General features: G+C 52.9%; 10 protein-coding genes across 21 annotated transcripts; 4 read left to right on the plus strand and 6 right to left on the minus strand.

The window, feature by feature from the left end:
- Nucleotides 1–388: 388 nt before the first annotated feature.
- On the minus strand, nucleotides 389–11,462 carry MKNK2 (MAPK interacting serine/threonine kinase 2). Its single transcript, XM_063403141.1, has 13 exons — nucleotides 11,325–11,462; nucleotides 9,310–9,391; nucleotides 9,047–9,148; nucleotides 8,846–8,943; nucleotides 7,796–7,875; nucleotides 7,248–7,321; nucleotides 7,064–7,168; nucleotides 6,670–6,725; nucleotides 6,239–6,334; nucleotides 4,711–4,905; nucleotides 4,455–4,619; nucleotides 4,310–4,353; nucleotides 389–4,051 (listed from the first exon to the last, which is right to left on the minus strand). The coding sequence occupies exons 1-13, from the start codon at nucleotides 11,370–11,372 to the stop codon at nucleotides 3,787–3,789; spliced, it is 1,410 nt and encodes a 469-aa protein (XP_063259211.1). The 5' UTR covers nucleotides 11,373–11,462; the 3' UTR covers nucleotides 389–3,786.
- A 9,399-nt stretch (nucleotides 11,463–20,861) lies between these two features.
- On the minus strand, nucleotides 20,862–35,505 carry MOB3A (MOB kinase activator 3A). 4 transcript variants are annotated; one of them, XM_063403143.1, is made up of 4 exons: nucleotides 35,344–35,505; nucleotides 24,643–25,185; nucleotides 22,806–23,008; nucleotides 20,862–22,032 (listed from the first exon to the last, which is right to left on the minus strand). In XM_063403143.1, exons 2-4 carry the CDS (start codon nucleotides 25,058–25,060, stop codon nucleotides 22,003–22,005), a joined length of 651 nt encoding a protein of 216 aa, XP_063259213.1. In that variant the 5' UTR covers nucleotides 25,061–25,185; nucleotides 35,344–35,505; the 3' UTR covers nucleotides 20,862–22,002. The 4 variants fall into 4 exon arrangements, with proteins under 4 accessions (XP_063259213.1, XP_063259216.1, XP_063259214.1 ...); XM_063403146.1 differs by lacking the exon at nucleotides 35,344–35,505 and adding an exon at nucleotides 32,967–32,990; XM_063403144.1 differs by lacking the exon at nucleotides 35,344–35,505 and adding an exon at nucleotides 30,266–30,512.
- Nucleotides 35,506–39,933: 4,428 nt separating this feature from the next.
- AP3D1 (adaptor related protein complex 3 subunit delta 1) lies at nucleotides 39,934–80,445 on the minus strand. The gene is made up of 32 exons (XM_063403142.1): nucleotides 80,103–80,445; nucleotides 67,043–67,138; nucleotides 66,190–66,270; nucleotides 65,549–65,629; nucleotides 63,636–63,743; nucleotides 63,184–63,313; nucleotides 61,743–61,882; nucleotides 61,408–61,481; nucleotides 59,735–59,784; nucleotides 58,206–58,255; nucleotides 57,759–57,807; nucleotides 56,853–56,998; nucleotides 55,979–56,127; nucleotides 55,666–55,896; nucleotides 54,017–54,248; nucleotides 53,484–53,629; nucleotides 53,217–53,358; nucleotides 52,421–52,492; nucleotides 51,604–51,679; nucleotides 50,635–50,834; nucleotides 49,912–49,985; nucleotides 47,443–47,653; nucleotides 46,211–46,273; nucleotides 45,485–45,583; nucleotides 44,574–44,723; nucleotides 44,407–44,454; nucleotides 43,884–44,073; nucleotides 42,732–42,820; nucleotides 41,682–41,767; nucleotides 41,219–41,340; nucleotides 40,414–40,493; nucleotides 39,934–40,287 (listed from the first exon to the last, which is right to left on the minus strand). The coding sequence occupies exons 1-32, from the start codon at nucleotides 80,196–80,198 to the stop codon at nucleotides 40,192–40,194; spliced, it is 3,657 nt and encodes a 1,218-aa protein (XP_063259212.1). The 5' UTR covers nucleotides 80,199–80,445; the 3' UTR covers nucleotides 39,934–40,191.
- Nucleotides 80,446–92,783: 12,338 nt separating this feature from the next.
- DOT1L (DOT1 like histone lysine methyltransferase) lies at nucleotides 92,784–168,801 on the plus strand. Of its 4 annotated transcripts, none has more exons than XM_063403147.1 (28): nucleotides 92,784–92,968; nucleotides 109,314–109,357; nucleotides 111,736–111,810; nucleotides 114,084–114,147; nucleotides 116,030–116,258; nucleotides 117,881–117,975; nucleotides 120,626–120,688; nucleotides 129,329–129,384; nucleotides 132,081–132,160; nucleotides 133,677–133,745; nucleotides 136,847–136,953; nucleotides 137,978–138,019; nucleotides 139,349–139,432; nucleotides 140,399–140,633; nucleotides 141,185–141,298; nucleotides 142,581–142,672; nucleotides 145,629–145,730; nucleotides 146,284–146,421; nucleotides 147,331–147,456; nucleotides 148,350–148,828; nucleotides 149,047–149,170; nucleotides 149,886–150,032; nucleotides 151,274–151,400; nucleotides 152,733–153,322; nucleotides 153,952–154,157; nucleotides 155,500–155,564; nucleotides 156,422–157,381; nucleotides 158,535–168,801. In XM_063403147.1, exons 1-28 carry the CDS (start codon nucleotides 92,888–92,890, stop codon nucleotides 159,092–159,094), a joined length of 5,154 nt encoding a protein of 1,717 aa, XP_063259217.1. In that variant the 5' UTR covers nucleotides 92,784–92,887; the 3' UTR covers nucleotides 159,095–168,801. The 4 variants fall into 4 exon arrangements, with proteins under 4 accessions (XP_063259217.1, XP_063259220.1, XP_063259218.1 ...); XM_063403150.1 differs by having other exon boundaries at nucleotides 161,540–168,801; XM_063403148.1 differs by having other exon boundaries at nucleotides 154,036–154,157.
- A 1,064-nt stretch (nucleotides 168,802–169,865) lies between these two features.
- PLEKHJ1 (pleckstrin homology domain containing J1) lies at nucleotides 169,866–176,798 on the minus strand. Its single transcript, XM_063403161.1, has 6 exons — nucleotides 176,643–176,798; nucleotides 175,357–175,424; nucleotides 174,419–174,485; nucleotides 172,726–172,816; nucleotides 172,487–172,550; nucleotides 169,866–172,061 (listed from the first exon to the last, which is right to left on the minus strand). The coding sequence occupies exons 1-6, from the start codon at nucleotides 176,734–176,736 to the stop codon at nucleotides 171,996–171,998; spliced, it is 450 nt and encodes a 149-aa protein (XP_063259231.1). The 5' UTR covers nucleotides 176,737–176,798; the 3' UTR covers nucleotides 169,866–171,995.
- On the plus strand, nucleotides 176,780–186,302 carry SF3A2 (splicing factor 3a subunit 2). 2 transcript variants are annotated; one of them, XM_063403159.1, is made up of 9 exons: nucleotides 176,780–176,858; nucleotides 179,459–179,629; nucleotides 180,547–180,618; nucleotides 180,905–180,951; nucleotides 181,723–181,832; nucleotides 183,047–183,096; nucleotides 183,694–183,834; nucleotides 184,836–184,904; nucleotides 185,955–186,302. In XM_063403159.1, exons 2-9 carry the CDS (start codon nucleotides 179,504–179,506, stop codon nucleotides 186,285–186,287), a joined length of 948 nt encoding a protein of 315 aa, XP_063259229.1. In that variant the 5' UTR covers nucleotides 176,780–176,858; nucleotides 179,459–179,503; the 3' UTR covers nucleotides 186,288–186,302. The 2 variants fall into 2 exon arrangements, with proteins under 2 accessions (XP_063259229.1, XP_063259228.1); XM_063403158.1 differs by lacking the exon at nucleotides 176,780–176,858 and adding an exon at nucleotides 178,687–178,843.
- Nucleotides 186,303–186,454: 152 nt separating this feature from the next.
- Nucleotides 186,455–192,552, plus strand: AMH (anti-Mullerian hormone). 2 transcript variants are annotated; one of them, XM_063403152.1, is made up of 5 exons: nucleotides 186,455–189,141; nucleotides 190,220–190,392; nucleotides 190,990–191,110; nucleotides 191,256–191,463; nucleotides 191,626–192,552. In XM_063403152.1, the coding sequence occupies exons 1-5, from the start codon at nucleotides 188,580–188,582 to the stop codon at nucleotides 192,539–192,541; spliced, it is 1,980 nt and encodes a 659-aa protein (XP_063259222.1). In that variant the 5' UTR covers nucleotides 186,455–188,579; the 3' UTR covers nucleotides 192,542–192,552. The 2 variants fall into 2 exon arrangements, with proteins under 2 accessions (XP_063259222.1, XP_063259223.1); XM_063403153.1 differs by having other exon boundaries at nucleotides 191,259–191,463.
- Nucleotides 192,553–192,574: 22 nt separating this feature from the next.
- Nucleotides 192,575–227,963, minus strand: LOC134553464 (cilia- and flagella-associated protein 251-like). Of its 4 annotated transcripts, XM_063403156.1 has the most exons (8): nucleotides 199,568–199,724; nucleotides 199,017–199,146; nucleotides 197,273–197,325; nucleotides 196,124–196,278; nucleotides 195,415–195,567; nucleotides 195,269–195,331; nucleotides 195,005–195,147; nucleotides 192,575–194,889 (listed from the first exon to the last, which is right to left on the minus strand). In XM_063403156.1, the coding sequence occupies exons 4-8, from the start codon at nucleotides 196,218–196,220 to the stop codon at nucleotides 194,206–194,208; spliced, it is 1,140 nt and encodes a 379-aa protein (XP_063259226.1). In that variant the 5' UTR covers nucleotides 196,221–196,278; nucleotides 197,273–197,325; nucleotides 199,017–199,146; nucleotides 199,568–199,724; the 3' UTR covers nucleotides 192,575–194,205. The 4 variants fall into 4 exon arrangements, with proteins under 4 accessions (XP_063259226.1, XP_063259225.1, XP_063259227.1 ...); XM_063403155.1 differs by lacking the exons at nucleotides 199,017–199,146; nucleotides 199,568–199,724 and adding an exon at nucleotides 227,894–227,963; XM_063403157.1 differs by lacking the exons at nucleotides 199,017–199,146; nucleotides 199,568–199,724 and adding an exon at nucleotides 221,978–222,024.
- A 272-nt stretch (nucleotides 227,964–228,235) lies between these two features.
- On the plus strand, nucleotides 228,236–232,014 carry OAZ1 (ornithine decarboxylase antizyme 1). Its single transcript, XM_063403162.1, is given in 6 exon segments — nucleotides 228,236–228,429; nucleotides 230,411–230,468; nucleotides 230,470–230,556; nucleotides 230,665–230,837; nucleotides 231,379–231,464; nucleotides 231,573–232,014. Coding segments are annotated over 6 exon segments (651 nt in total). The 5' UTR covers nucleotides 228,236–228,313; the 3' UTR covers nucleotides 231,704–232,014.
- A 2,582-nt stretch (nucleotides 232,015–234,596) lies between these two features.
- Nucleotides 234,597–238,699, minus strand: PEAK3 (PEAK family member 3). The gene is made up of 4 exons (XM_063404962.1): nucleotides 238,441–238,699; nucleotides 237,656–237,783; nucleotides 236,694–237,349; nucleotides 234,597–236,220 (listed from the first exon to the last, which is right to left on the minus strand). The coding sequence occupies exons 1-4, from the start codon at nucleotides 238,545–238,547 to the stop codon at nucleotides 235,225–235,227; spliced, it is 1,887 nt and encodes a 628-aa protein (XP_063261032.1). The 5' UTR covers nucleotides 238,548–238,699; the 3' UTR covers nucleotides 234,597–235,224.
- Nucleotides 238,700–241,686: the final 2,987 nt, after the last annotated feature.

Raw genomic sequence — 241,686 nt, forward strand, 5'->3', positions numbered from 1 at the left:
TTCCTCAGCGTCCCGCTCTGGCCCCTGCCCCACGGAGGGGTAGGGGGGATGTGCCAGGGGTGTCTCTGGGGGTGGCAGGGCAGTCCCAAGGCCACTGGGTGCAGCTGGCAGGGAGCAGAGCCCAGCCCTGCCCCGTGACCTGCAGCTCCCATTGGGACTGAGAGGATCACACCAGCCCGCTGGGAAAAGTGAGTCAGGCCTGAGCCACTGCCAGCCCCAGTCCTGGCCTCCCACCCAGCCACACTCCAGCCCCCGTGGCCAGCAGCAGGCTGGGAAGGAACAAGTGAAATTGGAAGGAGGAGCCCCTGGATGGAGCCCACCCACCCTCTCCCATCGCCCAATCCCCCCGCCCAACTGTCCCCCCTGCCACAGCCACCTGCCCACCATGTAGGTCTCAATGCATTTTTATTAAATTCTTACAAAACAGAATACAAAATTCTGGCATCAACAATTGTTATAAAGGAAAACTTCAATTCAGCTGTATCAGGTCACCTGGTACATACAGTAAAGTGCTTCTTTTTGTGTGTTTTTTTTCTTCTTTTTTTTTTGTTTTTGTTTCTTTTTGTCCTTTTTTTTTTTTTTTTTTTTGTATTTTCATTTTTATTTCCCAGCCAGCCCCCGAGCAGAGGCTGCTGTTGCACAAACCAACAGTGCGTTAATGTGACTCTTGTTGAACCAGCTTTGGCAGTCTTCATCAATTGTAAAGTGGAGAAAGTTTCTCCTGGTTTGATAAAAAAGAGTTAGCTTCACAGTAAACGTTTCTAACCAGTTCTAAGTCAAGTTAGTTGGCTGGAGGAAGGGTAGGGGGAAAGGAGAGGAAGCAAAAACACTTAACATTTCCAGCTTAAAAAAATTTTTTTTTGAAGTTGGTTTCCAAGATAGATGCTCTATGGGGGGGAAAAGCTTGGAAAGAGGAAGAGGAGGAAGAAGGGCGTTGGCGAGAGGGGGTCGCTGGTGCTGGACCACAGGAGCATCTGTCTGGAAACCGCCCGGGAGAGGTGCTGGCAGCAGGGAGGGGACGTCTGGCCCTGCCACAAGGGTGTCCCCAGCCATCCCTGTCCTGCTGGGGCACCTGTGGGTGCCCAGTGCTGCCACGAGCCAGGCTCTGGAGGTTTTCCAGTTGATCCCTGGCTCTGGAGGCATTTAAAGATTCTCTACCAATGCACAGACCCGGCCATGGGTCAGCCCCGAGTCCAAACCAAGCCCCACCCAAAATGCAAAGCTGAGCCCAGGCGGAGCTCAGGTGCTCCCAGCACATCCTCCAAGTCCCACAAACTCCCACAGCATCTTCTGGCTGCACATCCCCGGCCGAGGACACCCACGGGACACAGGCAGGGTCACCCAGGCCTTCCCCAGAGTGTGTGGTGTACTTATATATATAGAGATATAAAAGAGATCGCTCTTATGCATGGGGAAAAAGGGGAAACTCAGTTTGCCAACAAAAGCAGCACGGGGGACAGATACATTTTGGAGACATCCCCCTGCCATCCCCTTCCCATGATTTGTTTTTTTAAAAAAGGCTGCGGCGTGCAGCATCAACGATAGCTTCACAATACCAGCTCAAGGCATCGCGTACTGTACATCATTCAAGTATTTCTTAATGTAAGACAACAAGGAATTATCTACAACTGATAAAACAAAATAAGCTATAAAAAGTAACAATGTACAATCAAGATGGATTTTTTTTTTTCTTTCTGTTAAAGGAGGCCTCTCCAGGGTGTCCTGGTGCCTGCGGGGGGATCTCCCCTCACCACTGCCTTGCTCCTCCCCACCCGGCACGGTGGGACCAGAGACACACGGGGAAGAGGGAGATCACAAGTGTGAGGCAGTTTTGGGGGTGGGATGGGGATGGAGTCACCCTCCCCAACCCCCTTGGGTCAGCAGAAAGGCTGGGAAGGGTGAGAGAAGATGGCCCCTGCCCTAAACTCCATCAACACCCAAGATCGTCATCTCCCAATATAACTCACATACACCTCCCTGAAACAAAAAACAACATACATTGCATAGTATTGCTGTCAGCAGTCTTAAAATAAAAAGGAGAACTTTCTTTTTTTTTCCAGAGACAGCGACTGTCTTCAGCTGAAGACCCAGGGAAGTCTGTTCCCAGCTCAGAGCTTCCAAACCCTCACCTGTGCACAATGGGCCGAGGCTGCTTTTGCAAAATATAAAGCTCAAAGCACTGAGGGGGAAGGGACAGGAGGTGGCTATGAAGGGAGCACTGCCCTGCAGTGGGATGGAGGCTGGCAGCAGGTACAGATTGGTGGCACAACCCAAAGCAGTGCCTGTGGCAGGGAGCAGGGGGTGCCAGGGGGATCTGGAGGCACTGGGGGCAGCTGGAGGCCGGTCTGGCCCCAAGCACGGGCACCGCTCGCCTGGACAGACCCAGAACCCAGCCAAAGGCCTCGCCCTGACTCAGCATCCCGAGTCCTTCCCACCCCAAAGCAAACTCCAGGGAAAGGACAATGCTGTGCACACCTAAACACGCGTGAGCAGGGATGCATGTGCGTGACCATGCACACCAGCGCTGTCCAGCTGCTGACAACCCTGCTGCCCTGACCCCAAACCTTCCAGCCCCACACCCTGAGCTGTCCCCAGGCTGCTCCCCCGTGCCCTGGCCTTTGGGTGCTGCCATCAGCCTGGCTGCTCACTCACTGGCACCCCCGGGGCATTGGGCACCCTCTGTGCCCCCCAGCCCTCCTGCCAGGGCAGCCTCGGGGCCAGCCCGAAGCCACGGCAGGTGTCACTGTCCTGCAGCAGGGCCCGATGCTCTTTAAGGGGGTCCTTGCTTTCCACAGAGCACACAACTCCCAGAGAGCGTTTCTGGCTGCTCTGGCCACCTCACCCCCTTGCACCTCCCCACGGGCACAGCCACCAGCCCTTCCAAAGCCCGGGGTGCAACACCTGACCTGGCACAAGAGCACAGCCCTGGATGCCCATGCATCCCCTGGGGAGCCACCAGCCGGAGCGTGGGAGGAAAGGAAGACATTTCTCCGTGCCCTGTAGAGAAGCACAGCTGGCAGTTCAAAACCAACAGTAATTAAAAAGGAAAGAAAAGAAAAAAAAAAAAAGAAAGGACAAAAAGAAAAGGTGTGAATAGCTTATTCTGGAAGGAGGATGCCGAGGAGAGAGGGTGGGTTGGGCGCTGCTCCCCTGCTGGCACCGTCTCTCCTCAGCCCAAGCGGTTCCCTGCACAACACCCACTGCATCCCCCGGAGCAGGGCTGGGGACACCCCCGAGCACAGCACAGAGGGGCTCCCCACACCTCTCACACCCAGGAGGTGCCTCCCGGACCCCCAGGGAGGGATTTTTGTGGGCTCTGCCCCAACATCAGAGAGAGACCTGCAGCTCTGAGGGGAGGGACGAGGTTAAAACGCAACTCCCATTGTTGAAAACGCGACCGAGGGTCTTTTGTTCACAGTATGAAATGAGCTGAAATTGTCAAAGCAGCCGCGGGTACAAAGAGTCCTTTGGTGTCGGGGAGGGGGGAAAATGTCAGAGGAGAAACCAAGAGCCGGGAAACAAAAGTCCGTGTGTCTGTCAGATGTCCTTGAGTGTGCCCTGGGTGAAGCAACCTCACACTTGATTTAATACCTTTAAAAAAAAAAAAAGATCTTAAACAAACCCTCCCACCCCCAGACCTACAAGATCAGCAAAACCTTGGAAACCAGCCACAGGGACGAGTCCTGATCTTGTCACTAGCCAGAAACGGTGGGGTCGGGGGGGAAAGGGGAAGAAAGAAAGGAGGAGAAGGGGGGACATGGGGTACAGCAGGTGCGAGGGCACCGCTCAGGCTTGGTCGGCCACCAGGACCAGCGGGGCCACCAGGTGCTGCCCAGAGGCCACTGCCTTGGCCAGGCTGCTCTTCTGCCGCCGCTTGGCCAGCTTGGACTCGGAGGGGGGGGAGAGCTGCATGGCCCTTGAGGTAGCTTTGATGATGATGGGTCGTGCTTCCTCCGCCTCTTCCTCCTCGTCCTCGTCGTGCCGTGTCAGCTGGCGGTTGACAGCGATGGCCTCAGCAGCAAAGGAGGTGAGCTCTTTGGCACTGCTGTTCCTGCAGGGGAGGCAGGGCCTCAGGGGGGGTGTAGGGGGCTGGTGGAGGTCGGGGTCAAGTCTCTGGGTGTCCTTCCCCACATGCTAGCCATGCCAGACTGGTCAGACACCAAAAATATGGCCCAAACCCAAAGCGGCAGGGCTGTCCAGACACAGAGTCGTGGCAGAGCCCCCAAAAAGCAGAAGGAATGGACAGCAGTGCTGAGGAGTGGAGTTGGGTACAGGGGGCTGGGGGTGTCCCAGGGCAACCCACACTCACCTCTGCAGGATGATGGGGGTTGGCAGGGTGTTGTCCGGGGCACACTGCAACAAAATGCAGCCGGTCAGAGCCAGGATTGTGCAAAGAGGTGTTCCCCACCCCGGCCTTCGGGAGCAGAGAGCGGGAAGAGGACATCAACACTCACCCCCTGCACCCAGGGGTGCTCCAGGACCTGGGCTGCGCTGAGCCTCTTCTTGGCATCTCTCACCAGCAGCTTGGAAATGAGGTCTTTGGCTCCAAAGGAGATGTGCGCCCAGTCCTTGTCAGGAAACTCGTACTTCCCCTCCTGGATACTCTCGAAGAGCATGTTCTGAGCAGGGGGAGAAATCACAGGGGCTCAGCCAGGAGTGCTGCAGCCAAACTGGGGCTGGGTTTGGGCGCTGCTGGGGTGTTCCACACACCTGGCAGGTGGGGCACGCCTCGCCCCGGTCCCAGCCGCAGTCGGAGCCGCAGTGGCCCACGAAGGGGGGGTACCCGCTCAGCATGATGTACAGGATGACACCCAGGCTCCACAGGTCACAGCGCTTGTCGTAGATGGAGGCCTCCTCGTTGAAGGCTTCCACCACCTCCGGGGCCATGTACTCGGCTGAGCCACACTGCAGGGACAGGCGGGGTGAGCCTCGAAGGGTGGGGACCCATGGGGCAGGGTGGACTGGGCGGGTCCTGCCAGATCTCCAGGGCTGCACCTCTGAAGGGAAGGTGCAGTCATGGCTGCTCCCCAGGTTTGCTCCCACCACATCACCCTGCTGGGTTTCCCACCACAGAGAATGCCACAGACCCGCCCCTCTGGGGTCACCCGACAGCAGCTGCCACCCCGAAGGGAAAAAAAAAATAAAGCCTAAAGGGTGCAACCCCCACGGCGTAGGACAGCGGGACCCACGGGACCCACAGCATCGCCGCCACCCAGCCGGCTCAGCGGGACAGCCCCAGCGCCTGGGAGCGGCCACAGGGCACGGGGGACGAGCCTGCTGTGCCTGTTCCTCCGACCGTGCCCGTTCCCCGGCCCGCACAGGCGGAGCTGCCGCGCAGGATCCGGGGCGGGAGGAGTTAACCCCGGTGCGGGGAGAGGCAGAGCCAGCGGCCCCGCTCCCCTATCGCTCCAGGGACTCTGGGGCTTTCCAGCGCATGACCCGCAGCCCACACAGGCCCCGTGACCAGGGGAGAAAAGAGCTGCAGCCAGCAGATAATCGCTCCGTAACGAGAGAGGCCTCCCGCCGAGGGGCCTCTCCAGCCCCGGCAGCCGCTGCCGCCGCAGGAAAACAACCCCGCAGCCCCGAGCCCGCCGCGCCCGGGCCGCTGCCCCCGTGGGCTGCGAACGGGGACACTGGGGACGCCTCAGAACTCGGATCGCCCCGGGAGAAAGGAGGGGCCGGGGTGTTCTGGCCCCAGCCCCTGCTGTTGTGCACCCGACGCGGGCTCGGCTCTGCCCTCCCCGGCACGTTCGCGCCCCCCAAAAGCCGGGGTGCGGGGCGATTCCCTGCACGGGGGTACCTGCGGTGGCGATAAGGGCAGCGGGGCTTTCTGCACGAGGTGGGGTCTGTGCGACCCGGGCACACCCGGGCGCTCTCGGGGTGTCCCCCCTGCCCCGCACTCCCGCAGCCCGGAGGTTCGGCCCCCTCTCCCTCGCCCACAGCCGGGGAACCGCGGCGGCCCCCGGCCCGGTGCTGACCCAGTTCTCCGCGGCGGGCTCGGCGCAGCCGCCGCGCCTGCCCGGGCTGTTGCTAAGGCTCACGGCAGCCCGGGCGCTGCGCCAGCCCCCGGCCCCCCCGCGTTATGTAACCGCATCTCGCCTGCCACAGCGGGGGGAGCGGGACACGCAGCGGCGAGCAGGGGTGTCCGTGCACAGCCCTGCTCCTGCAGCCTGCAGGGCAGCTGGGGGGTCCCCGGGGACAGACCCCCAACCCACAGTGTGGGGGCTCGCACGCTTACCGGGGTGAGCAGCTCCGGAGTGGAGATGGGGGAGCAATCGCCGTTCAGTTTGATGCCACTTCCCAGGTCAAAGTCGCAGATCTTCACTGGGGAGACCTGGGGAGAGGGGGGAAGGCGTGGTCGGTGACCCCCTGGCATCCTCCAGGAACCACGGCCGGCAGCCCCCCGGAGACCACAGCCCTGTTTTCAGGCCACAGCTGCTCAATGCCAGGTCCTGTCATGCTTCACACCACGCTGTGCTGTGGCATATGGGGGATGTGTGTGTCCCTGGCAGGACTCGGTGTGTCTCTGTGTCCCTGGCAGGACTTGGTGTGTCTCTGTGTGTGTCCTTGGCAGGACCCTCCTGCACTCCCCATCTCAGGAATCACCCCACTGTGTCCCCCCACCCCAGGCAGCACACCCTGCCCCCACCCTGCCTGCTCCCCGCTCACCTGGTCCAGGCTCTCACACAGGATATTTTCTGGTTTCAGATCCCTGTGTGCAATCCCTGGGGGGCAAAAGAGCCAATGAGGGTAAAAATCCCCCTCCTACAAGACTGCTGCAGTGTAAAGTCTGGGGGTGGCACAGGGACCCCTCCCTCCCTACCCCAAATCACTGCCTGCGCCCTGGCAAAAGGCAAAATTTGCTGCTGGCCCCAAAACCCAACCAAACTGGAGGAACAGGATCTGCACCACAAAAACCCTTGTGATGCAGCTGGGCCTGACCCTGCACGCTGGGACGGGCACTGTCCCCTGGGCAGGAGGATGGGGGGAGGCAGTGACACCCCCTGGAGGGCCCAGCGCACCCCAGGGTGTCCTCAGTGGCACCTGGGGCGGCCCAGCTCACCTTTGTTGTGCAGAAAGTGCAGAGCACTGGCGATATCCTGCACCACCACGCTGGCTTCCAGCTCATTGAAGTGGCGTCTCCGGTGGATGTGGGTCAGGATGGAGCCTGTGGCCGGGTGAGAGCAGAGCTGGGGCTCCTGGGGGTCCTGGTGCCCCAGTTCCCCCCGCCCCAGGGCCACACTCACCTCCCCTCATCTTCTCAAACACCAGGTAAAACCTGTCCTCCTCTTCGAAGAACTCAATCAGCTCCAGGACGTTTCTGCAGGGACACGGCATCAGCCCAGCGTCCCCCCAAAACACCTCCTGGGGTGCCCCCACCCCATCCAGCAAGGACCCCGGGAGGGATGCACGGTGGGAAAACCGGGCTTGCAGTGATTGAAACCACACGGCCAGGGCCCCCCTGGCTGCATTCCAGGGGGAGAGGGGCTTGCAGTGCCGGCTCTGCTCCTCCCTAATTGCTCACAGCCCCTCCTGACTCGCTCGCCCGCCCCACACACAGCCCTGCTCAGCAGCAAGGGCTCGGCTCTGCTCCAGCTTGGGCCACCGCGGCCCTGTCGTCATGGCAAACCACGGAATGGCCCTTCTGGATGCTCCACGGTGGCCACCGGGGCCAAGGGGAGGGAGTGTGGGGCAGAGGGCGCCTGGCTCTGGCCCGTGGGTGTCACGAGCATCAGCGGGGTCTCAGCCCCCTCCCCGTGCCCACAGTGGGGACGCAGCAGCTGCCCCGCCGTACCTGTGTCCCTGGCACTGATAGAGCATCTCCACCTCCCGGAAAACCCTGCTCCGGATGTGTCCCAGGCGCTTCTCTATGATCTGGAAGGCAACGAGGGGGAGGCTCAGGGAGAGGCAGCGCTGCCGGGGAGGCACCCGTGCCCCACCAGCGCAGGGACCCGCGGGGCCGGGCGGGGCAGCGCAGCCCGGCGGGGTTAGGGCAGCAGAACAGGCTGTTCCCGGAGCCGGTGCCAAGCGGCAGCGGCGGTGCCAAGCCGCTCCCTCCGGGGCCGGGGCCAGCAGAGCTCCACGTGACGCCGGTGGCAGCAAAGGGCCCTATGCCCCACTGGGCGCTGGCACAGCGGGGCTGGCTGGCCGTGCCAAGGGTGGACGGGGGGACACCCCTGTCATCTCACCCCAAATGGGATGGGGGCAGATGGGGGCTCTCATTGCCCTTTGGGGCACACAGAGCACCTCACCACCAGAGCCATCCCTGCTGCCTCAGCTTCCCCTCTGCGGCACCCAAAGGTCCCCACAGAGCAATGGGGGAGGCAAAATTCCCCCGGCATTTGGCTACATTTTGACACAAGGCCCATCCCAGAGCCCCCGTGCCATGGCTCGGTGTCTGTGGGGTGCAGGGCCACAGGACCATCCCTGACCCCAAAAGCAGCTGCCTCACCCCAACCCCCTCCAGCACCTGCATGAGAGAGACCTCCCTGCAGCGAGCAGGAGGTGACCACCCTGCCAGCACCACATGTCCCTGCCTGCCCCAAGTCCCCAGACACATCCCAAGTGTTAATTTGGTCTCCAGCATGCCCTCATGGACAGAGAGAGGAGCGTGGCTAAGGGGGGTGTCACCAGGGTCCCTGAGCTGGGTGGTGGCAGAGGGCGGTATGCCACCACCACAGCCCAGCCCTGCAACATCCCTGCCCCTCTCCCTTCCCTCCAGCCCATAAAGCTGCAGTCCTGGGCCAGCGCCAGATGATCCTGGGAGGTGGGAGAGCCCCAGATGTGGAGGGCAGAAATAGAAACTGAGGCGGGGGTGGGTGTGCAGCCCCCAGCGGAGCTTTACCTTCACCGCGTACTCCTTGTTGGTGATGAGGTTCACGCAGGACTGGACTCTGGCATGGGCCCCTTCTCCCAGCACCTCCTCCTGCAGCTGGTAAACATCTGGCAGGGGACAGTCACCTGAGCTGCTGGCCCCACTGCACAGAGCCTGGGGACACCAGGAGGGCCCAACCCTGCCCTGGGGTCCCTGAGCAGCCCCGCTCACCTTCAAACCTGCCGGAGAAGCTGTCGGTGGCTCTGCAGCGCTTCTTCTTCTTGTTCCTCTTCTTGGCGTCAGGGATGTCGATGGGTTGACTTGAAGGCATGTCTGTGCCAGAGCAAAGCCACCCGTGTCAGCCATCCCCGTGCACCCACAGCTCCCCCAGCACCGCCAGGCCTGCTCCAAAGCCTTCAGGGCCAAAATCCCAGGGGGAGGACGGGAGGAGCCCCGCGGGGATGGAGCCCCATGAGGAGGCACCCGCGACTCACCGGGACGGGGCGGGCACTCGAAGTTGAAGACAGGCTCCAGGTGGTTGGACTGGTCGAACTCCAGGTCGAAAGGGTTTTGCCCCTGTGGGAGTCAAGAGCAGGAGTGAGGTGGCAGCTGCTGGATCAGCCACCACTGGCTGCCACCCTGAGCCCAGCACAGACACACAGCCCGGCATGCTCCAGCTCCTGGGACACATTCTGCTCACTGCCCCATGGTGCAAGACACCAGTTCATTGTGGGACACAGCAGAGCTCCAGGGAGAGCCAGGGGATGAGAAGGAAGGCTTTGGCCACATCTCCTGATGGGGATGGTGCTGCAGGGTCACTCCTCCAGCCAGCCCCAGGCCAGCACACGGGGGATGATGAGAGGGACCGCAGCCGCCCACACCAACCCAACCCCAAATCCCCACCCAAACCTGAACCACAGCGAGGTAGGAGGGGGAGGAAGAGAAGCCACAGGGCAAGTCAGGCTCCAGAGCCACCCCTCCATGTCCTCCCAGCTCCCTGCAAGGTCACAGAGGCTGGAGCCTGCTCTGCCCTGCTCCAGTGGACATCGTGTCCACCAGGCTGAGGGACACCTGAGCCCTGAGGCAGGATCAGGCCTCACTCCAAACCCTCCTGCACCCCGGGATCCATGGAGGGCTTGGGTCTGCTCCTTCCCCACCCTGAGCTCCAGTGGCACTCGAGGGGACATGGGGACCCTCTGCTTCCTGCTCCCCTGAGCCACCCATGGACAGGGCAGTGCTAGGGGCGAAAGGGCCCCGTCCTCCCCAGGATTATGAAATCTGTTTGGGTGGAGGTGGCAGCTCCAGCGGTGTTCCCAAACCCGCCCGGTGCCCGGGCCGGCTGCCAGCCCCAGCACGGCCAAGCCTGGTCACCACCAGAAACACCCAGAAGGCGCCTGTTTACTGCAGCCTGCGGGGGCCGGGGGTCCCCGACCACAACGGGGGGGTTCACCCCAGGAGCACCCCCACACCAAGCACCACTCTAGATCTCCGGGGCCAAAACTCTCCTGTGCTGCGTTTTGCCAGCTTTCCTCCCCCTCAAAACCTGGATTTGGGGAGAGCAGCACTGGCAGGCAGCTGCTGCCCCCCGGGACGAGCCCCGGCAGGATGGGGTGGACGAGGCCTCCAGGAGAGGTACGGGGTGTACGGGGGGGCAGGGGAAGTACGGGGGGGCAATAGGGGGGCAGGGGGCCCTGCCAGCTGCCGCAGCACTGCCACACAAAGGTCTGGGGGATGGGAGGCTGCGCACGGGCTCCATCAGCCCGAGGTGTCCCCCCGCCTCCATGCCCAGCCACCGCGGGACCGCGGGGGGACACAAACCCCGGCCGGAGGCCCCTGAGCAAGAGCGGGGGGCACTGCAATGAGGGGGCGCGCTGGGGGGACCCCCCTGCACCCCGGAGCTGGAGCGAAACCGAACAAAGGACCCCCCAACCCAGAGGCAGGAAGCGGCTCGGGAGGGGGGGAAGCGAACGGAGCGGGATCACAGGGACCCCCCGCACACCCCGAGGTGACAGCGGCAGGGGGACGGGGGGGAGGACTGCCCGGGCTGGGGGTGCCCTGGGTGGGCGGCGCTGCGGGATCGACCCTCGCACGATCCCACCGGGCCGGGCCTGGGGAGCCCTGAGCCCACCCCCACATCGCTGCCGGACCGGACGGAGGGGTGCAGCTGGGCGGGGGAAAGTGCAGCCACCCCACCCACGGGGGATCCCCGTGGGAGCTGCAGCATCCCAGCGCCCACCCGAGGGAGGGTGGGGGAGACACTCATCCAAGCCCCGGGAGCATCGCGACCTCCGGGACGAGGGGACAGGGGGGTTCCCCTGCTCGGTCTGGATGGCAGCGCCCCCGGAGCTCCTCAGCTTGGGGGGGTGTCGGCGGAGGGGCAGGAAGCGGCCGGGCCCCCTCCGTTCCCGGGCAGGGGATGCAGCGATGCGGGCGCACCCCGGCCCTGCCGGCACCCCGGCCCCGGAGCCCCCTCTGAGCGACCCCGCGGGGGCGGGGAGCAGCCCCTTACCTTAAAGGAGCGGTGGAATCCCGGGATCTCTGATTTCTTCTGCACCATCTTGCTGCGGGGGGGGACGGGGGGCGGCGTTGCTGGGAGAAATGAGGCGGGGGGCGGCAAAATAAAAAAAAGGGGGATGGGGGAGGGAGGCGGAGGGACGGGCAGAGCCGGAGGGGAGTCCGGGGGGTGGCCGAGACCTGCGGGGAGAGGAGGGGGCGGAGGGGGGGTCAGGCGGTTGCGGCCTCCCGGATCCTGCCCGGTTCCGCCCCCGAGCCCCCCGGGCCGGCGCTCACCGGCGCGGCCCCGCAGAGCCGCCGCTGCTGGTGGTACCGCAGCCCGCACCGCCGCCCGCTCCGCTCCGCGCCGCTCCGCCGCCGCCGGGGGGGGACGCGCCGCCCCCGCCCCCGCCGCCTTTATAGGGACGGCCGCGGCCCCGCCCCGCCCCGCCCCCGGCTCCGCGGACACCCCCCCGCCGCGCCCCGGGACGGGGACACCCCGCCGGGGACACGGGCCGCCACCCCGGTCACACAGACACCCCCGCCGGGGGTCACAGACACCCCCCGGACACCCACCGGGGACACGCCCCCCACCCCGGGCAGCAAACACCCCCCCGGGACGCTCCAGAGCCCCGGGCACGCACCGGGACAGGAGCACCTCCCCCAGTGCAGCCCCCCCAGCCCCCGGGCACGAACACCCCCCGTGCAGCACCGCGGACGCGAACACCCCCCGGACACACAAACACCCCCCCGGACACACAAACACCCCCCTGGACACTCAAACAGCACCCCCGGACACGCAAACAGCACCCCGGACACGCAAACAGTCCCCCGGACACACAAACAGCCCCCCCGGACACACAAACACCCCCCCGGACACACAAACACCCCCCGGACACACAAACACCCCCCCGGACACACAAACACCCCCCGGACACACAAACTCCCCCCCGGACACACAAACACCCCCCGGACACACAAACAGCCCCCCGGACATCCCAATTCCTCCTGGAGACACAAAGACCCCCCCTGGCACTCACTGGGGAAACAGCCTCCCTGAGGGGACACCCCAAACGCCCCCCGGGGACACCCACACCCCCTCCCCCTGCACCTCCCGGGGCATCATCTCCCCGTGTACCCCCCGGGACAACGCACACCCCTCGGGTACCCCCCTCGCTGCACCGGGGCACCCTCTGTGCTGCTCAGGGGACCGGGACCACCCCCCCGGCACCTTCCTGTGGTGTGGGGGAGGCTGGGGACGCTCCTTGGAAGGGTCTCTGCACCCCCACACCTGGCACCCCCCTGTGCTGCACCCCTTTGCCACCCCCCAGTGCTGTACCCAGGGACAAGGACCCCCCTGCCACCCCCCTGTGCTGCACCCATGGAGAAGGACACCCCCAGTCCCCCCCAAATTGCACCCACAAAGGCAGGCACCCTCCCCCCGCATCCCTCCCACCGTCCTGCACTATTTTTAGGGGACGATGGCACAGTGGCACCCCTCAGGCACCCCAATTCTCCCCCCCGCCCTTCAGACACACTTGGGCGCAGGGATGGGGACAGCCCTGGACACCTCTTGGGGACCCCCCTGCACCGGGACAAGGACACTCCGGCTCCGTGCTCAGGACGCTGATGGCCGGGGAGTGGGGGCCCCCTGAGCCCCCCAGCCCACACAGGTCACTCGTGGGGCAGAGCTCAGCCCGGCCCGCACCGAGTTGGGGGGAGAAGAGCAGGGGGGTCACGTCCCTCTGTCCCCGAGGGCCACCACCGGCTGTGGGGAGCAGGGTGGGGAGCAGGACCCCCCTCCCGTCCCGGTGACCCCGTGGGAGCCCCTCACCACGCGTGTGTGCGCCTGTCCCCCCCCCCCTCGTGTGACGCCGCGGGGCTGAGAACAGACGCGCTCGTTGCGCGCAGCGGCTGCGCCGGGGCCGATGGCTGCGGCACCGCGGTGACTTCACCGCCCGCCCCGCGCATTGGCTGCGCCCGCCACGGTACCCCCGGACCCCCCCGCACCACCACCAGCATTCCCGGACCCCCCTATCACAGCCATCGGCAACCCTGGACCCCCCTGTCACAGCCATCGGCACCCCGGATCCCCCCGGCACCAGCACCTCCGGACCCCCTATCACAGCCATCGGCACCCCCGAACCCTCCTGGCACCACCACCAGCACCCCCGGACTGCCCTGCCACAGCCATCGGCACCCCCGGACCCCCCCGGTACCAGCACCCCCGGACGCCCCCGGCAGAGCCATTGGCACCCCCGGACGCCCCCGGCAGAGCCATCGGTACCCCCGGACCCCCCCTCCCCCCACTGCCACCGGCACCCTCAGAGACCCCCCCACACCATCAGCACCCCTGGATGTCCCCGTCGCTGCCATCACCACCCCTGGAGCCCCCCGAACCCTCCCATCACCATCGGCATCCCCGGCCCCCCGCCCACTATCGGCACCTCCAGCCCCCCCTGTCTCTGCCATCGGCACCCCTGGAACACCCCCAGCACTGCCACGGCACCCCCGGACCCCCCCCCCATATCGGCCCCCTGGGCACCCCTCACTGCCACAGCACTCCCAGGTGCCCCCTCAGCCACCGGCATCCCCAAATCCCCCCCCGGCACCATCGGCACCCCCAGACCCTCCTCACTGCCATCGGCACCTCTGTGTCCCCTCACCAGCGTCGCAGCCCCCGGCCCCGCTCTGCCCCTTGCTGGTAGAGGGTGTTTGGGGGGGGGATTTGCATCACCCTAAAGCCCGGTGCCAGCCTGGCATGGGGTCACCAGGGTGGGCTCCTGGCTGTCCCCCTCCCCAAACCTGCCCAAATTCCTGCTTTTCCCAGCCCTTCTCCTGCCTCCCGTGCCGGGATGCACACCAGGCTTCCCGAGCCTTTGTTTGTTAGTGCTGCTAACGAGGGCTCCCCAGTCAGTCCTGGGGGGTGAGCGGTGGTGCCCCCACTATTGGGGGGTCTGCAGGGATACAGGGACAGTCCCTGCCCCTCCTGGGCTCCTGAGGAGCCACGCCGTGCCCAAATTGTGCCATGTAGGTCATGGAATGACAGGGGAGCACAGCCAGAACCCACAGCCCTGCGGCCACCCAGGGGTGCCGGGCATGGTGGGGATGCCCAGGGCTGGGCTGGGGGCTCAGGGGGGTCCCTGTCACCGTGTGGGAAGCTGGGGCAGTGGCAGCGTGCTCACTGTGTGTGATGTGTGTGACACGTGTGCTGTGTGCTGGCTGCGGGTCACGTCACCTGCGTGTCCTCTGCGTGCTCCTCACATGTCACTGTGCCCTCTCTGCACGCCCGGTGTGTGCTCAGTGCCCACCCCCTGCTCCCCTGTGGCCCTGGCGTGACCGTGGCGTGTTTGCCCCCTGTGCTTGTCACATGAGCTTTGCACACTCAGTGCACACTCAAGGGGAGGTTTCAGCCAGGTGTGGCAACAACCTTAGGTCTCATCTGTCAGGCACAGGGACACTGGGACAGGCTCCTCTTCCCTAGGTTTCCCTTCCCGGTGCTCATCCCTGTGGAATTGGCTGCCAGGGAACGTGCACAAAACCACACACGTGTGTGCAAGGCCAGAGCATCAGCCCAGGGGATGTTTGCATGAACACACACACACGTGATCATGCGTTGTTTTTTGCCTGCACGTGTGTTCATCCCGGTGTACCACCCATGTTTCCCCACAGGACCAGGGCTCTCCCTCTCCCCCTCACCTGCTGGGTGCAGGGTCCTGCCAAAATCCCTGCTGGGGCCCAGCCTGGCCCCCAGGTCCCTGCACTGGTGGCTCTGGCTGTGGGGACACGGGTGCCTGTGGACAGTGGAAAGGGCCCCGCTGGCCCCAGGCAGTGCTGGCAGCTCACAGGCCACAGCTCAGGGCTTCCTAATGTTTTCTCAGGGAAACAGGAATTTCGATGCATTTGAGCCCCCCAATCCCCTCCCTGCTCCTGATCACATCCAGTGTCCCAGGGGTGCAAACACGGGGCTGCCAGCAGCAAATTCCTCATGTCCCAGTTCTCCCCAGGATCCACTAATGGTGAGCCCCTGTCTGTGTCCCCAAGGTGTCACCTGTCCCCAAACCTCTGCATTCCACCAGGACCCACAATCTTGTGGGATCTCCAGGAGCTGTTGGAGCCCCACACTCCAAGACTGGCTGAGGGAAAACAGGAAAGCGAGTGGGGCTGTGCCGGAAGGCGGCTATTGTTGGCCAGGGAGCAGAGGGAGCATGAGGGGCCTGAAGCATCGTGGCCACCCTGTCACCCCTCTGTGCCCTGAGCCACTTGTGGCTGCCCACTGCCCCCTGGATGTGCCCCAGTGTGGGCAGGCAGCTGCTCGAGGCTGTCCAGGGCTTCCCCTCCCACCCCACTGCTCTGCTTTGGAAGGGAAAATAAATAAACCTCCTTTTTCCGTCTGCTACTTCCCTGGCCTGAGGAGGGCCCAGCTTCCCGCCCCTGGAAGCAGGAGGATTTGGAACCCTGGCTCTGTGTCAAATGAAAAAATCCTGCAAAAACCCTGGAATTTCCTGCTGGGCAGAAACCTCGAGGTTTGACACTCCTGGTGCTGGGGTGGGACAGGAGGGGTGGAGGGGTGGGGAACACGAGGGACACAGGGGGCACAGGGGACAGAGGGGACACACACCCCCCATCATGGCACACATGGGCTCATAGCCGAGCTGGTTCCTGTGCTGGTGGATCCTCGATCTTCCTCCTCACTTGAAAGCCACAGTGAGCGTTTTGGCAGTTCCTGCCAGGCCTCCAGTGCCCCCCAAGTCCCCACCCTGCCACCGTGGGGCTCTCCCAGGGACACGGCCCTGATCCCTCACTCCCCACCTGCTGCAGAGAAGGGGCTGGGGTGAACCCTGCTTGGCTTTCCCAGCTCCTGCTTCACCCCCACATTTCTGAGCTGCCCCCTGGCCCAGGAACTGTCTGGCAGAGCTGCCCAGTGTGTCTCAGGGACAGCTGGGGGACAGGCACAGTGATGAGGGGTCACATGGAGGGGGATGGTGGTGTTGTGCCTCAGTTTCCCCAGCTGGAAGATGTGCCTTAAGGTGAGAGAGCTGCCAGAACCCAACATCGAAGCTGCAGTGAAATGTGTCCTTAGGGAGGGTACAAACACACCTGGGGTGGTTTAACCCCAAAAAGCCCTTCAAGGGAGGTGCCACTTCAGTGGGGAGGATCCACCCTCCCTCATTGCCCAGTCCTGGCCCTGACACCCCACACCAGCCAAAACCCAGGGGACAGGGATATGGGGATGGTGGGATTGGGATGGGGCTTGGCCCAGGGATCTACTGGAAAGATGGACCAAGTTCCTGCAGGAGGGAAATCCCTGCAACCCCCCAAACAAGGGGCAGGAGCTGTGGGAGCTGTGGTTTGGGGTGTGTGGGAGAAGGGCAGGGAGAGGGCTCATGCTGTGCCACAGTGGGAGTCTGGTCTTAGCAGAGAGCAGCAAATGGGAAAAGCATTTGCAGGAGGACTTTAAACACCTCAGGCTCTTTTCACCCTCCCCCATCCTCCCAATTCCCTGGGAAGGGGGAAATCTGCAGCAGCAGCCCTGACCCACAGCAGCTGGGTCACTCTGGGGAAGTTCCAGGAGTGCAGGGAGGAGGCAGGAAGAGGTGCAGGCTGGCACGTTGCATCTTTTCTTGGAAGGAGCAGAAAAACTCCCAAACCACCAAAAAATTCCCCCTGCTTCCTTGGAAAGGGCACTGAAACCACAGCAGGGCCTGTACACCCTGTGCTGTAGGACATGGGTGTTGGTGGCTGTGTCCTGGCAGCCTCTGGGGTTAGCAGGGATTTATTCACCAGGACCAAAAATGCTCCTGGGGCCCCTTTTCCTGGTAAAGCAGCGGGTGAGGAGGGACCTGCTCTCCCCGTGGGGGCAGAGCAGCAGGTGCCCCTGGTATCAGTGTCACCCGCGGGGATGGGACATGTCCTCCCCGCTCCAGCATTTTCCCAGAAACATTCCAGGTCCTGCCCATGTTCCTGGAGCTGCTGGCCCCTGGCCTGGCCTGTGCCATACAAGGGAGAGGGAGCACGTGCCATGCTGGTGACTGTCCCCTTCTCCCAGGAACGGCTGTCACCTCCTCCATGGAGCCCAAAACTGGAGCAGAGCAAACCCAGGGCCCTGCCTGGGAGGAGGCGGGTGCGGATCAGGGCTGGGGGGCTGCCAGGGACCCTGGGGAATCTGGCCCCAGAGGCATCAGCTGTCCAGGGAACACAGAACAAACAAAAAGCTTGGAAAGCATCCACTGCCTGTGCAGGGGTGAGGGACAGAGGCACTCCCAAGGTCTGCGGGGCTGAGTGTGACAGCAGAGCTGTGCAGGGACATGACCTGTGCCACCTGTGCTCCTGTGTCCCCAACTCAAAAGGTGCATGGAACGAGGCAGCACCTCCTGGGGATGGGAACACAGTCCATGGGCCCCATGGACCCTCTGGAGGGGTCCCCCGCTGTCTCTGGGACAGTGCCCAGGGCTGGAGGGGCAGGGCAGTGTAAGGGCATTCTTGTGTCACAGCACAGCCCCAGCAGTGCTCTGGGCAGGATCTGCTGCCCGGGGAGGTGCTGGCAGGTGGGGACATCCCTGCAGGACATGGCTCTGGCACAGAACCCGCAGTCACGCAGCCACAGGAGACCCCCAGCCCCTGCTCCACCCTGGCTGCTTTCCAAGGGCCTGTGCAAAGGCTGCCCCCACTTCCCAGCTTCCCCCATTAAGCAAACTCTAATGGGATTAATGATGGATGCACTCGACCCTTCCACCAAACCAGTGATGGTCTGGTCTGGGAGCCAGAGGAGCAAATGGCCAGAGCCAGGCTAAGAACTCCAGGAAACCCACGAAGGAGCAGTGACCCAGGGAGCATCAATGCTTGGGAGCTCAGAACTGATTGTGGGATTAATGCATGGAGAGCAGGTGGCTTTTCCAAGACTTATTTATCAAGGAACAATGAAAGTTGTGGGTACAAGGAGCTCCCTGCACTTCTCCTTGTGGGCCAACTGCTTCATCCCATCACCCTGCCCCCTTGGCTCTCATCAAGGGAGAGCCTTGAGCTCTCCCTGCCTGGCAGTGTGACTGCCAAGGTGTCCTGGAGCAGGGACACCTCCTGAGCCTGTGCCTCAAGGAACAGAGACCTTTCAACCAACAATACATCTTTGGATGAGTCCAATTTGAGTTCCCCCTAATCTGCAGCTGGACTGCAGATCTGTGATCTCCTCTGGAGGTGGGACACATCTCAGGGTTTGGGATGAGACTCAGAGATCCTTCCCCACCCAAGGTGGAGAGACCTTGCAACAGCTCCTCGGTGAGTTCCTGACAACACCCTGAATAAACACCAATGAAATCCTTGTATTTAATTCCTTCATGTGTGAACCATTGTTCAAATCTGAGACTAAGACTGGACCTGGGCTGTACCTAAGGTCCATCAGGCGTTTAGGAAGCAGGGGGGTGTTGTCTGAATTGAACTCAACAGAAGGACCTCTCTTAACCCTTTCACATCTTCAGTCTCAGTGTAAATCATTCCAGCTCAATTCCAGCTTGATTTTCCTTAGTCTTTTACATCCATGTAGGAGGTACCTCATCATTGTACTGTTAAATCACACTTTCATAGATTCATATTAAAATAACTTTTGCTAACAGCATTGATGGTGACTCTCTGAGTGACCCAAAATCAGTCATCTGTGACAAATTGATGTTGTTGGCAGTATCCTAAATCTGGATTCATGGCAGAACTGAGGCCCTGAAGCTCTGAGCTCCTCAGGGTTCAGGGGATGGAGAAGCCCAGCAGGGGAGGATCAGGGCAAGCCACGGCTTCCTGGGAGCAGCAGGAGACCCTGCTCTGCACCACGGGAAAGGAGCATTTCCCTCGGAACATACGGCAGCCGCAGCGCCCTCGGTGCCGCCAGCCCGCGCCGCTCCAGCTCCGGGGCAGAGGCCATCTGTGCTTTCTGGGAAGGGATCAGCCCCGCAGAGGGGAGGCTGCTGGAGCCCTGGCCACGGGACCTGCTCGGCCCAGGCCCTGCAGTGCAGATCTGCAAAGCTGCTCTCTGGCTTCTGAGCACAGCCTTCATGATGCCTCTGCACCCAACCAGTGTGGGGGGAGACAGGGAATGAAAGTACTGAGAGGCCTTGGTCAAGGCTAAACCCCCTTGCCACACTGGGCTCACTCGGGATGCTCAGTTTGGGGTGCTCAGCCTGGAGGGCTCAGCACCGGGAACTCAGCCCTGGGGCACAGCTCAGGGGATTCATCTCGGGGGCTCAGCCCAGGGGACTCATCTCGGGGGCTCAGCCCAGGGGCTCACAGCTGCTGCTCCCTGCAGCACTCGAAGCTGCAGCTCAGGAGTGAGTAAACACAACATGAAAGCCCGGGGAGATGAAAGTGGGGCTGGGGCTGCCGGGGCAGAGGCAGAGCGAGGCTGAGCTGTGGTTCCACAGACCTGTCTGGGCAACATCCTGCACTGCCGGGTGTGGGGGCCGGGCTCAGGCACTTGCAGCCCTGCCACATCTTCTCCCACAAAGAGAAGGTTTTCCTTCTCCTCCCTTGCCTGAGCTGGTCTTGCATGGGAGGGTCGCTCCCCCAAAAAGAACGGGGGGCCGAGGAAGGCAGGCCCCTGCAGCCCTGTGGGTCACAGCTGGTTGGTGCCACACATCCCCGGACTCAGCACCCACGCCCAGCAGCGCTCAGCACCCACCTGCAGCCCCACCAGAGCTCAGCACCTGGGGCCTCGCAGGTATCTTGGTTTCAGCTGGGACAGAGCCAGTTCTCTCCCCAGTAGCCAGTACAGGGCCGTGTTTGGGATCTGGGATGAGAATAATGCTGATAACACACCGATGTTTTGGTGCTGCTGAGCAGTGCTTACCCTAAGCCAAGGACTTTGTGTGTCCCGTGCTCTGCCAGCACAACTGGGGGGAGCAGGGCTGGGACAGCTGAGCCAGGCTGGCCAGAGATATTCCACACCAAGGAACAGCACGTTCTCCAGCTGAGCTGCACCCACAAAACACTGGGAAAGGGGCTGGAGGGTGGTCCCAGAAACCCCACTGGACAGGGGAACAGGCAAGAGCCAGTGCTGCAGGCAGGGAACAGGAGGAGCTACAGCTGGGGAATGCTTCACTCCCCTTCTGGCCAGGAAAACAATGTGCATCCCCCAAATGCAGAGTTTTTCCCAATTCGGTCCACCAGCCTCAATGACTGCACCCCTGGCTCCTTCCCTGCACAGAGGAGCCTCTTGGCAAGTTGGTGAGCTGGAATTCCCCTCCCCTGCCCATTTCCACCTGAGTTTCAGAGCTGGCTGAACAGTTCAACCCTTGGGTACAGAGACACTGCAGACACAAGTCAGGACAATCCTGGGCTGCTGGCCAGGCCCCATGGCCTTGGGACCCACTCAGGGCTCGGAGCAGCCCGGTCCTGGCACCTGGAGAGCAGGAGGAACCCAACCAAGCTCCAGGAGCTGCGCCAGGAGCACACACCCACGAGCTCCCAGCTCTCCAGTACAATCCCCAAGGAGCCCAAACACCCCGTGTTTGTTTTGCTGATGGGAAGGTTCTGACGAACGTGCAGTCACGAGACGCTCGGCGGCGGCGTGTGCTGTGTAAATACAACATAATTTATTGGTTCCATTTCAGAGCACGAGTGGAATTTTGTAAGAGTGTCCTAACGGCAGGATGAGAAATGAGAGAGTCATGTACGTACAGATTCCAGGGCACGGGAATGCTTTGTAAGGAAGAAGTGGTTAGTGGTGTGCAGTTTGGTCACTTACTGGTCCCCAAATCCTAGGTACACCCAATACCTACCTGGGGGCACTGCCAAGCTCTCCTTGTGCAAGCAGTGGGTGAGGCTGGGGGGCTCTGGCCGCACACCAGAGATTTTGGTCCCAGATGTGCACAGCTGGCTGGGGTGGTGAAGCTGGGGAGCAGGGAGAAGGCTCCATACCCCAAAGGGAAGCCGGATTTGGTCCCAGCAGGGTCAGCGTACCAGGAGGGACAGGGAGGGGATGGAGGAGAATTCCTGGTGCCTGTCCCAGCACCTTCCCTCTGGTGGCTCCCATGAGGAGCTGCCAGCGTGGATCTGTGTCCCTGTGGGGACAGTGCTGAGCTGCAGCTGGGCTGTGTGTGCAGAGCTCAGCTCAGGGCTGGGCTGACACACGAGGACAGATTTCTACTCCAACTGCAGCAGCCATGGGATGAAGCCCAGTCCCAGCTTACTCAGAGGGAACACAAGAGCCAGGCCTTGGGGACAGGTGGGCACAGAGCAGCTCTGCCCCAAACCTGGACTCACAGCCAGTGGAAGAGGTGCTGGGGGATCCATGTACACCAGTCCTGTACCCTGCCTTCATTGGGAAATGTGTATCCCAAGGGAGGCACCGCTTCCATGGCAGCACCGCCCCACAGCACAGCTCTGCCTGAAGTGTCTGGCTCAGCTCACTCAGGGCACACGGAGAAAGCAGCTCAGGAGCTCTTCCCTGCTCCAAGAGCCAACATTCCCATCACGTGGCCCACAAAATACTTTCTTTCTTTTTTATAGAAATTACTATAAAAAATTAGTTAATCTAGAGCATCTTTAAAAAAATATTCCTGTAGTATCACAGTTTTACATTGAAACTCATTAAAAATATATAATTTCTTAAAGAAACGTCTCTGTTCTCCCCTTGAATCACGTTTCCAACATGGGATTGGGGCTCAGAGTCCTCGGAAGAGGTGCTGAGGTGGGAGCAGGAAGGTCTGAGTTCAGTGGCACATCCGGGAGGTCATTTCCTTCTGTCAAGGGGACAGAGAAGACAAGGGACCGTGAAGGAGGATCCAGGCTCCCAGGTGAGGGTGTGGATGAACAAATCCCCTGTGTTTAGCTGTCAATACCATTCCTAGGCACGGGGTGACACTGCTGCCCTCAGCTCCGGTTTGGGCAGGGCCGTGTTCCTCCCACCATTCCCATTCCCAGCACATCCCAATCCCATCCTGACTCCCAGGTTGGTTCCTGACAGTTACACTGCAAGGCCAATTGGTCTTGAATTTTGGGCAACCAGCTTTCGAAGAGAATCATGGAATCCTTAAGGGTTAGAAAGACTCCCAAGATCAAGACCAACTATTACCCCACCACTGCTGTGTCACCACTAAACCATGTCCCCAAGTGTCACATCCACATGTTTTTTGAGCACTTCCAGGGATAGTGACTCCAACACTGCCTGGGCAGACCTTTCCAATGCCTGTCTCACCCCTTCAGTGAAGAAATTTTCCCTTAAATCCAATCTAAACCTCCACTGGCACAGCTTGGACTGTTCCCTCCTGTCCTGTCACTTGTTATCTGGGACAAGACTGAGCCCCCACAGCTGTCCCCTCCTGTCAGGAGGTGTGCAGATCCAGAAGGTCTCCCCTGAGTCTCCTTTTCTCCAGGCTGAACCCCCTAGCTCCCAAAACTGACCCCAGGATTTGATGTGGTGCCTTCTGAGAAGGTTCCAGAGCCCTCTGTGACTCCCCCAGCCCTGTGCTGGCCTGAGAGCCCCACCTGTACCTGAGCCCGCCCAGACACTCACCAGGGGCTCCAGCTCCTTGGTGTCTATGAGATTGAACTCTTTCACAAAGTAGTAAAAGTGCTTGTAGCAGGTGTTCACGTGGGCCTCCGAGCCCATCTGGGTGATCCTGTCGAAGTGGTGGATGTAGACGTGGACAAAGACCCGGAAGAGCCTGGAGAGAATCTTCTTCACCACCGGGAGGAAGTTCTTGGGGAAGGGAGTACCTGGGAGGGAAGAGAGGCCATGAAAAACCTTCAGTCAAGTTAAAACTGGTTGCTTAGGGCTAAAACAAATTGATAAAATGGACAGATTGAGGCAAAAGCGCTTCTGGTCCTTGTAATTTCCAGCTCCCCTCTCCTTCTCCTTTGGATCACATTTTTTAAAGCACAGATATTTTAAGTGACAGAGTGATGCACTGCTGTGACTGAAAGCAGAGCCAACATTCCCAGCAGTTGTTTCAGTCAGACAAGAGTTTTCTTCTACTCCTGTTCGATTTATTTATATATACAGTGCAAACCACCAGATACAAGCAAGCAACTTCCCAAAGGAATGGGCTGGTGCTGCTAACTCCCCACAGTTATCCCTTGTTTTGGTACATTTTCAGCTCTTTAGTTAAAAATTAAAGCTGTTAAGGTCCTCTTTGAAGGCTGCAGGACTGTGTTTGGCTGGGCCCCTGCAGCAGAGCAGTCTGGCCATGCAGCCACCTCTGTGTGGTATCAGGGTGTAAAGTTCACGCTGTTTGTGTGAGAACAAGGACAAGTCAAATCCTTTCCTTGCTCTGCCAGAACTGCAGCATTTCAGTCAGCGTTGAAGGATCTGGTAAAAGCTGAGCTGAAGACAATAACAACTAAAAAAAACCCCAAACCACAACCCTTGTGCTGTTAGAAGCTCATCCTGCAGCCCAGAACAGAACCAACACCCCCAGTGTGGTCCCCAGAGAGCTGCAGCAGAGACTGTGCAGCACGAGAACGGCTGGGGAGGGTTCGGTGCTTCAGCTGTCTCAAAATTGGCTGTTTATGGGCCCCCCTCCTCTCTCTGCCCACTCCACACCAGGTTTAAGCAGCATTTTGGCACAGTGGGGGATCCCTGTGGATGATCAAGTGGCAGATGTGCCCCACATAGGGACCAACTGCATCCCATCAGAGCTCCAAAGGGATGAACACCAGGGCAGGAAGGAGGGAGAGAGCTCTGCTGCACACCATCTCCTCCATCCCAGGAGATGGAAGCTCTGCATAGGCCCAGTTGTATTTACCTGATAACTTAGAAACTAAATTCTTCCATCTCCATCACAAAATAAAACCCAACAATCTCTGTCCCAAAGCTGTGCTTGGATATGGAGATTGAGGTGTCTTGGGCCAAACTCCTGTTTCCATGGTCCTGGCAGTAGATGAAATGTGGGCCTTCCCTCCAGGCCTGTGCCAGCATCCCACCCCTCAGGAGGGACAGAGGCAGCCAGTGTGGCCTCTGATAACAGAGGGGGTGATTATGGCACGTGACACCATCACCAGGTGACACAGGGCTGTGCCTCAGACCTGGGCTGGCCATCAGAGAGCCACCCTGCACCCAGCACGAGCCACTCCAGAGCCACCTCAGAGACTGACTGCTCCAAGGGCAGCCTCCTGCTTCACTGCCTCGAGGTATCCATGACTCCCAGGGGATCTGGTACAGCTCTGGGTATTTCAGCACTGCACAAGAGCTGGGAGGAGCTCACTGCACTGCCCACCCGAGAAGCGCTGAGGAAAGCAGCTCTGCTACAGGGCTCAGCTGTGCTGCAGCATCTGGAACAGCAACAGCGGCTCCACGAGAAGGCTCCACGCCCACCTCCCTCCCTGCAGCCCCGGCTGGGACCCGAACTCACCGACGTTGGTGGGGAAGATGTCCTCGTTGTTGATCTGCACCTCGATCCAGTCCATGAGCAGGTTCATGTACTGGGGCGCAGACAGGGCCGTGGGTTTGCGGTACTTGTGCTCGTCCTGCCACCGGTACTCGTACTTGGGGCCCCCGGACATGACGGGGCAGGACTGCTCCGTGCAATAGTCACTGATGGTGCCGTAGATGAGGTTGATGCGGTTGAAGAAGTCCACGACGTGCACGGCCACCCAGTCGTTCTGCTCCTCGCCCGGCGGCAGCTGCACGGCCACCTTCAAGTCCAGGCCGGCATTGAGCGAGGCCTGGGCCTTCTTGTGCAGCTCAAAGCGCTGCGTGCCCGGCTCAAACTTGCGCTTGGGCCGGAAGGTTTTGTCTTTATTGAACACTTGCTTTAAAGCGTGGGACATTTTCCTTCTCTAGCGTCTCTTCCAGGCCCACAGCGGTGACAGCCGGAGGCGCGGCCACTTCCCGGGGCAGGGCTGGGGCGACTCTGATCTTCAGAGAAACCTCCCTCTCCTCATCTGGTCCTGATCTGCAACACAGCACAGAAGGGCAGCGATTAGGAGCAGCTCTCTCAACAGGAAACCTCATCTAAATCCCATAGGAAGAGATCTGGGATGCCATCTGGGCTGTCGCCCCACATCTGAGAAGGGGGGGAGCCCATGACAGCTTTCCTTCCTCCCCCTTCCCTTCCCCAGCTGGAGCAGAGGGAGGGGAGGCTGGAGGGGTGACCTGGGCTGAACAGAGTCACTCCTGACCTGTTCCGTGTGGGAATGAGGGAATGGCCCCCACAGCCAAGGGAGGGGGCTGCCACTCACCCCAACCCTGCAGGAAGGCCACCACCTGCTTGGCTCACATGCACTGACAAAGAAAGGTAAAAGCAGCTGGGTTTCACCCAGATCCCATTGGCACCTCTGCATCCCCGCTTTGGGAACAAGGCCAGGCCGGGTCACGCCAGCCCACAGCACATCTCAGAGCTGCTCCAGACAGCCCCACCACGCCAGCCACAGAAAGTGAGAGACAGGAACCAGGGGGTGGAGGGCAACGAGAAGAAGAAGTCACAGCTCAGGCACCCAGAAAGCAAATATCCTGAAATAACACCAGCCCCGAGAGCAGCCACAGCCTCTTCTGCAGGTGCACACAGACCATAACCTTATTTCCCATTTCAGTTTATCTCCGTTTACAAGTTGAAAACTGGAAGATGAGAGAAAGCTCATCTTCCTCTTCCAGCCTGTAGAAAGGAATCAGCTCCAAGGGTGAGACACAAGTTGAGATTTGAAGGGATGCTGACGAGAAACACAGCTCTGTTTATCTGTAGCTAATTATACCTCCTTTGTTCCCACAGCCAGCCCCTCACAGAATTTGTGCCAGGCTGTTCTTTGATGAAAGCTTAAGGCAGAAAGCTTTGTGTACCAAAAATATTATTTTACATGTGCCGGACAGAGAAATGAATAAAGTAACAGAAATTAAGCTGATACCTTAAATAGCATAAATAAGTTTCCATAATTTCATAAGCAAGCAAACAAAAAAAAACCCAAAACCCTTTCCCCAAGCAAGATCTACGTAGATTTACATGAGGCCACAGTGTTGCTCCAATAGGTAAATAATGTCCTCAAATGCTGGCAAGCACATCCCAAACTCAAGGTCAGGACTACCATGGCTGCAATCGAGCCCGTCTCTAACAGATGCTGCAGTGCTAATCAGCAGTTCTTCTCTGGAGAAAGATTAAAAAGCTTTAAAGCCAAGGCCTCTTGTTTCCTTATTTAATTACAGTGAGGGAGAAACCCCAAACCACTCCAGTTCACCCCACTAAGAACAGGCTCAACATTTCCTGTGGGAATGGCCTCAGTAGCCTCTTCCATGCAGGAGCTGAGAGATCCAAACCCCAACGTGGGCTACAGTGTATTGGGAGAAACCCTAACAGCAGCTTAATGTGGTTCAGGGAGATCCACCCGGGTTGAGAGGTGAACCCAGAGCAGACATATCATCATGAAATGGTTGGGGTTGGAAAGGACCTTACAGACCATTGGACACCTCTGCTGTGCAGGGACACCTTCCAATAGAGCAGGCTGCTCCAAGCACTGTCCAGCCTGGCCTTCCTGGTGCCAAAAGAGCTGCTGTGACCTCGTGAGGCACCTCAGGGGAGGCGAGGCCAGCACAAACCCCTGGCAGACGTGTCCTCTGGGGCGTGATCCTGCCCCAGACATGGCAGAGGGAGAAGTGAAGGGTGTGGAGAGACAGCTGAGCAGTGCTGGTTATCAGGAGCTGTGTCACAGCCTGGCCACATCCTGTGGCAGAGCCGGAAGCTCCAGGGACTGCACCCACCCCAGAACGAGGCATGGCCCCCACGGAAGCAGCAATGTGGGCAGCAGGTGCTGAGGCTGCTGCTGCTGCTTCCAGCAGAAAGCCCAGGGAAGCACTGGCGAGGAGTTCCCTGCACTGGAGATGGAGGAAAGCACACCCTGTCACACAAGAAACCACAAAGCAGCAGCAGCACCGCCCTCCACGCGGCTCCCTGGAGCACCCACAGCATCCCTGCTGCAGTGACTCCATCCCTGCCTCTTTGCTGGAGGATCTGCACTGCAGGGCCTGGCATGGATGTGGATGGAGTAAAACCAAACATCCCCTGGCTTTGGCCCCACACATCAAGAAACAAACACCAGTTATTTTTCTCATCTCAGTGGGATGGAGAGACTTTTCACAGAATCCCAGAATATCCTGAGAGTTGGAAGAGACCCACAGGATCATCAGTCCAATCCCCAGCCCTGCACAGACACCCCAACAATCCCACCCTGAGCATCCCTGAGAGCTTTGTCCAAATGCTCCTGGAGCTCGGACCATTCCCTGGGGAGCCTGGGCAGTGCCCCAGCACCCTCGGGGGGAAGAACCTTTCCCTGAGCTCCAGCCCAAGGCCTGACACAGCTCCAGCCCTTCCTGGGCTCCTGTCCCAGAGCAGAGCTCAGCCCCTGCCCCTCTGCCTCCCCTCAGGAGGAGCTGCAGCCCCCGAGGAGCCTCCCCTCAGTCTCCCCTGCTGCAGCTGAACGAGCCCAGTGCCCTCAGCCTCTCCTCAGACCTTTCCCCAGCTCCGTGTCCCTCCTTTGGGCACTCTCCAACAGCTTTGGATCCTTCTGATCTTGTGGTGCCCAGAGTGCCCCCAGCACTGGAGGTGAGGCTGCCCCAGAGCAGAGCAGGACAATCCCTCCCTGGCCCTGGTACCCCCAGGACACGGTGGCCCTTTGGGCTGCCAGGACTCAGCAGTGACTCAGATCCAACTTGTCACTGACCAGGACCCCCAGGTCCCTTCCCAGGGCGCTGCTCTCCAGCCTCTCATTCCCAGCCTGTCCCTGCATCCAGGGCTGCCCCATCCCAGGGCAGGATCTGACACCTGCCCTTGTCACTTGTCACATGGTTGGGGATTTCCCTGCCCTCACTTTTGTCAGGGTCTCTGTGCAGGGCAGAGTTTACTTGGTGTTGAGGCAGTGCTTGTCCTACAAGCAAATTCCTGATCCTATGGAGACATCATCCCTGAGAACTGGGGAGCTCAACACAGCAGCAATTGTCTCTCAGACGATTCAGCATCTGTGTGAAGCATTAGCAAAATGAGTAGCTGAGACATCAAGCAGATGCAGCCTATTTAATTATGGTTCTGACTGCAACAAGCTAAAAAAAATATTTAGCTCTAGGAAAAAAAATAAAAATAAAGAGGCACAGAGACCAAAGCATCCCTGACATTGCTTGGGGATGATATCATCTGTACAACACCTACTTCCACAGGCAGGAGTCACAGCTGACACCGCCCCCGCACACAAGGGAAAGGAAAGGTCAGACAATTGGGAAATGGGACATGCAAAGCACCTGGATGGTATCTGCCAGCTTTAAAGGCGAGGGGAAAAACCACTCCCCCTCACAAACAAGCCTCAGTGCATTTGTTACCTCCCCCTTTCAGCCAGCCAAGATCACAGCAGACGTCACCTGTGCTCTGAGAGGACCTTGGCCACTGCTCAGGATCACAGAGCCCATGACCCCCGTGGGCTGTCCGGAGCACAAACACACCTCCAGCTTATCCCAAGGACACGGCAGGAGCAGCTCCCTACTATGCTGGACTTGCCTGCCCAGGGTCTCAAGGCCTGACCCTCCCTTCCCTTCCCCTCCCCTCCCAAAAGCTCCTGTTCTCTGACTCCCCTCTTGTGCAGCTCTTGTGCTGGTTCTGCTGCCAGAGCTGTGAGCGTTGTCCTGCCATTTCTCTTCCCTCGCCAGGAATGGTGGATCATGAGGAGCTGCCCTGTTCTAACACCAGGCTCTGGGCAGAGGGAGCCCAGGCAGCTGCTTCCCAACTGTTGGTGGCAGCTGTAAAGGCGGCTCAGAGTCTGGAAAAGGGCAGTCACCTCCTCCAAAACACCAGGAAACTGCCTCCCTCTGTGCCCTGCAGCAGCCATCCTGAGGTCTTCCAGGAGCCAGCAGAGTTCCCGACAGATCCTGCCCTCCCTACAGAAGGAGAAGGGCCCAAAAAGGACTCCAGGAGTCTCATGACTGCTCCATCAGTGCCAGCCCCAGCAGCACTCCATGCTCCCCTCTGCTGCCAACGCTGCACAGGGGTTTAACAACAATCAGGGAAAAACCAGCAAGCCAGGAAAAAACCAGCAAGGCAGGGGAAAACCAGCAAGGCAGCAGTCAGCAAGCTCCTACCTGTGTTCCTGGCCTCAGCAGGTCACTCCTGCAGAGGGTTCAGCCCTGCTCTGCACCCTCTGTCAGTGCTGGCAGGAGCCAAGGCCGAGCTTCCGTTTTCAAAAGGGGAATAAACCTCCCCGTTTGTTTCATGGGCGGCCACAACCCGGAGGCTCCGCAGCTGGGGAGGGGTGAGACACGAGGCCACCGCCCTCCTCTGTGACCCCAGCGCCGGGCCGGCCACATCCTGCTGCCTCTGCTAAAACAGCCCTTCAGCACAGCCCAACGCCGCTCTTCAAATCAGGGATCTGTCCAGTTTCCTGTCCGGGAAGCCAGGCTGCTGTCCTCAAATCCCATCGAGCCCAGCTGCCTGTAACCCTTGGGTGGGGAGCCTGTGACAGCCACCGTGTCCCCAGAGCTCCCCAGGAGAGGGGAGCCACGATCCTGCTTCCCCCTGAGCCATTCCCAGGGACCTTAATGCCAGGCCAGAGTTCTCAACGCAGGACACAAAACCCCCCGACTGATAAAGCAGCCCTGATAAAGGTACTTTGGATGCACTAAGCATTTCAAGTAAAAACCTGAATTTACAGAGTGAGAAAGAGAAGAAAAGCAGCTTCAAACAGGCAACTTGCACAAAACAGCCAACACACATTCTTTCCATAATTCCACCCCCCTCCTTTCACAAACCCCTTCCCATGGTCACTCTGCACTAGCTCAGTGTCTCAGACAGGATGATCCTGGTTTTCTCCGATCAAAGGAGAGATTTTACTACGGAGAGCAGGGACCAGAACAATCCTGGCAGCAGCACTGCACTAATGGCAGCCAGTTTCTGTGCTTCCAGAGCCAGTCTGGCAGCTAACGAGGGCTTGCCTTCCCGGGACGAAACTTCCAGCTGCTCTTTTGAATGGATTTGAGATATGAGGAGCGAAGGTCTGCCCCGTGCTTACCTCGGGCAGGGCAGGGCAGGGCGAGGCGGGCTCAGTGCGGCTGGAAGGCACCTCTGGCCATTCATGCTCCCAGCCAGCGGCACTTCCACGTCAGCCGCTTCCTGTCTGGCACTGACTCCAGCCTCCCGGCCCAGGGAGCTGCCAATGTTTTCCCAAAAGCTAATCCTTCCCCTCTGCAAGCTCTGTCTTTCCTGCCGCAGGATGACTCCGTGCTGCCGCAGGAGAGCCGAGCCGTGGCTGTTCCCTTCGGCACTGCCCTCCCCGTCCGTACCCTGCGCTCAGGCCCGGCTGCTGAAGCTGCTCAGAAGTTTCTGGAGAAGGAGCAGCTCCACCCAGCCCAGCTGCACCTCCAGCCCCGGCCCGGGCACACACCAGCCCCACTTAATTCTGCTGCTCTGCAGGACAACATCCAGGTTTTTCTTTTAGAAAGTGCTTTAGCAGCCTTCACAACCCAATCCGAACAGGGGCGCACTGGGAATGCTGAATTCCCAAGGTTGGGCAAACAAAGAGCCTTTTGTCTTTCACCAGGCAGCTTTCAGAAGGTCCTGCCTGCTGCCAGCCACCCCCAGGCCCAGCTATTCCAATCTGCTGCACAATTTGGAAATTCCCAAGTAAGAAAGGGCACAGTTCTCCTGGGCCTTCCCACGTCTCCAGCCCTTTCCTGGAAAGAGGGTGGCTTAGGAGAAGGGAAGAGGTTGGTTCAGGAGCAGGACAGGCTCTTTACACAGCTCAAAACCATGGAGAGGCAGAGCCCATCTGCAAGGCCATATGAATCAGAAAAGGAAAAAGCATAAAAAAAGACCAAAAATAGTTATCCTGGGCTTTAACTGGCATCTCCTTTGCCCCTGCAAGGCCAGGCATTCCAGACAATCCTAAAGTCGAGTTAGTTCATGGAATAAAGGGAAAAGCCCTGTTAAATTCAGCCTTATCTGCAGATGGACCCACCAGAGGTGAGGGGAGCTCTGGCAGAGCCCAGAGAGCTGCAGGGGGAATGCTGCTGCTTGGAGCAGAGAGCCCAGGTCAGGCAGCACTGAGACACCAGCGTCTCTCCTGGGTAGATGGATGAACAGGGAGTTTATTGCTTGGCTTCAGGCTCAGGATTTACATTCAGACCACGGGCAGTGGCAGGAAGGACATTACAGATGACACTGCTCACACTGTACAGGGATGCTGAGGGAGCACAGGTGAGGCAGTGAGTGCTGGGGAGGCTGGAAAATCCAGTTTGGCTTTCCAGGGAGAGGGAAGGTAAGAACCCCAAATTTCCAGCGTGGTCCCCCTGCCTTCCTCCCCACAGCCACAGAGGGAGAAAAGCCTCCCAAGAAAGTAAGTTCTGTGGAAAGTCCCCTCCTGCTTCCCTCCCCAGAGAGGAAGGTCAGGCAGCAGATGCTGCAATTTCCAACTGTTCCCGTGGAACAGCAGGGACTGCAGGGAGCCCCACGGAGCCCCGGGTGTTACTGACTCAGGGCCAGCCCTGCTGCCTCTTACGTGACATCTGCATCCATTGCAATGTCAGAGCCCGCTGCTGGAAGGCTTCCAGGGATCCAGCCACGACGGGGCTGCGTGTGGAGGCAGAGCTGATCCGCTGCAGGCTCTGCAGGGCTGTGCTAAGCCGACAAGCTGGGTCATGACTCCAGCACACAGGTTAACTGCACACACAAGTATTTCCAGGGCACAGCACGGCCAGGGACGGCATGGTAGGAGCAGCTCCCTCTTTTCCAGGTCCCAGAGCAGCCTGGTCCTTAGGAAAGGCCTCTTGCTGCCCCCACTACAGGGCTGGAAGGGCAGGGTGGTGTTTATTAAGTCCCAACTGAGCTGTCGTCTCCCTGCTTGTGCAGGCTCTGTACTTTCCTCACTGGACAGAGTCATTTCTGGGCCCACTGCAGTTTCTTTCCTCTAACTTTGGGATCTGCGCCCACCAAGTCAAAGCAAACATCAGTTTGGAGCATGAAATTTGCATTAGGATGATAAAATGACAATGGCACCATTCTAACAGTGGGCTGGGATCCCAGGAAGTGTGGGATCACACTGCAGGGCTGAGCTGGAGCACGAGCTGGCCACACGGCCAGCCTTTCCCAGAGCATGGATAATCCCAGGGACAAACATCCCTTTTCCCCATGTTCATGTCACACGTTGGGATGAATGGCAGGATTGTTTCTTGCTGATAGCAGAGGCCCACGAGGCCTCTCCTGCCCTGGCAGGAGATACAGGAGTAACTCAATCCCTTAGCACAGCTCCAGGCGCAGAACGAGCCCATGGATGTGGACACCAACCACACCACACAGCAGAAGAGAGAAGGAAGCAAACACAGCCACACAAGAGCCCCAAGAGTGGTCTGCAGAAAGTACAGGGCCTTTCAGTGCAGCCACGGGGCCAGCTCAGCTCCTGCTGCAGCCTCAGCCACAGTCTGGGTGGCTCCAGCTCACCTTCTGTCCCACGAGTCCCCTGGAATCAGCACAGGGTCACACATGGCAGAGTCTGGTGGCACCACCACCGTGGCCTCGTCTCACTCACACTGACCCAACACCAGCACCAGCACTTTGGGACCTCAGCCAGGTTTTCTGGAGGAAGTCAGGGCTGTCAGAGTGTGATGGATTGTTTTGCTCTAGCTTCGCCCACTTGCAAAAGTTGTTGTTTTGCTGGGTTTTTTCCTGGCCTTGGCTGCCTCCATCCCTTCCTGTGCCCTCCCTTTTGCTTCACGTACCTGCAGCAACAACCCACCCAACTTCAGCAGGAGCAGAGCAGCACCTCTACCACACCTCCAGCTGCAGAGGGAGGCAGGCAGCAGACCAAACCAGGCCTCAGGGATAACTCTGCCTCCCAGGCGCATCTGGAAAAAGAAGGATAAAGGTGCAGCCTAAGGTGCACTCTTTATTGACAGCATTAGCTGGGTATTACATATTCCTAAAGATAAACTGATAAGCTTCCAGCAAAGCTGGTTTTGGATCCACTTACAGCAGCATTTATGGTTTAAGAACTAGAAAAGACCTCCCTGTCTTACTAGAAATTAAAACTCGGAAATTGAAAGCAATTCCTTTCCCAGACCCGTGGGCAGGATTGGGAAGGTTTTGCAATCTCTGTGCTCTGACCCCAGATACTTTCACTACTCACAAGGGACATTTTCATTAGTGTGGCCATGGAGATCCCTGGCCCTCAGAGAGGAGCAGGAGTGACTAAGCACAGCACAGATCTGGACAATCAAACCTCCAAAATGGGACTAAATCAACCCATTCCAGGGCAGGGGGTACACTGCACCTCATCAGAAGGGCCATGGTAGATGTGGACAAGGAAGCAGCTGGCAAACAGCTCCAGAGGCACCTGAAGTGAAGCAGGACAACCTTGCTCAGGATGCTGAGTCTACTCCAAGCTCCCCAAGCCTTGGCCAAGCACAAGGGAAAGCCCATTTCCATGTCTGACAATGGCACAGGTGACAGTGCAACCCCACCTGTCAGCAGAGCATCCCAGGAGCTGCCAGGTGAGCCAGGCACAGGGAACCAGCTCCCTGCTCAGCACCTGCACTCAGCTCCTCACCAGAAACCAACAGCTCCAGGTGTTGTCACCATTGGCAAAAACTCCCAATGCTCCTCTCCCTCTTTCTTGGGATTTGAAGAGTCATAAGCTCACCTCAGGTTCACCTGAGTAAGTGACTAAGACAGAAAGCGAATCTGAAACATGGGATACACAGTCCAGGAACAGTGACAGACAAACTGTCTCACATCCAGGAGCTGGATGTGAGCCTAACATTGGGAAAGGAAGCAGAGAGCAAGGACAAAGCCCTGGGGACTGTGATAAACAGGTGGCTGGGGAAGCTTCACAGCAAAATCCCTCCCTGCCCTGCAACTTGGCAGAAGATTTCCAGACCAGAAAGGGGCTTTTAACAAAGGGATGGGAATCCAGAAATTGTGGCCACTCTGCAGCTCCCAAGCTCTAGGAGGAGGGAATTCTGCCTTTCACTAGCACTGACAGAAATGCTTTTCCCAAACATCTGTGCTGGACACTGGACAACCCCAGATCTCCTGTCCTTTCCCTCCAGAGAACCTCCTGCCCTTTCCTCTTGCCTGTCCTTCTCACCCAGCTTTCTTTGAAGGAGCTGAACTCACTGTGCTGCAGATCAGAGCAGAGGCAGCTCTGTAAGATCAGGATTCCTGAGCCTGCAGCAAGAGACAGAAGCAGAGCAAGAGTTTGCTTTCAAGTTCTTCTGACAAGTTCTCCCTCGTGACAGCTGAGCCGTGGCTCACCATGACCTGAAAAAACATGGAAAATTCCCCATTCCCCGACCAGTTTAGAGACTGAAGAGACTGAACTTCAGGGCTATGCCCTTACCTATGGCAGCTGGGCTGGAGAAAGTCGTGAGAGGGAGAGGTGGGATAAAACAGGGAAGTTGCAAGCTGTAACTTCACAGTTGTGCCACCAACCCCCGTACTCTCTGTGATGTTTTCTTTTTCCCTCATTATGAATTTTTCGGTTGCTCATGAATCCTGCAGCAGGTCCGACCCCTTCCCGAGCCCTCTGAGGGGGGCTGTGCGCAGCAGCCAGAGCTCTGCTCGGGGATGTCCCATCCAAGGGGTTTCTCCTCCGGGCCGGGCCAGCACAGGGAGATCCATGCCCTGCCATGCTCTGATCCATGCCCTGATCCATGCTCTGATCCATGCTCTGATCCATGCCCTGATTCATGCTCTGATCCCCGCCCTGCCCGCCCCGGGGCGCTCCGCGCCCTCCTGAGGGGGCTCAGACCGGGCCGCGGCCGCCATCGCCCCCCGCCCAGGCAAACACTAACAAATAACGCCCAGAGCGGGGATGCGGTGGCCGCGGCTCAACAGGTCCCGGCCCGTCCCGCCAAGGCCGGGCAGGGCCCGGCCCGGCCCCGCCGGGCGAACGCGGCCACCGGAGCTGGGGACACACGTGCGCAGGGCTGGGGACACGCGGCCCCCTCCAGGCCCCTCTTCCCTCCGAGCCCGTCCCGCAGGGCCCTCCCCCCTCACAGACCCTCCCGCGCCCCCTCACAGCGCCCCGTGTCCCCTCACAGCCCCCGTGTCCCCTCACAGCCCCCGTGTCCCCTCACAGCCCCCGAGCCCCCGCACCTGCCGGGCCGCGCTCCCTCGCCGGCGGACGCGCACTGCTCCGCGGCCGCAGCGCTCCCTCAGCGCGGGCCGCAGCACGCCCCGCGCGCGCGCCCCGCTCCCGCCGCTCCCGCGCGCCGCTCGCGGCCGGCGCTACTTCCTCTTAAAGGGGCCGCCCCCGCCTGCGCCGGCCCCGCCCCGGGAGGGCCCGGGCGGGACAGGGGAAGGAACGGCGGATGTTGGGGGGCGACGGTTCGTGTTTTATCGTATTGTTGAAATTGTATTCTCGTTTATTTGACTCTGTGTTCTTTTATTCTATTTCAATATTTTATTCTGCTTACCTGTTTTCCTTTTATTCTATTTTCTTTCATTTTCTATTTTAATTTTCCACTTTGTTTTCTATTTTATCCTTATTTTATTTTCTACTTTATCTTACTTTTTCTGTTTCATCTTCTTTTTATTTTCTCATTTTATTTTCTATTTTATTTTTATTCTATCTTAAATTTCTGTTTGCTTTTGTTTTACATTTTCTTTTATTTTTATGTTTTCTGTCTTCTTTTAATATTTATTTTCTTCTATTCTGTTTTTTTTTAAAAAAAATCGTAATTGTATTTATTTTTTCCTTGTATTCCATTCCAGTTATTTCCCTCTCTTCCATTTTATTTATTTTCTTCTATTCTGTTTTATTTATTTTCTTCTTTTGAATTTATTTTCCCATTTCTGTTCTGTTCCATTTTCTTTTATTCCCCTTTATCCAGTGTTTGTGTTTTCGAGAGCAGGGACAGCGCAGGGATGCTCAGGGGCTCCGAGGGGCGGCAGCAGCCCCGCTCTGCCCTGTGCAGGGCGTGGGGCCAGGGGGGACCTGCCCAGACCTCAACTCGAAGGTCACAAAAAGGAGAAGTGGCCGGAAGCAGCCCCGGTTCAAAGGGAACTGCTCCCAAGCGGCAGCATGGGGAAAGTCCAACCCCGGTGGGAAAGCCCTGGGAAGCCCAAAATCAAAGAGTGCCAAAAGCTGAGCCAGCCCCGCAGAGCTCCGGCCGCTCCTGCCCCGCGAGGGTTTTCCAGCACTCCTGGCTGGAGCCTGCAGGAGCCTGCAGTTCTCCATCAGCCGCTGCAGAGCCCTCACAGCCCTCCCCAGCCCAGCTGAGCTGCAGAGCCCGGGCTGAAGCCTCAGCTCCTCGGGGGTCCCCCTGCCCGAGCTGGCCCCGGCTCACGGCAGCAGCCTGGCCGCGCCTGGAGAGCAGCTGATGCCGCTCCTGCTCCGGGAACGGCCGGGAACAGCCGGGGCCCTGCTCCGGGGACGGCCGGGAACAGCCGGGGCCCTGCTCCCGCAGCCCCCCGGGGCCGCTCTGGCTGGATTCCTCCGTGGAGCAGATGCTGCTCTGCCCCAGGGCAGGGGCTGTGTGCCAGGTTCGTGGGCAGCTCTGTCACAGAACCACGGAATGTGGAGGTTGGGAGGCACCACTGGAGCTCACCTGGCTCAGCCCGGGCCCCTGAGCCCATCACGACTGTGGCCAGATGGCTTCTGAGGATCTCCAGGGAAGGTGACTCCACCACCTCTCGGGGCAGCCTGTGCCAGTGCTCTGTCACGTGAAGGACAAAGTTCTTCCCCTGCTCAGGTGGAATTTCCTGTGTTACACTTTCTTCCCATGACCTCCGGTCCCGCTGCTTGCCTCTGATTCCTCCAGGCACCTTATTAAGTATATATCCATATATATATATACTCACATATATATATAGAAGTTGTCTGTATCTATATCCATCTCTGCTCTTCCCCCTGCCCCAGCTCCCACAGCCTTTCCTCACAGGAGATTCTCCATCCCTCCTCATCCTTAGAGCCTGCACAGGCCCCACACCAGGAGCTGTGCTCTGCTCCAGAGGAGCGCAGAACTGGACACAGCACTCCAGGGCAGAGGAAGGTTCCTGTGTTCAGTCCAGCTCCTGTGGCGTATTGAACACTTGAGGTTTGCTCCAGGCATCTCCTGAGTTGGGGTTTGCTCGTTCCCACCCCATCCCATCAGATTTGTGCAGTCCCACGCTGCAGGGCAGGGCCCTGTGGGACTGCAGTACTGAGAACAGGGGACCTGGAGCCTTCCCCAGCAGTGCCTGCCAGCAATGGGGCCAGCAAGGCTCTGGGCAATTCCCAGTGCAGAACTGCTGGCCCCCCACTCTCAGCCCCAGGGATTTTCTGTCCCAAGATGATTCTCACAGATTCTGGTGTGACTGGAAACCACTGGGGCACCAGGCAAGCCAAGGCCTCATTCCTGCTGTGGCAGGACAGGGCCTCAATGCTCATCTCAATGTCACAACGTTTGTCACAAATGTCACTGGAGGCCAAGAGGAAGCAACAGCAGGGGCTGATTCCGCCCTCATTCACACCAGAGCTCCCATTTTTCCATGTGTTGGGATTTTAACTGCAATCATGATCCAAAATATAGAACAATGAACGGAGATTCAACTGAGATAGGCTGAATGATTTTTTCCTGTAATTTCAGTGCTAGTGACAGCTGCCTTTGCAGAGCTGCCTTTCAAAGGGGTGGTGCTAGGAACTCCCTGCCTCCTTTTGGAAGGAGATTCCTCTTACCTCCACTGAAGATACATTGTCCAGCCCTGGGGTAAATCCAAGCCTTGGTTTTGGGTCCATCCAAACTGGAATGGTCTTATGAAAGGACCATTTACAAAGCCAAAAATTTAACTTTGTTTTGAAAGTTTATTGGATCATCTTGACACAAAATCATTACAGCAGCTTGTGGTATATTGTTTTCTTTTCCTTTTTTTTCTTTTTCCAGGGAATGTTGATAGCAAATAAATTTGTGAATGTAACACATCATACAGTTTCAAAATTCTAGAATCACTGCACAGGATTCTGTAAGAGACTCTACATGCTAAAGTGACAGTTTTCATCCATGAATTAAAAAACCCAAACACTAATTGAGGAACATTATCCTTTAAGACAATTTTAATATGTTCAGTTTCTAATACACAACTGGCTAACCAAGGGAGGCTGACCAAAACCAAACCCTCCATGTCCTGGCAGCGGGGTTGGACACGGAGCTGGGCCTGGCAAGGAACCCAGAGCACCAGAGCAGAGCCTTTGCCAAAATACCTCCTGTGGGAAGAGTGTAAAGAGCACAAGACACGCGTAAAGTACAGGACATCACCCAAGGGATAAGATCAACACTTTATCCTGCTCCCTGTAGGGGTTTGGTGTTGTTGGGAGTGATAGTGGTGCTGGAGACGTGCAGACCCAGCCAGCTCCTCCCTGGGCACCTCTTTGGAGCAATCAACTGCTCCTGACCTGTGCCTTGAGGCAAAACCGTTCCACAGAGTTTTGCTCACTGGGTGTGGAACAGCGAGGAAAGAAATGGAGCAAGGGGAATACAAAATAAGTTGAAAGCAAGGGATGTTGGAGAAGGACAACAACTGAGCATCTCTGCAGGACACCGTGACCTCCCTTTCCTGTTGGTGACTCCACAAGATTCCAATAGTGCAGAATGGGCACTTCCCAGACTCTCCCTTCTTCCCTCTAAAGCAAATGCTACAGTCCCAAATCTGCAGCTCCTCAGCCTCCTCCCCATCCTGCACCCTGGCAGGCAGAGCAGCTCCTCGGGACCCCTCTCCTGCACCCTGGCAGGGAGAAGGGATCCTCGGGGATCCTCATCCCTCCTCCTTCCTGCATGTGGGACAGGGGCTCCCCACCCACTTCCCCCCTCCTGCACCTTGTCAGGGAGAGGCTCCCAATGCACCCCTCTCTGCTGCACCCCGCGAGGGCTCTGCCCCAGGGACCCAGGGGCACTTGTGCTGCCCAATCTGCTCTCACTGCTCCAAGGGCAGGGCCGAGGGACACTGAGGGGACACAGAGACAGAATGACCTTGCTGGTTTCAGAGCCCAGGGGGAGGACATGGACCTGCACACAAGGGGCTGCACCCATGGCTGTTTCTCTAACCTGGTAATGGTCAACCTTAGCTGGTGAGCGGAAGGATAAAAAGCAGGAGCAGACCCCTTTGGATTCCCAGTTTCTTGCTACAGCTTAACTGCTCAGGAATGTGAAATTGAAGTGGACTCATAAAACACATCAGCAGAGACAGCTCAGTGGGGAGAGGCCTGACAGACTCCATGTGTGGGGCAGTCGAGGGGAGCACAGACCCAAACAGTGACACTTTCAGCCCATTTCACGCTTCCACACTCGACTCTTCCAGCTGTCACTAAAAGAAGGTTAAGGCTCAAGGCAACTACTATAAACAGAAACTCAAACATCCCAGTTCTCACAGGGCTCCTTTGGATTAGCTCAAGGAGATGGAGGATGTTTATATGCTGATCACAATAGATCTTGAGATAATAATAAATCATACATATATATATATAAAAAAAAAAAAAAAAAAGAGGCCGTCTGGTCCAGCACCAGCCTCTGCTAGAAATATACATCAACTACAGCAGCCCTGAAGACATATTTCATGGCTAAGAATTAAGTCAACCTTCCCTGGCATAAGCACAAGCAACAAACTGTGCTACTGTTGATAAAGTCCTGCTCAGTCCCCGTCCCACACAGATAAAGGTCATGGGATCATCATGAGCTGCTGAATAAATAGTGCCCACCCCTCCCTCCCCTCCTCCCCTCCCTCCTCCAGTCATGTCACCAGGATCTCTTTGGGCTAGAAAGGGTTAACACCACAGTTTGTAAAAAGTTCTGAAAACAAAAAGGTAACATACAGCCTTAAAATGTCTAAACTGCAACCGATGGTGGAGTTAACTGAAAGCACGTGCCCCAGGGTAGTACATGCGTACGAGGGAGAAACTTAACACTTGGGTCTGCTCATCTTTACACGCTGGGTGTGTTTCTTGTCGTTGGAATATTTTATAAGGAATATTCAGCACTTGGACAATGTCTCTTTCATCTCATCCAACAAGTTGCTAAGCAGGGTAGAATCATTACATTTCCCATCTATGGATACAGAGTTCTCTCCCTTGGAAAGGAAAACAAGAAAGAAAGAATTCATTAGCTCCTCTTCCAAGTGAACATAAATGTGTTCCCAGCCAAACTTAGGGACTGGAAAGAGGCAGAGGAAGGCTCCAGGTTTAGCTTCTCTCACCTTTTTTACCAGTAGGCAGACGTGATGGCCTTGGATAGAACGGCTGTACATGGATGCACACGAATCAACGCGTTCCACAACTGCAGAGAAACAGCAATTTCATTTCATTTCATTCAATTCAATTTTAATTCAAGCCTTGCTTCCCCTGGAGAGCAACCACTGCTCTGCCTGGCCTTGAGGAACAGAGGCTTCTACAGAGGGGAGGAGGAAGTCAGGGTTAAGATGTGCCTGGCTTCTCTCTGGGACATTTCACAATAACGAGGTGAGTCATTTGTCTCTAAGCCACAAATCTTCTGGGCAAAAACACTGCTCAGGATGTCGATTTCTTCCCCAGAAATACTTCCAAGTGAGGCAATGTCTAATGCAAACACCAGAGCATGATGAAACAGCCAGTTGTTTTGCTTCAGCCAGTGCTTGGGCTTTAATTAATAAACCCAAACCTGAATAGCTGGGGCTCTCCCTCACTGAAATGAAGCCCTGGGGAAGGAGTGTGAAGCCCTGCAGATCAAACCCACCCTCGAGAGAACAGCAACAGCCTGAAGTCCACACCAGCTGCTCCCATGATACCTGTCACATGCCTCACTGGGCTGCAGGAATTCCACAGGGACAGAAGGAGAATTCATTTTGAAGAACACTGCCTGCTTTGAGTGTTGCAAAACTGGAGAAAACTCTCCCAAATGCATTTTAATCTGGACATCACCTGCTCCTGTGATTGCTGAGCCCATGAAGTGTTGTGCTCACCAAGCACAGCAGAGATTTTAGAACACAGAATTCTGCAAAAGGTTCTGCGTCAAGGAAGACTCACCTGAAAAATGATGATGAAAACAGATCTTTGCCAGTAGATGTTGGAAAGAAATATTAATTCCATCTACTTTAATAGAACTCATGTGCAGATCTCCAGACTCTAGGAGCTTGGCAAAAGCATCACTGCAGAACACGAAGGAAAGTAAATGTTTTATTAGAAATGCAAGTGAAATCTGTCCCATCAGCCCCATGAAACATGTCAGGATACAGAAACTTAAGTGCTACCAAGCTCTAGGAAAATGAGTTTACAGTAAATATGGAGAGCACACTCCAGAGTCTACAGGAGGAACTTGTGCCCTCTTGCTGCCAGAGCTGCCTCTGCCAGCCCGCAGGGGACAGAGCTCCCTCTGCAGAGCCACTGGAACAGGTCACTGCAATATCTGAGGAGTCACCCCGGTCACAGACACTGCCCAGCCCTGGGAACAGGCAGGGCTCAGCCTGCCAGGGGCAGCACAGGCACTCACCTGTAGCAAGGCGTCGTGATCAAGTATGAAGCACAACTGAAGTGCAATTTGAAATCTAGTTTTTCATGGGTTGAACCTTCATCATTCTGCAAAAGGGCAAAGGAGAGCAGGTGAGTGGGAGCCCTGAGGCAGCAGGAGCAGCCACCCCTACCCACCACACAGGCAGCAGGGAGGAGCTGAGGGCTGAGCTCCCTCTGAAATAGCCTGCTTGGGCCTGAAGGATCAGTCTGAGAACCACCCCACCACATCAGCCCACTCAGAGATCTGGGCAGCTGGGCTGATACATGCACCTACAACAGGAAAGGGACACACTGGGCTGCAGTTCTGCCTGCGCTCTGCTGAAATAAACTGAGCAGACTGAGTTTAAACTAACACTTGGAGATGTGGTTTTACAGTTCATTATTTCCTGAGCAAAATAATAAATTAATAATTCCCAGATTCTAATGTACTAAAATAGGACTAGCATGCTATTTTTAAGAAATCCTTAAAATAGAGATAATGGCTGACTCAGGAGTAGCCACAACTGTCTCCACTCATTTCCTTTGAGCTGCTCATGCAGCTTTCATTAATAACTGTACTGAAAAAACATCAGAGCCCACACACTCCTATCCAGCTCAGTACTTATTAAACAATGCCTTCCGCTGACCTCGCTCTTGCTCTGGGTTCCCACTCTTAATAACTGCATCTAATTCTTATTTTTGTTTTCCAGCCTTGTACCAGGCTCAGGTGTCCACCTGAGCTCAGGAGCACAGCCTGGTTCTCTCTCTTCCCTCCCCAGCAGATCAGTGGGATTTTGTAGCTGACAATGTGGCACACGTTTCAGGCTGCCTTGCTCACACGCTGCCAGGAATGACAATCTAGGCCGTGCTGACGCAGGATTGGGGGCACTCTTTGCACAAGATGTCATGTGAAAATGTTCCTCACAGAAGGGGCTGGTGCAGCAGGGATGAAATGATGCCTATAAAAAGCTCGAGAGCAGAGCTTCCCACCCGAGTCCGGCTCCTTGACGCAGTTCCCAAGGAAGCAGAGGCAGCTGAGAGCTGCACTTACTTTGACTATAAAGGACAGTGTTCCTTTTAACTTCTGAGCCATAACAATACTCTGAAGTGTAAACACAAACTGGGCTTCATTAGAGATTCCTAGTGTGAAGAGAGGAGAGGGAGAAGTCAGGTCAGAACACGGTTTCCAGATCTAAGTAATGGTTAGAACAGACTGACTTACGTGCAGACTATTTTTGAATCAAGTTTGAATTTCTCTGAGTTGGAACAGAGTTCTACACACAACTGCTTGTGGTGAGTTAACAATGTTACAGCACTTGGGTCTCTCAGAAGCAGCAGTGGGAGCTGGCATTTGGTGGAGGTTATTGATCAGGTGCCTGGGCAAAGTGTCACATATTTAAACTATTTGTGTAACTGGGATTACATTATAAACATTTCAGAGCAGCTTTCAGAGCTAATTTGAATCCTAATACCTCTATGTTTTTCTTGTGTCAAGAATTTATTGTGAATTTTATTGTGTCAAGAATTGCCTCATACAGATTTAAAACCAAACCAAATATGCCACTGCTTTTCATGGGAAATTGAAAAGCACCCCGATGCCACTCCAGCCCTCTGTGAGCTGTTTCAGGATTCAAATGAACTCCTTGATGAAGGAAGGGGAATTCAGGGAAGTTCACTGATTTGATGTACTACTGTGCTCTGTACAAAACCATCATCCTTCATTCTGTGCTTAATACTTCCAGAAGGTTCAGATCCCCTCCTTGCACATCCTTATCACAAACCTTGTCTGCAAAAGACCTCTGCCATTCCAACAGTGGAACAAGAGCTCCAGAATAAATCCAGAGTGGATTCTAACGCTTCACAAACCTATTACCTTGTTTCATTTTAAATCTCATAGCAAACACATCATGAATTTTGGATTCATGTAGTCAAAGGTGTGCCAGCCTGCAGGCACCTGGAAAAGGAACTCAGACATTTGGACTCCAGCCCCAGATTAAGGCTTTGCTCTCACTGTGCAGAACCACCTGCATCACAGCCACCCTGGGAGAAGGCTTATCCTCTCCAGGGAACTGTGGGAAAGCCCAGCAACACCCAGGCAGAGATGATTTTCTGGAAAACAGCAGGAAGTTCAAGCAGCTCTTCCCACAGGAGGGCAGTGCAGGGCCAGCCACACTCCAAGAGCCCTGTGCAAAGCTGTGCATACCAGGGGGGAGCTGGAAGGGCACAGGGATCCCATCGTGTACTGATGATCCTTCTGGTCGGAGCATTTTAGTGTTGAGAGAGTCCAGGACATTCAGTTCCATGCTCTTAAGGAAGCTAGTGCTTTTGTTCTCAAAGATAACAGACACAGTAACTTTGCTGTCATTCTGGAGGTTTCCCTGAATATCATACGTCTGCAAATGAAGAGAAAAATGTCACAGGGAAGAGTCAGGAACTTCAAAGAACAGAACACACCACGGGGATAAAACCAGGTTCAAAGGGGAGGTAATTTGGTATAGCTAGAGGATTATGGAAACACACTGGTGATCAGCTAATGATTGGGAAAATATCAACTTAGAAATTAAAGTGGGACACCCAAAGGAAAGGGATCTTGGTTATAGTTCTACTTTCTGGATTGAAACAGTTCTTCAGTTATCTGCTGGCTACATAAAATCCCTCCACCATCCCCAGGGCACCCCTCTCTCAGGGACCACAGAGTGACAACATTTGGAACACCCCAGACTCACCATTTTAATGTACGGGTTTTCAGCAAGAAGGCGGTAACTGGACATGGGCTGAAAAACGAGAGAGGTCACAATCACACCAGAACTAATGACTCTGAGAAGGGCTGTCCCTGTCCTCCCTCCCAGCCAGCTGAGCTCTCCCTGTCCCAGGCCTGGCCACAGCTACTCACTGGCAGTGGCTCATCCTCTAGTGTCCCGTTCTGCACCGACTCCGGGGGCTCCTCCTCGCTGTGATGACTCTTCTTTTTGGATTTCTTTTTATCCTTTGATTTCTCTTCTTTCTCCTTCTTGTGCTTCTTCTTCTTATGCTTGGAGGATTTCTACCAAGAAGAACAAGAAACTACAACAAATCCTCAAAGAAACCCTTGAATTCTAGCCATGAGCCCCCTGTACCACACTTCCAACTCCAGACTCTCGCTCTCTGCACTTCCTGAACTGAGCAAAGTTTCCCTTTACTGCAGAACCCTAAACAGAGCTACTGTTCCTTAAATCCTGAAAGTTATTCTGTGTGGAGTCCTAGCAAACCCTGCTCCCCCCTCAGCTGCCCACACCTTATCCCAAAGCAGCCTGGGAACAGCACAAGGCCAAAACTCTCCAACTGCTTGGAGGCTCAGCTTTAACTGGGACCTGTCCCTTGGCTCAGGGAACAACCAAACCTCTGACCACAAAGCGCTCACAGCTCCTCAGGGATGCAACATTTGCAGGCAGTGACTGCACTGAACAGATGCTGTTGGTAAATCCTGTATGCTGCTGCTTAAGGAATTTGATACAGCAGGAGAATATGGCTGAAGGGTGACAGCAACTTCACAGAACCAGAGAATTGTGAAGGTTGGGGAAGATCTTGGATATAATCAGGTCCAACCATCAGTCCAGGGCCACCACATCCACCACTAAACCATGTCCACAAGTGCCACATCCACAGCTTTCTGAACACTTCCAAGTGACTCTACCACTGCCCTGCACAGCCTGTTCCAGTGCCTGACAATCCTTTCCAGTAAAAAAAAAAAATCTTTCCTAATATCTCACCTAAGCCTCCCCTGGTGTAACTTGAGGCAATTGCCTCTTAACTTGAACCACTTACCTTTCCTTCATCCTCCTCCTCCTCGTCTTGCTCTTCCCTTTCCTCTTTTTTTACCTCTTGAGATTCAGCCACCACAGCAGTGCCCATTGCAGGCTCGCTCTGAGGAGAGGAGCAGAAGGATTCTGACGCTTGTGGAAAGCAGCTGGAACAGCCCAATCCCACACCAAAAGAAACTCAACAGTGACAACTCCTCTCAACTGTTATTTCAGAAATGACATTAGCCTGACATGGTATCAAGGCTTTCATTTTATGCCTCTGAAACCCAGCAAATAAGATCACCTGAGGATATGATTTAAAAGATTTCCTCCAAGGAGTCTATCCCCTTATATTGCTTGTCTCTTCCTCTAGAATTCCCCATCAAAATTCATGAGAATTTCTCTTTCACACTCTGTCTCTCATGTCTATTAATGTTGCTAGAGTCTACCTCATACTGGGAAATAAAACCATACAACTGTATAACATTATACCCATCAATAACAAAATCAACTAAGCCTGGAGCTGCATCTATATTTCTATTTCTATTCCTTGATCTGCAGAGAAGGAGCTTGAAGTCTCCTATCACAGTTTCTCTGAACTGGGCAGACACAATATCTCTGCTGCCCAGCAGGAAGTTGAGGAGATGAAGCTGATGTTCCTCTCTGTGCTGCAGCATGACACAGCACTGCTGCACAGCTCACAGGCAAGGAATAACCAGAGACGTTTCCTCTGATGGGGCAAGACTCCTACCTGTGGCTGGGGCGTGGGGGCAGCTGGTGGAGCAGTGGAGAGCCAGAAATCCAGGTCTTCCCCCTGTATTTCAGGAGAAAAAACCCTATCATCATTATATCTTTCTAAAAAATCAAATCAAAAACTCAACACCCCCCAACAACAGCAATGAAAGAAATGGAAAACAAAAAGATCACAGGGCTGGAAGATCTGTCCTATGAGGAAGGGCTGGGAGAGCTGGGGGTGTTCACCTGGAGAGGAGAAGGCTCCAGGGAGAGCTCAGAGCCCCTTGCAGGGCCTGAAGGGGCTCCAGGAGAGCTGGAGAGGGACTGGGGACAAGGGATGGAGGGACAGGACACAGGGAATGGCTTCCACTGCCAGAGGGCAGGGCTGGATGGGAGATTGGGAAGGAATTGTTGGCTGTGAGGGTGGGCAGGCCCTGGCACAGGGTGCCCAGAGCAGCTGTGGCTGCCCCTGGATCCCTGGCAGTGTCCAAGGCCAGGCTGGACAGGGCTTGGAGCAGCCTGGGACAGTGGAAGGTGTCCCTGCCATGGCAGGGGTGGCACTGGATGGGCTCTAAGGTTCCTTTGAACCCAAAGCAGTCTGGGATTCTGTGACTCTACAATAATTACATCAAGTTCCCATGGAAATGCAGCACTCCAGAGTGCTCCTCATGCACAGACACTGTGATACACTCAGGAGCAAACACAAGAAGCTTCACTTGAGTGTTTGAGCACTTCCAAAGCCGGGCCCAGCTGACAGCACCTGCCCAGCACCCCCTCACTGGCATCCCAAGGGCTGCAGTGCAGAGCACACGTGCAGCTCTGCAGGGGATTCACAGGTGGATACTTCAAATCCTGAGAGCAGCTAATGGCTGGGTTTATAACTGAGAGGTTCATGGGAGACAGGATGCAGAACAAATGCCACTCACAACACGAGTTCCAGATATTTTGCTAAGGAGTTCCCCACTTGGAGAACAGACAAAATATCAGCAAACTCAGCCTCCACGTGAGTCCTGGCAGATTTGCTGTGTAGGCTGCAGTAAGTGGAATTCTGCTAACTTAGGAGGCTATATAAATGTTATTAACAGAAATCTTTAAATACCTGCTGCTACAGTTGTAAAAATTTAAGGAAATAAAGGTCGAATGCATTCAGCTGTTTGAACTGTCAAATGCAACTGTTCCTAAGCAACAAACCAAACTCAGCAATAAATAACAGCAGGAGCTAAAATAATGCAAATCTTGGAGAATTACCTTTTTTTCTTCTTCTTCCTCCTCCTCTACCACCTTTTTTTCTTTCTCTTTCTTCTTTCCTTTATCTCTCTCTTTATCTTTATGTTTCTTTTCCTTCTTTTTGGGTTTCTTGCTCTTCTTCTCTACTAGGGGGACTTCTGAGTCTGGTGATTTCAGGGTCTCGACATTCCTGTGTCTCTGCACTGGCAGCTTCTCACTGTCTGCTAAGGGTCTTGAAAAGAAAGAGCCCATTACCTGCTGCAAAGAGCCTCCCTCAGCCAGATGACCTGTCCAAAACAAGGTGTGCTTTGTTTTCAGGGAGCTGGGCCCCCACGGCTGCAATCAGCACACACTTCTATACCTGGAGTTTATTTATGCAACTGCAGACATTCCCTTGTGGGTTAGGAGTCAGAGGAAACAATTGGAAGGTGACTGAGAGCCAAGGTCCTGCTATTTAACCCTCAGAGGTGGCAGCTAGAGGCCTGCAGGCTGAGTAACAGCCACAGGGGAACAGCTCCATGCAGCATTACACTGCGTTTCCATGGAATCCCTCTCCAAGGTAAAGCAAGGATGTGGAACAGCATTTCCAGCAGAGTGGAAATTTGAGCAGTGGAATGCGAGCATGGCTCCAGCAGCCCTTGAAGGGTGTGGGGTTTGTTGTTCTTGATGAACAGATCAGTCCAATTGGGAATTATTCTAAGTCATTTTTATTTTGGAACTTTGCACTATGAACTTCTACTGTATCATCACCTTTTGTAAGCTAAATGTAACTTCAGACACCTGTTTCCAAACAGCACCAATAGCAGGTCATATTTATACTGTATCCTAAATCCACTACTTGGAGAAAAAAAATCACAAAAATTTCTCTCATTCTTGTCAAACATTTCCAGGAATCAGGAGGATTTCAACTGTTTCTTTTTCTATTTCTTAGCTTTTATTTAATGTTAATTTTCACATTTGCACAGCAAACATCAGTTCAGCAAGATTTCTAATGGCTCAACTGCCCCAGTTTTTTGCTTATATTGCATTAGGAACCAGAACCAATTCATTTTTCACTTTCAGACATTAAGGGAAGATTGAACAGCAAACAGGCCTCCTCTTTTACTATTTCAGATACACCTGTACAGGAACAACATTGGTGCTGAAAGCCAGTGACAAAACAGACTCACAAATGTGAAGGTCTCTGATTTAACAGTTCCATCACCTTTCAAGGACTTGCAGTGTCCAAAATCAACCAACCTGACAAAGGTCAACACTCAGGAGATATTCTTACCTGGAAGGCTTCCCTGAAACCAGACTGCATGTGAGCGTGACAGACAGAGCAGTTCAAGCACAGAGAGAAAGAGAGAGGACACAGACATGAGAAACCGTGACAGGAGAGCACAGCACTCATGGCACAGGGGAGGGAATGGATGGAACAATCCAGCAGCCCTGGATGCCTCCTGGAGCACAGCACCCAGGACCTGCTCTGCTGGTGAGAATGACCATGCAAATACAGGGCCACAGTCAGAAATCAATTTCCTTTTACAGATTTGTCTCTGCAGGCTTTGTAACTGGCCTTCCAAAAAGGGAAGCTTCTCAGAAGCTTTTATTCCCTTTTTAAAAATGCTATGACACTTTTTCACAAGGTACTGAGAGACCAAAACCCTATAAATTTGGAACTGCAAAGAAAGGCACAGACTCTCAAGCATCAGAGGAAGAGAGAGAGCCTACACACACCCACATGGGCCTGTACAGTCTTTCAAATTTTACAGGAGGCATCCCTGGACCATAAATCAGCAATTATTTTTAGCATGGTGATTTCGTAAAACAGCAACTGAAAAAAAAAATCCAAACCAATCTCCATGTGCAATGGAGAACAGCCCAGTGCTCACGGTCATGGGGATGCAGGGGCTCGAGGTGCTGGCACAGGCACAGCCCCAGCAGGTGGGACAGCCTGAGCACGGGTGGGACGGCCCCGGGCACGGCTGGGACACAGCTCAGTCACAGCTCAGTCACAGCTCAGTCACATCAGAGCAGCTCACAGCACTGGGACTGCACTGAGGGGCCATGGGGCAGTGGGGTGGGACAGCCTGGCTGTTACTGGTCATGGTCACAACACAGGCGTGTCATGGACACAGAGCTGCTGAGGGGACAGATGGACACAGGTCACAGCAGAGAGACAGTGGGACACCCAAACCTCAGAGTAACCCACACCTGATCCAGTGACACTGTCTGTGCTTCCTGACTCCTTCAGTCACACTCTCACTACGTTTAGTGACTCTCCTGCCCCTCCCAAACCTCTCCCATACTCAGGAGTTGAAGTTTTATCATCCAAGCTGCAGTGGGAGCCAAAGCTGGATGAGCACCTGAGGTTTCACCAAAGCCACGGGGAGAGACTTCAGCCTTTTCCCCCTGTGGCCTGTAGTGCCTTTGCCTGCTCAGCCCCAGCCCTGCCCTCAGGCATTCCCTTAGCAACTCAGTGAACTCACACACAGAACTGCCACTTACTTATCCAGATCTATGTCAAGTGCCTTATAGGGATCATTGGGATCTTTGTCATCTTCATCACTGGGCAAAGCATTCTGCAGGAGAGAGAAAGAGACACCCACTGAGACAGCAAACCACTGGAAAATTTCAAACTCAAGCTAAACACCATCGAAATTAAATGTTTTTGAGCCTGTGAACCTTGCACCAGGTCAGCTGCAGTAAGGTATAGGAACAATGCACTTCAATGCAGCATCCAGTTTCAAGATTAATTTAGAACAGAAACCTCTTCTTCATAAACAGCAGGATTTGAATTGCTGCTGTTCAGTTTTGATTAAAGGAAATTTTAGAAACAAATACAGATGACATCATTAGCATCTGTAATGAATTACCATCAGCTGCAAAGCTGCTGACTAGACACCAAGTTACTGTCAAAGTGAAGCAGCAGCGCATAATAAATGTTATTTGGAAAGTGTTACTTTTAGAGCAGAGATGAACATTGTTTTGTTGGTTTTATTTTTTTTTAATAGCTTCAGGGGCAATTTTGGTCTTTTTGTGGAAAAAAAATATGCAGTAATTTCTTCTCCTGCAAAGAACAGCCTGGGATCATCTTAGTCATTTCTGAAACAGCTCTGCAAGACAGCACAGCTCTGGACCTGCCACATGTCAGAGTGGCTGCAGTTGTGGGGGCAAGAATCTCTCAAGAGCTGCACAGATAAATCCCAGAGCCCAAGCACAGGAACGGACCTCTGGCATCTCCTCTGTGATGATGTCGACGTGGTGAGCTGGAGCAATGTCCTCCTCACTCTCCGTGTGCAGGGAGTTGTGGCGATGGTGCTTCCCTCTCTTCTCCTTCTTCTGTTTCTTCTTTTTCTTGTCTTTCTCCAGTTTCTGTTTATGCCTTCGTTCTTCTTCCAGTTTCACGTACTGGTCTGACATGGGCATTCCTGGGGGAAAGCCAAGCTGCTGTCAGGTACAGAGCACAGGGACTGAGCACTGGAACACGTGGCAGGAGTGCCCTGCTCCTGCTTCCAGCTTCCCAGAGCCAGCCTGATCCACCTCCCTGTGCTTCCACATCACCTCACAGCCCCCCTAGCCCCAGCTCTGCCCTCTACTCCATCTCTCCAGAAACAGGACAGAGCTCAATCCTGCTCCCTGATTCTTGGTTGCATTACAAGGAACATCCAAACATTGACATTTTAAGGAGAAGTGGTGACATTGCTGCTGAACTGACAACTTTTGGAAAAAAACCTAAGTATTTGCACTTAGAACTCACCCCTTGCAACCTAAAGCACTTTATCAACAGCTTTTCAGTGCTGTATCCAACCACTCCTTAGATACACAACTATTTTTGATAACTGAAACAAGATATTCAAACCGTATCTCTACCATGAGATTCTATTTCACGTCTCCTGATTGCCTCCATCAGACCTCTAAGATATTTTCAAGGTGACTGCTCCCACACAGAACATGGTTCCTCTACACATTACCTGGCTGCAGGATATTCCTAATCACAGAATTATTTCTAATATTATCTTGAAAGGAACTCAGACTGGAAAATACTATTTCCAAAAGTAAATTAAGGAGATATATTTAAGACTCTAATGGAAGTGTGTTCCTTGCCCTTCAAAACCTCAGGTGGAAGTCCTAAGCAGCAATTAGGACTTTTGCTAAACTGAATTTCTTTAATTGATTTTAAATATTAGCTGTGCTTACCTGGAACTTTTAATGGGACAGAAAGGTCGATCTGGACCACAGGAATATGTTCCACCCCTGGAGTGTCTTGGTATCGCTGGGGAAAGGAAGATTTGTTATGTTATGAGCACTGCCAGCATAATTTCTGTAAATAGGCACATTACAAAACATCAAGCAGTTCAACCCCTTTAGTGAACGTTTTAAAGGTTAGGAATGGAACAGCTTGTTAATAATCCTGTGTGGTAGCAGAGGTGTTTTAAAGCCAGTTGATAACGACTATAAAGGACCCTACTCTTAGCTACAGTTTTTTAACCCCGCTACTGCCCTGAAGAATTATTGCAGCTCTCTGAAGAATTTTTGCTTCTTGGTTTGTGTTTTACTGCTAATAACTTGCCACCTCAAAAGATAAATGTGGAGATTGGAGTTGGGGAACACGGGGCAATCCTTCAGATATAGAGGGAATAAAGGAATTCTTTCCCTGAAAAAGGTGTTCAGAGACAACCACAACTTTCTGATCCACAAAACACGGTGTGTGCTCCAGGGTCCCCCTCTGCAGGGCTCTCAGTGAGGGATGTGAACGCTGCCATCACCCAGGGCTGGGACAACCTGCACAGACTCTCACAAGCTGCTCTGGGGGGCACCAGGTCACTCAGGAGATTCCCAACACAAACAGGAGTTATAAAAACAGTTCTAGGCAGCTTGTCCAGCCCACACATTATATATGGTCAGAACGGCAGGGGAAATATCAGAATGCCCAGAGGAGGCTGCAGCTCTGATATCCAGGGAGCCTTCACACAATGACAGCAGAGGCCAGTGAGATATTGCAATTCAGACTCACCTTCTGAGGGGAAGGAGAGCTTTTAATATAAAATGGGTTGTTTGCCTGTTCTTGTTTCCGGGCTTCTCGACGCTAAAAGCAAAAGAGGATTTGCAGTTACAACGTTTGTTTGTAAACAAAGAGAGAAAAGACACCAAAGTGCAAAACAAAAGCTCCCAGCATTTTCAGAACAATACATAACTATTGTGAAAAGACTAGAGCAGAGCAGCTTGTGTGCGATAACAGTTCTGAGTTACCAGACATATTAGGATAGAACTGCAGGTATCATGACTAATTCCCAGCCCTGGAAGAGCTCAAGGCCAGGATGGAAAGGGCTTGGAGCAATCTGGGATAGTGGAAGGTGTCCCTGCCCATGGCAGGGGTGGAACGAGATCAGCTTTACAGCCCCTTCCAACCCAAGCCATTGCATATGATACTATAACTAATATTCCTTAGAACACCCTTCTTTGCTTTTTAATTATAGGCTAGAGATAACTTCCCAGACATCACTTTTGGAATGCTCCTGTTCTTATTTCTGCAAGGAGAGGAAGAAGAGAAGATTCATATAACAACAAGTTCTCCCTGTGAAACCAAAGAGGTCAGAGGCAGGAAAGGTGGGACCACTGCTGAGCACAGTCATGTTACAGTCATTCACAGAAGCTGCTGAAGCCCATGAGCATCAGCTCACAGCAGTGATCAGCATTAACTGGGCTATGCTCCCTGGCTACGTGGAGAATTCACAACAGCCCCCACCGCTCCAGCACCACTTAGACTATTACTGAATTATGTAGGGAAAGGCATTTTAACATTCACTCACTCTGGCCAGTTCCTCTTCATCTATTTCTGGCTGTCTGTGTCTGGAATGCCTTTGTTCCTCCTCGTGAAATATTGTTTTGGGCTTTTCATCTTCAGACTCACTGTCTGATGGAGGCTCATTGATCCAGGCATCGAGGTCCAGGCTGGGAAGAATTGCAGCAAACAAACAGCTTGGCTCAGTACCCCTGAGTGTTTCAGTGTCTCATCACATACTTTGCTTTATTATTTAAAGTTTAAATAAGGGGCTGGGAAAGAGAAAGAACTTTACCCCTCTGGAACAGGGACCTTCTTCTGTGCTTTAGGAGCCACAGGGTTCAGTTCACCAGCAAACAGGGCTATCACTTCCTCAGCTACAGGAACTTCTTTTACTTGTAGCTTCTGAATGTATTTTATTAGCTGCAAGATGCAAGAAGCCTAAAAACAAATGCAGAAGTGGTTTCAGTGTAATGTTTAACAAGCTGAACCAAACGAATTGACTGAAGTCAACAGAATGTATTTTACTCCATTAAGGGAATTAAGAAAAGTAGTGTAAACTGCAGGTTTAGAGCAAATGTAAAAAGTCCATATTAAGTTTCTCTTTTAGTTGGGTCCTTTTGGTATCCTTATGTATCTGAATAATTTTAAAATTAAATTGTTCTGAGTGAAGATTTTGCTGGCAACCTTCAGAGATGGCATCAAACTGCATTAAGATCTGGGCTTTGTCACTGATAACAGCTTATAGAAAACGTGCGTGGCCACAGAGAGCCACAGACCCGCTCCAGGGCTTGCCATGATAAACCCCAAATCATTTTGTTCTCTTACCCTCTCCTGAACCTCCAGATCTGCACTCTGCACAAACTGAGGCAGGCGCTCGATCATCAGCTGGGTGATTTCCTGAGCTGCCTCCTTCTCCCCAGCCTGCTCCTTCTGCTGCAGGATGGAAGCGTAGAGCTTCACCATGTTCTGCACGTAAACAGCCTGGATGTGGCCGGGCAGGGTGGTAACTTTGGGCCTCAGCATTGCTTCCAGGGTTTGGTTTGCTTCCTCAAGGTGTCTGTAAGGACAGAATACACAGATGAGACAAACAAAAATAAAATGCAGCAGGCAGTGCTTAATTTAACAGATCTCATGCTCTTACTCAAAATTATCTGCTCACAACTAAATGGAAGGTACACAAAAAAGTTACTGGAGTATTACAAACTGAAAGTTAAAGTTGTTTCTAACTAAAAATGTGATCACACTGGAAAAGAAGAAAATATATTCTCTTACTTCTTCATCTGCAGTTTTCTTTGTACAATTTTTTTTAAAGAAAATTAAGATTTGAGCTGTACCAGCATTCCCCCAATATCACTGAATTTAAACTGGAGTCAGTGTTCAGAGTGGCAGTTAGAAGGAGACACCAAACCAGGTGGTCAGAGGAGACTACAGAACCACATCTGTCCAATCTACCAGAATAAAAGCTGGGTTACACCTGTATCTGCACGAGCGAGACAAAAACACCTTTGAAGCTAAAAAACCATATTGGTACAAGAACAATGAAAATTGTACTACAACGGGCATTGAAAAATTTTGAGCACAAAGATGACAACTTTTAATTTCCAAGAAGATGGGGCTCTGCAAAAACCTTTTAACAAAGGCAAAACAGTGAGGAGAGAAAGAATGAATTCAAACATGGTAATTGCACATGTTCCCTATAATATAAATAGGGCTAGACCTTAATGATTGAGGAGTTCCTTCAATGACTTAAGATCTAACAGCTTATACCTACAATACCAGAAGGATCCAAAGCTGTTGGAGTGTCCAAAGGAGGGACACAGAGCTGGGGAAGGGTCTGAGGAGAGGCTGAGGGCACTGGGCTCGTTCAGCTGCAGCAGAGGAGACTGAGGGGAGGCTCCTCAGGGGCTGCAGCTCCTCCTGAGGGGAGGCAGAGGGGCAGGGGCTGAGCTCTGCTCTGGGACAGGAGCCCAGGAAGGGCTGGAGCTGTGTCAGGCCTTGGGCTGGAGCTCAGGGAAAGGTTCTTCCCCCCGAGGGTGCTGGGGCACTGCCCAGGCTCCCCAGGGAATGGTCCCAGCCCCAAGGCTGCCAGAGCTCCAGGAGCATTTGGACAACGCTCTCAGGGATGCTCAGGGTGGGATTGTTGGGGTGTCTGTGCAGGGCCAGGGGTTAAACTCAGTGATCCCTGAGGGTCCCTTCTGACTCAGAATATTCTGGGATTCTGTGATTCACTACTATGGCTTCCTGCATGAGTGGGCAAGGCTAGAGGGACAGGAAAAATGACCAGATAGTTAAAAATGTCTTGGCTAGAAAGAGCTGAGGAAGCAACAGTGTGAGGGAACAAGAGAAAAACAATCACTCTGGTGGCATTAACGAACACACTCTGAAGTACCCTCCTCTCAAAAACACATTTCAGTGACCAAAAGCTCTGCCCCAAAGCCGCCCCTCAGGGCACAGCAGGCTGTGTCCGCACTTACTCGGAGAACTCCCCGCAGATCCAGGCAGCGGCGTAGAGCACCTCGCAGATGCCGTTCCTCTGGGTGTTGCTGGCGAGCAGGTGGGCGTTGTCCAGCAGCATGGCCATCTGTGACACCGCAAACTTGCGGATGGCCTTCACACGGATGGCCACGTCCAGCATCTGCGCGGCGATCAGGTGCCCGTGCCTCGTGCCCTCCAGCCGGGTCAGCTCCACCAGGATGCTGATGTACCTACAGGAAGGGGAAGGGTGGGTGGTGTGAGAGGACAACCCTGCATCACCCCCGTGGTGAGCTCCAGGCTGACAGCACTGACCATTCAAAGTTGGTGATGTATTGATAATTGGACTGGCTGCAGATGTCTATGATTTTGGTCAGCAGCTCGTCTCGGTACGTCGTCCCTTCGGCTTTATCCACGTGAATCATCAGCTTCTTCACGATCTCCATCAAGTTCTTCTTGGAGACCTGTCAAAGAGGTGGTGAATGGTTCAACCACTTTCCTACACAGCCACACCCTTCCAGTTCCAGTTCCAGTGGCTGCTGGCCCTTTGCTGGACCTATGTCATGTTAACAAGAAACCAGACCCACCTCTGTGGGCCCCAATCCGAAAATGAACCTGTTTAATACTGTTCAATGTTGTTGTTAAAAGAGCCAGCACATGTTACAAGGTGTTTAAGAAAAGACTGGATGTGGCCCTTAGTGCCACGGCCTGGCTGACAAGCGGTGTCAGGTCATAGGTCAGATTTGATGATCTCCAAGGCTTTTTCCAACCCAGCTGATTCTGTGATGACCTTACTGTGGGACAGCTGAGGATCAGAATTACCATCAGCAACACTGAAATCCAAGAGAAAGTGAATCTTCTACTGCCAGATTAGAAAGTGTAAGAGTTTAATACATTTTTGCTTATAAAGGACACAAATTTAAGAGTCATTAAAATCCAACAGAATGGATTTCAAAACGGGTGGTTTCCAGCAAGGCCTGAACTGAGACACTCCATGCAGTCCAAATCACAATTTTTAAACCACTCTTGCTGAGCCAGATATTTTAGTTGTCCTAAGTGCCAGAAAACATATGGGAGTTATTATCAAAAGTCTGCTGTGGAGTGGGCAGAGAAAGTTGCATGTTCTCCTTAAACATCACCTTCCTAAAGGGTATGGGGGGCTGCAGAGGAAATAAATGTAGGAACCTACCATGCCATAGAGGAGATCTAAAGCTCTGAGCCGGATGGACTCATCTTTGTCATCCAAACATTGGAGAATGAGATCCTTGTGAGACTGAACTGACTTGGGGTGTGTTTTCAGGATTTTGGACATAGCTAACAGTCCCAGGTACTTCACTGTGAAAGACAAAATAAAACTTCTTTCCAAATATAGAAACACTGTTTTGTGCTGAGCATGAAATCTTAAAGCTGGTTTCAGCAGAAGCACTTGGTATTGAAACCCTTGAATAAAAATCTGTGATGAAGAAAAGCATTTTTGAGAATGGTGAATCACAGACTACGGTCTTCAATTTCATAATCCCACAGACAGACAAGTAATTACATATATAACCCTCATCAGGATCTTCCTGCACCTCAAGTTTTAGCATTGATTCAAAAATATGTATAATAAATAGAAATGCTGGGGTTTGAGAACAGGCATCCTGAGTTGAATACAGCTTTAAAAGCACTGAAGATTGGTTGTAACAGTCCTGTTCTCAAGGGGAAAACTCAGATAGCAGGAAAAAGAGCTGCACAAAAGAAAAATTTCCCAGTGTTCTCTGCAGTCACTGAAGTAAGTCAACACTCTTGCATTTTACTATTATGCTCACTCTGCTGAAAATAGCTGTCACTGCTTTCCAAGCAGCCAGTCTATAAAAAGGGAACTCCCAGAACACAAAAGAACTGGTTTAGATTTACAAGACCACAAACAGCAGTAATAACTGCTGTCATTTGTTTTTAAAAGATATTATTATAAAGAAGTGCTCAATTATTTCCGTATTAAACCCCCCAGCAACTGTTTACAGCACAGCAGGCACCACAACCCCTCTGAGGCTGCTGCAGCATTTCCCCAGTGCCTGGGGACCGAAAGCTCCATGAAGACAAGCACCATACTTACAGTTCTGGTCAGAATCTTCTATCAATATTCTCAACTTCTGCACACAAAGCTGGAAAAAAAGACCACACCAAGTTTATTACAGGTCTTAATTAAAACAAGTCTTCATGAAGATTACTCAATACACAAGGAAGTATCTGACCACGATCTGAGGTCTCCAGGTGAGAGGGTTTTGTTGCATTAACAGACTTCCAAACAAAAGGAACCTCTGTATGACTGTAGTGATAGCAGGAGGTGAATAAAAACTTGGGAAAACTCAAACTCTGCATTTTAGAGTGAATTAAGCAGGAGAATTTATATAAGAAATGCTTCAGTCTGCAGGACTGCACAGTGAGAGCACTTCAGGGAGCTACTGCTGTAACTTCTGGCCCAGGAACACAATCCCCTTCCCCCTGGCCCTTGGGACCCCCCAGCAGGGCAGAACAAACACCCCCAAACCCAGGGCCCCACCTGGATGCTGGCGCTGTGGTTGGGCATCCCCGAGGACAGAGAGATCAGAACTGAAACAGAAGCACAAATTCCAGTCAGTGACTGCAACACCACCACCCAGCAGCCCACACCCAGCTCAGCTCTCAGGGAAAGCTGCTAGACTATTGTTGGTCTGTTTGTCTGGACTTTTGGGGGTCTGGAGGGAGGAGACAAGGTTGTGACATGAACTTATAGTTTCATATACCACAACAGTAATAATAAGAGGGCAGGGAAAGAAGTGTAAAGCTGGAAACAACTGCAATAGTCAGGTCAAAGTAGCTCTTTGCTCTCACTATGGTTTATTTCACTGACATCACAAAGCAGTCAAGGCTGTTAATATGGCAGCAGCTACTGTACAGCTGAATTTTTAATTGTGCACTTTCCTAATGCAATGGGATGCAGATCCTGGAGTTTAATGTGATTAGATTGGAGCTTTAGTCAAGCCAGCCATGGCTGATTATATAGGACACTTGAAAGCTCTGGCAGCACACAGGCCCCGTGCAGAAAAGGTGGGCCCAGCCTGGTAACTGCTCCTGGCACAGCACAGCCAAGCTCAGCCCTGTGCCTGAGCAGGTGCCATTTGCTGCCCTCTGCCCTGCAGGGAAGCTGTGCTGGGCACTGTCACCTCCAGAGCTGTTCCTCTGGTGTTTCAGGACTTGTTTGCTGGCTCCAAGTCTGACAGCACCAACCCGGAGGTGTCCTGGGTGGGTGAATTCCCTCTCCACCCACAGGATGACCCCACTGGATCTCACTGAAGGCCATTCTCATCCACAGTGGAATCAATCCCTGAGTTATTTTCCCTCCCATCATGGCACCTCATTTCCCTGAGGGAATACACAGTGAGTGACAGATCTCTCCTCCCTCTCTGAACTGACCCAGCACAGCAAGTTCTGCACCGTTATCCAAAGTACCCACAGGAGACAGACACACCAACTGTGAATGTCAATAACCCTCTGCTCCACACTCTGATAGGAAAAGTGCCAAGCCTGAGCTGCAATATTGTGTTATCCCTTTTTGCCTTTGTTTTCTCTCACCCTCCCAGTCATGGAGTTCATATCCCTTCCCTAGAAACTGAATCTGCCAATCAGTAACTCCAATTGCCTCCTCTAAGGAATTACACCCCATTTTTAAACTGCAAAGTTGCAAAATTAAAAAAAAAAAAAAAAAGACTGATCCATCATCACATAAGAAAACTTGGCAAAGAGACATCACTCTGGTTTTAATTCTATTGCTGCTGGTATATTTTGTAGTTGTAGCAACATTTAGGATCTGGCATATAATTAATCTCATTGTCTGTACTTGGTTTCATCCTTCAGCAAACACAACACAGCTGTAGTGACTGTGCCTCACTCACTGACAACAAAGGATTTCAACCCCACAATAACACAAAGTTTGCCAGGAGATTTATTGCATTATAAAATACGTTAAATTAAAGAAAAAAGGGTCTACAGATGGTGTTAGTTGATAACAAAGTTCATCACGTTTGGTTTTTTTCAAGTTTCAGTTCTCACCTGCTATTACTGTGTTCACACATTCATATAAGAGAGACATGGCTGAGGTGCTGAAACAGAAATCAAGTGTATTAAATAAGGAATAAACCAGCATATTTTCAAGAGTTGTCAGCACTATCTTGGAGCTAGTTAGCACCTTGAACTTCAAAAGACATTGTCAATATTCTGCTCCATATCCCTTCAAACAGATGAAATGATTCTCACTTAAAAACTGTTGGGGGGAGAATTTTTTAAACAAATGTTTAAAACCCCAAAAATCTTCCTGGAAAAGCAGCAAATAAGAGCATTGTGACACAAGGAATATGGAAGGATGTGGATAATCTAACTCCAGCACCAGTCACAAAATACTGAAGCAATCTTGTCCAAGAATCAAATTAAATCCTCTGCCCAAGGTCAAAAATTCATGAGAAGGCAGATGGAGAAGGTCAGGTCTCTCTCCAAGCGAGTCACACCCCAGCAGCAGAGGCTGGGATGCAGGAACACACTTCCCATCCCTGGAAGTCAGCAACCCATTTCCAGTGCCTGATTTCCCCCAAAACTCAAATTCAGGGCTGCTTTTGCCAGCTGAACACACAGACAGTGCAGTTCTGAAGACTGCAGAGGTCCTTACAGAGCCTGATCTGTACAAGAGGGAAACAAGAACCTCCCACGGCCCAAAGGAGCAGGCTCCCAGTGCAGGGTCACAGGGAAGGAGCACAGCTCAGAGGCAGCAGCAGGCTGCTGTGACTCTTCATGAGAACCAAAATGACTGAATGAAGATCAAGCCAAAGGGGATTCAGTCCTCACAACCCAGAATTACTGATGTGGGAGTTGGGGAGAGGGGGTAGGATTGTCCATCTTCCTGCTTTTTCTGATGGGTTGTATCTATTTGTTCCTGCTGACAACGCCCTGGAGGTACCTGGAGCCTGCCTTAAAGGAATATGAGGATGGACAGAAATCATCTGGCTAGAGCTACTCTCAAGGCTACACAGGTATCTGCTTAAAACCTTGTTCTGTCACATGAAAAAAAATAAACTTTTTCACTCAACTCCCGTGTAAGATCACGTTTGCTCTTCATAACTGGGAGGATCCATGTACTCCCTCCAAGGCATCTATTGCCTAATTCCAGTTCTGAATTAGAACCACTACACCACCACAAACCAGCATTAACAAAGGACAAGAAAATAACTTCAACTTTATTTAATTTACATTTAGAATATATGTATTTTAAGAACCTCTTTCAAAACACATCTGAGCTGCCAAATGCAAGAGACAGGGCTTTCATATATTCCTTATCATGCTCTTTGGTGGGTAGGGCACTCCCAAAAGTCAGAAATTAAATGTGTGAGGTGAACAGGAGAGGCAAATACACAGCTGAGCCTTTTTTAAGCTAGAGTTTTTATACATTCTCCACAGTCATCCGTGGCTTGAAATGCAGTGAAAGGAAAGCAAACTGCTCCAATTTCCATGTGTCCTTTGGAGGAATTTATGCTGACAGGCAGACACCCAGAGACTTTCCTTGGAGCTATTTTACCTCAGTTTTTTTAGAAGCAACCCTGATCTAAGATTATCTTTTGATACTCGAAGGCAATATACCAAAAGTCAAGAAGTTATAAAATCCTCACCCCAGATACTGACCCACCCACCAGGTCCTTCCCCAGCCCTGACTGAACAAGGCAGGATCTGTCTCATACCTGTGGATGAGGTTGGTCAGGGGCTCAATCAGTTTCTTTCCCAATCTTGGTTCTAATGGAGTAAGAGCACCAAACTATCCAAAGAGAAGAAAAGTGAGTTAACAGCTGCTTCTCAACAACTTCAAAACATTATGTAAATTACAGCTCATTGCATTTAAACCAAGCTATATTAATATATTTTTCTCTTTGGTTAAATTCACAAACATTAGAAGATATTCCTGGTTCCTTTTAATTCAGATTGAATGGTAACTATGCCTCCCGGCAAGAAATCCATTTCACACCCATGGCAATTTAATGAGAACCCTAATCCTGTAAACAAAAAGCAGAATACTTGCCAATTTTATAATTTTAATGAGAACCCAATTATTGGTTGACGACGTCATCAACTTGAAGAAGAGCGGAGCAAGGGAAAGGTAATTTTTGGGATTGCGTCGAGCCAGCTCACAAATAACATTTACTGCAGCAGACTGCACACCTGGGGAAAACAAGTGGGAGAAGCATAAATCCCATCAATGCCTTCATTGTAATTGAAGTTTCTGGTGCAGAACCCCCACAGCAAAAGCAGCTGAAGCTTCAGACCTGTGTGTTCAATGGTTTGGCCTCATTCCCAACCCTGAGGCAGTAAAGTAAATACAGGAATGCAAAAGCAAACTGAGAAAGGGTTTTATTTAATTCAGGCTATTTTCTAATACTGCAGCAGGGCAGGTATCTGAAACCAGCACACTGCCACATCCCTGCCTGGACTGTGGAAAGCTGGCTGTGGGACACACACAACACAATCAATAAGCACCCACCAGGAAGTTTCCAATCACTCTTGACTTCTCTGATATGTATTATCTAAAAATGTTTAATACAAAGCAAAAATAACAATTCCTTAAACAATCTGACTGGACACGTTCACTCCCTCCTCAGTGCTCAGCCTCTTACATGGGTTGTTGTCAGTTTGGAATGTTTTATTCTAGACAGGCTGGGTACCCCAGCAGAGAGCAATCCTTCCCTCCACAAAGCAAAACGGGCAATTTCTTCCTCTCTCTGCAGGTGAGCAATTGTGCTTGCTTTAATAACACTGTCCCTGCAAGATGAATATTCCATGCCCACAATAAAATAGTCCAGGAAATGCAATTAAATTTCTCCCTGTAATTGCAGATACAAATCAAGTGGAGATCAAATACGCATCACACACAGAATTCCTAAAACATGTGTTTTGGTGCAGTGAGGGAACACTAGCACCACCTGAAGACTGAGCAAAAATGTGAATATGATACAGAGCAATTGCAGATTTCCTGTGCTGCTGCTGACCTGCACTGACAGTACTGAGGGGCCCAAAGTGCAGTCTGAACTCAAATAAATAAAAAATACACTAAGGGATGGTTAATAATTTTAAATGTGTCCATTGCAAGTCAATAGCTGCAGCTTGCTAAAAAAGCACAAGAAGTAACAAAGACAGAACCCCAAACCCTGAAATTACCTGAAATGTTTTCAAAAGCCAAGTTTAATAAGCAACAGATCAGGAAACTTTAAGCTGCTTTGTCCTTTAAGGTTTAACCCATTGATATATTTTCAGTAGCTTTGGGTTTGAAGAAGTGAACATTTTAAAGAACACATTTTTAATATGGCAACACCTGTCAAAGCTCTATGCTCACCTACCCTGAAACAGGTGAGTCAGTGCCCAAAAGATTATTACAGAATTTTTCATCTATTCTTTTCTCCACAAGCTCTACAAGCACATGGACTTCCACATGTGGGGGCAGAAGGAATTCACTAAAATCCACTCACCAGGATCTGGATCTTCAAGTTTCTCTTTAAGGCGAGGAAATGCAGGACGGAGGGACTCTGGGTACTTCAAAAAAACTTTGTACATGATTAACACTGCCTTCTTCCTGATGTAAGGCTTTGTGTGAGACATCTGTTAACAAAACAACTGCAGTCAGGCCCTGAGCTCCTATGCTCACACTCCTGTCACCGAAGCTCTTCCTGGGAGACTCAACTGCTTTTTGGAAATTTAGCTTTGAGGCAAGAGCAAAGCACTGTTGTTTATCACCAACGCTAATGAATGTATTTCAAAGTGATCCTCTTGATCTAACTAAGGTTTGTAAAAGCTCCCCAGAACCCCCACAAGAATGAAGCAGCAGTTTTCACATGTATCAGTTCTAAATTTAAGATATTTAGCAGATTTGAGTAACTTAACATTCTGTAATTATGAAGTTATTTCAACCTTATCAACTCACCAATGTCATGATGTCATTTGCCAAGTCCCTGGCAAGATCTGGAGTGACAAAACAGGACAAGCCAGTCAGTGCAACTCCAGTATCATACTGGTTAGGGCTACTCAGATCCTAAAAAAAGAGAAACACACTCAAAAATTTAAGATCACACAGGATGTCAAGAAACTACTTCCTTAGACTAATTTTATTCATTCAATATAAATGAAGTAGAGCTTCTGCTTCATGGGAATATTTATATATCAGCTACTAACACCTGCTGAAGTACAGCCAGCCTGGGGTTTAATAATGGGCACAAGGAACCACAATTAAACAAGAGATGGATGACTGCAACATAAAAGCAATCAGAGAGATTGCACCTTGGTGGCGTTTTGGGAATGGAAATAGTTTTTAAACACTCATCACAGGATCACAAATACATTGTAAGTCCTGAAAAACTGCTAAGTCAAATTCCAAGTGCCATCAGCTTCACTGGGAACAAGCACTCTTGGGGGAGTGGTGTCCCACCTTAATCTAGTAGAGAAAGGAGATTATTCTCCTCCCGAGCTGCTGGCAGCACCACAACTTCCAGCCCACAAAGACAGCACACAAGCTGTGTGTGGAACACACTTTTTGGTCAAGTTTCCATGGATCTATTTGTAGTACCCTACCCAGCCCTCCATAGTCCTTCAGGTCTTTCTAAGCTTAAGTCACTTAATCATAGTAAAATTATCTCTGAGTATGTTCAAGTATAGACTGTAAATTCTGTATCAGGAAACACAAACATGAAGAAGCTGCACAGAACATTCCCACATGGGCTGCTGAATTAAGAGTCCAGATTCACGTGGATATGGAGCTGCTTCAGGAGAGCTAAACATAGTCAGGCCTTTGGGGTTCTGTGCCATTTGCATCTCATTTAAAAACCTGCTGCAGGTGGTGGGAAATTAGAGTCTACTTTAGGGATAATGCAATCTACTTCTTAAGGAGCAAAAAACTGCAATTCATCCTGGCTTGAATGTATTTTGAGAACTCATAAATCCATCAAATCTCAAGTGGTTGGATCAATGAAACATGAAAAGGCATAAGAAAGATGCTTTTAAGTAAAAACTTGGGCATGGAGTGGAAGCAGCCAGTAAGTGACTGAAATTCAGTAAAATAAAGTGTCCATAATAAAGACAACAGATATTCATATTCAGCACAGAATAGTTCAAAAGATAAAGGGAAAAGCACTAGTCCTTTAGGGAAGATACTGGGTAACATCCCACTGCTCTTTTTTAAGCAAGGAAAACACATTTTAGTTCCTCATATGGTAAAAATGTAGGCACATCTTGTAGTGGATCAGTCAAGTTTTAAAGCAGTGATACTTAAAAAATGAGAGTTAAGAGCTTTAAAAAAGTATCTGTAACTTCAAGAATGGGAAAACTGTGCTGCAAACCAGTAACTCTAAGTGATCAAGCTCTACAAAAATGAATACACACGTGGGTACACGAATACAGAACAAAACTTTCCACACACTCTTCACCATTTTTACACCCAATTCTGCCAGAGAAGTCAAAGTCTGATGTGAACAAAAAGAGCCCTCACAAGTAGAAATGTTGTGGAGTCATGTCACTCCTGAGCCACTGCTCATTTTACTTCAGGAATGGGGACATATTTCCTGCCTGTTACATTCTTATAAGCACTGCCTAGAGACCAGCAAAGTTATTTCTGTCCCCATTCTCTGTGCTGAACAAACACAGAGCTGGTATGAGGCAGCACAGGGAGGGCTGTGCACAGCTCCTGAGTGTTTGTTAATCCCTCAGTTTGTGGAATGACAGGAGACTGCAAATCAAGAACTCTGCTTAAATACCTCTATACTCCTAATGCAGAAATACTTGGTGCAGATGTGAAAGTACAAGTAGGGAGAGAATGCAAGAAGAAATGAAGAACTGGACATTTACCTTTCGGATCTGATTAGTTGTCAACATAATGACGTCAGTCCCTTCATGAAAGCACTGGGAGGCAGCCAGGTAACCAATGCGCTGGGAAAAGGCAAGGAGGAAAACAAGGTTTGTTTTTAAAGCCAATTTAGACAATGTTTAGGTCGAAAAAACCTGGTGGCTTTACAAGCAGTATTAAAAAGATGAATGAGTAGGTTTGTATAACAACAGAGGCATGAGAGGGTTCTCTAGAAAAGGGGGTTTATATCAAGAAAGAATAAATTCAGACAAGTAATGTTGTACTGATTATTTATCTGTCTTAGGGATAATAAAACTACCTTCACCTTCTCCATTTCATTACAACACAGTTCAGTGACCACAAAGCTACAAAGAAATAAGGTAGGATTGTCTACTGCATTAATTTTGTCTGTGCTGACTCCTGAGTTTCAGGTACAAAGACCCATATGGAAATCATTCCTTAGGAAGTAACAAAGGTTTGCAACAGAACATGAAACAAATCTTTCAAGAAAAATTTAAAATATTACAAAATAAAAAATACTGGTACTAGGAATCTCAGGTGGTCTCCACAGAAAAATACCCTTGCTTTTCACAAAAGGTATCTGCCAGCTTGGCCAGGACAGCTGCATTTACAGAGAACTCACCTTGAATGTAAACTTGGAAGCACTCATAACTTCAATAATGTTGAATGCAGCCCAACTGATGTCGTAGCCCAGCATCTGTAACTGTGAGCAGAGGAGCCAAGATAAACCTCAGAAATAAGAGACTCAAGAAAATAGGTCAAGACTCCTCCCAAAATTGAAGATGCAACAGGAGTCTGAAAATGATACTGTAAGACATCACAGGTATATGAGCAATGTTTCACTGCACCACTCACAGTAAGTGAAAAACATCACAAGTTTTAAACAGTTTGCATTAATTCCAGGGTGCCCAGAGCAGCTGTGGCTTCCCCTGGATCCCTGGCAGTGCCCAAGGTGAGGGACAGGGCTTACAGCACCCTGGGACAGAGGAAGGTGCCCCTGTCATGGCAGGGGTGGCACTGGATGAGCTTTAAGGTCTCCTCAAATCCAAACCATTCTGTGATTCTATGACATGCAGTTATATAAGCATTGGTGTGAAGAGTTTTCTTCATGATTTTTTTTTATAAAAACCACAGTAAAACCACAGAATTCTTTACCAATATTTGTGTCTTCTCCTTGTCAACAAAGGACTGAGCAAAGAGAAACAATCCAGTTTCAATGCTCACGTCATTCTGTCATAAGAACCAATCTAGCTGAGAACAATTTCTTTTAAATTGCTTTAAATGAGATTCACTTCCTGCCCCGTCCCAATCAAATCCAATTGTACCAAACAGAGCAGGAAGGTGCAGCCTCTGCTGTCCCCACAGCCTGCACTTAGAGCAGTCTGTGGAGAGCAGGCACCCAAACCCGAGGTTGGTTCCTCCATCAGCAGAAAGAACAAAACCCAGCTGCAATTCCATGGGACCCCAGCACTTACATAGGTGAGTTTGCAGACTGCGTTTGCCTTCACTGCGATGTTGTCCTGCTTCAGCTCCTGCTTGATCTCGTCGATGCACTGGGAGATGTATTTTGCCTGAGGAAAACAAACAAAAATTTGAGCTTTTACCAGTTTCTCAAGTTTCCAGCATGTTGGTGGGGAGAAGCAGCAGAACTCAGCATTTGCAAGCATCAATCTCACACACACACAACTGAGTAGGCACTTAAAATTACTTATTAACAACTCCATTACAAAACCAAAAGCATGAAATGTTTCCTTGGTGGTTGTCCCTTCTGTGGGTGTGCACCCACAACACTCCCCGTGCCTGAAGGGACGCAGCACAAGGCTTGGATGGGACACTGCTGCTTCCTGGATCTCCATGGAAAGTTCTATCGAGAGTCATGAACCCCCTCTCTGGTTCTCAACTTACACAAGCCCTTTTGCCATTTAAACATTTTGATAACAATTATTTGTATTAATTTCTCAGCAACCCAAAGAGCCAAATGTCACACTGTTTACATTTAAATATTGGTGCTTCACATCTTTCCAAGCAATCACATCTGTGCTTGTGGGAAGGATGTGGCAAGCATGTGATTTTAAAACTATCTGTACAGATTTTACTTTATATGCAAAATTCGCTCAGCCAATGATTTTTCCAGTTCACAATTAATTATTATTTAAGTACTGAAGGCATCTGCTACAGGAATCATGAAAATTGAATGCAAATAAGCTCTCTTTTCAAAGCCATGCATGCACCACGGTATTGCACATTCCTAACTGCCAGAGGAACCAGGTCAAAACCTGACTACCTAATCCCTGCCTGAATGCCACCACCTTCCTCCAAAATTGTATTTGCAGCATAGGAGTCTACTGGCCTGACTTTAATCAAAAATTTTTCCCCCTTTACACTAATTTTTTTGTATTAAGTTTTGAGTCTTCTACAAATGTCCTGGAGTGATGCTCGCTATTCAAGTCACAAAAGTTTGCTGCTAGAAACAGCGTGTGGAGAACGGAGAGCAGCCCTGGGGAGCAGGACTTGGGGGTGTTGGTGGGTGAGAGGCTCAGCCTGCCCCGGCCATGGGCACTGACCCCAGAACCCCCCTGTGCTGGGCTGAGCCCCCAGCGTGGGCAGCAGGGGAGGGGGGGATTCTGCCCCTCTGCCCCGCTCAGGTGAGACCCCACCTGCAGAGCTGCCCCAGCCCTGGGGAACAACAGCAGCAGGACGTGGAGCTGCTGGAGCCAGTGCAGAGGAGAGCACAGAGCTGCTCCAAGGGCTGGAGCCCCTCTGCCCTGGGGACAGGCTGGGAGAGCTGGGGGCATTTGGCAGATGAATGAGCTTGAAGGAATTTAAGATATTTGTAAATGCCCGCGTTTGGGATAGAAATACTATCCTCTCAGTGGGAATTCTCACTGTTAACACCAAACACCCTTCCTGTACACAGATCCCTTCTGTTCTCCCGGATACAGGGGAGTGGATCACATCTGCCAAAACTGGAGATGCCATCACCCCCAAACATTTAACAATGTAGTGACAAGGTGACTTTACCCAGAAGCAGACTTGGGATTCTAAACCCTTCATGTGACAGCAATTCAGGTCCTGACAACTCACATGGGAAGTTTAAACTCTTGAGTATAAATTAAAAAAACCTTCTGAGAGTAGAAAATAAATACCTCATCATGCTGAAAGAGTGACTTACACAACATGCAACTGATCCACAAATATATTGTACGTGGCCTTGAATATTTTATGCCCATCGAGGAGCACTCTGGAACAATGTCACAGAATCCTTCTCGCGTGTATCTTGTTGCCACATCCTGGGCAGTGAGGCCAGTGATGGCTGTCAAGGCAGAATAACACTGACACACAGATTCTCAGTCTTTACATCCATAACCAAAAGCCTCACTTATTTCTCACTGCACCTATCCCCAAACTATTCAAGCATCAGCTTCAGCTTCCTGGCAACCTCCTCGGAGTTGAGCACAACCCACTGTATGAGCAGGAGGGGGAAAATAGAGAACAGGGAGGTTCAGCAGTGCCCAGCCAAACACAGGCTCCAAAGTCACCAGCCCCAACATCCCACAGGCAAATCTCTGCCTACCAGTTAGTCCAGCTTTTGGAAAAGCATATTACAGAACTCAGATTCAGATCTAAAACTGAAATAATGGGATTAGAGAGAGCAGAAAAAAGTCCTTCCAAAACAGCTGTACTTCAAATCCCAAAACACTCTGAGGAATGACAGGCACTATATATAGAAAGCTTTACAGGATCAGCAGGTATTAACTTTTTGTTAATCCTGTGGAGCAGCACTGCCAGGAATGAGCAATATGAGGAAAACTGATCTATTCAGTCTCTCCTAAATCTGAAAGCCAAGCCCCAGGCCTGGCTGGATCCGCTGCTGCATTTCACACCCACAGAACTGGGAGGGAACCCGGAGGCGGGAGCAGATCCTCAGCGAGGCTCTGGCTGGTGAACCTGGGCAGGTACAGGACCTGCAGGTCCTGCACCAAGGCACCTCCCACTGACCGACACCCACAGCCCCAGGGCTGCTCACTGGGGTCACACCACACAGCAAAAGGGAGAACAACCACTTGATGCAATGAAAAAAACTGTAGTCACTCTGCAAGGCCTAAATATTTGGAAGGAAAAAACCCAAAACCCCCCAAATTTACATAATGACACAGCAAAGAATCTGGATATCTTGCCCAGCACCAATTACATTTTTGCATAAATCCCTCTAATATAGGAATTTCCTAATGTAGTAATTAAAAATAAATATTTCCCAGGATATAACTAGCTCAGCTTTTCCTTAAATGCTTTTAAGCCCCATGAATCATAGAATCATTAAGGTTGGAAAAGCCCTCTAGGATCAACAAGTTCAACAGTACGTAATGCAGCACTGCCATGTTCATCACTAAAACATGTCCCCAAATGCCACATCGATTTATTTCTCTGAACACTTCCAGGGATGGTGACTCCACCACTGCCCTGGGAAGCCCCTTCCAATGCCTGGTCACCTTTTCTATGAAGCAATTTTTCCCAATATCCAATCTAAACCTTCTCTGGCAAACATAAAGCCATTTCCTCCTCTCCTGTCCCTGTTCCCTGGAGCAGAGCCTGACCCACCCGGCTGTCCCCTCCTGTCAGGAGCTGTGCAGAGCCACAAGGTCCCTCCTGAGCCTCCTTTTCTCCAGGTTGAGCCCCTTCCCAGCTCTCTCAGCCGCTCCTGGGGCTCCAGACCCTCTCCCAGCTCCCTGACCTGCTCCTCATCACACTTGTGCTCCAGCCCCTCAATGTCTTTCTCATCATGAAAGCCCAAACCTGACCCCAGGATTCAAGACGGGGCATCAGCAGTGCCAAGAGTTCATTCATGCTCCCAGTACTCATTACAATATCAATATATTTCTTATCTATTAATTTATTACTTATTCTGTGACAGTATAATTTGCGGGTTTTGTGTTGATGGCTCACACAATCTGGCCCGTTGACTGAGGAGCGTTTCTAAGCCCCAGCATTCAGTGGCCTGTGGATGTGCCCAGCCCTGAGGGTGCCAGGCAATGCTCAGGAACCCCTCAGGCAGGGCGGTGAGGACAGGCAGGGCCACCAGGCACAGGACCCTGCTGAGGAGGAAGGGTGGGAGCAGGGGCAGAGCAGCAGACAAGGAGCTGAGACTCTTTTATCCCTGCTAGGCTGCCAAGTGGGAAAGGAGCCTTCCCTGCCTCGCTGGAAAAGGTCCTTAATGAAATGCTATAGCAACCACTCTGGTAATTGTTCTGCCTCCCAAGGAGCAGCACAAGAACACGCCTGGAGCAGCCCAGCTAAACCCAAGCGCATCCTGCAGATGAGAGCAGTGAGTACTCAACAAAGTTGTGAGAACAGCAGTCACAACTGCTTTTCTCAAAGTGTGTCACCAACGAGATGATGGAACATTTTATATCCATTAACAAAATACACAAGCTGGTTTTTAAAACAAGTTCCCAAATTCCTCAAGAACTCCAAGATGTCACCTAGAAAATATGTGCATTTCAATGAATGTGAGTGCTAAAATAAGAAAGAAGGCATCATGAATCAAAGACACAGTCCCTTTGGAATGGAAGGAGCAAGGGGAGAATGGGTCATGGTAAGAAGCCAAAAATGGCATTTTATAGGATTTTTCATTTCCCAGCCATGTTTTTTTGACCTAACTTTGAAAAACACTAAAGCTTTTTTCCAAGCCTAGACAGAACTCGGGGTTGCTGACAATTTCAGAGATGCTAACAAAGACTTACCTTTCCCAAGCAAGCAGATTTAAAAAAATATCACTAATCTGTACAACAATTACATTCCTAACAAACATGATTCTCTATGCTGTACTTTCTTTCATTACCTGACAGGAACACACTGATGACTGGGATGGAGATCATTGCAGAACCTTTACATTAAATTTAATCATGTAAAATACTCATTTCCAGTAGTCCTTAAGAAACTGTATTTTCATTTCAGCCATAAACCACTTTCTAAACCCAAGAGAAGGCAAACTCACATTCCTATCACTTCAGGTTGCAACCCAGCAAACCAAATGCACTCGATCTGAGATTCAAACCTGTCACTGCAACATCCAAGTGCTTCCATCCAGATGAAAGAGCAAAATGCCAGTGAACATTAGTTCCTATTTTTCTTGCACTTCCAGGGTTAAATACTGTGTTTTAAGGAAAGAATTATTAACAGTGAATGCCACAAGGAGCAAGGGATTTTCTGATGTGTCTGAAACTACACCATGGTAAAACAGAAATGTTTGGAATACTTAGAACATAAAAATAAATAAGCACAAAATGTAACATTTCCTCTGTTTTAAGCACTATGGGATTTATCAGTTTTTGGTAGGACTTTGAGACAAACTCTGTGAGATCATGCTGAGCACAACCACATGATGGTCTCACATGAGAGGAGATGCCCACTGCAACTTGGTAACATGACCAAGATGCTCAGCACCGAAGGCAGTTACACCACAGGCACCTTGCGGAGGTGAAGGAACTTTCAGATCTGTTGGTGCTTCAGGCAGCAGATCCCATTCCCAGCACAACACAGATCAGCTGCCACCTCCTGAGTTGGAAAGAAGGCTTGGAAGAAATTTCTGACTTGCCAGGCTTCTCTCAAACCCCCAAAAGCACCACTGAACCAGTCAGAGAACACCTCTAGTGTCTGCAGTACCTGGACACGTTTGTACCACGACAGTTCTGAATGAATCCACTGAAGTAACAGACAAGGGCACTAAAGAGCAAAACGTGCTGCTTTCTACTGACTTGGACACAGCTTTAGAGATCAACACATTACACAATCATTTCCATAAAAATAGTATATTATTTGACTACTGTAGAAAAAGCTATTTGAGATAAATAACAGGATCTTCTGCTAAGGCTACTCCATGGCTGGATAAAGAATTCCAAGGCATGTGCACTCACACATGTTCCTCACAAGCAACTTCACCAAAACCACGGCAAAGCAGCTGAGCACAGGACAGAGGCTCAGCAGTGAGCGGGAAGCTGCACAATGCTCATCCTGATGGGTTTGCAGCAGCCTGAGTCCAGCAGTGCACAGGGCACTCAGCTGCAACAAAGGGCTCAGGAAGCGGAAAGGCATTTTCATAAAGCCAAGCTGATCTTTCACTCAGCTGGTGATAAACAGCATTGCTGGACATGTTTTAACATGCCTTCGTTTTGTCATTGCTACCCAGCTTTCCAGGGATTTACTGGCTCATCCTCAGGTAGGTTTCAGATCCCGGCCCAATGGACTGTTCTGAGTGACAACACCAGAGGCACGAGGTTCTGCTGCTTCATTTGCAGCAGACTCCTATATTATTTATTAGAAACACAATGCATTACCCACTGCTCCCTTGTCTGGTACAAGCACAGTGAGATCACAAGACTCCCTGGCCAAAGAACACAGAGGAAGGAATGCAAAAACTTGGTTTACAGTTTTTTCTTTTGTTAATGTTTGCTGAAGTTACACACATCAACTGAAATCTGGCATCATGCATGCACACATCCATCCTGAAGTGATTCATAAGCAAATTAAAACCTTTGAACCTTATTCTAAAAATTCGGAGAAATGCTATCTATGCAAGAACTGTGCACAAATTTCAGGGCAGATACCCAACCCCAGACCAACCACCACAGCCCTTAAGGCACTGCAGAAAATCATCCAGGACCTTCTGAACAGGTCTGTAACACAAAGATTTCAGGAAAGAAACAGCTGAAGAGTTGCAGCTGCTTCTCCAAAGTGATCCAAGCACCTGCAGCATCCCTCCAAGCCCTGGGGTGCTCTGGCAGTCTCCATGGACAGCTCCTCCTTGGTGGTTTACCCAAGCACGGTTCAGGATTTCACTCTGAATGCCCACAGAAGGGCTCTGATGCAGGAGGCTGGAGCTGCACAAGGCATCCCGGCCCCTCCCAGGTGAGCAATGCCAGGATCTCTGCTGGCACCCTGGGAATCAGCAAAGTGGCAATCAGCAAGCCCCAAACACCGGTACATCAGTAAGCAGGCAGCAGCAGCAAGGGTCTAGAGATGTCCCTTAATTATCTCCAGTCTTATCAGTCCCTTAATAGAAGCACATCTCCAGTCTGATCACAGTATTTGTTAATTTAATTGCACAGCAATTAAACAATCCTCAGGGGTCTGTGCTGTCTAAACCATATCCGAGCAGACAACTTTTAAGCCTGGAGAGATGCGTCAGATAAAAGTGCTCATCCTTGCAAATACAAGATGTACCCAGAGTTTTATTTTTATATTACTATGCAAAAAGCTATGTGAGGATTTTTACAGGAGATTTTTCAACTTGCTTGCTCCAGACATCTCTGTGCAGTTGCAGGCTGTGATAAAGGCAGGCTTCATTGAAGCACGTGCTTTGTTGGATGCATAGGAGACAGCCACTTCCTCCTAAGGAACTAAAGTAGCTATTGTTGCTGAGACTCAGATGACTGAGGCAGTTCAGGGAGAAAGCAAAAAAAGATGCTTAATGACGTATTAATACAAAAAAAATGTAACACTGAAAATACTACAAAGATCTAGCACTGATTCATGCACAAATGCGAGTACTGTGCAATTATGGAAAGGTAAGAGGACAAAAGAAAATGATGGTTCATGGCCACTTCTGACTTCTTAAATTCAACACAAATATTTGTGTAATTAAAGTAAGTTTGTTCACCTCCTCCCTACTGTACAATCACACCACTCACACTAAACAAACATCCACTCTCAAGGCTGAAGCTGATTAACACAGTGATCCACTTGGGGCAATATATTTTATACAGCTTTGCCATAAAGATTGAGCCAACCAGAAGAAAGTTCCAACATTCCCACATCGACACCTCCCTCCATTTATACACCTTTCAACATGGGAATTTCTCAGCAGAAGTTGTCAGGTTTGAATATCTAGGTCATCATGGAAATAAAAATAAAAAAGAAACAGCTAATACTAAAACCAGCACTCAGCTATGGGGTTTACAAACTGACTGCTCAGCCTGCTGGGCAGTGACTGAGGGGGAGCTGGTAGGAATCAACCATTCCTAATACCCAGCTACACTCAGGATTCAGCAGGGCTCACTTATTTCACTTACTGTGAACATCTGCTTCTTATTTAAAAACTCACTCAGGCACCTTTCTGAGCTACTAGGTACTACCACCAAGAATGTTATTTTCTGCAACTTTTACCCTATTTAAATATTTTTATCCTTTCTGACAACTGGAATTTAGCAGACTCCCCCTTAGATGATGAAGCATTTCAATTTCTCAGCATGAATGATCAGCAGTTTTTAATAACCTAACAAATGCTTCCTTGTAACTGGTCCCATGACTCTGTTCTCTCTGGTGCTGTCATGTAACGCTGCCCTTCACAGGGCACCAGGAACAGGGTGTACTCCCAAGAACACTTCCAAGTAAAAAACCTAAAGGTGCTCTCTGTACACAAACGTATTCACTAACCCACATTGTGGAGGAAGAGGTTTTCAGTCACTTTCATCGACAATGATGGCAAGAAATCACAAAAAGCCCCATTTTCTGCACTCAGCACTGGGACAAAGATCTGCGTCAAAAAGCACCAAATAAACAACTCTCTGAAGTTGATCAGAGTGCAGAAATACAGTTTGTATCTCTATTTTACTTTGATTTTTCTGGCTGTTTTTCCCCTGGCCTCACTAATGGTACAGTGGATGCTCACTCCATTTCTTACGTACCAGACAGATCGTTCTCTCCCCTGGACCTGCCTGGGCATAATATTTACTTCCACATGTGCAAGTGTGGGTCTGCCTGGAGCATTTCAAACCCTCAGCAGAGACAGCTATAAAATGATCAGCACTGGGAACAAAGCTATTATCCCCACTTATGCCACAGTCAATTAAGTAATATTTAATACAGGAGAAAGCAAGAAGCTAATGAAAGGCAGCACTAATGCAAAGCCTCAGCTGCTCCTGCCTGTAATCACAGCAGAACAAGCCCACATTTGGCTGCTGTTCCATGCTCCAGGTCCTTTGTGTCCGTGACACAGCAGGTAAGGCAGGACACTGCCACACTGGGCCTTGCAGGCCAGTCCCACACTGGTTTCTCACCAAGTGCTGAGAGGCCCTTATCCAACCTCTCTGTGTATTGTTTTTCTTTCTCACTTTGTCTTTTCCAGTGATTCACACACGCGAAGAATTAACAATAGCAACTCCAGATCCACTTGGAAGTGGGTGGAATAATGAGCTGCCTTCAAAGATCCCAACACGTATATGACACACAGTAACTGATGGAGCAGCAGTGCCTGAAAGAGCTGTCTGTCGTCAATGAACTGCACTGCCCAGCAGTTGGTCTGTCCTTTCAGGCACCAACAAGCTGCTTAGCATCCCTCAAAATTCCCTGATTGTGTTCCATCCTACATCCTTTACCATCAAATACTAATACTGCACAGTGGCTGAGGCCACGCTGAAGCCACAGCATGAGAAGGCTTCAGCCACACTGAGGACAGGCTGAGCCTAGAAAGGGTTTGTGATGTGAAAAGATTCCTCAAAACTCCCCATATCATCATTTCATCTGAAAATGTGTCAGAGAAGAAGCTGGAAATCAGCAGTGCAACACAGCAGTCCTTTATTTAGGGGGAAAAAGCTTTTTTAACAATACAAGTACCCTGTCCTCAGGTAACACTCAGCAAGCAGCAGGAAGCCACTGCCACGTTGGAAAGCCCAGGCTGACAGTAAAATACATTTCAGAGCACGACACACAGTGCTCCTCCCATTTAGCATTATATTAGTAACTGAAGTTATTTTTTTTCCCAACCAGCAGCACTGACTACTCCTTTCACTCTTCCAAAACAGTTTAAGTGTGAACCAGCAATGAGATACCTCTCATCCAACAGCACAGACAGGAAAATGTGAATTTTTCAATATGATTTTTCCTGGAAGTATTGCTAACCAAACCCACAAAGGGCTAACACTAGCACACACAGCAGCAGAGTCTCTCAGAAGAGGGGGACGATTTTCTCACATTGTAAGAGAAGTGCACATATACTTTGTACAGGACTTTTTAAAATCCCTTCTCTCTCCTTAAGTGTACTGCAATAAATCAAAGACACCTGAAACAGAGGGCTACTGTCTGAATGAGCCTAAGCACACTCATTAATATCTGTTTCTGTTACTTTATAATTTTAGTTTTATAAAGGAACGTCTGACAGGAGCTTCCTTGTTGGGAAAAACAAACTTTTAACTGTGAATGAAAAACACTGTGCAAGGGGCAAACAGCATCAAAGAATTATCCCGTCTCTTATTACACATTTAGGAGAACAGATATAATTTATCAGTTTGGACTATCTTGGCAAAAATCCAGTATACTTTAACAGCCTATGGTACAAGGCATTTCTCTCCTGAGCACGCTGTGGAGCAGATCCCAAAGCAGTAGGCACAAAGTGGGAGAAGTTACTCCATGGCATACAAAACCACCTCATAACTGCTGAAAAACACCACTTTCATCAGCAAAAGCATTCCTTTTCCAAACGAAAGGGAAAGAATTAGGTATTGGAAGTGAAAAGGCAGGAAAACGCAGTAGGATCCAGTTTGGCTTTGAACTGGTGCTGGGAACACCAGAGGGACTAAAGCTCTGCTGGAAAGTAAACACGTGTCAGAGGGGGAAGGAGCTAACGCGGCTCTGCCACCTCATTCCCTGCACACAGCACTCACCCTGCCGAGGGACAGCGCAGCTCCAGCATCCCTACAGCACTGCACATGGACAGGATAGGTCTGCACAGAGCACTGACCGTTCACCACCTCCTCTCCCCCACCTCGCATCCTCTGGTAAGCCCATCCCTTCAGCTGCAGTGTTTTACACTCCAAATAAATGGAACTGCCTCTGACAGGGAATTCACACGTGCACAGAGGCTGTGAGCTCCAGGGCCAGGCAGCCTCCAGCACTCTCAGCTTCTCTGAGAGCTGAGCAGCACACAAAACTTATCAATAAAGAGATGTGGCCTCCTCTGAGCTCAGGACGCACCTCGGGGTGTGAGATTTAGGGTCACAGCAGCACAGGAAGAGCACAAACTCATCAAGCAAGAACACAGCGGGGCTGTCAAAGAAATGCACTGAGGAACCCTCTGAGAACCGCGGTGCCAAGCACTCCTACAGCCTCCATGGGCTGAAATATCAGACACGCTCATGTGGTACCTTCATAAGGAGTGGAAAGGAATAAACCTTTCCATCTCAGATCTACCAGGAAAGACTACGCTGAGGGATGAGGGAATAAGTGATGGCAGATTTTTCCATGTGATTAAATTCCACAACACAAACCCCACGACACGTAAATAAACTAACTTCCTGCAAAAAGTACAAGTAAATCAGAAATCAAAACAGCAATCCTGCCTTCATTTCTCTTCACAGCATTGCTATTTAACAACCACAGCAGCTCCTTTCCAGAGACAACTCAGACAACTCTTCCTGGGGAAAGTCCTGTTGAGCCAAGACCAATAGCCAATATCCTCCCCACTAAAGCACAGTGTTCTAAACAAATTTGCTTTTCTGAACACGATAAAGTGTCTGTCTTAGGCTTAGACACTTATCTTAAGACACACAAATGTTGGTTGAACTACAGCACTGGAGCAACATTTAACAGATACAATGAACAATGGAAGCACTGTAGGGAAAAGAGGAAGAATTTCTGCAGCTACTTCCTCTAAAACAGCATTCTGATTTTGTAACATCACCTGAAAGTTAGCCAATGTCTCTGGCCACTGCCTGGGAAGCACTGGATCCACACCCAAAAGCTCAACAGCAGGTTTACAGCTCTCAGCAGCTGAGCCAGGAAAAGGCACAGTCCTGCACTGTTTGCAGCCACTCACTGCAATTAGGAAAAACATTTGAGGATTCCCAAACACACAGGTTTTACCAGTGCAATGTCTTAACCAGCTGAACACAGCCTCGTTTAGGTTTCAATTTTGTGCTCATGAGGATACAAAAAGGAATTCCCCTATAGTTATCTATTTTTAAATCTCACCATTTGTACTCCAAACTGAAGAGTTTAAAATCCCATCATCCTGCAGCCCAGCTGTTTTAAGACACAATGTATTGCTTTGACCTCACTGAATCCCAGAGTGTGTACAACAGCTTCCTACAAGTACACAGAGCCCTACAAAATTGTCCAAGGAGTGTTTTTTCCTAACTCCAAAGGGCACCAAAGCAAATACATTTTAACTATTTCTTGTCACAGACTAAGAACAAACTCTGTGTGGCTCGCAATTCTCTTTATGAAACTGTTTGCCACAAAATTATTTTAGAAAGAACATTCAATTCTTTTCAAAGAACTGGTGCCACAAAGGCTCGGACCTTCACCAGGAGGATCCTCAGGGTTTTGACAGCTGATGAAACACTTTCAGTCCTATGCACAAAGGAATAAAGCAGATTTACTAAAAGCAGCATAACACATTGGGAGGGGACAGGGTCTATAAGAATACTGCTCTGGCAGACCACATTAAGCTCATAAATTCAATACAAATTTGGTGTTGCCACTTTATGGTGCTTTCCACATTTTTCAGGGCACTGCACAGTAGTGCAACCAATACCATAAATTTAACATATGCTGAAATAAATTAGATCCAATGATCCTGACGGGTCTCTTCCAACTTGGCATATTCTGTAAAAAACAGAAGTTTCCCAGGTGTGCTCACGAGCAAACAACCCCTTGTCTGGTGTACAAGGGGCTTCACAGAGATTTTGGAAGTTGTATTTTGTGTTTCAGTTCATAGCACTACCAAAGAAGATCAGCATTCCTTGTAAAGTCCTTAATTTAGTTACATGTTTACAACTTTTCCAGATGCTTTTGATAGCTGATACCAACGCCACAGCAACTCCCCAACACACCAGCAAAGCCCAGCTGTTAGACCAACATCAAGAAAGCTTCTCAGGCTTCAGGAGTTACTTGAAGATGAACATAAATGACATTGAGGCCCGTTACTTCTCAATTACCATGTGACACTTCACTGTGGAGTCTCACATAACACGTTCCTGATGACTAATTATTTCACCTATACTAATTTCCTGATCACGTGCTTTTCACACAAGAGTGGATAACAGGCCAACACGGAGAACTGATTGCTGCCTAGAAAAGCTCTTGGAGAAGGACATTTCAGTCAGGAGACACTAGGCATGAATGATCTGAAAGCTGAATTAGGACCTTAATTCTCCTGTATAACAGCTTCAGGGTGAAGAATACACAGCTGACTACAGCACGTGACTGTAGGGCTAGAGAGCATGGAATTCCTCTATATTATTCCTCTATAATAATCATGTATACATTTGTGTGTGTTTATATACATATCAGTCCGTATGTATATGACGGACCTCAACACCACAACAACACACTGAATGCAAAGGTGAGCACCAAGCACGACCCTCCCTTATTAACTCTCGTGCTCTCACCCAGCCTGTCCCTCCTGCCTCACACGCCAGCGTCACCTTCCTCGTTCTGACTCCCGCTTCCCCTTCCCAAACCAACATTCCCTTCCCAGACACGGCCCCAGCGGACAGCGCTGACATCCCCGGGCCGGGGCGCGGGGAAGGGTCCCCTCACCTCATCCTCCTTGTGATTGCGGATGCCGCGCACCAGGTCCTGCAGGTTCTTGTCAAACATACGGTCGATGCTGCCCTTCACCATCTTCAGCGCCATGGCGGCGGCGGCGGGGCCTGCGCCGGGCTGAGGGGCCGGGCCCGGCCGGGGGGGCCGCCGCGGTGCTGCTGCCGCTCGAGCTGGGTGAGAGCAGCGGTGCCGGGGCGCTCACATGCCGAGGGAAACGGAAGGGCACGGGCGGAGCTGCCCTGGCGGACGGGCGGGCACGGGCGACCCCGGCCGCGGGCACAGCTCCGGGCGGCGCTGGGGATCCGGCACCGACAAAATGGCGGACGGTCAGCTGAGGGCTCGGCCACGCCCCCGACATGGCCACGCCCCGACCGGCCGGCCACGCCCCCGGGCCAACACCGCCTGCTAGGCTGCTCGCCAGCCCCGCCTACTCCATCCAGGCCACGCCTCCGTCTGGCCGCGCCCCCGGAACGGCCCCGCCGCTCCCGTCCGCCTCACCGCCCTCAGCCACGCCCCTATCACATTGGACACTCCCCTGAACGACCTGGACACGCCCTCTGCCCCGCCCCTGCCCCTTCTGCCCACCTCCCTGCTCTGCAGACACGCCCCCTCCCTCTCTGGCCACGCCTCTGACCCCGCCCCACCACTGTGCCGGTCTCCAGCCCCGCCCACCCGCACAGACCGCGCCCCTCGTGACCTCTGAGCCCGCCCCGAGCCCGCCCCGCCCCACCCCCTCAGCAGAGCCACGCCCACTCACACATAGAGCCCCGCCCACTCGGCCCCTCAGGAGGCTACAGGCCCCGGAGGGGGATCCTGCCCCTCTCATCCCATGGGATACAAAGGACAAACAGCTGCAAGCGCACGAGAGAAACCACAACCCTGCAAAAGCTTGGAGCAAACACTGAGTATTTATTGAGCTGTTGGACCTGAGAGGGCCAAGAGGCTGGTGGGATTCTGGGCTGTGTTAGGAGTAGCATCGCTGGTAGGACATGGGAGCTGATCCTGCCCCTTCCTCAGCCCTGGTGGAGCTCAGCTGGAGTGCTGTGTTCAGCTCTGGGCTCCTCGGGATTAGCGAGACATGGAGGTCCTGGAGTGGGGCCCGTGGGGGCTGTGGAGATGGTGAAGGGACTGGAGCACCTCTCATACGAGGAACAGCTGGGAGCTGGGGCTGTTCAGCCTCCAGAGGACAGCCAGGTGAGAGGGGCCCTCAGCCCTGTGTGTCCGTGTCTGCAGGGAGGGCTCAGAGCGGGGCCCAGGCTCTGCTCCGTGGGGCCCAGCAATAGCAGCAGAGGAACAGGCAGGAACCGATGCCCAGGAACTTCCACCTGGACATGAGGCAGAACTTTGCTGTGCAAGTGGCCAGGCACTGAACAGGCTGCCCGGGGAAAGTGTGGGGTCTCTCTCATTGGGGATATTCCAGAACCATCCGGACACAATCCTGTGCCCATTGTCTGGGATGGCCCTGCCGCAGCAGGAAGGTGGGAGCTGATGCCTCAGTGTGGTCCCTTAAATGTGAACCATTCTGGGGTTCATTCCCGCGACAGCCGCGTCACCGCTGCCACGGTTGTCACTGTCCCAGCGCTGGCCACGCCCCTGGCCACGCCCCCTTCTGGTCACGACCCCGCCGGCCGTTCCCGCGTGTCCCACGTGGCAGAGCGGGCGCGCGCGGCGGGGACACGCGTGGGGACGGGGGTCCCTCCATGGGGGTGGGGGTCCCTCCGTGAGGCTGGGGGTCCTTCCATGGGGACAGGGGTCCTCCCGTGGGGACGGGGGGCCGTCCTCGGGGATGGGGGTCCCTCCATGGGGATGGGGGTCACCCCTTGGGGGTGGGGCTCCCTCCGTGAGGCTGGGGGTCCTTCCATGGAGGTGGGGGGTTGTCTTTGGGTATGGGGGTCCCTCCATAGGGATGAAGACACCTCTGTGGATCTGCAGGTCCTTTCTGGGGCTGAGAGCCTCCATGGGGTCAGGAGTCCCTCCATAGGAATGGGGACCTCTCCATGGGGATGTAGGTCTTCTATGGGGCCAGAGGTCCTTCCATAGGGATGGGGATCACCCCACAGGGCTGTGGATCCCTCCACGGGGCTGCAGGTCCCTCCATGGGCTGGTGGTCCCACAGGGTGGGGCTGGCAGAGCTCCACCTCTCTCCTCTGCCCGTGGGTGTCAGCAGTGGCTGCACAGCCAATAGAGCCAATTTTTGGGCCATGTCTTTATTGGGGTGCAGCTCCACAGGCTGCCACTCCTGAGCACCCACTAAACACCGTCACCCACTGCCCCAGGTGACCAGTGTCGGTGTGGGAGAGCGGTGACAGGTGAGGAGAGCGGTGACAGGTGACGTGGTGGGTGATGGCCAGGCAGACATGGGTGTCCCTATACTTGTGGGCACAGAATGGGCAGGGGTTCAGTGTCCCTGTGACCACAGCTTGTCCTCTACCCATGTGCCCAACACCCCTGGATGAGCCCCTACCCATGGGTGACATGTCCCCACTGCGGGTGGGCTGTGACAGGGAACAGGAGAGGGAAAACAAAATGTACAGAAGCTGCTTTCCACCCCACCTTCACCTCCAGAGCAGGATTCCAGCATCGGGGAAAGGAGGGAAGTAAAGAGAAAGGAGCTTGCAAACAAAAAGGAGACATGACCTTGCCGAGATCCACCTGGGATTCTAAGCCACTGCACAACAGGGGAAGGAAAAGGATTTCTCTTGTTCCCAGTGTTTTTCCCTTTGTTCTCTGCTTTCAGCCTGTGCTTTGCAGCCTGTTTGTGTCAGCCCTGGGGCAGAGAGAGGAACCCGGGTGTTTTGTTGGTTTTATTCAGAAATAGCTGCACACATCGGCCCCTATGCAGGAGGTTTCCCTTTTTAAGTGAAAAAGTCAAAGGGAAGAGTTATGTTTGCTGAGTCCTCATGGTGTGGAGAACATCAAGCTGCCAGGATGAAGCTGTGCTTGGGAAGGGTTGGCTGTGCCCACCTGTGCTGTCACTGTCCCCTCCACTGTCCCCCTGCCTCTGACTGGGCTGCTCTCTGAGGGGATCTCCAAAAACCTTGTGAAAATCCCTTGTTTTAGCCCAGTCCCTTGCAGAGGATCTCAGCCACTGTCACACTGTCACACTGTCACATTGTCACATCCTCACACCCCCAGGACAGGGCCAGGCAGGGAAGCCCAGGCTGGGAGATGCAGCACCCCGAGGTGCGGGGAGGGAACATCTACAGATGGATTTGGCAAGACTTGATCCCTCCCAACTGAATTTCCAAGGATTTCTCCTCCTGAGGCAGCCTGACTCAGTTCAACCTTAAAAATTGAATTTGGGACACGATTGACTTTTTCACTCTTCTTCCTGCGAATGCTGAAGGGTTTGGAATCCCCTTATGGTCACCTTTAAGTAAGAGCATTGCTTTAAACCTAATTGCTGCCATTGGTGATACCCAAATCTTAACATTCCCAGCTTTTGTCTTTCCTGGATTTTGCAGCTCAGATTTTTTTTTTATTTTTAATAAATTACGCCACCTCCTGTTTTCCCTGTTGCACTCTATGCAGGCAGCATTCCCAGGGCAGGAATTTTCCCACTCCAGCTGCATCCCCAGCACTGACAGCAAGCATCCCTAAGGAATGCTGTGCCTTGGGAGAGCTCTGAGAGGAGCTGCTGAATCCACTGCCAGTGGGAAAACACAATCCCGGCCACCACATCCCCTCTGGAGCTGGGTCTGAGCTGCTTTTTTGATTTTCCCCCATGGCACTTTTTCCAAGAGCTTTCTTCCCATTCCTGGCACGTAAAGCACTCCATGGATTTCCCATTCCAGCGAGGTTTAAAGAGGTTGTACTTGGTTACATTAATTGTGATTTTTGTGTAAATTAAACTGAAGGAAGGAAACATGAAATTGGGGCTGTTCGTCGTCCAAGGGTCCAGCCAGGGTTCCCGTGACAGGATGTGCATTTTGGAGTGCTCGTTTTGGGGTGTCCCATGCCTGGGTACCCATACTGGGGTGCCTGTATTAGAGTGTCCTGGCCAGGAATCCCGTGCCAGGATGCCCTTTTTGGGGTGTCCCATGTTGGGGTGTCCCTTATGGGACCCTCAGGATGGGGTGGCTGTGCCAGGGTGCCCTGTTCCCCGGTGACAATACTGGAGTATCCGTTTTGGGGTGCCCATATTGGGGTACCCCATGTTGCAGTTGCCCTGCTGAGGTGTCTGTGACAGGATGCCCACTTTGGGATGCCCATTTTGGGGTGCTTACATTGGGGTGCCCCGTGCCCGGGTGCCCATATTGGGGTACCTGTGTTGGAGTGTCTTTGCTGGGATGCCCGTGTCCCAATGCCCTTTTTGGGGTGTCCCATGTGTCCTTGATGCTCAGGATGGGGTGACCGTGTCCTGCCCCCTGGTGACAATAGTGGGGTGCCCCCATATTGCAGTCCCCATGCCGAGTGTCGGTGACAGGGTGCCCATTTTGGGGTGCATCCTGCTGGGGTGCCCCATGCCCCAGTGTCCATATTGGGGTGCTCATACTGGGGTGCCTGCGTTGGAATGTCCTTACGGGGATGCCCATGGTGGGGTGCCCATATCCAGGTGCCCCATACCGGGGTTTTGGGATGCCCCTCTTGGGGTCCCCCGGGCTCGGGTGCCCTGTCCTGGGTGCCGGTGCACAGCCCCCGCTCCGCCTGTCCCTGCTCGTCCCCGCGAGGTGGCGCCTGCGGCCCGGGAGAAGCGGGGGACACGGCGGGACCTGCGGGGCGGGGGACACGCGTGGGGGGCCCGTGTCGGGGGCAGGGAGCGCCCCGCCTTTGGGGAGGGGATGGATGCCCCGTGCTGGGGTGATGGGTGAACTGCGGCTGGATGGGGGCCTGGGTTCCCGACGGGGCACCCACTTTGGGTGATGGGTGTCCCATGTGTGGTGCTGGGGTGATGCGTCAGTGGTGGCTGCCTGGGGGTGATGGGTGCCCCACGTTTGGGTGGCGGTGAGCCTGGGGGTGATGGGTGCCCCACGTTTGGGTGGCGGTGAGCCTGGGGGTGATGGGTGCCCCACATTTGGGTGGCGGTGAGCCTGGGGGTGATGGGTGCCCCACGTTTGGGTGGCGGTGAGCCTGGGGGTGATGGGTGCCCCACGTTTGGGTGGCGGTGAGCCTGGGGGTGATGGGTGCCCCACGTTTGGGTGGCGGTGAGCCTGGGGGTGATGGGTGCCCCACGTTTGGGTGGCGGTGAGCCTGGGGGTGATGGGTGCCCCACGTTTGGGTGGCGGTGAGCCTGGGGGTGATGGGTGCCCCACGTTTGGGTGGCGGTGAGCCTGGGGGTGATGGGTGCCCCACGTTTGGGTGGCGGTGAGCCTGGGGGTGATGGGTGCCCCACGTTTGGGTGGCGGTGACGGGCGCTCACACTTGGACAATGGGTGACCCAAGTATGGTCTCCCCCCGCATTAGGGTGGGTGACGGGTGAGCGGTGGGTGGGGCGCGGGGGCAGCCGGTGTCCCCGCGGGCCAGGCACGGGGCGGGACACGTGGCCAGCGGGCGCTGCGGGGACAAGGGACCCATTCAGGAGGCTCCGTGTGCCGCGGCTGCTTGCGGGCGCTCCGCGTCCCGGGCGGGTGACTCGGGGCTGGCACGGCTGCACGTGCAGCTGGCACGGTCCCCTCGCCCCCACCCAGCCTTGGTGCCCCCACATTCCCTGCTGAAATAGGGGCACAGGGTTGGGCGCAGCGGGGATGGAGCTGTCCTGGAGCGGGAACGGAGCCTGAGGGTTAAACACAAATTCCACATGTCAGAAAATGCTTGGAATGGGTCCCAAACCCTGCCACATTGGAGCGGGCCGGCCCGGCAAGGTGGAGGCTGGGAAGAGCCCGGTGCCAGGGGAAAGCTGGGCACTGCATTCCCTCTGCCTGTGAAATGGAGCCAGGATGTGCCCAGCCCCGGCTGCCCTCAACAAGGGGGCAAAAAAGGGTGACAGAGGTGTGAGGCAGCAGCGAGGACACCCCAGCCCACCCATGGCACCTGGCTTGGCATCTCTGTCACCTCTGCCAAGGGCCAGGGCAGGGCAGAGGGTCCCTGGATGGCACCAGGGGCTCTCCAGAAGTTCTCAGGCACTGTGGGGTTAGACACAGCCAGGGCTGCAGCATTGGGTCATTCAAGCTCCAGCAGAGCCTGAAAGGACCAAATTGGGTTTGTTTTCCCCTGTCAAAGCAGAGCTGATGGGAACCTCCAAGGGCTGGGTGGGAGGGAGCTGCTGTGTTCCAGTGAAAACATTCCTGGTGACTTCCCTGGGGTCCAGGGCTGCTCCGGGGAGCTGAGCAGGTGATTCCTCTGCCATCAGCTGTGCCTGGCACAGGCGGTGTCCCCGGATTTGTCCATCTCCTTCCTTGTGTCCCCAGATTTGTCCATCTCCTTCCTTGCTGACTTTGGACCTCTGGTTCCTCAGGTACTCCCATCGCTGTGTGAGGATGGCTCCAGCAGTGGCAGCTACGTCTCCTTAAGGAGAAAAAGCTCCCAAACTGGGCTCAAACCCAGTTTGAGACCAGTTTGAGACCAGTTCCAGGACCAAAAAGGGGCACTGACAACCACAAGTGGTGTTATCCTGCCTGGACCTCCACTGGCACCACCACGGCTTTGATGTCTCACCCGCCCCAGGTCCTCAATCTCAACAGGACTCCCAGTGCAGAGGAAACTCTTGGATCACTTTGTTGTTGTGGCAACAGCAGCCTGAGTATCCCTGGAGAGATTTGGCCTGGAGAGTTGGCAGGACAGATGGAAAGGACAGATGTTGCTCCGTCGTGTGGAAGGGAACTTCCTGGTGCCATGCAGGATTGACCCCAAGAAATTCAAGTGGGGCTTGGAAAATTGCACTAGACGTTTTGCACGAGGGAAAGGGAAGTTGTGCATGACCATCAGAGCAGGGTGTTGGAGCAGGGAGCTGACTCCATCCCTGGGGCTATGGACCACCAGCATCCTGCCCTGCCACTACGGGGGCTCCACGTGGGATATTTAATCTGATGGGAACAAACTTCCCTGCATTAACCTGCCTCATGATCCAGCTTGTGATTGTCAGTGAAATTGGGTCAATACTGAAGACGAGCTGTTGCTGCAAGGCAGGGTCACATCAGAGGAGCTGATGTGCACCTCCAGCCCCTGGGCCAAGCACTGGCCCTGCCGGAGGATCAATGGACCCATGAGCACGACAGAAGCCAGCCCGCAGCCCAAGGGGAGTAACCCCGGTGTGGGAGGAGCTCCAGAGGTGCCTTTGCACATGGTTTGTGCGCAGAGTGTCAGAGCAGTGCTTGTGCAAAGTGTCCTTGGTGCATTAACGCCCTCCCTGTGTGCCCCTATGCCTGCACAGTCAGACCCCCCATTCCAGGGGATTCCTGGCTGGGAGCAGAGGGGGGCTGTGGGAGCAGCAGGGCAGGAGGGGCTGTGCCAGCTGCCTGTGGGCACAGCTGCCCACTGTACACTTTCGCCAGGAAAAACCTCTTTTCTAGTGCTACAAGAGTGGAGTTGTGTGCACGGAGCTGTGCAGAGCTTCCCCATTCCTCCCTATCCAAACTGGTTCATCTGGGGGGTGGCAAAAAAAAAAAATCAGCCCTGAATTGTGCCAGCCTGGAGCCAGGAGCTGCAGCCAGAGGATGCAGCAGGACCAGTACACCTGGGGAGGAGATGGGAGCCTCTACCCCACAAACCTCCACACCAGAAAAATCCAACTGCTGCCGATTTGGGAGTGGATTCTTGATTCTCTGGAAGGGCCAATGCTGCAGGTCACTGCCTGCTGTCCCTGGAAAATCACCAGCCTCTGGAAGCCTGGCAGCACCTGGTGTGTCCTGGTGCAGCTCAGAGAGGAGCTGCAGGAGAGCACAGGGTGAGTGGGCAGAGAATCAGTAAATGGTTTGGGAGGGACCTTAAAGCCCATCCAATTCCACTCCCTGCCATGCCAGGGACACCTTCCACTGTCCCAGGCTGCTCCAAGCCCTGTCCAGCCTGGCCTTGGACACTGCCAGGGATCCAGGGGCAGCCACAGCTGCTCTGGGCACCCTGTGCCAGGGCCTGCCCACCCTCACAGGGAGGAATTCTCTCCCCAAACCCCATCTAACCCTGCCCTCTGGCACTCGGAAGCCATTCCCTCATCCTGTCACTACATGCTCTGGTCAGAAGTCCCTCCTGAGATTCCTTATAGACCCCCATGACACCCAAAAAAGCAAAAATCCAGAGCTGTCTAAGGGGACAGAACGGCTCCCAGCTCTCAGGGATTCTCACATCTCTCAGGAGCCAGTTCAGCTCACAGAACCAGCAGAAAACAGGGCATTGCCCTTCCTTCCTTCCCTCTCTTCCAGATGTAAAACTGACAGAAAGCAGTGAAACCTGATTCAGGCAGGTGCTTCAGAAATGACCCACTCCCACTACCTGCCACGAGACATCAGCTCCAGCACTGAACCCCTGCATGGTGGCCAGATGGTCGGGATTCATCTGGGAAATCCTGGAAGCTTCCATTACTCTTTATTAGCAGCCCAGGAGCCTGCTTGGGCCACACAAGGACTTGGACGACAAACTGATTAAAGACCAACCTAACAAACTCAAAGAGAATTCTTTAAATGGAGCCCGCTGTGCCTTGGAGAACTCCTGCCATGTCTATTTATTTAAATTTAATGGAATTTTTGTGGTAAGCTAATTAAAAATGAATTGATTATTTAAGAGGCAGTCAGAGCAGTTTAAGCACTGCTGACTTGATGATTTTAGTGTTTTCCTTAGAAAAGCGTTCCTAGCTATGGAGCTTTCTGCACGTACAGATGTTTAAGGGGGAGTAAAAGGATACAAAGAGGGGAGTGGATGAGTTTGAAGCTGGCCTTGGAGCAGTTTCTGGATAAGGGAGCAGCCATGGGGACAGGAGCAGGGACACATCCCAGCCCCCATCACAGAGCTGTGCAGCTGCCCCCAATAAACAGCTCCTGCTTCTGCTGAAGGCAGAGACCTGTCAGAAAATACAGGTGTTAAATAATGTACAAAATCCCTCTGCAGGGAATATCCTGCTCTGGCACTCACTGGCTGTGGATGCATTTCAGGCATGGTGCATTCCCTGCCTTCCTGTGCAGCACAGGGCCACAGGCAGTGACCCCAAACAAGTTTCCAGCCCAACCACTGGATATCTGCATGCCACATTTCCATCCCAAAGGATCTGCAGGGGTTCACTGAACGCAGGGGGCTTTGCCTGGCCCTGGAGCCACATCCCAGAGCAGGAGGGGAGTGGATGTGATGGCACCAACACAGGGGCACCAAAGCTGAGCTCCATGGTCCCCAAGCTCCCCAGCATGGCTGAGCCACATCGTCTCCAGCAGATAAAAGAATGGCGGGATCAATAAACCGGGGACAACAGCCAGGACAGCCAGATGGCAAAAACATCCTGTCCTGAGCTGTGTTTACTTGTCTTTTGCTGAGAAAGTGAGGAACCACGGGAGGAAATGTTCCCAGCCCACACTAGCATTGCAGGGCTAGCAATTCCCAGCACAACTTCCAGCACCAGTTTGGTGGGGAAGGACTGGTTTTCCTTCCAGGTGGCATCTGGCTCTGCTGGACTCAGCTGCAGTTCAGAGCCAGGGCTCACCTGTGCCCAGCTGGGCTCTGGGCACCTCCTCGGGATGCTCCTGCCCTGCTCATCCCCGGCAGACACTGGCACCCAGCTGCTCTTGCAGCCCTTAGATGGAGCATGGCACGGTGTCACTGTCCCCATGCCCCTCCAGCAGTGCCATGTGAGCAGATGTGACAGGGAGGGGGTGGGCTCTTGGTGGTGCTGGGTGCTCTTCCCTCGGAGTGCAGGGCAGGGTGTCAGGGTCCCCAGATGTCCCTGCACCCCAGGACAGGGTGGCAGGGTCCCCAGATGCCCCTGCACCCCAGGACAGGGTGGCAGGGCCCCAGAATGTCTCTGTAACCCAGGGCAGGGTGGCAGGGAAGGATCACAGGGCACTCAGATATCCCCAGGCCTCAGGACAGGGTGGCAGGGCCCCCAGGTGTCCCTGCACCCCAGGGCATGCGCATGTCCCCAGAAGAGGGAAATTATCACCCAAAAGACTCTGAAGGAGGAAGCTCCGGTCTGATTTTATCGCCCAGCTGGGCACCTACAGACATGCAAAATCTGTCACTAAGCCCATCACCGGCCACTATAGAGATGCAGGACGGTGTCACCCCTCCCAGCCCCCACACAGGACACTTCTCAGTCCTACTCTCAGGTTACACCGTGTTGTAAGGCTGTAGCTGCAGCCACAGCAGCTCCCGATGCTGTTCTTGGCACCCAGTGCTTGGTGTCTGTGGCTGATGGACCCCGTCCCCCTGTCCCTCCATCCCTGTGTTCCCCTGTCCCTCCATCCCCATGTCCCCCTGTCCCTCCATCCCCATGTCCCCCTGTCCCTCCATCCCCGTGTCCCCCTGTCCCTCCATGTCCGTGTCCCCACCGGACACTGCAGCACACAGGGCCCAGCTCTGCTCCCCCATGCCAGTAAAGCCCTCCCTGGAGCAGTGTGGTGCCCCTTGCACCGCCTGGCACACACAGTGTGGGATGGGGACACCCCGGCTGTGCCCCCACGTGTGACACTGCCCCGTGATGGTGACGGTGACTGTGTGGCACCAGGCAAAGCTCACAGGTCACTTGTGTGCAGAGTTGGCACCAGGAGCTGTGTGGGCCCAGGGGCTGGGTACAGTGACCCTTGAGCACACCCTGGCCTCACACGAGTGAGCCCTGTGCCATCATCTGTGTGCCAGCCTTGTGTCCTCTGATGTGTGTGCCAGCTGTGTGCCATCACGTGTGTGACAGCCTTGTGCCATCAAACATGTGCCAGCTGTGTGCCATCACAAGTGTGAGAGCCCTGCGCCAACAAACGTGTGCCAGCCCTGTGCCATCATATGTGTGCCAGCCCTGTGCCCTCACACGGGTGTGCCAGCCCTGTGCCATCATATGTGTGCCAGCCCTGTACCCTCACACGAGTGTGCCAGCCTTGTACCACTACAAGAGTTTCCCAGCCCTGCAAGGCCACATGAATGTCCTATGCCAGCCTGGTGCTGTCACACAGAGGGTCCCAGCCTTGCCTTGCCACACATGTGTGGCACCACGGCATGCCAGATGCCACCCTTGCTGTGTCATGACAGGATTCCAGCCTGGCAACCCCCGAGCACCGTGTGCCAGCCCCACGCTGTCACATGGAGGGTCCCAGCCTTGTGGCTCCAGCCTGACACAGACCCTGAGCGCCAAGGCCACCCTCGCCCCTCTGACATGTGACAATGTATGTTGCCATGAATTTTGTTGACAATGTATGTTGCCTGGTTAGGCCTCCACGGTGATAAATGTGGCCCATCCTACTCCCGTGTGCCATGTGCCACCCTCGGCCTTGACACGTGTCACAGTGCAGCCCATTCTGTTCCCGTGTGCCATGTGACACCCTCACTCTGTCACCTGTGCCACACCACAGCCTGTCCTACTCCCATGTGCCACCCTGTCCCCATCACACATGTGACAATGTGGTCTGTCCCACTACTGTGCCCATGTGCCAACCTCTGCCTTGTCACACATCGTACCACAACCTGTTCTGTTCCCATGTGCCACCCTCGCCGTGTCACACGTGTCACACCACAGCCCCTTCTGCTCCCATGTGCCACACTCACCTTGTCACACATGTGTGACAATGTGGCTGGTCCCTTCCTGTGCCCATGTGCCACCTTCACCCCATCACACACATGTCACACTGCAGCCTGTCCTGCTCCTGTGGGCCATGTGCACTCTCATCCTTGTCACATACGTGTGACACCACAGCCTGTCCTGCTCACCTGTGCCAGGTACACTCTCGTCCTTGTCACATGCGTGTGACATTGTGGCCTATCCTGCCCTCCTGTGCCAGGTGCACTCTTGTCCTTGTCACATGTGTGTGACATTGTGGCCTATCCTGCTCTCCTGTGCCAGGTGCACCCTGGCCCTGTCACACGCGTGTGACACTGCAGCCTGTCCTGCTCCTGTGGGCCATGTGCCACCCTGACCCTGTCACACGCATGTGACACTGCAGCCTGTGCTGCTCTCCTGTGCCAGGTGCACTCTTGTCCTTGTCACACGCATGTCACACTGCAGCCCGTGCTGCCCTCCTGTGCCAGGTGCACGCTGGCCCTGTCACACGCGTGTGACACTGCAGCCCGTGCTGCCCTCCTGTGCCAGGTGCACGCTGGCCCTGTCACACGCGTGTGACACTGCAGCCCGTGCTGCCCTCCTGTGCCAGGTGCACGCTGGCCCTGTCACACGCGTGTGACACTGCAGCCGTGCCGCTCTCGTGCCGGGTGTCCCCGCTGTGTCACACCGCCCTGTCCGGGGGTCCCCGCGCGCGGACTGGGGAGCGGGGGAGGGGAGGGGGCTGCGGCGGCGCGCGCGAGGGCCCGCGGGAGCGCGCGCGGTGCGGGGGCAGCTGAGGACAGGGGGAGGGAGGGGAGGGAAGGGAAGGGGGGAGGGACCGCGGGGCCGCGCCCGCCCCTCTCCCCGCCCGCCCCCTCCCCGCGTCTGTCGCGTCGCTCGGGCCCGGCCCGGCCCGGCCCCGGCGCCTCATTGTGCTTCGCCTCACGCCGGCCCAAGATGGCGGCGGCGCCCGAGAGCCCCGCGAGCCGCCAACGACAATAGAGGGAGGGACGGGACCCGCCGCCCCCCCGGCACCGGCCGCCCCTCCCCGCCGCTCCCGCCGCCCCCCGCCCGCCGCGCCGCCCCACGCCCCCGGCCCGGCCCGGCCGCCGCACCCCGCCCCGGCCGGCCCCTCTAGCATGGTGCGGGGCCGCCGCCGCCTCGTCCTCCGGCTGCCGACATGGGCGAGAGGCTGGAGCTGCGGCTGAAGTCGCCCGTGGGAGCCGAGCCCGCCGTGTACCCCTGGCCGCTGCCCGTCTACGTGAGTATGGCCCGGCCCCGCACCTGCCCCGCGCCCTGTCAGCGCCCCCGGCCCTGCCCCGGCCCTGGCACCCGCCGGGCGATCCCTCAGCGCCGGCTCTTCCCGGGATCCATGGGGATGATCGCCCCCCGTGAGGGGACTCCCCCGGAGCCCCGGCCCCGGGTGCCGCCGCTGCTCGCCTGGAAGTCAAATCCCCAATTTCATTTTATAATTGGTTGACTAAACCGAAGGGCGGGGAGGAGGAGGACTGGTTAATGAAAAGTTTTCGTGTTTTCTTCGCGCTGGGCTCGTGTAACTGGTTAATAACCGGTGCTGCTGCGAGCGGGGTGGAATCCAGGGATTCTGGATGGGGGAACAGCGCTGAAATTATGGGTGGCCTCGGGTGGTCGTGGGGACCCCCAGGAGCAGCCGCAGAGTGGGAATCAACAGCGGCCGGCGGCGGTGCTGGGTCTGGAGGCAGCGCTGGTGTCTGGGGCTGCCGCCAGTTTCCCTCCAGCCGTGCCCTTGGAGCTCCCCTTTTTTATTTATCCCCAGCAGAATCTGAGCCAGCCGCAATCCTCGTGCTTCCAAATAAAATGTCACTTGTCCTTGCTTAGCTACCGAGCGGCATTTTCCCTTAACTTGCCTGACTTTCTCCCGAGCCCGGACGAGCGATGTGTGACCTTGATAACAATGTCCATGTTCAAATTAGTGACAATCCCACGAGAAGCAAAAGGCTCCGGGGAGGGTATTTTTGGATGTGTGTAGGCTTCCTATCAACCCTTGAGCAATTTCTCTCCCTAACTGCGCGTAGCCCCTCGGAGCACAGTTTGCAAAGGCAGAACGCCTCTCTATATGTTTACTTGGCGCAGGCACTGTTGATTATCCCTGCGTTCCAGGCTGTGCTGTTGTACGTGAGCCGCTTCCCGGCGAGAACACGCCGGGACGCACAGGCTGGGGCAGCTGATACTGCTGATGTTGTTGCTCGCTTTGGCGATCGCTGGTGTGTGAGCGATTAGGAATATATCGCTGGTGGCAGGGGGAGACGGCTGCCTGCTCCTATCTGCCGCCTGCCTCCCGGGGCTGCTGCCGTAGCCGTGCTTTTCCAAAACATCGGCGGTGCGGGCTGGCGCGCCGTTCCCGGCGTGTCTCCCAGCACACCGCGGTTCAGCGCAGCCTTTCCTGTTTGGGCAGCTCTGTCAGTGTTGGCGGGCGCGCGCAATGCTCAAATTGTCAGAAACTGAAAGTACAGGCGATGACCGGCTTCGGTTCTCCTCGCCAAATATTAACTCGTGTCCACCCCCCGCCTCCCCGAGCGGGTTGTGCGAAGCGGAGGTTAAAGATTACGCGGGATAGGGATTGTTCTGGGAGGGAGGGATGGTTTTATGCCTGTTCACAGAGATTTCTACTTAAAAACCGACCCCCCCCCGCCCTTTATTTTAAAGGTGAAACGTGTGTTTTGCAGCATGGGAAATAAGGATTTAGTTGGTCAGGGAAAACTTGAGCAGCTGTTTTTGAGGATGGCAGAATAAATAGCATTTCTTCTCAGTTAATCAGAAATGCAGCGGATGGAGCTGGTGGTGGTAGGAGGGTGTGATCCCCCCCATGTACTGAGACATACCGCAAACCCCCCCAAACATCCTGCCATTAAAGCGCCCGCTTGGCACCGCCAGCTTTTCCAGCCTGATTCCCGAGTGGATGTTCCACCGGGAGCCGAGCAGCATCGCGCCCGGAGCTCCGGGCAGCGGAGCGGCCAAGGCGTGCTCGCACACACGCACGCCCCGGCGCTGGCTCAACCCTGGGGCTCTGCAAACAAATCCCTGTGTCCGTGGCAGCGCTTGGCCTGCTGACATCGTGCTCTGCTGAACTGCGGCCGCGCTTTCCCCGCGCTGGCGCGGCCCCGGGCTGCCGGCAGAGCTCGGCTCGCTTTGACGTAAGCAGAACATTTCTTAGTTTCACCGCTCGTGGTTCCGAGGAAGCAAGGTGGGATAGCTGAGGGGAGGGAAAAAAACACACACCACGCTTCGAGGAGTGTTATTTAGCAGCGTTCTGGTTGCTCCCTGCTGTACTCTGTGAGATGTGTTTTCCGAGGAGAGCAGGAGGGAAAGGGAACGGGAAAGTCACGGTCCCGGCTGGTTATTTTTGATGAGAGCAGCAGCAGTGGCAGGGAGTCATGTTTCCCAACATCCGAGGGATGTAGTGTGAACCTGCTGCGTGCCCGGGCTCCGTGGTATGATGTAACCCTGCCTTGAGTAACTTGGCTATTTTTATGCTCTTACTACATCTTAAATTAGCGGCGTCGGTGTTGCTGCGTAGAAGGCCGGTCTCTCCCATTAATGGACGCCTGGATTAATACCGTGTCTCTTTATTGCTGAGCTGCTGCTTATTTCATGTATAATAGAAAAAGTGGGGTCTCTCCAGACTGCTGAATCCAGATAATAGCCCGGCTGACAACCCGGCGCTTGTTGGGATGCTAAAAGAGCCGGGGAGGCTGATGTGAAACATGTATTTCCCTCCGACTCTAATTAGGGCCGTGGGAGGAGAGAGAGCGGCGGCGGTGGTGCAGCTCCAGCCTCCCACTGGCTTCCACACAAAACTGAAAGTGCGGCTCCTTCCCCCGCCTTCCGCCGCCTCAAAGGAAAGGCCACGGTGCCCTAATGAAGCCGTGGTGAGCCGTGCTGGCCGTGCCACACTGTGATGAGTAAGTTGAATAGTGCATGGTGAGTAATCTCTCCTCATGACTCACAAAATATTTTGTGATGTTGACCTCTGTTTTTGTGACTGCCCCACTTAATCAGAGCTGAAGTGAGTGTACTCTTTTGTGTGCTGGTTAACTCCTCGGCTCCCACGTACTTGCCCCACTTTTGGCCGGTGCCAGGTTGTCAAGAGACCAGGGATACGGTGTTAAAATTTTAATAATGATACTACGAAAGATACAGGCCTGGATAAAGGAAGTGTTTGGGTTAGAGACCCGAGTTAATGGATCTGACTGGTCTTAAATAGGCTACTGCTGGTGGAGGATGGCATTTTCAGTCATACTTCAAGTATTGCTAAGCATAACTTGGTACTCATTACTTAGATCTGAAGGGTACAAGGGGTGAAGTTCCCTTGTGTACTTTTAAGACTTGCAGATCCGTAGTTTTTTTCCCTGAGAATTTTTCTTAAAATGATTCATTCTCTTGTCTCTGACTTCTACTATAGTTAAATTTGAATATGGATTAGGTTTAAATGTGGAGATTTTATATTTTATACCACAGTAAGATCTGCCTGCTCTGTGAGGTGTCTCAGGTTGTACTTTGAACTCCTGACAAGTTCCTGTGTAGAGTCTCAGGCTGTTGTGTGTGCAGGAGGGCGAAAGGGGTGGGGGCGTTGTGGGGTGGATCAGCTCTGCAGTCTGGTCTGGCAGGGTTCTGCTGATCCATCTGTGGCCCCAGAGAGGGATTGCTTGCACAGAGGGCTGAGCAACAGGAGGTTCAGAGCTGCTGAAGCTGATAATTGTCCCAAAGTCGATGTTTGCTGGACTGCGCCCTATTGCAGCACAGAGCTGGTGAATGTGGAAAAGCCTGTTTGCAGTCTGAGAGAGCACACTGTGCTTCATTCATTTGCTGTCCTTAAGGCTGCACTGCTGGGGTTGGCCGTGCTCAGTGCTGAGCAGGGCAGGAGGCACAGCCAGGTGCTGAGGGCTGGTCTGCCTGTGCAGGGCTGTTGTGGCACCGTGTCCCTGGCCCTGCTGGCTGCAGGTGACTCCGCCTGTCACATTCAATAAGGTGCAAGTCCTTTCCAGTGTCACAGTGAGACATCTGCCTGTTGTTGTGCTCTGTTCCCTGCTGGCTGGCATTCCCGTGGAAGGTGGCTGCAGTGTCCATGTGCATCAGGTTGTTGTGGGTTGTGTCCTTCTCTCCCTGTTTGACTTGCACGGGCTGAGGGGTTGAGTTGTGAGAGCACCTGGGAGCTCTTCCTGCAGCTCTTGGGGATGTCAGTGGGGCTGTACTTTGGGTATAGGGTCACAGAAATAGGGAATGGTTTGGCTTGGAAAGGACCTTAAAGCCCATCTTGTTCCACTGTCCCAGGCTGCTCCAAGCCCTGTCCAAGCTGGCCTTGGACACTTCCAGGGATGGAGCAGCCACAGCTGCTCTGGGCAACCTGTGCCAGGGCCTCACCACCCTCACAGCCAAGAATTTATCTTCTGCCCTAGTTACCATGTGGTAATACCATTTTTTTTTCATATACCAATTTTATTCCCTTCTTCCAGCCTTTTACTCTGTCCCAGGAGGGAACAGTCCTGGTTGTGCCACTGTGCACAACTTACCAGGGTGAGGTGCTCTGCCCTGAGCTGCTGGAGCTTAAATCTCCAAATTAGCACCTCTGATGAAGAGTCAAGCTTGAATAATTAATTTATTTGTCTGTGTCGCTCATCATTACAGCTGACTTTCCACTCAGCTGTGATGGCAAGAAAATTCTCATTTTCTAATTGAATGTTGTCAGAGCATCACCCTGCACCTGGAGGTGTGTGTGTGTGGCTGCTACTGGGAGTAGTGGGATACAAACTTCTTACTACTAGGTTTTGTACAGGTGGGAGGATGCAGATTGTGGGTTTTGGTTTTTTTTTCCCCTCTCTACTGTCATGATCCAGCTGATACCATTCTGTCACCAAAGGAATGTGCTGTGCAGGGAGAACTCAAGGGCAGGGAGTGTTAATGAAAATCACAGCCCATCGGGGATTGTCACCTTTGAAATTAAAGATCAACCGTGGAGATGAGTAACAAACCTTGTTTGAGAATTTAATCCTCTTTTTTGTGCGTGTCACTCAGCTTTCCTGGCAAGAGTTTCTGTGGTGCCTGGCTTTGACTTCCCAGGCGGGAGGCAGGTGTGGGAGCACTGGGTGCCATAGAGTGGTGCTGTAGATGAATTTGGGAAGGACCTAAAGAAAAGCTAAATTGTTCCCCTGGGGTTGGGGCTGCCCTGCTGCTGAGGGTGTCCCTGTGCATCCTGCTCTCTGCCACAGCTCCATCCCTCCTTATTCCACACCCCACGCTCTCCTGTGGGATGCGCTGATGGAACACACGTTTTGCACGTGCTCCTGGTTTTTCCCTGTGCTGGAGGGGGAAGGTGAAGCCCCCCGATCCTCCCTGCGGCCGGGAGTGTCGCTGCCTGTGGAGCTGTGTGTGGGGCGGCTCTGGGAACGGCATCGCTGGAAATATCTGGGCTGGAAAAAAATGTTGCAGTGTTTTCAGAGGCGGCCCCCCGCCCTGCTGTCTGAAATGTGAGTCAGGGCCTGCCCGGGGCAGCCGGCCCCACAAAGGAGGCACAGGAGGAAACTGTAGCTCTGCCTTGCCAGGCAAAAACCTCCTCAGCTCCTGAGTAATCGCCCAGAAATTCAGCAGCCGTGGCTGAGTCCGTGGCTGAGTCCGGGGGGTTTTCCCCGCTGCTGTTGATGCAGCTTGTTGGGAAATGCTTGTGGGGATGACTAATCACTTAGCAAAGCTTGTCTGGTGAAGGAAAGGTCTGAACACTTGAGCACAGTTCCGATTTCTCAGCACCTCTCTCTCTCTCTGCCTGCCCTCCCCAGTTGTAAAAACACCTGGAGTGGGGAGAGTGAGCGGCGTGAAATTGGGAAATATTGACTCAGTCATTTCAAAAGCACTTGGCTTTCTCTGCTGCCCAGCAGATCACAGAGTTGGCACAGTTACATCATTTTTTTCTGCCCTTTTCCCTGGTGCCAGAGGGACTCGAGGATGTGCTCTTGGGGGACAGACGAGCCCTACAGCGTTAATTGTGTAGCACGTGGGCAGCACAGAAGAGCAGTTTCCTTCTGGGCCTTACCCTTTGAAGTAGAACTTGCCCTGAGTGACAATCGGGGCTTGTTCAGTTCTCAAACTCCTTTTGTTCCAAGCTCTGACCCGTTGGATACAAGATAAATCATGAGTTCAGTTAACAGACATTTTTTCCCCAGTTTGAAAAGTGAAAGTTGGTCTCTTGTCTTGCATCTTAAGACCACACTTGTATTTATTTTTGTATATAACTGATTTATCTGAAAGGCAACTGTTGAAAGACAGAGTAGCTGTCCAGTATTGCTTGTTTTCCCCCTTTCATTCATCAGCAGATGAGTGAGGATTAATGTTCCTGTCCCGGCCAAAGTTCCAGCTCAGACAATTCAAATTTATCTACCTAAAAATTCACCCATCAGCTCCAGTTGGACACAGCACTGAAAGCTTGCAGCGTGCCAGGGGAAATCCATGCCCCCACATGCAGCTCCAGCTCTTGTCCTTCATGGCAGCCTGATTATATATGGAGATGATTATCCTTTCAAGTCTCAGATACGGGACTGAATTGTGTTGCCTCTGGGAATTCAGGCAAAATATCTTACCTCTTGGTATGTGAGATTTACGGGGGGATTTAATCACCCTTCTCCCCAGACATCCATATGTCTACTTTTGTACCCTTCCTTCTTTCTTTTCCCCCTTTCTCATTGACTTGCTTTTTTCCTTCCTGCATTGAGTTAACTTTTAACTGTGTGATTAAAGTTTTGCACTGTAATGATCAACACAAGGACCAGGGATGGGATGAACTGTTTTATCCCTTGCAGTGTCTTTTATCACAGATTGATAATCATAAAGCATCTCAACATATTTTTGCTTCAATTATTTTCTCCTTCCTAACAGAAGGATCCACAGAAGGTGGAAAAGTTCATGTTAGGAATTGTTCATATTTACTTTCATGGTAATTATTAAAGACAAAACTAACTCTGAAGAGAAACAAGAAATAAAACCGAATAGAAAAGTTGGCCACATGCTGCTAGAGCTATCAAATCAAGTAGGGACTATTTTTAGAGCATAGGAAGAGGGTGAGTATATTTTACAGCAGGAAATGATGGTTTCATAGATGGGAGTAGTGAATAACGAAAAAGTTCCTGTTCAGAGTATTTTGGTTTGTTTCATTTCATGAGTGAATGAGAGTTTTCTAAAATTTACACTGAAAGAATTTTGTAGTGTTGGATGAAAAATCTAAAGAACTACTGAAGACAGCTAAATGAAGCATTGGAAAAGTTTCCTGAACCAAACACAACAGAAAGTTCTGAATTGTTTCTTTGTTATTTTCTGTGTACTGTGAAGGGCAGTTTCCTGAGGTTTTGGCATTAATGTGTCATTTACTTCTTGGAGCTCAGCAACACTATTAATATTTGACACTTCTGAAATTCTAACAGCTGTGAGCTTTTGAGGCTTCTCAGTCATTCCTCAGCTGGATTCCCTCTGGGCTGCAGGTGGTTCCCTCTGGTCCCCACATCCATTGGCAACACGACCTGGGAGATCAGGTGCTGGGTTTGGAGTCTTTGTGGGTCTTACCTTGGCTTCCATCCCTGCTCATTACAGCAAACAATCATTTGAAATTCTACAATCTGCGAAGAGTGCATTGTAATATTGTAGGGTCATTTATAAGTCTTTAAAGTAAAAGCTTGTAGAAGTGGTTGGTGGCTGGAAGTTGATGTCTGCTGTTCAGAACCTCCACTGGATCACTGCTCTGCTCCACAAGTTGAAGATTATAAAGGAAAACACATATATATTCTTTTGTGTTTTTTTGTACCTAACAAGACTCCACACCCAGTGGGCTCCAGAAAGAGTACAAGGTTTTACTGCTAATTTCTGTTGTGTGGAATATTTATATGTTAAGTAGGAGCAGAATCTCTGAGCTGTCCAAGACTGAGTTATCTTTACAGAATATAAAGTGCTTATTTAAACTGTTGTCTCACCAGTTTTCCCTGCAGGAGAGGGAGCTCAGGCTTTTCCACGAGCTTCCTCCCAGCTGCCACTGAGGGTGTGGGAAGACCCTGGGCTTGAGCAGGAGCTGGTGGCTGCTTTCAGCACCAACAATTTTGGGACTGTGTTCATTTCTTCCCCTGGGTTCTGTGTGAAGGTTTGTTTCTGGCAGTGTGGGTGAGCAGGGATGTCCTGTGCTCCCTGTACCTGCACGGGTGGGGTATTTCCCTGCCAGCACAGGCTCCTGGGGAGCTGCAGGTTTGCAGCTGGGACATTTGCAGGTAGAAATGACTCTTGTCATCTCTGTTCCCTTGTGCCTGATCTTCTCTCACCCTTGGAACAGTGTTTGTGAACTGGTCTGGTTGAAAGGGAACTGAGCCAAAACCCCACAAAGGTTTAGTTTGAGTTTAGGCCTCGCCTGCCTTTGCTGTGTGCGAGCACAGGCGCTGCTGGCCCAGAGCAAGAGGTGACTTTGGGGAAGTGGTGGCAGGGCAGGTGGCGGCTGGGGTTAAACTGTCTGTGAAATGGTGGCAGGGCTGCCTTCCTCTGTTCCAGGGACTGAAAGCCCAGCTGTCCCAGAACAGGCAGTGCTGGGTTCTTGTGCATGTGGGACCACCACAGCATCTGCCCACTGCCTCCAGCTGCAGGGTGTGTCACTGCCTAAAACTCACCTGGGAGGGAAGTGGGACACACCAGCAAATTGCTGTTTGACCAAAATGATTGCATTCCCCATGTATTCTAACGTAAACATTATTTTAAACCGGGTTTTTTTTTTTTGCATAGTGGAATTACTTCTTTTGTCTGGCTCACACTGGGGAAGCTCATCCTGCTGTGAGTGTCCTGTGTGCCTGCAGCACTCGTGCAGGCTGGTTGCATGTTAATGGATTGACACAGCCCCTCCTGCACGTACCAGGGGAACCATTCCCTCCTGCATCTGTGCAGTGTCCGTAGCAACAGTTGGGGTTGCTGTGTGGAAAGGCAAAACTGTGTTGCTGTGGTTGAAGCAGCGGCAGTGAAAGTGCAATCCCTGTTGCTGAATGATTATCCAGAGCAGTTGGGCTCTTCTTTCCTAATGCCTGTTTCCTTTGTTAGTTTATTTTGGATCTCGGGCCAACCTTTTTATTTTAATGTCCCTATGTAGCCGTTAAGGAGGCCATGGTGACCACCATGTTTTCCATTTGGTTTTGTGTGACAGTAACTTAGAAACTACTGAAAGTACCTGAGGCTTGTCTACCTCCTGCTGTGTGGGAGATGGGCTTCCAAATGCAGTGTCGGGAGCTCTTCTTCCCTTGTCTTTTCTTCCCTGAAACTGGGAGGAAAAGTGTGGATACAAGGTGTTCTCTGCAGGAGATCTCTTTTTATACATTCTAATAAAACTGTATTCTTGTGAATGTCCTTGTGCTTTCTTGATTAAGTGAATGACAGTGATCTGATGGTTTGGAAGAGACTTCTGGTCCTTGTCTCTCTTAATAAGAAGAATTGTGCTATGGTTGTTGCTATGGAAGCTAAAATGCCACAATCTTGTTTTGGGATAAAATTTGGTAATATTAAACTGAGTCTTGCTATCCAATATGGAATACTGCATGGAGCAGGCTTTCCCTTTCCCTTACTCAAGGTTTAACTGGCATTTGAACACAAGGCAAACACCTTAAAATGCAAAGTGGTGGAAGGCAGGGCTGGCAGGGCATGGAGCCTGGGATCCTCCCTCCATGGAGCAGCTCCTGGCTGCTGCAGGGGCTGGAGGTGCTTTGGCTTTTCCCATTCTCTTGTGGCCCCTGTGTTCAGGTGTGTTGGCCACAGATGTGCTCTGGGCAGGGGGACTGTGCTGGTGGCTCTCTCTAGGTGGGTTAAATGAAATTAAACCCTGTGGGAGGAGGAACACAAACTCCTGGCAGGCTGAAATCCCTGGTTTGTGAGGGTATCTGTGTGCCATGCAGAGTGCTGGATCTTCCCTGGCTCCCAGGGAAGCTGCAGCTGCAGTGGCTCATGTTGCCTTTCCTGGTGTCCAGAGAAACCCTTATCATCCTCCCCAGATGGAGGAAGCGAGGGGTTTGAAAGAGGCACTTGTCCCACCAGCTTTCTGCAAGATTGATTGGCTTTTCCTAATCCATCTTTTTGATCTCTGCTAACCATCTTGTCTGCAGCTGTAACATCCTCTCCTTTGGATTTATGGACTGCTGCCTGGGGAGAGAGAGCTGCCACTGCAGGCAACCAAGCTGTTGTTTAAACCCAGGGGCTGGTGGGACTGACCTCCTTTGTTTTGTGAGTTAAATGGGTCGTGTGGAGATCAGAATTTGGCAAATCCAAATGACTTCTGTTAATCCGTGAGTGGGGTCAGTGTTCAGGATTTGGGAGGAGCTGGAGTGCTGGAAGTGTATCCAGACAGGGTAGTTAAAGGGTACACAAGTGTTGCCATTGATTTATTTGTAACTGGCTTGTTTCAGCTTTGGTTTTCACACATCTGGTGGACAGGGGAAGGCTGTAGGAGACCTGTCCCTGCTGCTCTGCTCTTGCTTGACCACAGCTGCTTTTCACATTTCTGAGGGGCTGCTTTGGTAACCTGGCCTGTTTTTAGGGGAGGAAGCGTGGTCTAGTGAGTCAGAACTGGCTCTGAAAGGGCAAGGGTTGCTTTGGTGTGGGACCAGTTTAGTCTGGACAGCCAAAGCCATGCCCAGAAATGTTCCTGCCTATGAAGAGGAGATAAGGAGCCATAAAAGTCTGTGTGGTGCTGGGAGAGTGAAAGATTGAAGAGCCCTGAGCTGTATTTCCTTTTTATTTATTTTTGGAAGAACTTATCCAGGTTTCCCAACCATTTGTTTGCTGCTCAGGTCTGCAGGATTTTTGGGTTACCTTTTCCCACCTGTGCTGGGTAGATGATCAGATCTCACAACGATCCCACTTTCAGAGAATCATGGAATCCCAGATTTGGGTTGGAAGGGACATTAAACTCATCCAGTCCCACCCCCTGCCATGGGCAGTGACAACTTTCACTATCCCAGTGTGCTCCCAGCCCTGTCCAGCCTGGATGAGGCGTAACTTGGCCTTGTGGGGAAATAAAATTGAGAAATATATGGTGTTCACCCTCAAGCCCAAATTTAGGCTTACCCCAAGGCTTAGCACAGTTTTGTGAGAAGAACTCAAAAAAAAGATATAAATTTGGAAGGATGCTGGGGTGGTGTTTCTTTTTCCAGGCAGTGCTGGCTGCCCAATTTAACTGAACAAGTTCTTTGTGTTTGAGGATGGAAACCAGAACATTTAAAACTGTTGCTTTAGGTTATAGATTCACTTTAGACTATGGATTGTTGCACTAGGGTGCAACTGTTCTCTACAAACACACCCAGGAGTCTGGGATAAGGTACTGGAACACAGAATTAAATCAAAATCTTGCCATTTAAGTATCTTAAGGGAAGTTAATTTGAAAATTTGTTGTAGCCAAAGCAGCCACACCTGGAGGAGTGTAGTGCTTTGTGTTCAGGGGGAATTACAAACCCTTCCAACAGCCAGCTGGTGGCAAAAATGTTGCAAATTCTAATTTATACCTTACCTTGCTCTTGTAGAGTGTTCTGTAGAAATGTCTGCTAAGGCTGTTTTTAGTAGGAATTTGGTGCTTTGTAGAACAAAGTTGTGCACAGATATCTGTGGCTGGTGCTGATCACGTCACGCACTGTGATCTCTGTATGTAATGTGAATTATTGGGCTGCTTTAGTTTTCTCACACTGCTGGCAGGGGAAGAGCTGTGAGTGCTGCCGAGTCCTGGAATATTCTGAGCTGGAAGGGACCCACAGGATCATCAGTGCAGCCCCTGTCCCTGCACAGACACCCCAACAATCCCACCCTGAGCATCCCTGAGAGCGTTGTCCAAACGCTCCTGGAGCTGTGGCAGCCTTGGGGCTGGGACCATTCCCTGGGGAGCCTGGGCAGAACCCACCACACTGAGTTCTGGTCATATTGGTGATTTTTGAATTTGAGTTAGGAAGCAAAGAATATGATTATAGAAAAGGATAATGATTGCTTCTATATACATGTTTGGGAAGAGCTTTTGGGCACTGTGTTATTTGCCTTTCAAATCACATATCAGGGCTTCTTGTATCTGCAAGATACAAAAGGGTTTTTTTATGAGGAGATGAAGGGAAAGATTGAACTCTTAAAAATTGCTCTGTGGTCCAACCTCCATGGCCTGAAGGGTGACAGGAGTTGGTGTCTGTAGGAGGACTCTGTGTGTGGGACAGGAGCTCTGTGTGCTGGGAGCACTGGTGCGCTCAGAGTTGAGCAGGGGGGGTGTCCTTCCTCCCAACCCCTGTGCTCAGAGTTGTAGGAACACGTGGTTGGAGAAACTTGTTGTAAGACTTGGAAGTGTGAAGCTGTTCAGTCCTGCTGGCTGAAACTGTGCTCCAGTGTTTTCCATAGAATGTTGGATGATCTTTGAAGTGACTTTTGAGAAACTGTCTGCTTTCTTTCTGCTATTTTTTCCAATGAAATATCTTGGCAAAAACTATTGAACTTTCTCTGGGAACTCACGTTTCAATTTAAAATTCAGTGTTTAGGTTGAAGACCAGAACTCTGTGACAAGCTCAGCTGGAGAGGGTTGGCTGCAGGCAGCTCAATGTGTGTTAAAGTTTGGTTTGCTTAAAACTTGTTGTGAAGAGCTTTGGGCAGTCTCCATAATTACTGCAGACTGCAACTCTACTTTAAATACTTTCCACCCTATAGAGATAAGGGTGATTGTGAAAAGCTCCCATTTATGTGGCTCAGAAGATTCCAAGGGCCTCTCAGACCACATAAATACAGGAACATTGGAAAGTACATCCAGGCCAGGAGCAGCACGTAGTGCAGGGAGGAGGGAGGGAGGGAGAGCAGCCTGGAGCAGGAGGAGGGTGAATGGAGCTGCTCTTTGTGACAGGGAGCACCGTGGTGGCATCATCTCATCTCGTGACTGTGAACAGAGCACAGAGGCTGCTTGGGCCTCAGCCAAAAGGCTTCTGCATGGAGATTCCAGGATTGATGGAGTCTGTGGGAGGCTCTTCCCCAGGAGGTTCCACTGCCAAAGCCCCGTGGGTGTCAGAGTCCAGCACGACACATGAGCACAACCTGCCTGCAATCTGAGTCATGGGCACTGCAACTGGGAAAAATAATATAAAACATCTGAACTGAACCCAAAACCCAAACTCAGACCCATGGCAGAATTGGAGAAGCTTCAGACAACCTTTGGGAGTGCAGGGCTGGCTGTTGGCTGAGCAGGGCAGGGTTGATCAGGCTGCTGGTGCTGCAGCAGAGCCAGCAGGAATCTCCATCCATCCTCCCAAGCTGCTGGAGTCAGTGTCCATCCCCTGGGGCTCCCAAGGATCCGGGTTAAAGCTGCAGCTCCAGGCTCTGGTGTGTGTCTGATCTGAACCTGTGCATCTGTGTGGGATGCTGGTGGCACAGGCTGGAGCAGGGATTTGGGGAGTTTGGAAGGCCCATGGCAGAGGCTGGAGCAGGGATTTGGGGAGTTTGGAAGGCTGGTGGCACAGGCTGGAGCAGGGATTTGGAGAGTTTGGAAGGCCCATGGCACAGGCTGGAGCAGGGTCAGGATTTGGGGAGTTTGGAAGGCTGATGGCAGAGGCTGGAGCAGGGTCAGGATTTGGGGGTTTCTATTCCATTTGCCCTTTGGTTGCCTCAGACTCCCTGTCAGTGCCATAACCAGTTGCCTGAACACAGATGTGATGCCTGTTGCTCTTCAGTGACTTTTCTCATTAAATCATACAACCATAATGATGAAATGGGGCTGGAAGTTTCTCTAAGAAAAGGGAAGCTGCTCTGTATTCCCTTCAGATATGTTTCCCCCTTCCCTCAATTTTCCACAACTCTGCTTTAAAGAAACATAGGAGATCCTACTGATTTTTTTTTTTTTTGCAAGTCTTGCTTGAGACCTTGGGAGCTTGTCTGCTCAGCCAAAGTCTGTTGGAGAGCAAAATAAACTTGGGAAGTGTTTCAGCATGGGAAGTTCAGGAGCAGTAGATGTGGAACTAGTTGGATTTCTTTACTCTTAGATAATGTCACAAACTGAACTCAAAGGCCTCTTCTGCCTGGAGTTTCCATGTGAGGTTGTGCAAAGTCACTTAAATTGGCTGATCTGCAGTTGTACATGTGAATTGTGATTTATTATTATTTTTTTTAGATTGGTTATAACCCAAGACAGAAGAATCTGTTAATTAGATAATTTTTGTCACTTATAGGAGTGTTTTCATGAAGACCTGTAGGACGAGGGGTCTCTCATGTGCTCTGCTCACACTACAAATGTGGGGAATGGAACTTCCTCCCAGGAAATGGTTATGCCAGAATAAGCCTGAATTCACTTTTCCGGTATAATGTGCTTATGTTGATAAAGCAAATTCTGACTCTGCAGGAGCACAGTTTATTGGGAGAGCTGGATCAGCCCAGGGGGCTCTGCTGGGATAATTCTGCATGAAGTCAAATGTGAACATTTCTGGGGGATGTTTATGGATGAGCTGCTGTCCTGGGTTATTCTTACACTTGGCAGATAAGAAATGAGAAGAAAGAGAAGTTCTCCTCCCTCCTTGTGCCCTCCTTTCAGTGCACAGAGCAAAGAGAACACACTCTTTTATTTGTGCACTGAGAGGCAGGAGCAGCTTTTAGTTCGGTTGCTTCCCTGGTTTCTAGGCCAAGATTTATCAAAAGAATTACCTGACATTCCTGGGAGACTGGATTATGGGCACTGCTGTTTTCTGTAGGGTTTGTCCCAGCCCAGGAGATGGAGGAAAAACAGCCCCAGATCCATCCTGTGATGTTTGGGGTGCTGCTGTGGCAGCAGCAGGTTGTTAAAAGTGCTCAGCTGCAGGCTCTGTGTGTTCCATTCCAAGTGTCCTGGCTACTGCTGTTGGCTCTTTTTCCTTCTCCATGTTGTGACTGGAATGTTTTGGTTTCTTGGTTTAGTCTTCTGTGTGACTTCTAGATTTGGGATTAACTTTTTGTCATCTGAAAAAAACAGCTTTTTTTTCTGGTAAAATACTGTTCTCTCATAGCTTTAGTACAGAATCCCAGACTGGTTAGGGTTGGAAGGCACCTTAAATATAATTTAGTTCCATCTTCCACTGTCCCAGGCTGCTCCAAGCCCTGTCCAGCCTGGCCTTGGGCACTGCCAGGGATCCAGGGGCAGCCACAGCTGCTCTGGGCACCCTGTGCCAGGGCCTGCCCACCCTCACAGCCAGGAATTCCTTCCCAATCTCCCATCCAGCCCTGCCCTCTGGCAGTGGAAGCCATTCCCTGTGTCCTGTCACCACCTCCCCATGTTAAACCTTCCTCTCCCTGCTGTTTATGAGCCCCTTTAAGGCACTGGAAGGATGGCAGACCTCAGAAATTCTTGCCTGTCTGTCCATCTGTCGTGAGATTTTTAACCAGGCATTGAAAGGGCTGTGTACAAATTTCTTGGAATGAGAACCTCTGTAGGCCTGGCTGATCCCAAATGTATGAACTGGTTATACAAGGGAAAATGTGTTTCCTCCTGGAAATAGGAAAGCTGAGATACTGATGGAAAATACTTCCATTTGACTCAGATCATGTCCTTCCATGTTTTGAAAATCAGATAATTCAACCATTTTCTGTCATCAACCATCAGTTGTTTTCTTCTTCCCTTCCTTCCCCTGCCCCCAGTCCTCTGCGTTGTTACCTGTCCCCGCCCTTTGCTATGGAATTCCCCCATGTAACTTTACAGAAATGACATTTCTGCAGCACAAGACAAGGGAAATGATTTGAGGGAGCCTTTGCACTTGTATTTCTGGAAGGGCTGTAGATACAAGACTCCTAATTAAAAGGTCAAACCACTTGCAGAAACAAATGTCTAAATATAACCCCAGCTTTGTGCAGATGGACTCTGGTAGCTAAGGCTTCACAAGCTGGATACATCAATGTCTGTAAGGAACTCCTGTGGCTTCCCTAAAATAGAACTTTTTTATACAATGTTGCATATAAATGCAGCTCCAAGGGCTCTTTTTAGCATGTATTTGTAATAATTTGCTAAACCCACTTGTGCTTCTGTTGCTCCTGAATAAACTCCCTGAGTCTGATCCTGTTGTGGATGTGTGATGCTCAAGGTTGGTGTGTTTTGGGTTTCAGCTGATGAGCAGGGCCGCATATTCAGGCCTTTTTCTGTGTGCTCTGAGGGTGTTTTTCCTGCACTGACATCCTCTCCCACTGCTTATTGGAGGCTTTATTTTAGAAAGCCATTCCCTGTGTGAGAATCTCGCTGCCCATCTGGAGCTGGGAGCCTGTGCCAGATGCTGGGCCAGGGGAATCAGCTGTTCATTGGGAACTCGCAGTCAAGGACCTGCTGCATCCAATAATCCCAAAGGCTTCAGTCACGCAGCCCCTGACTGCAGGGAATGACAAAGAAATGAGTGGAATGACAGTTCCTTCATATCAATCAGAGACACTTGAAAAAATTATTTCCTTAAGCCTTATTTTTTTTTTAAAGGGTTCATTTTGATGGCTTTAATGGGTGGAATTCAAGGACTCCTTTCCCAGTATGCTTGGCACCTGTATCCTTAAAACCACTGTGATTCCTGCCCACTCCTGACAAACAGCACCTGACATCTTTTTTTTCTATTTCATTTCAGGACAAACACCACGATGCTGCTCATGAAATTATTGAGACAATTCGGTAAGTGCAGCCTGGTGGGAGCCCTCCTGTGCCTCACTGCAGCTCTGGGAGGGGATGTCTGGAGTCAGGACACGCAGGAGGGCAGCAGTTACCATTTAGCAGCTCTGAGTTATTTTCTAAGCTGAATTTGCTGCAATACAGAGCTCCCTGCCAAATAGATTTTGTTTTATCTTGTCATATTCTGTTCTGTTTTGAACAGAGTTAAAAATGAGTGGTGGTGTTCAGCTTTAATACTTGTGGCAGTTCCTATTTGAGCTTTGGACAGACAAGGTTAGGGAAACATCCTTAGCTTGATGTGTTGTGTCCTGATCTTGCCTCTGCCTACCCTCTCTGTTTCCCCTGTTGCTGTGATCTTGCAGCATTTGGGTTGTTTGGCAATGATCTCCCTGTGGCATTCCTCTTAATCCTGCTGATAGAGTTGGAACAGCGTGGGGAAAATGGGAGGATAAAGGTGAAAGACAACTGTGAGGAGCAGGAAGTCAGAGGATTTCCCAACACGGGCTCTCAGGACGTGACTTGCTGTTATTTCAGCAGGATTAGGAGGGGACTTTGCAAAGAACAACTTTTAATAAATGCTACACGAATTCCCCAAACACCTGAGGGATGAGGATGAGTTATCCCCATTACAAAGCTGTTCTTGTTAACTGTTTTAGATCCTTACAGGCTGCCCTTGGCTCAGCTCGGGGCTGTGTCTGCAGCAGGTTTTAATGCTTGGGTGGTGCAGATACAGGTGAGGGAGGAGGTGTTTTACCTGCAGAACCACCTGAGCTTGAAATTTGGTCACATATGGCAAAGGAAAAGGTAGTAGTGATCCCTGTGTGCTCCCAGTGTGTGAGAGAGCCAATGCTTGGTAACATCACTCACATGCAGGAAATCAGAGCATTTCCCATGCTCTGGGGGGGCAGAGGATGGGCAATGAGGCTGAAGCTGAAATTTTTTCTCCTAAAGGAGTTTCTTTTCCTATCTGCAAAGCACTGCCAGTGGTGCTGCCAGTTTTCTTGGACTGGTAGGGATAAGATCCTGTGCTGTGGGATCTCGGGGTGTAATTTATCAGTGGGGTGTGGAGAAGGCCCTTTCCAAGGGGCTCAGAGGGAGCTTGGGCTGGAGGGGTGGCTGGAGCTGTTGGTGCTTTCTGTGCTGGAGGCCAAGGGAGGCTGTCTTAAAAACTAGTTGGGTCAAATAACATTTCACAATTGTGTTTTAAGCAAGGTTGGAGTAAACTCAGTGTCAGAAGCTGGTGCTGCCTTTGCCTTGTGCAAAGTGGCCACAGTGTTATGAAAGTGGTGGGTGAGAGAATGCAAGGAAGCCTTTATCTCATCAGGCAGTGGAATCATGGAATATCCCAAGCTGGAAGGGACACAAGGATCAAGCTACCTGTCCCTGTGATTTAAGAGTAAGAAGTTTGTAGGGAGAGGCCTGGTGCTTTTAGGGGAGATGGGAGATACCAGAAGAGGGTCAGCCATGCATGTCCAAGTTCTGGTTTTCACTGGCCTGTGTAGTTATTAACCATGTGTGAATCAGCAGAAGGAACAGAACGGTTGCATCTTTAGTATTTTTTTTTTTACCATTTTAATAGTGAAGAAGGGAGCCAAGTTCACGAGGAAGAAATTCTGTGATTCCTATTGGAATTCATCATGTGATGTGTTTTTTATTTTTTTGTTGCTGACAGTGCTTTCCAATTTCGTATTAGTGGAGGAAAGTGTGTGCAAAGCTTCTGTGGCTTTTAAATTGCCTTTGAAGGGAATTAATCTTCCTCCATTCCACAAGTGAAGCTCTCTCCTGTGAGCTGCCATTGTTGGATGCACTGCAAGTGGGCACGTGCTTTCCCTTTCTGATGGCCACAACACACAGGGCTGTGTTAATTCAGAGTCTTTTATCAAAATAACTTCTAAAAATCTGGTTTGGTTGGTTGTGTGAGGTGTAAGAGCAATTTAGACACTCCCCAGAGGAGAATATCCTGGCACTGAGTGGTTGGTGACAGGGTTTTTGGGCTGCTCTGTGAAATGTCTTCTCCACACTGAGCTCTGTCAAAGCTTCCTGCAGCATCAGAATTCTTTGGAAAGGCTGCACTTCTGCATTTTATGTTAGATTAACATCAGCCATGACTTTGAGTATTTTTAGACACGTGGAATACATTTATCACCTCATTTTGAAGCTTTATGCTCCTGCCAGGGTCTGCAGGCATCTTGCTGTTTATTCAGTACAAATGTGAGCTGTGGCAGTTTCCCATGATGTCTGCCTTGTTCCTAACAATGCTGTGAGCTCCCAGGCCTGCTGCAGTATCCTCTCTTCATGTAAAGCAGTCCAGAACTGAGACAAACAACATTATTACACTTAATTGGCAATACCTCTGTTCATTATTTCTTCTCTCCTTCCAGGTGGGTCTGCGAAGAAATCCCAGATCTCAAGCTTGCCATGGAAAACTATGTTTTAATTGACTATGATACAAAAAGGTGAGAGGAATGTTTTTGTTCCCAGCAGGAGTTCAGGCCAGCACGGGGTGTAGTGAACCAGTGTGTAACTGGTTATTCTTAGACACTTCCAACCGAAGTTTTCTCTCAGAACTGGCTTCAGGCTCTGCCGGAGTTATTTTGGTAGGAAATGTGTAACAGCAACATTGGCAGAGGCAGTTGGATTAAGGACATAATTGGAAACTCCTCACAGCTCCAGTGCAGCTCTGCTGTACGTTGCATTACTCACTGTGAAACAATGATCGGTATTTTGCCCTTGGAGTGCAGCCAGGGTGGGAATCTCAGTGGCACTGAGGTTCCTGCTCCTGTAGTAACCAGGAATTCCTGCTCCCAGCAGGGCATGGCAGGGCTGGGTGTCAGTGGGAGCTGCAGCTTCCCCTCCCTCCCCTTCCTGCTGGCTGGGGGCTGAATTAAAAGGTGAAATTCCCAGGAGTGTTGTGGCCAGTTGGAGGGGTTCCGATGTGCCTCGGTTCCATTGGAATTCATACCCTCAGGCAGTTCAGAGTGAATGTCTCCCATGGGATATTCCCCTCCTGGCTGGGACAGGCACATCCTGACCTGTGGTGTGTCTGTGGAGAGTTCTGAGGTTCTGTGCATGGACTTGGCTCTACTGAGGCTGGGAAAAGGGAGGATGCTCAAACTGCAGTTTACAAAAACCTCCTTGGTTGCCTTCATGGGAAAGACTGAATTTATCCAAGTCCATAGAATGACAAAACTGTTAGAAGAAAGTTTACAGATGAAAAACTACTCACTGCACTGCTGTGAGTAGAATCACAGAATATCCTGAGTTGGATCCCTCAGGGATCATTGATCCAGTCAGTGTCCCAGCACGGACACCCCAACAATCCCACCCTGAGCATCCCTGAGAGCGTTGTCCAAACACTCCTGGAGCTCTTGGGGCTGGGACCATTCCCTGTTCAGTGCCCCAGAACCTTCTGGGGAAAGGACATTTCCCAACTCAAACCTCCCTAGCACCAGATACTTCTGTCATGATCTGCTTGAGGCATTGCTTCCTCTTCTCTCAATTTTCAATTGCAAGACTTGTGAGTCCCTGTCTTGCTCCTGGAAAATTCAAAAGGAGTAATCAAGGTCAAGCATCCCTTGTCATTAAAGTCCATTAATTTGGATTTGTGGATTACTTACAGCAGCTGCATTGCTGTAATTTTGTGGTTGTGGATCCTCACTGGGTGTGTTTCACTGGGGACCATTAGTGTGGTTGGCAGCAATGCTGAATAAAAGTGAAACCCCTCTGTTCCCTGAAGTCACCCCTCACTGTCTTCCTGCAGCTTTTTAAGGAAGTCATGAGCTGGAATTCTGATAATGATTTCAGGCTTTTTTCTTCCTTGGAAAAAATTAGTCAGAAAAATCACTGGCAGCAGATGTGCTGAGCCAAGGATGTGAAGGAGAAGCAGCAGGTTGTGGAAATGCAGACAAAGCCCACTGCAGCCTCTTGCTTTTCCCAGCTTGGAAACAAGCACAGGAGCTGCAAGCTTGGGATGGAATGGGCAAAAATAATGGGAGAGGTGTCCTTGCCAGTGTAGTGACCCTGAGGATCACAAGAAGCTGCAGTGTCCCTTCTGATGTCCCCTGGGCCCCTCGTCCCTTCCCAGCTTTGGGAATGCCTGGGTTTAACAATGTCACCCCTGTTACTCCTTGTGTTGTTTTTGCTGCTGCTTTTGGGTCTGATTACATAACAATTGATGTTCCCAGGAATATACTTTCTTTCGTGGCCTGAGGTGAATTGATTTAATCCTCTCAGTTTGTGTCATTAGGGCATCTGCCTGGGCTGGCCATAATCCCATGGAGCAATCCCCAGGCTTTCCTGGGTGATGCTTCAGGCTGTGCTCTGGCTCTCTCTGCATTTTCAGTCCCAGAGTGGATTTCTGGAAAAGCATCTGCTTGTCTCAGGACTGATTATTGTGGAGAGATGACAGCAAAAAGGAGAAAAATGTACAGACCTCTTAAATTTCTGCTCAGTTGAAAATATGGAGAAGAGGCTCTGAGAATACAGAACTTTAGCAGGAAAAGGGCTGTACTCAAAGTGTGACATATAATAAAGGAACTAATATTATCTGTCATGTACTCCTGGTCTACTGAGGATTTTCTTTAAAGGAAACAAAGCCTTAAATCTATGTATGTAATTACATATTCTGAGAGAAACAAACACTAAATACCTACTAGGCAAGAGGATGGCAAAGCCCAAGGTTTTACCTTCAAACCTGCCTGATTTGAGCTGTCCCTGTGTTCTCCCCCAGCTTTGAGAGCATGCAGAGATTGTGTGACAAGTACAACCGAGCCATCGACAGCATCCACCAGTTGGTAAGTGCTGAATTGGGCCCTGCCGTGGCTTTTGTGTGCAATTCAGGTAGTGAAGAACAGCAGAAAGTTGTGACTGACTCAGGGCTGTATTTTACCTGTTCCTGTAGCATCAGCAATATCCAGCACTTCCAGTTTTGGGGGGACTTGAGCTTGGTATTAAACTTATTTTCGTGATCACACCTGGACAGTCAAGGAGTTAGTATTGGAGGGACATTATTACAGAAAGAAAGGGAAATAACACCACTTTCTGTTCCCAAATTCAGAGCTGTTGCTCTCCCTTGTGCCCTTCTGGCACTGTTATTTTGCCATTTGGAAACAGCTGACTTGTCTTTAGGGGGAAGGAAAGGTTTATCAGCATTTAACACAGGGATTTCTCATATAGATTGACTTTTGCACAGGGAAATCTGTGACTTATGGGTACTTAAATAATCCATATGAACTCTCCTGTGTGTTGTGGAAGTGATCCATGGCTTAGGAATTTCCTTGCCACAGTTCAGTTGCTCTGGCCTGTGGGATCACTGGCTAAAGTAGAATGTAATCTCTTTTCTGGCCAATTTAATGAGCTTTTTGGTTCTCTTACCCCCCAAAAAGGTTGAGCTGGAGGAAGCAAAATATGAACAATGAATAATGTTACTATTCTGCTTAATTTGAAAGCATAGGTGGATTTTTTTCTTTGCTGTGCTTATGGGAATTATTTGAAATATGCAGTATTATAGCAACAAGCCTTTTTTGCTGGGATTTTCTTAGTTTTTTGGGCCTTCAAACTTGTGCTTATTTGAATTCAGGCACCTTCATGTCTATGTTGGTTAATAGCTAAATATTAGCAGCTATTCAGCATTTGCAGTTGCTATCTGAACTGGCAAACCTGATGGGTTTAATTTTTTCCTTCCCATCTGAATCTCACAGGAGTGTTTAGGAGGGGTCTTGGAATTGCCCTTTTTTTTGTTTGTTTTTATCAAAAGGAGAGGTAGACATTTTTAAAACTTAACAACTTTTCTGCGTAGGATGGGTTTTTTTCTGAAGAAGAAAGGAAGCTTGATTTCCATCTCTTTCCTGCCACTCCCTGTCTGAGTGCATCTGATCCCTCCCATGTGAGAGCTGCTGGAGCAGAATTAACCTGTTCATGTGTTGACAGTCAACATCAGTTCAGTGGGGATAGCAAAAAAAAAAGGAGAGAACAAACCTTTACACCCACCCCAACTCTGTTCAGTGCTGTGCTTTACACAACTGTTTTTGTGCTGTTTTTTGTATCTCTTTGAATTCCCCTTTATCACCTGTGAAATTCCCTGTTAGCTGAGGTGTGATGTGGTTCACAGCAGCTGCTGGTGTGTGATTTCTGCAGTTCCACAGAATGGTTGGGATTGAAAGAGACCTCAAAGCCCACCCAGTGCCACCCCTGCCATGGCAGGGACACCTTCCACTGTCCCAGGCTGCTCCAAGCCCTGTCCAGCCTGGCCTTGGGCACTGCCAGGGATCCAGGGGCAGCCACAGCTGCTCTGGGCACCCTGTGCCAGGGCCTGCCCACCCTCACAGCCAGGAATTCCTTCCCAATCTCCCATCCAGCCCTGCCCTCTGGCAGTGGAAGCCATTCCCTGTGTCCTGTCCCTCCAGCCCTTGTCCCCAGTCCCTCTCCAGCTCTCCTGGAGCCCCTTCAGGCCCTGCAAGGGGCTCTGAGCTCTCCCTGGAGCCTTCTCCTCTCCAGGTGAGCACCCCCAGCTCTCCAGCCTGGCTCCAGTTCCATTCAGTTTTTATCTTTACGGAGCACCTGCAGCCCAAGCTGAGGGAGGGGGGCTGGGAGGGGACTGTCCCTCGTCCCTCAGCTGGGCTGGTGCCAGTCCCTTGTCCCCAGGTGGGCTCACCCCCTGTCCCCCTGTCCCTGCAGTGGAAGGGGACGACGCAGCCCATGAAGCTGAACACGCGTCCCTCCAACGGGCTCCTGAGGCACATCCTGCAGCAGGTGTACAACCACTCTGTCACCGACCCCGAGAAACTCAACAACTACGAGCCCTTCTCCCCCGAGGTCTACGGAGAAACTTCCTTTGACTTGGTGGCCCAAATGATCGATGAGATTAAAATGACCGAGGATGATTTGTTCGTTGACTTGGGCAGTGGTAAGTGACCAGTGACTCCTTTTTGTCTTTGCTGTTTGTACTTTAAAAATCCCCAAGCCCCCAGAACTAGGGATTGTGTTACAGGATAAGCATCTTTTCTAGATTTCTATTTCTACATAATCCCCAAAGATGCTCCTGCTTTTTATGCCAGGATTAAATGGACCAAACAAACAGCCCAGACCTCTTTTCTGGTGGCAGTGAAATATCAGCCTGCAGTGCAATAAACCCTTGTTACAGCCCCCTTTGTTTGTGTTGGTATTGTTGGATACACTTGTGAAGAAGAAGCAATGTTAAAAATGATGTTTGACCCATAAAGTTGCATTCCTAAGGATTCATCTGTTTTTACTGGATTTGCTTTATGCCCTTCATATCTGAAAATTGGATTTCTTGACCCTTGCCACATGAAACACTTGGTTTGGAATCTGGAAATGAAGGATTTTTTTTGCCTTCAACTTCTCAGTGTGTCAAAAAAGCTTTCATAGTTTACTTAAACAGTTGTGAAACCCCACAAAATCTAACCTACAACTGCAACAGAGTTGAGTTTTAAAAGGAAATTGGTGTCTACTTGGTGAGGAAACCAGGTATGACTCAAGCACATGTGCAACAGAGATACTGAGTAAGAGGATGATGTTCTTTTTCTTGGTAAAATCTGGTTCGGAACAGGAAAGGAGTAATAAGAATTTCCCCTTTTGCTTGATGTGTTCTGAAGTTTTAACACATTTAAATCCAAATAAGTGTGTGTGATACAGGACTTATGGGGGGAAAATGTATATTTAAAAAATTATATTTTAAATTTGAATGTATATTTTAAACATCAAACAGTTATATATAAATATTGAATATTTATATATGTTATATATAGTAAAACCATAGGTTGTAGAATAATTAAATATTAACTAGTATACTATTAAAAATATATAAGAATATATTAAAATATAAAATATATTATCTAAATATACAAAATAGAATAATATACAATATACAATATACAATATACAATATACTATATATTATATATTATATATTATATATTATATATTATATATTATATATTATATATTATATATTATATATTATATATTATATATTATATATTATATATTATATATATTATATATATATATATATATATATACACACACACAGGCCCTTCAGTGATTTTCTTACCTTTGCTTCCTCTCTCAGTGGGACTGACTGAAATTTCCTGTCAGGGACTGATGTTCAGATGAGACCTTTAGCAAAACTTCAGAGCTGAGAAACTTTTCCATCTGGAGTGAAACTAAATCTCCATAGATTCTCACAATTGTTTGTGCAGGAAGGTTAAAGAAGATCATATCTGTGGCCCCAGAGTGCAGCAGGTTGGGTCACAGGCCCGTATCAGATGCTTTAATCTGCCATCCCCAGAAATAAATCAGGTTTCTCACTCTGCTCATTGGCTGAGCAGCACCAGGGGAGTGGGAATGACTTTGGGAATTCCAGCTGGGAATGTCAGACACTGCCCCCAGCCCAGCCCCACAGGTCACCTGGGGTTTTTTTTGTGAGCTCTTTGCTCTAGAAGCTTCTCTCCCCTGGCAGTGCTTTCCCTGCAGGCGCTCTCAGCTCTGGGGTTTTTGTTCCCTCAGGTGTGGGGCAGGTGGTGCTTCAAGTGGCTGCAGCCACAAACTGCAAACATCACTACGGAGTGGAGAAAGCTGATATTCCAGCCAAGTACGCCGAGGTGAGTGAGCCTGCAGTGCTGGGTGCTCTAACTCACTGCTGCAGGAAAAGCAGAATTTGAACCCTGCTGGGGCTGTGCTTCTCACATCAGCCAGTCCTGGAGCAGCGAAATATCAGCCTGCAAGGCAAGGACGTGCTTGAGGAAAGAAGTGGATCCAGGCTGGAGTGTTCAGCATCTTTCTGGAGGGATTTCAGGCCCTGAAAGCTCTCCTAGCAATAATGCCAAGGCCTGTTGAAAAGGGAGTGCAGTGTAAGCTTCACCCACATACCCTGCAGTCATTCCATGTCTGGAATGGCTCTAATGCAGCTCCCAGAGGCCACAGCATGCAGCAAATCCACGAGTAAATTCACCAAATAATTAGTTCTTAAATATTTTAAAGGCCATGTGTCTGCCTGTGGTGGTGATGTCCCTTTTTCTTTTACCAAACCACCAGAAGTTCCTCCTGAGGCCTGTGCTGGGTGTCTGGTGTGTAACTGCTTAGGAGGCAGCTTAGTGAGGAAAACCATAAAATGGACTGAAGCTGAAGGAGGGGGATACAGATTAGAGATTAGGAAGGGATTCTTGGCTGTGAGGGTGGCACAGGGTGCCCAGAGCAGCTGTGGCTGCCCCTGGATCCCTGGCAGTGCCCAAGGCCAGGCTGGACAGGGCTTGGAGCAGCCTGGGACAGTGGAAGGTGTCCCTGCCATGGCACAGGGTAGAACTAAGGGATATTTAAGGTCCCTTCCAACCCAAACCATTCCATGATTGTTGGATAATGTTTAGTCAGGCTTCTTTAGTCAGGTTTCTTTACACTTCTAATTCTGTGCCAGTGGGACACCCACAGATGATGAGTTCAAGGCAAACCTGAGAGGCCACAAGCACACAGGGAAGGTCACTCATGTCTTACCATTAGAAGTTTGCCTCCTTCAGTAGCCTAAACAGAAACTGATCCCTCTGAATTGTCAAAACACAGATTCACCCTGAACAGGTGGAAAATTATCCCTCATGGAGGGAGGGAATAAATAAAACTCCTTGATCCTTTTCTGTGATGTGTGCAAAAATGCATAAACACAGTTGTGAATATGATCAGTCAAGGACCTAAAAATCCACTTTGTTTCCCCTGCCAGGACCGAGTGGAGGTTTTTACCTTGAGGGCTTTGCAGTCCCTCTGTGTGAACATCCTGGTTTCACTTTGGAGCATTTACAAGGAATGTTTACAGGAATCCCCTCTGTGTTTAGCATTAAAATTAAAGATCAGCTTTATAAGGGAAAGTGAAATTCTGGCTGCCACTAATACCCCTTCCTGTCACCGTGCAAACACAAGGCTGTGGTGAAAACAGCAAACAAAAGAATGACCCACAAAGGGAGTACTGGGGTAGTCACTGCTGGGGTACAAGTCTTACTGGGTGAACAAAACATTCTGCATTATTTCCCTGGGTAAATCCTGGCAGATTTAACCAAAGAGCTGCTGCAGTGTCAGAGTGTGTGGAGCTGCCTTGTGCCTCTCTTAGGGCCCAGCTTTCCTCCAAACATTTGTGCAAGACGTTGGGTTGAGTTTCTAGTTGAACTGCAAACTGTGGCACCACATCTTGGGTACCATGGTAATAGTACCAGATAACAGAATTAGAAATGAAAGAATTTGAATTCTTCCTCTTCACCTAAAGAGGAAGAATGTTACCAATTTGTTTCAGTGAAGTTGCCTTAATACATTCAAATGTAAGTTCATGAAAAAGCTGAGGATTTTTGAGTTATCCTGCTCAGCTTTGGAATGCTTTTGAGCATAAAGCATACCTGTCAACACAGTTTTGTTGAGCTGCTGATGGAGCAGCTGATCAAGCATCAGTTTGAGTTGTCAGTGGGATCAGAATTTCTGCTGGGCCTCTCACACAGAGTCACAGCATGGTCAGTGTTGGAAGGGACCTCTGGCAGGGTCACCTGGAGCAGGAATGTGTCCAGATGGGTTTGGAATGTCTCCAGGGAGGGAGATTCACTTCCAAATTTGGGCCAAATCCTAAAGATCAGCTGGGGCCAGGCTGCTGGAAAGGTGGTGATGGGGTTGTGTGAGGCACTGAGCTGTCTGGAAATGGGATTTTGTTCCTTTCTCCCTTCTTTGGGCAACAGAAAACAGCAGAATCCTCCCTCCTCTGCAGCCCTGCAGTGTTTGGGTGCAGTTTGAAGCACTCCCAGTTGCTGTGGGAAGCAGGATTCTCCCTCAGTTTGCTGCTGGGATGCTTTGCCTGCTGCTTTCTGCCTCCTCAGTGACCCCAGCAGACCTGGCTTTGCCCTGGGTGTCCCTTTGCTCCCTGAGCTTAGGCTGGGCTGCACCCTCCTCCTCCCTGGGGGATTACGCACCACAACTTAAGGCTGGGCTATTTTGAGTGCTGGGCAGTGTAAGAGCTTTTCTTGGAACGTGGAACCTCCATGGGAAGGGGGGGTGAAGATGCCAGCTTTGCCTTGGCCCAAAGGAAACGAGGGTTTGGTTTTTTAAAGAAACCAAACAGCAGGAGCTCTGTCTGCCTGTCCTTGGAATGTTAATGGCAAAAAACAGAATCCAACCAGGCAGAATTCTTGGGGATCAATGAGTGCTGCAGAGCTGTGTCTCCATTGCTTTGATGGAATTGGAAATATGAGATGTCCTAATGGCTGGTTTTGGTTTTCCTCCCTCTTGCAGACGATGGACAGAGAGTTCAGAAAATGGATGAAATGGTATGGGAAGAAACACGCAGAATACACAGTGAGTGAAACTCAGCTGCAGCTCGGGATCCACACTCCTGTGCAGAGTTTGTGAAGTCCCCTCCAGCCTTTCCTCAGGCACCAGCAGTTGAGCCACAGCTGCTGCCTGGCTCTTACCTTGATCCTGGGCATTGTGTATCCAATATATCCTCCCAGACCCCTCTCTTTGTCTTGCCAGATGTGGGGCATGGTGTTATCTGGAGCACTTCCAGGTCTTTCCAGAAACTCCTGGAAGATTTATTCTTCTAAAATGTTCTGACTGGGGCTGCCATGAGTCTTCTGCTTGTGTTAAATCCTCTTTTTCTTTTTCCCTCCTTCTGTCCATGGATTGGGGTTTTTGCCAAGTGTGGCAGCTCCTCCTTGGGGTTCTGAACTCTCCTGCTGGAAATAAAAGCCGAAGCTTTGGTTCTGCAGGCAGGGGAAGGTGTGACCACCTGGCCCAGTTCTGGAGGGGAGGGGTGGCAGGGGAGAGGTTCTGGATGTGTGGAGATTGGAGCAGGAAGCTCCAGGAGCAGTTAGTTGCTGGATGGTTCCCAGGGGAGGGTGGTGGCTGGTTCTGGTTTGGAAGGGTTTGGAGCTGGATGCTCTGAGGGTGGACCTGGAGCAGGAGAAGTAAATGGATCATCATGGGAGATCTTCTTGCCTGTGGCAAGGGTTGTGTTGGAATTCCTTTATCTTCCTTTCCTTATCTCTGAGGATGTTTTGCACTCCAAGGATGGTGTGAGGCATGTGCAAATCCATGCATTGTCCTGTTCCATTCCTTCCCTTTTCCCTTTCTTCCCCTTTGTAATTGTCATTAAGAAAATCTGCTCCCTGCTTAATCACTCTCCAGTCAGGAAATGGATGTACAATAGGAACCCACTGGGAGTTTTGAAAACACATCTATTTCTGCTTCTGCCACTCTCCTGTGCTCAGGGAAGAGGCTGGGTGGATCAGAGATATTCCCAAATATCCCAGGGGAGCCAGGTCACCACTCAGGGGTTGCAGCTGGCCACGTGTTCTGCATCCAGGTGTGAGCAAGGCTTGAGGAACTGCTTCCCTTCCCTTCCCTTCCCTTCCCTTCCCTTCCCTTCCCTTCCCTTCCCTTCCCTTCCCTTCCCTTCCCTTCCCTTCCCTTCCCTTCCCTTCCCTTCCCTTCCCTTCCCTTCCCTTCCCTTCCCTTCCCTTCCCTTCCCTTCCCTTCCCTTCCCTTCCCTTCCCTTCCCTTCCCTTCCCTTCCCTTCCCTTCCCTTCCCTTCCCTTCCCTTCCCTTCCCTTCCCTTCCCTTCCCTTCCCTTCCCTTCCCTTCCCTTCCCTTCCCTTCCCTTCCCTTCCCTTCCCTTCCCTTCCCTTCCCTTCCCTTCCCTTCCCTTCCCTTCCCTTCCCTTCCCTTCCCTTCCCTTCCCTTCCCTTCCCTTCCCTTCCCTTCCCTTCCCTTCCCTTCCCGCACCTTCCCTTCCCGCACCTTCCCTTCCCGCACCTTCCCGCACCTTCCCTTCCCGCACCTTCCCTTCCCGCACCTTCCCTTCCCGCACCTTCCCTTCCCGCACCTTCCCTTCCCGCACCTTCCCTTCCCGCACCTTCCCGCACCTTCCCGCACCTTCCCGCACCTTCCCTTCCCGCACCTTCCCGCACCTTCCCGCACCTTCCCGCACCTTCCCTTCCCTTCCCGCACCTTCCCGCACCTTCCCTTCCCTTCCCGCACCTTCCCTTCCCTTCCCTTCCCTTCCCTTCCCTTCCCTTCCCTTCCCTTCCCTTCCCTTCCCTTCCCTTCCCTTCCCTTCCCTTCCCTTCCCTTCCCTTCCCTTCCCTTCCCTTCCCTTCCCTTCCCTTCCCTTCCCTTCCCTTCCCTTCCCTTCCCTTCCCTTCCCTTCCCTTCCCTTCCCTTCCCTTCCCTTCCCTTCCCTTCCCTTCCCTTCCCTTCCCTTCCCTTCCCTTCCCTTCCCTTCCCTTCCCTTCCCTTCCCTTCCCTTCCCTTCCCTTCCCTTCCCTTCCCTTCCCTTCCCTTCCCTTCCCTTCGGGATCAGGGGCAGGCTGGAGCTGAGCATTTATTTCCCAGTTTTCTCTCTGCTGGGATCCTTGGTGCTCTCATCCTGTAGTGAAGCTGCTCCTGCTCTCCCTTTTGGAGCAGGCTGGGAAGGTGCTGGTCCCACCTTCCCCTCACACTTCCCTCCTGGAATTCCTGTTCTGGATAGAGGGATTCCCTTCCAGGGGGACTGGTCTGCAGCAGGACTGATAATTCCCTCCTGCTGTGGAAGCACTGGAAATGCTTTACTTTTCCTGAAGTGGCCATATGGCATTTTTCCATTGTGTCACCCAGCTGGCATGACATGAAAGGAATTGTTCCTGAGGATGCTCTGCTTCTGAGCTGGGTAATTTAAGGAATAGGAGAGGAACTTGGACTAAAATATTGGAAGCATATTGCTTGCCTTAGGCAGCATTTCCATATTGAGCATTCCAAGTGACAGAATCTGGTGCTATATTGAAACAAAGCTATTTATTTTTGCCAGGTTCTTTGGCTTTTATAACTCTGTTTTGTGCAGTGTTTAGAGTAAAATTTCCTTGAATATGCAATCTGGGGTTTTTTTGGGAAGAGTTAAACACTTGCAGCACTTTTTGTCTGAAGGAAAGTTGGTTTCCTGTCACCTTGGAGTGATGCTTGAACACAGATTTTGGGCTTTTACAGCAGGCGCACAGGGCAGATGTTATTGAGTTTTTATTCATTAAACAGACTTTTGCCAGGCAGTTTATTTTCTTTAGGAACTCCTTAGCAGCATCTGCTGTAGGTGACTTAAACACAGAGCAGACTTGCTCATGATGCAGCTGGAGGACACAGGAAGATGTAGAATTGAAAGCCGGGCATCTTTATCTTTCTGGAAAACAGCTTTATTCCTGCAAAATGCTTTGTGAGGTCCCAAAATTCCAAATGTTGGAGACAAAATAAGCACAAATTGAAATAATCTGTCATCAGCAGAGCTCAACTCGTGAATTGCACTCCAGTGTTACAGGCAGGCAGATGAAAAATCAGTGTTTTGAGAAGAATCAAGTGCTGTAGGAAGGGAGGGCCTGGCAGGAGTTCAGTGGGAAGAATATCGGATCCCACCTGCAGCTCTGGCTGAGCTCTGTGGATGGTGGTTCTCTCTTGCTGTAAAAGTAAAACTGTGGTGTATAAGGCAGCAATAAATCCTGGAGCTGGGCTTGCAGGGTCGTGCTGGGTTTTTAGGTTATTTTAACAGCCAAGATCCCAGTACAGTTAGAGATTTGCAATTCAGATGGATTTTGGGTTCTCCCTGAAAAGGGATCTGCTGAAAAGTTGACTTTAGCAGAGTGTTCCATGCTTGTTTGGGTTTGTGCATCTCAACAGTTCCTTCTTGCTTGGGAAATGATCTCTGCAGCTTTTCACCATCTCCAGCCTTCCCACCTGGTACAATCTCCCTGAGAAATATTTTCTGTCCTTTTTGCCTTTTGCAGCCATCCAAGGGACTCACAACCTCATGATGTTTTTGTGACCTGCCCCAAATCCTCCCAACAGGATTTTTTCAGATTACCATTAAAATAAAATTGCTAGGAATGTAAACAAACACAAACCCATGGCCCCCAAAACTCTCCAAACAACAAACTTGTATTTGAGAACCCTTGGAGCTAAGGGGGCAGTCACTGTTACCTCACCAAATTATTCTGCAGCCTTCAAATTCACCTTCTGGCCTTCCCCATTGGATTGTTCTTGTTACTGCTGGGTGTTCTGAGCTTGGACATGAATTCTGGAGAGCAAGGCCCAGTACCAATATTTAAAATAAACCCCCATTGTCCAGTGTATTTCCACCCTATTTTTCCACAATTAGATAAAACTTGAGCAGTGGTTCCACACTAAATTGCAGCCCCAGTTGTTCTGTTGTCAGTTGGTGATAAAAACACATTAAACTTCCCCAGCTGCAGGTGGCAAAGTGTCCTGGGGGTGTTGGATGCCCAAGGCTGCAGAGCCACAGCTGGACCATCCCTGCAGCTGGAGAGGGGGAAGATCCATGAGGGGCATGAGAGGAGTGGGAGGAATTTACTCCTCATTGCCTTGGGAAGCTCCTGATCTCCAGCTGTTGTTGGTCACTGAGTCTCATAATCCTCTTAAATGAATATTTACATTCCCTGCTCTGCTTGGGAATGTGCAATTCCTGCACATTTAGGGAAAATCAGATTTTTTTGCTGTTCTTCTGTCTTGGATTCCAAGGGAAGGATCCTCCTCTAGAGCTTTTCATCATCGTCGTCATCTGCTTCAGCTTTTTGGACTAGAATGTCCCACTTCCAACACATGTCCCTTTGTTCCAACTCCTTTTATCTTCTCCTTTCTCTTCCCATGGAACTGAGAAGTTTCCAAGATCAATTTTACCTCACTCTTTTCAAGTAAACTTTTCTGAAGGAAGCAGGAGACTTTGGGAAGGTCATTAGGCCTGGCTAATTAGAGAGTCTTTCTTGGGGAATTCCTGCATATGTGCAGCCATCAAATTAAAACCCGGCATGGCAATTAAGAGGCAGATGGGTTTTCATGGTTTCTAACTGTAAATATCCTCCTGTGGCCTCAGAATCGGAGCCATCTCAGGTATCTGGGGCAGGAGGCTGAGATTGCTGAGTAGCACAAAGTGCTTCTCTTCCTGGGCTCCCCTTGGAGAAAGTTTTTGGTTTTTTGTTTGATTTTTGTTGAGTTCTCAGTGCCTGTGACCTGTTGTTCCCTTTTCCTGAGAGAAGGAAACAGAGCAGACTTGCTCGTGGTGTACCTGGAGGACACAGGAAGATGTGTAATGGAAACCTGGCATCTTTGTCCTTCTGGAAACTTCATCCCTGCAAAATGCTTTGTGAGGTCCCAAAATTCCAAATGTTGGAGACAAAATAAGCACAACTTGAAGGATCCCAGGCTGAGCTCAGAGCAGTTGGGAGTTGGTGCAGTCCCACATTGGACCCTGCTGAGAACCAGGATTAGTTTTGTGTTTATTTACTCAGGGTTGTTATAACAGAATTCCTGCCCTGCTCTCCATAGAGGCCTCTTTCAGCAGGAGGTGGCAGTGACCAAAGGCAGGAAGCAGGTCAGCATTCCCAAAGGTGGGATTTGCCTGGATGGATGCCTCTGTCAGGAACTGGGGCTGGAGGTGGTTCAGCCCTGAGGCTCAGGGATGAGTTTTGGGCATGGATCAGTGCAAGCCTGGCTCTGTGGCTCACAGGTCTCCTGAAGTTTGGGATGCCTTTCTGCTGCTCCTCCTGTTCTGAGCAGAAGCAGGGAGTTGTGTGGGAGTTCCAGTGCCCAGGAGCTGCTTTGTGATGGTGACTGACCTCACCTGTACCCCAAACCTGCTGCTGCCAGGAGCTGCTCTCAGGGAAGGATGAGCCAGCTGCTTGCTCCCAGTGTTTCAACTGCCCCATTTCAGCAGGAAATTTGCTGTTTTGGCATTTGAAAAACCCTCCAAACATCCCCTGTGGCTTTGAAATGATGCCACATTTTGGAGGTTTGGATTCGTGCCTCTGGTTATTTTTGAAAAGAACAAGGACCTAAAAATAACCGTGTGTACTTTTCCAGGCAGAAATGCTGGGTTTTTGGGAGCCAAGTGTTTGCACGGAGGTGGCTGGGATGAGTTATCCTGCCTGGGAATTTATGGCTCTGTGGAGCGTTAGCAGAGAGCCTCCCTGTCCAGCCCTGGGTGAGAACCCAGCCCTCCTCCCCAGCACAGGGGCCTGACCTTCCCAAATCCCTGCTCTGCTCCGGGATGAACTCACACCTCCTGTGCACCTCTGGCTGCCTCCCCGGGGCTGGGACCTGCTGCTTCCCATCCAGTTGCAGGAGGAGTTACAGGAATCAGATGCTGCTGAGTGTATTCCTGCAGTGTCTGTTTGAAAAACCCGAATAAAAACCTGGTCTGCCTTCTAAATTTAGAAGCAATGCAGGCAGCAGCTCTGGAGGCGATTTTGCTGAGCTAATTATCCTGTTAGATAAAGCATCTCCTGCATTGTCTAATCAGATGAAAATATCTGTGTTACAGATGGTCCCTTCCATTCATTATTCACTAAGGAGATTAAGTTTCTGAGAGAGAGGAGGAACAGGATGAGGGAGGGGGCAGTGGAGGAAGAGATTGAGCGTGGCCCTGTGGCTGTCACCGTGTGGATGTGTCCCCTTTTCCCTGAGTGACCAGCATGGACCACGTTCTGCTGGTTCAGCTGCTGCTGTCCTGGGGCAGGGATGAATCAGCTGCACTTTCCTTCCCAGTTCTTGTTTCACTCTCAAAATTATTGCAAACCACTGAGCTGAGTGGGATTTTGGGGGGATTTTTTTTGGATTCTCTGTGTCAGTTGATGTGTGAAGAGCTCCTTTCCTTCTCTCAGGGCATCATTTATTGGTGACTGCCCCAGCACAGGGGGTAAGGAGCTGGTTACAGAGGTCAGGCAGCTCAGTCCCTGTTGGAGGGGAGCATCCAGGAATCACTGCCTTGCTTCCAAAGGGAAAAGATTACCCATTTTCTCCCAGCCACAGCTGATCATCTGATTATTTCTGTACTCCAGTGTTTTTCCTGGTGAGGTTTTCCCATGACTCTTGACTAAGCATGAGCTGGGGAAGCAATGCCACACAAAAATAGATGTGTTTAAGGTGGGCTGTGGTTCACTGGAATTGTTAAATGGCTCTGGCTTGCAAAATGTTCATCCTCCATGGGTATATCAGGTTAAAACCTGGAGATTTTGGTTATAAGTGTTCTTCTAACCACATAGACAGGGCAAACACTGTGAAACTGGACCCAAGTGAAGCCTAGCAGCCACTTAGGTTGGATTTCAAGACCTTTATATGAAGTTTAGCATTTCAGAATCGTTTCATGTTACGCTGGTTCTCTGTTCTCTTGCAGACTGTGGCGTTTGTGGTTCCTGGTTTTCCCAATGTTTTTCTTTCCCTGTTAGTGTAGGAAAACCCTGTGGAGACTTCAGAAACTGGTGGTGTGGAGAATGCCACAGAGAAGCTGACTTGCAAAAATTATTCTAAAATAAACACAGTTGCCTCTCATGTGGGTTTTCTTTGACTTTCTCTTGGTTACTCAACCATGGAACTGTTCACTACAAGAATAGATAAGGCTGAGACAAAATTATCTCTTAAAATCAGTCTAGATATGGTGTCCACATATAGACATCCAGAAAAAATCTTTCCTTATATGAAATGAGAAAAACTCTTCTTTGAACTTCTTTGATGTTGAGTCTCTGGTTTAGATTCTCACAGTACCCAGCAAGGTGTCCTTGGGTTGGATCTGTGAGTTCAGCTTCCAGCTTATCCTTTGGTTTTGTTACAGCAGGGATGTCCAAGGTGCTTCCCCTCCCAGCAGGTGGGAGATCACAGGTAATAATTCTGGTTTAACTCTGATTTCAGCCCAGCTGGTGGAACGGGTATTTCTGAATAACCTGAGCTAATCTTGCCTGCGCTGTTCAGTTTCTAGCACTTAAAGCACTTAAAGCTCTTGACAAAGTTCTTGATCTCTTGCCTGAGAAGGTCCACTTTTCTCAGCCCTCTTGCAGCAGGACATTTTGGTGGTTTCCCCTTCCTTTCCTCCTGGAAGCAGCCCCTTTCCTGTTGGCACCTGTGGCTTTGTCCTTCACAGTGGCTCAGGCAGGTTTGTCACCCCCTCTGTGTCCCTGAGTGCCGCCAGGCCCTGCAGCTCCCTTTGGATGCTCCCAGGCTGAGCCAGCCCTGAGGGATGGGGCTTGTTCCTGTGTCTGCTCTGCAGTGCTGGCACTTTGGAGTTGTCCCTAATGAGAATTAGTGCTGCCATGTGAAACCCTCACTCCTTCCCAAACAGAGAAATCAGTACAGGAAAAGAATCGTCAGCAGTCGCTGCCGTTGCTTTGATGTTCCTGAGGTTCTGGCACAAACCATCATCTTCAAAGGGTGTCATCAGCATTAATTATAGAGTTGCACCTCATTTTTTTTCTCCTCCTCTTATCTTCCTCCCCCAACCCTCCTCCTGCCTGACTTGTGGCACAGCAGAGGAGTGTGGCCCATGGGCTCCTGTCTCATTTCCAAAACACGACTGAGAAAACATCAATCTGTGCAAGAGCTCTGTGTTCACCTGGGACTTGATGTGGTGTCATCACAAAGGTGCTCCACGAGCCACTGAAGTCATAACTGTGTTTATTTTCAAACAAGGCCTTTCTGTTACTTCATTTCCAACTTGAAAGTGTTAGAAATGCTCAGGGTTTATATTTAGCACCACAAAAATCAGATTCTTGTTTGTGCAGTGCAGCAAGAGGCTGAATTGGGAGCCAGGGCTCCCAGCAGGAGCTGTTCCCAATCCAGGCTCAGCTCCCTCTGCTGAGGGGGGATCACCAGCCGTGGGGGCCTTCAGGAGGCATTTGCTGATCAGCTTTGGAATGAGTTCCAGCAATTTGGCTTCTCCATGGAGCAGCCAGAGCCCCTTCCCTGCTCTTCCCACGCAGGAGAGCAGCCGAGGGTGGGAGCAGGGAGGGAGGAACCTCTGGGATCTGAGGAATGAGCAGGGTCAGCCCTCCCTGCTCCACCTCTGCGTTTCCAAAAGGTTTCATTTGTGGTGGGGTCAGGGAGGTGCTCAGGGAGGTTTGTCCCTCTCTGAAGGGAGCAGGAGGGAACCCTGTTAACCCCTCTGTATTTCTGTGTTCTTTGTCTTGTTTTAAGCTGGAAAGAGGTGACTTCCTCTCAGAAGAATGGAGAGAGAGGATTGCAAACACAAGGTACAGTACAGCAATTGAATGCTGCTTTCTGAGCTGGATATTTGGGAGTTTGTATAATGGAAATTGGGAGGCTGGCCAGCTTTTTATATAGAATTTCCATAGCAAATACCCCAAGTCTATCTGCCAACTCCTCCACTGGCCTCTTTAGGTCCTGTTTTCTGACTAGAAGAATGGCTTTGAGTGCACGTCCCATGATATTCCATACAAGGGTGTATCCAAGATAAATTCTTATAAGAGGAGCACAAACCTTCATTTGTTTTGCATATTCCTATAGTTCATGTCAGGGGTTCTGGCAAAACACTCTTGACTATTGGGGCACACAGGCTCACTTTCCCTCTAATGAAAGGAGCCAAGTGAGTTTGTTTCAACTTAAATAGAATGTTCATTTAAACTAATTGTCTTGAAGATTTATTTATGTGGAGAACTGTGCAGAGGCTTGGGCTCCTTTCTGAGGGAGCAGAAAGGGAGTAAATTTGTTAAAAGCAATAAAAGTCGTCTGTATTTTTAAAGCTTTGCATTCTTTCAGCCTTATGGGTAGAAAAAACCTCTTTATTTTTATATGACCTTCTGGGCCACCCTGTAATGTGGGGGAATGGAAGGCAGTTGTCAAAGAGAGCTCTGAAAGCCTTCAGGGTTGTGGCAATTTCTGGATTGCTCCCAAAGCTCTGGTTTGGAGAGCCTGGAGCCAGGCTGGTGACTCCTGCAGGATTCTGTCCCTCACTTTCTTCTGGAGGTGCCTTTTAATTTGTGGACAGACTTGTCCCAGCCTTGCAGCACACTTGGGTTTGGCTTTGTTGCTTGTTATTCCAAGTGCACAATCCTCTGCTGCCTGGGCAACTTTCCTCGGATTAATTTAAATTTTTAGAGAAATTTTTGGCTGCGGGAGCTCTGACTGCACCCAGAAGTGCTGGGAGATGTTTGCTTTGTGTGGCATGGCCCTCACTGTGGGTCTCAGTGCTGCTCCACCTCGCTGTGGGGTGGATTTCTCCAGGATTGGGGATGGTTTGGGTTGGAAGGGACCTTAAATTTCAAGCAGTGCCACCAGTGCCATGGGCAGGGACACCTTCCTGTGTGTCAGGCCCTGTTCAGTCTGGCCTTGGGCACTTCCAGGGATGGGGCTGGCACCAGGACGTGGTTCCCTGTGTATTCCAGGGGATCCCTGTGTATTCCAGGGGATCCCTGTGTATTCCAGGGGATCCCTGTGCCTGTGGCTTGGCAAAACCTCCTGGAACGAGGGCTGAGCCCGAGGGGGATTCGGGGTTCCTGTGCCCTGCACGCGCACACAAAATTCCGTGCCAGAGCGAACACTATAAAAACACACATCTGCACGCTCTGGCTTTCCCCCTTCCTCTCCTGGATGTTTTCTAGTCCCATTAATATGTTTGGCTCTTTTGCAAGGCCTTTTTTTGGCACATGGGAAGGAGGAGGAAGAAACCCCTGCTAGTTTTACTTGCCAGGCAGGGTTTCCCAAATTTCCAAGAGCAAGGCGTAGCAAGAATAACTTTTTTTTTCCCTTGGTGCATAAACATTTTTTTCATTCGTGGTTTTTAATAGCTTTGACTGCTGCTCTTAAACCCCCTGTCCCTGTTGAACACGTTTCATGTGTGGAGGCACTGGGAAGGGAGTTTTCCAGCAAAGAAATCAGTTCTTCATGTGGAAACAATAGGCCAGGATGGCTTTTACACTTCACAGAATCCTGGAATATCCTGAGTTGGAAAGGATCCCACAGGGATCATCAGTGCAGCCCCTGTCCCTGCACAGACACCCCAACAATGCCACCCTGAGCACCCCTGAGAGCGTTGTCCAAACGCTCCTGGAGCTCTGGCAGCCTTGGGGCTGGGACCATTCCCTGGGGAGCCTGGGCAGTGCCCCAGCACCCTCGGGGGGAAGAACCTTTCCCTGAGCTCCAGCCCAACCTCCCCTGACACGTTCATTCAGCAGAGAGCTCAATCACTTCCAAGAGGTGTTGAGGACTCTTGTTGCAGCCTGGTAGTTTATGGGCACCAGAGACAATTTAACCAGGTTGATTAGAACTTAAAACTAAAGGAGGGTTTCTTTTTAAATCTATGACATGTTCTGCCTCTTTCCCAAGCCCTTTCATTATTTGTGGGGTTCTACCTCTGTGCAGATTTCTTTGTTTCCATGTGATTGTTTTTTCTCAGGAACACCTCCCTCCTTCATGGAATCTCCTAACCCAGAAAGAAAGATGCAATTCCTCTGTTGTGGGTAGGGCTGAAGTGCTGGGTTTAGGACAGGGAAAATGAGCTAAAGTATCACTGTCTTCTGACATTACAGGGAATTTGGGGCTGAAAGAGATTGCCCAGAGCAGCTGTGGCTGCCCCTGCATCCCTGGCAGTGCCCAAGGCCAGGCTGGACAGGGCTTGGAGCAGCCTGGGACAGTGGAAGGTGTCCCTGCCATGGCAGGGGTGGCACTGGATGGGCTTTAAGGGCCTTTCCAACCCAAACCATTTTATGACTCTAAAATACATTTTGAAATTTTGCTGTATTATTTTAAGTCCCCACCATGAAGTGCTGAGTGTTGCTGTCCAAGTGTGGTGTGGCAGGAGCTCTAGAGCTGGGGACAAGCAGGTTTGTCCATGGCAGGGATGGCAGGGAAGGCGCCAGGTGGCTGAGATGTGACTGGGGGTCCTTGTGGGGTGTTCCTGCCTCTCTTTAACTGGATCATTGTTTTGCAGTGTTATTTTTGTGAATAACTTTGCCTTCGGGCCTGAGGTGGATCACCAGCTGAAGGAGCGCTTTGCAAACATGAAGGAAGGTAAATCCAACTGGAAATGTTTTTCCCTTGGTTTCCTGATTCCTGTGGGAGCTGGGCTGGGAGGAGGGCTCAGGGCCAGGCCTTGGGGTTGGTTCTGTGCCTTGGGGCCAGGTGTCTGCACCACAGTGGGGTTTCTGCTTCCACCTTTGTGTCTGCCCAGACCTGCCTGGCTTCTTGCAGCACCCCCTCTGCAGGGAGGACTCTGGAGCAGGGTTGGGGTGGGAGGAGCTGCTGGTCCATCCTTTCCTCTTTTGGGAGCCCACAAAACACCCAACAGCCAAGGCCAAACTTCCTGGGTCCCTGGCAGTGCCCAAGGCCAGGCTGGACAGGGCTTGGAGCAGCCTGGGACAGTGGAAGGTGTCCCTGCCATGGCAGGGGTGGCACTGGGTGACTTTAATGTCCTCCCAACCCAACCCATTCCATGATTCTCAGCTGCAGAGGCCCAGCTTTGGAAGGCCAATCTGCAATTCCATACAGAATTCACATCCTGGGTTCTGTTCAGGGTTGTCACATCCAGTGCTGGTGTTAACCCCTGAAATGCTGGAGTTCCATCCCTAGAAATGCTCAAAGCCTGTGGAGATGTGGCACTTGGGGACAGGTTTAGTGGTGAGCACGGTGGTGGTACTGGTTGGACTTGATGATCTTAAAGGTCTTTTCCAACCTTAATGGTTCCACAATTCCATAAAAACTGGGCCAGTGTCACTGGCTGCTCCTGAGGATCCCACTGCAGGCTGGGGACACCCCCTGACCTCTCATGGCCCCTCCATTCCCTGGGTGCCTTTTCTTTGCTCTTAACCACTGGCATAAGTAACAGTTTTACTTGGTTGTGGCAGAAATGACAGAAATAACAATTTATGAAAAGAAAAATGTGTGGCATGAACAAAGCAACTGTGGCTTCCCATGGCACAGCTTTGTGCTGAAATAAATAATGTGACTTTTGGGCTCTGCTGCGAACCATAAAACCCCCAAACTTAAGATGTTTTCTTTAATTTAACTGGATTATTTTTTAGTTTTCAAACTTGTTTAATGGTGGCTTGAGAGCAATGGGAAGGTGGAGATGGTTCAAGAACCCTTTATAATGATGAAACCTGATTTCTCTTCCCACAGTGTGCTTCAGGCTCTGCTGAATGACCCCAAATACCCATGAAATGGAGATTAGTGGCCTCTAAATAAAAGGGCTTTGGGGCTTGTGTATAAAAGATCCAAGTAGGAAGGAGATAATTGAAATTTCTTTAGATTGCCACTGAGAATTAACATGCTCTTTTTTTTCCAAGTGTTTCAAATCTGTCATTTTAAAGTGATCAGTGAGGTGTCACCTGGCAGGAATCATAGGTTGGCTTTCTTGGGGCTGTCAGAATGGGAATGAAGGGATTTATTTCTTTTTTAATGCTATACAAGGGGCAGTTTTATAGGACTGCTCTTTAGGGCTTTGTACTGGGTTATATTTAATAAGTAGTTACTTCTAGAACAAATAATGGAGCTGACTGTGCTCTTTTCTTTTTCCTCCTTTTTCCAGGTGGGAGAATTGTGTCCTCAAAACCTTTTGCACCTCTAAATTTTAGAATTAACAGTCGAAACTTGAGTGGTATGATTGCCCTTTTTATTGTTCATTACAGCTGTGGGTATTCAGTATCTGAAAATGTCTGGGGGGTGTTACTGCTTTTTAGAGTTGCTTAAGTAGGAAATGCTGTTGGATTATTAGGGCACACCAAGTGACAAGTGCTTAAAATCAATCTAAAAAAACCCACCCAAGAGAGGAGCAGACTCTTTTTGTGGGGTTTGTGCTGCTTTGTTTTGGTGTTGGTTCCATCAATGTGTCCCTGGCTGGGGAACTCCAGAGCTGAAGAGAAGTGAGGAGCTCAAGGGTGTGATTGATTTCTTCAGCCACAAAGAGCTGCTGTGACTCCCAGGGGAGTTCCCTACACCCTCAATCCAGGCAGGTAAATCCCAGTCAGGATTGCTAAGGCTGAGAGGTTGTGGAGCCAGGCTGGGAGAGCTGGGGGGGCTCACCTGGAGAGGAGAAGGCTCCAGGGAGAGCTCAGAGCCCCTTGCAGGGCCTGAAGGGGCTCCAGGAGAGCTGGAGAGGGACTGGGGACAAGGGCTGGAGGGACAGGACACAGGGAATGGTTTCCACTGCCAGAGGGCAGGGCTGGATGGGAGATTGGGAAGGAATTGTTGGCTGTGAGGGTGGGCAGGCCCTGGCACAGGGTGCCCAGAGCAGCTGTGGCTGCCCCTGGACCCCTGGCAGTGCCCAAGGCCAGGCTGGACAGGGCTTGGAGCAGCCTGGGACAGTGGAAGGTGTCCCTGCCATGGCAGGGGTGGCACTGGATGGGCTTTGAGGTCTCTTTCAACCCCAACTATTCCAGGATTCTGTGAAATGTTCAACTCTGAACATCTCCTGAGCTGTGCTTTGAGCAAACAAACCCCTCCCAGGCACACCCAGGCCCTGCTCTGGTTTATTGCCAACGCAGGGTCCTGTTCTCCTTCTCCTCTGAACACACCAGGCTCGGTGTTTGGCAGTGTTGTCCCTTGCAAGGACATGAGCTGCAGTTTTGGGAGATTTTGGGACATTCCATGTTGTTGGTTATGCTTTTGACCTTTTTCAGACTTTCATTGTTGAAACTGGTGTGTCTGTGCAGAAGCTGGGCTGACTTTCTTTGTGGGTCCCTTCCAGTTCAGATATTCTCTGAAATTTCTCAAGCAAAAGAGCAGTCCAAGCTGGGCTTTACTTGTATTTACTGTGTCCAGTGCTAAATTTGCCCTAAATCAACCCCCACTAATTCCCTGCCTGTGCAAACATGGGGAGCAACTCACTGATCTCAGGCAGTGCTGTCTAATTTTGGCCTAAACTGATTTTGAAGAATAGTAATTTTTGGACTGTCATGAAGTAAATTGTGCCTTTCAGAGTTATTTTAAAGCTGGAATTCTTTTGGTTGTCCCACACATCAGGCACCCAAACCTGCACTTTTCCTCCCTGTTTGAAATTCTGTTCTGGGGCCTCTGGTGGTTTGGAACCTCAGTGACCCTTGGGTGCTGGGCTGCCAATTCTTTGGAGACGTGGATTTGAAAATAAAAGGCAAAAACTCTGGAATGGTGCTCCTGGAACTCCTCAAGCCTCAGGAGAGCTGGGATCAGGCTGTCAGTTTGCTAATGAGGCAAAGAGAGCCTGAGTGGAGCTTGGGCCCTCTTGCAGAGCCCACCAGAGCTTGAGGAAATCCAAGAATGCACTTGGGGAGGTTTCAATTAGACCTGCCCACAAAAATACAGGGCTTTGGCCTCTCAAGCCTTTTCTTTCCTGGATTCTTCCCATTTCCTTCTCTCTCTGCTGCATTTTGGAGCCTGAGGGCAGCATGTGCTGCTCCTTCACCTCAGGACAGCCCTGGCTACCACTGCCAGTTGAGGCAGATCTTTATCCCATTCCAGCTCCCACCCCAGCAGGGATTCATTGGGAATGGTTTCTAGAACACTGGAGTTTCAAATCTCAGCTGTTATTTAATGCTGAATGGAAATGCTGATGTTAAATTTATATTGAGATGATTAATTGGAGTTTGAATGGGTGAGAGGCTTGGCAAAAGGGAATCCAACAGCTTCCACCAGTAAGAAACTTCCAGGGATTCAGATAAAAGGCCCTGAAAAGAAAATTACCTTTGCATGCTACAAACCGGGAGAATTGTGAGAATAAATTTTAGGGCTTAATCCCTTACTGAGACCATATTGGTTTTGGGAAATACCAACATCAAATGAGCTTGTGTGGGATGTGCTGGGCACTTGTTCCAGTGCCCTGTTCCAGTGACACTTTCAGGGAAATCCATCCCCAGCCATGGCCAGTATCCTGCACATGGAACAGGGAATGGCACTGCCCTGCTGCCTTTCTGCTGGCCCACAACGTTTTTCTTAATACTTTTATTCATCAGGGCTTTTTTTGGTGCCTGAGCATGACTTGAGTCACATCTCACCTGTCTATCAAATACTCTGATCTCGAGTACGAACACTTAAATAATTTATACAAAACACTGGAAAAAATCAAGCTTTAAGAAGGAGGCACCAGTTCCCTCAATACCACTTTTGTCCTTAGTAATTCCATCTGTAGGAAGAAGTGGAAATGTGGAAGGAATTGGGACAAATGAAAACAAGTATTAAAATGTGGTTAAAATAGTGGTTGAGGTTGCTGAATCCCAAACCTTGCTTTTTTTTGGCCTCTTCTGGCTCATTTGTGTTTAATTAGAAACGTGCCATAATTTCTCCTGCAGCCCTGCCACTCGCTCAATGTTTGTGGGAATGTTAAAGGCACAGCCCACAGCTATTAACTCTGGAGAACAAAACAAATATAGACAAGAGAGCAAACCCAAAACATGTTTGTGCCCAGTCCAAATTTGGGGCAGCTGCAGCTGACAGGGGCTGGGCTGGTGACGTTGTGGGACTGTTTCATTCCATGCTGTCACACACATGTGTTGTTCCTTGGAAAAGCTGTGTGGGACACAGCTCTGCTGGCCAGAGCAGCTCTCTCAGGGCTGCCTGGCTGGCTGAACATCTCCCACATGTTTGTTTGCTGTGGGGTGCACGTAGCAAGCGAGTAAAGAAATCCCCTTGCAGCTCCCAGCAGTGTTTTCCTGTCAGATGTGCAAAGCAGATTTCTCTGTGTTGGTCTCAGCTGGGCTCTCCCCTAACCTGGCTCTCCTCCCACAGATATTGGCACTATCATGAGGGTTGTGGAGCTGTCACCACTCAAGGGCTCCGTGTCCTGGACGGGGAAACCAGTCTCCTACTACCTGCACACCATTGACAGAACCATAGTGAGTACCAGGGGTGCCCTGGGGGCAGCAGCCTCTGCCCTGCTCCAGGGCAGCTTTTTCCAGCTCCACATCCTCCTGCCTGGCCCTTGTGTGTGTCCCTTTGTGGATTTACACACCTGATTTACACTGCCTCTGCTGCTCCAGGGTTCTGCACACCCCGGGCAGTGCTGATTTCCTGAAGCTGCAGAGATTCACTGATGGAATTCCTTCTGCAGCTCCTCAGAACTGGGGTCTCCTGCTGGAATTTCCTCACAGAGGAAAGACTCAATGGGGCTTTGATTCCTCTGGTGCACAGAGCATTTCATTCAGTCATATTCAACCAGTAAATCTCAATTTTAGTAAAATTCTCAGCTGCTGTGGAAGCAGCCCAAGCTCCATAACAATGGTGATGCGTTCACTGTTTTTTGGGGTTTTTTTTAATTAAAGAAAACAAAACAAAACCCCCAAAACCCAACCAACAGCAATAAAAACCCCAAACAACACCCCTCCCCCACCCCCCCAAAAAAATCCCCCACCGACCCTCCCCCAAAAAAAGCCCCCCATAAAACCAACAAACCCTGTGGAAACAGAAACTTTTGTGGACAAATCATTTATGCCATGCCAAGGTTTTTGCGGTGTGCTGGTAAGGCTGCTTTCCTTACTCTGCTGTTGTCTAATCAAGCTTTTGTTCAGGAATGTGCCAGAGTGCAGATAAATGGTGGAGTACGAGGGTGCAGCAGCTTCAGTGGAAATAACTTCATTGAAAATCAGCCTCTGCTGAGGAGAGATATGTGACACAAAGCTTTAAAACAAGGCCAGGCAGTGGTGGGGATGATAAAACCTTGTAGAGGTTGGATTATGCCCTGTTACACAACAGGCTGGGTGCCTGAAAAGAATGAATGTAAATGGCTTCTTGATGTGGCTTATCAGAAGCAAAGCAGTCAGAATTTCTGCAGTTGTGCACTTGTTTTAAGCTAATATTTTATTCTTCTTGTGTTCATCTGTCATGGCTTTGAGGATGACTGTCTTCTCTTTCTATTTTCAGCTTGAAAACTATTTTTCTAGTCTCAAAAATCCAAAACTCAGGGTAAGTTTCAATCATTTTCTGTAGCAAACACAAAGTAAGGGAGCAGCCACTGTGAAGAATTTAATCACAGGTGGACAGAATTGATAGGAAATCAGATTTTCTTGGTAGGCAAAGAACATGGAGCTAATTGAAGGGAAGTCTCAGATGCCATCAAGCACTAATTCAATCATGTCCAAGGGACTTCTAATAGAGAATTAATGGGGCAGCCCCAAGGTGCTTTTACCTTGCACTGGAGGTCTGTAATGAGCTATTTCTTCATTAAAGAACTGGAATTAAAGAAGGGAATGATGGTTTGAATCTGTCCCAGTGCTCAGCCCCTGAGATGAAGCTGAGCAATGCTCTGAAATGTTCCTTTTGGGATGTGCCATTGGAGTTGTCATTTGCTCAGCCTGGGCTGTTACAGGTGGAATTGAAATGCCAGAGAATATTTGGGACTGTGCAGGGCTGTACTAACCTGAAATAATCAATGGATTCCCAGGAAGAGAATTAAGTGAGGCCACTTAATTTAAAACTTCAGGTGAATGTTCATCCTCAGGCTGGCTCTGTAAGAACAGACTCATGGGGGCTCTGAAAGGGAATTATTTCAGATTGCTCCACTCAAATTTGGGACAAAAAAGACTTCTTAGAGGAAAAAAAAATAAAAAAAACAAACCAAGGTGAGGGTATTTCTGACCTTCCCTGCTTTTCACACTTAAACCTGCCACTGGTGTGGTTGATAATGTGCTTAAATCAAAGGAGTGTTGGAATTGCCAGAAGCCTTATGCAGATTAAACCTCACCTGGAAGGTGCAAGAAAAGCTTTGACTGAGCTCTTGGAAATTTCCTGTCTGGAAGAGGTTTTTTTTTCAGACAGAAAAAGAAATTTTCTCTGAACAAGGAAATTTCCTGCAGCTTCAGCCTGGGAGAAAATCAACCAGAAAAGTTGCTGGTTTTGGTTTTTATTAGTCACCTCAATAGAGTTGGCTGAGGTTGAATGAGGTGATGATTAATGGCCATTTCCAGTCGTGGAAGATTTTTAAAGTGTCACCATGAAATGCTGGGGATGTGGGGAAGCTATTGAAACGTATAATAATAATAATAACAACAACAATAATAATAATATCCAAAGGAAATCTGATACAGCAGAATGGGGCTGGGAGGGGAGAATATGGGAGGAGATTTAATCCCCTCTGGAGGTGGAAAAGGATTTGTTCTCACCTGAGTGTGGGCTGAGCCAAGGGAAGTTTATTCCCTTTTCCTGTGGAAATCTAAGCTGGGAAACAATGTGATCTGTATTAAAAAGTGATAAATACATGAGCAAATGGTGAACTCTCCCATCCCTTCTCCCCAGGAGGAACAAGAGGCAGCTAGACGTCGTCAACAAAGAGAAAACAAAAGTAACACAACAACTCCAACGAAGATCCAAGAAAACAAGGTGAGCATCCTGCATTTCTGTGCACTGAACGTTTTTGTTTCCTGTGGCTGAGCTCGTGCTCTGAGTCAGGAGAAGCCTGGCTCTGTGGGAAGGCTGCTGGCTTTTCCTCCGAGCACACAAACTGCTGTAGCTGTTGCTGTGCCCAAAAATATGATGGAGTGAGTTAATAAAAGCTGCACTTGGGAGTTGCACCACTAATTCTGGAGAAAAAAAATGGTGTTGCAAGATGAATGGTTGCTTGTCCACCCTCGCTTGCATCCAGCAGGAGTTTGCAGAGCTGTCCCTGAGTCAGAACCCACTGAATGGAGTTCAGGGTGTGCTGAGTCTCCTCTGCAAAGACTCATTTCGTTTCTTGGGTAATACTGTGAGAAATGCAGTGCCTGTTCATGCCCAAAAATATAAAGTATTGATTGTACTCTGAGTTTTGAGTGAAATTCAGTTGAAGAGTGTAGTCAGGGAAGGATGAATAATCAGCTTTTGTTAGACAGCAGGTACAGATTTAACAGGAGCACAGAACAGTTGGGTTGGAAGGGTCCTCAAAGCCCATCCAGTGCCACCCCTGCCGTGGCAGGGACACCTTCCACTGTCCCAGCCTGCTCCAAGCCCTGTCCAGCCTGGCCTTGGGCACTGCCAGGGATCCAGGGGCAGCCACAGCTGCTCTGGGCACCCTGTGCCAGGGCCTGCCCACCCTCCCAGCCAAAAATTCCTTCCCAATATCCCACCTAATTCTGCCTGAAGTTCCCCTCCCTCAGCATTTTATTTTTTTTTAATGAATAAGTTCGGAAGAGAATGAGCACAACCCCTTGGGAACAACTCTTATCCCAAGCAAGTCCACTTCCCTGGCAAGTTACTGACCTACAATGCATCATTTTCTTCTCAGAAAGTTAAACACCTTTATTAATGTTTGCTGGAAAGGAATGCTGCATATAGAGGTAGAAATGACCAAAGTTTTTCAAAATCTCTTAGGATTCTGGTGCTGAAGAAGAAAAAGCTGCAGCAAATTCTGTTAAAAAGCCATCTCCCTCCAAGGCCCGGAAGAAAAAGTTGAGTAAGAAAGGCAGGAAAATGGCAGGGAGGAAACGAGGGCGCCCCAAGAAAATGAACACTGCAAGTACTGAACGCAAGACCAAGAAGAACCAAACTGCACTAGAACTTCTGCATGCCCAGACTGTCTCCCAGACATCATCATCCTCTCCTCAGGGTGAGTGCAGGGGCACTGGGAGAGCCTGGATAAGTCTCTGAAGCTCTGGATATTTTTATTTTTCCTTTATTGCCAGGTTGAGTTTGGTTTTGTGGCATAACTTCCCTGTTGCCACCACAGCGAAGCTGCCCTTGAGGTGGTGGTGATGGTGATGGGATTAATGGTGATGGATGTGTTAATGGTGATGTGGGTGGGATTAATCTATTGATGTTGATTAATGTGTTAATGGTGATGCATTAATGAATTGATGGTATGGGGGTGGGATTAATGCTGATTGATGGTGATTAATGTACTGATGGAGCTGGGGCTGGGCTGGGATCTGTGTGTGGGTGCTCAGCCAGGAGCTGGGGCTGAGCTGTGGCTGCTGCTCCTGGGATGGATCACAGACACCCTTCCAAACACTTTGGAGCAGTCTGTGGATGTGTTTGGAGCCGTGTGTTGATGGACTGAGCTGCTGGATCTCATTACAAACTCTGTGTTTTCAGTGCTAAAGCTCTGCCCTTGTCCCAAAGCCTGAGTGCTGAGCTGAGGTTGTGTTTGTGTCTCTGCAGATGCCTACAAGTCACCTCACAGCCCATATTACCAACTACCTCCTAAAGTGCAACGGCATTCGTCCAACCAGCTCCTGGTGACACCCACCCCCCCTGCACTACAGAAGCTGCTAGGTAAGGCTACCCTTGGCCTGCCCACCTCCCCCTTGGGGTTTTGCACGGGGCAGGAGGGGGATTTTCTCCTCCCCACCTTCCCCTGCCTCTCCCACGTCCTTCAGCATCACCACAAGGTTCCCCCTCCTGCTGAAGTTGGTGTTTTGCTCTGCATTTGTTCTCTGAAGTTGTTTCAGCTCTCCTTTGGCACAACAGGCAGCAAGGCTGGATTTAGCAGAAATAGTCAGAAATAGCCTTATTTGAAATGAAACCATTCCCCTAATCCTGGGGATCACCACTGCATTTCCTCTGCTGAACTCAGAGCCCCTAAATGAGGTCCTGTCTGAGAGTCTGAGGTCCCAAAGGTGTGGTTAGAAAATGCTCTTCATGTGCAAGAAGTGATTTAAGGGAAAACCTGGAGGGTTTTTTTTTATCTTCTGCTGCCTGTCCCCTCCCAGCTGTTTCTTTTGGCAGTGGGCATGAGCCAGTCCAGGATGCCCTGGGAATCAGGGAGAATGGTCCTGTCTGTGTGACCAAGGGCATCAGTGGTGTCCTCAACCTGTTCTCTCCTGCCCTCGGGTCAGTTATGGCCCATTCCTTGTCAAAGAGAGAAAAAGAGTGATTTAAAGGGATTTTTTGTGGCGAAAAGAGTAATTTTGAGGAGTGTCCTGAGGCAGGCTGGATGGGGACAGTGACCCTTGTCTGGGCTGAGCCTCCTGCACACATGTAGTGCCTGTTTGTGCAGCAGACTGGGCTTAATCCTGGGCTTGCTTTAATGATGGAAGGGCTGGGGAGGAGGAGGAACTCATCTCATTGCTGGAGATAAAGGGTAATGAGAAGCCAAGTGCTCCTTGGAGGGGAGAGTAAACTGGGTAAACTCCTCGTGTGTGTGGAGGGAGGAGGAACAGGCCCTGTGTTGGTGCTGGGTGAGTGCTCTGAGCTCAGGGCTGCTTTGGGCTCCTGCAGCTCATTTCTTTTATCATTTCTGCTCACAGAGCACTAAAACATCTCAGCTCCTCTTTGCTCATGCAAACACACCCTCAGCCCCAGCACCTTCCTCTGCCTCTTTGGATGTGTTGTCATGGCTTCCACTGGATCTGACAGATCCAAGAGTTCCTTTTGTACCAGGAGAGGGAATTTCAGAATGTTCTTAAATCCGTCCTCAATGGCTTAGTCTGACTTGGAGTCCAAATCAAAAGCAAGGGAGAGACAAGTGAGGAAAGGTGATCAGGGAGGAAAAAGATTTAAACAGGGTCATGGCATTTCCCCCCTGCTGAAATTCCTCATCTGATTTATTTTGCAGACTCATTTAAGATCCAGTACATGCAGTTCATGGCATACATGAAAACTCCTCAGTACAAAGCAAGTCTGCAACAGTTACTGGAGCAGGAGAAGGTGAGTCTCACTTTTTGACATTTCTAAACCAAATTACCACACTCTGAAGTTCCTTGCATGTGGGGAACAGTGCTGGAGATGGGAATTGTGAGCATTTACACCAGTCCTGCTTAGGCTGAGCAACTGCCAGGGGATTTTGTTACAAACCCACTTTTTGTGTGCTTTAATCTGCACAATGAGAGAGCTGCACCTCCCCTGTTCTCTCTGTGCCCCCAGCTGACAGTGCTGACCTAGGATCACAGAATTCCAGGATGGTTTGGCTTGGAAGAGACTCAAAGACCATCCAGTGCCACCCCTGTGATGACAGGGACACCTTCCACTGTCCCAGGGTGCTCTAAGCCCTGTCCAGCCTGGCCTTGGGCACTGCCAGGGATCCAGGGTCCCTCCCAGCCCAACCCAATTCCAGGATTCTGTCAACCATAGCTCACAGGGATTTAGACACCCAAACTGTCATCACTGGTTATGGGGATTTAACACAGCATCCCTGGTATTGATAATCAGAATGTGTTGGATTGCACTGATAGCAAAGTGGAAATGTCCCAAATCGTGGACTGGAGAACATGGAAAGGCAAGGAGAGTCCTGGAGCTTTGCAGTGGGAGGTTTCTCTGCCATGGAGTCACCAGCAGAGGGAGGAGATCTCCTGCCTGAACATCTTGTCTTGCTTTTGTCTCGGTTATGAATGATTTCATTGCTGCATCAGTTAGCTCTGCTGGAGAGTCTGGTCCTGCTACTTCTGTGGAGGAGCCTTTCCCTATAACCAATAATCTTGAAATTCCAATTAAAACCTTGCAGGGCCTGAAGGGGCTCCAGGAGAGCTGGAGAGGGACTGGGGACAAGGGCTGGAGGGACAGGACACAGGGAATGGCTTCCACTGCCAGAGGGCAGGGCTGGATGGGAGATTGGGAAGGAATTGTTGGCTGTGAGGGTGGGCAGGCCCTGGCACAGGGTGCCCAGAGCAGCTGTGGCTGCCCCTGGATCCCTGGCAGTGCCCAAGGCCAGGCTGGACAGGGCTTGGAGCAGCCTGGGACAGTGGAAGGTGTCCCTGCCCATGGCAGGGGTGGCACTAGATGGCTTTAATGTCCTTCCAACCCAAACCAGCCTGAAATTCTGTCCAGGTACATCTTTAGGCATTCCCTGTAGAAGCTTTCTTTCGCTCTGTAGTCTTTATGAGAGTGTCAGAAAAAAGCCACAGGGTTTTCTTATCGTGTTTTCCACATTGGGAACTCTCCACAGGAGAGAGATTAGCTTGTGCCACCCCATTCCTTACTGAGAAGTGGTTGGTGCTGGCCTGGTGTTCATGGAAACCTCTTTTGCTGTGGTTATTTCCATTTCCTTTCACAGTCAATCAGCACTTAGAACTTTCATCTTTTTCCTTAAGCAGCAGATTTTTCTGCTTGTTCTGCACTTGTCAGGAAAGTCAGCATGAAGTGATCTCGTCTCCTGCACAAATGAAAGGATGGTGTGCAAGGGTTGTGGCCTGCACAGAGAATGAATCAGGAGTGTGGAAAAGCCATCACTTGGTGCTGGTGTCCAACAGCTGCTCCACACTTTTAAATGTTAAATGAGGAATTCAGTATGAAAATATATTTTATGGAGTGTTACATGGCAAATTAAACCTCACAAAGGCTGGGTGAGGGGCTGGGTATGGTCTGTTTAGTAACTCCCTCTTACAGCAAGGTTTTCAACTACAATAAAAATCTCTCTGGATTGATGATTCTGAAATCAGCTGCTGCTTCCCAGAGTGCCCTTAGATGGAGCTGTCAGCCCCTGCAGAGCCTGGGAAGGCTGAATGAAATGCCTCATGTTGAAAACAAAAATGATTTTTCAGCATCCCCCAGAGCAGTCCCTTTAGCATTGCAGGGACTTTTTTCCCAAGCCAGGTCTGTGTGTTCCTGCACATGGGGAATTTCCAGCACTGCTGCTTCCCTGCTTGGAAGATCAGTCATGGAATCATGGAATTATTAAGGTTGGAAAGGATTAAGGTGCTTTTTGCCCTCGTTCCCCACTTTTCCTGGAGCAGTGGCTCAGTCTGTGCAATCCCTGCTTGGCCTGAGCAGCACAAGGTGGAGAACAGGATAATCCCAAAGCTCCCTGGCCTTGCTGCACTAATCCTGCACTGGGGCTGGGTAAATGAGGCTCTTCAGCCAGTCCTGTCCTGCCCTTTGCTGTGCATGGCCAGGGATTGAGGGAGCAGGGATCTGATTGAGGAGCAGGGATCTGATTGAGGAGCAGGGATCTGATTGAGGAGCAGGGATCTGATTGAGGAGCAGGGATCTGATTCAGGAGCAGGGGTCTGATTCAGGAGCAGGGGTCTGATTCAGGAGCAGGGATCTGATTTAGGAGCAGGGATCTGATTGAGGAGCAGGGATCTGATTTAGGAGCAGGGATCTGATTTAGGAATGCTCTGGGCAGGGAATGTGCTGTGAGTGGCTCGGGTGACTCGCTGAAATAAAGGTGGCACAAGTAGGAAACTGGTTTGGTTTATTTAGGATTTTCTTGCTGCCTCCCCCCACAGTGTATTTTCATTTACTGCATCTCTTCCATGAGTATTGGACAGGGAAACTCTGAACTGGGGCACTGGGGATTTAGAGCCAGTTCCAGTTTGGGAGCAGATTTCATGCAGATAATCTTTTCCAGTTCTATTTCTGCTCTGTGGGATGTGATTATTGCTACTGCTTCACAATGCACTAGGAGGATAAAAATGAGTTTTTAAGATTGCCTTGGTTGTATTTTACCATACAGGAGGAAAAAACCTACTTGAAAGCTCTTTTCAATTGAGTTAACTCCTTCAGTATCACACCCCAACAAATCCAGGCTCTCAGGAGTCTGGGTCAGGGCTGGATGAGCTCTCCTGCATCCAGGTTCACTCCTAAAGTGCTCCACAAATGTCTCCTTGAGATGGCCCGTGCTGCAGCTGGTGCTAAAAGTGTGTTTTGTCACTGTTTCCTCTTCCAGGAGAAGAATGCTCAGCTGCTGGGGACAGCCCAGCAGTTGTTCACCCACTGCCAGGCCCAGAAAGAGGAAATCAAGCGCCTGTTCCAGCAGAAGCTCGATGAGGTACCTCTGTGCTGGGGGGTGTTGCTGGGTCAGCTGCATGCAAACATTTCTGGTCGAGCTGAGTAAGACCAGAGCAGTCTCAGGTCTTCAGCCTCTGCTTTGCAGCACGTCAGGCTCAGAAAGGTGCAACCTGTGTCACTCTCTGGTTGTTTTTGTGTTTGTTGTTGGAGTTGTTGTGTGCCCGGTGCCCAGGGAAGGGGAAAAACCATGTGGTGTTTGCTGAAGGATTCATCCTCTCTGCTCAAACAAACTCTGTGCTGCCAGCCTAGCTCAGGAGCACAGGAGGAAATGTGGGGCTCTCCACAGACAGTTCTGTTGGCTGGCAAAGCCTAAATGCCAGTTCTGCAGCTGAAGGGGCAGAACAGCAGCTCCAAGGTCCTCGTGTCCTTCCTTGTTATCCCCCAGCAGCCACAAAGTGCCTTGGAGAGTGCTGGGGGAGGCTCTGAGAGCTGCAGAGTTGTGCAGATCTCCTCAGTGTCACTTGGGGATGGGACAGTCACTGGGAGGGAGGGTGTCTGGACCTTACTGACTGAGCTCACCCTTCACCTTCTAGCTGGGAGTGAAAGCTCTGACGTACAACGACCTGATCCAGGCTCAGAAGGAAATCTCTGCTCACAACCAGCAGCTGAAGGAACAGACCAAACAGCTGGAGAAGGACAACAGTGAACTCAGGAACCAGAGCTTGCAGCTGGTGGGTTCAGCCCCTGGGCTGGGAGCAGGGGGTGCTGCCCTTTGGCTGAGGACAGGGCACGGGCTGGGGGCTGAAACATCATCCAGTGCTCAGGGTCCTTTGAAATAGGGGGATGATGGGGGGGAACCCTGCAGGGAGTCCTTTTTTTACCTTTGATTTACCCCATAGCAAAGCCTGAGGTGGCAGTTGGCTCAGCTGTGTCCCCAAACAGCTCTGGATGTCACAGGGTGTGAACTGGCTGGGCAGGGAGTTTGTGCAGGGCTTGCTCTGGCCATAACTCCTGTGGTGCTCATCTTGGTTCTTAGAGAACCATGGAACTGTTAATGTGGGAAAAGACCTGTAAGATCATCGAGTCCAACCACCACAGTCACAAAACACCACGTCCTCAGTGCCACACCCACTTGTTTAAACACTTCCAGGGGTGGGGACTCCACCGCTGCCCTGGCAGCCTGTGCCAATGTCTGCCAACCCTTTCTGTGAGGAAATTTTACCCATCTCCAACCTGAGCCTCCCCTGGCCCAGCCTGAGGCCTTTCCCTCTCCTGTCCCTGTCCCTGGGAGCAGAGCCCGACCCCCCCGGCTGTCCCCTCCTGTCAGGAGCTGTGCAGAGCCACAAGGTCCCCCTGAGCCTCCTTTTCCCCAGGCTGAGCATCCCCAGCCCCCTCAGGAGGTAGATGAGGGGAATATCTGGATGTGGAAGCTGTGAGGGTGGGTGATAACAGTGTTTTAGAAAGAGCCAGGCCACCTCCTGCCACACTCCCTAACACCAACCTGGGAGGACTTTTCAATGGGTTAAGGGGTTCTTGCACATTCAGTGCAAAGTCCCTGCTCTCAGCTGGGGCCGCAGTGATGTGCAGAGGTGGGAGCTGTGCTTTGACCTCTTTGTCCCTGTCCCTGTGTGTCCCTGCAGCTGAAGGCTCGGTGTGAAGAGCTGAAGCTGGATTGGTCAACGCTGTCACTGGAGAACTTGCTGAAAGAGAAGCAGGCCTTGAAGAATCAGATTTCTGAGAAGCAAAAGCACTGTTTGGAACTGCAGGTAGAGAGCAGGAAACAAACGCAGAGTCACCAGTTTGGGGTAGCTCTTGGGAAATGGCCAGTTATGGGTGTTGCACTGAAGATGATGGGAAAGAATGGATGAGGTGCTGCTTTTTTTGTTTATTCTTTTTTTATTCCTCCAGAGATTGAGCTTCCTATTAGAGGAGTTTAGTAAATAAGGATGTGGATAACTTGTCAAGGCAGTAGATACCATGACCTGATTCCTTTGTGATGCTGTGAGAGGAGGAATCATGGTTTATCATTACATATAATTAAAAATCACAGGCTGATGATTTTCTTGTGTGCTCTGATGTCTCAGCTCAGGAATCACAGAATCTCAGATTGGTTTGGTTTGGAAGAGACCTTAAAGCTCATCCCATTCCACCCCTGCCATGGGCAGGGACGCCTTCCACCATCCCAGATTCTCCAAGCTCTGTCCAGCCTGGCCTTGGGCACTGCCAGGGAGAGGGTGGGAATCATTTCCCTCAGAGTGACATTTCTTATGGTGACAGGAAATAAAACTCCTTTGTGTCAAGAGCTTTTCTTTCCCTGTGAGATTGGCTCCAGAGCTGTTCCAGCCTTTTGCTGGATGCTTTGTTATGGAATGACTGTGCAGTACTTTGTTACTCCACACTCTCTGTACATTGGAGATATCTTCCTTTTGGTTTTAACACCTGCAAAGTTCTTTCTCAGGGTCTCTGGGCCATTCTCTCACCTGGGCCTTTTGGTCTTAAGCTCAGAGCAGAAATTTTTTCTCAAACTTTGAATCCCTCCCTCTGCATTGTTCCCAGAAGAAGGGACACTTGTATGTAGAAGAATTTGGAAGCAAAGCTCCATAATGTGACAAAATTGTTAAGTGTAATCTTTCATTTTTGTTTTCCTCTTCCCTTAAAGATCAGCATCGTGGAACTTGAGAAGAGTCAGCGGCAGCAGGAGCTGCTGCAGCTCAAGTCCTACACGCCCTCGGAGGAGCCCCTGTCAGTGCAGCTGCACAGCAAGAGCCACCTGAGCCGTGAGCCCGAGGCTGAGCACGGCAGGTTCCAGCTGGAGCTGGAGTGCTCCAAGCTCCCCATGCCCCACATGAACGGCATGAGCCCCGAGCTGTCCATGAACGGCCACGCCACCCCCTACGAGCTGCAGCACGCCTTCAGCCGGCCCTCGTCCAAGCAGAACACCCCCCAGTACCCCAGCTCCCACCTGGAGCAGGACATCGTGCCCTGCACGCCCAGCCACAGCAGGCAGAAGGCAGACAGGGTGACCAGCCTGGCCCTCCCTGACTACACCAGGTTTTCCCCAGCTAAAATCGCCCTGCGCAGACACTTGAATCAGGACCACGGAGTCAATGGGAAAGCTACAGCTAGTGAGATACAGAGGTGAGAGGGGTGGGCAGGGAGGCTGGTGTAAACAGCACTGGTAATTTAGATTGTTGAAAGGTATTTTTCAAAGTGGAGGTTTATGTGTTTTAAAAAGTTTTGTTTCACTAAAACGAGTGGTGAGAGCTAATGGGGTAAATAAGGTGGGACAGTGCCTTGAGTGAGGAATTCCTTGTCACTGACTTTGCTGTCCTGACAATTGTACATCCCTTTTCCAGAGCTGAGCATGTCAAAGAGAATGGCCTTACATATCCAAGCCCTGGAATTGCAAATGGCATAAAGCTGAGTCCTCAGGAAACTCGGCCCTCCTCCCCTGCGGCCTTACCCAGTGCAGGAGAGAAGGTAAAGGATCTGCTGCTGCTCCAGTGCTGCCCCTGGGGCAACAAAGGGCAGGCTGGGGAATGCAGGAATGCTGTGTTCTCTGGCCAGCTTGGCATGGGAAATGACACAAAATACAGTGGGTGTGAGGCAATAAATCAGAGCTGGTCAGAGGGAGAGAAGGATGCTCCTCTCTGAGCACCAGTAATGCAGTGGGACCACTGTTTGTTCCAGCATGTGTCTGCTTGAACTGGGAAAGGAGGCTCTTTCATAGTTATAAAAATAAAGAGTAAAAAATACGGTCCATGTAATTGGTGCAGCCGTGGAGCACACTGGGGCTCACAGAGCAGCAGGTGCCCTGCAGTAGCAGGTTGCCATGGAAATGCATCTGGCTGCTAGAGGGCCTCAAGATACAAAATCTGACATCTGAATGCTTTTCACAGAGCATTCTAACCAAAGCACAGGGAAATGAGCTTGCCTAAGGCTTCCTTTTCCTGCTTGGGGCCAGCAGTGGCTTTAATTTACACATTTCTGTGCTGTGGGATGCTGCTGTCCCAGGAGCCTGGTGCTGGTAACCAAACTGCCCTGTCTGATGTACAGTCATTGCTCCCAGTCCTGTAATTCCTAAAAAAAAGGAGTGGGGGAATGACACACACATAGAAACGAGCAGGTTATTATTACCTTAAAAGCCTTTTCAACACCCTGTGTAAGAACTTTGCTTTCTCTTTTGATTTTACAGGTTTTGAGAGAGAGAACCTCTGTGAGTAATGGAGAAACGATCACCAGCCTCCCTATCAGTATTCCTCTGAGCACAGTGCAGCCCAATAAACTCCCTGTTAGTATCCCTCTGGCCAGCGTAGTCCTACCTAGCCGTGTTGAGAAGGTGGTGAGTAAGGGATTGTCAACACTTTCCATCCCTACCTAAAACCCCCGTGGGCAGGAAGGGGGTGCTGTGCCCCAGGATCCTCCGTGGGCTGCTAATCCTGGAGGCTGCTGGGGGATGCATCTTTTGGCTCTTGCATCCTGTAGATTTTTCCTCTCCTTTCTCTGTGGGGTGGAGGGGGGTTCAGCCAGGAAGGAGAGGAAAGTAAATACCTCAGGAGAGCCTAGTCTGGAGTGTGTGTGGGTGAAAAGCCTGAGAGTTTGTGGCAGTGCAAGCAGAGATTTGCATGTGTCAGTTTGTTCTTAGCCCTGCTTTCTACAGGAACCTGGGAGAGAATCCCTCTGTGTCAGTCACCTCAAAGCTGCCTGTTCTCCTCACACATGTGCAGGGTGAGCCTGAACAGCCCCACGGGGCTGTGATACCTCACATGGGAGTGATGCTCTGTAGCAGAGAGCTTCTGGGGCATCTCTTTTTGAGATGTGACAATTCCTTGCCTCTTTGAATGGAGGAGGAGTTCGAACAGGCCTGGTCCAGTTTCTCTCACCAGTTTGTCACAGAAGTGCTGCAGCAGAGAACTGAGAAGCATTTGCTGCTTTTCTTGAGAGCTGTGAGATAGGATCCATGCATGGCTTGTCTTTCAGTCCCATATTGGGAAAGCTGCAGTTGGTTCTCAGTATTGAATCCATTGCAATTTTCCAGCTGAAGACTTCTGGCTTTAGCAGAACCAGAGTCTGCCCAGTCCTGGGTGTCCTTAGGGCAGTGCCAGCCCTGGGTGGCACCTCCCTGTTTGTTCAGGCTGCCATTTCACAGCTGTTTTCCATGTTCAGGAGAAGATCCTCCGAGAATGTCCCAGAGAGCACGGCCTGATGCACTTCATGTTCCCCTTGGGGTTGTTTTGGGGAGCTTTGTTGGGCCTGGGGACATGATAGAACCATGAGTCTCCTCCCTGCTGCAGCAGAGGGCTGAGCCATTCCCGCTCCTGGCAGAGCTGTCCTGAGGCTGGATATCCTGGGATGATGAGCCTCCCTCCCTGCATGGTGTCTGCTGTGTGTGAGATACTATTCAAGCACAATTAATCACTACATTTTTGGCCCATAACGTGCTGATCCATGCTTTTCTCAAAACAAGCTGAATCTGGGGCATACAGGAGGCAGAGCCACTTCCCTAGGCAGAGGCTGTGATGCACGTGGGTTTGGTGTAAGCTGGAGATTCCTGTTTCCTGAAATGCCTGTTTCTCTCCCCAGAGAAGCACACCCAGCCCAGTTCACCAGAGCAGAGACTCCTCGACACTTGAAAAGCAGATTGGTGCTAGTTCTCATAATGGCATAAGCAATGCTGCTGGAAACAAGCCTCTGGCTTTGGCTACCTCAGGTAACAGCCTCCCCTGTGCACTGCTGCTCCTGTGCTGGGGCAGCACCCAAACACACACAGCCCAGTTTTCCAAGCACTTCCTGGCAGGCCCTGCAAGCCCTGAAGTGCTGCATGACTGTGGGTGAGACCAGAAACCCGTGGGTGATGCTCTGATGTGCCTCCAGCTTGGCTGCATCTGGCACCAAGGGTTGGGTTGATGTGCCTTTAGTTGTAAATAAATGATTTCTTCTGTAAATTCTGTGGAGATCCAGAGATTCCCACAGATTTACAGTGTGGCAAACGTGCAGAGTGTTGCACAGCTGTGTCCTGAGCTGGTGATCTGGCTCTGAAAGTTTTATTTACAGGGTCTGTAAATAACAGAATGAATTTTTGGGGGCAGGTTGCAGAGGTGCCTCAGGAGCAGCTGTAAAAGCACAAAAACCTGGGTGGGAAAAGCTTAAATGGGAGAGGATGGGGATCCCTTGTGGTGCAGGCATTGCTTCTGAACTCACTCATCTGTGGAAATCATGGTCTTTAGCTACTCTGGGAATTTGGTGAGCCAGGAAAACTAGGTTCTACAGCTGATCTCTCACCAGAGAGTGCTTTTGTTCTCAGTGTTTACCACCCTGAAGGGCTTGGGTTGTTTCAGTATCTGTTTTGTAAAATTCTTGGCTGCATTTTTTATAAAGCAAATGAAATATTTTAAAAAAACTTGTTGTAAACCATTACCGTGTTGTTCCCTTCTGCCCTTTTAATTTAGAGAGCCCAGGCCATCGTAGAGCCCTGAACCCATTTGTGATACCCCATGACAAACACTGAATTCCCTTCCTAGGATTCCTCCTTTGTGGCATTTTTGTGCCACCATGTCTTTGAAGGTCCCCTGTCACTTCCTAAGTCACAGGCTTTGTTGAATTTGGAGGAGGTGGGCTATGTGGGTGGCAAAGTCCTTCTTTTCTGGGGAAGGGAAGGACTGAGTCTGGCCATCCATTTCCTTGATGAAAGGAAGGAGTTGAGAGTAGAGGAGCCCTGATTTCAAGAGGGGTAATAGTTCAAACAAAGCTTTAACTTGACTTCCATGTAAAACTGGGAGGAGTTCTATGGGATATCTCCATACACCACGTGAATTTTCCTGAAGTGGCAGGAGAGCAGTGAAAGTCCCTAACCCCCTGCTGGCACCTCAGCACCCAGAGCCACGTTCCCACTGCCCCGTGGAAAAGCAGGGCCACGTGTCCCCCGGGGCCACTGGCTGTTCTCCAGGCAGAGCTGGAATCCCTCCCGGCCCTCCCAGCCCTGTACTCGGTGACCTCTCTCTGGCTCAGCCCCAGCAATGATCTATACTTTCCCTCTCAACAGGTTTTTCTTACTCTTCTGGCTCCGTGGCAGTCAATGGAAATCTTACAAACAGCCCAGCCCATCTTAACCATAGTGTTGATCAGGCAGCTCTGGACGACTCTGGGAGTCTCTTTAACTCTGTAGGGTCTCGGAGTTCCACTCCACAACATCCTTTGCTAATGATGAGGAACTCTGGGCAGAACTCCCCTGCTCAGCAGCACTCGAGCCCCCGCTTAAGTGGCCCGGCCCAGAGCCTGGCAGGGGGACTGCAGAGTGCAGAGGCTCAGAAGATCTTTGCCGAAGGAACAAAGGGGGACCTGCAGTCTGATGCAGCGTTTTCAGACCCTGAGAACGAGGCCAAGAGGAGAATCATCTTTACAATCTCTCCTAATACAGGACATGTAAAACAATCCCCTTCCAGCAAGCACAGCCCCGCGCCCGCCGGCGGCCAGGCCCACGCGCAGGACGGGAAGAAGCGGGGCCGGCGGAAGAGATCCTCCGCCGGGAACGCCAGCGGGAACGGCGCCGTCTCCCCGAAGCGCAAAGCCCTGCCCTCGGTGGCCGGGCTCTTTACGCAGCCCTCGGGCTCCCCGCTCAATATCAGCTCCATGGTAAGGCCCTGCTGCAGGAGCCGTGCTTGGGAAGCTCCTGGGGCTGGGGATGAGCTCCGGGCGGGAGCTGGGATTGCCGGGAATCTCTGCCGCCATCCCCCTGCCCCTCGCTTTCGCTGGTGAACAGTTTGTCTAAGCAGAACATCTTCAAGGAGCTCTTTGCTCTGTCAGAGCATTAAAAATTCAAAATAATCTCTTCCCTCACGACAAAGAGCTTGTTTCTGTGGTGAAGTTGATTTTCGAGGCTGTAGATTCAATATTTTGAAAATAGTTTAAGCTAAGATTGACTAAACAGCAGAGGAGTGCCAGAAGCATATGGCATTCTTGCTAATGAAGCCAGCTAGAGAGTTGTGTGCATGTGATCCTGCAGTGTAGTTTAAGAAGAAAAGGTTTATCCCAGGTTGTCATTTCTGATTTCAAACGTAAAATCAAAGAATGAAAATTAGGTATTTTTCCAAAACTAGCTTTCACCCCAGGTTCTAATGCAGGAGGTGGAAGATAGCAGCAGCAGTGCTAAACAAGCAGCTGTTGGATGTCCCAGAGCAAGTTAAACCTGCATGAAAATCCTTACCAAGACGCCTTTCCAGGGATACTCTCATCTGTAACTGCTTTCTTTCCTTCTCACCCAGGTCAATAACATTAACCAGCCCTTAGAAATAACAGCCATTTCCTCTCCTGAAAACTCCCTGAAGAACTCTCCTGTTCCTTACCAGGACAATGACCAGCCCCCAGTGCTGAAAAAGGAGAAGCCCCTCGTTCAGAGCAACGGTGTCCATTACTCCCCCCTGACATCGGATGACGAGCAGGGCTCTGAGGATGAGCACAATAGCAGCAGGTGAATGCACAGGCACAGGTTCAGGGTTTCTCTCAGGGCTGAGGGCCCTGCTCTCAGCAGGAGGGGTGTGTTTGAGCCTCTTTGTTCCCCTTGCTTGAAGCCCCATTCCATTATCCCAAACCTCTTATGTGGCTGAAGCTGTGAACAGGGGAGGTATTCAGGCTGTAGAATGTGGGAACCTGCTGCTGCTGCTGTGTTTGCAAGGCTGGCAGGGTCTGGCCCTGGAGATAACTGGTGGAGAAATGACAGAGAATGCAGAGGAGACTGAGGGGAGGCTCCTCGGGGGCTGCAGCTCCTCCTGAGGGGAGGCAGAGGGGCAGGGGCTGAGCTCTGCTCTGGGACAGGAGCCCAGGAAGGGCTGGAGCTGTGTCAGGGCTTGGGCTGGAGCTCAGGGAAAGGTTCTTCCCCCCGAGGGTGCTGGGGCACTGCCCAGGCTCCCCAGGGAATGGTCCCAGCCCCAAGGCTGCCACAGCTCCAGGAGCGTTTGGACAACGCTCTCAGGGATGCTCAGGGTGGGATTGTTGGGGTGTCTGTGCAGGGACAGGGGCTGGACTGATGATCCCTGAGGGTCCCTTCCCGCTCAGGATATTCTGGGATTCTGTGATTTTCTTACTGTGTTGCTTTGTGGGAGCACTGAGGCTGTGTGTGATCTCTAACTAAGGATCTGTCTCCTGCTCACTCCCAGTTTGAAAATTCTTCAGTTCCTGCCCCAAAGTATTGAGGTGTTACTCTGGACATGGGTTATTTACCACCCTTTGCCTGCCTGTGGGGTGCAATATTTTTCTTGTTTAAAATGCTGGAAAGCTGGAGAGGGCAGGGCTGGATGGGAGATAGGGAAGGAATTGTTGGCTGTGAGGGTGGGCAGGCCCTGGCACAGGGTGCCCAGAGCAGCTGTGGCTGCCCCTGGATCCCTGGCAGTGCCCAAGGCCAGGCTGGACAGGGCTTGGAGCAGCCTGGGATAGTGGAAGGTGTCCCTGCCATGGCAGGGGTGGAATTGGATGAGCTTTAAGGTCCCTCCAACCCAAAGCATCCTGTGGTTCTGTGAAAAAGAACCACTATAGAAATGTAGTTCTATTTCTTGTCTTGAAAGAAAAGCAACAACAAAGTTCTCTAAACATAAACTAATCCTGTCATAGAGCAGTAATTCTGTAATAGCTCCTAAAGTTTGTGGTGGGTTTTTTGGTGCTTATAAATTCCTTTAGTGTCACAAAACTGTGGGGCTGAGTTGGTTTTTATACTCTCTCATCAGATAAGACCCGATCATGAGGGGTATAGATTGTGAGGGTAAATGTGTAACAGAAGGTTTGCTATAGGTGCTATAACCTTTCTATTTTCCCAGTAGAATTGAGAGGAAAATTGCAACAATATCGTTGGAAAGCAAATCTCCACAGAAGACTGTTGAAAATGGTACGTGTGAGGAATGGGAATTGTTTGTGGGAATGGCTGGGCCTGGGGATGGGCAAAGCTGCCAGGCAGTGGGAGGTTTCTCTCTGCTGCTGCACAATGTGCAGTTCCTAATCATCATTAAGCTAATTACAGATTTTGGGTCACTTCTTTCTGTAGTCACAGGTCACCAAAGATCTGAGCAGTTTTTTCACTGACTCAGAGTTTGAGGAGGGATGTAAAGTACAAAGATAGGGGGGAAAAGCAGATCAGTGTTCTCAGGCTTTTCCAGAGTGTTAAACTGAATTTTAGGAACTTTTAGGTGACCTCACAAATATTTCTGCCTTTGGTTCAGAAATAGAATTACAGACTGATAAAAGGTGAGTGTTGAAGGATAAAGAGAAAAGTCTGGAGCATCAGGTGGAGCTGGGGGGGCTCAGCCTGCAGAAAAGGAGGCTCAGGGGATCCTCACTCTCTACAACTCCCTGACAGGAGGGGGCAGCCAGGGGGGATCAGGCTCTGCTCCCAGGAAAGAAGAGACAGGACAGGAAGAAATGGCCTCAAACTGTGCCAGGGGAGGTTTAGATTGGACATTGTAAGAATTTCTTCACTAAAAGGATTGTCAGGCATTGGGAGGGGCCACTCAGGGCAGTGGTGGAGTCCCCATCCCTCAAAGTGTTCAAAAAAACCAATGGATGTGGCACTTGAGGATGTGGTTTAGTGATAACCATGATGGTGGTGCTGGTTGATGATTGGACTTGATGATCTTAAAGGTCTTTTCCAGCCTTAGGGACTCTGTAATTCTTTAAAACCCCGTTCTCAAGGGGCAATTCATTGAGTGCTGTTTATTGACATCTGTAAACCTTCCCCCCCTCAACCAGGTGGCAGCTTATCGGCGAGGAAACAAGCACAAAACAACGAGAACATGAACAGCAGCAAATGGAAATCGACGTTTTCACCGATATCTGACATCAACCTGACCAAAACCACAGACAGCCCCTTGCAGGCGGCGTCAGCTCTGAGCCAGAACTCCCTGTTTGCCTTCAGGCCGCCCTCCGAGGACGGGCTGGCCATGGACACCAAGGTGCCAGGACACCCCAGGAAGGGCCTGGCCGTGCCCTCGGACGGGCTGAGCCCCGGCACAAACCCCCCCAATGGCTTCAGCTACAACGGGGGCCTGTCCTCGGAGCTGGGCCTGCACGGCTTCATGGACGGCGCCGCTCTGCCGCACAAGGCTGCGGACGGGACGGGCCCCAGCTGCTCCCTGGGCTTCCCCTCGCAGCGAGGCAAGGACCTGGGCGTGTCAGACACGAACCTCTTCCTGAACAAGAGGCAGCTGGAAGGGCTGGGCACCAAGGGAGAAGAGCTGAGCCGGCCGGGGGCGAAGGGCAAGGAGCTCAGCGAGCTGAGCGCCCGAGCCGGGGGGTCTGCGGACAAAAACTCTGTGCAGCACAACGGAAAGGTTGGCAAGGGAAGGGACCGAGACGTGGAGTTCAAGAACGGCCACAACCTTTTCATTTCTGCTGCTGTTTCGTCTGGTGGCCTTCTGAATGGTAAAAGCCTTTCTACTGCTGTCTCCTCAGCAGGGAACCCAGCGCCGTCTGTCCCGACGCACCATCCTTTCCTCAACACTCTGACCACTGGATCGCAGTTCCCCCTCGGCCCCATGGCCTTGCAAGCAAACCTCAACTCGGTGACAAATTCCTCAGTATTGCAGTCCTTATTTAATTCAATGCCAGCTGCTGCCAGTCTGGTCCACGTGTCATCAGCTGCAACCAGACTGACTAATTCTCACACTATGGGGAACTTCTCTCCTGGGGTTACAGGTGGAACAGTTGGAGGTAGGCAGAACTCTTTCTCTGGTATAAGACAGGGCCTAAAGGAAAGTCTGACACTGCCTCTCCAGGGGTGAAACCCTTTCATTTCTACAGGATGCGAAGCAGATCTGTCCCACATAACCAGTCTCCTCTCTTTCTCTCTCTCTCTCTCTTGGAATTGCTAGGATGATTTCAGTTCCCCACAGTGAAATCTCATGAGCTTTGTCTGCTAGATGAGCTTATTGTACCACCTTAATGAAACAATACACCCAGACTCTGTGATTGATAATGTTTGCTTGTTCAGATGTTGCTGTGTTGGAACCAACTTAGGTCTGCCTGCAGGTAACAGATTTGACTTGTCCTGGTACCATGTTAAGGATCTCTAACTTGTCAACTTGAGTAAAGGTTGAGATTAGGCCTTGAATGGATTTAGCAGGATCCAGGAGGAGCAGAACATCAGAGGAGCTGGTGTTGGGAGTTCTGTAGCGTTCTGGCCCTTCAATGGACACAAAGAGCATTTCTTGGCCAGGAAGGGCAATGCCATATGCACCCTGCACTTCTGGGATTCTGCACAGGCTTGGCTTCTGTGGCCCACACCAGGGACAAGCTGGCAGGCCTAGAAGATAGGCTGAACCTGCCATTTCTAAGTGTCCAGGGCAGTTTTTCTTACCTGTCCATAACCATTCAGGCACCATGTCGGGAAATCCTAACTCTCACATCTCTCAGATCTCTCAGCACGTAGATTTGCTGGAATTACAACTCCCCTCTGCTGCCCTGTAAGTGGGGGAGCAGGAGGGTGGGGAGGCAAGAGCAGCACTTTGAGTCTTCAGATAACCAACTCTAAAGACCACTTCTAATCTCATCAAAACTCTGCCCGTGTGGTATAGAGCTGACAGTTCTTGGGTCTGACCATTTTTCCTCGTGGCATTTAGAGGTTGGCAGTAGGAAAGGTAAGTGCAACCTTTTGTACCTCCTGGCCTGCACCATTATCTCTTCATTGCTTGCTGCCTTCTCACGCTGCATATTTTTGTATGGGGCTGTAACTATTATAATTTTGCTTTTGTTTGTTTGTTTTTTCTTTTGGTTTTTTTTCTTTTTTTTTTGTTTTGTTTCTCTTGTCACTTGAGACTGTACAAAGCCCACCTGTTGAAGCTGAGTTTTTCTCTCCTGTTTGCAGGTATTTTTAACCATGCGGTGCCTTCTGCCTCCTCTCCTCATCAGTTTGGAGCCAGTTTCAGCAGCAGTGCTGTCTCTAGCAGCACCGTGCTAAGCTTAAACCCTCTGCAGGCTGTTGCCAGCACCTCATCCTCATCCTTCCCACCCTCTTCCTCTAATTTAGTAACATCTAGTGAGACTAGACCTGCTCAGCACCTCAACAGAGCACCAGTGCAATCTGTCTTCCATCCCCCTCCTCCCCCTCCTAACGTGTCCTTGCCTCCCCCTCCTCCTCTACTCACTTCTAACTCCGAGCCTGCTCTCCTGCAGAACCTGCCCTCCATCCCCCCCGGCGAGACGTTCCTGCCCTCCTCCTGTGCTCCTGTGCAGCCTAACTCCTCTGTGTCTGTTAAATTGGCTTCTCTGCAGCACAAACCCTCCCGCCCCTCCTTTACCGTGCACCACCCGCCCCTGCCCCGCGTGCTCCCGCAGCCCAACGCCGCTGGCACGGCCGCTATGTGGGTGACCCTTGGCATGCAGCCTCCTTATGCTTCGCACCTTTCGGGGGTTAAGCCACGATAAAGAGCTTGCTTAGCTAACAGTTCTTGTTTTGTAAGGTAAGGCCAGACACAAAACCGGAGGAGTTTGCGTGCGAGATGCTCACTGACGCTTCTTCCTTTTGCAGAGAGAGGTTGGGGCCGGGCTCCGTCAAACAGAAACCTCTGAAACGGGGAAAGTGACCTCCAAAATGGGGGGGAGAAACCTCTAAAGTGGGGAGAGAAACCTCTAAAATGTGGAGAGGAATCTCTAAAATGTGGGGAGCAAATCACCTGGTGGCAGAGGATGGAAAGTGTTGGTGCTCTCTGTTCTGGGAGTCAGGATTTCTCGACAAAAAGTGCTCACAGGGGTAACTCTGCTCTGGCTCAGGGTTATGTTCAGGCTGAGATCTCTTCATAGAAAGAGTCTTTATTCTGGAGGTAGTAACAGGAGGAGATGTCTCTTTTCCATGTGGTTTTATACAGTGTGTGTTGCCCATCTGATCCCCCTCCCCTCCTGCACAGCCTGTTTATCCCAAACCAGTCCTTGTCCATAGTGCTGAGGTGCCCAAAGGTGCCTCTTTGTACCTCTGTGTGACAACGTGGTGGTCAGTAAAAACTGCCAGTCAACAACAGCTGCTCGAAATAGTCCTAAAGTTAAAAATCTCAAGGTTATAAGCTTCAAATTCCCTGGGCCTGCAGTGCAGTCAGTGTCCCCTGCATCACTGGAAACACAACCACAGGTAGCAGAGAAGGGCTGTGACTCCCCTGTCACTTCCCTGTGCTGGACTTGCTGCCAGGACTGGCAGGAACAGTCTCAGCAGATGTTTTATTTTTGCTCACAAGCCCTGAGAGCACAGGGAACGTGCAGAGGGAAGTGGGCTCCACTCTCCACAAATGCAGTAGGAGTGGAGGGTTCTGGAGGCTGCGTGCATTTCTCCTGAAGCAGGTATTTATTGAACTGTCTCTAGAGCTGCTCCAGAATAAACTGTACCACCACAGAGCTGGGTACTGTGGTTCATGCAAACACTCTGTGGCAATCCTGCTGTACCAACTCGTGCTTGCCAAGTGCATCCAGCCCCGGAGCTGGCCCCGTGCTTTCCTTGTAGGTCTGTGATGTTGTTGCTGTCCACTGGTACCAAAGCTACAAAAAACGTGGTTGAACACACTTTGCTGCTTATAAAACTCGATTACAACATACCTGAGAGAGCCTCTGTGCATTGTGTGTAGTGTCTTCCTCATCAAATTCCTCCTCAGACACCACAAACCCCTGGTTAGGCTTTTGGGAGGCACGTAAGTATTGCCAGGTGGTTCCCTGCAGGAAAGGGAGGCTGAGCAAGGGCTCTGTGTGCCAGCAGAGAGGTGGGCATGGAAAACCCCAAATGGAGAGAGGATGGGATGGTGAGGAGGGTCAGTCTGGGCTCTGTGTACGAGGGCAGTGTGAGAGTCTCTGCTGGAATTGCCTGGAACTGAGGCCATGCTGGACTAGGATCCATCAGGTGTGACAGCCTCTATCGCTGAAAAACACTGAAAATAGAGGCAAAGCACAAAAGGGACTTGTGGAAGAGCAGCTGGGTGTCAAATCTGGGTTGTGGAGCACAGGAGCAGAACTGAGGGTACCAGAGGTGGTTGTGATCCCCAGCCCTGTGACTCTTTGAGCAGTGTCCTTGACCTCAGTGAGAACAGAGGTGTTCAGTCCTTGAGGGACCAGGCTGGAACCAGAATTGGGGACTAAAATAATCTGCTTTGATTCTCTTCTGCGGAGGCAGGCAGGGAGAGCTGGGGCTGCTCACCTGGGGAAGAGAAGGCTCCAGGGAGAGCTCAGAGCCCCTTGCAGGGCCTGAAGGGGCTCCAGGAGAGCTGGAGAGGGACTGGGGACAAGGGATGGAGGGACAGGACACAGGGAATGGCTTCCACTGCCAGAGGGCAGGGCTGGATGGGAGATTGGGCAGGAATTGTTGGCTGTGAGGGTGGGCAGGCCCTGGCACAGGGTGCCCAGAGCAGCTGTGGCTGCCCCTGGATCCCTGGCAGTGCCCGAGGCCAGGCTGGACAGGGCTTGGAGCAGCCTGGGACAGTGGGAGGGTGTCCCTGCCATGGCAGGGGTGGCACTGGATGGGCTTTGAGGTCCCTTCCCACCCAAGCCTTTCTGTGATTCATAATGTCCCTCCCACAGAATAATAACAAAACTCAAAGCAGATTAACTTTTACTTTAAAAAAGTGGAAGTATTGAGGGGGGAAATACCTTTTTTTTATTCTTTTCCCTTCACTTGATGTCAGAGTTCAACACAGTCACAGCTTGAAAAACTGCAGCATTTTGGAGGGGCCACGTGTCCCTTGGAACATCCATCCTTTCCTCTACTGGGGACTGGGTCAAGATTTGCTTCATCTGAGGAGGTCTTGGAGCAATGTAGGAATGCTTGACACATCTAACAACACAGCAGATTTTTGCCTTTTATTTAGATGAGTCTCTTCCTCTCCTCCTGTTGTGCAGGTAACTAGGATTTCTACCTCAACCCAATGTGACCTATGCAAGGACAACGTGGACCAACTTCACTCGGCTTCCACTGAAAGGTGCTCACCTGGCCTGTGCAGGGGTTTCTACTCTCTTACTACTGGACAAATTAAAAACCATAAAAAAGACCTAAACAACAGAGCAAACATTTACTGTGAATCTGAGTAAAAAAAAAGGCAAAAAAGGCAAAAAAAAAAAAGGCAAAAGAAATGCTTAATGCTCCAGTTTGTATTGTTGATAGTTTAGATATCTAAAATATTTATCTTTTTTTTAAAGTGAAAACAATTTTGACTTATTTTATTCCACCTAGACTCATAAGTACAAGTTATTATTATTAAATTCTCTGAATACTAAAGGACTGGCACACCAGCAGAGATGTAAAAGAGCCTCCTCGGTGCTATTTTGTCCGTCAGAACTGTGCCTCTGGTTTGAATCCTTGGTGCTGATTTTGGGGGGTTGAGCAATGCCAAACCCACTTCTTCAAGGTCTGCAGATTATTTATTCCCCTGACTCTGTTCATATCCCCAAATCCTCTTGGTTGGCAGCCGGGGCTGGCAGAGGAAGGAATTCTCCTCCCTGGGGGTTCGGTTTGGACTGAGCCAGGCGCTTTTGAACTGGGTGGGTTTTAATTGAGTTTGTGACTAACGAGGGCTCTGTGCTCCCCTCTGGAGCAGTCTGGGCAGGCCCAGCCCACGCAGGCACAGTTGGAACAGGAGAAATCCAAGTCCTGCCCCATCCCAACTCCTTCCCTGGGCCATTTGCAGTTGCTGGTGGCACTGGGGTCACTGTGAATTTTGGTAGCTGGTTGGTAACTCTCTCCTTGGGGCTGGCCTTGGTGTATGGACACGGGTTGTGCTGCCTGGTGCTGGTGCAGCCCCTCCCCAGCGTTGGGAAGGATGAACATTGTGTTTCTGTCCTGCTGCAGGGTGCAGAGTTTGCTCAGCTTGTTGTTTTTTTGTTCCAAGCACGACGCGTTTCCTTGGTAGGGTTTCAGTACTTGACTCCGACCCGGCTTGGCCGTGTACATGAATTGACAAGGTGCATTTTGCTTTTGTGTTCCTTTGCTTTGGAGTAGGTTTTTGGATGGTAGTTCACAAAAACACCCTGACCTGGCTGCCTGTGCTCCCTCCCCTGGGGCAGGGACTTGTGTCGTGACTCGGTGTCGTGTGTGCAGGGAGGGCCGATTTTATAGAGCTGTGATGAAAACTTCTAGGTTTCCTATGCTTTATTTCCTGTATTTTTAGGTTGTACAATGCACAATGAACCTGTAAAAACTTATTTATTGAAGTGCACAAAGTGAGGAGGAGAAGGAGGATTCATTTAAGTAGAAATCAGGCAGGTCTGAGATCAGGCCGGGCCAAGCACCAATAAAGGAAATTACCATAGAAAGGGGATTGCAACAGCAAAATGACTGGAAAAAAATCACATTCAGGCTTTGGAAAACACCTCCCTGCTGGCTCTGGTGCTCAGAGGGACAACACTATGTCCTTAAATTCCTTCTATGCTCCCTGGTGAGTCTCCCACTGCAGCAATCAGGCACTGGCAGGAGCTCCATGGAGCATCCCGGGGTCACAAAGAGCTGCTCAGCTCCTGCCTCTGCGTTTGGGGTCAGTGAGGTCCCTGTGCCCTCCTGTGCCCTCCTGCGCCCTCCTGCGCCCTCCTGTGCTCTCCTGTGCCCTCCTGTGCCCTCCTGTGCCCTCCTGTGCCCTCCTGTGCTCTCCTGTGCCCTCCTGCTGCCTGCATCCAGCAGGGTTGGAAGTGTTTGGAGAGGGGCTGAGGGGCTGCAGCAGCTCCCACCCTCTGCAGGGTTCAGCTCTCTGTGCTTCATCCTGGGCAGTCCCAGGAGAGATTCAGGACCAAGTGCAGTTGTTTTGTTGATTCCTGAGTGTGTCTTCCATGGGAGCCTCTGTGTGCAGGCACTGGGGTCTGGCTTTGCCTCCTTATCTGCTGGGAAGGGACTGAAAGCCCTGGGAGCTGGGGGCATTCTGGAACGTTTTCTGCTTTGTGTGTCCTGCTGAGGGCCTGGCAGCATGAGAAAAACCTGGAAAAGGGCAGGAAAGCTTGAGGGGTGAGAGCTGAGGAACATCCAGTAGCTTCTCGTAGGAGCCAAACTCAGTGTATGTCCTGGAATCCAGGAGCACAATGTAACCCAGATGTTTTGCAGCTGGGAGTTGGGCAGCTCCAGCTTCTTCCCCAGCACACAGCAGAGTGCTGGGGGCTCTGGAGACTGTGAATGAGTGATTGCTGGAGGGGCAGCAGCCTTAATTAATTTCCTAATTACCTCTCCCCCATCGTTTATATCTCTGGTGAGAGAGAGAGGAGGAAATACAAGTAGAAGCTTTTCATCCCCCTGATTTTATCAGATTCTTTCCTGCTGAGGAACCAGGATAGGGTTCCCCTTGGAGCTCTTGTGCCTCCCTTCACCTCCAACCACGGAGATCCAGGAAGAAAACTCTGCTGCCATCCCTTGTCCTGGTCTGGTTGGTGCCCAAGGCACTCACAGGATTCGTGCTGGAGAAGGAGCCAACCACAGATTCCATGGAGCCCTCTGTGCTTCCCAGGGCTGCTGGAGGAACGGTGTGCTCTGCATCCAGGAGTTCTGGGGAGCCAGACTGAGCTGTCACAGAGGTCAGGGTGGCCTGGGCACTCTCTCCCCACAGCTGGACTCGCTGATCTGAAAGATCTTTTCCAACCTGAGCAGTTCTAGGATTCCAGGACCCTTTGGAGCAAAGGCCATGGTGAGGAGTTGGTCACCTGCTCTTGGTGGGTGTTGTGGAGAAGCAAAGCCCGTCTGTCCCTTGGTGTCACCTTTGGTCACTGCCTTGGTGGGCAGCAGTGTCCGAGGCAGGGCTGGCTCAGGAGCAGCCTCGGGAATGGGCAGCACAGCCCTGGAGCTCAGCACTCAGCTGGGACTGAGCACTGCCACCATCCCTGCATTTCTCAGTCTGTGGCTCTGCAGACATCATCCAGGAAAGCCCAAGGAACCAGACCCAGGAATGAACCTTTGGGATTCCTGGAAAGAATCCAGGAATCCAGTCTGCCTGAGCCTTCCCCTGCCTGTGCACCACTGCCTGCAGGCACCCAGTGCCTGCTGCTCCCACCCTGCCGTTCCTCTGGCCTTGCTGGTGTCTTCCCCCCACGCCAGGCCCTGCCCTGTGACTGCTCCTGGGGTGATTCCCAAACTCTGCTTCCAGAGGGGCCTGCTCAGCTCTGAGCTGGGAAGCCAAGGGGGCAGTTGGGGACTTGTGCCTCGGCACTGGCTGAGCTGGGAGATGTTTTTGCCAAGAGATTCCTGGTTTTGTCTTCCCTCTCCCTGACCTTTTATTGCTTTGCCATGATCTGGAGCAAGCTCAGCTTGAAGTTGTGGAATCACAGACCATCCTGAGTTGAAGGGACCTGGAGGCTCGTTGAGTGCAGCTCCTGGGCAGTCTCTGACTGCTCTGCACATTGGGAAGAGCTTTCACCTGGCTGGAGGCAGACCTTGGAGCTGCTGGGATCTGATCCATGTGGCCACAGCTGTGACCCCACTGCTGGAACACTGAGCCAGAAGCTGAAACCTGTTTGCAATAATTGAAGATCCTCTGGAGCAATCAAAGCCAAACAGTTCCAGAAAAAAAGAGAATTTCTCCTGCTGGTGCCGGGTCCAGTTGTTCTGAGGCTGTCACACAATTCCCCCTCCTCCACGCCCCTGCTGCCAGCAAGGAAGAGCAGGAAGCAAAAACACATCTTGGAGCAAGCTGCTGCCAAAGAAATGGAACTTCCTGAGTGCTGTGCTGAGGAAAACCTGTCCCTGCAGCTAAATGTCAGCCTTGAGGAACAAGACTTGCGTGGGCTCTTCCTTTTTTGGGGATTTGCCACCTCTGGCTCGCCAGGCCCAGTCCCCTGGGTCCCACGGTGCTGGGAGGGTTCCAGAGGCACTGGACCTAAATTTGGGATTTGCTGCAGATGAGTCATTCAGCAGCAATTCTTCTTCCATCAGCCAGGGGTGTGGGGACACCTAGCAGTTGGATTGCTGAGGGAGAGAGAGGGGAAAACATCGCTGAGGGTGCAGAGGCTGGATCTGAGCTGGTGCAGGGGAAAATGGGGGTAAATCCATCACCTCTCACCTCTCACAAACGAGGCTGTTCCCTGCAGGAAGGTGTGGATCAGTCTGGACAACCAGGGAACATCTTCACCTCAGCTCAGTTGTGGATGCAGTGGGAGAGAGGAGGAGAAGAGATTTTAGGAAAGCAGCAGGGAGTGCAGCAGATCCTCACTGTCCCTGGCATTCCAGGACTGAGCATCACCTCCAGCTCCTTCTGATCAGCAGGAGTTTGTGTCTCCTCGACCAGACAGATCAGAAATTCTTGTGCTTCCATCTCTTTTCCTTCCTTCCTGTTGGGGACAGCACTTTATCTTCCAGTGCAGGCTTTGTGCTGCACCTGCTCTTGCCTGGGTTTGGCTCTGGGCTCAGCCTGGCACGGGCAGTGCCATCCCCCTGTGCCAGGACTCACGGGTGGGATCCAGCTGAGCCTGGAGGGTCTGAGTCTGGGATCACACCCACAGCCCCTGGAGTCCTGCAGGCAGGAGGATGATATCCCTTAGTCATGAATGGATTTACTCATCTCTTTTTGTATCCAGAGATTCCAAATCCCCGGGACTTGACACTCCTTAGTGTGAAACTTGCCCAGCTCTGGGTCACGCTCAGTTCAAGCACTGAGTCACTTTCCTCTTTCTTTAGTCAAATTTAATCCTTGAGGAAGTCACTTGAGCAATTGCAGGGAGTGGAGAGGTTTCCAGCCTGCTCAGCTCTTCCATCCCATCTGGAAACATCTCCAGGGGCATGGCTGGGGACTGTTTTCCTTCTGAGACCTGTGCTGGGGTCACTTCTTCAGCCTTCTTTGGGGTTGGACTAAATGACCTTTAAAGGTGCTTTCTAATCTTTCCAAACTGTTCTGATTCCCTGTACAGACACATCTGGGAGGAGGTGGGGGAGAGCCAGACCTGCCTCCCCTGCTGCCCCTGCACCCCAGCACTGGGGGGTGCAGCAGCTCAGGTGCTCCCCACTGCAGTGAATTCACTGCCTGGTCATTGTTTCAATCTCATCCCTTGGAAGAGCCTGGATCTTCCTGTTCTGCTCCCTCCTCTGCCCCTTCCTTTCTTGTGGCCATGGACAGGCAGCCTGGGGTTTGCTTCTTGCTGGGATTGTATGTCCAGAAAGCAGCATCTGCTACCCCCACCCGTTATTTTTCCACTTGGAAGAGAGTCCAGGCAGAGGAGAGGCCGAGGGAGGGGTGGCAGGGACAGTCCCAGCAGTGCAGGGACACCCAGCCCTGGCTCAGGAGGGGACAGCCCGTGCTTGCAGCTCCTCTGAGTCCCTGCAGGGCCCACCTTGTGGGGGTCTGTGGGGTCTCTGGGACCTGTGGGATCTCTGGGATCTGTGGGATCTCTGGGATCTGTAGGATCTCTGGGATCTGTGGGATCTCTGGGATCTCTAGGATCTGTGCCCTCGGGTTGCTCCGGCTCCCCTGCCCCTCTCCAGGTCCTGCCGATTGCTGCCAGGGGAGGCTCCCAGCACTGGGAGCTGTGCTCAGGCTGCTGCTGGTGATTCCCCTCCCTGCTCAGCCTTCCCTGGGCCCTTCCTTCCCTTTTCAGCCGGGTCTGGAGCTCCCCCGAGCCCTGGGGACGCCTGCCCAGCCTGCCCGGGTGTCCCTGTCCCCCCGGGGTGCTCCTGGAGCAGCCGTTCCCGAGGATTCCGGGATTTCTCCTGGTGCTGAGCTGGCTTTGGGCACGTCCTGTGTGACCCTTTTGCTTTCGGTGCTGGAATTTGCCCTCTGATCCAGGGCGTGGAAACCTGAGGGTTCTCTCTGTGGTTTTTTCCTGGGTAACTCCACCCTGGAGTTATCCCAGCTCCCAGGGGTGGCTGTTGTGGAAAATTCTGCTTTTCTTGTTCTGCCTGAGCCAAGAGCACAGAGGGGATCAAGGACTGTGAGCAAGGGAGGGCCTTGGGCAGGGCTGAACCCCAAATCCTTGTGGGGAGCAGAAACTGCGCAGTGTTTTTGTGAACTATCTCTGCAGCACTGAGGAACATTCACAGGAATTGGAGTTTGGGGAGCACAGATGTGCAGTCAGTGTATGAATATTTGAAGTCTTACTGGTTTTAAAGGGTTTTTTTCTTCTCTTTTTTTTTGTTCCATTTCCATTTTCCGCTCCATTTGCGGATCGAGTTTTCACTAAAAGCTGGAGTTCCACTTTCAAAATGTTGTTGTGCCATATTTTATTTATCCTTATACATTATAAATATATAAATATCTATTTAGATTGAATATTGCATTGAAAGATGCTGTTATTGGGAACTTCAGGGTTTAAACCTGAGACAAAAAAATTGGGAAATAATTCTCCAGTACTTTTGCTGTTTGGGACCTTCTTCCTGAAGAGGCTCCTTGAGTTCTTTATGGTGTAAAAACAAAATCACATCCAAAAATTCAAAGTTTGACAATGCTAACCCTGAAGTTCTCAGGTTTGTGATCCTTTGGTTTTCTTGAGGTACATCTGGTTGCTTTTCTGGTGCAGTCAAATAATTTTTTTAAAGGTTTTGTCTCTGGAGTTATTGAGGAAAAGGTGGAATGGGTTGATCCATCCTGCTTGGCTTTTTTAACCTATTAATCTTTGAAGTGATCCATTTCCAATTAAAACCCAACTTTTTAGGTCTCTGTTCTATTTAAACTTTTTAGGAGTGAGAGCCTGCCCTCGCTGAGTGGGACTTGGATGGGGAAAGCAGTAGATGATGAGGTTGCTGTTGCTCAGGAATTGATTAGTAAACTTTTAACTACTAATAAAAATCCATTTTGCAATGGATTTTTAGAAAAACCCATTTTCTTAGGACAGTGATATGGGATGTTTCCTAGTGAATAGGAATTAGTTTATATAGTTTAGCCTATTAAACTGAATTATTTAAAATTCAAACTTCCCCTAATTTATCTCTTTTTTTTTGGTTATTTTTTTGTTTTCATTTTTTTTTAAATACTGGTAAGTTGTCCTGTCATTCCTTTCATTCCTGCCTAGCAGTAGTGTGAATTCTGGTGTGTATATATGTATGTATAATATATATATTTCCACCCGGCCTTTCTAATTCTCCACAATGTAAGAGTTAGTTTTTGCTCCCCTCCCTCCACTTAATTTCTTGTGTCTCCCTTGATTTGTAATTGAAATGATGCTTTGAAGTTTTGTCTTTATATTAAAGTGTCTGTATTTTAATACACCGAGCTCGTGTGGACTTTCACTGCCTCAGCAGGGCTGGAATCAGGAGGAAAATGGGACTGGGGGATTTTGTGGGGGACAGAGAGCCCTGAACCAGGTGGCACCTCCAGCTCTGAGGGTTTGGGGGTCCTGGGGAGGGACAGCAGGGCCTGGGGACAGCTCTGGGCCCATCCAGGGACACTGAGGAGCGTGGCCAGAGCAGGGAACAGAGCTGGGGAAGGGGCTGGAGCTCCAGGAGGGGCTGAGGGAGCTGGGGATGCTCAGCCTGGAGAAAAGGAGGCTCAGGGGGACCTTGTGGCTCTGCACAGCTCCTGACAGGAGGGGACAGCCGGGGGGGGTCGGGCTCTGCTCCAGGGAACAGGGACAGGAGGAGAGGGAACGGCCTCAGGCTGGGCCAGGGGAGGCTCAGGGTGGGAAAAATTTCTTCACAGAAAGGGTTGTGAAGCACTGGAAGGGGCTGCCCAGGGCAGTGGTGGAGTCACCAGCCCCAGGAGCATTGGAACAAAGGCTGGATGTGGCACTTGGGGACACAGGTCAGTGGTGGCCATGGCAGTGCTGGGTCATGGTTGGACTCGATTTTTTAGAGGTTTTTTCCAATCTAAATGATTCCCAAGCCATCCAAAGTTTGTTCCCTTTTAGCCAGCAGTGCCACCAGTGTAACAAACCCACAGGGATGCGTTTAAACCTTGGAGCTGGAGGCCACAAACACCTCCTGAGCTGATTCTGTGCAGGATTTAAAATGAGACACAGCCCCAGCCTCACCCAGAGCCCCCAGCCCTGCAGGGCCACAGCCTGACCCAGCTCCTCTCCCTGCACAGGTTTGTCACCTGCCACTGCCCTGGCTCCAGGACCAAAACCAGCTGGATTAATGACCTCTAAAGGTTCCTTCCAACCCAGAATATTCCCTGATTGTGTGAAAAAGCCTCTCCAAAGGCCCTTGTGGAGCCATCCCCAGCTGGCTCCTGAGCAGGAACCACACCTGGTGCCCCTGGGCAGGCCCCTGGGCTGGCTCCAGCCACCCCTCCCAGGGAGGTTTTGGTGTTGTACAACAGCTCTGACCATCACAAAGATTAAAACAGCATTTATTGGGAATGTTCACTGTACAACAGAGAAATGGCTTCAGCTGGCTCTCAGGGAGCCTGGACCCAGCTCTGGATGAAACACAACAAAGTCACCAGAGAGTGAAAAATGAGCAATTGTCTGTAAATCACCAGCAGTTGATGCAGATTTCAAAGTCTCTATAAAGTACCATCCTCCCTCCCTCAATCCCACCCCGTGCCCCAGCCCTGCCCTACAACAGATCTGAGTCCCTGGGCCTGGCCTGGCCCTGGCAACTCTTCACAGCTTGTGTTGTACATTCAGTTAAGAAATGTCATTGGTGATGAACATTGAAATCAGTGTTGGGCTTTGCTCTTGCTCACCCAATTGTTCCCTGGAACAGCAAATAAAACACCCATTTTCTGCACAGTGACACTGGAGGGTGGCAGCTCCACCTGGGGAAGGTGCCCAGCGAGGAGGCCACCGAGCCCTGCAAGGCACAGGTGACAATTTGCTACAGTGGTGGCAAGCCCAGCTGAGAACTCAGCCCTGGTTTGTAAAAATGCAGGCTGGGCAGGATTAAAATGCACTTTGGAGTCATCCGAGGATACTGATCCCTGTGTGTTCCTGCTTTTAATCCCTTGCTGCTGCTTCCCCTGGAGCTGCCATCTGTCTGCAGCCCCCCCTGTGTTCTGCTCCCTCCCTGCTGCCCTTGGTTGATCCCCCAGGGCAGCTGCCCCTCGGCTGATTTTGGTAATTTCTGGAGCAAGCACCTGGAATGATTCAAGGGAAAAGGAGAATCTGGGGAGAGAAAAGGGAAAAAATCTCCTCTTTGAGATTAAAGCATCAGTGTCACTCGTGGTACTCAGCTGGATGAGGTAAAGAGAGAACACCAGGATACCAAAGGCTGCAGTGTGGGCTCTGGTTTGGGCACCAACTCCCAGCCAAGGAGGAAAAGATCCCAAAATTCCGTTCAGTCTCAGCTCAGAGGCTGCTCCACCCCTCCCCAGGCTGGGCAGCTGGAGGGGAACAGGCCCAGAGCTGCAGCTCCCAAAGCCCAGGCCCTGCCCCAGCCCCAGCAACCCCTGCCAGGGACACCTGGGACCTTCCCTGAAGCCTTTCCTGGGGATTTTCCCAGGCTGCTTCCAGGGAAGCTGCTCTGGCAGTCAGAACCTGGGTCTGCTGCAGCCCTGGGTGTGGGGAGTGTCCTCCATCCCTCATTTCTGGGCAGGTTTCCTTGGTGCAGCCAGAGCCAGGGCTGATCCTGTGGAAATGCTGTTCCTAATCCTTATCTCTTCCCTGCAGGAGCTCCAGGACAGGCAGCCCTGGCTCCCTGGCAGCTCACTGCGACCTTGGCAGATTTTTGGTCTGTCCCTTTGGACAAAGGGGACACACAGAAGGGAGAAGAGCTGCAGCAGTGGCTCAGGGAATGAAGGGTTAACGCCTGGCTGAGCTGGTGCAGCTCCATCCTGCAGCCAAAGGCAGCAGCTCCTGCTCTGCCAGCTCCTCCATCTGCCTCTCCTCCCTGGGAAGCTGGATCACTGCAGAGCTCTGCAGACAGGCAGCAGCTCACAGGGATCTCTCCCTGTCTCTGTTCCCTCGTGTTCTGCAGTTTTGTTCCTTTGGATGGGCTTACCCAGCCCCCAGCAATCACAGCACCTGCCCAGGGGAGGGAAAGGAAGACCCCAAAGGGCCGTGGCTGCACAGGGCTGCTGCCCTGGCACAGAGCAGCAGATGCCCCTCTCCACCAGCTGGAGGAATTCCACTGCTCCCTGGAGGGGCAGGGAGGGTTAAAGGGTTAAACCCTGGAGCCCAGATCAGTCACAACATCCTCTTGCAGCCAGGGATGAGCCCCAGGGCTCCCGGGACACTGCAGGAGGATTCTGAGCCAGGGCAGCCCCGGAGCCCCCCAGGACAGGGAGGAGCAGGAGCAGGGCTGGAGCTGCCTCAGGGGGCCCCAGCAGGTGCTGGAGCTCTGTCAGTCCCTGCCTCTGCTCCCACTGCAGCACCTCAGCCTTCCCAGCTGGGGAACTGGGAATGTGCCACGAATGCCCTTAAAAAAAAAATACAAACCGATTTGGGTAATAAATAAAAGAGTCCCGTGGTCACTGTGGGGAGCTCTGTCCTTGCCAGGGGGCAGCTCCAGCCAGGTGAGGGGTTACTGCCTGTGTGCCCCCAGCTGGAAACGAGCCTCCTCAGAGATCCCATACTGCTCCAGGGGGTCCTGTGGGGAGCACAGGGAGGCACCAGTGAGATGCAGGTAAAGCTCAGCAGCCCCTGGCACACACAGGACACAGCAGGGACCCAGGGGAGCCACAGCCACCTCCCTCCCTGGAGCAGGGGGTGAGCAGCATCTCCACCCACGGATCTGCCCAGGGCTCTGCTCCAGAGAGCCCCTGGGAGGCCGGGCCAGCTCTGGGCCTGTCCAGCTCCAAACCTGGGCCCGCTCCAGCACAGGGATGTGTGCAGCAGGGTGGGAGTGAGCACCCAGGGGAAGGTGCTCAGGTCTGGCTGTGGAGACCACGGCTCCTGATGGGATCTGGGATGTCCTTCCCACTCACAGCCTGGGCAGGCCTGGCAGCAGCAGCCCCTGCTGCCATCCAAAGCCACCAGGCACCACCTGAGAATGCCCTGCAGGGACCCACTCACCTTCCCTGTCATCTTCTGGATCTCGTTCCGGTAGAAAATCAGGCTCCTCCTCAGGAACTCGTAGCTGCAAGACAGGAACAGAGCAGGGCTGAGCAGAGAAGGATGTGGGGAGGTTCCAGATGCTGTTTAGAGCTGGAGGGAAGCTTGGCAGGGAGCAGACAAGCACTGCCCTTCCAGTTGCTGATCCCAGGACACAGCCCAGAGCCCCCAGCACTGCCCTGCTCCAGGGCTCAGCCCACCTGGCTCTCCTGAGTGCCTCGACCCACTCCTGGCACTGCTCCTCCGTGGCACACTCAAAGCAGTATTTCCTCTCTGGCTCCTCGATGAAACCTGCCAGGAACAAGGAAAAGGCTCCAGGCAGGTCCTGGCAGAGCTGCTGATGCTCCCCTGCCTCCCTCCCTAGACTCTGCCAGGCCACAATTAGCAGCTCTGTTAACGAAGATGAGCTGGGAACGAGTCTGCAGCTCCACCCTGCAGCCCCTCTCCCATCCCCTGGGTGGCTCTGGGTGCCTTGGGCAGCTGCCCACAGCATTGCCCACCTTACAGCAGCCAAAGACCTCAAAGAGCAACGTCCCAAACTGAGGGGGAACTGAACTGGAGCAGCACAGCCAGAGCCAGCACTGACTCCCTGAGGCCCCTTGCAAAGACACCACAGATTTAAATCCCAGTGGGAACCAGCCCTGAGAGAGGAACTGGGACACCTGCAGGGAGCAGCCAAGGAGGAGTAAAACTGCACTGGGAGAAGGCCCTGAGCTGCCTTTGCTGGAGGCTTTTGGGAATGTGGTACTCACAGGGTACTGCTGCCATGGAGAGCAGGTCCTGGTGCCACTCCAGTTCCAGACCAGGACATGCCACCAGCTCCTGTCCCCAGAGCTCTGCTGAGCAGAGCCTCAGGGCTGCACCAGCACCTGGGGATGTGCTGTGGGCACAGCCCAACACCAGGCACTGCTGGGTTGAACCCTGCCCAGGAATCCTCACCCACCAGAGCTCCCAACACCCCCAAAGCCCCCAAACCCAGCACGCGGTGCTGCGGGCTCAGAGTGTCCAGGCTGTTGGAGGATCCTTTGGAAGCACAGAGCAGAGCCACAGCTGTGCCTGGCAGCCAGGCCAAAAGATACAGGGATGGCCTTGGAGAAACATCCTGTTATTGTGGCCACATACCTCTGGCACAGGGGAGAGCTGCGGGATGAAAGGCTGCTCCCAGGGGAGCCAGCCCAGCTGGAGCCGCCACAAGGACAAACAGAGGGGAGGACGGGGCTGGAGCAGCTTTATCTGAGCCTCTGCAGGGGTTTTTTTTGGATGAAATGCAGCAGCACAGAGCAGATCTGTCAATAACCAAGCTCCCCTCGCCAGGGATTCCACAGGCACCCAGCAGGGTCTGGCTGCAGTTGGTGCTGCTCTGCAAATCCCACAGGCTGTGCCATGGAATATCCCCGAGATCTCCTGGGGTGGGAACAGCTGGCAGCTGAGGAGGGGAAAGGCTGAGGGATTGCTAAAGTTGGAAAAGGCCTTTAAGATCATCAAGGCCAACCATCAGCCCAGCACCACCGGGTTCACCACTCACCCCTGTCCCCGAGTGCCACACCCACACATTTTCTGAACACTCCCAGGGATGGTGACTGCCCCAGGCAGCCTGTGCCAGCACTTCCAAACCTTTCTGGTGGATCAATTTTTCCAAATATCCAACCTAAACCTGTCCTGGGCACGACTTGAGGTCATTTCCTCTTGTCCTGTCCCATTCCCTGGGAGCAGAGCCCGACCCCCCCCTGCAGGGCCCTGACCCCGCTGAGGGAGGGGAGAGGGGCTGGGGGCAGTGACCCCGGCAAGGGGAAGGGCTGAGCTGACCCCACTGTCACCAGAGACAGGGACACGCAGGGACTGAGCAGGGAAACATTTCCTTCCCCACGAGGGGAAGGCAGAGGCAGCACTCACTGATGGAGAAGACGTTCTCCTCCTCTTTGGTGATCTTGCAGTGCTCCAGCAGCAGAGCTCCAATGGGCTGGAAACACATGGAGAGAGGGTTTAAGCCACAGTGCCCCCACACCACGAGGGCTGAGCCCACAGTGCTCCCCTGGAGCCCTTTAGGCAAGTTTCACAACTTTTAAATAATTCACATTCAGCCTGGCCCTTACCACTCTGCAATAGCAGAGAAGAACTTTTGCTTTTTAAATCAAAGATGAAACATTTACTGTGACACCCAGAAAAACCAACAATGAGCTGGGTAAGGGCTGTCCTGGAGCCTTGCAGGAGGTTAAACAGTGTGAGGGGAGCTGGAGCAGCTCAGGATGAACCAAAAACCACCTGGTACTACTCAGGGATGTGGGGACAGCAGGTGACACTGGCCAAGAACAAGAGCAACACCAGGAAATCTTTGTGCAAGTGACACAATGTGCCAGAAGCAAATCAAGCAGCAGGGAAGGGACTGAAAACCTGACTTATCTTATATTTCATAGATTCTTGTATTTCATTGGGTTGGAAGAGACCTTAAAGCCCATCCAGTGCCACCCTCCCACTGTCCCAGGCTGCTCCAAGCCCTGTCCAAGGCTTGGGCACTGCCCAGGATCCAGGGGCAGCCACAGCTGCTCTGGGCACCCTGTGCCAGGGCCTGCCCACCCTCACAGCCAACAATTCCTGCCCCATCTCCCACCCAGCCCTGCTCTCTGGCAGTGGAAGCCATTCCCTGTGTCCTGTCCCTCCATCCCTTGTCCCCAGTCCCTCTCCAGCTCTCCTGGTCCCCAGCTGAGCTGATAGAAGAGGAGAGATGGACACTGTTCCAGCTCTGCACGACTTTTCCAGCCCACACAATCCCCACACAGAAAACGAAGAAAGAAGGATGGGAGCAAACCCCACCCACGAGACCCAACCCCTACCTCGGCCTCATCGGTGCGGAAGTAGAAGAGAAAATTCACCACGAGCTTCACCAGGCGCTTCTTCAGCACTGCAGGGACAGCAGGGAGCAGGGCAGGGCTGAGGCAGCGGCCACAGGGAGCAGGGGGAACCCCCTGGCAGGGCCCAGCACGGCCCTGACCCCACCAGAGCACCCCTGCACCCACCCCGGGGTGCTCCCCCAAGAGCTGCCTCGGCGTGGCCACGGGGCTGAGCGGCCTCAGGGTGCCACAGCCCCTGAGCAGCTCCTCCCGCAGCTCCCGGGCAGGCAGGGCTCACAGCAGCAGCACCCGCAGGGCCTCAGGCAGTCCAGGAAAGCTCCAGATCCAGGGAGCCCTGCCCGGAGCTGTCACCTCCAAGGGACAAAGTCCACCAGGTCCTCGGAGGGAAGGGCCCAGGACAAGGGAGTGAGCACAGCACTGCTGTGCTGGTTTGCAAGGGGATCTGCCGGGAGACTGCAGGGAAGAGCTTCTTCCCCACATCCCCTGGAAATGGGGGATCTCCCCGGCCCCAGCCCAGCCCCAGAACCTCCCTCCATGCCCAGACTGGATCCCACAGCTCGTGCTCCCCATTCCCACTGCCTGTCCCCAGTCCTGCCTCCCAGTGCTTCCAGTCCTGCCCTGGTTTCCCAGCCCGGCTTCTCCAGTACCCTCAATCCTCCCACCCAGCTCCCCCAGTCCCTCTCCAGCCTTGTCCCCCAGTAACTCCAGTTCTGATTCTGCAGCCGGGGCCCCTCAAGCACCCCCAGCCCTTCCCTGGTCCTGCTCCCAGTTTCTCACTTGTGATTCCTCAGTTTCCCCAGTCCCACCACCCAGGGCACTCAGCCTCTGTCTCCCAGTCCCTCCCCAGTATCCCCAGTCCTGATTCTGCAGTCGGGGCCCCCCAGGTTCCCCCGGTCCTGGCCCACCTTCACCTGCCTCCCCACACCGCCCTCCAGCCTGCCTCCCCCTCCACCTGCCTGCCCCAGTATTCCCAGTTCACCCAGTCCTGACTTGGTCCTACCCCAGTTTCTCGCTCGTGATTCTCCAGTATCCTCGGTCCCAGCACCCCAGTTCTCCCAGTCCCTCCTCGCCCACTACTCCCTCTTTCCCAGCCCGGATTCTCCAGTACCCCCGGTTCTCCCAGTCCCTCTCCAGTAACCCCAGCCCCGATTCCCCACTCGGGGCCCCTCAGGAACCCCCGGTCCTGCCCTGCTCCTACCCCAACACCCCCAGCCCTCATTCTGCGCTCCGGCCCCGCCGCTCCCGGCCCCGCGCGGACCCCCCCTCACCGCTGCCCTTCTTGGGGACGCTCATGCGGATCTCGGCCGCCTTCTCCGCGGGCTGGCGGGCCAGGGACAGCAGCTCCCGCTCGTTGTAGCGCATGGCGGGCCCGCCCCGCCGCCCCGCCCCGCCCGCGCCGCCGGAAGCGCCCACAGCGGCCCCGGAAGCGCTCGCGGGGCGGCGGCAGCGCGCACGCGCCGGGGCGGGAGCGGGGCCGCGCGCAGGTACGGGCGGGGGGAGGGCGGCCCTGAGGGGACAGCGGGGACTGGGGGGACAGCGGGGACTGGGGGGACTGGGGGGACTGGGGGGACAGGGGGGACTGGGGGGACAGCGGGGACTGGGGGGACAGCGGGGACAGCGGGGACTGGGGGGACAGCGGGGACAGGGGGGACAGCGGGGACTGGGGGGACAGCGGGGACTGGGGGGACAGCGGGGACAGGGGGGACAGCGGGGACAGGGGGGACTGGGGGGACAGCGGGGACTGGGGGGACTGGGGGGACAGCGGGGACTGGGGGGACAGCGGGGACAGGGGGGACAGGGGGGACTGGGGGGACAGGGGGGACTGGGGGGACAGCGGGGACTGGGGGGACAGGGGGGACTGGGGGGCTGGGGGGACAGCGGGGACTGGGGGGACAGCGGGGACTGGGGGGACAGCGGGGACTGGGGGGACTGGGGGAACAGCGGGGACAGCGGGGACTGGGGGACAGCGGGGACAGCGGGGACTGGGGGGACAGGGGGAACTGGGGGGACAGCGGGGACAGCGGGGACTGGGGGGACAGCGGGGACAGGGGGAACTGGGGGGACTGGGGGGACAGCGGGGACAGCGGGGACAGGGGGGACTGGGGGGACTGGAGAATCGGAGAGGGGAAACTGGGAGAGCTGGGTGAGGGTGGACTGGGAGAGCTGGGTGAGAAGGGACTGGGAATGCTGGGAGAGGTGGGTACAGAGGGATGGGGGGTACTGGGTGAGGAGGTACAGGGGGTGTTGGGTGAGGAAGTACTGGGAGAACTGGGCGGCCTGGGTGGTGGGTCTGGGGGAACTGGAGAACTATGAGTGGGAAACTGGCGGTAGGACCAGAGCAGGATTTGGGCTGCTGGGAGGATCAGCTGGGCAGGACCGGGTGCGTCTGGAGGGCCCCAAGTGCAGAATTGGGATGGAATTACTGGGAAAGTACTGCAGAGAGGCACTGGGGGAACTGGGTTCTGTGGGTGGGAGCATTGGGGGTACTGGAGAACTGGGCTGGAAAACCGAAGCTGCTGGAAAAGGAGGGACTAGGAGAACTGGGGTGGTGAGGCTGGGGGAACTGGAGAATCATGAGTGAGGAATTGGGATAGGATCAGAGCAGGACTGGGGGTGCTGGGAGCATCGGGTGGCAGGACTGGGGGGACCTGGGGCCTCCTGACTGCAGAATCAGGACTGGAGTTGCAGAAGGGATATTGGAACCCTGAGGGCTGAAAATTTCAGGTTTTCTGAATTGAAAGGTGCTGACCCTCAAGCAAGCACCTCCTTTGACCTGAAGCCTTGGAACAGGCTTCTGAAAATGAGTGATAGCACAGAAGTTTTGTTGTGTGTGTGTCGTTTGGATAGTACTGTATGATCTCACAGGGTGAAAAATGTAGATTTGGGATTTTAGTGTATGGTGATATATGGGACCCAAGATAGAGTACTGTGGGTATGGATTAGTTGTCTTTTTGCACCTTCCTCTTCCATCTTTTTCTCAAATCTGGGTGGTTTTCTGTAATTGGGTGAAAGTGAATTGAGTGAATTCCAGCAGAGGAGAACTGGGTGACCTGGGTGGGAGGACTGGGGGTACTGGAGAATCAGGGCAGGGAAAATGGGGGTAGGACTGGGAGAACTGGGAGGATCAGGAGAAGCAGGACTGGGGGTGTTTGGGGGGCCTCAACAGGAGAATCTGGACTAGAGTTAGACGAGAGGGACTGGGGAAGAGGCATTGGGAGAACTGGGGGTACTGGGGAATCCAGGCTGGGAAACCAGGGGCAGGATCAGGACAGGCCTGGGAGCACTGAGTGAGGAGGGACTGGGAGAACTGGGAAGCCTGGGGTGGTGGGGCTGGGGGAACTGGAGAATCACAAGTGGGAAACTGGGGCAGGGCCAGGGGAGGACTGGGAGGATGGGGAGGATAATTGAAGTGGGAGTCAGTGGGCCTTGACTGAGAATCAGGACTGGAGTTACTGGAGAAGGACTGGGGGTGAGACACTGGGAGAACTGGGTGCTCTGTGGGGAAGGATTTGGGGTTCCTCAAAGGTCTTTGCAGTGTTTGGGCTCCATGTGGGGAGGTCTAGGGGGGCTCTGACCTTGCTGAGGGTAGGGGGGACTCCAGGACCTCACCTGGGGCTTGGGGACACTGCTCAGGGCCCCTGACCTTGTTGGGGAACATGGGGGGCTCTGACCCTCCCATGGCATTGGGGCTGGCAGGGGGTCGCCCTGGGGCTTTGGGTGCTGGCCCTGGGGCTTTGGGGGTGCTGGGGGAGCAGCAGTCCTGGGTGCTGGAGCTGCTGGGGCTGTTGGTGCCTCAGCTGAGGGGGAGGGCTCCTGCTGGGGGTCTCAGGGAGCCTCTGCTGGGGCTGCCTGGCCTGGCTGGGGGCCAGTTGGGCTCGGGAGTGGCTGAGGAGATGAGAAGGGCTCTGGGGGGATTTTCTGGATCCTTTTACTCTGGTTGGTGATACCAGATGTGCTCCATGTGGGATTGCATCCCGTGGCGTGTGCCCGGGGCGTGTCTGTGGCATCATCCCCATCCTCGCTGGCGGCGCTGAACAGTTCTGTGGTTCAGTGATCGCCCACACTCCTCTCCCTCCTTTCCCAGACCCTCTGTTTCTCCGGGAGCAGCTGAAGGCCAGCGTTCCCCACCATGGATTTCCAGCACCGGCCCGGGGGTAAGACGGGCAGCGGCGGCGTGGCCTCGGCCTCCGAGAGCAACCGCGACCGGCGCGAGCGGCTGCGGCAGCTGGCCCTGGAGACCATCGACATCAACAAGGTGGGGACAGCCCTGCACGGCCCAGGGGACACTGCAGAGTCACATTCGTGGCAGCCTTCAGTGGCTTGGGTTGAAAGGAGCGGTAAAGCTCATCCAGGGACACCTTCCACTGTCCCAGGCTGCTCCAAGCCCTGTCCAGCCTGGCCTTGGGCACTGCCAGGGATCCAGGGGCAGCCACAGCTGCTCTGGGAAATCCATGCCAGGGCCTGCCCACCCTCACAGGGAGCAATTTCTTCCCAATATCCCATCTAAGCCTGCCCTTGGTCTATTTGAATCCATTTCCCCTTGTTCTGTCTCCCCAAGCCTTTTTCCAAAGTCCCCCTGCAGCTCTCTTGGAGCCCCTTTAGGCTCCATGGTCACCCCAGAGCCTTCTCATCCCCAGGCTGAGGTGTGGATTGGGTTTAAATACTTCTGTTTCTGGGCACAGGGGTTAAATGAGGGATATTTGGGACACAGTGACAGGGAGGTGCCAGCTCTTGTGTATCCATCTATTTCCAGTCTCCTCAGGGCTGGTTTGGGTTGTGCTGTTTCCTGATGGCAATTGGGAATTCTGTCACCACTGCACACAGCTGCTGGTGGTGCTCTGTGTTTCCTCCTCATCATCTCTCTTGTGCTGGTAATTTAAAATCTGCACTCAGCTACAGGATCCTGGGATATCCTCAGGGATCATCAGTCCAGCCCTGTCCCTGCACAGACACCCCAACAATCCCACCCTGAGCATCCCTGAGAGTGTTGTCCAAACGCTCCTGGAGCTGTGACAGCCTTGGGGCTGGGACCATTCCCTGGGGAGCCTGGGCAGTGCCCCAGCACCCTCAGGGGGAAGAACCACTTCCTCCAGTGCAGAACTGCAGTATTTTGGTTATTCTCTTGCTTTGCCAGTGGATTTTGCTCATAACTTGTCAATCATTCTTTTCCAGGACCCCTATTTTATGAAAAATCATCTGGGCTCCTACGAGTGCAAGCTTTGCCTGACTCTCCACAACAATGAGGTGAGGGGAACACCTGCCTGTCCTGATGCCAGCAGCACAAATTTGGGAATAACAGTGGCTTCAGCACCTGGGCAGTGACTGCTGAGACGTGGGGGTGGTTAAACCTGGCAGTGTGTGACAGCTCAGCAGCTGAGAGCACTCTGCACTTTTGGAGTGAGGTTCCTCTGTGCTGAGGATTCAAACACCCTTGTCAGGGTGTGATGCAATCTCCCTGTGACAGGAATGTTTCAGTCAGGGCTTCGTTTAACTTCTATTCATTTAACTTCTACCTTGGTTTTTATTTCAGGGGAGCTACTTAGCACATACCCAGGGGAAGAAGCACCAGACCAATTTGTAAGTCATCCTCTATGGTAACTTTATTCTCCATTACTGAAGCACTTCAATATTATGATGTTTGGTATCTGTAATCTTTTAACTCCATTGCATTCTGCTTGATTGTTCTTTTACTGTGGTTCCTCGTGCAGCCAGGAGGCACAGCATGGATCTGCTTGAAAAATGGTGCTGAAAATCTCCATTTTAAGCTGAAGTTCAAATCCAGTTGAGAAATTTCTGAAGGGAGAGGGAGAAAGAGTTTTAAAAGCAAATTGTCTGAGTCTGCTTAGAAGGAGCTCTGCCTGCCAGAGCTCCAGGAGCGTTTGGACAACGCTCTCAGGGATGCTCAGGGTGGGATTGTTGGGGTGTCTGTGCAGGGACAGGGGCTGGATTTGATGATCCCTGAGAGTCCTTCCAGCTCAGGGCATTCCAAGATTCTGTGATCTGGATTTGTCAATACAGATTTGGAGGAGTTTGTAGGTTTTATTTTAAGGAACCCAGTTTGCTTTGGTTTATCTCTGGGTTTGGTTTTTTTGTTTGTTTTTATTTTTCCTTCTGATTTCAAGAATTAAAGTCTTCTCAAATCCTTCTATGGACCCTGGCCTCAAGCTCACCCTGAGGATGGATCAGATTGAGTTTAGCTAGGGGAGGATGGATGCAGCTGGAGAAGGGAAATGGGATTTCCTGGCATGATCCCTGTGAAATGCTGTGCTGAGGGTTCAAACTGCCCCTGGGTATCCCTTAGAAACAAGGGCAGGTAACCCTTAAATTAAAAATTAAATTAATCCCCAGGGCCCGACGAGCTGCCAAGGAAGCCAAGGAAGCCCCTGCCCAGCCTGCCCCAGAGAAGGTCAAAGTGGAAGTCAAGAAATTTGTGAAAATTGGGCGCCCGGGCTACAAAGGTGAGTCAGGGGTGGCCAGGATGGGCAGGGCCTGCAGTGCCTGTCTGGGATGTGAATTGTTCTTTGGTCTTTTTAGCAGCTCTGCCCATGAATAAGATATGGGCTCTCTCCTGGAGTCCTTCTGTTGTTTAAATTGCTCATGGAACATCTCTTTATTGCTGACAGGCAAGGGAGAACCACTTTAATAATAGATGGATGTGTCTCAGGCTGCCAGGGAGATGGAGGCATTTCATCTCTCCTTCTCTTGTGCTGCAGCACCTTTCATTAATGCTGGAAATCACTCACTCCAGGCAGAACTCATGGTTTGTTTTTTTTTTTTTTCTGAAATCCCATCATTTTGGCCTTCAGTACAAAATTTGGCTTTTTAATCTCACCAGTGCTTTGCCCCACAGCAGCTGAACTTCAGTAGAAGAGAATCATGGAAAAATTAGGTTGGAAAATGCCTTTAAGATCATTGAGTCCAACAGTAAACTCAGCACTGCCAAGGCCACAGCTAACCCAAGTCCCCAGGTGCCACATCCACGATTGTTTTAACACTTCCAGGGATGATGATTCCTGGACAGCCCCTTCCAATGCTTTACAGCCCTTTCAGGGAAGGAATTTCCCCAATATCCATCCTAAATCTAGCCCAGCTTGATGCTGTTCCCTGGGACAGCTCCGGCTGTCCCCTCCTGTCAGGAGCTGTGCAGAACCACAAGGTCCCCCCTGAGCCTCCTTTTCCCCAGGCTGAGCATCCCCAGCTCCCTCAGCCCCTCCTGGAGCTCCAGCCCCTTCCCCAGCTCTGTTTCCTTCTCTGGACACGCTCCAGCCCCTCGATGTCCTTTGTGGAGTGAGGGGCCCAGAGCTGCCCGTGGCAGTGACACAATCCCAGGATATTTGGGTTGGAAGGGTCCTCAAAGCCCATCCAGTGTCACCCCTGCCATGGCAGGGACACCTTCCACTGTCCCAGGCTGCTCCAAGCCCTGCCCAGCCTGGCCTTGGGCACTGCCAGGGATCCAGGGGCAGCCACAGCTGCTCTGGGCACCCTGTGCCAGGGCCTGCCCACCCTCACAGAAGTAGCTTTTGTTAAAGATAATGTGACATTTTGTTCAAAAAACAGGAGAAAAATCTTGTAATATTTAATTGTTGGAAACTTTGTGTGTTTCTCAAGGCAAATAAATGCTGTTCTCACCCTGTGGGGGCATATTCTCAGCTTTCTTATTTTTTTTTTACAGTGACTAAACAGAGAGACCCAGAAACAGGCCAGCAGAGCCTTCTCTTCCAGGTAAGGGCAGGGTTAAAACTCTCCTTGTCAGGGTTTTCCAGGTAAAACTGCTGCTGAATGAGCAGTTCTTTGCAGGATCCATGAAGTCAGTAATAATAAAGAGGCCTTATCTTCCTATTTCTGCAGCTGATTGTGTTGAGCAAATCCCTGAGCTCAGCTCAGCTCAGGAGTGTGTAGTGTGAGGTGGAATGAGATGATCCCAGAATCACAGGATAGTTTGGGCTGGGAGGGACCTTAAAAATGATCTGGTTTTAGATGGATGGCAGGGACACCTTCCTTGAGACCAGGTTGCTCTGACCTGCCCTTGGGGACTTCCAGGGATGGAGCAGCCACAGCTTCTCTGGGCACCCTGTGCCAGGCCCTTCCCACCCTCCCAGGGAACATTTCCTTCCCAGTATCTCCCAAATTTCACCAGTTTCACTTTGGGATCTTTGAGGTTCCTCCCAACCCAAACCATTCCGGGATTCTCAGCCCTTTCCTCCGCTGTTTCTTTCCTTTACACTGGGGATTGCTCTGGGTGTGCTCCACCCTGGGGAATGTGTTTGGAGCAGGGGAGGGGTGCAGAGGGGGGGTTGTTGATGCTGCCCTCCCCCCCAGATCGATTACCCCGAGATAGCTGAGAGCATCATGCCCCGGCACCGCTTCATGTCAGCCTACGAGCAGCGCATCGAGCCCCCGGACCGGCGCTGGCAGTACCTGCTGATGGCAGCAGAGCCCTACGAGACCATCGCCTTCAAGGTGAGACTGCAGAGAAAACCTGGCAGAGAAAACCCGGGAGAGAAAACCCAGGAGAGTTCCCTTCCTGCCTTTGCCAGGTCAAGGGAGGGGATTGTCCCGCTCTGCTCTGCACTGGGGCGGCCTCACTGTCAGTGTTGTGTGTGGTCACTGAGATGTGAGGAAAATATTGAGCCATTAGAGTGTCCAAAGGAGGGACACAGGACTGGGGAAGGGGCTAAGGACACTTGGTTTGTTCAGCTGGAGCAGAGGAGACTGAGGGGAGGCTCCTCGGGGGCTGCAGCTCCTCCTGAGGGGAGGCAGAGGGGCAGGGGCTGAGCTCTGCTCTGGGACAGGAGCCCAGGAAGGGCTGGAGCTGTGTCAGGGCTTGGGCTGGAGCTCAGGGAAAGGTTCTTCCCCCCGAGGGTGCTGGGGCACTGCCCAGGCTCCCCAGGGAATGGTCCCAGCCCCAAGGCTGCCAGAGCTCCAGGAGCGTTTGGACAACGCTCTCAGGGATGCTCAGGGTGGGATTGTTGGGGTGTCTGTGCAGGGACAGGGGCTGGACTGATGATCCCTGAGGGTCCCTTCCCGCTCAGGATATTCTGTAATTAATTCCTAATGATCTCTGATGTCTGTGCTAACCCTCAGGGGTTAATGGAGTGGGAAGGGGCTCAGGAAGATGTGGCTGGAAGTCATTAAACCCCACTGAGGTTTGGTGCAGGACTCTGGCATGAAAACCAGACTGTGCTGAGCTCAGGGGAGCTGTGAATTCCCAGTGTCTGACACAGACAGGAGCCTCCTGGGCTTCACTCCTCAGCCTCTGTGCAGATGTTCAGGGAGGGATTTTTGCTGGTTGTCCTTGACCGATAGGGAAGTAACTTAATTCTTTCCTGCCCCCACCTCTGTCCAGTAATTCCTGCAAGGCTTGGAATAACTGTGCTTATCTCACAGGCTCTGGGGCTAAAAAGGGCCTTTGAGCTAATCTGGTGCTGCTAAGAATAGCTCTGTGTTCTCTTTTGGTGCAGGTGCCAAGCAGAGAAATTGATAAAGCAGAGGGAAAGTTTTGGACTCATTGGAACAGAGAAACCAAACAGGTAACTCAGGTTTTGTCATGTCTGTCCTTAAGGAGAGCAGAGCAACTTCAGACAGTGACATCAATTCTGTCCTGCTGCCTCTGATGTTCAAATCTCCATTCCCTCAATGCACCTGTGAGAGCTCCTGACAGAGATCCTGGGGTGGGATCTTGGGGAGGATGGGATTTCAGCAGGATGGGGCATAAATATCCAGAGAAGAGGAGGCTCAGGGGGACCTTCTTGCTCTTACAACTCCCTGATGGGAGGCTGCAGGCAGATGGGGGTCAGGCTCTGCTCCCAGGGAACAGGAGAAAAGACCAGGGAATGGCCTCAGGCTGTGCCAGGGGAGTTGAGGTTGGATATGGGGAAAATCAGGCATTGAAACAGACAGGTGGTGAAGTCACTACCCTGGAAGTGTTCAAAAACACGTGGATGTGGCATTTGTGGGCATGGTTAATGGTGGATGTGGTGGTGTTGCTGAGCTGATGGCTGCACTTGTTGATCCTAGGGTTAGGTTTGGCTTTTCCCACCCTAATGATTCCTGATAAATGTGCAGCACCGTGTCCTCCCCATGGCTCTGTGCCTTGTGTTCTCTGCACACACCTGGCTGAGGGAGCCTGGGGCTGGGGCTGCTCCCCTGGGTCCTGTGAGGGCAGGGGACAGTGCCTGGGGCGTTCCCACCCCTCGCAGGAGCCTCAGTGCTCAGAGCCCAGAGCAGTTAAAATCCGGGGCAAGGCTGGCACCAGTCACAGATGCTGCCAAGGCTGGGACATCTGAGGGTACCAGGAGGGGCCTGAGCTGTGCCCTGGGGCAGGGAGCAGCTCCTGGGTGCTGGCAGAGCTGTCCCCAGGGTGCTGGGGCACTGCCCAGGCTCCCCAGGGAATGGCCCCAGCCCCAAGGCTGCCACAGCTCCAGGAGCTCTCAGGGCTGCTCAGGGTGGGATTGTTGGGGTGTCCAGGGACAGGGGCTGGATCAATGATCCCTGAGGGTCCCTCCCAGCTCAGGATACTCCAGCTTTCTGTGAATCTCTGATTAACTGTTCCCTTTTCTCTGCTTTCCTCCCATTCCCAGTTCTTCCTTCAATTCCACTTCAAGATGGAGAAGCCCCCGGCCCCCCCGAACCTCCCCCCAGGGCCCCCGACCGTCAAGCGGCCGCCGCCCCCTCCCCTGATGAACGGGCTGCCCCCGCGGCCCCCCCTGCCCGACTCCATGCCCCCCCCTCCCCCCGGGGGCATGGCCCTGCCCCCCATGCCCCCCTCCGGGCCGGTGCCACCCCCTCCCGTGCCCCCCCAGCTGCCCCCAGCGCCCGGGGTGCCCCCCCCTGCTCCCCTGCCCCCCATGATGCGGCCGCCGCTCCCCACCGAGGGCCCGGGCACCATCCCCCCTCCCCCTCCCTCCAACTGAAGCCCCTCCTGGCCCCCATCCCGTGGGATTTGTGTCTTTTTAACTGCAGCTCACCCCCCATTCAGGGAACAGTTCCTTTTTGTACGTCTGGAAACCTGACTGGATTCTGTAGGTTCATTAAAAGGTTTTGGATTTTCCTTTCCCTCTGCTTTCCTGTGCTGCTGTGAGTTCACTTTCCTTACCCCTTAGATACAGGAAACATTCCCAGGCTGGTTTTATTTTGGAAATTCTCCATAGAGGAGGCAAAGGATTGGGAATCTCAAGGCACCCCCTCCTGACTGGATATCTCCTTTAGCTGTCTTGGCCTGAGGTGTCCCCCTCAGGCTGCCTGATGAGTGTCCCATTAATTACCCCCCATTAATCAGTTTTGATTCAACCAAAGCCCTTTATCTCTGTTCATTCAATGAGGGGGGACATGGAACGGCTCCTGTTACTGATGTTAAATCTTAGTTTAGTGTTATAATTCTTTAAGTGTCAGTACCATGCTGTAGTACCTGCTGTCACATGATTTTATTGTGTGTCCTCCTCCCACTGACAGCTCTGTTCAGGCAAGTTTTTAGTTCTCTGTGGGTTTATTTATCCTGAATGTTGCCTTCCAACCATCACTTGGTTCCCATAAAAAAAGCAGCAGCAGTTCTGCCACATCTCTGGCCTGTCCCAGGTTCCTGTCCCTGAACTGGGGGGTCAGTGGGGGATCCTGGGGGGCTCAGTGGGTGAGGGCATGGCCAGGGCTGGGCTTCCTGACCAGTTCTGGTTGGTTGAGGAGCCACAGGAATCCTGCAGCTGCACCCCTTGGTGGGGGAATCAAATCCTTCATCTCTGCTGCTGGGCTGGGATGCTCCCAGTCAGTCACAGTATCCCAGACTGGTTTGATTGGGAGGGACATTAAATCCCACCTTGTGCCATGGGCAGGGACCTCTTCCACTATCCCAGGCTGCTCCAAGCCCCAGTGTCCAACTGTTGCTTTTTATCTTCTTTTTAGAAGTCTCTCCACAGCCTCAGATCAAATGCAGTGTTTCCTTGGGGGTCAGTGCCTGTCAGCACAGAAATCTGAAATTCTCAGTGACTGGAGTTCCAACATCCAGCCTGGCCTTGGGCACTGCCAGGGATCCAGGGGCAGCCACAGCTGCTCTGGGCACCCTGTGCCAGGGCCTGCCCACCCTCACAGCCAACAATTCCTTCCCAATCTCCCATCCAGCCCTGCCCTCTGGCAGTGGAAGCCATTCCCTGTGTCCTGTCCCTCCATCCCTTGTCCCCAGTCCCTCTCCAGCTCTCCTGGAGCCCCTTCAGGCCCTGCAAGGGGCTCTGAGCTCTCCCTGGAGCCTTCTCTTCTCCAGGTGAGCACCCCCAGCTCTCCCAGCCTGTCCCCAGGGCAGAGGGGCTCCAGCCCTTGGAGCATTTCTGTGGCTTTGTCAGCTGCTGTAGAAGTGACCTCAGACTCCTCCAGCCCTCGCTGTGGTGTCCATGTCCTGCTCCAGTTTGGGCACTCTCTGTTTCTGACAATCCTGAGCTCCAGACTGCAAAGATTTGGAAAGAGAAAGGTCTTCCCTTCCAGAGAAGGGCCTGGAACATTTTTTGTCAGGACATTTCTCCTTGCCAGAATAAGGAGATGCCTTGGGTGGAGGGCAGGTTTCCAGGATGCTTTAGGCAGGTGCCATTGGCAATTCCAGCTGTTCCAGTGACTCTGGGCATCCCATGGAGGGAAAAGTCCTTACAAGGCATCTGTGTGAGGCTTTCTAAGAGGGATACTGGGGGTTGAAAGTCCTCAGGCTGCTGCTGCCCCTCGTGATTCTCATTCCTGGGGTGAAGCCCTTTTCCAGAGCAGCCTGTTGAGCTGCGGGGTGTGAGGGGAAGGTTTTCCATACATTTACTTATTTCAGCCCATTATCTGCCCCTGTTCCCCTCCTCCTGCTCTGGCTCACTCTCCCCTCCCGGTGTTCCAGTGCTGATGGGGTTGTACGTGCCAGTCCCCATGAGGATCCCATTCCAGACACTCATCCTCCTTTAGAAAACATCCAAAGTCAAGGCCGTGCATCCCTACGAGCGAGCGCAACAGCTTCGATTGTTGCACGTTTCCAAAAGGAGCTGCGGACCCAAAAATAGAACAAAAAACGTTTCTTTGCCACCTCCCTCGCTCCTCTGCAGCGCGACAGCCCCGGGGCGGCTCAGGGGAGGTGGCTGTGCCTCGGCCACTCAAGGCCACCCCTGGTTAAAAGGGAGACGCCGTCCTCCCTCCTCCTGCCGAGGGCTGGGGATGCGAGAGCTGCTCCAGGGAAGAGCTGAGCTGGGACCATGAGCGCTCTCGGGGGGCTCCTGCTGTGCCTGGTGCTGCTGCTCCCCTCCGCAGCTCTGCCCAGGAAAGAGGAGAGGGATTCCCTGATGGAGCTGAGCCTGCCGGAGCAGCTGGGGCTGGAAGCAGAGGGGAGGAAGGTGGGAAATGGAAGTTTGCAGGAGGCACCCAGGTCCAGGAGGGCTGCTGCCACTCGCCTCTTCTCCAAGCCTGAGCCGGGAGCCGAATGCCCGCAGGGAATGGCTGAGGAGGGCCCGGTCGGGTCCCGCTCCAGCCTGCAGCCCTGGCCCCTGGGGGGCCTGGAAGGGCCCGTGTGCAGGGTGAGGATGGAGCAGGGCGGGGGCACCCTGAGGCACCTGGAGGTGGTGGGTGTGCTCAGCCACTACGAGAGCAGCTTCATCAAACTGCTGAGGCGGCGCCGGAGCTGGGACGGGAACTTCCCGGGGACCTTCGGGCTGTGCGGGGCCGGGGACGCAGCGGCTGCTCCCCATCCCCTGCAGAGGATCCACCGGCACGTGCTGGAGCCGGGGCCGGAGAGATTCCTGGTCCTGCACCTGGAGGAAGGTTGGTGGGAGAGCCCTGCAGGCTCCGAGGTGGAGCTGGGAGGGGAAGGATGCAGGGCTCGGGGTGGTGATGCTGTTTGCTGGCCTGAGGTCAGGGATTTAAACACAGAATTAAATTTGGGGGTTGGGTTCCCTTCAAAAACAGCAAAATGATGGAGTGAAATGTTTCTGCGCACGTTTTTAAGGAGGTTTAGCAGTCAGTGGGGATGGCAGCGTGGCTCTGCCATCTGTCCCTGCCTCTGACCAACACCCAGGTGCCACATTCCAGCAGTGTCTGGACAATGCTCTCAGGGATGCACAGGGTGGGATTGTTGGGGCGTCTGTGCAGGGCCAGGGGTGGGACTGGTGGTTCTTGAGGATCCCTTCCAGCTCAGGACATTCTGTGATTCCTGGTAGCTTCTGCTCTGCTCTCATGAGTGTTTCTCACTTTCTGCCTTATCACTGTGGGTGGCTTTGGGTCCCATCCCCGCTCTGGGGAGAAAGGAGGGGCTCGGACCCAGCTGCTCCCGCTGTTCCATGAGCCTGGCCCGTGCTGATGTCCCACTCCTGGGGCTGTGGAGCAGCCCGGGGTCCTGGGCTGCTCCTGTAGCTTCAACCTTGTGGGAAAACCTCAGCACACTCCCCTGTCCCATCCCGGGGGTGATCCCGGTGCTGGAGAAGGAGTAACACCCTCCAGTTTTATCCAGGGAGTAACACCCTCCAGTTTAATCCCTAACAAGAGAGCCATGATGGTTTCTTTCAGCCTGAAATCTTCCTCCTCTCCTGGGATTTGGATTTTCAGCTGAACTCACCACTGCCGGGCAGTGGAGATGTGGCTCTTCCCCGGGCAGTGGCCACAAAGTCCCCGAGCCACTGGAGAGCAGATTTCCTTGGAATCCGGGGGGAGGCAGCTCCCTGCTCACCGGGTGCGGGGTGTGTCCCGCTCTCCATCTCCCTGGAGCCGGGAACGGCATTTGCTGTGTCCCTTCACCCTGTGGGCTCCTGTCCCAGGTGTTCTGGTCCCTGCATGGGGACAGTGCTCGGCCCGAAGCCCCTTCCCCACCCGGAGGGGATTCACGGCCGTGTCTCCCCCGTTCCAGTGCAGTGGGAAGCGCAGGTGAAGCTGCGGTTCCAGCTGATTTTCCAGGCCGAGGTGGGACGGGCTCTGGGAGAGCTGCAGGCCGCCGTGATGCTCTTCTACCTGGGCCACCGGGAGGGCTCCGGGCACCCGCAGGAGCTGCAGGTCACCGGCCCGGGGCTGGCTCGGGACCAGGTGGGTCCGGGCCCTGGTGGGAGAGGGGGTCGGGAGGCGCTGCCCCGGCTCTGCTGCCCAGGGCCTTTGTCATCCCTCCCAGTTCATTCAGCAACCCCTCCAGGTCCCTTTGCTATCCCCTCCCAATTCATTCACAATCCCCTCCCAATCCATTCACAATCCCCTCCCAATCCATTCACAATCCCCTCCCAGCCCCTTTGTCACCCCTCCAGTCCCTTCGCCAACCCCTCCCAGTCCCTTTGCTGTCCCCTCCCAGCATCTTCGCCCCGTCTCCCGCTCTCGCCGTGCCTGAAGATGGAGCTCTTGCCCTGTCCGGAGCTCCTGCAGGGCCGGAGGGGCTGCCCGGGGTACCCAGCCCGGTGTGCGGTCCTGATCCCCCGCCTGCCCCCTCGGGGGTTCAGGGGTTCCCTTCGCCCTGCGGCCCCCGGAGCAGCTCTGGGGCTGGGGGCGAAGCTCCCCGCGGTCCCCACCCTCCCTGTCGCTGCTCCCTGGGTGACCCGCAGCCCGCAGGGACCACAGCGGGGGCTCACATGAGTGTGTCCCCCGTGGCGTCTCACCCACGCCCTGGGGGTTTCTGTGTCTTGTGCCTCCGTGCAGAGGCTCTGCCTCTCCAGGGACACTCAGTACCTGGCGCTGGCAGCGGCCGCAGCCTCGGTCACCCGCAGCGCGGAGCGGCTCCGCTTCTCGGCTTCTCTGGCCGTCCACGGCGGAGCGGGAGGTAGGGACGGGGGGACACCCCGGGGACAGCAGCATCCCTGCCCTCGTGTCCTCGCTTGGGGGTTCGGGGTCCTCTCAGGCCCGCGAGAGGCGGCGGGGATGTGCAGGAGACCCCAGACCAGTGTCCTCTCCTCTCGTGGCCGCAGCAGGTGCCCCCCTGCCCCGCACGGAGGTGCAGCAGCTCCTGTTCGGCTCCGATGACAAATGTTTCACCCGGATGACCCCGGTGCTGCTGCTGCTGGCCAAGTCACGGCAGCAGGAGGAGGAGGAAGAGGAGGAAGAGGAGGCTTTGGCCCCATCCTCCTACCTCTCTGCTGAGAGGGTGGTGGACACGGCTCCGTACCCACAGTTCAGGTGCGTGGCTGTCACTGCGGGCACGGGAAAACACAGGGGCTGGGAGATGAGGTGGGGCAGGGGCAGCCCCAGCTGTGGCACCACGCATGGCTGTGGGGCACGGCCTGGTGGGACCTCCGGGGTACACGGGGGCTCCTGTGACTCTCCCTGTGTTCCTTGCAGCCCACCCCAGGCCGGCACCGAGGAGCTGCCGACCCCCACTGCCCCCAGCCAAGCCAACGCTTCGTCCCCAGCGCCCGGTGGCAGCGCCCAGTTCCTGGCAATCCTGACCCGGTTCATCCGGCAGCTCCTGAGCTCCTCCAGCGAGCCGCCCCCCCAGCCCAGTGCCCACCACTGGCTGGACTTCGAGGTGATGGAGACCCTCCCTCACCAGCTGCTCAACCTGTCGGAGGAGGCGGCGCTGGAGCGGCTGGTGCAGTCGGAGGAGCCCTCGGTGCTGCTGCTGCCGCAGGACAGCGGGGCCGTGCTGGAGCAGCACCTGGGGGACTGGCAGCCGGAGGGCACCGTGCTGCAGCTGCTGATGGGCAAACTGCAGGTGCTCATCCAGGAGCTCAGGGACATCCCGGCTTTCCAAGCCAACGCGGCGCTCTTCCAGCGCCTCCTGACCTTTTGCTACTTCCCCGTGGGGCCGGGGCAGGCCGAGGCGGCCGAGCGGGGCCCGGGCTCTCGGAAGCTGCGCACGCTGCTGCTGCTGAAGGCGCTGCAGTCGGTGCGGGCGCGCTGGCAGGAGCGCAGGAAGGTGCAGCGGCAGAACCGCAGCGCTCGGCACCAGGCGCACTGCCGGCTGCAGGAGCTCACCATCGACCTGCGCGACCGCCACTTCATCGTCATGCCCACCGTGTACGCGGCCAACAACTGCGAAGGGCCCTGCCGGCTGCCGCTGTCCACGCGTGTCCCCAGCTACTTCTCGCACACGGTGCTGCTGCTGGGCATGCAGGAGCGCGGCTCGGCGCTGCGCAGGGCTCCGTGCTGCGTGCCCGTGCGCTACTCGGACCAGCTCATCATCAGCCTCTCCTCGGACGGGCTGGAGATCCGCAAGTTCCCCAACATGGTGGCAGAGGAGTGCGGCTGCCGGTGAGGCTCCCGCCGGCCTCCCCGCTCGCCCCTCTCCCGGTTTGCCCTCCCGGCTCGGGATCCGGTGCTTCTTGCCGAGACGGGAGCTCCCCGTGCGTCCTTTCCCCATGGTTTGGCTCGTTAGTGTCGCTCTGGTTCTGGGTTCATCCACGCCTGTCCCTGGCGCTGCCCCGAGTTCCACTGGGGCTGTCCCCGCTGCTGCTGCCGAGGATGCCCGAGGTGCCCGCGGGCTCTGACTCCGAGGGGCAGCTTGGGCTGGGTGCGGGCACAGGGGAGGGCAAAGCTTGGCAGATCCAGGCAGGACCATTCTTATTTATCCCTCACTTTCTGCTCCTGTAGTGGCTGGGAAGGGCAGGTGCTGCTTCCTCCAAGCCTTGCAGGATCCTCTGGCCATTCTCCAGCCCACGGGACCCCCTTGGCCCCACGGCTCCACCTGTGACAGCAGAACAAGAGGCCAAATCCCCTCGCAGAGCCTCGCCTCGCCCTGGGACACGTCTCTGTGAGCCGGGGCCGGGAGCAGCCGGGGCTTGGGGCTCCCGGCCAGGTCACATCTGCGTCCCCCCGCGCTGACCCCGCTGCGGCGGCGGGGGGAGGAGGAGGGAGCGATCCCGTTACACCTCCCGGGCTGCTCGCACCATTAAAGGGAGCGGGAGCAGACGGCTGCCAGAGCACCTGCTCCGCGTCCCCGGCGGCCTCAGCACGGGCCGCCTGCCCCGGATCATCTTCCAGCTGAGCCCAGCCCTCAGCGGGGATGCAAACTCTTGGGAAGCAGCTCCTGGGCTTGTCCTGGCTACTCCTCCTCGGGTTTTGCAGTGTCCCCGTGGGGAGGCACGGCTGGAGGTTTAGTCCTGAGCCCCTCGGGTTCAGGGAGCACAGAAAACACACACACACATAACCAGGGACAAAACACATAACCAGGGACAAGGGCTTTTCTCGTTTTCCTTTTTTTTCTATGTTTTTTTTAAACATCCAGTTGAATGCTTTATTAAAAATGAAAACAGTTTATTTTAACCACTGTTGATTTAGCAAATACTGAAACCTGCCACGGGTCGGGGCTGTGAACGTCTCTGGCTGTGTGATATTGCTCTTGTGTTTCCTTCCTAAAAGTGACTCGGAGAAGGCGAGGCCCGCAGGGATCCCTGGGGGAAGGGCTCCAGCCCTGCTCTGTCACCAGCACCTTCTGGGCCACCCCCAGCAGTGGCACTGGGCTCGGTGAGGCCGGGGGTTGTGTCCCTGGTGTCCCTCTGAGGACGGCTGCAGCCTGGTTCCGTAACTCAGAATATTCTTCTCTCTTGATTTGCTTTCAATAAAACCATTAACCCGAGAGCTGCACAGTCTGGACACAATTTTGTTCACCGGGATCCCCGGAACCACGAGTGGAGAGGAACTGCAGAGGGATTTGGGGTGGGGATGGAGAGGTAACGAGGCCCAGGAAGCTCCTTCCACGAGTCCTTTCAGGTCGCCTTTGATCCGGGGGACCCAAAGTCCCCGGGGAGGCTGGTGCCAGGCTCCTGGGCTGCTCTGCTGCTGCTCGGGGGTCCTGGGGTGCTGCCCATGCCGGGGGGTGTCTCTGGAGGGCAGGCAGGGGCAGGGGTCCCTTGCCGGGGGCAGTGGTGGGATCGGATCTCCCCGGATCCAGCGTCATCGAGCCCCGCGCCCGCCCCAGCCTCAGTCGCGCCTCTTGCCCTCCCTGGCCCTGCCGTCCCTGCCCGGCGCCGCCTCCCAGGGCTTCCTGCCCTTCTGCTGCTTCCAGTCCCGCCTCGGGCTCTCCCGGCCGCCGTCAGCCCTGCCGGGACGGCCCTTCCACCCCTCCCTCCTGGGCTCATCCCGCTCCCGCCGTCTCTCCTTCCTCTCCTTCCTCTCCCGGTCCCGCTTCCTCTGGGGCTGCTGCTCCGGTTCCCTGGGGGCCCTGGGGACTCTGCCGGGTTTGTCCCCCGGTGTCCTGTCCTTGGCTCGTGCCTCCCTCCGGCTGCTCCGCTCTGCATGCACAGCGCGGCCTTCCCAGGCTTTCTCCTTCTTCTTCTCCTTCTTCTTCTCCTCCTCCTCCTCCTCTTCCTCCTCCTCCTCATTCTCCTCTTTTTCTTCCTCCTTCTCCTCCTTTCCTTCCTCCTTCTCCTCCTTTTCTTCCTCCTCCTCCTCCTTCTCCAGCTTCTCCTGCTTCTCCTGGCTCTTCTTCCCCTCCATCACAGCCATTGGCACCTCAGGGACATCTGCAGGTTCTTCATCCTTGTCTTCATCCTCATCCTTGTCCTCATCCTTGTCCTCATCCTTGTCCCCATCCTTGTCCCCATCCTTGTCCTCATCCTCTGGTGTTGTGCGGCCAAACCACTTCTTGAAGATCCAGGGTTCTGCCTGTGGGGACAGAGGGGACCAGGAACTGATGATGCAGCCCAGGACCAGGACCCCTCCATCCCTCCCCCCAGGGACAAGCTGCTCCCTGCCCCGGGGGTGCCACCCCGACCCGTACCAGGTTGCTGTCAGCTTCGCTGTCATCGTCATCGTCACCGTCTTCGTCATCACCATCATCCTCCACCGCGCTGCTCTCTGGTGGCGGCGCAGGCTGGGCAGTCACCACCTCCGGGATCTCCTCCACCTTGGGGCTCACGACCTCTGGGAGGGGAGAGGGACAGGTCAGCTGAGGCTATTCGGGCTGGATGTCCCCGACAGCGGCTCCCGGGGCCTGTCTCCGGCTGGATCCGGGGATCAGGGAGGGACGGAGCCCCGGACCCACCGGGAATGGGAGCGGGCGGAGGTTCCTGCCGGCCGCGAGCGAGTCCCTCCTTGGAGCATGGCGCTGGAAGAGAGGAGGGGACAGGAGCCGGGAGGTGGCAGCACGGTCCGGCCACCCCTCCCCGCTCCGTCCGGCTCCCTCCTCACCTTGGAGCAGCTGGAAGGTGACGCTGAGCAGGGCGACCACGGAGGCCACCAGGATGCACTTGTTGAGGGTGAGCCCTTCCCAGAGCAGCGGCTCCTCCGCAGCGTCCAGGCTGGGCGGCTCCACCTTGCTCTGCACGGGGAGGCTCCTGGGGACTGGGGCCCCACGGAAAAATGTTACTGGAGGGAACTGGGAAGAGGCAAAGGGCTCTGAGCTGGGGAGTGGGAAGAGATCTTAACATCCTCCTGCACAGCCCACTCGGGACAGGGACAGGGACAGGGACAGGGACAGGGACAGGGACAGGGATAGGGACAGGGACAGGGACAGGGACAGGGACAGGGACAGGAGTTGCTCTGCAGCAGTGGGGACAAGAGTCCGGGGTTTGAGACCAAGGGGTTTGGGCCCTGGTGGCATTAGAGTATCCTGGGGATCAAGCTGGGAAACGCTCTGCCCGTGCTCCTCCTCCAGCAGCAAATCTGGGCAGGGTGGAGAGGAGGAGGAGGAGAAGTGGAGGGTCTGGCGGGCGGCTGAGGAGCCCCATCTCCATCCCCGTGTCACTGATTTCCCCGGGGACTGTGGAGAACACAGCTCCTCCTGTCACTGCTCCGTGGGCAGGCAGTGCCTCCCGGGCTGGCCAGGGACAAGGGACTGTGGCCACCTGGGGCCAGGGTGGCCATTCTGGGCCAGGGAAGGCCTTTCCCACACACCCACCTGGAGGCCCGGCAGCGCTGCCCTTGGCTCCCACCTTCTCCACCCGCTTCTTCTCCGCCGCTTTCCTGTCCCCGCCGAGCGGGGCTGGCTCTGGCATGTCCGGCTCCTGTCTCTGCCTCGGAGACGCCGCGCCGGGGGCTCCTCTCCTCTATTCCCTGCGGGGAGGGCACAGAGCGTGGCCGGGGGGACAGGGACAGGCTGCTCTGGGGGTCCCCGGGGCTGAGCCGGTGCTGCCCCAGCGAGAGGCACCAACCCGGCTCCTGCAGCACCCGGGGCGTGTGTTCACCTCAACAGCCTCCAAACAGGGGTGTATTTTACGTTATTTAAGCTGGATTTAGCCATGAGTTAGCCTCACACGGGAGGGCTGGAGACTGAGGGTCCCCAGGCCATGCTTGGGATCCCCCCGGGCAACTCTCGGGGCTGGATCGGGGCTGCAGCATCCACTGAGGGCGGGGTGGATGTGGAGGGAGCGGAGGGAGCCGCGCTGCGCTCCGGGCTCGCTGCTGAGCGGGGCTTTGGTGGCCGGGCTGGGTGTTGGTCAGTGCCACCAGGAAAAGCTGCCCACCGGCACGGATCAGTGACAGCGACAGCTGGGGGACCTTGGGCTGCCCCGGGATGGACGTGCTGCAACACTGCCGGGCGGAATGTCACTGTGGGACAGCCCCAGCTCGGCCCCTGCCCTGCCCCGGCACAGGCATCCATCCCTGGCACCTCCTGCCCCTTCCTGGCACAGGGATCCATCCCCGGCACCTCCTGCCCTGGCACAGGGATCCATTCCCAGCACCCCCTGCCCTGGCACAGGGATCCCCCGCAGGCACCCCCTGCTCCAGCACAGGGATCCATTCCTGGCACCTCCTGACCCTTCCTGGCACAGGGATCCCCCCGGCATCTCCTGCCCTGCCCTGCCCTGGCACAGGGATCCATCCCTGGCACCTCCCGACCCTTCCACGGCACAGGGATCCATCCCTGGCATGCCCTGCCCTGGCACAGGGATCCATCCCCGGCACCCCCTGCCCTGCCCTGGCACAGGGATCCAACCCCGGCACCCCCTGACCCTGCCCTGGCACAGGGATCCATCCCTGGCACCCCCTGACCCTGCCCTGGCACAGGGATCCCCCTGGCACCCCCACCCTGACCCTGAGCACTCACATGGGCTCCAGCGCTCTCCCCGTGGCTGTCGCTGCTCACCGGAGCATTGGCATCTGTCAAAGACAAGCACAGCACGGCTCCTCAGGTGACAGATTTGGGGAGGTGGCAGTCACCAGGGGCTGGGGGGTGTAGACCCCTCGGTGACACCCCCAGCCTGCAGAGAGGGGACATCTGGCCGTGTTTCCCCAGTTGGTGTTGCTGAGTCACCCGTGGGTGCAGAGAGGTGTCCCAAGTCAGCAAAAAGCCCCCCCAGGCATCGAGGGGGTACAACGGGAGCTCTGGGAAGGTCTGGGACTCTGAGCCCCAAAATGTCACCAACCTGCACATCCCAGGGGAGTGGCAGCCCAAGGGACAGCGACCTCCCTGCCAGGGCACATGGCAGGACCAACAGCCCAGGGTGTGCTCGGGCACCCTGAAAACACAAGGCTGGGCACTGGAAGGCCAGAGCCTGGACAGCAGGAGAAGTCCCAGCGACCATGGAGCAACCAGACCTCAAAAAGGAGCTCAAGGGAACTGGAAAGCCCAGGAAGGACTCCCAGGGCTTTTCCCAGCTGGGAAGTGGGAGAGCAGAGTGAGGGTCCCCAGGGCTCTGACACGAGGAGGGGCTGGGGAGGGGGATGGGCTCCTCAGGGTCCTGTGGGCTTCTCTGCCCTGGGAGAGCTGCAGGGGTGGGAAGGCCCCACAGGGTCCCAGCATCGCTGGCCTCAGCCCTTTGGGCATCTCCAAGCCCAGTGCCTCATGTGCTACATCCTCCCCAGAAGGAAGAAATTTTGGCCCCTTTGAGCCAGATTTAGTTTATTTCCCCCGTGTGGAATACTGAGAAAAGATAGCAGTTCCCAGGATGAAACCTACGACTCAATGTTGGAAGCAGAACAGATAAATAAGAGGAAATCTTTTGGCCATGCTCTGAAAGGTCTTTGCTTTCAAGAGGAAATAAAATGAGTCCTTGGTTTGTTTAAGTGATGGAAGTCTGGTCCTTTCTCTGCTGGAAGGGACAGAGCTGCCCCAGGACTCTCGTGGTGGCTGGGGGGATTCTCACACCCAGGGAAAGCACAAAGGTGGAGAACTTCTCCTCAAAGTGTTTCCCTCCATGTGCTTGCTGTGGTTTTGAGCTTCTCAATCATTCACCCTGGTTTTGGGCACAGAGGAGCACCAGGAAGGTGGAGGAGGGCCCGAGCCTCTGTTCCTCTTCTCCCTGGCCACAGTCCATGTTCCCATGGAGCTGGTGTCACACAGGTGTCCCTCAATGCCCAGGGTCACCCTGTGAAGTGACACCACCACAAAGAACCATCTCTGCCAGGCTGAGCTGTGGCCTGCAGAGTCTCACACACCCCACCAGTGGCCACGGCTCACGGTGAGAACAAGAAACCTCTGCTCCTGTCCTTCCTTGGCCACCTGTGAGCTCTCCCTGCCCACCTGGACAGCCCCTTGGTGGCCTCAGGGCACCCCAGATCTTCCTCCAGCTTCTGCTCAGGAGGGAAGGGACTGCAGAGGGACTGTGTCACCTCGAGGGACCCTCACTAAACTGAGAAGGATCAAACACTGCCCACAGCACACCCGTGCTGGGCTCCCCAGCCCTCAGCTGAGCCCAGTGCCCTGTCACAGAGTGCCAGGCTCCTTCCACATCCCCACCCCTTGGGCTTCACCCTGATGGAGAAGCCCAAACAGGCTCCAGACCCAGGGGCAGGCAGGTGTCCTTCCCTGCCATTTGCCCCAAAGGCATGAACTTGGCCCCAGAGCTGACCAGATCCATGTCCGGGTCTGTCCCCTCTGGGCAGGAGTTGGGGCTCTGTGCCCTGGCACGAGGTGGAAGCACTCCAGGGCTGCACAGCCCACGCAGGATCCTTGTCCCCAGCCGGGATGGACCATGTCACCTGCAGGAACAGCCTTCCTGGGCTGGTGATCCAAGCACAGCCACTGCCCAGGCCGAGCAGGGCAGGGCTGGCCACAGTGCCAGGGGTGGCCACAGTGCCAGGGGTGGCCACAGGGCAGGGATGGCCACAGGGCAGGGATGGCCACAGGGCAGGGATGGCCACAGTGCCAGGGGTGGCCACAGGGCAGGGATGGCCACAGGGCAGGGGTGGCCACAGGGCAGGGATGGCCACCAATGCCAGGGACACTCTGCCCATGGCAGGGCTGCTCACCCGCAGCCCCAAGTGCAGCTGCAGCCCTCGGCTCGCCCTGCCCCTGCCCAGGAGCGCTCCCATCGCTCCCTCCCTCCCGCCCATCCCGCTCCTCGGGACTCTCGCCCCTCACAGATCCGCCCGTAAACGCTCAAAATCGCAGCCACTTAACAAATAATCAGCTCCGCTGCCGCTGGGACTTCTCCTGCACGGGCTCCCGAGGTCGCCTTCACCGCTGACTCACATCAAAGAAACTTCCAAAAATAGCCCCCCCGTCTGCCCCGCTCTCGCTGTCACCCTCGCCCGGGGATGAGCCCCGCGGCTCCCGGTCCCTCTTGGCCAGAGGGAGCCGGGCTGTGGCCAGGGGCTGGCCAGGGGCTGCCCCACATCAGGGCTTAAAAGCCGCAGAAATTCTTACCTGGGGTCGGCCGCCGCCTCCTCCTCGGCTGCAGCGCCCGGGCGGCCCCGGCTCTGCCGGGTAAAGAACAGCAACAGCTGCCGGAGGGAGCCGGAGCAAAATAGCGCCCAATCACCGGGGCCCGAGCACCACGAAAGGCAGCTCGGCCCCGGCCCCGGGCGCAGGGGCTGCCCCGGGCACGGGGTGCGGCCCTCGGGGGCACCTGCGAGGGGTTTGTCCCTCTGTGACACTCCCGGAGAGCACCGGGAGGGGACAAGGGCCCAGCCCCGAGTGTCTGAGGCAGCTGTGGGAGGATGGAGGGATGGATGGATGGATGGAGGGATGGAGGGAGGGAAGGATGGAGGGATGGATGGATGGAGGGATGGAGGGAGGGAGGGATGGATGGATGGATGGAGGGATGGATGGAGGGATGGATGAAGGGATGGATGAAGGGAGGGATGGATGGATGGAGGGAGGGATGGAGGGATGGATGGAGGGATGGAGGGAGGGAGGGAGGGAGGGAGGGAGGGATGGATGGATGGAGGGATGGATGGATGGAGGGAGGGATGGATGGAGGGAGGGATGGATGATGGATGGATGGATGGAGGTGCACAGGTGGAGCAGAAACCTGCTGGGCACAGGTAAGGAGAGAGAATAAGAAAACCCCTGGGGTCAGCAGTGCTCAGACAACTCCAGTGTTGTCCCATTTGGCAGTGTTTGGAGAGGTTCACTGCCCTACCACCCCTCTGATGTCCCTGTTCCTGTCCCTGGAGCCCCATCACAGCCACAAGCACCTCCTGGGTGGGTGGGAGAGGGAATGTCCCATCCCACCCACTCCCAGGATATAGGGAGGAGATGAAGAATCCCATCTGGGGAGTTGCAAAAACCCACAGGCTCTGGCCCTGCCTATGGGGGTTATCCCGAGCCCCCAGCTCAGCACAAGCAGGAACAGCCTCAGGCAGAAGCTCCTGTGCCAGGGATGTGGGGCAGCAGTGACTGGGACCAGCCTGGCACACCCCATTTTGAGGATGTTGCTCTTATGGAGAAGTTTCAGGCTAAAAAAACCCAAATCCCTGAAACTGTACCATTTCACACCCACAGTGCTGACATTTTTCTTTAGCAAGGCCTAAAGGAGGAATAAAGCAGGCACTGCCTTGCCCAGGACACCCGGTGAGGCTGGATCCAGGCCCTGCTTCAGGAGCTCTCAGCACACAAGCTCAGGAGCAGCCTCTGCTCTCCGGGACAGGGATTTGCCCTCTCTGGCAGGGACAGGACTGAGCACACCGAGGGATGAACAATGTGCGTGGAAGCCGGAGGGATGGAGCGGGGAGGGGGTTGCACACAGCCCCCACACCGGTGGGCACAGTCTCAGCAGAGTTTTCCCAGTCACATTCCCACTCCAGCAGGATCAGGGCTGCTCACTGCCATGGCATTTGCTTTATAGGGAGATGATGAAAGAAGAAAATCATAAACAGGCCAAATGAAATCCCTTTTCCTCCCAGTTAATCACGTTTCCCATGCTGCCCCCAGGTCTGTTCCTTGTTCCTGCCTCCCGTGGGTGAGCTGGTCCTTCCAGGAAAGATGCCAGGGGCTGAACAGGCACCGTCTGCACTCGCAGAGCTCCGGCAAAACACCCTCCCACTTCATCCTTACATGGAGCCATGGGATAGAGAGCTCTCCTCACCCTTCCCAGGACCTTTCAACACCCCGTTCCCGCAGCGGGGAGGGACCGGCAGCGTTTTTGCCTCCACACGTTTAGCTCGGAGCAGTGCCCCGCGGAGCTGCAAAGCCTCCACCTCCACCGCGCAATTTATCCCGGGCAGATGGAGGAAAGAGATTCCCAGAGGCAAATTCTTTCCTAATCTCTTGAACCCCCCCAAATCCCGGCTTCTTCCTTGCCCTGAGCCTGATAAGAACGTCGCTGGGAAGGGGTGAGCTCAGGGAGGGGGAAACCCGATCCGGCTGGGAGAGCAGGAGGAGAGAGCCAGGTGGGAGAGCAGGGGAGGCTGTGGAGCAGTGTCCAGGCCAAATACTGACTTTGGATTCGGCTGGATGGCACAACCCCCCTTCCCTGGCTTCCCGGGCTGTCCACCAGCCTCTGTCCTCATGAACTGTGGTCCGGGTTGAGCTGCAGCATCCCCCCTCTGCCATGGCAACGCTCACTCATCCTCCCACCAGGACATCATCTCCCTTCTCCCTGTTTTTAATAACTCGCAGGTAAAAGGCAATCAAAAAGGCAGAAAATTCATCACGGAGTATTTTCGGCACAGGTTGGTTCTGGGCAAGAATGTTCCTTCTCTCCCCAGAGGCCCCAGCACTGGCTCTGTCTCCTCCTGCCACAGGTACGAGGGGTGGCAGATGCTCGAGCTGGCTGCTCCGGTGGCTTTCCCACTGCTCACCAGGCTGGCTGCAAGTTCGTCCCTTAGATTTCATCCCTGGCTCCATCAGAACCTGCCTGACCATGTTCCCAAGGCTTGGGACTCCAAAACACCTCCCAGCCTTTGGAGCCTTCACCTTCCACCCTGCGCAGGGCTGGGCTCTTGGCCTGATTTTAGAGATGGGAATTTGGATATTGTCTGCCAATGCAGGTGCCCTGGGCAGAGCACAGCTCTGCAGGTAATGCCCAGCTCCAGCTGTGTCACCCCCACGCTGGCATTGTCCCTTGGGGGTGACGGGTCTGAGGCTGCACAGGGCAGGTCCCCTGCTGCTGGCACCAAAGGCCTGCTGGAGATGCACGTGGGGCTCACCAGGTGCTGCCTGGGCTTGCTGGAGGAGTTTGGTGTCTCCCAGCCCTCCACGCTTCCTCAGATGTGGTTGGGGATGAGTTCAGAGCAGGGCAGGTGGAAGAGAGGATCACAGAAACACCAAAATCCTCCAGGAAATGGGGTGAAAGAGCACCTTGATTCCCTGCAGGACCCAAACCCCAAAGGCACAGGTGTCTCCACGGCAACCTGGCCACAGCCCAGTGCTGACAGCAATATTCCACTGACCCAAAATTCCCCTTTCAGCTGGATCCATCAGCCCTTCCCAGCCTGGGGGGTTGTGCAATGGCTGTGCTGACGCACAGCTGCTGCCTCCTTCCCCTGAGGAACCAAACATCCACCTGGGAGACGATTCCTGCAGGAACCACAGAGCTTTCCCAGCACCAGGGTTATCGAGGAGCCCTTGGGAGGCTCCAGGAAGGGAAGGGATGTCTCCCCTCTGCTGCTGTCAGACCCCATCTGTCGGCATGGGGATTTCAGATCTGCCAAGCTGAGCGATCTCCTTGCAGAGGTGTGGATCATGGAAGGCCTTGCAGCAGTTTGGATGCTGGAGGTTCCTGTGGCTCCACATCCCCAGGGGGTTGCAGCAGGGCTGGAGGGAGCCAGCAGGAGATGGAGCATCCTCTGCATGAGCTGATTCTCACAGCTGAGCCCTGGAAGGGCTCCACGTGCCCAGGAGCTGATTGCAGATCATGGGCCTGCAAAGCTTCTGATGCCAGTTCTGATCAGGAACTCAGATCTGGGCCCTTCCCTCATAGCAGGGATCTGAAAAACATGGCCAAGAGGATCTTCTGTCTCCTCTCCTGGGCTTAAGATGGTGTGGGACTGGTGAGGGAAGGTGGGAGATCTCTGGGCTGGTACCACCTTGGTTTAATGAACCCCAGCTCACAGCATTGGTGGGACAAGAGGAAATGGCCTCAAACTGCTCCAGGGGAGGTTCAGGTTGGATATCAGGAGGAATTTCTTCATGGAAAGGGTGATCAGGCCTTGGAAGGGGCTGCCCAGGGAGGTGGTGGAGTCACCAAGGAAAAACTGGAGGTGGCACTCAGTGCTCTGGGCTGGTGACAAGGTGGGGATCAGGTACAGGTTGGACTCAATGGTCTCAGAAGTCCTTTCCACCTAAATGAGTCTGGGATTCTAGGATCTTGGAGGATTTTCTTCCTCTTACCCTTTTAGCCTGAAAGCAAGCCAGAAAAATGATGGCTCTTTGTTTAAAGAGAAGGACCCAGACAGGGAGGACAGCCCATCACAGGCTTTTGGGAGCAGATGCTGCAGCTTAACACATCCCTCCAGCTGAGCATGGAAAAGGGGATCAAACCTCTTAGAAAAGCTCTTCCATGTCACCACTGGCTTCCCAGCCCTGAGCTGGATCCATCCATCCATGCACCTATGCATCTATGCATGCATGCATCCACCCATCATCCATCCATCCATCCCCCATCCATCCATCCATCCATCCATCCATCCATCCATCCATCCATCCCTCCATCCATCCATCATCCATCCATCCATCCATCCATCCCTCCATCCATCCATCATCCATCCATCCATCATCCATCCATCCATCATCCATCCATCCATCCATCCATCCATCCATCCATCCATCCATCCATCATCCCTCCATCCATCCATCCATCCATCCATCCATCCATCCATCCATCCATCCATCCATCCCTCCATCCATCCCTCCATCCATCCATCCATCCATCCATCCATCCATCCATCCATCCATCCCCCATCCATCCATCCATCCCTCCCTCCATCCATCCATCCATCCATCCATCCATCCATCCATCCATCCATCCATCCATCCATCCATCCATCCCTCCATCCATCCCTCCATCCATCCATCCATCCATCCATCCATCCATCCATCCATCCATCCATCCATCCATCCATCCATCCATCCATCCATCCATCCATCCATCCCTCCATCCATCCATCCATCCATCCATCCCTGGAGCAGTAGTGCTGGACACACACTCTCCCCTTTCAGCAGTGTCCTGGCCACCCTCGGGGTCGGGGCTGTCTCCCAGTCTCTCCCAGGGATGGAGGAATCCTGCTGGGGACAGGTTTGGCAGAGCTGAGCAGGACAAGGAGCAGACAAGGTCCTGCTCCCCGGCCCTGGTCCCTGCAGGTCACTGTTACAGTCACAGAGTTACCTCAGTCCCAGGGCTGGCTGGAGCTCAGGCCATCCAGCAAGGTGACAAGATCAGGCTGGCAGGGACACCAAACACACATGAACACCTTTGTCACCGGTCAGGAGCTGTTGGATGAAGTGAGCTTGGCAGGGCTCTGAGAAGAGCAGAGAGGGACATCCTGCTGTGACATCTGTGTCTGAGCCTGAGCACAGCACAGGAGCCTGCCCTGGATGGCTCCAGGATCTCCTGAACTTGTGGATGTCACTGGGGCCACACAGGGGTGAGGGACACCCCCGAGCCACCCGCCAGGGCAGAACACCGCAGTGACAATTGAGGGACAGCTTCCCATGGGCTCATCCCATCACCCCTGGAATGACCCACAGGGATCTGGAGCAGCTCCACATTAAAGCCACTCTGCCCACCCTCAAATCCACGTGTGCCCTAAAAACTCCAATTCACAAATCTCAGAGGTTTCGCTCCTTTTCCCTGGCAGAAGGAGCTCATTCAGGTCAGCGGGGAGAGAAGATCCAGATCCTGTTAAATCCTACTTTTAGTCTCAGCTCCTTTCTGTAGTTGTTCCCTGATCCCTTTTCTCACAGCTCAGCACCACTCGGGGCTGATCACTGCTCTCTTTAAAATTTACAGCTGTCTGTCACCCCCAGGAGAACAGGAGGACGTGACCCACTTGAACATGGCATTTCAAGAGAATTATCCTTGGAAGTGCCACTCGGGATCAGGAAAGTGGCCACGATATTTGTCCCACCAAGGGCTGGGGGCTGTGGCACACTCAGTCTGGAACAGCCATGCCACAGGAAACTGAGGCAAAGGGAGATTTAGGGGAAGTGAAGCTTCGGGTGGAACAATTTGGGAATATTTAACATCCCAATAATCACAAATCCTCCTCTTTTTTTTGCTTTCCTGATAGATGGAGCATTGGTGCATTTACCCAGAGAGGTTCTGGCACTGGGGGCTGCAGATCCCAACTTGTTCCTCCCTTCCCAAATCATTCCCAGAGAAGGAGCTGCCTCCCTCTGCTCCAAACAGGCCCTGCAAACAACCCAGGGCACCGGGAATGAGAGGGCTCTGCCTCCTGTGGGAATGTGGATGTCACTGGGACCATACAAGGGTGAGGGACACGCCTGAGCCACCCGCCAGGGCAGAACACTGCAGTGACAAATGAGGGAGAGCTTCCCATGGGCTCACCCCATCACCCCCTGGAATGTTCAGCCACCAGCCCCTTTGGGATGATGGCACCCACTGGGAGCAGGTCCTGGAGGATTTAACCCCTGTCCCAGGGCTCCAGGTCGGCCCCACAGGACTGAGCAGCCACTTCTGAAGCAAAGAATCCAGAGAAACATCTCTGTGCCATGGAGATGCTCCCAGACTTGGCAGCTACACCGGGAGCTGCTGGGCTGTGGGACATGGGGAGGAAAGAAATGTTCTAAGCAGGTTCCAGGTCTTAAAAGGGTCATAAAAGTACAAAATCCACCACAAAGTACAGCAGAAAGTCCTGCAGGGACAGCAGAAATAGCAGGAACTTCCCACCCACCCCCAGATCTCGGCTGGGGTTTCCCAGTTTCCTTGTGCCTCCTGCCCTGTTCCCCACTTCTCTCTCTGTTATTAGACCAGAAATTCCCAAATTAAAACTTAGCAGACTGCAGAAACCAAGGGCAGAGGTTTCACCCTGCCAGGCCCATCTGCTCTCCCTTCCCCGCCTCACACCACAGATTTCTCCTTTGGGACAGTCAAGGAAGGCTGGGGGGATCTGGGTTCCTTCCTTATTCCCTTGCCAAGACCATGACTGTGCTCTGCTGCTCTTTGTCCCTTAAGGCACTTGCTGGGGTCCTCATGGAGGGGCTTTGTCATCTCTCTGAGGTCTGGAAAGTTTGATAACAACTTCACTTCTCCAAAACTGTAGCTAGGATCTAAACTCCTTTGAGTTATAAAGGGACAGAAAAAGCCAGGACCTGGGGATGAGGATTTTTAGTTTTTAAAACTTTTTAGCTGAAGCCCCTTATGCTTCAGCTTTCCCTCTTCCTACTTTTACACAGCAATGCCAAATGCAATATATTATGTGATAGGGACAAGCAAGAACCAAACCAGCAAGGACCCCAAAGAGCAGGAAACTCCCTTTCCAAAGCCACATAATTAATCAGTTTTCTCTCATTTTTGCTCACCACCCTTGACCCACCCTGTGGACGAGGCTTTGTCCACTGCTGGCAATTCCAGTGCAATGAGGAGGTGTCAAAGCTCGAGATCTTGAGTGTTTTTTCCCAATATGTCCTTGCTGGGCATCTGTTCCTAACACATGTCCTGCTCAAACAACAAGATTTGTGTTTAAAATAAAGCTTGAGCCTCCCCAACCTGCAGGAAAGTCAGGGAATGATTGGAAGAGAAGGGAGAGATGGACAGCAGCTCACCCCTCCTTGCCATAACCCTGGATCCTGGATTGCCATCAGCCGGGTCCTGGAACCAGAACCAGCCCCACCACACCACAGCCAGCGTGGCTGGGGCTGGAGCAACAGCCAAGCAATTAAATGTCCCCTCCACCCTGGGGCACAAACACAAAGCCCTTGGGAGAGCTCGGCAGGGCCCCTCCGTGTGGCACTGAGGGCAGGGACGAGGCTGTGTCTGATGTCACAGGTCACCCTTAGCACCCACAGCTGCCAGGGCTGTGCTCAATCCCAAACGCTGCGCTCTGGGTGCTGAATTGGTGCTGGATTGGTGCCACATCCGAGGCAGCTCCACTGAGTCAGGAGCCAGAGTCTGGGTTGGGAGGGACCTTAAAGCCCATCCAGTGCCACCCCTGCCATGGCAGGGACACCTTCCACTGTCCCAGGCTGCTCCAAGCCCTGTCCAGCCTGGCCTTGGGCACTCACAGGGATCCAGGGGCAGCCACAGCTGCTCTGGGCACCCTGTGCCAGGGCCTGCCCACCCTCACACCCAACAATTCCTTCCCAATCTCCCATCCAGCCCTGCCCTCTGGCAGTGGAAGCCATTCCCTGTGTCCTGTCCCTCCAGCCCTTGTCCCCAGTCCCTCTCCAGCTCTTCTGGAGCCCCTTCAGGCCCTGCAAGGGGCTCTGAGCTCTCCCTGGAGCCTTCTCCTCTCCAGGTGAGCACCCCCAGCTCTCCATGGGGTTACAGGAGATTTGGAAGGGAATCACAGAGCTCACAGGCATCAAAAAGACCCAGCTTTAGGAATGTTCCTCCTCCTCAGCTCCCTGTCAGCACCAGGAGAAAGCAAATGTCCTACAAAAGCCAGGCTGCATCCACCATCTTGTGATTAATTCAAAATCAGGTGGAATCTCACTGACTGACAGAGAAGAGGATTCAGGAATGAACCTGGAGTGGCTGTGCCCACCTGGCTGGGGGAAGGTGACCCAAGAGATTTGGACAAGCCAGGCGGCTCCTGAGTTCAGGAATCATCCAGCCTGGAGCACTGCTCTGGTTTTTAGGCTGTGTTCTCTCCAGCACCACACGGTGATGTGAGCACTGACCCTTCTCTTCTCCCTCCTGCCCTGACACCCCCATTCCCACTCTGCTTTCAGCTGCCTGTGCTTTGGGCAGGGCTGTGATTGCACCTCGGATCACAGAGTTCAACACAGACTGAAGTGGTTCCCATGATCAGATACGACACCAGTCTGGTATTTGTTGGCAAAAAGGCACAAAGGAATGAAATGTGCCCCGGGATGGGGCAGGAAGGTGCAGAGACATGCAGAGGAAGGGCAGTGTGCCCAGGAGCTGAGGCAGGAGCCTGCAGGCTCTGGTGGTAACAAACCTGAAAGTGATGATGGAATTATTAAAACATGGCAATGTGTGTAGGAGTGGTGGAGGAGAGCAGGAGAGGAGCTGCTGCTGCCCAGGCTTCTCCCAGCAGAAAGGTGCTCAGTGTCCCTGCCAGGCAGGATCTGGCCCTGAGAGTACCCTCACATCCCTGGGGACAGGCTGGGAGAGCTGGGGGTGCTCATCTGGAGAGGAGAAGGCTCCAGGGAGAGCTCAGAGCCCCTTGCAGGGCCTGAAGGGGCTCCAGGAGAGCTGGAGAGGGACTGGGGACAAGGGATGGAGGGACAGGACACAAGGAATGGCTTCCACTGCCAGAGGGCAGGGCTGGATGGGAGATTGGGAAGGAATTGTTGGCTGTGAGGGTGGGCAGGCCCTGGCACAGGGTGCCCAGAGCAGCTGTGGCTGTCCCTGGATCCCTGGCAGTGCCCAAGGCCAGGCTGGACAGGGCTTGGAGCAGCCTGGGACAGTGGAAGGTGTCCCTGCCATGGCAGGGGTGGCACTGGATGGGCTTTGAGGTCCCTTCCAGCCCAAACCATTTTGGTTCCTGTGATCTCTTGTCTTGGGACTCCTCAAGTGACCAGTGAAGATTCCATGACTCTGTAGATCCCAAGAGAGGAGTGAGGACCTGGATCCAGCTGTAGGCTCCATCCTGGGAAGGAAATGGAGGCAGAGCAGTTGGAGGGTTTGGCAGGGCCGGAGAGGAGCTCTGTGTCCTCTCCCAGCTCCACTTTGGCTCAGCTGCCCTCGAGTGGTGCCTCTGAGCTCCAGTGAAACTCTTTAAGGGACTCTTTAAGCTCCCAACACAGCTCCCAGCCCAGTGTTTGAGCAGCACTACCCTCGCTTCCCCCTTCCCTCCTCTCCCCACCTGTGCCCAGCCTGCTCAGCTGCGGGAGGACCAAACCAAAACCAGCTGAGTCCTTTTCCTGTTTTCTTTGACTGTTTCACTGAAATATCCACCACAGCTGAAAGAATTCCCTCCTTGAGTCCCAAGCCAGGCCCCAAATAAGACACTGAAATCCATGAGGAGATTTTTCCATAGGAAACGCTGCAGGAGTCTCAGGCATCAGCATCCCCCAAATGCAAACACCACATCTGCCAGGCTCAGGGACGAGCCAGGTCCTGCAGGTCACAGTCCCTAAGGCAGCCTCGGGTCCCTGCAGTGCTGCAGGTGGGGTCCTGTTCTAGATGTCCGAGGAGAGGAGAGGAGAGGAGAGGAGAGGAGAGGAGAGGAGAGGAGAGGAGAGGAGAGGAGAGGAGAGGAGAGGAGAGGAGAGGAGAGGAGAGGAGAGGAGAGGAGAGGAGAGGAGAGGAGAGGAGAGGAGAGGAGAGGAGAGGAGAGGAGAGGAGAGGAGAGGAGAGGAGAGGAGAGGAGAGGAGAGGTCACCTCCCCTCCAGCCACCTCCACCCGGCAGAGAAGTGGGACATGAGACCTCTCCATCCCCACCAGCCCCTTGTGGTGTTGGTGGATCCCACACCCCATCTCAGCCAAGGAGGGACACCCATCTCCAACATCCTGCTGGTCATTCCCACCCTCCACAGTGCCAGGAAGGTGCTCTAGGGATTTTTAGGGGAAAGGGGCAATTCCCCCTTTCCATACTCACAGAAGCCATCCCCAGCTCAGGGATATAAACTCCCCAGATTGCTGGGATTCACCATTGGGATCTTCTGTCCTACAGCGACCAGGACCAGAGAACCACAGAATCATTAAGATGGGAGAAGATTTTTAAGACCAAGTCCAACCATCAACCCACCACCACGGCCACCACTGAGCCACAAGTGCCACATCCACACGTTTTTGGAACACTCCCAGACAGACACTGTGGTGGCCCAGCAGGTGATGAGAAGAGAATGAGGAAGAAACCTGGAGAAAGCAGCACCAGGATCCCACTGGGAGTGTTTTGCTCCTGCTCTGGGAGGTGCATGATCTCACCAGAGAAGCATCAAAGCCTCTCTGCAGGTGAATGAGGAGCAGAGCCAGGCTGGGAACCCAGAACACGCCGGGACAGGCCGTGGCACGAGGAAGAGCCGGGATTTTGGCCGCAGGGAGCTCGACACCCTGAGCTGCCCCGTGGGAATTCCTTTTAAACTCAGGCTGGGGAGGAGCCTGGGTGAGTAATTGCTCTGTGGCAGGTCCAAGAAGTGAATAATATTCCAAGAATAAAGGTTAAAAGCCTGGATACTCCAATGAAAGGTGCTCTATAAATAGGATGAAGTAGGTAGAGCAGTGGAAATAACAAACGAAAGAACTTGATGTGGAAAAGGGCTGGGAAGGATCTGACACCCACGGTGGGATTGGACATGGGCTGGCTCTGCAGAACAGATTTTATACATGTTTTTTGGGGGTTTTAGCAAAAAATAACTTTTGGACACCCCTCAGAGGGCATCCTGTGCCTGGAACCACCCTGTCCCAGCAAAGTGGGATTTGCCCCTGGACATTGTGGCTGGGACAAGGCAGCAGCAGGACAGGAGGTGAAATTTGGGGTTGCTCAAAACACCATTGCATGGGACAACTTCTGCTGTGCCCAAGGGAACTGGAGGAATTTCCTTTCTCATTTTTGTCCCTCGTTCCCACATCCCTGGGTGGGACAAGGGGGTGCAGGGAGACCTTTGCTGCCAATGTGGCACAGGCCCCTCCTGCACTCCTATGGGAAAATCATCCCTCCCAGTGTTGTTTATCCTTCGTTCCAGTTTACCTGTGGCTGGTTGGTGTTTCTACAGTTATCAGAAGGAGGGGTGAGGTCACAGCACAATTTATAACCAAAACCACTTTGGTTCTTTGAAAAATTATAAATTTCTGCAGAACTGGGCTGAGCCAAAGCTGCTCAGAGGTCTCAGAGGATGTCACTGTGCAAATGTCAGCTCGGGGCTTAAGGAAGCAAAAAGCCTTGCCAGGGAATTGCTGTGGTGCAGGGACGATGCTTGGAAAGATCGTCCTGTGCTTGCAGGAATCCCCTGCAACCCCACATCTCTGCCAGCAGCTCTTGGTCACCTTGGAAAGAGACAGAAAAGCAAGAAAAAGGGATGGGTGTGGGAGCAAATGGTGCAAATGGCAAAGCTTCCCCGGGAGAAAAGGCTGAAGAGAGGGAAATGTCAGCTTGGAAGAGAAACAACCACCCCAGGGAGCTCTGGAGAAGGAGCAGTTTCCCTCTAAACCACAAAGCACAGAAATCTGGGTCCAGATGTAACTGGGAAGCCACAGGTTGAAATCCAGCAAAGTTCTCTTCATAGAATTCTGGAATATCCTGAGTGGAAAAGGATCATCAGTCCCACTCCTGTCCCTGCACAGACACCCCAACAATCCCACCCTGAGCATCCCTGAGAGCGTTGTCCAAACGCTCCTGGAGCTCTGGCAGCCCTGGGGCTGGGACCATTCCCTGGGGAGCCTGGGCAGTGCCCCAGCACCCTCGGGGGGAAGAACCTTTCCCTGAGCTCCAGCCCAAGCCCTGACACAGCTCCAGCCCTTCCTGGGCTCCTGTCCCAGAGGGTTCAGTGCCTGCAGACCTGTAAGGGACTCAGGGATCTCATTGCTGTGGGATGTGGTTGGAGCCAAGTGTTCCCTACTTTGGAAACTTAAAACCCACCTGGAGGAAGGAGCTGTGAAATCAGACTTTGAAGCCCAAATTTGTACTTGAGAGCCCAAATTCAGACTCCAGAGCCCAAAGCTGGGCATGTTGGTCACTCTTCTGCCCAGCCCAGCCTTACCCCCTGACTCCCAGTTCCAGGGTGGATCCAACAAAGGCAGATGATTTACAGGAGCTCTGGAATTGTGTGCAAGGTTAGAACTGGGGCCCAGATCTGCACATCAAAACAGATTCCCCAAAAATTACTCTGCTAAGGCTTTTCATAAAAGTTTCACGGGGGAGGATTCATGAGGAACCTGTAATGTTTAATTAAAGGAGAGAAACTGATCCCGCTGTGAAAACCTTCCCGATCCCATGCCAAGCTCATCACTGACTTGATTTATGGGACATAAACAGGCCAGATAATGGCATAAGTGAGAAAGTCGAGGAACTTCTGCCAATTTGGGATACAAAGATGTGCAAAGGGAAGGGGATTTACAAACTAAGTGAGGCAAAGGTGGAGGTGAAGCAAGAAAACAAGGAATAAACTCCTGGGCAGAGGATGGGAGGATCCAATTTAGATCCAACCTCCAGCTGCTCTTTTTGCTCCTGCTCTGAGTTCTGCCTCTTGGCATGAAGGTCACTGCCATGAAATTCCCTATTGTTTAATGACCTGTGTCCTTCAGGCTGGAATCCCACATGGAAAAGTGTCAAGGCTGCGATGCCAGTGACACAGACACTGCTCTGACTCTGGTGGAGCTGACAAAATGACTCTGGATTTCCACAGTTCCACCCCACCCATTGCCAGGGGAACCTTTCTCCAGTTTTGCTGAGGTTTTCCTGCCCTGCTCATCCCTCTCAGTGTAACAGTGCCCGTGGTGGGATGCAACGTGTGCCCAGAAAGGGATTCTTGGTGTTATTCACATGGAAAAAATGCTGTGGGACTGTTTCAAGCCCGGAACCAACTGGTCCCATGAGCTCAGATCGTGATTCTTGATTCCTGAGTGGAAGAATTTCCAAAAGTGAGGAGGGAGAGGCTGCTGGGTTTGTGGGGAAGGGAGCAGGGAGGCTGCAGTGAGAGACTGCTGGGAAAAGGGACTGGAGTGAGCTCAGCTGAGCCTGGCTCACCACACCATCATTCCAGAGCAAACCAGGGAATTGGGACCCCAAGAGCCACTGGGACCTGCTGCTGGAGATGCCTTTGATGAGGAATTCACCAGCCACTAAACAGAGCAGCTCCCCACTAACAGGGAAAAGAGGGGAGTGAGGAATTCAAAGGCCAGGAGGGAGAGGAGGTCACTGCAGAGCTCCTCCAGCTCAGCAGCAGCTTCACAAATGCTTTAAAGAACCTGAAATAAAACACTTTCAACACCACTCCATGCTGGCCTGACCAGGCCTGAGCACAGAAAGCTCAAAGCTCAAGGTTTTGGGAAAAAAAATAAAGGTGAACAAATACAGAGGAATGTCAGTAGCAGCTCCCTGATTGTACCAGGAGATGCCTCCAGCTCCTTGGACGATCCTTGTGTGTCTCTCCCAGCTCAGGACATTCCATGATTCTACAATTCCTCCTTCCTTTGGTCACTGTCAGAGGATTTTGCAACAAAGCTGAATTGGAGTGAAGGAAATTGCTGTGGCAGTCAGGTGGCTCCTGTCACATCCCCAGAGCTGAGGACCTGGGGAGTTCCACCTCCTTGGGAAGAGGTTCTCACCAAGGTTCAGAGACACCAGGGGCACGAGAGGGATTTCAAAACAGAAGAAAACAAACCAGAAAGGCAAAAATACAAGGCAAAAAGCCCAGCCCAAGACCCTCAGGTGCAAAAAGTGTTGCAGGAGCCAGGAACGACTGTGCATGATCCATTTGTATTTCCACAACCAGGAATCATCCTCGATCCACCCAGCCTCTAAATCTTCATCCCTTTCACAACACTCCAGCCAAGGCTCTGCCTTCCTCCTTTGGAAGTGCCTGGCTATGGCAGCAACTGCTCAGGCAAACTCCAATACGTGATTTTCCCTGTTTTTTAGGGAAGAACCAGGCCCAGCACAGAGCCAGCTCTTAGGAATGTTTCTGCCCTGGGCTTTCCCACGTCCATTCCTGCAGTGCAGTTGGGGCTGGGATGTGTCCCACAGCATCAGGATCCAGTTGGGAATGCAGTGGTGAGGGAAGGCATAGTTTAAAAAGAATTTAAGAAAAGGGAGTTAAAAATCCCAGCCAGCCTCAGTTCCTAAGGGAAGCTTCTCAGCTCTGTAGTCCTGAGATTTTCCTTTTCTTATATCCCAGAAGATTGTTGGCAGGACCACCAAGAAAATACAACGAGAGTGAGAGCAGGAGGTAAAGAGAAAAGCTGGGCAGCACTGGGAGCAGAGGGAGGAGGGAATGTAAAAGGAAGAAGGAAAAGAATGGGGGACGTGGGCGAGCAAACGAGCCCAAAATTCAGGTTAAAAAAGCAGGGTCTGAAAAAGGCAATGAAAGGAAACCGGAGCAGCCCAGCAAAGCAAACCCCTGGGGAAGAGACAGCCCGGGCAGCCTTGGAGGACGGGAGTCACGGGAAGAGGGGGCTGCAGGATGGCGACTGAGGAGCGGAGTGTGTTCCTGTCCCTGTCCCTGTCCCTGTCCCTGTCCCTGTCCCTGTCCCTGTCCCTGTCCCTGTCCCTGTCCCTGTCCCTGTCCCTGTCCATTCCTGCCCAGGGAAGTGCCCCCGATGCTCCAGAGGAGCTCGGGGATGGAGCAGCCCCCGCGGGAGTGGGACCAGCACACTCCGCCACGGCCACCTCTCCCATCTGCCTTTCCCTGTGCCAGATGGGCAGGGGAGGGAGGCAGGGAGGGATGGGGGATGGAGCCGCATCTCTGGGATGGCGGGGATTCATTTCTTGCCATTCTTTTCCCAGTGACATTTAAGCGGCTGGCCCCAAAACGCTTTCTGATCGCTGTGCTTGCCCCAGTGACACCAAGGCAGGAGCCTTTCAGAATAAATCATTTAGAGGCAGAGAGAGAAAAAAAGCAGCAGCTCCGACCCCAAAGGCACAGACACCTCCCTCCTCCTCCTCCCCCTCCCCTCCCCGCATGTTTTGGAGCTGCTCGAGCAAAGGGGAGAGCGAACCGGAGTAATTTTCCACGGATGCAGGGAACAATCGAGCCCCGCATGGTTTTTCTGGTTCAAACGCTCCCCTGCAGCGGTTCGTGCTCATCCCCGGCACACAAAGGCGATGCGCATGCAGGGACCGGTCGTGTCTTGCTCCAGCCGCCCGTGCCGAGGTGCGGGGGACGGGAGGAGCGGGGGAGATGCTCCAGCTCCGCTCCCCGGGCAGGGGATGGCTGAAGCCGGTCTGAGTCAGCCTCACCCAGCCGGGCACAGCCCCTGCCCTGCCCAGGGACAGGGGAGGGGACGGGAGAGGGGACGGGGCGCCTTTGGCACAGAGAGAAGGCACCCGTGGCTTTAGGGCTCGGGGTTTAGGGGTTTTCGTGCAGAGTCTGGGGGAGGATGGAGGCCACCGTGACTTCACAGCAGTGTTTGCTTCAGCCCTGAGTCCGATTTGTCCTGGATCCAGCCCCTCCGCTCTCACCGGAGACACCGTGCCCCATCCCAGGGCAGCTCCTGGGACAGGGGTGCTCGTGGATGGATCCTGGCACCGCTCACGGGGAGAGGCTCTAGAGGGGAGCAAGGAGCCCTGGGCACCCCCAGCACATCCCCCACAGCCCGAGGGGGCAGGAAATGGGGTCCATGTCCTGAAGCACAGCGGGAAGCAAGCAAAGCCTTGCCAGGATCCTTCTCCCCTTGGTTCCTGATTCCCTTTAGATCCTGACTCCTTTCAAAGAATCCTGGTATGGAACAAGGAGGGAAGTTTGGCACATCTGCATGGTGGGGTAATGATTTGGCAAGGATCACAGAATCATGGAATCATGGAATGCTTTGGGTTGGAGGGACCTCAAAGCCCATCCAGTGCCATCCCTGCCATGGCAGGGACACCTTCCACTGTCCCAGGCTGCTCCAAGCCCTGTCCAGCCTGGCCTTGGACACTGCCAGGGATCCAGGGGCATCCCCACCCTCACCCATCCAATATCCCATCTATCCCTGCCCTCTGGCAGTGAAAGCCATCCCCCTCTCCTGTCCCTCGAGCCCTTGTCAAGAATCTCTCTCCAGAGGGAGGAATTTCATCCTTGGCTCTGAGCATCACCCCCAGCCCCCTCAGGAGGAAGGGGATGAGGTCTAGGCCCTCAGAAATCCCCTCCCCATGTGTCAAACCTGTGAAAAGATCGACTTTTATAGCCCAGACCTGTCCCAAATTAGAGTTTCAGACTTTTGAAATGAAAAGAACTTTGAAATGTCCATCTCTGGGGCCTGCAGGACAGCAGGAGGCACGTTTTGGTCTGGCAGCTTTGCTGCTCTTGCACATCAAGTCACGGCACCATTTCTGAGCCTCTTTTGGCTCCTCTTCTCTTTCTTGGGTGTGCCTGTCAAAGCCCCCTGGGAGCACTCAGGACTGGAGGGACAACACCCCTGATCTAGTGGAAACACTGGCAAGGGGACCCTTAGCTCTGGCTGTGAGGAAATATGAAAAGCACACAGTTTCCAAAAAAAAAAAAACCCACAAAAAACAACCCCATAACAACTCTTAGTTTGTAATCAAAGATCAGCACACAGGAGCTAAATAGACCCAGAGTCCTGCTGGGAGATCTCGAAGTGACATTTTTGTGGTGCAGAGCGAGGTTTTGCCAAACTCCTTCCACCTCCATCCTCCTGAGGCAGGGGCTCAGCCAGGGCTGGTTTGGATCCCTTTGCCAGGGCACTGGAGGCAGCTTCCAACAGAACATCAGAGACCCACAGAGATCACAGGACCCAGTGTGAGGATCCAACAGCGACACTGAGATGGGAGATTGGGAAGGAATTGTTGGCTGTGAGGGTGGGCAGGCCCTGGCACAGGGTGCCCAGAGCAGCTGTGGCTGCCCCTGGATCCCTGGCAGTGTCCAAGGCCAGGCTGGACAGGGCTTGGAGCAGCCTGGGACAGTGGAAGGTGTCCCTGCCATGGCAGGGGTGGCACTGGATGGGCTTTGAGGACCCTCCAACCCAAAGCATTCCATGATTCCATGATTCTGTGATCCTTGCCAAATCATTACCCCACCATGCAGATGTGCCAAACTCTCCCCTCCTTGTTCTGCTTGGGTGTTTGTGCTTTTTTAGCTCCTTTTCCAACATGCAGAAAATGAATTTAGAAACACTTGGGTTTTACCTAAGAGATGATGGCACTTAGGTGGTCGTGGAGAGATGCTTTCTGTAAATAACTTGTGTGGGAACAATTCTGGATGGCTGAGAGGCTTCCTTGACAAGAAGCAGGGAAAGGAGAAAGAAAGATTTAGAGGAAAGTCTCAGTTTGCTTTGCCTACCAAAACAAAGGGGTTGGATTGCTACACACAAAAGCACCAAGAGAGAGCCAAGATGCCAATTTAAGCATAAAGACAATGCTGGCATGAAACCAGCTAGGGGAAAAAATTGGCTAAAATAAATACAACTGTAATTAAAAAGGAGCTCTGTAACACTGAGAGCTCCCAGCTTGTGGAAAGGACACACTGGGGGCTGAAGGGGGAGCTCTGTGCCTCTATGGATCCTTGGACCACAGCTGGACAGCAGGACCGGGCTCAGAAGGTCCCTCCCTGCCCTATCCCTCCCCACATCCAGGTCTCCAAACTGGGAAGCCAAACCTTGCAGGCAGAGAATGCTCAATGTCCCCATAAAGCTGCACCAAGAGCTCTTGAAACCTTCCCAGCTGAAAAGTCAATCCAAGGATTGGGAATGCCCTGGGAACGGGAGCTTTTCAAAACATTCCAACCAGCAGGGATCTGGGAGAGCTGCAACAATAGCTGATTTCCAGGGAAAATGAAGGACAGCTTGTTTTCCCAAATCCCAGTTTCTTCCCAATGCGTCAGAGCTGTTATACCTGGAGGTCAGGGGAAAAAAAAGTCATGGAAAAAAGGCCTCATTGGAACTAGTAAGTATTTTGGATGAAAGAAAAGACTTTGGATGTGTCCTGGCTGAATCCAGTGAGGACAGAGTGGAGAGAAACTGTTCCTGCCCATGGGAAGTTAGGAATGAACAGCAGCCATGGATCTAAGGGAGAAAATCCCAAATACTCTGTAGTAGTAAACACAGCAAAGTATTGGAAGGGATTCTGTGGGGAAATGTTGGCCTCCCTCTCTCTGAAGAGTTTTCTGAGCAGGTTTGTCAGGAAGGGTTCCTGAAAATCCCTTTTTTTTTAGGGCAGGATCCTGGGTTATTTGTCCTTCTACAATGGCAACTAACAACACTTGTGACACAAAATGCGCTTCTCTGATCCCCTCTGTCCAAAGCTGGACACAGAACTGCTGCTGGCTGCCAGCAGGGACCCCCAGGACCCTCCACATCCCCCAGTGACCTGAAATGACATTCCTGAAGCAGCTGGAACACCCTGGTCCTAGCCTTGGTGTCACAGTTTGGACCAGAATGACAAAGACTTAATCATATTAATTAACTTTATTTGAATGGCTTCACATGGAAGCCTCAGGAAAGGCTTGTTCTTAAAATTTAGAGTTTTCTAAGTCCCAGGGACACTGAGAGCAATGATACAAATAACCAGAGTTTGGTGCCATTGTGACGTGTGACAAGCACAGGGGTGGCTCCTGTCCATCACCATCACCCTGAGAATGATAAAATAAATCCAGTTTTCTATAAACTGATGTCCTGCAGCCACCTCCATAAAACGGGGAAAAGCATCCAGTTGCCCCCAGCAGGAATATTCCTGATCACAGTTAAAATCTTAAAACTGCAGAACATAAACCTGACAATGCCAAACAGCGAGAAAACCATGGGAAAATAAGCCAAATATGACAGAAGAGAGAATTAAACATGATTATCACTGCCAACGTGATCTCTCATACTTTTAAAGGCAACAAAGAAATTGATTTAAAAAAAAAAAAAAAAAAAAAAGGGGGAGAGCTGAGGTAGGATTAGGACAGATAATTTAGGTTAAAAGGAACATTTTGCTTTGGAACATTATTTACAAAGGAAACTTGTCAAAGTGACCTGAACTGTCCCCAGCCCATTTTCCCCAGAGAAGGGAGGGAGCAGCAGAGCGAGCTCAGCTCCCACCTCAGCTCTGCCTCCTCCCACCCTCATCTTCCCAATCCCCAGGGACAGGGGCAGCTCCCGCTGGAATTCCAGCTCCAAAGGGGCTGCAGTGGGAGCCCAAACACACAAATCCCAGATCCTGTGCTCCCTGTCTCAGGAATACCCCAGGGATGCTGTGGGATCCGCCCTGCAGGGATCAGCTTTAAGGTTAAGCCCGAGCCTGGGTTTAGCAGAGCTGCAGAGCGGACAGCTGCTAAGGCCTGACCTGCTGATTCCCACTGCTCCCTGTCACATCCCGCTCCTTCAAGGATTCCTGGTGACATTTTTCTCCCTAATGAGCCCAACGAGGCTGAAGATGGGCTGAGAGTGCCCGGTCTGTGATCGTGGACCCGGGGTGTGGCTGTGTGTGAAGCCAAACAAACCCGGGAACGCCAAAGGGAACGAGGAACTGGGAGCTGAGAAATGGAAGAGCCATAGAACAAAGGTCCAGGGAAGCAGCAGGAAGGCAGAGCACCACTGAAATCTGAAAGCATTCACTCACTGGACAATGCAACAGGGAAACTCCGACCCAAGAACAGACAAACATTTACAGGGGAATCAGAAAGGTGCTAAATACCCCAGAGAACAGATTTCAGAACTAAATCTCAGCTCCTGTCCAGTTTCTTTCCAGTAGTCACAGCCATTCCCAGCCTTCCACACACCTCTGAGGCGAGAGGTTTTCAGCTCATCACCTGAAGTAGCTGGCAAAAGTCACCGTGTGCAGGAAATCAAACAAAGCAGGTCACAGCTCCAAGCCTGAGCAGTAATTTCAAGGGTCTTTACCTTCCTTATGCCACCTCTTCATTTTCCAGCACCTTAGGAAATCTGCTGGTCTCATTAAGAGCTTGGGGCACGTGCTCGGCTCTGTTGGAAGTGGGGTTTTGCCCTCCCAAAGAGGAGTCAGGGTGTCTGTGTGTGACACACACAGCAGGACACGTGGAATAAGCAGCTCCCTAAAGTCTGATTTCTCTGGGAACACCAGGACAGGCACCACGGGAGCGTGGCTGTGAAGCACTGCAGTGCTCACCCTTTTCCTTGAGCAATGAACCCTTCAAACCTCAGCTTCTCCCAGAGTTAATGACCAACAAGAGGCAGGGGAAGTTAATCTGTACCTAGAACAGCTTCAGAAATAAAACCCTTTGGGAAAACTGGAAAATTCTGGCACTGAACTAGAGCTGCCCTCCTTTTGAAGCCTCCACTCCTGAGTGTGGTGGCAGCCTGAGGGCTCCTTTGCTGCCAGTCCCTTAGGGAGCTCCAAGCCTTTGGACCTTGGTTTGTCCCTTCCAGAGCAGGTTTGTCACCTCCTGGGGAGATGCCAAGGCCTGCCCAGGCTGGGGGTCTGCTGCCCACCCACTTCCAGAGGGGAGTTTTGGCTGCAGAGGCTCTGGGGTGGGCAGGTTGCTGCAGGGAGGGCTCGTGCTCACCAGAGCTGTCACGCTGCCACCTCTCCCCAGCCTGGAAGTCAGGAGTATTTTTCAAAAATATGTAAACAAGGGAAGCTGCTAAGCTGGGCTGATGCTGGCTCCAGCCCTGCTCTCACTGTACACAGAGCCCTGAGTAAATATTGGTTCAGACACGGATGCAGAGAGCACGAGGCCGCCTGCAGCTCAAAAAACAGCCTGGCCAAAGCAGCTTTCTCCAGGCTGCACCTTCCTGTCCCTCCTGCAGCTCAGAAAACAGCCTGGCAAAAGAAACTTTATACCAAAGTTGGACCTTCCTGTCCCTCCTGCAGCACCCCAAGGGCTGCCCTGGCAGTGAGCACAGGGAGTTCTGGCCAGTGACAGAATCCACGTGGATTATCCCCAAAATAAAGCAGTGTGGAGCACACAGAGCTGGAAGAAATCCTCCTTTGCCTGTTGGTCTCTGGCTCGCTCTCAGGGTGAGCGGTTCCCTCAGCCCCAAGTCTCCAAGGGGTGAGCGTGGGATAGAACTGATTCCAGGCAAAATAACCTTCCCTGCCCTCCAGGCCTGCTGATTTTATTTATGGGAAAATATGCTCGTTAATGCTCTTATCACGGGCAGGATCTAATCGGGGGGGAAAGTCTCCTTTGAGTATCTCCATGTTAATGAGCTGCTGGTTGAAACGTTTCAGCAGGCCAAGCTCACTCTGCACAGGTCTTAACGCTCATCCTGCTGGCAGCTGTTTGTTTGGATAACATTTCCAAACGAAATTAGGTGTTACAAAAGCAGGGCTGCACCCTGCACTTCCTCATCCCCGAGGCTGCCTGGTCCAACACAAGAGGAGCTGGAGGAAAACAAGCCAGGCTGTCCCATTCCCCTTCCCAGCTGGGCAGGGGGATTGTCCTGCAGGGAAACCTCGGATAGTGGTGGATTCTAGGAGGGGGAAACAAAAACAAAAAATGAACTCCTAAATCCACCACTCAAAGTCTCCAGCAAGGAAGCGAGGGGAAGGAAAATGTTCATGGAGGAGTTCCAGGGAGCCTGAAATGGTGATCATGGTGGGATTGATTATGGAGGGGTTTGCAAAGGGTTTGCTCAGGACCCCAAGCAGCAGGAAGGCAGAGCACCACCGAAATCTGAAAGCATTCACTCACTGGACAATGCAACAGGGAAACTCTGACCCAAGAACAGATAAACATTTATAGGGAAATCAGAAAGGTGCTAAATACCCCAGAGAACAGATTTCAGAACTAAATCTCAGCTCCTGTCCAGTTTCTTTCCAGCAGTCACAGCCAGTCACAGCCTTCCACACACCTCTGAGGCGAGAGGCTTTCAGCTCCTTGCCAACAGGAGGGACAGGGCTTCGTCCCCTCCTCAAATTAACTCCCCTCTGACTCCTCACCGAGAAGCAGAGCTCCATCACCTCTGGGTAACTCGGCAGAGGGGCTGGAGCCGAGCTGCCTCTGGCCCGGCAGAAACGAAACAGAAAATGGGGTGGGGAAGGGAGGCTGCTGCAACGCCTTTCACTCGGTTGTGTTGCAACCACCTCCAAATTCCCCAGGGCCATTTGTTCATACCTGGCAGCAGCAGCCAGAGAAAAATCAATACAGGAATCAGTGTTGTGGAACATTATCCCCAAATTACAGACCCATAACAACAAAGTGCCCCAGCACGTTTCCTTCCCAGAAATCACAAGGTGCCACCCTCTGAGTGTTACTTTGGCTCCTGCTCTTGGCCAAGCCCCTTTCCAGCTGATTTCCTGTTCCCACTTCAACCTCCCTCCCCTGCCCACACGTTATTTTTATGTGCAAACTGCTCAGTTTGGTCCTGCAAACTCAAAAAGAAGAACTCATCCTGGAAGAAGAAGAAGAACTTTCCCAGGTGCCCAGGTAATGTTGGATTCCACTCCTAATTCAGATAAATGAGAATTTACAGCATTTTAAACATCTATTACCTCATCTGCATTCAATCCCTCTCCATGCCAGCTGTTTTGAAGTGGAAAAACAGAGATCCAAAGTTTTTTTTGGTAAGAGCACAGACTTTTTTTTTGTTGGCATGATGACTGTTTTCTTCTAGTTCAGTATCTCACAAAGATCTTGGAAAAATAAATTCTTCCCTATGCTGGTAAACACCTAAAAATTCTGGCTTCATTTGGCAGAGTCTCCTTCCAGCACAAGTGGGTCTGCAGAAAACCTGACCTTCAGATGAAAACCTTCTCACAAGCATGACAATGAAAATGAGGAGAGTTTTCCAGCTAGAAAAGGTGTTCTAATTACTTGTCCCACAAAGATCAGAATAGATTCTGACACACTAAAGAGTGATTTAGTGGGGGAGTATTTAAAATTAGATAACTGGTACTTAACTGTTACCTGTGAGATGAACTAGAAGTACTAAGGAAGGAGAGGGGTAGATTTAAGAGCCATTTTTAAAATAAGACTTAGAAAATCTAGAGATCTGATAAGTTTAGAAATAACACTGTCCAGTGTTTTGATAATGCCTCACAAGCTTTTGCTGTTCTTTGTCTCCACGGAGAGCTGACCAACAGGAACATTTCAATTATTCCATGACTAAAATCAGCTAAATCACAGGGTGAAGTCATCACAGACAATGATTTCTATGAAAACATGCCCTGATGGACATCTCTGCCTCAGCTTCTGTCCTGTTTTGGTGCTTGGCTGCATCTCCAGACACCTCTCAAAACCGCAAGAACAAGCAGTGTAGAGAGAGAAAAGAGAGAGAAATAGAATTTCTACAGAATTTCACAGAATAGAGAGAAAAGCCAATCAGATCCACTTGATTTTAAATCCTGCTTCAATAAATTAATAAATTAATATCTTTTATTCCCATTTTTGGGGAGGTACTAAATGGGCAATGGTATGCATGGACTGCACACACTTTGGAAGGGAGCTCATGTTTTTCTCTCTGCCGTTCTTCCCTCGTCAGCAAATTGGAGCAGGATGAATTCCCCTGATGCTGCTAAATGCCACAAACATCCATTTCCACGTTCCAGGAGAGCCCTGACAGCGTGATGCAGCAAAGCACAAAACACACAGGGCTTTCTGCTACTTGTCAAGAAGGATTTTTATCCCATTCCCCTTCCCTGGGGCTTTGTTGCTCCTCTAGAACACGGATGCAGGAGCAGCCTCAGCTCCACCAGTGGCAGAAAACCAGGCAGAAGCAGCAGTTTTTTGCAGCTGTGTGATTTAATCCTGCTTTAATCACCTAAATGACAGAAGGGTTTATCTTTCCTTCTTGGAATAAATGATGTTACAGAGCTGTGGTTTCAACGTGCAGGATTTCAGAACCGTAGGAGATTTATGAGTGTTTCAGCTCCTGAACATCTTTCTAAGCACCGATCTTGTGTTATCTGATCTTGCACACCTGAAAACACAGGGAAGAGGGAAGACAGTTACTTATCCCACAGCCATTTCTTGCCCTAATATGTTCACAACAGTTTTCAATCTGGTTTTCTTCCTGTGCTCCCATAAGGTCTTCCTCCAGACTATTTCAGAAAGTAAAACCCATTAAAGCTTGACAAAGAATCACTGACTGGTGATTTTAACCACTGTTTGAGGCCTCTTTTGTGGAAAGAGGGTAAAAAGCAGAAGGAAACAAGCTAAGAAAGGAAAATCTGGGAAAATCTACGCCTTGGCTTTTCTCAGCCTGCAACAATTTCAACTTAGATCCCTACCAGAGATCTGTTAGTTGGTGCTTCTGTCCTTTTCTCATTAACTGCTCTGGTTATTGAGTAACTCAGGCTGTACAAGATTCTTTCCCAGGAGGTTTCAGGCAGCCCAGTTGCTGTGACCTGCTTGGAGTAAGAACACAGAGCAACTGGGACCTGCTGGGGGCTCTCTGGGGAGCTCCCTCAGCAGCTGGGAACCCACACAAGCTCCTGGCTGTGGGACTGGGAGGGTCCTTGGGAATGCAGTTGTTGGAGGGGGGAAGGCTGTGGTGGCTGCAATGAGGAGGATTTTGTGTGTTTGAGGACACCTGCACAGGATTTGGCATGAATGTGATGGATGAGATTCTCTGTTTGCAATGGTTGTAAAAATGCAATGCAATAGAGGATCCAAAGCTGTTGGAGAGTGCCCAAAGGAGGGACACGGAGCTGGGGAAGGGTCTGAGGAGAGGCTGAGGGCACTGGGCTCGTTCAGCTGCAGCAGAGGAGACTGAGGGGAGGCTCCTCGGGGGCTGCAGCTCCTCGTGAGGGGAGGCAGAGGGGCAGGGGCTGAGCTCTGCTCTGGGACAGGAGCCCAGGAAGGGCTGGAGCTGTGTCAGGGCTTGGGCTGCAGCTCAGGGAAAGGTTCTTCCCCCCGAGGGTGCTGGGGCACTGCCCAGGCTCCCCAGGGAATGGTCCCAGCCCCAAGGCTGCCACAGCTCCAGGAGCTCTCAGGGATGCTCAGGGTGGGATTGTTGGGGTGTCTGTGCAGGGACAGGAGCTGGATCAATGATCCCTGTGGGATCCAGCTCAGGATCTTCTGGGATTCTGTGAATCTTCCCTGGGTGTTGAAAGCTGCAGTGCCACAGCAGAGCTGGGCTGCTCAGACTGTCAGGGTTCACTGCCCCCTGAATTAGGTAATTCCAGGGACTGAGATGCCAAGCTGAGAATGCAGCTGGAACAACAACCCTGCTACAGAGTTACTCTGCCACAAGAAGGGCAATCATGGCAAACCAGGGGTGAAAAACCAGCTGGGGATGGCAACATCTCCAACTGCCTCAGCCGTAATCCCAAAATTGTGAGTCAGAGGCTTCTGTGCGAGGATTTATGAATCACTGTCCCTGCTAAAGTGGAAGTCAGGCTATCTCAGCAAAACTGCAGCTGGAACTAATCCCCCGTGGTGGTTAAGACAAACCCAGCACAGGTTGGTTGGGCTTTTGCAGAGCGCAGAGCTCTCCAGGCACTCAGCTGTGAAATGGAGTGATGGGCCATGGAGGTGACAGGGATTCAAAGGGCAAAGCTGTTCCCAGTTCACAGGGAGGAGGAAACAGCTGCAGCGCTGATTCCCCTCACACAGAGCCATTATAAGGAATTACAGCAGGATTACTACAGGAATAATAAATGCCATTATTGGAAATAATGAAATCTATCACCGAATGCTAATGCGGCACTTCCACCCCCTGACACCTCCACAGCCCGGCAGAAAAACCTTCCTAACACAACACACAAACCAGGAATTGCTAAATCTCCTCTGATGTGCTCTGTGTGGTCCGGATATTCCGGAATTGCAGCTATCCCATTGTTTCAGGCTGGACTCTGGGTAATGCATTAAACAGAAGAGTTTCCCCTCCATAAATCAACACCCAAATCTCGAGAGCGAGGTGAGCACAAGCTCCGTTTGTGTCGTGTTCTGGGAGCTAAGGGCAGACGCCTGCAGCAGGAAAAGGACTTTCCTCTCATCCCTTTTACTTTCCAGGACTCCCAGATCCTTCCCTGGCTGCTGGCCAGGCCGGGCTTTTCCTCTGAGCTGCAGGAGAGCAGACACTGCTTTATTTTGACAACCACACTTTGTTCCCTCCCGGCTTGTCCCAGCAGCTTCGGGACACAAAAGGTGGGTGGGGATTTAGACAATGATCCCTCTGCAAAGGGGAGCCAATCAATCCATTGTGCTCAGAGCTCCTGCACGGGGATATTTTCAAGCAGATAAAAATAAAGTGGTAATAAAACCCCCTAAGAAGTGGCCAAATGCACCTCTCTGGTAGCTGCAGGCAATAGAACTGGTGTGTTGGGGTCCGAGTTGATGAAGAAAAAAGAAATGCAGCCATCTGCAAGTTTTTTAATGGAAAATTAAAATGATGAAAGTGATTAAATGAAAATTAAAACCATAATTTAAAAAAACCATTACAATGTATCTTTAGCAGTTTTCCTTGGTGCTATAAACACCTTTCCCCATTTAACTTCCAAGGCATCCCTGCCTGCAAACACCATCACTGCCACCATTATTTTGAGCTCTCCATACAGGATAAAATCCACTGCTCAGGACGTGCCTCTGCCTTGGTTTTCAGTCAGAAGTGGCTCAGCCAAAGATCCAATTTCCAAACCCATGGGAAAGACGACCTATTTAGCTTTTTGTGCACATTTGCTGCTGTAAGATGGATTTGGAAGGCTGACCCTCACCCCCAGGGGATGAAGCTGTGTTTCCATCAATCCCATCCAGAGCAGCAGTGGAGGTGTCCCGCTTCCAAATTCCCATCCTTTCCTCCAGACTGTTCTTGTTGTGGGACTGCAGAAAGACCCAACCACATCCCCAAGCCTCGGATTTCCAAGCCCCGGCAGGAGATGGAAAGCAGAGGGCACGGGGTGGCTGTTACAGGGATGAGCCCAACTTCTGCTGTGTAAATAACCAGGATTTACCCACGTCTTCATGAAGCCACAGCAAAAACGCTTTAGTCTTTTAACCTTTTTAGCCTAAAAGATCAGCACTGTCAACCATTCCCTACCCCCAGTCCCCTATTTGTCCATCAACCAACTGTTCCCCATCCCTATTCCACTATAAATCCACGATCCAAGCATTCCCCATCCCTATTGCTGTATAAATCCATGATCCAACCATTCCCTATCCCCATTCCCCTATAAATCACCCATTTTCCATCCCTACTCCTTTATAAATCCATAAACCAGCCCTTCCTCATCCCTATTTCGCTATAAATCTATGAATCAACCTTTCCTCATCCCTATTTGACTATAAATCCATGAACCAACCATTCCCCATCCCTATTCCCCTATTAATCCATACACCATCTATTCCTTATCCCTTTTCCACTATAAACCCATAAACAAACTGTTACCCATCCCTATTCCCTTATAAATCCGTGACCTAAACATTCCCCATCCCTATTCCTTTATAAATCCATAAACCAACTATTGCCCATCCTTATTCCATTCTAGATCCACAAATCAACTATTCCCCATCCCTATTCCCTTATAAATCCATAATCCAACTATTCCCCATCCCTATATCCCTGTAAATCCATAAACCACAGCCAGGCCAAAGGGGACCAGCCGAAACACTCCCCATAAAAGCAGGTCACAACCTCGCCCCGACCTTTCAGGGACCCTCCCCACTACTCGCGGGGGGTTTATTACTAGTTTTTAATTAAAAGTTCCCCTCAGCACCGAGCTTTGTGCGAAGCTCTGAGGGCAGCGATGACCCCGGGGGTCCCAAGGGGGTCCTGCTGCCGCCCCTCCGCTGCTTCCAGCCCCAGGGCTGCACCCTACGGTTCTGTCCGTGTTTTTCCATCTCTTTCCGTGACTCTTCGTGTCTCTCCCTCCCTGTGCTCCCTCACACCCCGCTCCTCCCCCGGCCCCCCCGGTTACCTCAGCCGGGCGGGGCGCGGGCGCGGGACTCGAACCGGCGGCTCCGAGGGCAGTGAGGGGTTGCAGGGCGCCCGCCGGCCGATGCCCCGCCAGGCCCCGCCCCCCCGCGGCGCGCGCAGCCAATCACGCACCGCTACCCCCCGCCTCCCGTGCAGCACCCCCGAGCCGATGTCCCGCCTTCCGCGCTGGGATCAGCCAATAGACAGCGAGACAGCCTAATAGACACATGAACTGTTCAATAGAAGCTGTCTCTGCGTGGGAGGGCGTGGCACGCGCTGAGGGGCGCGGTCTCCTAGGGGGCGTGGCAGAGGAAGGGTATATAAGGAGGTACTGCGGCGCCGGTGCCATTTTGTGTAGCAGCGCCTGGGGAGCGGGGGAGGAGGCGGCGGAGGGTTTCGGGGTTCGGACCACAGCGGCCGGATGGTGAAATCCTCCCTGCAACGGATACTCAACAGCCACTGCTTCGCTAGAGAGAAAGAGGGGAATAAAAGCACCATCATGCCCGCTGTGCTGAGCCTCAGTACCGGACAGAGCAGGTGAGGCGCCGCGGCCTCCCTCAGCCTCGCACCGCTGGGCTCTCGCTGTCTCATTCCTCTTCCTCATCCTCGTTGTCGCCTCCCTGGTGGCCGGAGAGGGGCGGGGGCCGCTGCGTGGCCAGCGGGGGAGGGGCGGCCTGGCCCCCGGCACGCGGGGAAAGGCGGTAGGGGAGGGTGGAAAAAAACACCAAAAAAAAGGTGAATTTGAGGCCCCAGCGCTGTCCCGGCCCTGGGAGGGACCCCCGAGGGCACCCCCGGGCTGGGAGAGGCTCCGGGCAGGGCTGGGGCAGGAGCTGTGCTGGGGGCGGGGGGGCCCGAGGGGAAAACAACAATTAGGCAAACATATCGAAGGATTGAAGGCTGTTATCCCCTTATGTAACCGTGGATACTCCTCAAAACTAATCGAGGGTAAGAGTGTTACGAGAGCTGTTGGTTAAAAACTCAACCGAAAGATTAAACACCCCCCACAGGTGCTGGCAAGAAAGAAAATACCTGAATTAAGGAGGCTGGTGTGGAGTGGTGGATGCTCAGGATATCAGTCTGCCCTTTCCACCTCGTGTGTGGACTGTGGAAGGAGTTTTTAAACTGTTTTTACATTTAACTGCGGGTTAAAGATGGGGTTTTTCTCCCTAAGTGCACGTAACCATCACTAAAATATATTTATGGTTGCAAACCTTCCTCTGCACCACCTTTTTGGGGCAGAAAGGTGAAATTGTTAAAGATTGCCACAGAACACCTTTGGAAAAGGTTTTCAAATGTTTATTTGTAAGGGAAATTAGAAATGTATCGTTCACGGTCATTCTCAGATAAAAATATATAATGTTGGTACTAAAGAAAAACGTCTCTTTCAAAGAGCTTAAAATAAGTATTGGAGACTCATTTAAAAAAATAACACATTCAATTAGGACAGATTTTGTATTTTCAAGAAAACTTTGCAATTGTTGCGCTTGCTTCACGTTAAGATATAAATATAATTTACCTTCCAGCACATAATATTTAACCTCTCTGCCCATTCCCAGCCTTTCTAATACGGATTATTCATCACAAGTTTCAAGCTCATTAAAAAAATAGTAATAAAAGGAGAAAAAAAAAAAAGAAAAAAAACCAATCCAAACCCCGCGAACTCGGGTGCGAAGCGTGCAAAATGGTGGATTATTTTGTAGCTGTTTATTCGGATTTGCAAATGGCTGCAGTGGCTGCTGCTGGCACCCGGAGACAGGACGATTGTGAAAATTCCCCCAAGGGCCTCGATTGCTGCATCTGCTGAGATGACGCAACTCCAGAGCGGAGCCTGCGGGTGAAGGATGGTGCAGAGGGAGGGGCCAGCGCCGCTCTGCCTCGGGAGGAGTGAAACAGCCTTGAAAAAGGATGGGGAGAAACTTAAAAATAGTCCTCACGTCTTCAAAAATACGGGGTTTTTTTTCTAGCTGAGTGCTGAGCGTTGCGGGATCGCTCTGAGGGATTCGGTGGGATGAGGTGTGGAGGTGTTTTTGGAGGTTTTGCAGGGGTTCAGGTGTGGCGTCAGCACAAGCTGAGAATACTGGAGGTGGAGATGATTCCCTGGAATTGCCTGGCCTCGAGCTGGGAAGGTCTGGTAGTGAATATCCCGGGGAAAAGTTGATCCCTGCCTCGCTGGGCTGGGCGTTTGTGCTGCCTGAGAGCAAGGAGGGCAGAAAACAGCACATTCCTGCAGAAGGGTTCTTCTCACGAGGGCAGATCAGGCCTGCCCTGGCACACAAACACACCTGGCTCACTCTGCCAGGGTATTTTTCGTCTCCAAGTGAATCTTCACTCAAAATACTGCAGTGGCAGCTCCTTGGGCACTGTCCCTGCCCCTGGTGTGGAGCTTCCTTTGTCTTCCCTCTTGCAGTGGGAGGAGTCCTTTGGCCTAGGTTTGGGTTTTTTTAACACTGTTTGAATCCTGGAAGTCCCAGGGCTTTGTGCAAGCCTTCCTGCCTGTCTAACCACGCTCCCTTTGCAGTTCCAGGGTTCCCTTCAATTGCTGTAGTAACCTGGGTCCGGGGCCTCGGTGGTGCTCCTGATGTCCCTCACCCACCCCTGAAGATCCCAGGTGGGCGAGGGAATAGTCAGAGGGATCACAATCTTTCAGCTAATTTATTTTATTCGGTGAGTATGAGGAGCAAACAGCTCATGGTGAGCTTGGCAGCATTCCCTGCCTCAATCCCTGCTCCAAAAACGAATGGAAAAATAACTCTGCCCTTCTCCCTGCTGCAGGATAATCGGCTGAATGTCACAGAAGAACTAACACCTAACAACAGGACAAGAATTCTCAATGTCCAGTCAAGGCTTACAGATGCCAAACACATCAGTTGGAGAGCAGTGCTGAACAACAACAACCTCTACATCGAAATTCCCAGTGGTGCTCTGCCTGAGGGGAGCAAGGACAGGTGGGCCAGGGAAAACTCGGCTGTGGGTTAACACCAGACCTCTCAGGGGGCTGGGAGAACACTTTGCTCTTTGTATTCTGGAAAATCAAGTTTAGTTTTGGTCCTTGAGGCTCTCCTGCGAGCCTGGTTTCAGGGCTGCAGGCAGAACCAGCCCAAAGTCTGGGATTTCAGGCTGGTTGAGGCTCTGAGAATTCCAGGCTGCTTTGAGTCTGTCACTGCAGCTCCTTCAGCTGTGTCACAAACACATTTCCTGTGCCACTGAGGAGTCCTGCCCTTGAGTCCTGCCTGCGGTTCAGGGATGTGGTGGTGTGAGGCTGCAGCCTGTGCCTCTTCCTTAGCAATTCCTGTGTGGATTGGCTCTGGAGGCTGTGCTAACTCTCTGGAGAAGCCCTTGGCTGCCAGAGCTCTGGGAGCGCTCGCACAGCGCTCAGGGTGGGGTTGTTGTGCAGGGCCAGGGTTGGACTGGGTGATCCTGGGGGTCCCTCCCATTCCAGGACGTTCCCTGTTCCTCAGGCACTCAGCCCTGGTGTTTCCCTTGCAGTTTTGCAGTTCTTCTCGAGTTTGCTGAAGAACAGCTCCGAGTTGAACACGTGTTCATCTGTTTCCACAAGAACAGAGATGACAGAGGTGGGTATTCCTGCACCTCCAGACACACAAAATGCCTTTGGGTGGGAATTCAAGGGGGTTTTGTCCATTATTCTATGGGTGAAACCTGTCTCCTGCTTTATTTTCTAGCTGCACTGCTCCGTACTTTCAGCTTTTTGGGCTTTGAGATTGTGAGACCAGGGCATCCCCTTGTCCCCAAGAGACCAGATGCTTGCTTCATGGCCTACACGTTTGAGAGAGACTCAGCAGAAGAAGACTAGATTGCAATGTTTGCCTCTTTAGAGCTTTCTTGTTGTCTATAAAGATGATTCTGTAGAAATTTTGTCAACATCTTATTCCAGTCTATCTTAACTCTTGTACGAAACCTTGTGTGACCCAGCTGCTTTGGTGGTGAGATGTTGAAAATTTCAGACTCCACATCTTTCTCTGGATTTTGTGCGCATGTTGTGGTTGTGCAAAAAATAAATGCTCCCTCCAAATTTAGCAGTATATTTCTTGAAGTTTAATATTGTGTTTGTGATACTGAAGTATTTGCTTTAATTCTAAATAAAAATTTATATTTTACTTTTTATTGCTGGTTTTAAGCTGTTTAAAGACTTGCACTCTTGAAGAGGTGGCTCTGGAACTGCCCCAACCATTAAAGTTGCAGGTGTGGAAAGGCTTTGCTCGTTCTTTGCTTGACTGGAACTCACGGATGTGCTCTGACAGGGCTTGGAATAATCCAGCAATCCTGGAAAAGTCTACTTTATTCACTTTTAGTGAACAATTAGCACGTGTGCTAATTAGGACCAGTGCTTCCCTGCTCTGCAGTGTTTTGTGGGATATTCAGGGTGTGATTTCATTGGGAGGTCTCAAGTGGAACGTGACCAGCTCAGCCCATGGCTGCTTTAAATACCAAATACACAATTTAAATAGCTGGGATTTTAGAGTTCCCTTACCAGGGCAGCCTTTCCAGTGTGTGCAGGGTGACTCCAGGAGCTCTGGCTGTGGGCTGGGAAGGTTTGTGGCACTCCTGCAGCCCAGGGGTGTCACTGAGGCTGGGGGGGCAGATTGTGGTTGAGGGGTGAGGAGGGGGCTGTGCTCAGCACCCACAGACACCCCTTGGTGTTCAGAGGAGAAAAGGGCTCCTTGTGCTGCTGGAATTAACAAACCTTGAACTGAAGTTACAACAAATCAATCCCCAAAGGGGCTGAGCTTTCAAGTGTGGTATTTCCATGTTTTTTCAGTACTTGCAGGCTTGTTTGGCACTGTTGGAGCTGATGAATTTCCTCTGTAAAACCTTGGAGCAGGGAATCCCTGGGATGGGTTTGTTTTGCCAGGTTCTGCTGGGTGTGAGCAGAAATCTGAGTGGGGCCCTGGGAGACCTGAGTGCTGTGAAATGTGTGAGTGAGAGCCCAAAGTTTTCCCCACAGCCCATCCCTGGGCTCAGCAGTGCTGGAATCCTGTGGAATGCACTGAAATATTCCCTGAAACTCCTTGGAGATGCAGCACAGAGGAACCTGGGGGTGTGTGAGCAGTGACGTGGTGCAAAGTGGGGGCTCTTTAATTGTTTATTCCCAATTCTCTCTTGGCCCTACAACTGTGCTCGTCCTGGAGGGATTTTTGGAAGGCCCGTGACAGGACTCTGGGAAACTGCATGAAGCTGAGCTGGGGGAGGTTTGGGCTGGAGCTCAGGGAAAGGTTCTTCCCCCCGAGGGTGCTGGGGCACTGCCCAGGCTCCCCAGGGAATGGTCCCAGCCCCAAGGCTGCCACAGCTCCAGGAGCGTTTGGACAACGCTCCCAGGGATGCTCAGGGTGGGATTGTTGGGGTGTCTGTGCAGGGACAGGAGCTGCACTGATGATCCCTGTGAGATCCAGCTCAGGATCTTCCAGGATTTCATGGTGGTGGCACGACCAGGGGTGGGATGTCCTTGTTTTGCTCAACAGACTAACACAGGGCTGAACTTCTGCACTGGTTACCTGGAAAATCCCTGTTCCCTCTGCAGCGTGGTACCACTGCCCTGTTCTGCTCTCCGCAGGGACAGGAGTGTGGGATGTCCACGGGACGTTTTGCTGCCTTTGGGTGCTCCTGGCAGAAGGGGAGGGGGTCACCCACGCTGGAATCCACGACAGGGGTGCTGTGGGTCCTCGGAGCCGCCGGGCCGGGCCCGCAGGAGCCACGGGAGCGGGTTTGGCTCTGTGCCCCGGGATGAGGGGCTGTGCCGTGGCCTTTACTGCCCTCTCGTAGCCACGGCAAATACTGCAGGAGAGCCGGGGACAGCAGGGCTGGGCTCTCCCGGGACACCCAGTGCTGGCCCGAGGGCCTGGAATGAGATCTGGACCCCATTTCTGTGCCAGGGCTGATGGGGTCCAGCCTGGGCAGGGAGGCTGCGCTGGGGGATTTGGGTGCTGCTCCAGGTGGGAGCAAACCAAGCAGGGAGCTGGGACTGAGCTGCTCTCTGCATCTTGAGAGGGTCCCAGCTCTGGTTTATTTTTGTTTTTTGGAGCTCACAGACTCCTAGGAGGAATCCTCCCTCCTCCAGCCGTGCCCCAGGCTCTGGTGATGGCCTGGGGAGCCACTGCCACATCCGTGGGCACAGCAGACGTGGGGAGGCTCTGTCCCACTGCCTGCACAGCCCTGCTGCTGGCAGGTGATGGAGTCACTGAATCATGGAATTGTTCAGGTTGGAAAAACCTCCCAGGATCATCGAGTCCAACATCACCCCACCACCACTGACCCACGTCCCCAGTGCCACATCCACGCATTGCCTGAACACTTCCAGGGATGGTGCCTGCCCTGGGCAGCCTGTGCTGATGCCTGATCACTCTTTCAATGAAGGAATTTTTCCTGATACCCACTCTAGATGGCTGTGAGTGGATTAATAACTGCTGAGGAATAATTTAAATGACCTGACCTTCACCATGCTGCTCCCTTGGCATCCACGTGGATTTGGGGACTGGGTCCAGGTCCCACGTGCTGCCAGGTGTTCCACAGCAAGGAGCAAATGCCACAGCCCTGCCTTGGTGCCCACAAATCACCTGAGCTGTTCACCAGAGCCCATGGAGGCTGTTCTGAGTAATCACCACCGGGCAGGGCAGTTTGGCTTTGTGTTTCCCTCTGGATCCATCCCTGGAGTGTGTAAAGCTGGCGAAGAAGCACATAAAGGACCAGGGTTTGAGAGGCTCAGCTCCAGGTTTTATTGAAGCTGTATTTTTTCCCTTTAAAATGTCATTTTTATTTGTGACTGTGCCACAAATTATCTCTGGGAAGCACAGGCTGACAGAGCTGTTGTTTCTCCTTTGCTGAGAAGGGTGAGCTGTGATGGGTGGCTTTGAGTGTCATTTAAAACAGCAAAACCCTGATGGCTGCAAAAAGGCTGAGGGGGTTTTGTGCAATGTCTGGACCCCATAAACTTTACTTGGGATTATCAGCCACTAAATTGGTGCTTGGGGCTCCCATCCAGCTGCCTTTCCTCAGTTGTTCTGATAAACTAGACTTAGAGTATCAAGCAAAAATTGTCTGAGGATATAAACCCACACCCTGTATTTGGGAGTTTGATTCCAACTTTATCATTCATGGGCTCTGGGGGGAGTGGGTTGAGGTTTGCTTTCCCAGCGAGGACCTGCTTGGATTTCTCAGGAACTGGTGGATTTCACAGAATCATGGAATGATTTGGGCTGAAAGGACCCTAAAAATAATTGAGTTTCAATTCCCCTGCCATGGGCAGGGACAGGTTTGTCCAGGCCCTCGTGAGCTCTTGGCTTTGAGGAGACCTTTGGGCAGGCTGAGCAGGAGGTTGGTTCAGGGAGCATAGAGAACCTGGGTGACTTGGTACAGGGTGTGTTCAGTGACCCCCTGGAAATACTGGCAGCACAGCCACTCCTCCAGGCCAGGGCTGACCCTGGCCCCGGCTGAGTCCTCTGCAAACCTCAGGAGCAGCAGAGCCTTCTTCACCTCCAGCCAGCCCCGCAGCAGCTCCAGGCTCTTCCTGCTCCTGGCAAAGAGCTCCTGGCGTGGCCCCCAGAGCAGCACCTGCAGGATGCCCCTGGCCTGCTCGATGGACACCCTCTGCTGAGGATCCCTGTGCAGCAGCAGCGTGGCCAAGCGCTTCAGTCCCGCCGAGTAGATGGACAGTGAGGGGATTTCGGGGAGCTTTTTGCTTCTGAAGCCCAGAATGTTCTCCAGGGAGATGTCCACGTGCAAGATCTGATAGATCAGCCTGCCCATATTCAGCTCAGCTGCTGCTGGAAGGGAGGGTGCAGCCAGACCCTGGCTCCAGTCCTGCTCCTGGCTGCTGGAACAAGGTCTTGGCTTCTCCTGCACCTTGAAGAAGCTGCTGATGAGCAGCCGTGGAAGGGACAACCCCAGCGGCTCCTTCTGGCCCTGCTGGCTCTGGGGGGGACACGGGCACTCCACCAGCAGCAGGTTCTCGGGGCAGAGGTCTCCCTGGACCACGTTCTGCCCCCGGAGGTGCTCCAGCCCCATGCACAGCTGCAGGAGCAGGAGGCAGCCCAGGCGTTCGTAGTGCCCGGGGCTGGTGCTGTGCAAAGCGTGGGAGCCCTTCACGAAGTCTGCCAGGGTCTGCTGGGGAACCTCAGCACAGAGGAGCACCTGCAGGACAGGCTGGGGGGCAGGGCAGGCTGGTTCCTCTCTGGAAGGGCCCTGACTCTGTTTTCCAGGGATTCCTGGGAGCACCAGCTCCCGAGGGAGGCGGTCGGTGAAGCGTCCGAGCAGGCGCTGGATGCTGCAGTGTGTCCCCAGGGACACCCCCAGGCTGGAGCAGCATGGCTTGGGGACCTGCAGGGACAGACAGCACAGGGCCAGCTGTGCAAGGACAGAGCCTTGTCCTGGGCTGGGCCACCCTGCCAGCTCTGACCCACACGTGGTGCTGGGGTCCCCATGCACCCTCTGAACCCAGGAACGGAGCCAGGGTGGCTTTGAGCAAGAGCTGGGACATGAGGGTGGTGCTGGGGTTAATCCTGCTCTGCCGGGCAGCCAGCTCTGCTCCAGCCTCTCCTTTGCCTGTGCTGGCCCCTCTGTCTGAGTTACCAGGACATGTCCCCCAGCAGGGCCGTTTTTGATGTGTCCCTTGACCCACAGGAACTGTCCCCTCATCACCCAGCCCCCGCCAGCAGCACAAATGCAGCAAATGCAGAAGTGGGTGCAGGAAGGGGAAGTGGCCCCACAGTCATGTTCCATGGAAAAGCCAACACTCCTGGATCTCCTGGCTCCCTCTGCCCTCCCTGGGTTTTTACCCCGGTCCCCCTTACCTTGGCTGCAAACTGCAGCTGCCTGTGCTCGAAGGTGAAGCCCACCCTGAAGTACCAGGCGTCCCCGCTCTGGCAGCAGGACTGGGGGTCCAGGACTCCGAGCGCTGCCCAGCGCTTCCCTGCCAGCTCTGCCTCAAGCAGCTGCTGCCTCTCCTCGGGCCCCAGCAGCTCCTCCTGCATGTGAGCCGAGAGCCGGGCCAGGGAGGCCTCCTGGCACCCCAAAACCACCGCACAGACCCCGGCCGGGCTCTCCAGGAGCTGCCCCAGCTCCCCGTCCGCTGTCCCGAATGTCAGCTCCTTCAGGCTGGGTGACAGGGCTGGGGCTTTCTGGGGGCTGCTGCGGGCCGGCGGCTCCCCCAGGCTTTGGGACTTGGTCAGGGGCTTCTTGGGAGCCCAGGAGGGTCTGTCCCGCGGGGGAGCCCCCTGCCCGGGCCGCGGGTGGGCTGCGGGGATGCTGTAGATGATGCTGCCAGCCCGCGGCTCAGGGTCGCCATGGCAGCGGTGGGATGATCCCGGCTCCGGGAGGGACTCGGCTCGCTGGAGCTGCTTTTTGGGCAGTGGGGGCGGCAGCGGGTCCGGGTCGGGCTGGGGGAGGGGTCTCCCAGCGCCCTCCCCTCGGCTGGCCTTGCGGGGAACGAGGTGGGCCCGCAGCTCTCCTGGGGAGGGGGGGACAGACGTGACAGGGCAGCCGGGACAGAGGAGGAGAGAGTGGGATGGGATGGGATGGGATGGGATGGGATGGGATGGGATAATGGGATGGGATGGGATGGGATAATGGGATGGGATGGGAGTACAGCACGTTGTTCTTTTGCTCCCTTGCGTATTTCCAGCCGCAAAGCCACACCCAACACCAGCCAGGGGGGTGACACGGGGGGAGGACAGGGACAGCAGAGGGGCTCGTGCCACTGTCCGAGGTGACCCCTCGGCAGGCAGGGGCACAGCGGGGTCAGGGCGTCACTCACCCACGTTGCTGTAGATGAGGGCTGAGTTGGGGGACCGAGGGGGGCAGCCCCCCGGCGTGTCCGGCATGGGGGTGCCCGGTCCGGGGGCGCCCAGGTCCAGGCGGGCACTGCAGGGCACGGAGCTGGCCCTGCTCGGAGCCGGGAGCAGCGTCAGCCCCGCGGGTCCCACCGCCTTCGCTGCCGGCTCAGAGGAAGAGCACGGAGAAAAGGGGAAGCAGTGGTCGGGGGAGCCTTGGCGGGGTGGTTTTGGGGAGAAACACGGGGAGTTTGGTGGCGCAGTGACTCCAGCTGCCACACTGGGAAATCCTGGGGGTGGGAGCTGCCCCAGGGGCTCCACAGGCGCTGGTTCCCACCTGCGTGGGACACACCCATGTGTGCCGGGGGCTGTGACCTGTGGTCCCTGCTGGGTGACCCCAAGGAGGACACAATGCTGGTACAGGTGTGGGACAAGAGCAGGAAAAGCCTTTGACACCCCCTGGCAGGTCCGAGGGGCAGGACAGGGGTCTGGGCATGGGGAGGGCGCAGAGGGAGCCCCAGGGAGGAGGGCACTGGGATGGAGCCGCCGGGTTTCACTTCCCTGTCCTGGCACCGGGCTCTGACTTGGCCGCTACCAGCGGTACCAAAACCACGGCGGCTTTGTCTGAACCTCCCCATCCTGCTGGGGCCAGCAGTGGCTGAGCAAGGCCAGGCCGTGCCCCCGCTCAGAGCCCCCCGGGAGCCCGGGGTGTCCCCCAGCGCCGGGCTGGGGCAGCCGTGCTGAGCAGCTCTGCAGAGCCCCTCGTTACCTGTGAGTTGTCCCTGGCAGCGGGGGGGTCCCGCGGGGCTCCAGCTCCACATCCCGGCTCCGCAGCAGCTCCCGCCGCCCATCCCAGCCCGTCCTGGCGCTGCCCATGGCGCGCTCGGGACCCGCCTTGCGCAAGGCTGAGGCAGGATGTGCTTGCAAAACCCGCTCCGCGCTCGGCTGAAGGAAGCCGGGCTTGGGCCTCGCTCCCCGGCAGCCCCCGGAGCCCCCGGCATCGGCCCTGCCCCGGCCGTGGTCACTGTGTCACCGCCAGTGCCACCTGCGGGTTTGTGTGCCCCGAGCTGCTCGTGGAGCCTCAGGCTGCTCCTCCTTCCCGGGTGGCTCCGGGGATGGCGTGGAGGGTGGCAGCTGCTTTGAGAGGGGGATTGCCCCCACAAACCTGTATTGAAGTGACAAATTATAATTCTGTAATTCACATCACGAAATTAATTCTCCATCCTCTGGGTTGTTTCTCTGGGTGGGTCGGCAAGTGGGAATATTTTCATTTTCTTCCATGAACCGAGGTTGTGGGTTCAGTTCCTGTAAGAGTTGGATTTGATGATTCCTGTGGTTCTCTTCCAATTCAGAATATTCTTTGATCTGTGATCTTTTTTCCGGGATTTCCTGCAGCCATTGCATGAGAGGAGCCCAGCTCTTGGAAAACACCTTTTGTCTCCCAGAGCTTTACAGGTGCTCAAAGAGCACCAAGTGACCCAACTCAGTTGCTGGAAAAAATCCTTCCATTGGTCTCTGTCCCCTCTAGGATGAAGTCACTTTTTAAACACACTCTAAACCCCAAATATTTCAATATTTCCTCCCTTCTATTCCCTCTTGGAGTCATCGGTGGTGCCACTGTGGGTGCTGTGGGAAGGCAGCTGCAGGGGTTTCTCCTGGGAGCAGCGAGGTTGGGATGAGCAGGCTTTGGGAGATGTGGGTTTCCATGAGGAAAGAAGAAAATTTCACGGCTTGAACCCAACCACACAACCAGGACAGCGGGACCCTGGATCCAGGCGCCTCTGCAGGGCTCTGGAGGGCCAGTGGGTGCTGTGACCCTGCAGCCACCCCCGTGAGGAGCCCACAGTTCCCCTCCTGTGTATTTATTTCTGTATTCCCCATCCCACTCCAGGCCAGCCGGGGGTTGGGGCCGTTTCTGGGTGCTGAGGCCGCGTGTGAGAGCTGATAAAAAACCCTATGGGGCTGAGTCACGCTTGGATCCAGCTCAGGGAGGAGGTGCAGGGCTCTGGGAGGGGACAGCCTGCACCATCCACCCCACATTGCACCAGCAACCCCGACTGGTTTGGGTTGGAAGGGTCCTCAAAGCCCATCCAGTGCCACCCCTGCCATGGCAGGGACACCTTCCACTGTCCCAGGCTGCTCCAAGCCCTGTCCAGCCTGGCCTTGGGCACTGCCAGGGATCCAGGGGCAGCCACAGCTGCTCTGGGCACCCTGTGCCAGGGCCTGCCCACCCTCACAGGGAAGAAATTTGTTAGAAGCATTGCTGTTTTCCCCTAATGGATAAAATTACCATTGAGAAGTACCAGAAAATGTTAGGAATAAAATTAGAGAATTCCTGCCATGCCTGTGATCCTGCCAAGCTGGAGAGAAGTGGCCAGGGAAAGAGGAGCAGCCAGGAACTGCCTTTTAGCTGTGAAATTCCTTACTTGTCTCATTACAAGCAAGGAGAAAATGCCAAGTTTAAAAGCCACCCAAGCCCTTAACAAGGACAGCCGTTTCCTATTGCCAACCTCTGCAGGAGTGTGCAAAATGCTGATTTAATTCTCCAAGCCATGGAGCATCCCTGAATCCTTTGGTGGGTTCTGCTGCCTGGTCCAGATGGATAAATCAGCTGCAGGACACGACCCTGATGGCACTGATGGCACCGATGGCACAGATGGCATTTGCAGACTCAGGTCGAGGAGCTGCTGAGCCCTTTTCCCCCTGGATTTGGGGGACTGATGCAGGGAAGCTTTTCTTAGCTCCAGCCTTTTTGGTTGTAAGGAAATTGGTTTCCCTTCCCAGCGGGAGATAGGATCTTTAAAAGCAGCTGCTGGAAAATTGCAGTTTTCTGACTGTCTTTATTTTTTGCTGTTTTTTTCCCCATGACACTGCTCCCCAGCCCGTGGGTGCTGTGGGGATGCTCCATGCCCCGCTCAGGGCAGGGTGGGTGATCCCTGGGGCACTGCACCCACCCGGGTGCTCTCTCAGCATCCCCATCCTGCAGCTCACCCCCAAAAGGAGCAGGGGGTTCAGTCCTGGCTCCCACCGCGCCCCCACAGCCCCGGGCACAGGCAGGAGCTGCAACCTCGACCCTTCACCTCCCTTGCCATGAAATGCATCTCGAAGCAGGAAATGAGAGAAAAACCCCAATTTCCTCTTTCCTCCCGTGGCGGCTCCCGCCCAGCCCGTGGGGGCTGCAGCCTCCCGCTTATTTGGCAACCAGGGCCCCCCTCCCTCGTGTGGTGGGGTGGGCGCTGGGAGCCCCCCGGAGCCCAGGGAGTGTGTGGGGGACGGAATTTCGGGCTGGAGCGGCCCAGGGCCGGTTCCTCCAGCAGATGGAGGCATTGCTTTGCTCCCGGTGCCGCCCGGTCCGTGCCGGGAGAGCCGGCAGGGGAGCGGGGCAGGCACCGAGCCTGGCACGGGGACACGGCGGGTTTGGGGACGGGCAGCGGCCCCTCGGAGGGGTGACAAGGACAGCGGGGCAAGGGGACACCGCGCTGGCTGAGCCCGTGGTGGGGACAGCGATGGCAGCTCTGCCAAGGACAGGGGTGGCCTTGGGGGGGCCAGGCTGTGCCCTGGGGCTGGCGGGACGGGGAGGGCACTGGGAGGGTCACTCTGTGGAGGAGGAACCTCCTCCCCCTCCCCACTGGCTCCTGCCCCACGGCAGTGCCCCCCGTGCCTCAGTTTCCCCTGGCACAAGCTCCCAGTGCTCAATTTTCCAGCCCCATCCGCGGGATTTGGCTCCGTGCGTGTGCGTGTGTCTGTGCACACCCGTGCACTCTCGTGTGGGTGTGACTCCTTTTAACCCCCCCAACCCAAATTTTCCTGCACGCAGGACTTGAGGTGCTGCCTTTGCACCCTCCACTTTCGGCACATCCTTATAAACACTGCATTAATAATTAATAATTGATTAATAGCAGCAGCAGTTCATTAGCACGCATGCATTAATCATTTATTAGTTATTAATATGGACTTTGGTACCCTCTGGGAGCTGCTTTCCCATTGTTTATGTGGGGTTTGTGCGACTGATGGT

Source organism: Prinia subflava, chromosome 8 (assembly GCF_021018805.1).
Source record: "Prinia subflava isolate CZ2003 ecotype Zambia chromosome 8, Cam_Psub_1.2, whole genome shotgun sequence".
In the NCBI taxonomy this organism is placed as follows: domain Eukaryota; kingdom Metazoa; phylum Chordata; class Aves; order Passeriformes; family Cisticolidae; genus Prinia; species Prinia subflava.

Bases quoted from the DNA above. Each gene is read 5' to 3' on its own strand.
- MKNK2 (XM_063403141.1), bottom strand. From the start codon at position 11,372: ATGGTGCAGAAGAAATCAGAGATCCCGGGATTCCACCGCTCCTTTAAG. The intron at 7,322-7,795 runs GTACGGCGGGGC...GTGTCCCTGCAG, and splicing joins TATCAGTGCCAGGGACACAG to AAACGTCCTGGAGCTGATTG. The intron at 4,906-6,238 runs GTAAGCGTGCGA...CTGTCCCTGCAG, and splicing joins CTCCGGAGCTGCTCACCCCG to TGTGGCTCAGCCGAGTACAT.
- MOB3A (XM_063403143.1), bottom strand. From the start codon at position 25,060: ATGTCCCACGCTTTAAAGCAAGTGTTCAATAAAGACAAAACCTTCCGG. The intron at 23,009-24,642 runs GTGAGTTCGGGT...CTTCCCTCCCAG, and splicing joins CATCTTCCCCACCAACGTCG to GTACTCCCTTCCCCAAGAAC. The intron at 22,033-22,805 runs GTGAGTGTCTGG...TCCCCTTGACAG, and splicing joins CCAAGGAGCTGGAGCCCCTG to AAGGAAATGACCTCCCGGAT.
- AP3D1 (XM_063403142.1), bottom strand. From the start codon at position 80,198: ATGGCGCTGAAGATGGTGAAGGGCAGCATCGACCGTATGTTTGACAAG. The intron at 54,249-55,665 runs GTAAGTGCGGAC...CTGTCCTTACAG, and splicing joins ATCTGCGGGGAGTTCTCCGA to ACACCTTGAGGAAGCAAACC. The intron at 42,821-43,883 runs GTATGCACAGCT...TCTTCACACTAG, and splicing joins GCCCTTCCAGCTCCCCCCTG to GAATCTCTAATGAAGCCCAG.
- DOT1L (XM_063403147.1), top strand. From the start codon at position 92,888: ATGGGCGAGAGGCTGGAGCTGCGGCTGAAGTCGCCCGTGGGAGCCGAG. The intron at 117,976-120,625 runs GTGAGTGAGCCT...TCCCTCTTGCAG, and splicing joins TTCCAGCCAAGTACGCCGAG to ACGATGGACAGAGAGTTCAG. The intron at 141,299-142,580 runs GTAAGGCTACCC...TTTATTTTGCAG, and splicing joins TGCACTACAGAAGCTGCTAG to ACTCATTTAAGATCCAGTAC.
- PLEKHJ1 (XM_063403161.1), bottom strand. From the start codon at position 176,736: ATGCGCTACAACGAGCGGGAGCTGCTGTCCCTGGCCCGCCAGCCCGCG. The intron at 175,425-176,642 runs GTGAGGGGGGGT...CTGTCCCTGCAG, and splicing joins CGTCCCCAAGAAGGGCAGCG to TGCTGAAGAAGCGCCTGGTG. The intron at 172,817-174,418 runs GTGAGTGCTGCC...TGTTCCTGGCAG, and splicing joins GGAGAACGTCTTCTCCATCA to GTTTCATCGAGGAGCCAGAG.
- SF3A2 (XM_063403159.1), top strand. From the start codon at position 179,504: ATGGATTTCCAGCACCGGCCCGGGGGTAAGACGGGCAGCGGCGGCGTG. The intron at 180,952-181,722 runs GTAAGTCATCCT...ATTAATCCCCAG, and splicing joins AAGAAGCACCAGACCAATTT to GGCCCGACGAGCTGCCAAGG. The intron at 183,835-184,835 runs GTGAGACTGCAG...CTTTTGGTGCAG, and splicing joins ACGAGACCATCGCCTTCAAG to GTGCCAAGCAGAGAAATTGA.
- AMH (XM_063403152.1), top strand. From the start codon at position 188,580: ATGAGCGCTCTCGGGGGGCTCCTGCTGTGCCTGGTGCTGCTGCTCCCC. The intron at 191,111-191,255 runs GTAGGGACGGGG...TCGTGGCCGCAG, and splicing joins CGTCCACGGCGGAGCGGGAG to CAGGTGCCCCCCTGCCCCGC. The intron at 191,464-191,625 runs GTGCGTGGCTGT...TGTTCCTTGCAG, and splicing joins GCTCCGTACCCACAGTTCAG to CCCACCCCAGGCCGGCACCG.
- LOC134553464 (XM_063403155.1), bottom strand. From the start codon at position 196,220: ATGCCAGAGCCAGCCCCGCTCGGCGGGGACAGGAAAGCGGCGGAGAAG. The intron at 195,148-195,268 runs GTGGGTCCGGGG...CTCCCCTCCCAG, and splicing joins TCCGCCCGCTCCCATTCCCG to AGGTCGTGAGCCCCAAGGTG. The intron at 194,890-195,004 runs GTACGGGTCGGG...CTGTCCCCACAG, and splicing joins GCGAAGCTGACAGCAACCTG to GCAGAACCCTGGATCTTCAA.
- PEAK3 (XM_063404962.1), bottom strand. From the start codon at position 238,547: ATGGGCAGCGCCAGGACGGGCTGGGATGGGCGGCGGGAGCTGCTGCGG. The intron at 237,784-238,440 runs GTAACGAGGGGC...GGCTCCGAGCAG, and splicing joins CTGCCAGGGACAACTCACAG to GGCCAGCTCCGTGCCCTGCA. The intron at 237,350-237,655 runs GTGAGTGACGCC...CCCCCTCCCCAG, and splicing joins CCTCATCTACAGCAACGTGG to GAGAGCTGCGGGCCCACCTC.